This window comes from Solea solea, chromosome 16 (assembly GCF_958295425.1).
Source record: "Solea solea chromosome 16, fSolSol10.1, whole genome shotgun sequence".
NCBI classification, from domain to species: domain Eukaryota; kingdom Metazoa; phylum Chordata; class Actinopteri; order Pleuronectiformes; family Soleidae; genus Solea; species Solea solea.
The window spans coordinates 18,027,596-18,252,274 of NC_081149.1; the positions used below are offsets into that span (position 1 = coordinate 18,027,596).

The 224,679-nt window shown below is 39.6% G+C and overlaps 22 protein-coding genes and 2 long non-coding RNA genes across 54 annotated transcripts in view; 13 read left to right on the forward strand and 11 right to left on the reverse strand.

Annotated features, from left to right (window-relative positions):
• eps8l1a (eps8 like 1a) overlaps positions 1-4,093 on the reverse strand; it is a 6,764-nt gene extending 2,671 nt beyond the window's left edge. For both annotated transcript variants that reach the window (XM_058654387.1, XM_058654388.1), the window contains exons 1-10: positions 3,988-4,093; positions 3,101-3,215; positions 2,954-3,012; positions 2,363-2,498; positions 1,431-1,519; positions 1,260-1,334; positions 1,034-1,182; positions 642-947; positions 411-519; positions 1-73 (exon numbers count right to left, since the gene is read on the reverse strand). The exon at positions 1-73 is cut by the window's left edge and continues 68 nt beyond it. In XM_058654387.1, coding sequence (XP_058510370.1) covers positions 1-73; positions 411-519; positions 642-947; positions 1,034-1,182; positions 1,260-1,334; positions 1,431-1,519; positions 2,363-2,498; positions 2,954-3,012; positions 3,101-3,215 — 1,111 coding nt within the window. In that variant the 5' untranslated portion in view covers positions 3,988-4,093. The remainder of the gene's footprint in view (positions 74-410; positions 520-641; positions 948-1,033; positions 1,183-1,259; positions 1,335-1,430; positions 1,520-2,362; positions 2,499-2,953; positions 3,013-3,100; positions 3,216-3,987) is intronic.
• A 5,558-nt stretch (positions 4,094-9,651) lies between these two features.
• On the forward strand, positions 9,652-23,275 carry slc6a16a (solute carrier family 6 member 16a). The gene is made up of 12 exons (XM_058654700.1): positions 9,652-9,928; positions 16,064-16,283; positions 16,806-16,963; positions 17,424-17,550; positions 17,631-17,806; positions 18,196-18,306; positions 18,407-18,648; positions 19,434-19,614; positions 20,481-20,682; positions 21,222-21,381; positions 21,494-21,656; positions 22,640-23,275. Exons 1-12 carry the CDS (start codon positions 9,926-9,928, stop codon positions 22,982-22,984), a joined length of 2,088 nt encoding a protein of 695 aa, XP_058510683.1. The 5' UTR covers positions 9,652-9,925; the 3' UTR covers positions 22,985-23,275.
• Positions 23,276-25,379: 2,104 nt separating this feature from the next.
• On the forward strand, positions 25,380-42,237 carry slc17a7a (solute carrier family 17 member 7a). The gene is made up of 13 exons (XM_058654704.1): positions 25,380-25,508; positions 33,797-34,049; positions 34,218-34,336; positions 34,607-34,721; positions 34,799-34,886; positions 35,338-35,424; positions 35,763-35,905; positions 36,062-36,211; positions 37,233-37,365; positions 38,142-38,252; positions 38,424-38,551; positions 38,638-38,707; positions 39,371-42,237. Exons 1-13 carry the CDS (start codon positions 25,447-25,449, stop codon positions 39,685-39,687), a joined length of 1,776 nt encoding a protein of 591 aa, XP_058510687.1. The 5' UTR covers positions 25,380-25,446; the 3' UTR covers positions 39,688-42,237.
• A 1,661-nt stretch (positions 42,238-43,898) lies between these two features.
• On the forward strand, positions 43,899-48,135 carry zgc:55558 (GTPase KRas). Of its 2 annotated transcripts, none has more exons than XM_058654706.1 (5): positions 43,899-44,213; positions 44,760-44,892; positions 45,349-45,527; positions 46,324-46,483; positions 46,582-48,135. In XM_058654706.1, exons 2-5 carry the CDS (start codon positions 44,782-44,784, stop codon positions 46,693-46,695), a joined length of 564 nt encoding a protein of 187 aa, XP_058510689.1. In that variant the 5' UTR covers positions 43,899-44,213; positions 44,760-44,781; the 3' UTR covers positions 46,696-48,135. The 2 variants fall into 2 exon arrangements, with proteins under 2 accessions (XP_058510689.1, XP_058510688.1); XM_058654705.1 differs by having other exon boundaries at positions 43,900-44,213; positions 44,780-44,892.
• Positions 48,136-48,400: 265 nt separating this feature from the next.
• On the reverse strand, positions 48,401-58,080 carry pold1 (polymerase (DNA directed), delta 1, catalytic subunit). 2 transcript variants are annotated; one of them, XM_058654703.1, is made up of 27 exons: positions 57,865-58,080; positions 56,647-56,835; positions 56,147-56,260; positions 55,772-55,912; positions 55,436-55,561; positions 55,082-55,250; positions 54,636-54,750; positions 54,367-54,496; positions 54,096-54,262; positions 53,882-53,986; positions 53,579-53,719; positions 53,361-53,471; positions 53,021-53,212; positions 52,831-52,919; positions 52,587-52,703; positions 52,242-52,355; positions 51,945-52,092; positions 51,365-51,460; positions 51,138-51,275; positions 50,566-50,741; positions 50,188-50,340; positions 49,745-49,847; positions 49,518-49,650; positions 49,201-49,314; positions 48,972-49,024; positions 48,762-48,859; positions 48,401-48,655 (listed from the first exon to the last, which is right to left on the reverse strand). In XM_058654703.1, the coding sequence occupies exons 2-27, from the start codon at positions 56,831-56,833 to the stop codon at positions 48,568-48,570; spliced, it is 3,318 nt and encodes a 1,105-aa protein (XP_058510686.1). In that variant the 5' UTR covers positions 56,834-56,835; positions 57,865-58,080; the 3' UTR covers positions 48,401-48,567. The 2 variants fall into 2 exon arrangements, with proteins under 2 accessions (XP_058510686.1, XP_058510685.1); XM_058654702.1 differs by having other exon boundaries at positions 56,647-56,847.
• Positions 58,081-59,832: 1,752 nt separating this feature from the next.
• On the forward strand, positions 59,833-71,361 carry gys1 (glycogen synthase 1 (muscle)). The gene is made up of 16 exons (XM_058654561.1): positions 59,833-59,971; positions 63,867-63,985; positions 65,338-65,519; positions 66,492-66,683; positions 67,089-67,274; positions 67,380-67,524; positions 67,646-67,763; positions 68,028-68,148; positions 68,552-68,658; positions 68,752-68,811; positions 68,933-69,125; positions 69,206-69,332; positions 69,437-69,532; positions 69,646-69,809; positions 69,900-69,980; positions 70,072-71,361. Exons 2-16 carry the CDS (start codon positions 63,868-63,870, stop codon positions 70,312-70,314), a joined length of 2,133 nt encoding a protein of 710 aa, XP_058510544.1. The 5' UTR covers positions 59,833-59,971; position 63,867; the 3' UTR covers positions 70,315-71,361.
• A 35-nt stretch (positions 71,362-71,396) lies between these two features.
• Positions 71,397-74,746, reverse strand: aspdh (aspartate dehydrogenase domain containing). The gene is made up of 8 exons (XM_058654569.1): positions 74,448-74,746; positions 74,283-74,340; positions 73,969-74,113; positions 73,382-73,466; positions 72,571-72,720; positions 72,242-72,465; positions 72,015-72,154; positions 71,397-71,573 (listed from the first exon to the last, which is right to left on the reverse strand). The coding sequence occupies exons 2-8, from the start codon at positions 74,335-74,337 to the stop codon at positions 71,536-71,538; spliced, it is 837 nt and encodes a 278-aa protein (XP_058510552.1). The 5' UTR covers positions 74,338-74,340; positions 74,448-74,746; the 3' UTR covers positions 71,397-71,535.
• A 302-nt stretch (positions 74,747-75,048) lies between these two features.
• Positions 75,049-77,350, forward strand: tmem86b (transmembrane protein 86B). Its single transcript, XM_058654570.1, has 3 exons — positions 75,049-75,454; positions 75,564-75,807; positions 76,503-77,350. The coding sequence occupies exons 1-3, from the start codon at positions 75,404-75,406 to the stop codon at positions 76,952-76,954; spliced, it is 747 nt and encodes a 248-aa protein (XP_058510553.1). The 5' UTR covers positions 75,049-75,403; the 3' UTR covers positions 76,955-77,350.
• Positions 77,351-77,434: 84 nt separating this feature from the next.
• hspbp1 (HSPA (heat shock 70kDa) binding protein, cytoplasmic cochaperone 1) lies at positions 77,435-80,975 on the reverse strand. 3 transcript variants are annotated; one of them, XM_058654565.1, is made up of 8 exons: positions 80,823-80,975; positions 79,781-79,911; positions 79,174-79,375; positions 78,870-79,094; positions 78,598-78,753; positions 78,172-78,268; positions 77,939-78,050; positions 77,435-77,701 (listed from the first exon to the last, which is right to left on the reverse strand). In XM_058654565.1, the coding sequence occupies exons 1-8, from the start codon at positions 80,968-80,970 to the stop codon at positions 77,621-77,623; spliced, it is 1,152 nt and encodes a 383-aa protein (XP_058510548.1). In that variant the 5' UTR covers positions 80,971-80,975; the 3' UTR covers positions 77,435-77,620. The 3 variants fall into 3 exon arrangements, with proteins under 3 accessions (XP_058510548.1, XP_058510549.1, XP_058510550.1); XM_058654566.1 differs by lacking the exon at positions 80,823-80,975 and adding an exon at positions 80,086-80,386; XM_058654567.1 differs by lacking the exon at positions 80,823-80,975 and adding an exon at positions 80,026-80,056.
• tufm (Tu translation elongation factor, mitochondrial) lies at positions 80,636-86,245 on the forward strand. Its single transcript, XM_058654562.1, has 10 exons — positions 80,636-80,772; positions 81,940-81,986; positions 82,076-82,214; positions 82,658-82,824; positions 82,931-83,200; positions 84,261-84,393; positions 84,595-84,699; positions 85,029-85,180; positions 85,424-85,543; positions 85,846-86,245. The coding sequence occupies exons 1-10, from the start codon at positions 80,736-80,738 to the stop codon at positions 86,014-86,016; spliced, it is 1,341 nt and encodes a 446-aa protein (XP_058510545.1). The 5' UTR covers positions 80,636-80,735; the 3' UTR covers positions 86,017-86,245.
• Positions 86,246-91,510: 5,265 nt separating this feature from the next.
• kcnj12b (potassium inwardly rectifying channel subfamily J member 12b) lies at positions 91,511-97,995 on the reverse strand. 2 transcript variants are annotated; one of them, XM_058654564.1, is made up of 3 exons: positions 97,501-97,993; positions 92,533-93,877; positions 91,511-92,439 (listed from the first exon to the last, which is right to left on the reverse strand). In XM_058654564.1, the coding sequence occupies exons 2-3, from the start codon at positions 93,742-93,744 to the stop codon at positions 92,419-92,421; spliced, it is 1,233 nt and encodes a 410-aa protein (XP_058510547.1). In that variant the 5' UTR covers positions 93,745-93,877; positions 97,501-97,993; the 3' UTR covers positions 91,511-92,418. The 2 variants fall into 2 exon arrangements, with proteins under 2 accessions (XP_058510547.1, XP_058510546.1); XM_058654563.1 differs by lacking the exon at positions 91,511-92,439 and having other exon boundaries at positions 92,470-93,877; positions 97,501-97,725; positions 97,868-97,995.
• A 6,910-nt stretch (positions 97,996-104,905) lies between these two features.
• On the reverse strand, positions 104,906-117,751 carry LOC131474853 (golgin subfamily A member 4-like). 2 transcript variants are annotated; one of them, XM_058652552.1, is made up of 18 exons: positions 116,959-117,751; positions 116,318-116,363; positions 114,802-115,129; positions 114,555-114,645; positions 114,285-114,408; positions 113,684-113,787; positions 113,036-113,292; positions 112,714-112,811; positions 112,087-112,188; positions 109,058-111,994; positions 108,569-108,707; positions 108,320-108,425; positions 107,022-107,178; positions 106,817-106,909; positions 106,323-106,409; positions 105,594-105,735; positions 105,253-105,344; positions 104,906-105,083 (listed from the first exon to the last, which is right to left on the reverse strand). In XM_058652552.1, the coding sequence occupies exons 1-18, from the start codon at positions 116,976-116,978 to the stop codon at positions 105,027-105,029; spliced, it is 4,980 nt and encodes a 1,659-aa protein (XP_058508535.1). In that variant the 5' UTR covers positions 116,979-117,751; the 3' UTR covers positions 104,906-105,026. The 2 variants fall into 2 exon arrangements, with proteins under 2 accessions (XP_058508535.1, XP_058508534.1); XM_058652551.1 differs by having other exon boundaries at positions 116,303-116,363; positions 116,959-117,750.
• Positions 117,752-118,197: 446 nt separating this feature from the next.
• Positions 118,198-122,006, forward strand: natd1 (protein NATD1). The gene is made up of 3 exons (XM_058653905.1): positions 118,198-118,369; positions 120,083-120,201; positions 120,413-122,006. The coding sequence occupies exons 1-3, from the start codon at positions 118,276-118,278 to the stop codon at positions 120,527-120,529; spliced, it is 330 nt and encodes a 109-aa protein (XP_058509888.1). The 5' UTR covers positions 118,198-118,275; the 3' UTR covers positions 120,530-122,006.
• A 1,386-nt stretch (positions 122,007-123,392) lies between these two features.
• tmem11 (transmembrane protein 11) lies at positions 123,393-126,124 on the forward strand. Its single transcript, XM_058653904.1, has 2 exons — positions 123,393-123,484; positions 124,717-126,124. The coding sequence occupies exons 1-2, from the start codon at positions 123,438-123,440 to the stop codon at positions 125,231-125,233; spliced, it is 564 nt and encodes a 187-aa protein (XP_058509887.1). The 5' UTR covers positions 123,393-123,437; the 3' UTR covers positions 125,234-126,124.
• A 1,461-nt stretch (positions 126,125-127,585) lies between these two features.
• On the forward strand, positions 127,586-132,366 carry dhrs7b (dehydrogenase/reductase (SDR family) member 7B). Of its 2 annotated transcripts, none has more exons than XM_058652765.1 (7): positions 127,586-127,721; positions 128,517-128,705; positions 128,844-128,962; positions 130,201-130,411; positions 130,493-130,585; positions 130,696-130,848; positions 131,566-132,366. In XM_058652765.1, exons 2-7 carry the CDS (start codon positions 128,555-128,557, stop codon positions 131,769-131,771), a joined length of 933 nt encoding a protein of 310 aa, XP_058508748.1. In that variant the 5' UTR covers positions 127,586-127,721; positions 128,517-128,554; the 3' UTR covers positions 131,772-132,366. The 2 variants fall into 2 exon arrangements, with proteins under 2 accessions (XP_058508748.1, XP_058508747.1); XM_058652764.1 differs by having other exon boundaries at positions 127,592-127,721; positions 128,504-128,705.
• Positions 132,367-133,676: 1,310 nt separating this feature from the next.
• cramp1 (cramped chromatin regulator homolog 1) lies at positions 133,677-146,915 on the reverse strand. Of its 3 annotated transcripts, none has more exons than XM_058652763.1 (20): positions 146,815-146,915; positions 144,796-145,172; positions 142,433-142,635; positions 142,093-142,246; positions 141,593-141,676; positions 141,358-141,406; positions 140,784-140,869; positions 140,093-140,216; positions 139,751-139,832; positions 138,592-139,554; positions 138,281-138,458; positions 137,807-137,979; positions 137,646-137,720; positions 137,464-137,542; positions 137,197-137,307; positions 136,632-136,795; positions 136,155-136,341; positions 135,805-135,972; positions 134,956-135,101; positions 133,677-134,670 (listed from the first exon to the last, which is right to left on the reverse strand). In XM_058652763.1, the coding sequence occupies exons 2-20, from the start codon at positions 145,169-145,171 to the stop codon at positions 134,557-134,559; spliced, it is 3,516 nt and encodes a 1,171-aa protein (XP_058508746.1). In that variant the 5' UTR covers position 145,172; positions 146,815-146,915; the 3' UTR covers positions 133,677-134,556. The 3 variants fall into 3 exon arrangements, with proteins under 3 accessions (XP_058508746.1, XP_058508745.1, XP_058508743.1); XM_058652762.1 differs by lacking the exon at positions 146,815-146,915 and adding an exon at positions 145,567-145,797; XM_058652760.1 differs by lacking the exon at positions 146,815-146,915 and adding an exon at positions 145,555-145,796.
• Positions 135,918-137,748, forward strand: LOC131474998 (uncharacterized). Its single transcript, XR_009242484.1, has 4 exons — positions 135,918-136,005; positions 136,129-136,854; positions 137,174-137,323; positions 137,454-137,748. It is a non-coding gene; the product is annotated as an uncharacterized LOC131474998 (long non-coding RNA).
• On the forward strand, positions 139,468-140,085 carry LOC131474999 (uncharacterized). Its single transcript, XR_009242485.1, has 3 exons — positions 139,468-139,593; positions 139,691-139,836; positions 140,007-140,085. It is a non-coding gene; the product is annotated as an uncharacterized LOC131474999 (long non-coding RNA).
• Positions 146,916-148,461: 1,546 nt separating the features above from the next.
• jpt2 (Jupiter microtubule associated homolog 2) lies at positions 148,462-153,082 on the forward strand. Its single transcript, XM_058652766.1, has 5 exons — positions 148,462-148,646; positions 150,215-150,366; positions 150,618-150,760; positions 151,527-151,563; positions 151,685-153,082. Exons 1-5 carry the CDS (start codon positions 148,591-148,593, stop codon positions 151,918-151,920), a joined length of 624 nt encoding a protein of 207 aa, XP_058508749.1. The 5' UTR covers positions 148,462-148,590; the 3' UTR covers positions 151,921-153,082.
• A 3,055-nt stretch (positions 153,083-156,137) lies between these two features.
• Positions 156,138-202,745, forward strand: mapk8ip3 (mitogen-activated protein kinase 8 interacting protein 3). 15 transcript variants are annotated; one of them, XM_058652938.1, is made up of 34 exons: positions 156,139-157,179; positions 162,342-162,462; positions 162,881-162,951; positions 163,418-163,509; positions 164,599-164,622; positions 165,669-165,816; positions 166,904-167,135; positions 167,243-167,345; positions 167,443-167,561; positions 168,279-168,290; positions 168,855-168,872; positions 170,020-170,077; positions 170,232-170,384; positions 191,702-191,759; positions 191,922-192,073; positions 192,195-192,251; positions 192,499-192,669; positions 193,646-193,805; positions 194,459-194,509; positions 195,528-195,617; positions 195,953-196,108; positions 196,201-196,357; positions 196,627-196,824; positions 196,927-197,110; positions 197,242-197,361; positions 197,459-197,539; positions 197,753-197,820; positions 197,936-198,084; positions 198,271-198,442; positions 198,562-198,675; positions 199,990-200,028; positions 200,457-200,621; positions 200,928-201,074; positions 201,499-202,745. In XM_058652938.1, the coding sequence occupies exons 1-34, from the start codon at positions 156,874-156,876 to the stop codon at positions 201,624-201,626; spliced, it is 4,074 nt and encodes a 1,357-aa protein (XP_058508921.1). In that variant the 5' UTR covers positions 156,139-156,873; the 3' UTR covers positions 201,627-202,745. The 15 variants fall into 15 exon arrangements, with proteins under 15 accessions (XP_058508931.1, XP_058508933.1, XP_058508937.1 ...); XM_058652942.1 differs by having other exon boundaries at positions 193,679-193,805; XM_058652946.1 differs by having other exon boundaries at positions 165,669-165,774.
• A 54-nt stretch (positions 202,746-202,799) lies between these two features.
• On the reverse strand, positions 202,800-206,636 carry nme3 (NME/NM23 nucleoside diphosphate kinase 3). Its single transcript, XM_058652955.1, has 5 exons — positions 206,513-206,636; positions 204,696-204,826; positions 204,491-204,592; positions 204,268-204,380; positions 202,800-203,711 (listed from the first exon to the last, which is right to left on the reverse strand). The coding sequence occupies exons 1-5, from the start codon at positions 206,556-206,558 to the stop codon at positions 203,594-203,596; spliced, it is 510 nt and encodes a 169-aa protein (XP_058508938.1). The 5' UTR covers positions 206,559-206,636; the 3' UTR covers positions 202,800-203,593.
• Positions 206,637-207,321: 685 nt separating this feature from the next.
• On the reverse strand, positions 207,322-209,943 carry mrps34 (mitochondrial ribosomal protein S34). The gene is made up of 4 exons (XM_058653722.1): positions 209,866-209,943; positions 208,063-208,424; positions 207,914-207,956; positions 207,322-207,786 (listed from the first exon to the last, which is right to left on the reverse strand). The coding sequence occupies exons 2-4, from the start codon at positions 208,378-208,380 to the stop codon at positions 207,488-207,490; spliced, it is 660 nt and encodes a 219-aa protein (XP_058509705.1). The 5' UTR covers positions 208,381-208,424; positions 209,866-209,943; the 3' UTR covers positions 207,322-207,487.
• A 733-nt stretch (positions 209,944-210,676) lies between these two features.
• spsb3a (splA/ryanodine receptor domain and SOCS box containing 3a) lies at positions 210,677-216,026 on the reverse strand. Of its 7 annotated transcripts, none has more exons than XM_058654459.1 (7): positions 215,844-216,026; positions 214,507-214,714; positions 213,937-214,117; positions 213,640-213,827; positions 213,381-213,483; positions 213,161-213,286; positions 210,677-212,979 (listed from the first exon to the last, which is right to left on the reverse strand). In XM_058654459.1, exons 2-7 carry the CDS (start codon positions 214,630-214,632, stop codon positions 212,588-212,590), a joined length of 1,116 nt encoding a protein of 371 aa, XP_058510442.1. In that variant the 5' UTR covers positions 214,633-214,714; positions 215,844-216,026; the 3' UTR covers positions 210,677-212,587. The 7 variants fall into 7 exon arrangements, with proteins under 7 accessions (XP_058510442.1, XP_058510441.1, XP_058510444.1 ...); XM_058654458.1 differs by having other exon boundaries at positions 214,507-214,717; XM_058654461.1 differs by lacking the exon at positions 215,844-216,026 and adding an exon at positions 215,478-215,689 and having other exon boundaries at positions 214,507-214,717.
• A 1,358-nt stretch (positions 216,027-217,384) lies between these two features.
• Positions 217,385-223,408, reverse strand: atp6v0ca (ATPase H+ transporting V0 subunit ca). The gene is made up of 3 exons (XM_058654529.1): positions 223,158-223,408; positions 218,882-219,065; positions 217,385-218,578 (listed from the first exon to the last, which is right to left on the reverse strand). The coding sequence occupies exons 1-3, from the start codon at positions 223,234-223,236 to the stop codon at positions 218,374-218,376; spliced, it is 468 nt and encodes a 155-aa protein (XP_058510512.1). The 5' UTR covers positions 223,237-223,408; the 3' UTR covers positions 217,385-218,373.
• Between the last annotated feature and the right edge of the window lie 1,271 nt (positions 223,409-224,679).

Below are 224,679 nucleotides of genomic sequence, written 5' to 3' on the forward strand. Positions count from 1 at the left end.
TGTTGGAGGGAACAAATCCTATCTGGTCAAAACGATTCCGACACTTCCACCATCTCTTTGACGATTCGATAACCTGAGAAAACATGCCTTAAAAATCCGTCGGGCTTTGTGACATATTCCAAATATACATGTTTTTGTACAAATGAGCCACAACTAGGGTCGAGTATCAGAATTTTTTCGATACCCTATCAATAATGATGTGGACTTCCTGCATTCCTCGAGACAGCCATTCACGAGCACTGTTAAATCTCAGTCAAAGACCAGTTGCAAGCTTAGTGGCTGCTTGTTGGTGATCAGATTAACTCCTCAGGTATCAAAGGTTTATAAGGAATGACGTGACATTTTCAATATTGTTTGATACAGAGGAAGTTTGATACCCTGTCAATACCCCAGTCACCACCTTTGTTTACCTCCAGTGTTTCTCCTTGCAGCACGGAGAGTTCACTACTGTTTCGAGCCACAAAGTCATAACTGCAGCAGTAAAACCTTTCGCCGTCTGGTGGGAGCCCATTACTGTCTCTGAAATGATGATGATGATGGTGAGTAAAAGAAACACAGCTTGTATTAAACAAAGTGTCAGTAACTATAATGTCTGATAAGAAACAAAGACGTGGCAAATATTTCAGAATCTACAGACTTACGCTTCCTCAGTGCCTTGAGCAGTGCCTTGAGCAGGGCCTTGAGCAGGGCCTTGAGCAGGGAATTGAGCAGGGAATTGAGCAGGGAATTGAGCAGGGCCTTGAACAGGGCCTTGAACAGGGCCTTCAGCATGTTGTCGAGCTTGGTCCTGTAAAGTCTGAGCCTCCCTTCTTTCCCTGAAAGCCTCGTGCTTGTGCTGCATCTTGATTGGATCTTCGAAAAGCTGGCCACCTGAGTCATAGGCCTGAGGCTGCCATCCGTCCAGGAAGACAGGTGAATACGGAGGAACAGTCACGTTAAGATGTGAACTATGAAAAGAGAGAGAAAGAGGGTTTGTTTGTGAGCTCAATATTATTGCATTCAGTCAAACACATCCATATATGAACACACAGACCAGGATGACGTCCAGTTGGATCCTAATGAGGTCCACAGTTCTTTTTCCTTCTCAGTCAGATGCTCCTGGAGCAGTGAAACGGCACCGCTGGTCATAGCAGGACTGACGACTGATGCGCCTAAGGTTGGACCTCCAGTGGTGTTCACCAGCTGTGAAAGAGAGGCTCACACTAGTCTGTGTCGCAGTGAGAGAAAAACACACTAAGTTAAACATGATAGAGACTTACCAGTCTGAGAGGCACAAAGATGTGATGCAGCAGGGCCGGTGCGTCGGGCTGTGAGAGGGACGACTTGAGGCGATCCTGCACGAACCAACAAACAGTTCCAGCCATTTTTATCAAGATTCACTGACACTCTTACAGTTCGAGTTATTCAGAGTTTTATTGGGACTATCTCACCAGCAGGCTGAGGGAATACTTGATCTTCTGGAAGACGTCGACAAAGTTCTCCACTGATGGAGGATTTGCTTTCATGGTCAACAATTCATCTGCAACAAACGATAACACAGTGAAACACTGACATGATATGGTGTAAATAATCAAATGAATAACGTATGAGATTCACGTGTCTTCCTCAGTTTCAGAGAACCCTCATTATTAATGCTTTTCCTGGTAATATACAGTATTTTCCTGGTAATTACAGTATAAACCTTTAAATTTGTGTGATTCTCTTACCTATCACATTATGATAAATGCATGCTTTTGAAAGCTGGCCTGGACGAACAAGTTGGTGTTTAAGAAAGTACAAATAATAAGTAGAAGATAGGATTAACCTGGAAATAATATGAGAAATACTATGATGTTTCTAATATTCCCTCTGCATTCGCTCTTCCACTATAATACACATGTGGCGTCTTGTTCATGTAAGAATGTGCCAGCAAGCACTTTCCTATGAGACAAAGCCAGTGGAAATGACTAATATTAATGAGCTCATTCATTGTTTGTATTCAGACACACCTATACCAGACACAAGCACAGACAAACACAAACTCACCCTCACAGAAAACAAATAGGGCTGGTAATTACACCGCGCTAACGTTTTCCCTCCTAATCCTCAACTCACAGCACATCAGATTATATCATCCACTGAGAAATTGCATTTAATGGGCAACTAGGATGCAAACTAGTCACAATGAAGGTTGTCATGGTTCTTGGTTGCTGTATGCAAGAATTCATTGAATTACCTGAAGTTTTCTTTGGCAATGTGTCTTGTTGATCTACTTCCAGTGTGTCTCTAAACATTAAGCCTCTGTCTAAAGATTCCTGCTTCTTCTCTTGAACAGTCAATTGCTACCGGTAGTTATTGATGGGATGGGTAAAGGTCCACTCACCATTCTGGCCTGCCTTTTTCTTGCTTTTCCTGCTGCTCTTCTTCTTCCGTTGGGTGAGGATACACTGGGCCTCAGCTGCCTGCTGTAGACGCCCCATGAATCGCTCCATGTCGTCAAAGCAGTGATTCAGAATCTCCTAATGGAGACACACACGGTATGTTTGCTGTGTGTCTCACAGAAGGTCTTCACAATGCTATGCAATCTAAATGTAGTAGCCCATTATACTGTGCATTATTTGAGAGTGGCAAAGAAAATCGGAATTTATTCACATTCATATGCTATAGATTGTCTTCTTGTATGTATTTTTTTTATTAGTGTGTTAGCTTTGTAGCACCGCTTAGGTCTTATATATTGATGTTTTATGAACTACAAATGTTGCAAGTTAAGCAATTTCAATTGTATATTCTGTTTTTAGGGTGCCACGGTTACATCTGTCCAGGGACTACAGATGAAAAATGAAACCTAAGGTCATACAGTACATGTTCTCATTGAGTTTCTCCACAAACGTTGATCTGATGTGATGTTAGGATGCAGTCATTCATGTACCCACAACATGTAAAAATGATGACAAAGAAAATAACAAGTGCATACCACTTCTCTCTCTGCGTTCACTTGAGATGTGTGGATTGAATCCCGGTGAGCACCATTCTCTAAGCAAAGGGAAAGCTGTTTTGTTTTTGTTTTTTTAAAAACTCATATATTCACTTCCTGTAAATTGACTTGACAAATATACTGTACCTTTGGCAGAATCTGTGTAGGTGGTCGGGCCAGTGGAGGGAGGCTGACCTCCGGGATTTATCATGACTCGGACACCGGAAGGCTTCCTGGGGACCACTGGAGGTGGTGCCGACATCTGTTGCATGTAGATGCAAACAAGTACATACACATACACCATAGGATATAGTAAAATACATTTATAAACAGAAATGTTTTCCTTTACATCCCGTTCTGTGTTCTTGCTGCTTAATTTCTGTATCTGTTTCTCTGTATTCGTCAGACATTCATGAAATCGCAGTTCTGAGATTGGATAGATTGTTGCAGTTTTGTTCTTTTGGAAACATCCATATACAAATTCATGCGATGAATACTCATCTCGACTTCATCTGAATATTTAAATGAGAAATGACTGAGCGCTTGATAGTGCCACATTCCACTGGCTGATTGTAAGAATGCCGAGTATTCTGTGCGCACACTTGCGCAGGTTCCTCCAAGACAGATACATTTGACAGGAAAAACCACTGTCCTGGTATGCTGATGACACAACCACCAAAACTGGATGGAGAAACTGTGATGATGAATTTAAAAAAAAAAACAACGCACACTTTACTCCCTCCTCTAGTTTCTTCTCTTCCAACATCAACATGGAGCAGAAAATATACTGCATCCAAATCTTATGTAATGCACAGTCAAAGCCCCTCTGTGCAGTCACAAGTCATCCAATGTTCTAATTGTGTCAAGATGAAGCAAGGTCTCCAAAACATCTCGAAATATTACTGACATGAAGCGGCAATCTTTCATATGACTCAGGTGCACCTGCCTTGCTTTCTCTCTCTCACACACACACACACACACACTCACGTGTTACACACAAAGTCAACACATGAAATATAGATACATCACTGTACCTTTTAGTGTGGCGTGAGTGTTTAAGTCCAAAGGATCAGAGACCAGTCCTCGTGCTGCGCAGTCTGTGCACTGAGCTGTGCTGTTTACATGAGTACGTCCCACCTTCTACAGATATGCAGGAACAAGAAAAACAAGTCTGGCTTTCCTTTTGCAGTCGATCCGCATTGCTTTCACTCTCCTCTGACGCTCTCTCTCTCTCATATACACACTCTGTCCCTAACATTCCTCTTCTCCCTGCATCTCTGTGAGTTTCTGCTTCCTGTGACCTGAGAAAGACATTTTCTATCAGCAGCTGCCTGTGGCTTGTGCGGCACCTGCCAGTGCGGTGATCCTCAAGCTCACCACAAGATTTGTTTGAGGTGAAGTGAAGGGGACGAAGCTAAGAATATTAATAATATAATATATAACGAGTTTCCATGTGCCCACGTCGACACGCACGCCTCTAGCTCATCTCCCGTTTATTCACTGCTTGCGGTACTGGTTATTTTCAGTCCTAGTTATCTTCAGTCCTAGTTATTTTCAGTGGCGTCCCTGCACAAAGTTAGAGGGCACTTCCTGTTTGAAATGGCCGACCTGTTGGGTCCTGTTGGGTCAAAGGCGTGTCCGTAAACGTGTTCAGGGAAGTTCCTTTGACTCACATATCAAGTTTTGTACCGATCGGACGTTAGACTTTACTTCCTGTTTCGGGCGTTCCACTCCCGGCGTGCAATCCAAGATGGTGGCCTTCCTGTAGAAGTCACAGGAAAGTCGTCATCAACTTTTTTGACCGTCCCAACTTAATGAACGTGTGTACCAAGTTTCGTTCATGTACGTTAAACCCAACAGCAGATGACCTAACTAACATTGTCGAAGCATGCCGCTTCTCCAGGTGCATCAGCAGATTGCTGTTGCTGCTGCTCGCCGTAGAAAGTACCGGGACACAGTCTACAAGTTACCGAAATGTTGTTTTCCCCTCTGCTCTCCAGTTGAAAATAATGTGAATACCTCCACGAGGGGGCCACACAGTGGTGTAGTGGTTAGCACTCTAGCCTTGCAGCGAGAAGACCCGGGTTCGAGCCCCAGTTGGAAGAAGGGCCTTTCTGCATGGAGTTTGCATGTTCTCCCCGTGTGTGCGTGGGTTCTCTCCGGGTTCTCCGGCTTCCTCCCACAGTCCAAAAACATGCAATGTGGGGATTAGGTGAATTGGACACTCTAAATTGACCGTAGGAGTGAGTGTGAGAGTGATGGTTGTTTGTCTCTATCTGTGTGTGTGGCCCTGCGATGGACTGGCGAACTGTCCAGGATGTACCCCGCCTATCGCCGGATGTAGCTGAGATTGGCACAGCACCCCCCGCGACCCTCTGGTGGAGGGTAAAGCGGTAGATAATGACTGACTGACCTCCACGAGGAGAAACTTATCTTTCCCTCTTGCTTGCCATCATGCCGTGCCCTGACCTGTCCAGTCCTCCAGACGCTAGAATTTTCAATTCTATTAAACTTTATTGATCACTTAAATTTATGAGAACTGTGTGCCGTTGAAAACCTCACCAAAAGGAACGGAGAAACGCAGCGTTTGGTAACGGAAACGGAGTTACTGAATTTAAAAAAACAACGCGTTACATTATTAGTTACTGAATAAAGTAACAACGTTACATAATGGCATTACTAATAACGCGTTACTACCCAACACTGCTCACAAGCCTACAGTCTAGCCATTCTGAAAGCAGACAAGACCTAATAATAGAAATACAACAAACATTATATAGAATTACTGTATATTATACAGACACCAAAATCACCTCACATAAAGATAACCTTCCCATGGTCATACTACAACAGTTATTTTGGACAAAAAATTAATTTAAACAATTTTACTGAATTTTTATTTCAAATAATTTTCCCAATAATCGGTTGCGGTGAGCACTGGCCACGTAGCACGCGGGTGGCGGGGGCACCGGCAAACGCGTCATTTGATTCAGCGGAGGGCAAAATTGGAAAGGGAAAAACAGATTTTTTTACAACAGTAGAAAACTGAGGGAGGGAAGCAAATTTGTAGAGAAAATACTACTGCTATTCTAGCAATACAAAGCCACATGCAAATGGGTGGACTATCCCTTTAAATGTTGTTCGTTGTTTCTAAATTCAGTTATATTCTTAAATTATTTGGTTCAGTGAGTGCTTAAACAGAGGAAAGAAATTATGAAATATTCACATTTAACAAAATATAGAATTTTATAATTCTAGACTTTTTAATGTAGTCATTAAAATACAAACTTTTTTTTTTAAAGGAACAACCTGCTTCCTGCTCACGGAGACCTGGTCAGACCCGCCATATACAAAAGCCTGAGGCTGTCAAAAAAAGGTGGGTGACACCTTTTAGAGATGATTAACTACATCATTGAAAATGGTATGGCTAATTTTCATAATGTATTTAACTGATGGCAATATATTATTATTAATTTAATCACACATGTATGATATAAGTTTTTTTGTGTTTTTAAAGAGTGTGGCTACTGACATTTCTATACTTTAACTTAAAAGGCATTCCTTAATCAACTTTATTCTACATCACTTGTGATTATGTTAATTTCTTTGTTTCACTTGAATAGTTAGAATAGAATTTGTGCTGGCAGCAATGTTTTCACTGAAAGTGAGTCTTTATATCTCAGGCTGGGTGAACCATGTCTGTACCTCATACAAACACATTCTAGAACACCTTACCAAGTTATTTTACACCTGTAATGGTATGAACTTCCTCCTCTGATTTTGTAGACTTGCCCTAATGTTTCTCTCCACTTTAACTCTTGTTGAGCTATGCATTAAATGATTCCTCCAACTTGTCTCCATATCATTTTTTTTCTCCCTGCAGCCTTCCACCACCCACTGCTGCTGTTGCGTCAGCTAAAGGTAGCCGTATCCTGATTCACTGCGTCTTCATGTGTTGGGTAAGAAGTGTCATTAGACTACTAACAATGTTAACACCTTTTAAATGCTTGATCTAATTTACCCAAATGCTTCATCAGTTTAGGACAGAAAATCATTGAATTTGACATTCTTGGGGTCAGTAACCTGACCTCTAAATGTTTGGGAAACCATGCAAAAGATCGCAAGCTTTCTCAGTCAAGATTTTATGAGCTGGGTCTTCTTCACACAACAGAGAACAAGGTAAATTGAGTCGACTCGTAACATGGTAAGGCATTTCGTCTTTCTCCTTCTTCTCTGTGTGTGAGGAAATCTGGCCACGGATCCTGACCGAGTGGCGTACCATGGCTGTGCAGTTTCCAAAATCAGACAAGGATCCATCTGATTTTGTGACTCGGCCTGTCATGATATGCATGTATCTTTCTCCGACACAAAGGATTTGAATGGTCAGGTTTGTAGTGTAAATCACATCACATGTAGATGGTGAAGCATTTGTTTAAATTGGGGTCAAGCATTTTCAGGTGTCTGCTTTGTTAATACTCTGGTGCCACGTCTTGCTAAACACACAAGAACATCTGAATTGTGAAACTGCTGCCTCTTGCAGATGTTACAACAGCAATGGCTGTTGAAAGGCTGCAGGGAGAGAAAATGAGATCTGAGGACAGGAAAGTGGAATTGATTTCATGCTTAGCAAAATGAGGGTTTCAGCAGAGGACCTTTTTGTGGCGAGCCTACAGAATCAGAAGGAACGTTTGTCTGGGCAACAGATTTACAGTTTTTCATGCAGCAACCAAGACATTGGGGTTAGAATCATCCTAAATAGCTGGCAAAGATTGCTTGTAACTGTCAGTGTCGGACAGGAAAGGCAGGTATAAGTTAGGGAGGGCATCCATCGGTGAGCTCTGACTGGATGTGAGGACCTGTCACACTTGACCAGGTGAGCTACCTGAAGATTTGTCATTTGTTTACTACTTTTATTTTTTCTTCTTGTGACTTATCAAATTCTTTCTTGTTTTGAGGAGATGAAGGCTGCAGCACATTCCTGGATCTTTGCTTTAAAATGCCTTCTTTTAACTACAGCTGTATTTGTACTATTTTATTTTATTTCATTCGGCTTTTCATTTTATCTTTTTATTCTGTCTTTACCATTTTACGCTTAAAGGTTTTATTTTTCTACTATGGAAAGCACTTTGTAGAGTTGTTTTGAAAAGTGCTATTCAAATAGTTATTTGAATAGTGTTGCAGTACCATTAACAACAGCAGCAATATGAGCAGCCACACATGCAGTGCTAATATTTCTGACTTTCTCAGCCTCAGGTAGGTGATGTGATGAATCACAGCCAGATAACGCTCCACACATTAGTGCAGGAAAATATTCAGCAGTTAAATGAAACAGCAAAGTGTGAGGCATCACACAGATGTATATCTTGTACATCTGTACAAGATGTTTCCCAAAGTAAAGATCAGACTTGGGACAACCGAGCGGTAGACAAAGAAGTCAGTGGCTTGTTGCAAGCTGCAAACACTGGTGACCAAAGATGGAGAGAGGGGCGAGGAGATGATTCTTCCAGTCTCAGCATCCAGCGCATCATGAATTCGACAGGAAAAAGAGATGACCGACATTTTGGTTGTGTGATGATGCTTTTGTGGAGAAGGGGGCTGATTTTTTTTTTTTTTTCCAATCAATTCACCAGTCAATTATTTTTTTTCGATTCCTTGGACCAGAAAATGTTGAAAAATGTTGATCATTGTTTCTCAGACCTGGAAATGTTCTCAAATGTCTTGTTTTGTCCACAAAATGAATTGGTTTTAATGATTTGTGTTATATGGAACAAAGACATTTTAAAACTTAGGAAGGTCCCTTGACACATCAAGTTTCGTGCAGATCGGACAATGTTAGACTTTACTTACTGTTTAGGGCTTCTACTTCCTGTGGGGAGGTAAACTTTTACAGACATGTTCAGGATGGGTCTGGGGTCTCACATTTCAAGTTTCAGGTGGATACAACAATCCCTGTTAGATCAGCATCTAAAACTGTAAGTGTAATTCTGTCTGTTGTCACCATTCATGGCCGGACTATCATAAATCCTAGCAAGTTTGGTTCAGATTGGACCAGGATTCGTAAACTATTTTAGTATTTTCTGTTCCACCAGGAGGTGCTGTTTTCAAAATGTACCATTTTGTTGGTGCTGCTGTTGCTGTTGATGAGATAGTAGCTACTTGCAGTCAGTGTGGTATTCAGAGAGGATGCAGCACACAGCGCCACCTACTGGTCAAGCTTAACAGCTTTTCCCCTCAGTTGAAAAATGCTTCACTCATGTTTTTTTTATCTCTCTCCTTATTTCCAAAGTGTTCTGCCCAGTGAGTTTTTTTTTTATATTTCTCTGTCTGTTGAATGTTTTTATTTATTTATTTATTTATTTATTTGTATATATTTTAAAGGAGGGTTAATTAACTATTTGTATTGTATTTATCAGAAGTTATTATGTTGATATGATGTTTGAATATTTTGTGCATTTACTTCTGTCACTGACAGTAATGTTTTTTGGGGGTTGTTTGTTTACTTAAATAGGAAATAGTACTAAGAAAGTTTTACACATCGTCTCTTTTTTGTCTCTTATGCTCTTGATTTTGTAAGACCATAATGTTCTCAGAATACTGTAGGGATAACTCTTGCTGTCCAAGAATGACTGGGGGGGTCAATGGGAGTCCTTAAAAGGGCGTGTGTGTGTGTGTGTGTGTAATGGGAGGGCAGTTCGGCTCCAGCTGCACTATAACTGCTTCACTCCTTGACTTGGCGACGACAGCGTGAATTTGTTTCAGTGCAAGAAAAACGTGGCCACGACTTTGTGACCAAAATAAAAATCCCGTCCAGTCGAGACTTGCCTCTCACTACAAGCCTGTTTCTTTCCCCGAATAATACTAAAACAAAGACGGGTTTGTTAAAGATAAGTATCCTTCCTTGTGAGAGGGACAACCAACACCACCAGAGCTGCTGGAAACTCTACTCCTGTGCTGGACCGCGCTGTCAGCAGCATGGTATGTTCACAACAACACACACTTTAAAAACGTGACTCCGTTCACTCGCAGTCACATTTAATACTTTTTTCTTTTGTTATTGTCACTCCCTGTGATGTTGTGCACTGATACTGTTGTATCACTAACCGTTATTCACCAGAGTGTAATCGGCTACTGAACCAGTCCTGGTAAGACTCTGGTTGACTCTGACTCTGGATAATCTCAGTTTGGCAGAGTGTGTTTTCCTCACAGGAGTTTACACTGTTCCACCACATGTTCAGACACAGATATGTATCACCACATATCTGTAGCTTAACATATGTGTTGTCATGTCACTGTCATAGCCTCGTGTCATTGTACAAACTGTAACTCCTCTTCATAATAAGTTAAAAATGTTGGGGTTTTTTTTGAGTCTGATATTTTATTCCTTTGTGTAGCTGTGGAGTATGTTCTCATTTTATGTCTCCTTTTTATCCATCTATGGAGATCTAACATCACATACTGTAGATATACTGTGCTCCGTACAGAAGTATGAAACAAAGTTATTTGTTTTCATATACTTTAGTGGAAATGCTAACGTAAAGCAGGGACAAAAATCTAATCTGTATTATCTTTTTTCTAAATGAAACAATGTAGAGTTCAGATGTGACAATGTACACGTTCATTGTTTATTGTAATAAAAACCACTCACATTAAGAAGAATTTTCAATATTGGAATAATCTTAAATAGAGTAAATCATTACTGTTTCTGCCTGTTTGCCATCATACATCCCAGTATTTGAGTTTGAAATGTCACAAGGGGGAGCCTGCATCTTTTCAGTCATCCCAGAACCTCCTAATTAATAATGACCTCTGTCTAATAATAATGTCTTATTTTTTACTAGAACATGTTTTGATATGTGATTTTCTGGAATAATAATGTTAATATTGTGTTTTCCAAGGAACTAAAAGATTAATGGAAATTTTAGAAACTACAAACCAAATGAAGGTAGATTATATTTCTGTTTATGAGTGTGTTTTAGGGACATTTTAAGAGTTTAAATCGGATTTTTACAACATTATTAATATCAATACATCAATATTGTGAATGGCTTTCACTGTGGTTAAGAACATCCTGACAGGAAATGTTCCTGTCAGGATTTGTCCCACAGCTAATGGAGAGCCAGCACTAATAGCTGCCTACAAACACGCTGCTGCTCTGTTTCTGCTTGTTTCCCAAACTATGATAAATAATCCTAATCCTTTTTTTTCTGTATTGTTTAATAACACAACCTGTGTGCAGAGGTATTTTAATCCTATAGAACCTAGGCATCAGCTAAGTTAGTGTGACTGACAGCTACTCATGTTATGTAACACTCTGGGGGGGTTGGTAACTTATAGCCGCGTACGGTCTTGGTCCTGCTTGCTGAGATGAACTTCAGTCCAACATAAACAGCTAATTATATGTTGTCGCTCCCATTCTGCAGCGTTTTGGAGCCATGGCTGTGCTTTCTTTCTTTCTCTGTAGTTTGTAATTCACATACAGTGGTATATATATCGTGGTCTGACCGAGTGATTCACATTTATGTGATCTTTACAAGGCAGCACATCTAGACTGGCTTTCAGATCTGACTCAACCTAGATTTATTTATCAAGACATTACTCCACAAGTTTTATTTACGCATAATGCAAGTTCTGCAGTCTGATCTTTAACCCAGAGTTGTTTGCTTGAGTGAAAGTTGGAAAAAGTATGGAAAGTTATTTGATGGCCCAATGAGCATGATTGTTTATGTTACTCTTGAGTGAAGATGGAGTGGTACAGAGTTGAGGGCCCGGACTGGGCAGATTGCCAAAAGTACATTTATGAAAAAGAACCCAAAAAGAAAACACTTGGCCTCCCTTTCAAACATGTTAAATGAAATGGACTTTCTTATGAATGTTTGTAGAGGCTTGTGTCGGAAAACGACATTAACCCTCACAATATACAGTATGTACACAAAAGAGTATGTTCATTTCAATGTCTTATTAGAAAACAAAAAAGATCTTTACTACAGTGACTCACTTAAACTGTTCAAGTTTATCGTTAAGATTAGGGATAATGATTTGTTTAGGCTGTTCAAATGAAAATTAGAAAAGAGAAGGAAATGGAAAAGTCCCCTTTTTGAAAGAAAAAATGTAAATGTATAATCAATTTAAAAGCAATGCAATAGAAAGTGTGTTATATAAGATATAAGGCATCATGACAAATTTAAAAAAGGCATTTATATTTAAAAGGATGAGAATCTAGGACTAAATAGATTTTCCCACTTCTATTAAGATGTCAAAATGGTGAGGAGCATTTTAATGATAATAGTTAAATGTATTATTAGTGAATAAACTTTCACTCAATGTCACATTACAGCAACTAAAAAGAACACAGACAGCTACATAAGAACAAACCGCAATAATGAGAAGAGAGAGGTGTCGTTTACACAAATAAAGTTCCTAACAAAGTTGTTTACCTTTGCTGAGGCGGAGTCAGTAAGCAACAGTATAGTATATGTGCACCAACAACAAATATCATGAGAAAACAATAGGTACAAACAGTATAGATGAAGAACAAAGTATAAGGCGGCGGCGGCGGCGTGTGGCGCAAATACCTTGGCCTCATATAGTTTTGAACAATAATAGTATGTCATCAAAGTGTTCCTTTTCTCTTTGCCATACAATAAGAAGACGTACACAGGCTTCCTGTGGAGCTATTTTCAGCAGCAATGTGGACATTGTGTCTAAATGACAAAAATCAGTGGTTTACAGTGGTTGATTTTACAAATGAGGGAAGAAAAGGGAAGATTTTGTTTTTGAGAAGCACATATTTGGCTTATTTGCTTAAGGAATCCCTACGGTGTGGTGGTTACTATACTGGTGCCTCACAGCAAGAAGACTCCAGGGTTCAACTCTTGGTTTTGACTCGAGCTTTGACATGTGGAGTTTGTATGTTCTCCCCTTGGTACCCTGGATTCCTCCTACACTGCCAAACACTTTCCTGCACTGTTTAGGGGTTAGGTTTTGTTGAAACTGGAGATATGAATGGCTTTTTGTCCCTCAATGTAGGGATGGTCCAATACTGGTCAAAAAAATCATTGGCTCAAATATCACACAGTCATGTTCAGGCTGTTTATTTCTTCTTTTTGGGAGAACAACATTTGTTACCTAGCTGGAGAGTTATGTCTTTGAAATGACTCTGCACAAACGTTAACAGCTTCAAAGTGAATTCACTTTATACTGCCAAGAAGAAAGATTCCCTCTCTTCACCAGTTTTTGTAGAACACAGTAGTGTTTGTCGAAACATTCTAATAGTCTCTCTCCTTGTTAACAACTCTGTCTGCATGGCTTACCATGTGCTTCAGTACCACCCACAGTGTGAACCAATGCAAACCTAACGCCCCCCAGTGCACTGCCCCTCTCGCTCTCTCCCACATGTCTCACACCCTCAGTTCTGTCCAGTGGTAGTGGCTGCTCCTTCCTCTCCATTTGTGCATGCATGTTTCCATGTGGCCATGTGGCCATGTGGTCCTGTGCAGCCACATGCCTCTCTGGGTCACACGCCTGTTGTAATTTTCCATCCTCACCCACTGATACCAGAACAGGCACATAGAAATAATCCAGCTGAGTCATGTTCTAAAGCCAGTTTGGCTCATGCAAAGTCATTTTGGATGTGGCCCATTCGTCATAGTATGAGGGTGTAGTTTGCAAGTGTAGTTTGCTCATCTAATTTTCTTTTTCTTTTTCTTTTTTATCTGCATTTGAGTTGGTATCATATTTAATAATAAAAGTATATGTATTTTTCTATGTATTTTCAAATGTGTAAGAATTGTAAGACTGCAGATTGTAACAAACAGAAGACTCCTCCACTCACAGTTGCTGTTCTATGTTGCCATTTAAAGCTTCCTCTTATACACTACCTGGCCAAAAAAAAAGGCGCCACCTGGATTTAACTAAGCAAATAGGTAAGGGGTTGCTGCAGTTGGTCAGGTCTAGGTTCAGCAACATTATGTACCCAAAGAATGAGGCCAGCTGACTACCTGAATATAATGAATGACCAGATTATTGCATCAATGCATTTTTTTCTTCCCTGATGACATCGGCATATTCCAAGATGACAATGCCAGGATTCATCAGGCTCAAATTGCGAAAGCGTGGTTCAGGGAGCATGAGACATCATTTTCACACATGGATTGGCCACCACAGAGTCCAGACCTTGACCTCATTGAGAATCTTTGGGATGTGCTGGAGAAGGCTTTGCTCAGTGGCCCGACTCTCCCATCATCAATACAAGATCTTGGTGGAAAATTAACGCTGGACGGAAATAAATCTTGTGACATTGCAGTAGCTTATGGAAACAATGTCACAGTGAATGAGTGCCATGATCAAAGCTTAAGGCGGTCCAACGATGTGACCCCTTTTTTTTTAGGTGGCAACCTTGTTTTTGGCCAGGCAGTGTAATTGCGAAACTAAAGGGGTAAAAGCACTTAGTTACAGGACATTCCCTGGTCCTTTTATGGTTAAAATAAGCAAAAGAAAAACAAAACAAGTCCAGATAAAAGAAATGTACAGGTCCTATGATGAAAAAGGAGAGAAAAAAATAAATAAGATTAAAATATTTAAGTAATAGAATAGATTTCAACATGTACTATACAGATACAATAAATACAAGATATTTGAAAAAGATAATCTTAAACGTACAAACGTCTTTAAAAGGTAAAAATGCAACAGATAACAGAAAGAATCAATTACTTTTCACATGTTTGCTAATTATTAATTTCTTGAAAGTGTAAACTCTGTGTCATAAACTATTGTTCCTCATATCAGTGCAAATTTCTACAATTTTCACTATAAATATTAATTTCATACGTTCAAACGTTCCTATTGTGGGACAAATAAAGCACTGTCCTATCTAATCTTAACATACCAAACCACACATTTGTGATGTTGCTGTAAGATTTCAGTGACTGGTGGATTTGGCGAAACCTACGGTTGCCGATGGTAAACGGCACGTGTAACATTCCTGATGTTATGTTACGTTGTTACGCAGCCGCATCATTAACCTGACGCAGAAATTGGTAAAACCGTTTTGTTTATATCACTTGTAACTTAACCAGAGTAAAGACTGAACAAAGGCTCAAGATAAAATCAGTACAGCAATGCTGTTAAACACACGTTTGCCCTCATGCATGTGTGTGACTCCACCATTATTCACTTAGCAGTGTTTTTCTGTGTCTTCTTTTGAAAGAGTTTGTTCTGGGCCATCAATAATGCAAAAGTGGTCTTGTATCTTTATGACTTGAATTACTCAAAAATAAACGGGTCAGCCACAACAGTAAAACGAATTACAGGGTTTAATGTTAATCGGTTTAAATGAAAACATCCGTTTAGGGTTTAAAGGTTTAATCAGACTGTCAACCCCTAAATATCAGAAACGGACACAAACGGAATTTATTGCACTTTCAACATGACATTTTGAATGAACCTTTTGAATTTATCTTTAAAATAACTATAAATTGTTGTCTATTGTAAATATCTTTACTCACACTGCATGTTTAACCCAGGGATTCCACTGAATGCCTATGTTCTATTTTTGTCAGATGACACTGGGACAGCAAGACAAATGCCTTTACAACAAGCGTTATTTTCAGAATAAAAGCCCCTGTTTCCATTCTTTTCTCTCTTTTTTTACATTTTCTGAGAAACTGCCCTGTGTACAGACATGATCTCACTTCCTGCCACCCTTGTTTATTTATTTAAAAAGAAATGTTGTTTTCTATAGTGGGTCAGAGGCGCGGGTTTAGCACACATGTGACACAAAAACAGCAAAAACACAAGACTGGCCGTCTTCCTGTTCCCTCTTTCTGACAGTCAGGGGTCTTTATTCAGTCTCCCCAGACACCTTAGACTCTAAATATTGTTACAGACTACTGTGGACAGTCACAAACACGTGCTGTGTGTCCGTGTTTTCATTGTCTTACACACAGGGCTTTTTCTGTCCATTAACACGGATGCTAAAACGTCCAAAGAATATTCTCCTACAAGCTTTACAGCTCCTCAAAATGCATTTTTAGCAAATTTAAGCTTGTCTATCGGTTCAATATCAATTGAGTTTTACTCATTCTTCTTCTTCTTCATTTTTCTTTATACAAGACAGGAAAGCCTCCCCTAGACAACAGCGAGGACAGAGGCTGGCTGGGTGAGGGTCAGTCTGAACTTCAGCTAACAAGTGATCCAAGTGAAGCACAGAGAAATGACGGAGACCGGCCCGCGTGGGGGTCCAAAGTCCAGTACGTGTTAGCCCAGGTGGGCTTCAGCGTGGGCTTGGGAAATGTATGGAGGTTCCCGTACCTTTGCCATAAAAATGGAGGAGGTGAGTACATATGGACTTGCGACATCAACATTGTGCCTGTTTTAAGGCCATTTTCAGTCTGAGCCGAACACAACTACATGATACGGTTTAAAAGTCCAGTGTGTTACAATTAAAAGGTTTTTTTGGCAGAAATGAATTATGTAATCGCGTTCACATTTTTATGTGCACTCACAAAGGATATCCTTCAAAACTATATACACAAATCTAACAAGGGTAATCATTTATTTGAAATAAAGATCATTTGTTTTTTGTAGAATTACAGCACAGAGATTTGTTTCGGGCTGTTGAAGTGAAAGCTTAACATGCAAACTAAGAAAAACGTCATCTGTTCTGATATTCGAAGGTCATCACAGTTCCCTGAGTTGCAGTGAGCAGAGGAGTCATTTGTTTGTTACAGTCCACAGTCCCATCAATAGATGTCACTTATTCTTACACACTGGTTAAAGTTAAACATTGTAAAGAAACACATGAAGATGAAGATGAAGAAGAGGTCATTTGTTAATACCCTTGTCTTCCCTCCAGGGTCTTTCATGTTGCTGTATGTGTTTCTTCTCCTGATCGTGGGGGTTCCTCTCTTCTTTATGGAGTTGGCAGCTGGCCAGAGCATTCGACAGGGCAGCATCGGTGTGTGGAAGCACATCTCCCCAAAACTGGCAGGGATTGGCTACTCCAGCTGCATGGTGTGAGGACTTTTCTTCTTGGTTTTCTAATTAATTTTCTATTTCTATGGCACCTTGGCTAAGCGGTTGTGCTTTGGTGGCTGTTTTATGGGGGCAGCATGCACAGTCATTGTTTTTAATATGTTACCATCAGAAAAATGGCTCTGTCCATATCATAACCATTTTATACATGCTTTATACAAACAGAGACCAGACAAGCACTTTTCTTTCCACATAATAAAGCTCAAACTTGTTTATTGTACAAAAAAAGCACCATTGCTTAAGATCCAGTCAGTTTTAGTGACAAAATGCATTTGTCACATTGTTGTTCATTTACATTAACGTAAATTTCCCCACTGCTGGACTAATAAAGGATTATCTTATCTTATCTTATCCTATCTTAAGTCGGCACATATAGTTTCCTGTTGTGTATTTCAATTGCTTTTTGTGTCAATGTTGATAAAAACATTTTCTCCTCCAGGTTTGTTTTTACGTGGCCCTTTACTACAATGTTATCATTGCATGGAGCCTGTTCTACATGGGTAACTCTTTTCAGTATCCTCTACCTTGGGAGCAGTGCCCAGTTGATGTAGCCACTAACGACACAGGTACTGAGGAGATAAACAAAATGAGCAGTCATACTGTACATATCCAAGTCAATTATGGTGAAACTGTTCTCAATTTACAGTAAAAGAATGCGCAAGCAGCTCTGCAACATCATATTTCTGGTTTCGCAAGGCTCTTAACATCACCAACTCCATCGACGAATCTGGAGAGCTTAACTCCATCATGACCGGCTGTTTATTGGCGGCTTGGACAATTGTGTCATTGGCAATGATCAAGGGCATCAAGTCTTCTGCAAAGGTAAATCAGTATAGTCTGCTCCACCACTTCCTAAAATGTCAAACTAATGTAAACTAAGGTCTAGAGTGTAAGAATAAAAAAGAGATAATTAGGGGCAGGTAATGTGAGAACGCAGAGTTCAACAAACACAAGACTCTTGATTGAAACACGTGATCGGCTTAGTGAGCGTTGTGTGAACTCATTTGACAATGGTTTCAATTAAGGGCGTTTGTTAATATTTAAATGTTGTGCACTACAGTTTTAAGTTAATATAAAAAGCTTATTCCATGGCTACAAGAGAACAATACATATCTACTTAAAAGCAATTATACACTCACACACACATGCATATGGATTGTATGTTCAATCTCTGTCAATAACTCCTCCACTTGTTTTTCCTAATTCCATAGGTGATGTACTTTTCCACAGTTTTCCCCTATGTGGTGCTCTTTATTTTCCTCATTCGAGGATTGATGTTGGACGGTGCAGTTGAAGGAATCACCTATATGATTTATCCTAAAGTAAGCCCACTTTTTAGTTTGTTTCTCTTTTTTTTTTTTTTTTTAACCAGAATCTTTGTGATTATAATAATATATATAATATATCTGTGCCGTCTTTCAGCTGGAAATCTGGGGGAATGTGCAGGTGTGGCGACAGGCCGCCACACAAGTCTTTTTTGCCCTCGGCCTGGGCTACGGCTCCGTTATCGCATATTCCTCCTACAATCCCTTCCACAACAACTGCCACAGGGATGCACTGATGGTCTCTGGCATTAACTTCATGACGTCTGTGTTGGCCTCGCTGGTAGTTTTTGTTGTGCTGGGCTTCCGTGCCAAGAACATTGCACTGCGCTGCGTGGCTAAGTATGTGTATGTGTGTGTGTGTGTGTTCCCTTGATTTATCATTAGCAACATGTAGTTGTATTGTTTTTTTGCACAACCACATTAACATACAACGAAATCCATGACCTTGCTCCAAAATACAACGTTTCACGTCATATTGTCCAGCCTGACCTCTGGTCACAAAAGGTGACCGATCATTTTCAGTGATATGTGATTCAGTGTCTCTTCATCCATGGTACAGTCTTCTGCCCAATGTGAGATCAACCGACATTATTGCCAAACGCACTTTCAGAAGATTTGAACAATAATTGCTTTTAGTGTTTTTAGTACCATTGTTTTGTTTATATTCTTGTATTTATTTTATTGACTTCTGCTACATCAAACATCTGCTGTGGCAACCACTAGAGAGGGAGAAGCCAAAATTAAATGTGTGTGTGTATATATATATATATATATTTTTTTTTTTTAAACCTTTATTTTCAAATTTATGAGTTCATTTTCATGTTGACTTTTTTTTGCACTCTTTCTTGAGAAAATGTGCTCAACAAATGAACATACCTAATAATAGTTAAGACATAAAAAAGAAAAAGAGAGTGTATGGAGGTTCAGACGTGTCCACTTTTAACAGTATTTTGTTTATTTTACCATATACTATTGCTTATTTCTATACTGAATATTGCACACTGCTTCTATTGTAAACGTCACTGTTGACTACCACACTATAGCGTCAGTCTCATTGTGGTCAGCCGGACTGTCTGCCATGCATATACATACAGTGTGTGTTTTCATGTCGTATTCTCTTTCAGAAATCTTGGTCTGCTAAGCTCCGTGGCATCACATGGACCTGAACAGCACTGGTGGCCTTCGTTCAACATTACCGATCCGGATTCTGTGTCTTTGCCTGAGTACAGAGATTGGTACAGTCACTACAGCTCCGTGGTGAGCTCCAACATCACTGACTGCAGCCTGGAGGAGGAGATGAATAAGGTCAGGGAGAGCAAACACACAGTTATGTCAAACTCATGTTTAAAGAGTGTGTGAAGTCTCACTCTAATTAAACCCATTATACGTGTCTTGTGTTGATTTATGTTTCTGGAAAGACATGTGAGAGTCTCTTCATCAGGTGTCGACACAGGATAACTTAAAATAAATAAATAAAAGTCAACCAGTGTAACATAGTGTGTCGGTGAACTGCTGAGTTTCCCAGGACCCCTCAGGAATCCGGGAGGTGCAGTAAAAAGTGTCCGGCAGACATGAGGATGAAAACACATGTGAGATGGAGGCCCGCTGTGACAGAGGAGTGAAAGGAGAGACAAAGGAAACAGAAAAAAAAGAGGCACTAAAAGTCATCATATATCACATTGTTTAATTTATGACAACAAAAACATCATCGGTCTTAAACGTAGAGGTATTGTATTATATTGTATAAACATTGTTCATAGTATTAAGTGGTACAAAAACACACGTGATAAGGCAACAGAAAATACAAATCCATCAATCATGGGGTCAAAATACTCGTGTTTTTATTATAGCTGTCACTGTCAGCATGTTCATTGGGATTAATTAATGTCAAAATAAGTGAGTGAAGCTACGACTCTGCTGATATAAATCACATTTATAAGGTAACTTTATTTGATTAAGAATAGTAAGAGTTGCTTTACATTGTTAATATTCAAAACTGTTGTGAATTGCAAATGAATAAAATTTTAGACCACGATTTACCATGCGACTAATTGCGATTAAGAATTAAAAATGAATTGTTTGACAGCCTTAATGCTTACACACCAGTCTGCATTTAAAAATACACTTTTGGACACGTTGTCTCTCTGCTGTCTGTCCATGTGTGAGTGCAGGGCGTTGAAGGGACAGGTCTGGCATTCATAGCCTTCACTGAGGTGATGGCCCTCTTCCCGGCCAGCCCCTTCTGGTCAGCACTGTTTTTCCTAATGCTGCTCAACCTGGGCCTCAGCACCATGTTTGGCACCATGCAGGGAATCCTCACACCACTTATGGACAACTTCAGCTTCTTGGGACGCCACCGGACTGCACTCACTGGTATTAATACACAAATGAACACATGTGCCACATTGCTCTTTATTACTGGCAATTAAAGCTTATTGTTTTGAATAATTAAAAAAAAAAAAAAAAACTCGAACCCTGTATTACATGTAGTATTTATACAGTTATATAAAATAATTTGTCTTGTGTCTGAATTAATACTGAGCGGCCATTCTTTTTTTAAGAATCCAGACAAAAAATAGCGACTCTGCTGTTTTTAAAAAGCAATTAAAAGCTGTGCCATTTATTTATTTCTTGCCCCCACCCTCCCCTGCACTGCCCGACGTATACACACAAACGCTCCCTCAGTCAGGTCTGATAGTATTGTTTGACAGAGCCTGTTTTCAGGTGAAATAGTGTTACACCATTTCTGCTCACACTGACCAAACCGAGGCAGCAATTATAACAGAAAAATTATTCACTGCAGCTTTTCACATCAGAAATAAAAAAAGAAATAAAAGCAGCTGTATGTGTCTTGTAGCGGATGCCAAATGTACTTACCTTAACTAGTTTCTACCTTATTTGTTTTTTTTCAGTTTCCAGCTGTGCTTTGGGCTTCTTGATAGGTCTGCTGTTCACACAGCGCTCGGGCAACTATTTTGTGGCTATGTTTGATGACTACTCGGCAACTCTGCCGCTCATCATTGTAGTCATTTTTGAAACTTTCAGTGTGTCGTGGGTTTATGGAACTGATCGGTAAGAAGAGAACACATTTGACTGCCTTTGCTAAATTTGTGCCATTTAATTCCCTTTATCTGTCATGCTCTAAAAGGTGCTCCTGATATATTTATTTACTTCCCCACTGCAGCTTTATGGATGATATTGAAGTCATGCTCAAATGGCGCCCTCCAGTGGTGTACAAATATCTTTGGAAATATGTTTGTCTGCTGGCAATGATTGGGCTTCTGGCTGCCAGTTTGTTGCGTATGGTCTTTAAATCTCCCACGTACACGGCCTGGGACCAAAGCACAGTAAGTACTTTGACTGCACAAGAGAATTAAATGTCAAATAATATTATGTATGTGTGACAGTTTAACCATGACACCTCTCTATATGTTCTTTCATCTGTATGTCATAATGCTGTAATTTTCTTCAGCATCAGATAACAATGATTCAGTATACATCAATATAATGTTTACATATTGGGCAAACACATAATTGAGACACAACACATAATTACTCTGAAAGCTTTTACCTCAAATTCAAATGTTTCTGTTTGCTGTTTTGTGCCTGTTCAGCAGCATTTTTAAGTCACAATTAAGTGGTTTCTTCAACATTTTAATTCTTTTAATTCCGATAATGGTTTTTTGCCCCATTGCCCGGACCTAATGTGCATCATTTGAAATACACAGCGTTTGTGTCAGCCTGTCGAAGCACGTTGTACTATCATTTACACGTAATGTTCTTTCAACATGTGCGCTCAATGTGAGTACTTTGCTTTAAGTCTCGATTATACACTCACCAGCCACCTCTTTAGGTATTTAAGTGTCCACTGTTGTGTTCTTCTGCTGCTGGAGCTCATCTGCTTCGAGGTTTGACATGTGGTGCATTTAGAGATGGTCTTCTACAAAACCTGGTTGTAATCACAGGGACACATAGAGACAAACATCCATCTATTCTCACACCTACGGTCAATTTAGAGTGTCCAATTTGCCTAATCCCCAAATCTGCATGTTTTTGGACTGTGGGAGGAAACCGGATAACCCATAGAAACTTACATGCACACAAGGAGCATGCAAACTTCAAGCAGAAAGGCCCTTGTTCCGACCGAATCATGAACCTAGGTCTTCTTGCTAACTTCGACACCAATCATGTGGCCAAATTTCTTATTCATGGATGTTATTATAGCTTCTATATAGTGAAAAGGCTCCATAACTCCAGAGTAGTTCTGTTACCATCTTAGCCTCCCTCGCTCCCTCTCTCTCTGATACGCTCTGTCCCTTCGTCTCTTCAGGGTTCTGAGATGACTCTCGAGTATCCAGGCTGGGCCTTGGCTATGATTGTCATGCTCATCGTCTTTGCAAGCTTGCCTGTTCCCATTGGCTACATCCATTCTGTCCTGAAAGACCGCAGGCTCCGTAGCGCTCACTCTAAGGAGGGAGGCGTCCAGGAGATGCACCGTGAGTTGTACACCAAGTGCAATTCCACCGAGCAGCTGGATTCAAACTCCCAATGTCGAGCCCCCACTGCGGAGGGCGAGCGTCGTCCGTCTGCCTTCCCTCCAATGGGCAACGAACTCTACCAGCCACTGGGGCAAGAGGAGGAGGACGATGAGGAGGAGCAGGATACAGGAGTATGAGCACAGCTGGCAAGAAAGAGACGTCAACAGAATAAGACTTTTATCAGTGGCAAAGTCTTTGGGTTGCACCCCATAATCTTTCATTCAAGTGAATGCTACGTCAATGACAAACCAAAGTTATTTTGACTATTTATATTAACACACTACCTGTCAATTTAAAAGCTCCTTTAAATTTTGTGGATCTATGAAATGTATGAAACTGACCTCAGCTTTTTGTACATAACTCATTATTTACTGAGCCAAAAGTGCTGTTTAAGAAAAACAAATAAATAGCTATGTTTGTTAAAGGTTTTATTTAATATTTGTTGATGGTTTTTGTTTAGGTTTTAGATTTACCAGCATGTCACACTGGGATTGTATATACTAGTCTGGTTTTGTGTGGGGTTTATACTTTGTCGTGTGGTTAAGTAGCTGGTAAATTGAAGGAGGAGGAGGAGGATGGTGAGGGATTTGCATGAAAACATTCTACCTCGAGAAACTGTGAGGTGAGTGTCTGAGCATTTCTGTTGTGAATCAATTTGTCTAGATATGTAAAAAAGGTGTTTTTTGTTTTTATTCATGTCGTTTTACCTCATGAGAGCTCAGTGATGCAGTATTGTGTCGTTGTAGACGAGGACTGAAATAAACCTCCAGATGGCAGTGAGAGATTCACACAGCTTCTTCACTCAAACCAAAGTGATTGAAGTGAAATTTTAAAAGGTAAAATTTCCATTTCATCAAGAATGTTCAACTTTATTCTGGTTGCCGAGAGTAAAATATTGGTTAGGCGTTTTATTCATTTAGTTAAAGGTTAGTTGTGTTTTTAGCTGACTTTTTATACGGCTTAATGGACTGAGTTTTAAAATGAAATAATACTATAGTGTTTCTGTGAAAATGTTAGATCTGTAGGATGCCTGTAGGAGCCATATATTACATTTTGTTTTTTCTTGGTTTATTCTTCCTGAACACCAGGGGTCGTATTGGTTAAAGGTCGAGGCTGGCCACAACATATATAAGTTCATGTGTTGCTAATTTTTGGGAAGCAAACAGTTTTTGACTGTGTTCAGAAGACGTGTGGGATTTTATAATTTAAAGACTTTGTATGGAAAACTGATTGGAAGTAACGTCGCATCAGTTTCTCCGAGTTACGTGTCTGAACAGATTACCAATTAGCAACCAGTAGCAGCTGAAAATGGGACTTAGTCACAAAGTTAGTTAAAAAGTTTCAAATCAATTGAAATTAAAGGTAGCACACATTTATTTTACTCCATCCCAAAGTTCTGCCGTAAATTAAATGAATACACAAATGTATGAAAATAAACAATAAGCAAAATGTACACCTTTTTGAATAAAATAAAAGTATTGCCTGAAGCAGCCTAAATGTGGTGCTTGTGTCGCAGCAGTGGTGACCTAATGCAATGTTTCTCAATCCTGGTCCTCGGTACCCACCTCCCTGCGTGTTTTAGATGTTGCCCTGCTCCAACACACCTGATTCTAATAGACGGCTCATTAACAAGCTCGGACAAAAGCCTGTTAACGACCCGTTTATTTGAATCAGGTGTGTTGGAGCAGGGAATCATCTAATACAGCGGTCCCCAACCTTTTTTCCTTCAAGCCCCCCTTGCTTGTGTCCAGGACAAATCAGGGCCCCCCCGACCTGAACCCCCGTCCAGGGCGCATACACAAAAAAGAATAAAGTAAAAAGTTTAGGTTTTTGTTCCTATTCTCACAGTGTATATATATATATAAAAAACTGTCCTGTGCTTCCTTTAAATCTAAATCTTTTTTTGATCCCGGTGAGTCTTTGGTACTTTTACGTTTCTCACACAACAGGAATGTGATCACGTGTTGGTGACAAATAGCTTAATAAATTAAAAGGTGGACCAAACAAATGATAGTTTTTATTTGGATGATACTGACTTCTGATTATCCAGTAAAGTGTCTGATTGGGATGCACAAATATAATTACATTAACCTCACAAACACAGAGCAGTCAAAGCTCTTTGGGTGCCCTTTAAATGTCTGTGCACGCCACTGTGTCACAAAAATGACATTCTAGAAATAGGCAAATAGCATTTAAACATTGTAACACACCTATAAAGAGTAGCAGGGGGCACAGTCAGTTCATGTTAGCAGGGATAAACACGCCCACTTAGTTTACATTTTAATGACCTTAGCATATTTTTGTTGGCTAGCTTTGTAGGAAGGACAGGCTCTGCCTATTCAATCAGTGCTCTGCGTAATTGTTTGGCTTTGTATTTGCATCTATGTGACTAAAAAAACACACTAATAATTTATAAATAAATGAGTTTTACCTAACCGCACCAATAGTGATGACTAAGCATCATCAGGAAAGGGGAAGTCAAAGCTGTGTTTACTTTACTGGGAGGGAGGGAGGGAGGGAGAGAGGGCTGCGCGCTCTCGGGCAGGACAGGAGTGCGCGCGGGACATCAGCACACCGGCCGGGTCAAGGAGCTGCAAGGATGGAGATTCGACCAGACAGGTTTAAGGCGGTCGCGGGCAAAACTCTGGGGAAAATTCACAGGTACACACTTCATTCAAATAATTCTCACCCTCACCTCCGACTTTGACCCCGTTTCCGTGCGTGTTCACGTGATGGTTCTGCTTGTTCTCTGCGGGACACTGCAGCTCAATCCCATCCTCTCTGCTCCAACCAGTGAAGTCAAGCAAAGTAAAAGTTTTATTTATTTATTTTTAATTAAATGAAACCGTTAAAGGGGGCGAGAGTTGCATTCAAGTAGTAAATCGTAAAGGGAGCGGCTTAAGTCCAGCTTTACGCAGCGCAGAGCGCAGGATGGATTGATGGCACCAAACTAATTGATGAAATGAGGGAGAATATTTGTCTCATTCGACACTGGTTTTCGAAATTGTGGAAGTGTGGGGAACTTGGAACACATGCTTTTGCTTTGTTGGTTTTACCTTCTTTTTTTTTCCTCTTTTTGTTTTTCCTCTGGGATCACGCCTTCTCTTATTGTTTGTGTAAATGTTAGTTAGTCTGTTCTTGTTCACCAGCACAGAGTACATTGTTGTTTCAGACGGAAGAAAGTGTGATTACATGCATCTCCATAGCGCAACCTGGCTGAATGAGAGCGCTGACCAGATGGTGTCAAAGTGTGTGACTTCTGTCCTTTGATTATTGAAACCTAAGACATGATCTGGAACAGTTTCATATTTTTTTATTTTATTGAAATAGCTGTAGTCCTTTAGTAACATGACCATTTTTTAAGGAGAAGAACAACCTACAGTACACCCGACCCATATGTCTTCTTTATTGCAAATGTGAGAAAAAAAAAGTGTGCTGTGTAAATATATGTTAGATAAATGAGATATTATAAGAAAAGTTGCATCAGATTTGGTGTGCTCTGTGAACACAATATTTCATGAAAAAGGAGATTAAAGACTCTGATAGAACCTCATGCAATAACCTCTCCTTTAAGCTTTTACTCTCAGGATTTGAGGTAGAAACTGAACATATAAATCCCGTCCTGAAATAGCCTGTTTTTCAGTCCAGCTGTCGAGCCACACAAATCCACCCCCCCCCCCCACACACACACACACACACACACACACACTGACTCCATCCCTGCATGTCACTTCCTCCAGCCTCACTTCACTCCATCATCCCTCCATCACTCATTGATAAACCAGTACAGACAATTTTCTGCCTATACCAGGGTCTCCCAGATTAAAAGACATGCAAATCCCAGGCTTTTCTTGTGTTCCTCTGCTCCTGCTCGTGAGCCATGCATGTGGTGATCTATGGGATTGGATTCAGATTGGGTGGAGTGGAGTGGAGTTTCCTTTGGCTTAGCTCGTGCAGCTCATGCAGGTTTTATGTGGCCACAGTGTGACATGCAAGGCATGGTTTCTGAAGGCAACATGAACATGTATGTTTGATGTGTGCGCGTGTGTGTGCGTGTGTGTGCGTGTGTGTGTGTGCGTGTGTGTGTGTGTGTGTGTGTGTGTGTGTGTGTGTGGCTTAGAGGATGTCCCTGCACTGTATCTGTGCACAATCTCACCACCTCACAGACAAAACCTTAATCCCTCCCTGCTGAAAGCAGCCGTGGTTCCATCTATTATTTAAACACCTTCTCCATCTGAATGCATCTCCTGTTTCTATATTAAACTCCACTACGTCAGCATAAACTTCAGTATGATAAGTCAAGTGCACTCCACACTCTTTTAAATGAAAAACAAACCCAAAAAAAAGACAAAATGTATTCATATTCTCGTGTCGGGGAACTATACTCCACGACGACACTGCATGAAACTTCAGATTCACTATAAAACTCTGTGGAAACAATTATAATTGAGATTTTCCTCATGATAATGTCCCATATTGTTTTGAACATTACACATTATTCAAGCTTTGTAAAACTGCAAGACCTGCATTTTGGCATATTGTAATCACAGCATAATTGCTGATTATTGCCAATCACTGTATAATTATACAATATAACAATATGTACTTATAAGAGCAGCTTTGACACTTCTGTGTCTATGTGCCAAATAAAAAAAGTGAATTGAGTGTAAAGTGAAGATTGTTTTCATCCAAGAAAAAAAAAACATGACATCTTATACTGCAGCTTACTTAACTTACCTCAATGACTACTTAGCAACTCACTGAATGTTAAGGCTGAACAATTAATCGTTCTCAAATCACAATCCATTCTACATTTGACTGATAGATACCAAATAAAAATGTATCACATACACTTTAGATTGTATTTTGATTTTCAATGGTATTAAGTAAATTACAGTGAATATTGAACTGGAGGTTGTCCTAAAAACTAAAAAATCACCATTACATATATTCCCCAAATCGTTCTGAAATACTGTATATGACCAACAAGGGAAAATAAGACTGATGTGAGAAACATACCCAGTGCTGTGAGGAAGAAAAAAATTAATATAAAGAAACATGAACATCGCACATCAAACAGAAGATTTATTTGATTACAGATTTTAAGCTGTAAGATGAGGACTCACTCTGTTGGATGCTATGTCGACCTAGAGAAATTCAAAAGATGCCAAAAAAAAAAAATGAAGACCACACAATTACCATGTGTGTGTCTGTCAGTCTGTGCCAGTGTGTCACTGTGCATGTGTCGTTACCTACACGTTGTCAGGTGTGTCAGGTGTGTGATTAAACCCCTCAGAAGTGAGTATAGCGTCAGCTGCTAACGCTCGGCACGCAGGCCTGGTCACCGCACCTGGCAAAGCTGTTGGCCTCTATGAAGTGTGTACAAACGCACCGTCGAGTGTTTATGTTTCCTGAACACGAAACACGAAAAACTGTCAAAGCATCTTCACATAATGATAAATGTAAATGTGATGATTGTGTTATGACACAGTTTGGTTCATCTGCTTACTGTCATGGCAAGAGCTGAAGCGTATGCAGTCCACATTAGCACAGTGATTGAGTTTTTCTATTTAGATGATAAGTCTATGAAGGTCGTATGTGTGTGTGTGTGTGTGTGTGTGTGTGTGACAGGATGGGGAGGAGGGTTTCTCCCTGGGTGACACCGTCCCACTGAGACCCAATCTGTTCACTTCAGGGAGAGGGAGAGAGGCTCATGCAGGGAGGAAGGGGGACACAACACTATCAAAATTACAAAGCAACTCCTGAAATTTCCATTTGAAAATTAAAAAAGAAAAAAAAAAAAAATCCCTAAAGCTACTGCCCATATCTCCAAAACCCGACCTACAACTGGAGCACAAATGAGGGTGAAAATTTAAGACAAGAGTGAAATAAAGAAAGAACTGCAGCACAGTTGGAGGATCAATCAGCACACGTGTGGACAATAATGAGCCGTCTGTCTGATGTTATATAATATTTTTCACTGTCAACCTCCCTCGCTGTCTCACTCTCTCAGTCTCTATCATCCTCTTATGACAGGATTACACAGACCGAACGCTCTGTGAACTGGTGAATTTAATATACAGAGTAAAAATAAATAAATAAATGAATAAATAAATAAAAACTCACACCCAGACCAGAGTTGAGTGTTGTAAAATCACACATTTGGCGAAAAATTATAAAGCTTTCCCTCCACAATTTAAAAGCAAAATTGTAAAACAGTTTTTAATAACTGTGACAAGGAAAGATGCTGCAGACTTGTCTGGGATCTTTCACTGTATTCACCCGCTTGTTAAAAGGAATAATAATGCGGCAGATTAAATATGTATGAATTACCTCATGTCTGAATATCTGTATTTGAATATATTAGGTTATAGTGATGCACTGATGGATGAATTCCTTTAGTTCTCATTTAAATCAGCTAGATCTACAACTCTAAAAAGATGTGTGAACTGAAATAAATGTAGTCTGTAGAGGCAATGACGTCCCGAATCATTGACTTTGTTTTACATGGACACCACTAAGAGTATGGATTATTATTCTGAATAAGCGGTTATTCGGATTATGCAGTCGACATGAATTTCCAATATTTTAATACATAGAACAAGGTGTTAATTGTCTTTTTAATTGGATTATTGTTACTGTTATTATGCATGTGAATCAGGTTGTCAGGTTGTTGCGCTGGCTTTATCGTCACTGTATCTGCTTCTGTGCTCAGGTGAAAGGCACAGATGTGGGCTCAGTTTGAGCCGAGCATAGCCACTGATGAGTTTCCACTGAGCCTTGTTCCTGTTGTAATTACGACATTTCCGAGAGCCCAAGGTCATAGGACTCCTGCATGCTCGCATACTCTGGCTCATTAATTGTTGCCAGCTGAGACCAATCAGCTCCTCTCTGTGTGTGAACAAGAGAAGCTGCATCACCTGGGTGGAAGCTCACGGTGTTGTGAGTCTCACACATGCAGGCGAATGTCCAGTGACAACTCTTTTCTTCTTTGAAGCGTGAGCGTGTAACACCACATCAGTCTTGTATGAAGTACCTTAAAGGGATACTTAAGTAATAAAATAGACTTTGGTAGAAGTTGAATTCACTTAAAGTAAAGTCTTAAAGTAGATGACATTAACTATTCTTGATACTATAAGTATCAAAGGTAATTTTCTGATATAAAATGTACTTGAGTTTTAGAGGTAAAGGTATTTAAAATAAGTGAAGAGTAAGGATTGAGCGGTGGTAACTCAGTGGTAGGGCGAGTAGTCGTTCAACTGGAAGGTTGTGGGTTCAATTTCTGGCTCCGCTTGTCTATGTCTGTCCTTGAGCAAGACACTTCAACCCATGTTGCAGTGTGTGAATGGCTGAAGTGTAAAGCAGCTCACCAAGACTAGAAAAGCTCTATATAAATACAGACCATTACCAACTCTTCTTCTTCTGATTTTATTTGGTAGTAATGAGTAACACTGATAGTTAGAGGAAATGTAGTGGAGTAAAAGTAAAAGTTGCAAGAGTGATAAATAACAAAGTAAAGTACAGATACGTGAAAAGAAGGGGGAGAGCCTGAGCTAGTGTGCTATTTTGGGACTCGTACACACACACACACACACACACACACACACTGGGCCCTTTAGTGGAATGCATCAGTAATTAACAGTAATTGTTGCTGTGGGCTAGCCTCGTTAGCTGGTAGCATATGTGTAGGTGTCAGGCTGCAATCTGTCTGGAGGTTTATAATGAGGATCCTCCTGCAACCTTCACTAACTCTGTAGTAGAGCATTAAACGGCGCTCAGTCACTGTTTCTCTGAGCTCCAGTCAGCTGCTGTTTGTTACAGAGAGATGAGATGTGTGACACACACCTTACTCGAGTGACACCAGCTTATTCAATCAGTCAGTCAATCAAACTTTATTTATAGAGCACTTTTCGTACAATATAAATGTAGCACAAAATGCACTCCCAACTACCCTTAATCCCTGTGATCAAATATAACAGGTAATAATAAAATGGAGTTACAGTCAAAAGGCATTTCACAATTAGTTTTTTTTATTGGCAACAAACTGGTAATATCGTACATGTCCTGATGCAGGTGTGACAATATAATATACTGCAAGTCAGTGCTGTTGAATTATGGGCTGTGCACTATGTTCAAATCAATCAATTCAATAAAACGTTATTTATTATAGCGCCAAATCACAATATCAAGGCGCAAAAACTCATCATCAAAACAAAAAATGACCAATTTTACCAAACCAATCAAGATGGTTTTATATGTAAAAAAAAAAGCATGAAATCCACCGCGTGTCATGACAGAGAGAGAGAAGCAGACTGAGCCAGTGCAAGTCTGTCCTTCCATATTCATTTCCGGAAGTAAATCATTTTTGTAATCCTTATCAGATTAAGAGAGAGAGAGAGAGAGAGAGAGAGAGAGAGAGAGAGAGAGAGAGCACTCTAATCTCTCTCAAATTCCCAAACATTGCTTTACAAAATATTTATGTTCTGATTTCTTGACAATGAAAGTATCTCATGGCAGAGTCAGGTAAATCATTTATAGATTGTTATTCTGGCATATTTTATGCTGACCAAATAAATATATAAAGGGATGATGCAGAGTTTGCGTTATGGAAATAGGGGGGAGGGGTCTACAAGCATGACTAAGTAAGAAATGTATGGACTGCATGGATAAAACAGACACAAATGCAGAAAGACAAGATAATAGATTGATGGACAGTGACAGGCCATGGTGTCAATGTTTAAAATATTTATTAAAAATCATTAACCAATGGGGCCACACGGTGGTGTAGTGGTTAGCACTCTCGCCTTGCAGCGAGAAGACCCGGGTTCGAGCCCCGGTTGGAACAAGGGCCTTTCTGCATGGAGTTTGCATGTTCTCCCCGTGTGTGCGTGGGTTCTCTCCGGGTACTCCGGCTTCCTCCCACAGTCCAAAAACATGCAATGTGGGGATAGGTAAATTGGACACTCCAAATTGACCATAGGAGTGAGTGTGAGAGTGAATGGTTGTTTGTCTCTATCTCTGTGTGGCCCTGCGATGGACTGGCGAACTGTCCAGGGTGTACCCCGCCTATCGCCCGATGTAGCTGAGATTGGCACAGCACCCCCCGCGACCCTCTGGCAGAGGATAAAGCGGTAGATGATGACTGACTGACTGACATTAACCAATGAGAGTGAAGACCTGTCTTGAAAATGTGGTCGAAAAACCGGAACGTTCAGTTTATCGAAGCTCAGATTCAAATCACCATTTTAAAAAATGCAAGTACGATCATTACGTGGAACAAATCCTTGTGGTGTCTTTGGCATTTACCGTGCGTCATCCTCTGACTCAGCGCCTCAGACTAGTGTAAAGTGGACGACAACACACAATTTACACACTCACATTAAAAATTATTTCAATGAAATTGATTTAAATTGTGTATCTACAGCTAGTATACATGCAATGTACATGTGTGTGTGTGTACTTGTATTTGACTTTGTCAGGACCAAATGGACATTTTGGCTGGTCCACACAAGTTTAATGGGCTTTTTGAGGATTAAGACCTGGTTTTAGGTTAGGATAAGGGTATGCATTATGTCTATGAGTGTCCACACGAATAATGCAAAACCAGCATGTGTGTGTGTGTGTGTGTGTGAGAGAGAGTGTGAGAGAGAGACAGAATGGAGGTTGTTACACACAGATGGCCTCTCTCTTTGACTCCTGTGGAAAAAAAGTGACAACCAGTGGTCCAGTGCTTTGGATACAATTGTCACTACATCCTTCCAAAAAGGGGAAACTCAGAAGGCCCTTGGCTGATAGAAATATATTTTAGACGCAACTGAAATAAAAATGTGTACGTGTTTAACCTCGCGGTATTCAACCTTTCCATTCCGACGTATTAAATGTGAGCCTCCAAAAAATTGCTGCTTGTGTCTGGTAGAGTGGACATCTTGAACAGCACCAGTATGGCGGCAGGTCCCAGGCGTCCTGAAGGAGAGGACACTGTGGGAATGTGCTGTCATCGCTAAACCTGCTCCCCGACCAGTGACAGCTGCCTCCACACACTGGGACATGCTGAGTCAGACGCCGCCCCAACATGGTGCATGCTGTCTGCATGGAAGTGTACACTATGTGTCTATGTGAGACTATGCTTATGAGTTTAAGTCAAACATTAGACAAAATGACTCAGATCTCTGCAGTAAAAGACATGCATGAAGAAAATATATACTCTACTTATGTCGTAACTCCGACCTGGTTGGAACAAGGGCCTCTCTGCATGGAGTTTGCATGTTCTCCCCGTGCGTGCGTGGGTTTTCTCCGGGTTCTCCGGTTTCCTCCCACAGTCCAAAAACATGCAGATTTGGGGATTAGGCAAAAGTAGAAACTCTAAATTGACCATAGGTGTGAGAGTGGATTGTTTGTCTCTATGTGGACTGGTGACCTGTGAAGGGTGTGACCCCGCCTTTTGCCCTATGTCAGTTTAAATTGGCACAGCTCCTGGAACTCCTGGAGGTTGTCTTGATCATGCCTACATTGCATTCATTTGTTAGTAGTTGGTGTACCTAAAAAAAATGTACATAATAATTTCAATAAGCTGAGCCACGTGGAGCCATGTTTTCAACTTTTCAAGCTTTTGCGTCCAAAGTCACCTGAATGTGAAATGTCCCCCACAGTCACAGGAAATCACCATTTGAGCCAATGTTTCCATGTTAGGCAACTTTATCACCATCAGTGTCTCTAGATTTGACCCATTTCATGCATAATGTGGTGGAATCACCTTTAAGTCTTGGGATCTTTATCAAAGATTTTAAACTGCTCTGATTTTATGGCAGCAACAGAACATCTATAAACATGTCTTGTGAATAGTTGTATGAATATCCCTTTAAATGTGGGATATCCCTTTTTTTAAAAATGTTTGGACCAACATGCTTTTTTCTGAAGTGCAGTCATGGACTCTCTGTGTGTCCCTTCAGGCTGATTGAGAAGCGGCAGCCCAATGGAGAGACCATCGAGTTATCAGCAGATGGCCGTCCGGAGCTGGTGGAGGAGAAGGAGCTGCCGGTGGTTGACTGCACCTGCTTTGGTTTGCCCAGGCGGTACATCATCGCCATCCTGTCTGGCCTGGGATTCTGCATCTCTTTCGGCATCCGATGCAACCTGGGTGTGGCCATTGTAAGCATGGTCAATGATCACACCGTCTACAAAGGCAACAAGGAAGTACTTGTGGTGAGTGGCACAGAGATCAGAAATCGAAGATTTTCTCTTTTGCAAAGATGATCAAATAAAATAAAGAAAAATGCAGAATGATGAAAGATATAGGTCTCCAATGAAGTTTGGTTGTCATCCTCTTTAAAAATCTATAGATGCAGAGATGTGTTTGTATTTTGTCTCCAGGCTGCACAGTTCACCTGGGACCCTGAGACCGTGGGTATGATCCATGGCTCCTTCTTCTGGGGATACATCGTCACTCAGATCCCAGGAGGCTTTATATGTCAAAAATTTGCAGCCAACAGGTGAATATCTTTGAGTTTACAATATCCTCTCCAACATCCTCTCGTAATTCTAGCCTGCTATGAAATGCTTGATTTGGCCACAGTATTGGGTATTTATTTATTTATTTATGTTTGATTTGTTTATTTTTGGCATGAGCTCCCTCACTTACTCTCTGAAAATCCACCAATCTATGAATTTGGTTTGACGGCCATAACATCCAACCATCAGCTAAAGCAAGGCTTCATCTTTATGCACCTCATGCTGCCCTTGTGTTGTGTTTTGTGTTTAAGAGTGTTTGGCTTTGCCATAGTGGCCACCTCCACCCTCAACATGCTGATTCCCTCTGCCGCTCGATGCCATTACAGCTGCGTCATACTGGTCAGGATATGCCAGGGCCTTGTCGAGGTACAGCGTGTCTCTGTGTGCACATGTACCTGACGGAATGTGTCGTAGAGTTTCTCTGACTGTATTTTGTCCCTCAGGGTGTTTCGTACCCTGCCTGCCATGGGATCTGGGCCAAGTGGGCGCCTCCTTTGGAGAGAAGTCGATTAGCCACGACGGCCTTTTGTGGTAAAGTTTTAACATCCTAAGAATTAAATATGTGATCTCTGATGTAAAAAAAAAAACATGGAATTTCCACTATAATTATTTTCTGTGGGTTTGAAAATGTGGCATCCGGAGGTTCCTGCAAATTGTAAGGTATTAGAAGACATGTGGATTTCCCCTTGATTTCCTTGATGTCAGTGTGATACAAACTGTGCATGTGTAAAAACCATTATAGTTATCAAAACATGAATTTACCTGAAGAAATTCTTAAATCTTGTGACCAATTTAAACAACCATGTCTCTATGTTAATGCATGACGACACTGTCAGGCTTTTTAGACCCGTCTCCATTCATCCCTATGAGAAAATGTTTTGCTTTGCATCGATAAAGCAGAGACAATAATAAATAAGATTGCAGAAATCACTGAATGATACAAACTAAATGATGTTTTTCTTTGTCTCTAATATCTTTTTAGGATCCTATGCAGGGGCAGTGGTGGCCATGCCTTTAGCTGGAATACTGGTGCAGTACATTGGGTGGCCTTCAGTATTCTACGTCTATGGTTAGTATCTTAATAGTGAAATACTGTATGTGTTGGTTTACTGCACTATTATGACAGTAGTAGTAGTAGCTCTTCAGCTGAAATACAGATGTATCCTCAGTTGATTTCTCTTGTGCACAATTGAGAATGAATGGTGGAGCTTTTATGACAACCTCCAGGATTTACTGACTAAAAAAAAGACATTTAGTGAACAACACAACACCCTATCAGCACATGTGAGATTGACAATGTTATCATCAACCCAGAGGAAGGTTGAGTGTCTCTTTGGCTTTTCCTCTCACACTGATGTTGTCGGCTTCTGTGCTCTTGTGTCGTTTCCTATCTCTTCCACTCTCTAGGCAGCTTTGGGATATTCTGGTACTTGTTCTGGATCCTGGTGTCGTATGAGAGTCCTGCAGCCCATCCCACCATTACACCAGAGGAACAGAAGTACATCGAAGATGCAATCGGAGATAGTGCATCATTTCTCAATCCTCTCCAAGTATGACACCATGGATTTTTTATCTATAGCCCAGCAGACAAACACTGAAAAACCTTTATAGTGCAGATGCACATACTGTACACACACCTTCTGGCTGGCTCACTAGTCCACAAGTAATGTGTTTTGTTTTGTTTTGTTTTTTTCTTTTGGTGAAAGAAATTTAAAACCCCATGGAGACACTTCTTCACCTCCATGCCAGTCTATGCCATCATTGTGGCCAACTTCTGCAGGAGCTGGACCTTCTACCTGCTGCTCATCAGTCAGCCAGCCTACTTTGAGGAAGTCTTTGGCTTCGAGATCAGCAAGGTAAGAACAAGAATGTATTATCCATACAGTAAAAGCTCAAGTATGCAGGAATTGTGCACGGGTGTTTGTAAACACAGCAGAGCACAGCAAAGTTGGACCCTCCTTCCTTTCATAGACGGCATGAAAACACTTCCTCAGACCCAGACGCAGACGCAGCATCTTGCATTAGCTGGTTAGTTAGTAACCTACAGTTATTAGCAGTAGTTTTCAGTGTGTACACTGCTAATACGGCGATTAATACTACTGCAAGAACTTTTGTCGAAATGTCGATGCTTAAGTTTCAAGCTACTTAGGCTAACCACTGATGCTTACCTGTCAGACAGAGAAGAGACCACCTCTGTTTCCCTCTGCATTCCCCTTTTCAGTCCTTCGCACTCTTTTTGAACGGCTTTTGTCAGCTTGGTGTTTATCCTCACTAGACTTAGGTTTCTTATGTGCCGTGCCTGCCATTATCACAGTCTTTAACTGCTTGGTCGTAACCTGATTGTCCTGGATGCTCACTATTATTGACTAGAGTGTATAAACAAACACACTGGCCCAACGCTGCGGCCCACAAAAAACATACCGATCCAGAACAAAACTAAGAGAAAACAGTAAATACCAGCAGAGAACATTGTCGCTGTAGATAAAAACACCATCACATCCTTCTAGTGGCCACTACTATGGATGATTGACAGGGATTATGTTTGAACTGCATACTCTGTACCTTTATTTAACACCTTTTACAGTGGCTGTAGATACTGTCATTTATTCTAACTCTATACTTACATACATCTCAAAATTAAATAATTCATGTAAGTTCACTTGTAAAGTATTACAACTAAACCGAGATGTCAAAAGCAGTTGAAAAGTTGCAGGACTGTTTGGGAATCCACACCAAGAGTGTTTGCTGTAACAATAGCTGTACCTTTGAACTGAAACAGCAGCTTTTCAACCTTCACACTCTGATCATTTCCAATCCTCTAGTAATAATAAGAACACAATCACTCCCTCTCCCCTTTCTTTATTTTTTCTACCTCAGGTGGGCATGGTGTCAGCTTTGCCCCATCTGGTGATGACAATCATTGTGCCTGTTGGAGGCCAGTTGGCAGACTACCTGAGAACCCACAACCTCATGTCCACCACCAACGTCAGGAAGATGATGAACTGTGGAGGTGAGAGTTGAAGGGGGGAATAAAAACGACCAAGGGGGGAAAAGAGGAGAAAACTCATGACAGTGTACAAGCACAAGTCAAATAACTTCTAAATAGCCTGAGTTTGCAACTCATGTTTGTCTTCATGACACAACTACTGGACAACGGTCTGAGCTGGATGTTCTGAGATACAAAAAACTGTAATAAGTGGCTAAAAAACTTAATTCTGTCTTAAATTAATACATTTGTAAAGTGTCATAATAAATGTAGTCCTGTTTACTTATTTATTGTTTTATTCCATTTAAAGCAGTGGCTCTGTAACCTTCTCATCTGAAATACAGCAGCTGCCAGTGCTGGAATCACATTTTTATTTTGACATCTTTTGTTTTGTTTTGTGCAACTTAAAGTTTGGATCATTCATAAACAAATGTGGCACAAACACTACAGCGTGCACTACAGTAGAGCTGCAACTAACGATTATTTTCATAATCAATTAATCTGTCGATTATTTTCGCGATGAATCGTTTGGTCCATAAAATTCCAGAAAACCTTAAAAGAAGTTGATCGGTGTTTGTCAAACCTGGAAATGATGACGTGCTCAAATGTCTTGTTTTGTCCACAAACCAAAATGATTAACTTTTAATGATTTCTTTCTTATCCAGAGCAAAGAAATGAAGAAAATACTCACATTTAAGAAGCTTAAACAATCGGGAATCTTGCTTTAATCATGAAAAATGATTACAAAGTTGTGGTGGTTAAAGTCCGATGTCTCTGTCCAATGTGTGTACATGTTTCAGGTTTTGGAATGGAGGCTACTCTCCTGCTGGTGGTCGGTTTCTCTCACACAAAAGGCATTGCCATTTCCTTCTTGGTCCTGGCGGTGGGTTTCAGTGGATTTGCTATCTCAGGTATGAGATATTATTAAGCTGAAAGCTCAATTTAATCAAAACTAATGTGAAAACAGACTTAATCTGTCGCCACTGATGTCTGTTGCTCTAGAAATATCACTGCAAGTTTTGCTTCAGATAATACCCTGTATGAAAAAATCAATTAGCGCTCATTTTGTTTGTCCTTTTTAGGGTTTAATGTCAATCACTTGGATATTGCACCTCGATATGCCAGCATACTGATGGGCATCTCAAATGGGGTGGGAACATTGTCTGGAATGGTGTGTCCTCTCATTGTGGGAGCCATGACCAAACACAAGGTACAGACCTTCACTGACATCAACCTCACAACAACATTGATGTACATATTTAGTAGTCATTCCTTATTTTTCTCACATTGTTCCAGACACGTGAAGAGTGGCAGTATGTCTTCCTTATAGCTGCCCTTGTTCATTATGGAGGAGTGATTTTCTATGGTAAGTTTCAACTACCATTTTTTGTGAGGCCCTAAATATTAATATACTGTGCAAAGCTCTTAAGCCACTATTAGATTTGTTGTTTTTTTGTGTGGAGTTTGCATGTGCGCGCGTGGGTTCTCTCCGGACAATCTAAATTGACCGTAGGTGTGAATGTTTGTCTCTGTGTGTTTTCCCTGCTATGGACAGGTGGCCTGTCCAGGGTGTGGAGGATAAAACAGTATAAAATGTGGTATAAAATATGGTATAAAATTAATTCATTCAAGACTGTCACCCCAAAGGAGGTCAAGATGTGCTAAGTGCCAACTTAAGCTGGGGACACACTAGGCCTTGTCCTCAAGAGTGACAGTTTTAAGGGTAAACAAATATTGCCCTTGTTGTTATTATTACCTCTACTTCCTGTCGTCTTCGTCTTCTGACGCTATTTCCTGTGTCCCACCTACTCTTTTTATTATCTATTGGCAATGTGTGTTTGCAGTTGTGTCGGTAATCAGTGCACACAATCAGTGTAAATATTTCCTGTATTTTAAGGTTTTATCTTAATAAAGAGACTGGAAAACAGTATGCACATTAAAACTTTGCGAAAACAACAAAGTCAGTGGTGATCCAAGTCTTTTGCCCAGTATTATACATGATTATTATTATTATTATTTTATTCAACAGGACTCTTTGCATCAGGAGAAAAGCAACCATGGGCAGACATAGAAAACACAAGTGATGAGAAGTGCGGTATCATCGACGAGGACGAACTGGCCAATGAGACGGAGGAGCTCTATCGCGGAGGCGGGCAGTACGGTGCCATGAGCCAACCAGTGGTTGGTGCCAACGGGGGAGGGGCCGGAGGAGGAGGAGGAGGAGGAGGAGGAGGAGGAGCTGGAGCAGGATGGGTGTCGGACTGGGATAAATCTGAGGAGTATGTTCAACCACCAGGATACAACTCATACATGTATGCAGGAGAGAAGGAGAAGGAGCTGACATAGAAGAATGACACGTGATGCAAATAAGAAACAAAAGGAGGAAGATTGTTTTGGGAAAGTTACTGCAATAATGGATGGAATTCCTGTGTGCTTTTGTACAGTATTTACAACTGCACATATCAAAAGTATGCATCTAATTTATTCAATTCTGTGTGTGTGTGTGTGTGCGTGCGCGCATGTGTGCGTGTTGCATGAAGGTTTTAGTCATAATGCACAGAAACACATGCATTTTTTTAAAAATAAACAAACAAAACTTCAGAATTCCTTCCTGCTCACTGATGAAGACTGATCAGGAGTTCTGTTGCCGTGGCATCACAGGCGAAATTGTGTGTGTACGTGTGTGTATATGTGTGCGTGTGTACACGTGTGTGGTCTTTTTGCCTGTCGGCCTACAGGCTGAAGTCTCTCAAGCCACTGGAATTGTGTCATAATTGAAATGTTCATGTGTAGAAGAAGAAGACGAAGAAGAAGGAGAAGAAGGGTTCATTCTTTCAAACTTTTCAAATGTACAAGAGAGAGAAATGTGCTTCAGTGTTGTATCAGTTTGTCTGTAATGCTTGTTGTTGATACGACAAGCTGCCCTTAACGCGTATGTGTGTGCATTTGTGTGTGCCAAGGCGACTCACTAAATCTCACCTGGGTCTGACCTAACTAGGTCACGGCCAGTCGAACGTATGGGTCACAAAGCCTCTATTTCCAGTAAATCACCTGACTCTTTCTATTTGTGCGTGTGTGTATGTGTGTGGGTGATCCCTTTGAAAAAGTGGCCCAGGAAGACAAGTAGAGTGTGATAGTTCCACTGCCACTGCTTAACCCCCAGTGGAACAATACAGTTATAATATTCCCACGCATTACAGCCTCTGTGTGACTTACTCTCCTTCTGTTTCTGTTTCCCTCTCATTCTTGAATCTTTGCTGGTGCTGTTTTCCATGTCTTTAAATGTCATGTTTGAGTTGGTATGGGTCAGATCTTTTCAAACATTGTGTGTGTGTGTGTGTGTGTGTGGTTGTTGGGTGCAGGTGCTGAAACGTTATGCAGAAACAGGGAGCATGTTTCAGTGAGCACAGCAGTGTAATGCCCAGGCTGCTCTCTCTCGCTCTCTCTTTCTTCTATTTACAAACAGACACACATAGGTTGTACAAGCACAGGCATGTGCACCATGTACAGTGCACACAGGGAGTGTTAGCACAGTATTTGATATTTATGTATCATGCTTGACCGGATTTTTCTACAGTGATGTTGCTCTGCCAGTGACAGATTCTTGACGCACTCCATGTGATAAAATATAAATTCCATGTCATTCTGACCATATTTCCACGTGCACTGTTCCTTCCACTCTACTCAAATGGCTGAGTGGAAGAGAATTGGGCTTGTTACCAGAGAGCCCCTGAGCAAGGTGCTCAACTACCATTACTTCCCGGGTGCAGATTTGTGTGTATTCACTACTGATGTGTAAAAAAATGCAGAGCTTAAGTTCACTATCAATAACTGGTAACCATTGCAAATATAAAAAGTAATTCTAATCCCTTCCACACATGCATAAACAGTCTCAAATTGTGTTCCAGTTGTGGTGATTTCTCACCAGGAAATTGTCCTTCATTGCATGTCCTCGTATTGTTTGAGCGTTGACTTGTACGTGTGTGCATGTGTGAGTGTGTACTCGCGGACTTCTTCAAATAGCAAGTTTCCATGGTTACTGTCCTCTTTAGAGGTATAATGCTTTGGTGACTCAGCAGTTTCGGAGAATAAAAATATGTAAACTTATAATAATCAGTCAATACATTTATTAATAACCAACCAATATTGATTATTAGAAATCAGCCTGTCTGATTAATTAGCAGAAAAAAACACATCCACTCTGTGTGTGGAAACAGGCTGGGACCATTCACTATCCAATGTTGACGACCATGGCCAAATCATGCCCTTAAAAGGAGTCGTCTCCTTATTTCAACGCACTGACAGCTGGGTAGTGACGTGTTGGGTCCATAGGTGGTGTCCCCTCAGGAGACACTGACAGTATCATCCAGGAAGGAAACCATCATACTGTATAAACTGCAACTGACTATCTGCATAAAGAGTAGAAAGAGCTGACAGATTCTGATATGGAATGACATGTGCTCACAGACACACACATTTATTTTAACATTTTAAGGCTGCATCCTCAGACCAGCGGAAGCTTTTTTTTTTATTTAATGTGAAGAGGGTTTTTGGTTTGAAACCCTCACAAAAATAAACATTCAGAATCCTAAACAAGATTCATTTAAATCAAATGCAGGAAAATGTGTGGGCATCAGACAATGGATTATTTAAAAACTTGACAAAAGCAGATTACCATGTAGTTTTGAGTGATATGTGTCCATGATTTGAATGATTATTCATGTGAGCAGTTTAAAAAAAAATTTTGAAGTGTTGTATCAATGTATTCTTGATCAAGTTTCTTCTTTGTCTCAGTTTCAGTGTCGTCCTCCTCCAATCCTGATGAAATGTTTAGTTACCTGGTGGGAAACTGTGGAAAATATTCTATGTACAAAAGATGTATATGTGAGAAATCCTTGTGTATATTAAAAAAAAAAAACTAAGTTATTTGAAATGGTGTCACTATTTTGTTGCACAATTGTGTCGTCAAGACCAAATCAGCACAATGACGCATTAAATGTGTAGTTTTACAGTGTTGGGTCAGTGTTGTGCTCTCCTCCTCCAGCAGGACAGATGGATGCTGGATTATCTCTGTGATTTTAGGCAAAGATTAGATCAGAGAGCAGATGCACGCGGTGGGAGAGTGCGTGAGAAACATGGACGTCACAGTCAAGAGGCGTGAGTATGATGGTGGAACAGAGGGTGGGGGCTGTGTGTGCACGTGTGTGTGTGTGTGTGTGTGTGTGAGAACAAATTGTCAAGAAAACCTATCTTTGTGAGGATATGTTGTCTGATCCACCCAACTTTAACAGGCTTTCTGAGGATTAAGAGCTGCATTTAGGGTTACACTAAGGTTAGGGTTAGTTGTGATTTAGTTGTGGTGGTTAAGGTTAGGGTAAAGGGCCAGGGGATGCATTATGTCTATGAGTGTCCACACAAAGGACACATGTGTCTGTGTTTTCTCTTGAGGACCTTTTCTGGTATAATCAATGACCTTGTCGGAACCAGTAGTCCCCATGGAGACCATAAACCCAGTCCCAATGAGGTAGAACATAATTTCTGAGGAAGTTAAATGTTTAAATGTAGGACTAAGATTTGAATTGGTTAGGCTTTACAGATGTATGGAGGTCATTGTAGAGCCATAAGAAGAACAGTTGCACAAACCTGTGAATGTGTGTGCACGCTTCCCGTCAACTGTATTGCAACTGGTGATAAAGCTTAATTTGATATCACCACATTATTTTGGTGGGTAACATGATTGCTTTTATCTGATTTATTTTGAAAGAAAACCCCAGAAGCATGCTATCATGTCTGCATTAACATTTAATATTGTGTTTTTTAAATCTTTTACAAACAAAACAAAAACACAGTTGTCACTCACAGTCACAGTTTGTGATCTTTTTTTTATGATGGCCACTAGCTTCAATGAAGTGACGCAATTTCATTTTATGACCACAAGGGGGCAGTTAATACCCATGTTTAACCTACTTCCTGTATGTACTTTCAAAATAAGATAATTCAATTCCGTGTATCAGTATGTGTATAAATGAAAAGAAAACATTCACATTCTTGGTATTGCTGTTTGTTTATTTATTCACTGTCATGGACATAAATATGTTATATGATGTGTACATATATTATATTCGTTAACACAACTATGCGTCTTCCGCAAGAGGAGTTATAAGACGTTTTGTTTTCATAAATAAAGCCTAAACTTTTTAAACCGTGTAAACCTTATGTAACAAAAAAGCAATGAGTAAAGTAATTTCCAAATTTCAATTAGAAGTCCTGGTGTTGTCTATACTTGCTGTGCTCTTTTAATTATGTTTATTTCGTTGCTTTTTTTTAATGTAATTGCTGAGGTTTTAAATATTGTCTTTTATTTTTAAGGAGCAGAGAGGAACCATCTGTGGGGAGAAAAGCAATGCTGCCACGCCCAATTGGGGCTCGTCCCGTTTTTTGATTGGTCGTGATTACTCACTTTGGGCGGTGCCATAATTTACAGGTCGATTGTGATTGGCTCTTTACAACGTCAGTTTTCTCTGCGGTCATTTCATTGGTTGTCTGAAGACGGTTAACGTGAAAGTCCTCTGTTCTTACAATGAATCACAGCCAAGTCTAAATAACAGCCTGAAAGACTCTTCACTAATTCAACGTAAAGTTACATTTTTGTTGAACAAATAGCGTCGGGAATTAGTCACACGTATAATTAGACACGTAACTACAGCCAGGGGAAGAAGTTGCGGAGTGCTTCCTGCATTTGATATAAGTTAAGTGTTTTTTGAACAAGGAAATCGTGCGAGGCTAACGTAATGTAGCAAGCTAATCTCGGTTAGTAATCTCAGTTATCCATCTGCCAACTCTCTTCTCGCAGACTGTAATCCCACACTGAGGTGAGTTTAAACACTTCTTCTTGTTCATTGGCACTTTTATCGACTCTTGTCACTTTGAAGAAGAGTTAACATGGAAGACAACTAACGTCAGCGGGTTTTAAAATGAAATCTGGGTCAGTCTCTTCGCCATGTCAGTACAGGGAGGAAGAGAGCAACAGGAGGACTTTCCAAAAAAGTCACGTAAACTTAATAAATCAAACCGCTGTCTCACTAATTGAATGTTTAAATTTTGATTAAAAAAATAATAATAATAAAAATCCAAAGGACTACCCTTTTGTAGTGCAAAAAAAACCTTGCACAACAAACAGACTTACTTTTGAAGTGGTGTAAAGTGTTGTTGTACACCATAGATGGGGAAAAAATGGTTAAATAAATGAATCATCTAACTAAATTGCAGTTCCAGGTGCAATAATTGTGCATGTTGATATCACAATGACAATACAATATATATATATATGTGTGTGTGTGTGTACATATGTATGTATGCATGTATGTATGTATGTATATATACACATTTGAAATACATGCCCCATGAATGAGGTTTAGATGTGTTCAATCCTCTCCAGGTATGACTGAGTACAAGCTTGTGGTGGTTGGTGCAGGAGGTGTTGGGAAGAGCGCTCTCACCATTCAGCTCATCCAGAACCACTTTGTTGATGAATATGATCCAACCATTGAGGTGAGTGTTGTCAGTCACCATTGTGGACAGGGGGCATCTCTGAGTTGGTGCCATTTGAGTAGCTTAATCGATTTTTATTTATTAGCGTTGTAGATATTTTTAACTTAATAGATACATTAACACATAGTTGAACAGGTCCACCCAATACTTTCAAACACAACTAAATGTTTAAATCCGTAAGAAATGTGCAGCTCTACTAACAGGTTACTGTACTTACTGTAAATATTGGGAAGTTTCACACATCATTGCCCACCAAAAATGCATTATATGTGGTTTTAAAGAGTCAGGTTTCAGCAGGTTCATTGCAAAACATTTCAATCGACAAGGTCTTGTTGCTACATGACGAAACCACGTAACTATCAAAGAACATGCGAGTCACTGTGACGCAATCCACTGGCTGATTCCACGACATGTTTGGCCCTGCTTGTGCACAATCACACTGGTGCTCTGTTACAGGACTCGTACAGAAAACAGGTGGTGATCGATGGTGAGACGTGTCTGTTGGACATCCTGGACACTGCAGGCCAGGAGGAGTACAGCGCCATGAGGGACCAGTACATGAGGACAGGAGAGGGCTTCCTCTGTGTGTTTGCCATCAACAACATAAAGTCCTTTGAGGACGTTCACCTCTACAGGTATAAGGATGCTTTGAGGTCACATGTGCACTGCAACCAAACTCTTGTATCCCCCTAACTGGTGAAATAATCTGAAGCAAACTCGTCAAAGTTGTCATGTCAGCTGTTGCACCACACTGCAAAATGCATGTTCAAACCACATGGCACTACAATGCTACTTCATGACTAGAAGCACTATCTGTAATGCATATCTAGACAATGTGGTAGTGGAGATAGTGCAGATCAGTTACTGTACAGGCCTTTGCATAATAGATATGTTTTGTTTGTGTGATTTATTCACTTTTTGAACTTGTATCCAGTCAAATTGAGCTTTGATAATAATTTTAATTGCACAGATAGTCAATTTTATTTCCTTTCTTTTTTCAATGTAGGTACACGTCTAACCAGTCATGCATGTTTTGTGATGTGACATTGAAAATATTTAAAAGCAAAGAGCTGTGATTATTTTCAAACAATAGGACCTTCTTCAAATCTTCATACTGTCTGAAAGTTGTGTGTTTTCAAGCTGGGAGGTGGTAATGTTTAAGCCCCCTATGCAGACTGAGCACCGGTTTATCATTGCTAGATGTTGACTCCACCTGTTTCGTCCTGTGATGCAATTATTTTTTCTTGGACGTGTGACTCATGTCGCTCTTGGTGTGAAGAGAGAGGGTGTCGAAATGAATCTCCAAATCAATCGCACTTTTGTGTTCATTTGTGTCACCATTGATATGCAAAGGCATTAACCCACAACTGAGAAATGTGGGTGTCTCCCAGCTTTAAGGCGCTATTGCATGTGTGTGTGCCTCCTAACCAGAGAGCAGATCAACAGGGTGAAGGACAGCGACAGTGTCCCCATGGTGCTGGTGGGAAATAAGAGCGACCTGAGTACCCGCACTGTGGAGGCGCGACAGGCGCAGGAGCTAGCACGAAGCTACAGTGTGCCCTTTGTTGAGACCTCAGCCAAAACCAGACAGGTATGGTGCAAAAATATGTTAACACCTATATCCACTTTGTATGGATGTTTGAGTAAATAAAACATCGTTATGCATGTAAACTCCTTTCTGGTGTGCAGGGAGTGGAGGAGGCTTTCTATTCACTGGTGCGGGAAATTCGAAGATATAAGGAGACCAACCGCAGCAACAAGAAGAGCAAGAAGCACTCTCAGAGACGTTGTTCAATACTATAGCAAACCACACACATAGCACCAGGATCCCTTATGGCACTTGTTTCATGCTCCCTCACTTACAGGTTTCAGGTGTAGCAAAATCCATTTCTACTGCTGTCACTGATTCTACTAACTGTATGCTGCCACAGGGTTTCCCATTAATGAATTTTTTGTGCAGTCACTGTTATGTTTTGATGATCAAACAATGGGAAACTACACTTTTGGATTGAATTTGTCGTTAGGTCAGCATATGTGAAAACTTTAATTGGATAATGTGGTAGAAAGATTTGTGAGAAGTTGTCTTTATAGATACTTGTTTTTTTTTTTGTACGTACAGTATATAATGTGGCCAGTTTGTTTTCAGCCCCGCGTGATTGTAGGGGTCAAGGGTTTACTGCGGTGCATCACTGCACTTTGCGCTGTTACATCAGGTTATGATCTGAACTCAAATCTCCTGGATTTAATACACCGTTCAGGTGAATTGTTCAGTCTACATCAGACTTCACAGAACAGCAATATATAGTTAATGAAAGTACTGTGAGACAGCTTCACCAGTAACAAAATCCTCAGATCTGTGTTCCAGACTCTTTGGTGCACTTTATCCATTTCATACTGTATTTATTAGTGTATAATTTGGGATTAGTGATTAATTGCACTCAAAACATCTTATGTCTTATCAAACGGATTGAGAACTGTGTCAAGAGGCTAGTTGAAAGTTGAGTCCTGCTTCCATAATTTCACGCCTTCGTTATCATTGGAAGTGTCCTGCTGTTTGCACAATCCACCCAGTCGCACTATATTCCAAAGTCCACTTTAGTGCCATTTTTTTTTTGTTAGTCCGTGTGTTGGTGGTGCTTGCAGTTAGGTAACTGTGTTCAGAGCATGTAGTGTGTGCGCAAATATCCTTGTGTTGACATGAAACGATGGGGTGGTTTATGTTCTAAAAAGACCTGGGTTCACGACCCAGTCTGAACCGAGGGCCTTTCTGCATGGAGTTTGCATGTTCTCCCTATGTGTGCATGGGTTTTCACCAGGTTCTACGGGGTTCCTCCCACAGTCCAAAAACATGCAGAAGTTAATTGAACACTCTAAATTGCCTGTAGATGTTACTGTGTGAGTGAATGGCTGTTTGTGTGTTGGCCCTGCATTTGACCAGCGACCTTTCAAGGTGTTCTCTCATGTGGAGGATAAAGCAGTAGACGATGGATGGTGTTCTTTGATAAATACTCACTCTTAATGCAATTGATTTTTACATTTCTATTTTTGTAGTTTTGCAATTGACCAGCATCTGATTTTAAGAAACAGCTGTCCACATGATGTGATTCATATCCAAGATTTCCGAATGTAATGCAATACAAATATTTGATGTGATCAGAACACACCTGTCACTTACAGCTTTGTAAGGTGACAGCACTGTATTGCACTCTTCTGTAACCAACAAGTAAATGTCTGTAGCTTTTATGGCTCGTCTGTTTTGTTAATCCAAGATCAATTTTGGTGTTTAAGACACAGCGATAAAACAAACATGTCAGGCATAATAATCAAGCAGAGTATTTGGGAATTTACCCCAGTTCTGATTTGTAACCTTTGATAATATAAAGCTCCTCTCCTAATAACTCATAAAGAAAAATATATGCCATTTTCCTCCCCTAGTTTGTGCTGAGGTGGAGGAAGATCAGCATTTAAGTAAAAAGGCAGGTATGTGGTTTGAGGTTTAAGAGCGGAATGCAGTCAAATGAGTGATTTATTTATTTTACAAAAAGATACTACCCAGCTTATTCATTTTAGAAAATATAAAAAATAGTGTGATATTTGCATTTTTACAAGCACCAAAAGACAAAGTGAGGAGGAAAAGCAATGAGGTACAAAAGGAAAGAGTTCTACGCCTCTTTCTCACCACCCAAAACGAGACACCAGCTTGCTCTGGTCATCCAAATCTTTCTGAACTTTCTTCCTCATGTAGAAGATGGGACAGTCCCGGCTGCAGAGGAGACATGAGCAACAGCGTTATTTGACAGAAAAGGCCCCCATAAATGTCACTCATACAGTATTATACAAGACAAGTGTGCTTGTTTGGGTGTATGTACCTGGTACAGAGCACATCCTCATGAAGGGAGCCCTGACAACGCTGACACTGAGTCCACAGACGAGAAAAACGTTCTTCGAGTCCGTTCAAGTGAAAGATCTGCAATTTACAGACTAAATGTTAGCAGGAACTCAGACATTTACTTACAGATATTATTGCACTCTGCAGAAATGTTGGAAGTATCATTTATGTCTTTTAGAATCTTGCCTACCTCCTTTTGGTACAGTTCAGACTCCTTTTTCTTACAGAAGTCACACACCGCCGCTGCATTGACACACACACACACGTTAAATTTTGCACATGCAGTATTGGACAATTCCCACCCAAACATAACCGTTCCCTCGAAAATAAATATTTTCCAGGAGGGAAAAACATTACATTTCAAATGAAGTTATTTGTAAACTGACAAAGGGGAAACCAAAGTAGAAGAAAACACTTACTGTCGGTCTTCAGCACAGCTTTGCAGCCGATACAGGTGCTTCTCTTCTGAGCAAATGCCATGAGGCCCCCGACTTTTGAGGTCAGCACGGTCTTGCAGCGCGTGTGGTCACCCTCTGGCAGACGGCACATAATCAAGAGTGACGTCAAGATCCAAAAAGCATACATGTCTATAGTTAGTAGTTAATGCTTTTTAAACGTACAGTGTCTAACATCTGCCACGGAGAGGCTCTTAAACAAATCAATAACAAAAGACGGATTTTGATGATTTTGGGAAGCATTGTGGGATCATGGGAATTGTTGTTGTGTGTGCACTTACTGAGCAGGATGCTCTCTGCCTTGCTTTCTCCCAGGATCGGCTCAAATATTCTCAGCAGTGGCTTGGACAGCTGCTGTTCCAGATAATATTGAGTGTCTATGGGAATGTTGTTCTCCAGCACATAGATCGGGTCCTGAAGCAACAGTCAGACGGGATTATTATCAGGATTTACACTTTCTAAACCAACTAAGACAAAAGATAAATGGCGAAAGAAAACAATTACAGACCTCTGACTTCGTGTAAGCTGCTGCTCCCTTTGCAGCCTTGATGATGACGTAGGGAACTCGATCTCCCAGGTTGGGGGCGCTGCCTGCATCCCTCTTCCTCATCCTAAAATGCATCAGTATTGTCAGTTCACCCACATCGCATGTAATATTTTGACTAATCGATTATTAATCAATTACTAGTTTAATTGTCAACTATTTTGCTTTTTAAATGTGAATATTTTCTGGTTTCCTTAAACACAAAGAAATCAGTAAAACTCAATTTGGTTGGTGGACAAAATAAAACATCAATTCAAGGATTGGGAACATTTTGTGGGCCAAACAAGTACTCGACTCATCAAGATAGAAATTGACAAACATAATTGTTAGTTACAGCCCTAATAGTTTCCCTTAAGACATTATTTAAAATAAAACAGACTGCATGTCTGGTACATGTAAAATCAGACCTTTCTGCCAGCTCCACGTGTGCCTGTTTGCCAGCGTACTCCTGGGCAGTGCGCGTTAGCTCCTTCGTGATGACCAGCTGGCTGATGTCAATGCGATTGCAAAGAAGGTCTGAGATGACTTCTTTGGCGTGAGCCACTGCACCCTGGGGATCCCTGACAACACACGGCATCAGCTATAATTAGTTATACAATATATCACCGGCTCTGGTTCAAGCTCAACCAAGCAATAAGACAGAGGGTGGGATGAAAGAATGTTTTCTTTCTTGAGAAACAAAGTAATTGCAAATGTTTGTTTTTTTCTATTTTTCAAGGCACTATTCAACGGAGTGTATTAGGTCAATTAAAATGAAACTGTGAACGCCATGTGCATGCATGTACCTGTCTATGAGGACTCTCTGCAGACAGGTGCCGATAAGGTTAGCCACCAGAGGGCAGTTGTCTCGGCGGACAGTCTCGATGCCTTTACAGTCCATCTTGTCGTGTGTGTCTTGACTGGAGGAGAAATACAGGCCAGCGTAGCGCTTCTTGTTGATCAGTAGGTATGGATAGTACACCTGTGAAAGTGACAGATCAGGACACTTAAGTACTCATAAGACTTATTTTTTTCCCCATGCTCGATACTTATCAGTGTATTCTATATATGCATGTGTAGTTACTTGCTGAAGAGGAGGCAAGGTGCTTTACTAGCTTCTTAACAGAGTAAAGATGATGAATCGTGGGTAATTAAGGGTCTAGCATAACAATTATTTTTTTCAATTTATTTTTTGACATGTAGTATTTATTTCACATGCAGTGTTTTGCACACCATGTTCACACATGACGTGTGTCTGCTCTGCCATGAAAAATCAGAGTAAAAGGTGAGAATCAATCAATTATGGAAAATAAACACCCACTCGTTCATCATTCACTTGTCTCATCTAAGTCATTGTTACCTATAAATTCAATTGTACCTTCTCAAACTCCAGTTTGATAGGTGGAGTGAAATGTGACGACACCCACTCTGCGGCCTCCTTCCCGACATCCATGGCCTCCTTTACTGTCGCTACTCCGAGCTTCACCATGACAGAGTCTGTGTCCCCATAGATGACCTTAACATCAAACAAACAAACAAACAGGCATGCGTAAGTATGTTGAACATTTCCACCAGAAATAAAGGGGGTGGTCTGGTGTTCCTCACCTTGGCGTCACCTTGGTAACCGTTGGCAATGATGTACCTGGACTCCACCAGCTGTTTGGTTTGTTCAATCATCTGCCTTCCAAAACCAGTGACGCTCTGGATGAAACATGAGGAAAATTCTATTTAGTTGTGTTGAAATACACTTTTCTGTGGCCATGGATTTAAATAAAAAATCCAGAATTTGCTGCCGAGCAAAACTGCTTTTGGAGTTCTCAACCCTCTGCGAGGATGTTGTGTACCTAACTAGGTCGACTTCTCACAACGCAGCACAAGACAGTCTGCTGTGGTTGATTTTATCATCTGCAGTGGATCTTTGCATTTGACTTATCATCCTACAGTTCTTCTCCACCTGTTCTGTGGCTTCTTTTTCAAGCATCATCTTCGCTCTACATCTTTGTTGTCTACTGCTTTTGATCCGACTTCACATCTTTGCAAAAAAACATTTGTGCAGAACCACAATTGTAAAGATTTGACACATTTTTTAAGCAAAACAACAATCATTGGCCCTCTTTTGTCGACATACAGCACGGTCACTTTGTATCACATTATTCCCGGTTGTCATAAAGAATCAAGTACTCACTTGGGAGATCTCCAGGCAGGGCAGCTTGCCCACCTGGGCCCCGGTGAAGCCATACACAGAGTTAGCACTGATTTTCAGGGCTAGCTGACGGCCGTCCAGCACCTGCTGCTTGAAAGGGTCAGTTTCCTTCTTCAGCTCTGTTTTAGCCCTGTGGAGACACAGTAACGGGAAGAACTTCAATCTCTACTTAGGTTTTAGCAGCAACATGGTACAATAGCTGTGTACTCCATTGCATAGTACTATTCACTATACGTGCAGCTCAATTTGTTGTTGTGATGTATTTGAACTAATTCAAACCTCTTTCTGGCAGACAGCAGGTTCTCCAGGATTTCGGGTAGAAGTCCTTTCCTCACTGAACTCTTCACAAACTGATCCCCAGTCGGAGTTTTGATGAAGTCCTCTGATGAAAGACTAAAGACAAACGACCTCTTCAGCTATTAACACTGGACATACTATCAATATATTTGGACATCCACACATTTAACAACGACACACCTCCCCCAACAATTGAAATGTCCCATCCCCCAGTGTTTTTAAATTGCATCTGCTCCAAAATCCTCTACAATAATCCAGCTAACAAGACAAAGCGTGCCAAAACTATAATAATCTCATTGGCAGAGGTCATGAAAAAGAAAAGCTTACCCTAATTTCTCCGCTGAGCCCTTCTGCAGCAGGGTGGTGTAGCACAGGTTGTGCGCCATCATGATGGATGGATACAAGGAGGAGAAATCCAGGGTGGCAATGGGAACACTGTAGTACCTTTATGGAGAGAGGAAGGTGGTGGTGGAAAAACACAATGACAAGTTTGACCTTGAAAACGAGATCCTCTAATAATTTAAAATAACAAAAGTGCCCAGAGAGGAGAACAAACAGCAAACATATTTACCCTTTCTCTGGCTCAATGACGGTTGCTCCTGTGTAGTCCTCTCCACCCTCTGTCTTTACAACAGGCATGACCAGGTCCTGTTTCATGGCCTAAACATGTACAGACGTTACAGACGTTTAATCTTACTGACTAAAATGCATCCAAGAACTTTATCTCCACTGTCAGTCCCATGTGTGTCTGCCTTGGGTACCTGTCGCAGCAACTGGGAGACTACTTTGATTTGCTGTCCTCTTGACAGCAGGTATGTGAGAGGCACGCCCGTCACTCTGGCCATCTCCATGTAGTTAATCACGCACATCAGCTTCTGCAGCAGACGCAGTGGGAGGTAGGCGTCCTTCAGGCAGTATACAGCTAAACGTCTGCGAGTCTGTTCGTTGCCATTCTGCGATTAAGGACGAGAGGAGCACAATGGGTGAGTGACAACGGCTGCGACTGGAGCTTTTCAAACATACCTAAATAAAAAATGCCAGATTGTTTAAATACAGAGTAATTAGGAGAGTCAAATGGGTTCTCTCTCTTTTCAGGTGCACCTGCAGATCAGTGATGATGGAGTGCTGCACGTCTTCCTTCTGTTCTTGCAGGAAGTGGAAACTCACAGCGTTCAGCGTGTATGAGCGCAGTTTATAGTCCCGGAGGAGAACCTGGTAAGACATTTTATATTTAAAGTCTTTCAATCTATACAATACACCACAGATTAACTATATGGTGCTTCAGCTATCAATTATATTTTGCGGAATCAAGTTCTAACCTGGAGCAAATCAAACTGAACCCGGCCCTCCATATTTATGATCTTGTTCTCTCTTCGGCCCATCTGCTTGCTCTGGATGTTCAGGTCTCGCAAGACTGACTTGATTCCTCGCACTCGGCCCAAGTATGGAAACAGATTCACCTGAACACGGGATACAACACATTTTACCATACAAGGTTGGACAGAGGAGTGTATTTGTCAAAACGTAAGGAAGTATTTCTCCTACAGATGCACTTCACAGCAGTAGTTAGAAGCTTAATGCTTCTTGACAAATTGGCCTTTGAAGAATGTGGTTGATCTGACCTTTAAAGCAGCTGCTCTGTTGATCAGGTAGGGAAAGTCAAAGTTTTGAATGTTATATCCAGTGATGATGTCTGGGTCCACCGTCCTCAAGAACTCTGCCCAGCTCTGCTCACGTGGACAGAAAACAGAAAGACAAACAGAGCAACAAAACATTACACAAGGAAATGAATCGACATTTTGTTTATCGCTTCCGTACTGAAGCGGACATATTCACCTGCAGAAGCTGTTTCTCCTGCGTGAAGCAGAATATCTGAGAGCCCACGATGCTGGTGCACGACTGGAGGGTGAACACAGTGCGAATAAAGGGCTCCATCTCACCCTGACGCTGCACCATAGAAGCGATCTGAATCACAGGATCTTTATCCGCCTCTGGGAAGATTCCTGGAGAGAAAATAATGAACACCAACAAGTTCAGCATTTGTCTTTGCATTTACAAAGCATGCTGTGTCATGAGAATCGCTGAGATAAATCGTAAAGAGTCCCACCTTTCCTTCCTGCACACTCAATGTCAAAGCTGAGGACCCTGAGTGGTGCAATCCTCTGCCAATCTCCTTCTGCTGGGTGACTGATCAAATCTGTCCACCCCACATCCACCTCATACTGACACAAGGACACCTGACGGACAACAATCGAGGAAGAAAATTCATAAAAGACCATTTAAAGACTGCGTGATGGTATTTAAAGGAAGTAAACATTGGCCGTTGTAGCATGACAACCAGTGGGTCAGCAAGTTCTTAACATAAACAAGACCTACCTTTCCTGGGTACCGGGAATTTGTTTCCCCCATGCTCTTCTCCTCTCGCACTCTGTATTTGCCTTTAGGAAGTTCAATCCAGCAGCATCCCACCACATCACTGTCTACCATAAACCTGACAACACAGAGAGGTTCATTAATCTGACAAATGTGGTGTCATATTTACTTACTTACTTTCATAATTAATTATAAGGTCTAAAAAGCTGAGATATGTCAGTGGTATATTGTATAATATTATGAATGCCAACAGGTGAGAGAAAGAATAATAATTAGTCGCAAAACCATGTTTAACTTTATAAAAAACATAAATTAAAAGGTACATACAGAGTATAATGTGATTAAAAAAATCTATAGAAATTAGTATTTAAAATGTGTGTGACTTTAAACACCACATGTTATACTATACTGGCTTCATCCAAAAGTATCAGAACTGTAAGCATACACACCTGATTTCAAAATCTATATTAGCCTCGAAGGATTGATAACTCTGGATGGGGAAAGGTCCGAATTTGATGCCTTGCTCCAGTAGCCTCTTAGCGGGGGCAATGAGACGAGGCATCGCCATGGTAATCCGCAAGAAAACCAGAATGCGTTTACCGTGGTAACCATACATGCCTGTAAGAACAGGAAAAGCTTAGATCCACAAATGATGATAAACGCATAGAGAAATCCTATTGTATTATTAAACATTATTAAAACAATAATGTAATAAAATAACGCCTGTAACAGCTTTACCGTTTAAAATAGGTTTGCAATTGGATTTTACATGCTTCACAATGATGGAAATCACTTGTCCTTACTCTCTTTGTGAGTGATGTCCACAGCCAACACTGTGATGGCGATGTTGTCTTTATTGGAGCGCATGTCCTTCAGCACAGCAGAGTTCAGTTCTCTTTTAAATTCACCCAAGTAATCAGACGTGAAACCTTTTTAAAGTAAACAGAAAGAGGGAGAATTGTGTGATTCATTAGAATTAAACATGCTGCCTATAAAGGTGACAGATTCAGATGACTGTTCTGCTGAGAATAATGAAACGGCAAAACATAAAAAAATCTAATGCACAAAGCAAAGGTGACAAATAAATAACAAGTCTTTACACTCACACCAGCATATTAACAATAATATCCAGCACTCACCACTTGGTGCAGGAACATAGAAGTAAGGTGCAAAACCATGGACATGACAACAAACGCTGTTGCCGCTGTCGGTCACCCCAAACATACGAATGATCGGGACTTTTCCCTGTGATTGGCCCGGCATGCCCGCCACTGCAAAATCTGCATAACACAAAAGAAACCGCATTTGAAACTATGCCTTTGCACATGTTAAGCATAAACTGTATTCCTGGGTAAGACAATTAACCCCTACACTGCTCCTGGTCCCTGTGTTGGCAATGCGTGAAGGGATGCGAATGGATGAATAGCAGTATAAAGCACTTTAAGTGGAAATCAAAGACTACATAAACAGACCTTACAATTCCAGATTCAACACAAGTTCTCTTTTGCAGTTACCTAAATAATAGTCCAGATCAATCTGCTGAAACACCAATGTATCAGATGGCGGCTTCAGTGAAGGGGCATTAGGTCGTTGCCAGCGAGGGTTAAGGTTTGCTGAGAAGAGGTCACCTGAAAGAAAAAGACGGAATAACAAAGCAAACGTTAAATATTTAGCATGGTGATGATAAAGACTGAGGATTGAGAGTCCTGTCAAAGCTGAACCAACACAATAATATTCCTTTCCTGGGATGATGATCATCTGTGCCACAGTCACCATCTATTATTATTATTGGCAGTGGCATTATTGCCAATGCAAAGTAACACATACTTAATTTCCTTCATGATAGGATTAGGATTATGTAATAGATGTAAGCATAAGTGTGTGAAATACTGACTTAACATTAGATGAGTGCTATGTGAGTTCAAAGTTTTAGTACGTCATGTGGTTATTGAGTTATGGAGATTATAACTGCGCGTTATTAGCATTTCTTATTCCACCTGTGACTGACACTCACCAACAGGAATAACGTCGTGGCCTGCCTGTCCTTCCATATCCTCTGCCTCCATCTCAGCTTCGTCAAGCATCAGCAATTCCTCTTCAAACTGTGATGGACTGTCTTCCCATTCACTGGTTGATTTACCCCGTTTGGCCTGAGACGCGCCACCCTTAAACGCGCCACCATTGCGTCTTTTAAAATCCATGCCTACAAAAAAAACTATGTAAGGACATTTTGGAGAAGGTGATTAGCGAGGAAACAGTGAAATAACTGTTCAAGAAGACACCAGTAATAACAGAGTTATAATAAAAATGGATGTTTTGGGAAGTCTATATTAACATGTCATCACAACCTTAAGTCTTAACGCTTATAGTCCTTGTAATGAATAAATGAATGCTGGATATAGTAGACTGACGGCAAATGAAAGTGAAAATAATGTAGTCACAGATAACATAAAAATAGTGTGTGGAATTATTTTTTTTACACAATATTTACTCATCAATAGTGCTAAGAAATTGTGAAACGTTTGATGCATGTGTCAGATGGAATAAAGTACAGTAAAATGGCAAAGGGAATAATAGAAAAATATGAGGGGGGAATTAGTTATGGAAGATATAAAGATGTAATAACTCATGTTGGTTTGTTGGAAAAATAATGTTATAAGAGGGACATTATAACAGCTGTCAAACAAAGTGTCGGAAGACACGAGACATTAAGCAGACTTAAAAAGCACTTCAATCAATTGTACTGAGAAGTAATGACAGCTGTGTCAATAACTTGATAAAAGATGACAAACAAGTGATATTCTGATACATGAAATCATGCATTATTGGAGAAAAGCATTAGAATGAATGTCGTGTTGTTGTCAGAGAAGCACATCTATTGTACAAACTATAATGTCAGCCATTAGAGGAGTTGTTTCCTCTCCAAACATGTGCATAGTTACAGTCACAATCCTGGACATAGCTCGCGAGATCAACGCCAGTTAGATGCGCTAACGGCAAACGTGAAAACAGTGTAAAAAAAACACTGCTCTGTTGGACATGTTATCGATTTAATCGATGTGGGGTTTCTTTTAAATCGAGGACATCTGCTTTGTTTTTGTTGCGAGCTAACGTAGCCAGCTAGTAAGCACTCGGGGTTTACGCTAATTACACACAAACACAGCGGGACTGACCTACGTGAAATGTGTCACCACCGGCTTCTACCGTGTCTAAGTTATAAACTCATAAATACCTGACAAAAACCCACGTCCTCACTGCAGCAGTACACTGACAACAGCTCCCGCCACTCGTCTTCAATTTGTGAACTTTCACCGGAGAGAGCGCGCGGCGGCAAAGTTCCGCTCTGTTCCTGTGCGCAACGATAAAGGATTGGACAATTACGTCACGGAAAAGGCGGAAATGCAGGGCGTATAGAGGAGGAAGTAGTCGTCACCTATGACTTTAAAAAGACCGTGGATTGGCGGCAAAATGACGTCAGAGCGTAAAGGAGGGAAAATTATGGAATTAGATTTGTGTCAATATTTGCCACAGAGGGGAAAAAAATACTTATGCTTTATCATAATTTACCAAAAATGTATTATTCTTTTTATTCTTTTTGTTTAAGGCGTGTACGTTAATACATGGCAAGTAGATAAACAGATAATGATAACAATAATGATAAAAATAAAAAACTCTTTTGATATTGCACATTTCAAAACATGGTGACATTGTGCTTTAGAACAAAGCCATCTAACCTTTATTTAACCTTTACAGACAGTCACATAATCTATCAAACCTAATACACATTCAAATGGTGACACGTTTCTTTCTCTCCCTTGTTGTACATGATTTATGGAAGATGAATATATGACAGTGAGTTTCAGTTGTTGGTTAAAAATAAAACATGATTGATTGATCACATGTTGTATCTAGAAAATGCTTGTATTACTGTCTCTGCATGTTTTGTTGACTAAACCCATGATTCTCAGCCTGTGAGCCTCCTCTGGTGGCACTCGGAGGAAAAATCAGAAATACTGTTCTACTGTTTACATCAGGGTGTGTGATTGGAGCAGAGCTGAGGAATTTTGACCAGGGTGTGTAGAAAATCAAACAAATGACAAAAAATAAAATAATAACATTAGAGTCACCTTATCTCTCACTCCATCTTAATCTAACTTCACTATACCAGAGGGTGAAGTATATGTGAGGAAGAGGAGGAGGATGAGAGAGCAAATTATCTTATTAGGAATAAATCTGCTTCCTGTCTGTAGCTGACTTTGCTCAGCCTATTTACACCACTGTATTTTATCATTTGAGAACCACTGGACTAAACAATTACTCCATTCATTTAGAAGATAATCAGAAAATCAGTTGTGCCTTGTTCACAGAGGAACATATATATATATATATTATGACCCAGTGAATTGAACTAACAGTGATGCTGATGATCTGATTCATGCTTATTCATGTTGTACTTTTCCTTCCTAAGTTGGTGGAGCCTTCTGTTCACTCCATCCAGACACAGACTGACACTCCTGAAGCTGGCAGGAGGATAGTGCCATGCTCAGTGACACTTCAGCACTGCAGGTTTTCTGTTGTTTTTTTTGGATGGGGTATCGAGACATCATGTGACAGTGGGCCCATGTGCTTATTTTCAGCAGCTTCACCAATATAGACCCTGACTCAGCCCATGTGATCTGATCATAGGTGGGTAGACATTGGGTTAGACACATAGCAGCCAGAGGAAAAATAGCTATAAGGTTAATATAGGATAACTGAGATATGTAGAGGGATTGAGTGTTCATTTGACTGTTATTATTATCTTACATTTTTAACAATGAATGAATGAATGAATGTTTCAAACTCCATGACCCTGAAAGGTAAGCACATTCTCTCCCTCCTCATAGGGAAAAAAAATCGTCCATGTCCTTTCTTTTGAATGGATGAAAGAATAATTTATCAACCCCTGCAGCGCATTGTAACAGTCTGCTCAGCCAATTGTGTCCCTCCTCGCTGACAAAAACACAGTGTTGCGCTCACGTTGTGCGAGGAGGCGGACACTCCAGATGAGACCCGGCCAATCAGAGTGGAGCTCTTAAATACAGCGTTAGCTGCGACCCCGGATACGCACAAGCTGTCCAATCAGTGCGTGCAGAGCAGGCTGTGGGCAGGCCGTCGGCCTGAAGTGACAGCGGCAGACATCAAACCTGCACCAAACCAGTGTGGTACTGAGGCCGCCGCCCCCTTTCACTGCACACACGTACACACACACACACACACTGTGCTGTAACTGTGTGAAGACCTGCTGCAGCTGCTGCTCGTGTGAACTTCATCGTCGTGGAGTTTAGACAATCCTGAAGGTGAGTGGACGTGTCTCTCTCTCTCTGCTTGTGTTTTTATTTACCCACACAGTGATTGATAATCAACTTCCTCAATGGACGTGTTCGCACACCGGGACTCAGTGTCCTAGTTTGCCCACTGCTGAATTTGCAGGAGGTGCTTGATGTCACGTTCGCCTCGTAACTCAACTCAACACACATACTGAGGCATTTTAGAGGCAGCGTGGGTATTTAGATGAAGAATTTGAGATTACAAGACACTGACATTACATGGACGAGACGTATCACCCACGGCTTGATTCCGGACATTGGTGGGGGGTCTGGTCCAGTGTACCCGTAGGCCCACTGGACAGGATAAGAAGTAATGATACCACCACTACAACTACTATTATTAAAAACAATAATAATAATAACAACAACAACAACAATAATAATAATAATAATAAAATAATAATGACTGTATCGATATTGCACTTGTTTCCTAAAACACAGTTACATTATGCTTTAGAATAAAGGAATTAATTCATGTATTGAAATTGTAACCTTTACTTCACCTCTACAGACAGTCACACTGAAATCAACAGAAGAAATAGACATGAAATACAGATTTGACAAAGACCACAATAAAATAAAAAGGCAACACTAAGAACTGAGACAAACATGAAAACAAAAACAGTCTCCAGAATCATAAAACACATGTAGCATTCAAGTTAGAAGACAGTTTGGGGTTCATATCACTTTTGTTCTTGTACTACAATTATTTTCCTAATTTATTTATTTTTTGTTCTATTTCTATTCTCTGTCCTGCTGCAACATGTCAATTTCCCCAAGTATAATATAATATAATATAATATAATATAGTACCTGAACAGGTTTCACCAATATTAGTGCAAAAATAATCTGAGTAGTACCAAAAAAAACAGAAACTTAAAATGTAACCAACACATTAAAGTATTAAATACAACAAAACTTAAGAAAAGTTGGCAATTAAAAACCCCACTGCCATACAGTAAAAGTGAGTTTTAGGGAATTTGTAAGATGATACCAAATTCATAAAAGTTTGTCATGATAATTACAGACACAGACTCCCCCATGATGTGAAAGTACCTTTACAGAGAGATAACATAGGAGGGACCACAGACTTCACCTGTCCAGTTCCATCACTGTGGCACTGACTCACTAAGTTCATGTAAAAATGCTTGTCAGTTCACTTGGATGTTTGAGCTTCCCTGTGAAGCAGGGTTGTAAAATTCTGGGAATCATTAAAGTTTCCATGGGAATTAACAGGAATCAATGGGAATACATAGGGAATTTTCAAAGTTGAATCTTGGTAACATAAATATAGTTAGTAAAAAAAACTTTTTTTGTTTTCCAGTTAATTATCATTGAGGCCCATAAATTCCCATGGAAAGTTTCCATTTTGGAATATTTCCAAAATTCCCAAACTAAAGTTGCCGTGGGACGTTTCTGGAAATTTAACGGACATTTTCCCTTTGCAACCTAACTGTGATAGACAGGCTAATAATAACTGTCCACTTTTATTGGAGTGCTTATAAAAGAACATCAAATTAACAAGGTGTGAAATAGTGTTTCAATTAATGAAGAATGTTCCATCAAAAGCAGCAGCTGTTTGCAGCTTACAAAGCTCTCTTTCTCTCGCCTCTCGCTGTGTTTAATTGTGACTTCACTTCATTTTGTTTCCCCCCTGTCTATGAATTGCTTCAGCAAGAACATTTCCTATTCCTGAATCAAAAGTTTTACATTTGACCAAAACCAAAACAATAGAGCAGTCAGCTTGTTCTCCTCTGCTTCATTTCAGTAGGACAGAATGGGCCTGTCGTCGGCCAATTGTTGTTGTTTTTGTTGTTTTATCTCATTACTTTTGTATAGATGCTTATTTTCAAATTTATTTTTGTAAGAGGAAGTCAACCTTAGGATTCAGTTGAAGACGAGCGTGTACAAACAGGATTGTCTGACATCATGTGTGCGTGTGTGTGTGTGTGTGTGTGTGATGAGGAAACTTGAAACCTGAAAAGCATTGCCACACTGAGAGGCACATGGAGACATCTTGTGTTCGCCCCATAGATATTTTTTAAATGAAAGAGAAGGAATAGAATGTTTTTAGTGAAGCAATCTTATGGACAAATGTGAGTCGAAGGTGGAAGATGTTTAACTTTGATATAAAACTGATAACATGATAATGTTGGTTCAGATAATGCCATTATTAATGCACTCCTTTATCAGGCCTGTCTGGTGTGTCTGGGCTTCTGTCAGTTTAGGTTGTGATGGAATGAATTTCACAAAAACTCATTATGTTGTCATTCATTTCACCCACTTTAGAAATTAGACATTTAAGATTAATGCAGTATACACAGCTTTCATTTCAGGTGAGCAGTCCACAAAGCTGTAGTGGAGTTTGTTTGTTTGTTTTTTTAACACATTTCACATTTAGACTTAAAGGGATCAAGTTTACACCTGATCTGTGCCCCTTGTGTCTTTTCTTAAAGAACCTCTCAGCCTCAGCTGTATTTTTTCTGTTAAAGTTTTGACATATATTTACTAGTGATGGTGAAGAGAGATAATGACTTTCTTAAGTTTTACAGTAGAGTGGTGGTGCAGTATTGCCCATCGTCTCACGGAGATAAAAACTTATGTAAGGATATGCATATCTGTACATGTGCATTTTTATGGTAAAGCAGCCTGAACAGGCCCTTTGACCAGCTCTGATTGTAAATCAACAAATCAACACATGCATGATGGATCCTGGTCAGTCAGTGTGCTATTTGTATAAGAACAGACACAGGTTACTGCTTGTTATTGAGGTAGTGCAGAAAAGGAAAGATTTATACCTTAAGTTTTAATCAGTTGTATTTTTCACAGAATAATATCTCAGTGTTTCTACACTGAAAGAAATTAAAGCACAGAACAAATTAATAAAAATTAAAAGGGGACTTGTGGGATCTTGGGTCAACGGGTAAATTTGCAGCTTAATATATTGTATTATTATAGTATGTTGTGAACTAGGCCTCTATATCTTCTTTAAACATTGGTTTACAAAGTTTTTTCCCATTCTGTGTTGTTGCACTGCTGCTTTGCTTTCACCTTTTGCCCAGTTCATCCCACACCAGTGCCACTAGGGTAACTCTGGAGAATCATCATGTGAAGCCACATTTCTTCTAAAGTAATGGCTCATTCTTTTACTGTGGGAAGAACCTCAGATCAACCAGCCTGTGTCTTTCTTTGTTGTCTGTCTTATTCTTACTACAGCTCTTATCTCCTGTTATCAGGCTGCAGTGACACAGTTTATTGCAACTCTGCCTTTGTACGGACAAAAAGCTGAGTTGATCAGCAACAGTTCGAACACCTGAAATGTTTGCTTTAACTTTCTACTTTCTTTAAGTTGCTACGGGAAAGATGGCCATTAGTGACATTCACAAAGACCGTTGTATCATGGTCCTGAGCCAATTAAATTTCCATAAAAATTGGAAAAAGGGATTGAGATTGTTGATAGTGTAACAAACTGAAATCCGAAAAAGTCATGTTTTCATCCCAGTGGTATAATGTAACTGGAGTCAAAGAAATGGGCGTGTGTTACTCAATGATGCGTAACATACAGGTTTGTCACTAGTATATGAGGGAATGCTTGCAGAAAGATAGTCATTTCATTATTTAAATCATTTATTCTTTGGATTCAATTTGAACAATTTGCACTGATACATTTCAAAAAACTAAACCTTTAAAGGATAGTTTTTCTTTTCTGCAAATGCTTTAAAGTAAATTTTCCACTAATATGTGTAATTTGTCATGAATTCATTATTTTTGCAATTTTTAAATTAGAAAACATTTTCATTAGTCTTGTATGGTGTATATACAGTTGTTGGATGCTCCTTCAAGGGTGTGCTCTGTGTTTACCCAGCATGCCGCTGGTTCGCAGCCTGTCTGTCACGTCCCTCCCTGGGATGGAGGATTGGGACGAGGAGTTTGAATTGGAGGACGCAGTTCTTTTTGAGATTGCCTGGGAGGTCGCTAACAAAGGCAAGTGTGTGTGTGTGTGTGTGTGTGTGTGTGTGTGTGTGTGTGTGTGTGTGTGTGTGTGTGTGTGTGCAGGTGCAAACATTTACAACCTCATTTCAAGATTAGTTGGTACACTACAAAATGCAATAAAAACTAAATTTAGGTTGTCAAAAGAGACAAAAAAAGAAATTGAATAAAGAAATAAACTAATTTAGAAATTCAGGCCTGCAACAGACTCAAAAAAAGTTGGGATAGTAGAAACATTATGACTGGGGTCACATCACCTTTTCTTTTAATTACACTTTTTTATTGTTTAGGAATTAAAGATCATAATTGTTGCAGTTTTGCAGGTGGAATTTCCCCCCCAGTCTTGCTGTATACAACACTTAAGCTGCTCAACAGTCTGTGTTCACCGTTGACTGATACGCCTCCTAATGGTGCTCCATACATTTTTAATAGAAGACAGATCTGGACTGCAGAGTCAGTCAAGCACACACACACACAAACTCTATGTCTACAAAGACACGTGCTTGTAAATCGTGCAGAATCAGGCTTGGCTTTGTCCTGTGGAAACCAATATAGAGTTTCTGGGAAGACTTTGTCAACAATATGTTTCTCCCAATTCCCAATATAAGCCTCTGCATCAATGGTTCCCTCACATAATATTTCTATAGCATATGTTATATGCTGACCACGCATGCTATGAGCACTGATGCTCCCACATAACATCAAACATGCTGGTTTTTGCAGCTTACTTCAATAACATCTTTGGCACATAGAATCCAATGTTTCCCCCGTAGACAAGACAAGCTGAAACTTGGGCCCAATCCACACAGAAATGGCACGACACAAGTTTTTTTTTCGCTGTCTGAACACAAAACAGGTTTCCGCCATCTTTCTGTCCATCTCGGATGAGATCAAGCCCAAAGAACTCTGCAACAGAATTGATAAATGCTTCCTGCGTAATTCAATGTCAGGTTGCATTTGTTGCTGCAGCGGCAGACAGTGTTACGTGACAATGATTTTTCCAAAGTACTCCTGAGCCTATCTGGCTGTGTCCATCACTGCATCATGATGGTGTCTTATTATATACTGTAGTGCCATCACAGGGCTCTTAGTTCACTCACATTCAGCTGTGGTTACTTGGTTACACTTGGCTTTGATGCACCAAGATTTCCCCGGACTCCCTAAATCTTTTCACAATATTATGTACTGCAGATGGTAATAGGCTTCCCCTTTTTTTTGCAATCTTGAGCTGAGAAGTTGAAGTTTGGCACATAATGTAATGTAATGTACTTTATTTCTATAATAACATTGTAACTTTGTCTTGCCCCTGTGTGCGTATGTGTGGCATGTTTGCTGCGCACGTGAAGTTGGAGGCATCTACACCGTCATCCAAACCAAAGCCCGCCTGACCGCAGAGGAATGGGGGGAGAACTATTTCCTGGTCGGTCCGTACGTGGAAAACAACGTGCGCACTCAGGTGGAGCTGATTGAGCCGACCAACCCCACCCTGAAGCAAACCATTGACAAGATGAACTCCAGTGGGTGTAAGGTACACGACCACATGTAGTGTGTAAACACACACAAAGACATACATTGAGTGATCTTGAGTTAAAGTTGTATGTTGCACACTGGGAACATATTCTTAGCTGCAGGGAACATAGAGCTGCATTTGCACTTTCAGAGATTGTTGTCAGAGCCTGTGTTACATCTGCTCAACGCTCTGTCCCTGACCACTTCTATAAACACCATGACATTTCCTTGTAAAGGTTAAAGGTTGTATCACTGTCTCTCTGTTTCACACAGACTCTCCAGAAATAGATGCGTGTATGTGAGTGTGTGTATTTGTATTTATATCCTTGTGAGGTCCAAAAAAAGCTACACACCTATCTTTGTGAGGACATTTTGTCCGGGCCCCACAACTTTAAAGGGCTTTTTCAGGGTTAAGACTTGGTGTTAGGGTTAGGGTTAGAACTGGTTTTAGGTTAGGTCCTCACTAGGGTGAGTGATATTTAAACTGTGTCACTGTGAGAGTGCTAAGTGCTAAGTACATCATGGCTAGGACTGGTTGTGTTGCTATTTTAAAGGGGCAGTCAGTGAAATCAAGCTACAATTGTGGATTGTGCCGCTATACAAATACTAATTCTGTCCTGTCTTGATTATTGCAACAGCCTTGATACTTAAGGATACTACAGGTTTATTTGAAACAAAACACACACAAAAATATGATCATGACACTCCTCTTTACACTGGTTCCCAATATATTTTAGCTGAAGTTATTAAAGGTCCAGTGCATATAGTGACATCTAATGGTAGTCTAAGGCTATGACAATGGAATGATCTTTGTTTTAAAGTGAGAATACACAAACTGTACATATACATACAACTAAGGTTTAGTATATTCCATTTTGTGAAGCACTTTGTAATCCAGATTTTGAAAAGTACAGTATGAGATGATACAGCATGGCAAGTAAATTGTAGAATTTCTGGATATTTCCACTTCTCATTCTTTTTGCCCCTGCAGGTCTACTTTGGCCGCTGGCTTATTGAAGGCAGTCCCTATGTTGTTTTGATTGATGTTGGGTTCACTGCGTGGTCTCTGGACGCCTGGAAGAGTGAGCTTTGGGATCTATGTGACATCGGCGTGCCTTGGTTCGACCGCGAGGCCAACGATGCTGTGCTGTTTGGGTTCCTGACAGCCTGGCTGCTGGGAGAGGTCAGCGGATCCTGCCAAGTCCTTACACCCTTAGGGGCCGTTCACATGCAGCTTCTTTTCCGCGTGCACAAACACATTGATTTCAATGGAGATGCATGTTTTCTGAGCTCATCCACGGTGCACCGAGTTGAAAAGATCTAAACCTTTTGGAATGCATAGAGCACTTTCAACACATCTTGTAATTCTTGAACCAAATACATAGGTCAAACTGGTATGGTTGAACTTCTATCATCCAAATGAAGCTCCTAAATCAGTTGATGAAGGAGAGAATGCACCCAGACACAGCAGACTGGCTTCTTCCTTGCATTTTTCAAGCACTTTTAGGCGTTGCATGTGGATGGTCCCTTAAATTCCAAAAAAATGTGTGCGTGTCATTCACATTGACTCTGTTCTTTGGTATCACAGTTCGCAGCTCAGAGTGAGGAGCCTCCACACATTGTGGCCCATTTCCATGAGTGGCTGGCCGGCCTGGGCCTGGTGTTGTGCAGACACAGAAAACTGCCTGTTGCAACCGTCTTCACTACTCACGCTACACTGCTGGGGCGATACTTGTGTGCAGGAAACGTGGACTTCTATAACAATCTTGGAAAGGTACGTTTGCCATAATAAATACACAATCAGGCAGACTATTTGTTCTTGGAAATGCAGCGACAATAAATCTCATTATACTCTCTGCCGTCTTTGTGTCTCCTTCAGTTTAACCTGGATAAAGAGGCAGGCGACAGACAGATCTACCATCGCTACTGTTTAGAGCGGGCGGCTGCTCACTGTGCTCACGTCTTCACCACTGTGTCACAAATAACAGCCATCGAGGCGGAGTATCTGTTGAAGAGGAAGCCAGGTGTGTGGAGGGAAATGACACTTGTTGATACAGTACTCTGTTCTTATTGTGTTGTTGAGAGGAATGAAATTAATTTTTTCCCCTTCTCCCTCTCTGTGATGCATTTTTGCATCGCTCTCAGACATCGTTACTCCCAACGGTCTCAATGTGAAAAAGTTCTCAGCCATGCACGAGTTTCAAAATCTCCACGCTCAGAGCAAGAATCGCATTCAGGAGTTCATCAGAGGACATTTCTACGGGTCAGAAACTACACAGTCAAAACCTCATCAGCATGTTGAGAGAGGGCAAATAAACACAAGTTCCAAAAACAGTCGCTATGCTCACACTCACGCTGTTAATACATTGGCGGTAACAAAAACTATTGCATGAGTAATCTTACATAGAGCCCCTTTAACTGTTAAATAAATATGTTCTGTTATAATCTCTGTAACTGAATGAGTGCATTGTCTGTGATCCACTCATTCCCATTTTGTGACCGATTTTTGACGTGTCTTGACCTTTAGGCACCTTGACTTCAACCTGGACAAGTGTTTGTTCCTTTTCATAGCCGGGAGGTACGAGTTCTCCAACAAAGGAGCCGATATCTTCCTGGAAGCTTTAGCGAGACTCAACTATCTACTGAGAGTAAGTGTTTGCTGGTGTGAATGTGTCAGCAGGTGTAGTAGGAGCATTCATGATGTGTGTCCTGTCATCTCATGTTCCTGCTAAATATGCAGATTCACACGTGGGATGTATCTGTTGACAAAGATCATGATGTTGTTTTTAGACACTCACACAGTGACTATACAGATGGTTCCACTGTCTCCAGGAACTTAACGACACAACTTCCTGATATCGTCAAACTAGGTCTCTTGATATTCTTTTGATTGGGAGACCCCTAGCTGCAGAAATTGACATTTATTTTATTTTATTCTTTGAATACTACACTTGGGTTAGGGTTACCATAAAGATGTCTTGTTATTCAAAATGACTATGAATTAACCTGGAACCGTGAACCTTTTAAAACCCCATGGTTTTTATATTGCAGGTGAACCAAAGTGACGTAACCGTCGTCGCATTCTTCATCATGCCAGCCCGGACGAACAACTTCAACGTGGAGACATTAAAGGGCCAGGCAGTCAGAAAACAGCTCTGGTGAGGTTTCACCTTATACAAAACAAGTCACCTTTATTTCAAACTGAATATAAGTTTGATTGGATCTTGAGTTTTGTTTTGCGTGTGACACAGGGACACTGCTCACACGGTGAAGGAACGCTTCGGAAAGAAACTTTACGAGTCAATTCTAGTGTAAGTTGACCACATTCAGTCTGTTTTTATTGTTCTATGATCAAATCAAATAAATCATATGATAATATATAAAACACAGATAGACTTACAGGTTGTTTGTTTCTTTGTTTCTTTGTTTTAGTGGGCAGCTGCCAGATGTATCAAAGATGCTGGACAAAGAGGATTTCACCCTAATGAAGCGTGCCATCTTTGCAACCCAGAGACAGAGCCAGCCTCCAGTCTGCACCCATAACATGCTGGATGACGGCAGTGACCCCATCCTCAACTCTGTCCGCCGCATCGGCCTTTTCAACAGCTCTTCTGATCGCGTCAAGGTATGTCAGCCATAAATAGATGAAGCAGGCATTTGTTTTCTTTCACTACCACCACAATAAGAGACTTCTTTGTGCGTTAGATAATCTTCCATCCAGAGTTCCTATCATCCACCTCTCCTTTACTTCCGATGGATTATGAGGAGTTTGTTAGAGGCTGCCACCTTGGTGTCTTTCCCTCTTACTATGAGCCTTGGGGCTACACACCCGGTATGACACACTCATGCAGACTGTGTGACAAGTGTATGCACATGTTCTTGTATTTTTATGATATTGAAATGTTAATCTGACCTCTGCGCACATGTCATTGTCAGCTGAGTGCACAGTCATGGGAATCCCGTCAATCTCCACTAACCTGTCGGGCTTTGGCTGTTTCATGGATGAACACATAGCAGACCCCACAGCGTATGGTGTGTCTATTTATGTTTCTTTATTCCCGTATTTTTTTTTTTTTTTCTTTCTTTCACAGATAATGTGGTATTACTGATTCTCCGTTTTACATCATGCTGCTTTTCCATCACAGGGATCTACATCCTGGACAGGCGGTTCCGGGGGGTCGACGAGTCGTGTCACCAGCTCACCTCCTTCCTGTTTCAGTTCTGCAAGCAGAGTCGCCGGCAGCGGATTATCCAGAGGAACCGCACTGAGCGCCTGAGTGACCTTCTGGACTGGAAATACCTCGGCAGGGTGCGACGACAAATCATCATGAAGATGAATTTCATCCATGCAAGCTGCTTTGAGATGTCAATGTTTTTTGTATCTTCTCTTCTGCATTAGTATTATGTGGCTGCTCGTCATATGGCCCTGGCCAAAGCCTTCCCTGACTTTTACTTGTATGAGCCTCATGAGCCCACCTCAGTAAGTCGGCTTCATATTTCGTTAATGCAAACCAAATCTTCTCTGCTCCATCTTCTGGTTGATATCCTGCTGTTGTTTTTGACATCTTCAGGCCACAGGCTTCCGTTACCCTCGACCTGCCTCCGTGCCACCATCTCCTGCTCTGTCCCGCCACTCGTCTCCGCGCCAGAGCGAGGGTGAGGACAACGCCGACGACGACGAGCAGTATGATGAGGATCTGGAGGCAGAGAAGGACCGGGTGAACATCCGCCAGCCCTTAAACATGTCTACGAAGACCCCTCTTATCTACATGGGAAGCGGGAACAGCAGCGCTGCCTCAAGCGAGAAAAATTGACACCCACGCAGACGTACATACGATATGTAGAATACACGCATTGCACACGAAACCTAAACTAGTGAACTAATATGGAACTTATTAGTCACCCATGTACTTGTGAACTGTATATAGGTGGGAAGTTGCATTCACAACATTTTACAATTGGCTTGTTGTAAATTAGTGCATCACTGTCGGTGTCTTCCCAACTCATGCATACCTTAGTTTTTACAAAAAATTCAGTTACACCAGCAGTGAAACCAGGGATTTGCTGTGTATAGTAAATTCAGCAGCTATTCTGGGCTAAATAGCAGTTCATCGTGAAGCAAAAATAACCAGAAGTGTTATATTTTGTAGAGGCAGAACAGTGGATTACATTGGTCTAAAGCAGTGAAGAAAAGAATAACATAGGATTATTGTACGTTTCACGTTATTTTTTTTATTTTTTTTTAAATACTTTATTCAGAGATGGGTCCTAGTGGGGAAAGCAGTGTAGCCGTCCTTTTTACTAGCTTGTAATCTTTGCACACTGAAAGCAGGATGAGCTACTTTCTAGCTTAAAGGCCCATATTAAGAAATTGGTCAGTTGCTGCGACGAGCCACAAATGGCACAATTCAGTGCTTTAAACTACACTTTCCACCTTATTGTAGCATCTTCTATCTGCTTTTCTTTGCCACAGAAGCTGCAGGAGTGGAGATCAAATATAAACGGTCACATACAAAACACATAGCATGAATCAGTTTAGGTGTGTGTGTGTGTGTGTGTTTTCATTTTGTTCCTGTGCCAAGTGGTATCACAGGCTTTCAGTGACAACCAGCCCGTTTATGTATGTGTGTGTGTGTGTGTGTGTTTTGTGGTGATGGATATTCCAGGGCTCGCCTGTTTCAGTGTGTATTTATTTTTGAAAGAAAAGAGATGAGACAGACTCTGTCCTGTGCTGTGCTGGCAAACGTATTTTCAGATGAGAGCCGTACGAAATGACACTGACACTCCCTGTAACAGTTTTATCATTTGCTATAAACTTCCACCTGATTAATCTATAATAAAAAATTTAAATATGTAATTTATACACTGGTATGATTGCTTTACACATGACGGTTGGTTCTTTTGTGTGTATGTGGTTTATTGGAACACAAATAGCCAACATTCGGATCCAGTGTTTCACCATAATCCAGTTTATATTTGTTGGATTATTTGTGGATTCTCTTGTTGTGGGTAATCCTCCAGAGTCCACGCTTGCTTCAGCACAAGTAAACTCGTCCCCCGTGACCTTTGCAAGCTGTGGGAAAGAAAGGCAAACATAAATTTCAATTCAATACACACTTAAATGCACCGCGAGCAGGGGCACTACTGAGCTATTATGTCACAGCTATCACATATTGACATTTAAATATGTTGTGTCACTAGAGGAACACCTTTTGTGACCCAAATGTGGAATGGATCAGGATTAAAATTTCATGTTTGCATGTTCTCCCTGTGTGTGTGATGTGACAGACTGGTGATGATGTGACCAGGTGATTGATCATAGGTGTGAATGTAAGAGTAAATGATTGTTTGTTTTCTGTATGTTGACGCATGGATGGATGGATGGATTGGCGGGCAGAAGATTTCACTGTAGTTCAGGCTGATTTACCTAAAACTACTTTAACAGTGACAGGTTTGCTGTGATTAAGTGGTGACTCAACATTTGATAAAGTGTTAGAAACACCTCAGGACTCACTGAGCAAACTGTTCCAGAAGGAGTTGTAAGTTGCATTGCCAGTCACAGCTCCAAGTCTGGCTGGGTTTCTCCTCACCGCGTGTACTGTGAAGCCATCAGGCCCCGTTACCTCCACCTCCACCACATGATAGTCGCTTAACCTGTGGCATAAAGATGTTTGAAACTGGAATATGTGTCCGTGATATGAAGGGCTGCATCAGATCAAGTCAGACTGAAGGCAAACTCACGCCGTGTCAGACACGATCTCTCCCTGAACCCCAGTAAAGCCGAGTGTTCCTGCTGCCACCGCCGCCGCCGCCATGGTGTTTACGTTGTTTGGAGCAAGTGGGCACAACTCTGCCACTGAGCCTCTGAATAAAACCCGCCTGCCTTCTCCCTCTGTCCAGCCAGAGAGGACGTCTCCTGTCAGCCGGAAACAGGAGGGATGTTTGGACATCCTGATGAACAAAGCCTGAGAAGATGCAGCAGAACACAGTCATGTTGATCAGAGAGTCACATTTAAAAGTGTGAGCTCTATGTCCTCCTGTTTGTCTGTAGGACTCCACACTGTATTAACCTTTAAGGCTCCACTATCATTCAGCCTCTGGATGTCCTGGCCTCCCCACAATGCACCTGTGGGAACATAGAGTGTCCTGCCATACTGCTGAGCCGCCTGACGTAGCCTCATGTTCAGGTCAGGATCAGAGAGAGCAGAGGGAGAGCCCACCTAAGAAGGAGAGATGATGTCTTCTTGAAACTTTGAGGCTGATGTTTTCATTCATTTACACGTCAGGTGTCGAAGTGGAATTTAGCCTATATAAAATGGCATAAAATGACAATAATAATGACAGTCTGTTGGAGATAATTAACACAATACATCAATGTTAACCTGGTTAAATAAAGGCCAAATCTTTAAATCACCACAGCGTTAAACTAATTAGTTGTTACCAAGTATCAGGTGACGAAAACGTAAAAGCTGTCTTTCCCAATTAAGTTCAACTTTTGAAAACAACATATCACAAGGTGTCCAAAGAACAAAGATTAAGAGTTCCATATTTCCATTTTAAAATAATAGATAAGTATAGTCTGTCTGATATTATTCTCCAAATCAATTCAATTGACAAAACATTTAAATAATTTAACCCCTCTTTTTGAGATCACTATCCAGTTATGGTGTCTCCTATTTTTAAGAAATAAAGGAATCAATGAATCTCTTCGCTGTACTGTGTGCACAGTTAATCACACTTGCTTCCTCATCATAAAACCCTGGGGAACTGCTTTCTTCAACTGCTAATTGACAGACTGCTTAAAAACTCAAAGCTGTCCTTCAAATATTAAAACAGACACCAGGCACAAGGGAAAAAAAGAAAAAAAATCAAGAATCTCACCATGAAATGAGACTGAGACAGGAAGTGTTGGCCAAATTCTTTCACTATCTGAGGATGGCACACTTCTACAATCACATCACAACTCCTGTAGAGCACACAGAGATTACTCGCCAAATGTCATGCAGCATCAAACATGTGTTGTTTATATAATACAGAGCCACAAAGGAAACACAGCACGTGATACACGTGTGTGTGTGTGTGTGCACCTGGTATTCCATATGTTGTGGGGACCTAAATCTGTTTACACAGTCACACTAGTCCCCATAATGTAAATTACTACATACTTTAGATACATTTTAATGGTTAAGGGCAGAGTAAGTCTCCAGGACATTAATGTAAGTAAATACAATGTCCTCTGAAGTCATGGAAACCAGTGTGTGTGTTGTATTTGTAACCTGTTTAGGACATTTTTCCTCAGAACCTCGTTTCTGAGGAACTGAAGATTAGGGCTAAGATTTGAACTGTGGTTGGATTAAGGCATGAACTGGTTATGCTAAATGTCAGTCAATGCAGTGACCTAGGAAGCTGAGTACACCTGTTTATGTGTGTGTGCGTGTATTTGCTTGTGTGTGTGGGTGTGTGCAAACCTGTCTGCAAAACGAGATAATTCACTAAGTATGAGTTCATCAGGAAGTAAGCCCGTGAGCTTCGTAGGATTTCTGTTCCAAACAAAAGCCAGAGTCAAACCAAGAGCAGCTCCATCTTTAAGGATCCTCTCCACCAGGTACTGCCCTAAACACACACACACACACACACACACACACACACACACACACACACACACACACAAAGATAGACACAGAGACACAGAGAGAGAGAGAGAGAGAGAAAAAAGAACAATTCAATTCAATGTGGAGGTTAATACAAAGTGTCTTTGTGGGTTTGGAGGGGAAGTTACAACCTAAATGTCCATATCCTACAACTCCAATCCTCAGCAAAGAAGAGCCGGCTGCCATTTTCTGTGCAGAGAAAAAAAAAAACCATGTGACTAAAAATGCCGGGACCGGCATTTGGCCTGAGTTATTATCTCATCTCCTAATCTCCTCTGCAGCAGTACAATACTCACATTATTTATTGCTCCGCTCACCCGATAATCCAACACACCTTCAGCGCTTTCAGTCTCCCTGACTGAAGCACAACCATTGGCCCTTGACTCCAGGAATTGTGGGAAAGCAGTGAAGCACAGTACAAAGTTTGACCTTCAGAGGCCATAGTTAATTATTGTCTGTTCTTGTGTCTGTGGGACTCTCGGCCAGAAACAGCTATTAATGTGATCAACAATTATTTCACCCTTTATTTTACATGTGGCATATGTTCATATTCCATGAAAACGTGTCCAATGTATCGCACAGTTCTTCTTACAATGTTCTTACAGTGACAGCACGTCAAGTGACTTTCATTTGGAACAAATTGAGACGCTCTTTAGCTCGTTTTTTTCTGTCGCAACATAGTGGCTTTATTTATAGAAGTGTGGCCATCTAGTGAACAAAAACGACTTATTTTATTCCTTTTAAATGTCCTTTGATCTTAACCCCTCCTTTGAGTCATGGTCCTGATCAGCAGCAGAATTCCCAGCCTTGACATCTTGCAAGGAGGTTTACGTACATACATATACACACATACAGGCAGATTAGCACATTGATTTATCATATTCATGTCTAAAAAAAACAAAACAATCTAATCAAACCTAAAGTTCAACCTAGTTCAACTTTGCCCTTGAGTTGTTGATGTCATCTATGCATTCCACCTGGAGAGGTTAAAAGTCAGCTGTTTATGAAAACTGAAAACAGGGATTGATTATCAGACAGTAATCAGGCCGGATCAGTCTAAAGTTCAGTGCTGTGAAACACCAGCAGACTGGGAGACACAGCAAAGAGGATTGAGGCGAGGGCAACAGGAGAACAGGACCAGAGCATTGTGGATTCTATGTGCAAGTGACCAACAAGAGAACAAACGGGTGCTAAATAACCATTTCATCCCGGCAAGTCTGTGAGAGCCCACTCCAGTGCTGACTCTGAGAAGATGGACATCCTTGAGACAGCTGCATATGACAGGAGGCAGAAGAGAAACGTGGTAAAAACCATTTAGTGTCTATTGGTTTTTGTTATTCGCTCCAGTTTTTTGTTTTCCACCGGTGACATGTCTCCTTATGTCCTTCTCCTCCTCCCCTCCTCTCTGTCAGAACTGCGTCCTGCTCTTCTCCCTCTTGCCTTTCTTCTTGTCCACAGCTGTGTACTTCTACCTGTGGACTCCTGACTGGCCTGAGTCCATCGTGTCAGCAGGTGTCAAATCAGCACCAACCCTCCTGCTGGCTGCAGTAGTGCTGAGCTGGAATGGAGGTCAGAGTGTCCTGGGTGTAGGAGGAGGACTGGTTTTCTCCGCTGTTGGCGACTGCTGCTTGGTATGGCCTGAGCTTTTCGTACATGGTAAGAGAGTGGTTTGTTCAAGTGAAGCACAGACTGGAATTTTGGTTCATACACCTTTCTTTCAAATTCAAGCACTTTTTTTTTTTTTCGAGCATTCACCTTTGCGGCTGTGGTAAATTAGATATTTATACAAATGCATACAGTCACTGAAAAACACATGACTTTATGCAAGATACAAGCAAAATTGTATTTTGCAACAGGAGGATGAAAAAAAAAGAAGAAAAACTGTGATTCCAAAATTGTCTCCGGTCTGTAAGAAAACTTTCAGGCAGAAGTTATTATTCTCAACTTATTTTCATTTTTACAATCCATTAGAGGGGAACGTATGTTGGTAATGTAATGTATTACATGTGTAAATTGACCATGGTGTGTCATCAGAGATTAAGGAAACAGGTTTAAACTATTTCGACAACCAGACAGCCAGTTTACTCACAATTTAAATTTATAGCCTGAACTTTCTGTTTTTGTTTATGTTGTGGAGGAACAGTACAAGTATATTTTCCTCATATATCTCATATATGGGTCATTTTGGTCTCTCAAACTATCTGGCAATTAATTTGGGTTGAAATGAACTACTCTCTCAGATAGCTACTTGTGAATGACATACAGCTACATAGAGCACTTTCGAGGATTTCAAGCACTCGTAATAAAAGCTGTACTTCATTTGTTGTGTTTGTCTCACTCGTCTGTTTCAGGGATGGGTGCTTTTGCTGTAGCTCACCTGATGTACTCGATCACCTTCCTCTCCAGCCGATATGCATCAAAGTCCTCTTCCTCCTGGAAACGTGTTGTGTATCTGATCATGTTTTTGGCAGCAGGAGCTTTCTATTTCTACATATACCCTTTCTTGCAGAAGGCTCCAGACGCAGATCTGATCGTTCCAGGTGTCGGGGTTTATACCGCCTTGATTTGTCTTATGGGTGTATTAGCTCTTCGAACCAACCACGTAGCAACACTGTTAGGAAGTGCGAGCTTCATAGTGTCTGACATTGCACTGGCTCTTCAGATTTTCAAGGTGACCCCACACCTAAAGCATGGCAACAGTATTGTAATGGGGACGTATTATTTGGCACAGCTACTTATCACTGTGGGTGAAGTCAAAGCAGTGGGCAACAAGGATGAGTTTGATAAATGGAAGAGGTCCTAAACAGCATCTCTAAAACACTTGCACTGGATACTTCCCATTGATTTTGGGTTTGTCAATCAAAATACAGGAAAAGAGGAAGCTCAACTCAAGAAGGACAGTTCTCCCACTGGTCCACACCATTACAACTGAAAAAGATGGACTAAAACAGCACCAACACCACGATACACCGTTATGTTTGATACCGACAGGCACAAAAGATTTCAACAAGCAAGACTGAGACAATATCACTTTAGAGTTGTGCCAATATTATTTTTAATCAGTGATTTTGAGTAGCATTCCTGTTTTAGCGTAGGTGTGCATGTGGTTTTGAACTGGCCATTATATGTATGACTCCAATTTGTTTTTGTAATAATAATAAATAAATATGGTATGAAAAATAAACAGTGATAGCTGTTATCCTGAGTCCTGTTTAAAACAATAACTGCAAATGAAAATAATTCATCTTATTAAAATTGCATGTACATACAAACGAAAAACACAGATGTTTGATGTTATATTTATGAAAACAATATTTTACACATCGGTTATTTACATAGTAAAATCCAGCTCCTGGACTACATGCAAAATTTAGACATGATTGTTGCTTCACATCTATGATTCTGATCATTAAAATGTTCTGCACACCAATACCAGGACAAGAGATGTACAAAAAAAACCAAAAACATTTCAGCGATCCATCCCATTGTCATCCGACTGCTGCCCTTGAAAGCACTTAGTCCTCAATCGCTTGCAGAAGTCCAGTTCTTCCTGAGGAAACAAAAATACAATATAGGACTATGAGGATGTTTCCTATACAAGGATTTTATGTTGTTTTTTAAGATAAAAAAGTGTTTTTCAGGGACCAATTGCAGACTATAGCTTTAAGCCTTACCCCTAAACAACAAATATTTACATTGTCATAGTGTGACGAGACAGAACATAAACAAAGACAAAAATACCATTTTACAACATTGTCTGCCTTTTGATTAAGAGTTTAATATCTACCTGACTTTCCTCCTTTCCTTGAAGCTCTTTGACTCGCTGTCTGAGCAGCTCCTCCAGACCTAGAGCAGGATTCTTGCAGTCTGTAAGCCCCTGTGGACAATTCTCTACCAGACTAGACACACACATAAACATGGACAGCCAAAATTAATGACATGATTCCAGGAATCCATGGGAACTTGTCACAGCTGCAAAGTAGACAGCATTTTAAATAAAACTATCTTGTGTTTTCTTACCAACAAAGGGCACCAAGTACGTGCTCATGAAAAGGTGAATGTGGCGAGCGGAGAACAGAAACCAGCTGCTGCACCATACCCATGGAGATGACGGTGTCTGCAGGAAGGATAGAAACAAATTTAACATTAGTCCAGAATGAATGACAGTCCCAGTATGAGTCATAAACAAACTATCCATCCATAAATCCATTTTTTTTTTTAATTGTAACATAACTGGCAACTGTACATTTTATTTTATTTTCTTGTGTATAAACAGTAGTCAAACTTTTGCCTCAAAGATTTTTTTATATTCTAATTACTTGCGTTACTTGAGGAATCGTTTCAGCCCACGTTTATATTAAAAGAACTGGCAGATTTAGTCACACATGTGTATGTACTCGTCTCAAATTGGACTGTTAATCTGAACATAGCCTATATTGTTCATACCTTTCTGTTCAGAATGTGATGTCAGCAGGTTGAGCAGAAGGAAAGCTGACTTGGTCCTGAGCTTCTCGCTCTCCGACTGCATGCCTCGCATTAGCACTGAGAAACCATCATGAGACAAGAACGCCTTGAGTCCTGCCTCCTGTTCTCGGACTAGACCTAAAGTCACAACAGGATTATAGTTAGTTTTAACTTTAGGCGTGTTGCATCCTGAAAAATCAGACTGCAGACTGCTGTAGTGTTGTCAACCTGCCATGAGCACAGGGGATACTCACATGATACAGCGTAAAGGGCTTTTATTCTGACGGTGGGGTGAGGGTCTGAGTCTGTCAGCTGCAGCAGCTTTGGTAGCACCCCAATGCCAAGCAGGTGGACCTGCACCTGTGGCATGTTCTGAGCACAGGAAGCTATCAGCTCTGCAGCACGCCACCTCAGTCCACTCTGGACATGACACAAATACTGAGAGACGCACAAATCTAGTCCTCCTAGGGTCATCAGGTCTGTGAGGAAGAGAAGCACAGTTAAAGCAGAGAAAACAAACTGTATTTGTGCTCATATCTATTCCCACTTCTGACAAACCTCTGGCATTGTCCAGGTTCTCGCACAACTCTGACAGCGTCTCAAAGGCCAGTTCCCGCTCATCCTCTTCTTGCTCTTCGTCCATCTCACTTTCACCCGTTTCCTCTTTGCGCAGAACTGCCAAGCACTGCTTCATCTGCTCCACTTCATCCATCTGCCCTTTGCAAACATCTGCAAGAGCTTCTCTTAGCCATGTCTTCCTCTGAAGAAAAGAGTGAGAAAATGGTTATCAAGTTACCTAAGATGAAAGGTGGATTTTTGTTGCTGGTGATGTTATAATTCTGCCTCTGTTTGTGAACAAAAACAATGATATGCTGCTTCCTTCATCTGAAAATGGGTTCTGTCAAGAAATACTATCAGGTAAGTTATAGAGAGAAGAGAAAACCAGAAATTCACACAATGAGCAAGGACTCGGCATCAGTGGAGATACCCTCTTAACAAGAAGAAGAGGAGAGATGGGGGACAGGAGAAAGTGGTAAGCGAGGTAGAAACAGAAGAGAGCAGACACGGTTTAGACATGACAATTCTGAATCAGTTATGACATGTTTATAGAATCACAATGTCTCAGTTTCCTTAGGTTTTAAATCTGTCTTTACAAGACACTTACCTCCTCTGTCATGGGTTGAGCAGGAGCAGGTCCCTCTGCAGCTGATCCAGCCTCTACCGCCAGCTGCAGGACTCCCTGCAGGTTGTGTGGATATCTCCTGTTCTGCCTGTCTTCTGTCATGATGGATACAGCTAGAAAAATGAGAACAGACAATGATAAGTGGATTTGAGTTAGCTTTCAATTTAAGCCACGAGTTCTCACGTGTACTCTCGAAATCATAACAAAGCTAACGGCACCACACTCACATTAATGTACAGATGATACGACGGAAAGCAGTTACCGTCGTTCAGACTCGTTCGACTTACCTTTGATAACTGAGTAAAGTGAATGGACGAACTGCTTTTTATATCGACTGACACGCTAGTTTTCTCCGCCTGTGAACGTAAACACGTGAATGCGCTAGAACGTTCTAGCTAGATGACCAGGAGGCTGCCATTTTTACCGTAAGTGTTGAATCAAACGGGCAAAAATATCTTTGTCGTGCTCTTTTCTCGGTGCGGGCTAGAAATCCCTCTAGCCGGCTTTTTTTTCTTCTATCTTTACGTCAATTAGGCTCCATAAAAATATAGTTCAGTAAAACGTACAGAAGTTCAATGTCGTCATTGTGTAAGTCAGAAAGTTGCTCATATATTAGTAATTAAGGTAAGTCAGTGACGTCTGTACGAGCGACGTTCAAAGAGTTTGAGTAAGAATGAGATTACTACCGTCAGTACTCTTGGAAGAACAGTGTCAAATATCAGAACATATTTTCCAAGATTAGAATGGATGCGGATTTTAAATGATATATCATGCCATAAATTAATGATTGAAAGTATGACATAGACAATATAATAATGTACATTTATATCAACAATTAACATATTAACATTTTTATCAACACTGTCCCCGCTGGCTATGTACTAGCTGTTATGTATCTTGATGTTTCTATCGTCTTTGGTTTCTCCAGCAACCGAACATGGCGGCGCTTATGGGAGTCCGTGCGTGCTTCTCCGGTAAAATTGTTAAAAATGTGTCATTGTCCGACAATGTTATCGTTACTAACCATCTGTTGACTCATTGACCACCGGGTCGTTGTTCGCGCAGTGGAACGGCTTGTTTGCTCCCGTATATGTGAACAGAACAAGATGATGCAGTCTCTTCCGATAGCAGAGCAAGGTCACGTTTCCGACGAGCGTTAGCAAACGAGACATCAATAGAGTGTCATGCTCGATTATTGAAATCACCCGAGTTCTGTAGGATGGACAGATACCGTGTCCTTCTGTTCTGTTGTTCAACGGTAGCTGTTTTGATTGGAGAATCACACAGTCAGGTCTGGACACCAGAGGATGTGTTAGCTTCTTGTTAGCGGCTGCATCTAGCTGCTACGTAGTTTAATAACATCCTACAAAAGTATCACTGATCAGTGCAGCTGTAGAGTCTCATACCCATGTTAATACGTTTTTAAATAGGTGACCACAATTTCCTCAATGCTTATTTTACACTGTCCCATAGAAATGTTGCACATTCCTGTGAGTCATTAATCTAGATATTATATATAAAAAAAATCTTGTGGTGAAAAGTGATGTGAAAATGTGTAGATATGTATCTCATGTATCCCAGCAGTGGCGTGCACGGGGGGGGGGGACAAACTGCACACCACTCTAGAGAAATAGGGGAAAGTGCCATTGATATGTGGCCTCTAATACAAAATACAAATTTAAAAAAGAAATAAATAATTATTGTTTTTAAGGAGTGCCTTTCTAATAGAGAGAAGTGATGCAGTTTCCCAATAAGATGCCCTTGCAACTTGGTTTCTTGTGGATGCCCTTCCAATCAAAGCTGGTGCCATTATGAAATTCCCTACTGTCCCTATATGACCGTGTAGAGCAGTGAAATTCAGTCCGTAGCCCTCGGGCTGCCTTTGGCCCCAGGTTGCACTTTGTACATGCCTGCTTCAAACGTGCTAGTGGTGCCATCCCCACCGGTGCACAGTAGGTGCCCCTGTCATTTTTCCCCCTGCCCTTCCAAATGTCTGTGACTGTATCCCAGTGTATGTTTGATTTATTGTGCCTTTCGGGTTTGTTCGTTTGTGTAGTTGCCAAAATAATACAAAACGCATAAATCCGTTTAAGGAAAATGAAAGCTTATATAATTATCATATTTTAATCCATTCCTTTCAGCCCTTCAGCTCTCGTCGCCAAGTCTCCTGCACAGCTCTTTCCGACTGGTGAGTGTGCACACTAACGGTAGCTTACACACTGCTTAATCCCAATTTGTCCCAACAGTCTAATTCCCGTGTGTCCGTCTGTCTTGTAGTGTGCTGTCCCTCTGAGCCATCGGACCTTTGCTACAGTGGTTAAGAAGACGTTCTCCCGAGACAAGCCCCATGTGAATGTCGGAACGATTGGCCACGTAGATCACGGCAAGACCACACTGACTGCAGCCATTACAAAAGGTGCAATCACTGATGTCCAAGTTTTTGTTCTTACACTGGCCAAAATCCCTTACTATCCCTTCTTTAGCATGAAGCAGTTCCACTGTGTTTGTGTGTCCTAGTAGGGCTGGGTTTTGAATTTCAGTACTTTTGTGGTATAAACTGAACTTCCTCTGTGTCACCTACTACTGAGAAATATGTTGATATTGGTAAGCATGCAGTATGCTGCTTGAGATCAATCAGCAGAAAAGGGAAAATGACAAAGAAATGAAAGACAAGTGGTAAAGTGTAAAAATTTCATGCATGTAATTTTTTTTTATGTCAAACAGTTCCCAAAATTGGTATTGAAAAAAACTATTGGTTAGAAATCGATATTGGTGCCATACAGGAAATGTTTTAATCAAAAACCAACTCTATGGCCTTGTCATAAATATGAGCTGAGTGATGTGATTTCCCTTCCTCAGTGCTCGCTGACGCGGGTGGGGCTAATTACAAGAAGTATGAAGACATTGATAATGCCCCTGAAGAGAAGGCCAGAGGAATCACCATTAACGCCTCTCATGTGGAATATTCCACGGCCAACAGACATTACGCACACACAGACTGTCCTGGCCATGCAGACTATGTCAAGGTGATCCACCCGTTTTTCTTCACGGCTCCGACCCAAGCGAGAAAATACTAAATATGATGCAGTCATTTCAACTTGTCATGACATAAGGGCTGCTGTCTTCTCTCAGAATATGATTACAGGCACGGCTCAGATGGACGGCTGCATCCTGGTGGTGGCAGGCACAGATGGACAGATGCCTCAGACACGCGAACACCTCCTGCTGGCCAGGCAGATCGGTGTTGAGCACGTGGTGGTTTTCATCAACAAGGCTGACGTCGTGGAGGACAAGGAGATGCTGGAGCTGGTGGAGATCGAGATCCGCGAGCTGCTCACAGAGTTTGGCTACGATGGCGAGAATACGCCTGTTGTCATAGGCTCCGCCCTCTGTGCCTTGGAGGTAAGGGCACAGTGGAAGCAATTTTCTTATAGAATTCATAGGATACTGTGCTGATCTAATAATTGTAACAACCATTTCACTGCTCTGTCAGAGGGACTGACACATTAGCTGCTGTTAACAAAAGCTTTCCTGTTAAAGTCTTCATGACATCAAAATCAACATTTTAGTGCTTTAATCACATATTTTGTTCACATATTCCCATTGGATTTTGGAGGTTGCTTGCCTGCAATATTTTCAGCTTTCTGATGATTTATCTTGTACATATTTTACTAAGTTGTGTACAATCAAGCGCTGTATGATTCTGGAAGTGCTTCATAACAGAGAAGTAGTCTGTCTTTCATGTTTAGCTATGTTGTCATGCTGTGTCATAGCTGTAAAGGCCCATTTATACTCATTGTGTTTCAATGCAGCCAGAAAACAGGGAGTGACTGCCAGGTGCTCGGCTTCACTTTCTGCCACTCTTTCTGTGGTTTGATTTGAGAGGCTATCTGGGGAAGCAAGTTGACAAAAGACCTGGCGGACATAGGGAAATTATTGAAAATGCTGCTCCACACCAATGAGTAATATTCCCCATTAATATGACGACTTACATGTTAGTGGTCCTGCATTCCACCGCCACATACTCCACTTGCATTTCAGTCTATTTCGCATCAAGCACAATAAATAAAATAACCTCTTCAATGGTTGCTACATTTGTTGATGCCTGTAACTTGGTACTCGACACTGCCCTCTAGAGGAAGTAGTTTGTAAACGTATTGTACATGCAGAAGACCCACAGAGGTATGTAGTGTAGTGACAGAGACAACGCTTTGGATGGACAGATGTAAATAGGGCATTAATGAAGTATAAATGGGTCTTGATGCTCATTCAGTGCTATTGAACTAATGGGTTTGATTAATGAATACATTAATAAAACCCTTGTTGCTACATAAACAAATGGTCGATACCAGCACTCCAAGAGCCATGTCATGAGGACTTGATTGTAATGAAATACAGTCCACCTGAAGCAATGTGATGTGACTGAATTCTTTTTTTCTTCTCTTTCTTCGCTCCACCCCAGAACAGAGAGCCCGAACTGGGTGTGAACGCAGTGATGAAACTTCTTGAGATTGTGGATTCTTACGTTCCTTTGCCCAAGAGAGAGCTGGACAAGCCTTTCCTTCTGCCCATTGAAGGGGTTTTCTCCATCCCAGGTAGAGCAGAGATGAGATCTCACATTGATCTGTGGGGCTAAACCCAATGAGTGTGTTACAGTGGTTAAAGCTATAGCTGCAAAATGACTGTAAAGTTCTCTGTATACCAAAATATGGGATATTTGACTTCAACACTTGAGGTACTGTGGCAGTTGATGGTGACATGCTGGTTCCTAAGATTGAATGAATTGTGTCCCTCAGGCAGGGGCACGGTGGTGAGTGGCACTTTGGAGAGAGGTCTCATCAAGAAAGGAGATGACTGTGAGTTTGTGGGTCACAATCGCTGTTTGAAGTCTGTTGTTACAGGTGAGTGAAAGAAAAAGACTTACAGAGGAGTTGACATGGCTCCATAAAACATGAAGGAAATATGAACAGATGGGTGGCACATTGGAATAAAAATGCTCAATAAGTAGAGAAGCAAACCCTGGTGGCAAAAATCAGTGAATCCATGAAATTCCCTTAGGTTTTTTTTAGTTGTCCTCTCATTCAAGGCGTACTAGTATTGTTGTAGATCAACTTTTTTTTTTTTTTTTTTAAATGCACATTTTGTGCCTGATGTACATTTGTATTACAATGTTTTTAGCATCGGTCTATAGACATGACTCTGACCTTGTTCTGTGTCCCGCTGGCCTCAGCTATTGAGATGTTCCACAAGTCTCTGGACCGGGCAGAGGGAGGAGATAACCTGGGCGCTCTGGTCCGAGGCCTGAAGAGAGAGGACGTGAGAAGGGGGATGGTGATGTGCAAACCAGGATCCATCATGCCTCACCAGAAAGTCCAAGCTCAGGTGAGTCTTAGGTTTACTTGGTAGTGTTTCTGAAGAGTCAGCAAATAATACTCTAATCACAGCATATTTCAGAGTTAGAGCTTTCCACCAAAACGTTTGTGTTGTTGCCATCATTTGTTTGTCTTTTTGTTTGTTTGTTCAGGAGCAGCGTAACTGAAAAGGTTTAGCCAATTTTCTATGAAATGAATGGAAATGATGGCAAAACAGAAACTCTGACATCTATTTTTGCTTCTTTGATAACAGGTCTATATTCTGAGTAAGGAGGAGGGTGGAAGACACAAACCGATTCTCACCAACTACATGCCCATCATGTACTCCCTAACCTGGGACATGACCTGCCGAATCTCACTACCCTCTGGCAAGGTGTGTGCCTGTAGTCCATGTGTTACTTTGTACATCTCTGTACATTTCTCAACTTGACGATATAATCGTCCAATATGTAAAAAGCGGAGTCTGCTTCCATCGAAATGCAAAGTATTACTCTCGAAGCGACGGTTCATGTAAAGTGTGTACTTTCAATTCCGCAAAGAAGTTTGAGAAAGTTGCCGTGTTTGATGAAATGGTGCATGTTTATAAATCATTTTAAAACTGTTTATTATTTATTACAGCTGTAGAATGAAGATAGAAGGTAAAAGTCACTTCTGTTTGTTCTCACACGGTTTCAGGACATGGTGATGCCAGGAGAGGACACGCCTTTGAACCTGACGCTCCGCCAGCCCATGGTTTTGGAGCAAGGACAGCGTTTCACTCTGAGAGATGGAAAACAAACAATCGGCACCGGTCTGGTCACAGAAATCCTGACTTTCACAAATGAAGACCAGTGCAACTGGGGCTGAAGGAGATTCTGCATGGAGAGCTGGAGAGGGGGGACTATAGAGTGGAGGCGGGGGGGGGGTCAATGAATACTGATTTAAATAAATACATCAACTCATGCATAAAAGAAAACTACTCGAATGATCGCGCATCGCTGTCAGTTCCACTCAACCAAAATACGTTGCAAAATGTCAAAACTGTCAAAATTCAATGTCATTTATGTAATAAAATGTATTTAATAATAGAAAAATGTCTGTTTGTTTTGTGGAATTTTTTTAATATTGCACGTGTCTCAAAAGTACAACTGTACTGTTACAGTACAGTCTTTGATAAATCTGTAAATAATGTGGCATTGGTGAGCTGCATGACCCTTTTTTTTGCCACAAGAGGGCACCAAAAAGAAGCGTCCCATTGTGTAACTACCGATTGATGACATTAACTATTATAGCTGGTAATTTGAGTTCAAAATGTACTTACTGAATTCTAATCTGAGTGTATTGGTCCTTAGGAGAGGTTAAATCCAGTTTTATTTAAGATGCTTTTTGGTAACAAAATTATTAAAAGAAGAATTTAATTTGTGGTCAAATGCTTTAAAAAAATGTGTCTTCATTTTGCACAAATTTACTTATGACACGTCTTACAACTTTGAGCTGATCTAATTGCTTTGTTGTCTTTTTCGTTTAAGGTTTGAAATTATGGACAAAAACCATCCATCCATCCATCCATCCATCCATCCATCCTTCTTCGACTGCTTTATCTATCCTCCATCGCGGGTTCACTGGTGCCATCCCAGCTGACATAGGGCGAAAAGGTGGGTTACACCCTGGACACGTTCCCAGTCTAAAACAATATTATTTAGCATATTTAACATTGTATATCAAATATACAATATTTAATAATTTGTGAAAGTTTCTGTCAGTTTCCTTTAATAGATCATGTCATGGCATCAGGTCAGACTGACAGGAAGCTGCTCCCGTCGCTCTGTGTCGACTGTAGTGCCTCCTGTAATCCAATCAGCCTGTAGCTGTAATCAAATCCTAGACATCTGCAGGAGTCAGGGCTGGAGCAGTTAGTGCGACTGAGTGACGAGCTCAGCTGGACGATGAGACTCTCTACATGCCAAATAACTTACAGACACTGGTGTGTACTGGTGACCTGCTGCGGCACTGACCAGCATTCACAGCTCGTGGCTCATGTTTACAGATCATGACCTTCCAAGTGTCTTTCATTGAAAAACAGGTAACATCCCTGGCTTGACTTGACTGTGTGTAATAGGAGAACATGAAACATTTATATTTATACTCACTACAAGAAAAATATTACACGTTTTTAAGTGGCTACAGTAACACCAGGTGTTCTTCCTGCTGCTGTAGTTATCTCATATTTCACATATGGTGCATCATCCAACAAACTGCTGCTCACTGAATATATTCTACTTTTTCTTGATTTGGATAAATTCACACGTCAGCAACAGGTGAAGATAGGATGGGAAAGTGTGTCTGCTTTAGAGCGGCAGCGGAGAATTATCACACGATGAGAGGCGAAAATAAAGTGCCAGAAAAACATTATCCACATTTAATATTTAATAAGAGAAAAACCTATACTTCGGCCTTCTTTAAATTAGCAACTTACATTCCTGAGCACAAACCTAACAACTCAGTATAGACCTGATAAAATATCGAGCTCTTGAAGTTACACCATTATCACCAATGTTAAAATACAGTGGTGTAAATAGGTCGAGCAAAGTCGGCTATGGACTTTTCACAGGAGGCAGATTTATTCCCAATAAGATCATTTGCTCTCTCATCCTCCTCCTCTTCCTCACATATACTTCACACACTGATATAATGACATTAGATTAAGATGGAGCGAGAGATAAGGTGACTGTAATCATTATTATTTCATTTATCATGTTTTTTTGGTTTATTTTCTGAACACATACCCTGGTATATACAGTAGAACAGTTTTTTTTCCTCAAGTACCATTAGAGGAAGCTTGTGCACCACTGGCCGTACATGTACCACAGTTTGAGAACCATGCATCTACAGTATAGGTCTAAAATAATATCTGGAGGAAAGCGGCGCAGCTGTTGCATCATGTTACTTTTTTTTTCCCACCAGCCGCCTCCTTCAAGCAGCTGTGGGAAAGCGGCAAAGAATAGCGCTGCTGCAATTAAAGCCAAATTTGCCTTTCAACAACCCACTCTGCATGTTGGAAGACTGACCCTCCATGGCTTCTCATCCTCCAACACTGGAGAGTGGGTGAGAAACATCCCAGTTTACTCTCAGTTCTGCTTCCATCAAACACCACATTTCGGAGGATGCTGCGCTGTTAAAGGGAGAAAGTATACTTTCAGATATAAATACCTGAGAAGAAAAAGAAATTCAAGAAAGGGAGATATTTTGACATGTACATTAAACTTAAGCTGGACCGTTCATGCACTTCAGGACAGTGTGGCAGTTAACTAGTAAGCAGCGTCGTCATCATCATCAATATGATTATTTACAGCTACTGTGACCTAGTGTAAAAATGGCTGCCACGGATATAATAACAGATTAATATTCGGTTCTTTAGCTGAGAGGTCTTTGATTATATGATAGTTGAATCAAAGTGGATCTATATATGCATTGTGCTTAAATGGAAACAAGGATGGTTGACTTAAACTTATGGATTTTTCTCTCAGCAGAATTAGTAACAAGGGCAAAAACAACGTTACATTCATTTCCGTGTGTGATTCTCTGTTTTTGAATCAACACCTTTATCCTATGTAAATTCAATTTTGCTCGTCACATTATTCCCCAAAGATAGGCTCAGTTCGCAGCTCGGTTCCCGTGGTTGTGTCGCGTGTGCTCTCTGCTCACGTGCTTCTGATTTCTTTTCCAGTGATGAAGGTTGCAGGGCAGTGAAATCAAGAGGGACTGCCAAGTCTTGTGTGTGTGTGTACATTTGCAAAGATATGCTTGTATGGTTGCATAAGAGTGAAAGGAAACACCTCTGACCCTAACCAGATACAGCCCTACCAAATCACTGCCATGTATTACAGTCCCTGTTTTTCAAACAGCCCCCAATTTACCTTTGCGCTGCACTTATTTGCTATAAATTCAGCAAATTTTTATTACAAATATGAAAAAAAAGGCCCTCATATTATCACTATAGTTACTGTGTGGCCGTCATGGAGGGAAAAGGAAACAGTTGACTTTGTGAGAAGTGTTTTATTGTGGTAACTGACGGACAGTTTACTTGTTTGTCAGTGCATAAACTGTTGTCTTCACACAACAAATCGGAGGAGGAAGTAAAGTGCAACTTAGAGTCACGATTGCTTTAAATGCATTTAGTGGAAGACGACAACGACGGCAAGAGGTGAAAGTCATTCAAATCAGTAGATTCAAGCAAAGACAGCATTTCCAGTTTACATACAACTTTGCCCAGAAAGTTATGACCTCAACACAGGTTCGATTTTCTTTTTACAGTGATCTAGATTGTGTGTTTATTCCCACACACACACATACACACACACACAGATACAAACACACGGTCAAAGGTCAAATAACAGTCCTTGACTACACTCATACATGCAGGAAGTCCTTGGTCCTGCGCTTGCTGCAGTGGAACGGCCGTTTGTTTTCTGGAACAAGCCTATTCTGATATTTTCAGCACAAGTCAGCAAGATATATAAATACAAATGTGAAGTTTGCTGAAAAGGCAGACCAGTGTAAAACTTAACCCAAATACTGTTGAGCTTTTAGTTTGAAATATTGTATGTGGAGGGAAACTGGGTTAAGTCAAACCTGACCTAATAACCTAACTACTTTACGTCCTATTAATAATATCTATAATGGCATTATCAATACATTAAACTGCATTTACTAATTCTTTTAATCTTTTGGTCAAAAAAGAGAGACCTATTTACATTCAAGAGTCATGTGTTTATATCAACTTTTAAATGCTTGAAGGGATGTGTTATAAAGTGTGTTCTCGATGACCTATCATCTAACTTGCACTTTTATACCTCACGGTTACGGAGGTGTGTGAATAATTGTGTGTGTGCCATTGCTTATTTCTAATTGTGTAGCATATAGAACATAAAAAATACATAGAATATATAGAAAATCAATGTAATCTCCCTGTTTTAACCCCGGAAGCAAAAAGAATTCAGTTTGAATGGAAGTCTATGTTTTTTGTCACTACTTTCAGGTCTTCTTCAATACAGCATGATGTCCATTTTGTGAATTTTGGCCCCATCCATTCTTCTTCTACCGCTTTGGAGGGGAGGGCAATCCCAGCTGACATAGGGTGAAAGGCAGGGTTACACCCTGGACAGTTCGCCAGTCCATCACAGGGTGAAGGGAGACAAACAACCATTCACTCTCACACTCACACGCTCAATTTATTGTGTCCAATTTGCCTAATCCCCAAATGTGTTTGGTCTGTGGGAGAAAACCCACGCACACACAGGGAGAACATGCAAACCCCATGCAGAAACATCCTTGCACCGACTGGGTCACAAACCCGGGTCTTCTTGCTGCAAAGACAAGAGTTCTAACTACTACTCCAAAACAACCGTGTGGCGAACCGTTTGGCCCCAGTGAGAGCGAAACAGGTGATAAAGCACAGCACATTTGACTGGACACCAGTGTGATTGACAGCTGGTATTCAAGAATGTTGTTGCAGATGACAGTTGGGGGGCTTCAAAAACAGGAGTGCTTGCCACACCTTATTCAGAAATAGATTTAAAAGGGGAAAAGCCATTGAAGCACAGTTGTTGTTGTTTTCTACGTTTGAAAGATGTTATATCTGCAAAGAACTGATGTATGATGTAACGTGGGACAATGAACAGCAGGACTGTTCAGATTTGGATTTCGCTAAATGTTATTTTGTGGAGGTTGATTCTTAAAATCAACAGCAAGTATGTGGAGAATGGGTTTTGTAAGCACTTAACACAAGCTGCAAACATGAGCATTATAGACTTGCTGGATTTTACCTGCCTTCAAATTGAGGTTGTGTTTGCATGTTCAAGAGAAGAGTCCATATGAAATCTCTCTGTTGCAGCAATCACAACCTCTGCAGAATGTTCTGCAAGCTCTCTATTTAAAAAAATAAAATAAAATAGCAGTGGTCATATGAGATAATTTTTTATTGTGTGGTTAGTTGAAATATTGCAAATATATTGTTTTGTTTGTAACTTTATAATATATCAGAGACAAGTAATGATATTACGGACTGTCTCCAAACATGTACGTAGTGTTACGTCTGCAAAACAAACTCTCTTTGTGAAGCCTCAGTGTTCGTTGTTTGAACAGCGCCATGTCAGGCACCGATGGACGATACTAGCTGTCAATCACTTCATTATCCATTCTGCATCATCATGTTCTACTGAAGAAGACTTGAAACTAGTGAGCGAAACCATTGTCTCTCAGGAAATTGTCATCACTGATATTATAAATTTAGTGAGAAGTCGTGTCCTTTTCCCACAGGCTTCTATTCATGCTGAGTTTTTGAAGTTGCCCCCCCGTAGCTAACTGCTCCTTCTGCCATACATCTCAAACCAGAAGACAACATTCTTTTTCATATACAGTCTATGTTCCTGGTCGCTCGCCTTTGTGGCGTGAGACGCCAGTAGCAATTTGGCAACTTTGCTGTTGCCAAGCAGCAGCAAAGCATTCTTACACACTAATCATTTGGAAGCCAACAGTTTTCCAATGTGTCCCATAGACCTAAAACACTATTTTATATCAACCATATCAGAGAAAAGTCTTGTTTCCTCATGTTAAAGTGTAAAATACACACCGAACGGGCACATTTTATTTCCTGTGGTCTGAAATGTAAAGTATAGTTTTCCCTGTTAGTATGCGTTGATGCTTTTAACGGATAATAACTAACTTTTCATGCGTCTCCTGTATGTAGTCTCCAGTGTGTTGTACACTAAACTATCCAATGACAAAGAATGAAGTAGACTATTTAGAGTCTTACTGTTCACATTGTAAAGTTACATCATTAAGATCTGATCCACTCCTCTGTGCAACTATGCATCTATGAGACGAGTTTGGAGGAATATTCCCAGGATTTGTCAGTTTCACTCCACATGCGTGATATTCTATGCCTGTGAACTTCACCTACAAAAAGAAGCTCGACGAAAAAAATTGTCAAACATTTCTCAAAAATAGTCTAATATAAAACTATGCTATTGTCATGCACTTTATTTGAGTAGGACTCGCAAATTGACACGTGACTGTTTTGTTTGCATTCAGTAAAGCTCAAAAGCCACCTCAGGGAAGCAGAACATTGTCATCTCATCCAGTGAGAAATATGATGAGTTTGAGTTTTGCTTGGGTGATGGAGACTGCTGTGCTGGTCCTCCACCTGCAGCAGCAACGTTTTCTTTCCGCGGTGTCCTCGTGTCAGTCATGTGACAGTCATAGGGCTCCTCACAAGACAACTGCATTGCTCTGTGTTCAAAAACAAGCAACAACCAAAGGTTACATCTCGGATTCTCTATCAGAGGACATTTGCTCACCTCGAGGAGGAGTCAGTGCATTCACCAGCATCGATGAATATTCCCTGTCTTCCTCTTTCCCATCTTCTTCCTCCTCGTCCCTGCTGATGAAGGCCAGCTCGTTCTCATAGCAGAAGGAGTTGGCACCAGATGTTGGGAATTTTCTCTCCTCCATTTCCCTTGCACTGCACCTGGGTGTGGATGGTACTTCAAACGTTTTGTGAAAGTAGGCGTAATCTATCCTGTAGCGGCTCTTCTCCTCAAAGACGATGGGCTCAAAGCGGTGGCCCCACAAAATCTCAGAGGACAGGTAGGAGGTGCGAGCCTGTGTCGTCATGGCTGTGGCCTCCACCATCCCTTCAAGTATAATTACTATCTCAAAGTCAGATATTTCCAGGTCTTGCTTGCTGATGCCAAACAGTGGACTTTCTTCATCAATCTCATGTATTATAGTGATGGGGGCAACCAGGAAAAGGCGGTCTATGCCTTTGTCGTAGCCCACGTTCATGTCAATCTGATCCAGGGGGATGTACTCGCCCTCCTCTGTGATACGGGGTTTGACCAGTTGGGCGCGCACATGCGCTTCCACAATGTGGCTCTTCCTTAGATTTGCAACCCGAAACATGAGGCACAGCTTGCCGTCACGTAAAGCGATGACGGCGTTGTGGCTGAACAGCAGAGTCTGAGCTCGCTTTTTGGGCCTCGCCATCTTGGCCATGATTGCGCCAATCATGAAGGCATCGATGATGCAGCCCATGATGGACTGAAAGACCACCATGAACACAGCAGCGGGGCATTCCTCTGTCACACAGCGCGCACCATAGCCAATAGTCGTCTGGGTCTCAATAGAGAACAAGAAGGCTGCCACGAAGGTGTTGACCTGCATGACACAAGGAATAAAACCGTCGTCCTCACTGCGACGCTCCATGTCCCCATGTAGAAGGCCGATGACCCAGAACGCCAAGCCAAACGTTAACCAGGACACCACGAACACCAGGCTGAACAGCAGGAACATGTATCGCCAGCGGATGTCCACACACGTTGTGAAAATGTCCGACATGTACCGCTGCGACTTCTCCCCCATGTTTGAGAAGTGGACGTTGCACTGTCCGGTCTTGCTGACAAACCGGCCATGGTATTTGCGTCTCGTGTGAATCTTGCCGTTGCCAAAGCTGCCCACAGCAGGCATGGTACTTAGTCTCAGGCCTTCTTCCTCACAGGACACAAAGCTTTGCTGGTGGGCCCTTCCCACACTCATGCCTCAGGGGCCACAGCCACGTGGCTTCACACTATCAGGCCGGCTCATACAAAACTGACCCGCTCGCAGGAAATGTTCGGCTCCGTCCGACACGGATTTGGTGTCTTCAGAGCTGAGGCACAAGTGCAGTTTCCTGTAAAGGCAGCAAAAAGTAGAACGTTAATATCGATCATCTGTCCACACTATAGCACAGTCATTCCCAGGGACTGGTTTGGGACCCACAGATTGGTCGCCATATTAGATTGCAGAATTGTTCCAACACAACATTGGATTTTTCTGGTTTATTTATTCAAAAGAATATTAGGTGTTACAGAAAGGGCAATAAATAGTCAATTGTCATGTATTGTATTTTGAAATCTTTAAAAAGTGGGTTTCCATATGAGAGGTTTGGGAAACAAGGTTTGCTACAGTGATAGAAAAATACATTTACCGTAACTTTAATCATTTTAATGTTTTTGAACTCCCTTAACCTAACCTTACCTGTACCTATAATTCATTAGAATTAGAATTGTTTTACTTTGCATACTCACACATATTAGTAATAATGAATTTGACCTGTGCATTTAACCCATTCTGCAGGACCAGTGAGCAGGGAGCAATGGTGGTTGGGTACTTTGCTCAGGGGTTACAAGCCCAATTCCCTTTCACCCTTACCATAGTTTAGCAGCATAGAGTGAAACTATAGACGTCCTTATTATTCAAGGTTCAAGATTCCTTTATCAGTTGGGAATACTGAGTCAGTATATCTGTTTTCTATCTTCTGCCATTATTTGGTCACTAGTTCCTCATGGACTTGGAAAATCAGAACATCCTCATCAACATTTTAAACCTTTCCTTATTTTTATTATTTCAATATTTCTTTAAATATTTAACTTTTACTGCAAATTATCTCTCAAAGGAAATGAATTGATAGGGCAGATCATATGCACACACACACACATACAGGCCTCAGCTTTTCCAACTTCATTTACTTGTTGTCATTATGAACATTTTGACACCAAAAAGAACTAAATTCGTTTGTTAGCTCCGGACAGCCTGCAGCTTTCAATGATGAATAAGGAACTTAATTAAAACGGAAATAACTTGATTACAAACGTTAGATTCCTGGAGTTAATGTAGTTAAAGAATTAGCAGTGTTCACTGGTCAATTCTAATGAATATTTATGCTCGTAATAATAACACAGTGTATTATTCTCAACAATATTGTTGGTAAACAATTTCTCTACTTGCCACTGCCTCTGATTGTGTTGCTCCTCATGAAAATCGGTTGTTGTGTTTTTTTTTTTTTTTAAATCTTATTTCATTTGTAATTAGACTTAATATATCCTGTTAATCCAGCTTGATCTCAACGAGATCATGTTACATGGGTCAATATCCTCCAGCCACTTTGCCTTTATTCCAAACATGGGCTTTGCATAGTAAACATCTTGCTGGTTATTTGTTGTAATCCTCATTTTCCAGGCTTTTACCTATTACATGCTATGACTGCAATTGTTTTTATTACCGAACTAGAACTAGCCATAAAAATAAGATTGTATTGTCATAATATTACCTCCCTATCACAAGATTATCACCTTATTATTACTGCGTTGTTACTGTGCTGTAAAGTGAAGTGTTACCATACGTGATTTTCTGTCTTCGCTCCATTTCTCGACTGGAAAAACTGGTATATAAGATTTTTTTTCCCTTGATTAACAGGGTACAGAAATAGCCAGCTAATCCAATGCCCTGCCATTTTGACATTTCCTCTGTTTCCTCCAGCTGGCACAACTATCACAGGCAGTGTAGAGTACTGTGATGAGGCTGTGTGATTCCGCTGTGATTCTGAATTAGATAATGATACGGACAGGGGGAAAAAAACGGAGAATAGAGTTGGTTATCTTTGAAGAAACAACCTCGTGCACAAATGGTTTGCCGTAATAATCAATAACATCAACTCCATCAGTGGAAACGGTGAAAAAGATGAGACTTTTTGTCCCAACTGTATCGGCACGACACAGCACAGCACAGCTATTATTTCTCTCATTCTAGAATAGATTATAAAACCTGTAGGTTTTTTTTGTTTGTTGGTTTTATTTTGTTTTTCAGATTTAAGCAATATGCCACTTTTGTGAATGATGGGTTGTTAAGTCCCATGGCATTTTTCTCGTTTTAACAATTTATCTTGAAATAATCTTAATTTAGGACATGTTTTACTTAAATCCACAAATGTCAACCTCATAGAGACATTGGACAAAAAGTCAAGCAGACCACAAAATTTTCTGGGTACCGTCTGTGACAAACTCCATATCTGCTTGTTCTGGTGGACTAGAATTTGTGCACTAACAACCTGACATGTCATGTTATGTCATGTCATGTTATATTGTGTTTTTACTTCCTTTTTTGGAACGAAATCAATAATTGTGTCCTTGTTTTATTTAAATATATTGATTTTTCTATTTTTATTTGATCCATTCAATACATTTTTGGAGTGTGGTGGCTGCCCTCACATACTCTCCTGTTTGTTTTTGTGATTGGAAACATTTGAAATGAGGCATTATTTCTGTCCCCTTCGGAATTATGTTTAATTTCTGCAAGCCTGCTTTGCAATTAGACAGTTATAAGATCAGCTGAGGTTCAGCAGCTCCGAGTCTGGCTGTAGTTTGCTCTGATTGAACTAAAAATCAGTCCTGGTTGTTAAATAGACGCTGACAGCCCTTACCAGCGCAGACTCAAAGGAACCTATGGGCAAACACTGTGTCTGCGTCCATACGCCATGAAATGATGTTGTTCAGCAACTGGCTTTAAGTGGATCAGAGGTAACATGTTTAATTTTATACTGTACATCAGAGTTTCCTAAACGTTTTATATAGAGACCCACTTTTAAAACACAACAAATCACTGTGACCCAGTTCATGATATAAATTGTGGCAAGACCACATTTTTTACATAGTATAATATAACACGTCTGATTCTTTTATTACCATTTGTGTTACATCTAAATAGGTGGACAAAAATCCAGCAAACGTGTTTGTCAATACACCCAGAAAATGCTCTGGGACCATTTGTGGCTCGTGAGTCAGTCTCTGGGAAAAACTGATAATCAGATAATTGATAAGGGATCACAAAGATTGTCATTGTTTCATTTTGGGGGAAAATTCAGTTAGAAATATACAGCTGGTAAACCACTCGGGTTCATCATTTATGATGAAACCTTGTAATGGGGTCAGAAAGGCAGCTGTGCACCAGGTTCCCCCCACTTCACCCCACCCCCCGATACTCCATATCTATGTATAGACAGACATTAATACTGTGAATATACAGCAGATAATCATGCAGTAGAGGATTCATTTAATAAACACATTCAGTGAACGTTTGACACTTGCATGTACACAATTCAAGTAAAGGTTTGTTTTTTAGTCCTTCAGCTGTGAAGACTAAAAAAAAAAAGAGTACAGACAATAACGGTGACAGATTGTGTTCCTGTGATTTGGAGTTTTGTTTGTTTGTTTTTGAAAGCAGTTGCTGTTTTCCTCAATCCTCTGGTTGCTAGGGAGCAGCATTTAAAGTATCCAAGATTAGATATTAATGCCTAATATTCTTTGTTCAGTTCTCTCGGAGCGACGCTCTGCCTTCTGGGCTGTGATCTTAAACACCAGAGCAGAGATAAGTCTGTTTCTCTGGTGTCATTTCATCACTGATGTTAATGACATTGTTAATCACTCAATCTATGGAAGGTGTTGACACGGCGACGTGAGGCTTTCTCCATCATCTTACCTTGTGTGCAGGTGTTTCTAGTCAATGTTGGTGTTGTCCAGCTTTGCTTTTCTTCCAGATCTCCCAGTCTTTTAGCCAAACTGCTGCATGTTTCTCTTCCTTTAGCTCTTCTCTTCTGTTATGGGTAGAACCACCTTGTCCTCCTGAGGCATGACAGTAGAAGGCTACAGGGAACCTTGTCCCTTTCTCTACTCACGGAGGAGAACATTAGAATGTCTTCTATTGCTGTTCTTCAAAAGTGTTGTTCCATTGATATCCAGTTACCCAGAGACAGAAAAGTAGAAAATGCCTTTAGTAAAGTGCTGAAGTAATAATTCTGACCCTTGAACAGGACTTCTGGGGTCCAATTCGCTGAAAAAGTCACTACCTTGCAGTTGATTTTGGAGTCATGGAAGCCTCTCTGTGTTCGTGTCTCACACTCTTGGTAAATCTGCTATCTGATCTCATTCTGCTGCAGATCCCACTCCGTATCCCACATCAAATGAACTATTGCTCACTGCTCAGCGCTCGTCCTCCCCCTCCCTTTCACAGTGTCACTGTAGATGCTTGGCATTTGGAAATGACGTGCTCTTCCCTTACCAAGTGTTGCACCAACACTGATCAACAATGCTCAGAGCTGAAAGAGGTTTTTTTTTTTTTTTCCCCCAGTACTGATGTGCACTGGATGGACCAGGAAATAAACACATTCACTGAACAGATTTTTCCATTTCAACTCTTTTCACTTATCTACCTACACGGGAAGAGGTGTTACAAGTAATTCACACTTGTGTACTCTGTTATGTTGTCTCTATTTTTGTAATTTACACAGAACAGATCACTGAGTGGGCGTTCATTTTGTGCTCTCCATTTTGACCAGCTCAGAAAGCAATTTGGTCTGAACATTTTTATTTCAAAGACGTAAATCATCAAGGTCTCACCGTAGTCTGAAGGATGAATCACCTGGACAGTATGAGTGTCTAAACTAAATCTCATGCAATAGTTTGTAATTCCTCTGTGAGCTTTGGTTTTGATGAGTCAGTCTAATCATGTCCTGATGTCCTCACCCAAATTAAATGGAGGCCACCACAGACAAAAAGACACCGGTGGATTGTGATTGTGACGCTGCAATATGATGAAGGAAGTCAGTCTGAGCATCAGCTTTCATAATATTGCAGGACTAACATTTTATCTTTGGGATAGTTAGTGCTGTTGGATCTGTGGATGTTCTCGTTTTTGGTACATAATTTTTATGTCTTGTTTTAAATCAATCTGAATTTATTGTGTTTTTGATAAGTACTCATATTTAAGGTCATTAAGGTCACAAAAGATGACCCAGATTTTTCCTTAAGATAAGTGAATAAGGGGAATATAAGGGGAAAATCTATTATTTTAAACTGTAAAATGACCATGATGTGTCATCATAGATTACAACATACTGTATGTTAAAATGAAATACACTGATAACAATGGTGCAGACAGTTTATTGACAAAATACATTTCTAAATACGGGCTGCAAACTCTGTTACTCTGTTAAACAGTTTGGTCGCACAATAACACAGCTCGCAGCACTTCAACACACTAGCTGCCAGCACACTTAGAGGATTTGACTTGATTTAAAAAACGTGGGAGACCACAGACACAACAAACTTTGTGACTAATTTTCAATGCTTTAATGCTGAGAAAGCACAGACGAGACACTGGACCACACACAAATCTCCGTCCTGGTGATTTCAGAGAGGAGATTCCAGGGATTTGGGATCTCACAGAAACTTGTGGTGTCTGTTAAACCCTCACACTACAGGATCAGTTGGCCAGATAATCTGCTCATGTCAGCCTAAAATGGGGTGCACCCGTGATTGTTGGAAGGACCAGATCGGGACCCAAATCTATCTGGCCAATTATCCTCTAGTGTGTGCCACGCTGTAGCTGCAATGAGTCAGAAATGCTCAACATTAACAAACCATAAAAAGAAAGCCTCACTGCTCCTCTCAAAAACATCTCAACCAAGGGAGAAGAAAATGAAGGGAAGCAATGGAGCTTCCACTAAGGTTAGTTAACTCAACATGCATGTTGTCAGTAGATATTTAAAGTATATAATATTTTATAGCCCGTTATTGTTGCATTGTTATCTCCCCTCGTCATGTGATAATTCTCCGCTGTTGCTTGGAGCTTCAATCTCCGCCTGTTGCCGACATGTGGAAATTATTCAAATAGGTTAGATGTTTATAAAAATAAAACAAAAGGTGGCACAGTTGTATATGTCTATGTATGTGCATGGACACAGTGTAACTTCTGGTATGAATGCAGCTCCTTATTTTTGTGTTTGAGAAACTTTAGGTTCATTGCAGTAACTGTTAAAAATACTAAAATATGCTGTTGAATCACCTTTGTGTGTGTGTGTGTGTGTGTCACTATGTAATTGTTACTGTAATACCAGGTCTTCAAGTCGGAGCACAGAGGACCAGAGGGGGTTGTGAAGTGTGCTATCAGGTCAGAAAGAGTCCCGAGTCCAACCAGTACGTTGTCCTGTGAGTTATTTAAAGGCTGCCCTCACTGTAGCAGCACAGCGACGGCCAGGCTCAGCCGCACCAAAGGGTTTGATCACCTTTCAGATTGTCAGCACACACACACACACACACACACACACACACACTCGTCTCATTTCATTTCAAGTGTTATGTCATGTTGAAGAGCACAGGATGTTTACTCGAAGCTCAGTGAGACTAGACATGAGCTTGAGTGACTCTGGATCAGGAGCGTGGCAGGTGTAACTGTCTGTTTCCTTCACTCTCGGCAGCAGTGCTGCCACTCATGCCGCTCACTGTGTCTGTGATTTAAAACTGCATATTCTCTGCTGTGGAGTTTTTAAATCAACCCTAGTGTTATAGTTTTTTTGACACTTTTAACAGTGTTTCCAAGTAAGAAATGTCCTTATTTGTATTCTGCCTTACATTGTGTTTTTGGCATTTATTGGTGTTGTCTTATTTTCTGTTTGTGTGTATTTTGTCAACTTTACTCCCCATTTTTTAAAACAAAAAAAATATATATTACTTTCATGCTCACCTTGGTCTAATTCAGGGGTCTCAAAATCAAATGACCTTGGGGTCACTGAGTGTCTAGTTTGGTCAGTAGGGGCCCAGTCAAGTGAAAAAAAGTAAAACAAATAATATTTTTATATTATTATACCTATGATGATATTTCATGTAATTTCAAAACAAAAGTATTTGTTTTAATATTGAATAATAAATATATGACGCAAAATGAATCTATTAATAAGAAAATACACAGAAATAAATCATTATAACTTGATATTAAGAAGAAGAACTCAGGCATAAAGCTAACTAAAAGTGATAAAGGAAGACAAAGAAGAAACACTTAAGTTATAGATACAGAAGACTTTTGGCAGCCAACACTGCTGAAATCAGCGCGTGAGAATGGAGGAGAGGTGTTGTCCACCCACCTGACATAAAGAAACACAGCACAAACACAAGTCTCAAGGATTTTTTTAGGAAGCTATAATTCAACCAACCTGCTCCAGTTAGCTCACGTGCTCCAGAGGAGCCTCATCAACACCATCTTTCATGATAACAAAGTGCTCTAAGCACACACAAACACAAACACACACTGAGAGGCCATGTTCGCTCTGTGTAAAGTCCCTCAGTGTCAGACACGTGTACTAAAAAAAATATGAATGAACATTTTTCTGCTGTTCTCTTAGAAATGGGAGCATGTGGATATTAAAATAAAATCAACATGGTGGTCTGATCCTTGTGAAAAGTCTGTGTGTGCCTTTCCCTGACTGAGTTAAGAAACAGAGACCATCCCTTTTCCAGGCATGTCAGCAAACATGCTTCACATACCACAAAAGATTTACTTCTTCTTTATTTGCCGAGTAAGGTTCCATTTCAAAACATGAAACACACACTCTGGCCAGTTTGTCCATTATGCTGCCGTGGAAACACAGTATAAGACGACAGCCCCCGTAAAGCAAAGTCTCTGCCTGAAGTACATTTAAAAAGGTTTATTCTGAGGCTACAGAAACAGTTATATACTTATACACAGAGGTGGAAAGATGACTGAAATATTCTACTCATGTAAAAGTACCACTATTTTGATAACATTTTACTTCAGTACAATTAAAGTACTGGTCTAAAAATGTTAAAGTAGCTTGTTTAAAATGTACTCAGGGTAAAAGTTACTTAGTTACTTTTTTTTATCAGGATTGGGATTGTTTCTTGTGACGTGCAAAAAGGACAAGGGGACACACATCTCACATTTATTGTTTTTTAATTAAAGGCAAACCTTTACAAATTAAAGTGCTGACGAAAATAAAATATGCAAAGACATAATGTATCAGTCAAAATGGGTCAAAGGTCACAAATGCTTTAACTTTCTCACTCACCAATCCTGTCCTCGTCGTTCACCTGTCCTCATCATTCACCTATCATCATCATTCACCTGTCCTCATCGTTCACCTGTCCTCATCATTCATTCAGCTGTCCTCATAACTCACCTGTTCTCATCATTCACCTGTCCTCATCATTCACCTGTCTGTCCTCATCATTCATTCACCTGTCCTCATCACTCACCTGTCCTCATCATTCACCTGTCTTCATTATTCACCTGTCCTCGTCATTCATCTGTCTTCTTCATTCACCTGTCCTCATCACTCACCCATCCTCATCATTCACCTGTCCTCATCACTCACCTGTCCTCAACATTCACCTGTCCTCATAATTTACCTGTCTTCATCATTCACTATCAAAGTTTCTGGTGTGTGAATTTTATTTTATCATTATTATTTCAGGCCAACATTTTTTCACTCAGTAATGGATGTGATTTAAAACGTAGAGAAGTAATGTCACTTCCAAATAAACATAAGAAAAAGTACAATTACACATTTTTTACAGAAGAAAATACACAGAAAAACCTACTCAATTACAGTAACGCGAGTAAATGTAATTCATTACTTTCCACCTCTGCTTATACAAACATTTTTAAGCGTAGATTATATCAGCAGAAATGATCGATTTCTGCTGATAAACCCTGCCAAATGGTCCACAGCAAAGTGAACTGATTTATATAGGATCATTTCTTATGGCTGTTCCTTACAGGAGGACAATATCAAACAGAAATTGTAACTTTCAGATGTGCTTTGTTGCTCTCACAGTCGCACACTTGTTACTTGGAGCTCACACATAAGTGTTTCCCCTGATATGAGTCCACCTCGTTGGGCTCATCCTCACCATGACAAGTCTGTTGATGCCAAAATTGTTGTTTATATTTGTCTCAGGTGAACCACCCAGGATTCTTTTGTCGTCATGGAACCACTGACAAAACAACTTGCACGTATAGGTCACATGTCTGTGAACCTGATTCTGTTACAGTGTGATCGAGATTAAGTCTGAGCTGCTGTCACGGGTCACATGTGATTCAAAAACACAAACGCAGAGTGGCGTAATTGGTAAAAGCAGGCTGAGCAGCTCCTGTCCTGGGCTGGTCGCTGTAATTGATCTATGCATGACTAAATGGGCCACTTATTTTTGCAGTCTGAGCAGGTGCACCTCTGGTGTGCTGGTGTTTTCACACCACCCACTGATCGCTCATCGTGACTGGGTGTGTTAGTGGGGCAGCTCGACTTGGAGCAAACACTGCAGGTGCACATATACTCACAGAGTGCATCATGCACACAAAGTAATACAGAAAATAAAAAAAAAGATTATTAATAAAAAAGAACACAACTTATCAATTAACATTTCAATATTCACTTGCAATTGACCTTTATTCACTGTAATGTTTCTGAATTAAGAAGACTTTGAAATATAGGTCACACTTTTTAAAATTCTATAGTGAAATATCACAGTTCTCTACGAGATGATCTCTTCAAAACACTTGTTTAGTCTGAAAAACAGCAGTCTTGTATAAAGTACCTAAAAGGGATACTTGAGTAAAAGTACAAGTATCTTACCAGAAAATGACTTTGGTAGAAGTTGAAGTCGCTTTTTATAATAGTACTTGAGTAAAAGTCTAGTAGTATATGACATGTACTGTACTTCAGTATAAAAAGTTATTTTCTGACTTTTTAGAAGTAAAAGTAAAAGTATTTAAAAAGTGAGGAGTTTGGATTGAGCCATGGTTGCTCAATGGTCTTTCAATTGGAAGGTTGTGGGTTCAATTGCTGGCTCTGCTAGTCTATATGTGTCCTTGAGCAAGACACTTAACCCCATGTTGCAGCGTGTGAATGAGTATGAAAGATGTGTGAATGGGTGAATGGGCAGCTTACCAAGACTAGAAGAGCTCTATATAAATACAGACCATTACCAACTCTTCTTCTTCTCATTTTATTTGGTAGTAACGAGTAACACAGATAGTTAGAGGAGATGTAGTGGAGTAAAAGTAAAAGTTGCTAGAAATATAAATAACAAAGTACAGATATGTCAATTTTTCTTCTCAAGTACAGTAACAAAGTAAAACACTGAAAAGCAGTCGAATAATTTAAGATTTAACAACATATTTATTATAATATTAGTGAACTGAAAACTGTGACTTCACCTGATCTGCCTGATGTTAAACTGTTTAAGAGAATAGAACATATATATATGTACATGTATATGTATTTGAAATATCTTAAAATGGCCAGAAAACCTCAACAGTGCAGGACTGTGTCTGTGATAACAGCTTCTCTCTCTCTCTCTCTTTCTCTCTGAGTACTGGGTCGTGTCACATGAGCAAATTCTCACACTCGCTTTTCACAGCAAAGGAAATACGAGTGTTTAGTTTTAATGAGGTGCCATATTCCTCTTTGAGAATGTGACACAGCAACATGGGAGTTCATCCATGAGGACACTGGGAGCTTTTATTTATAATTTACACAGAAATCAGATCTTTGGATATAATGCACACACACATTAGGGCTCTCAGGGTGATCTGAGGGGAACTGGGCCGCCTCGCAGTAACGTCACGCACATCACTCGATGCTTTTTATTTATAAAAGACAATGTTAAATAATAAGAAGGACACAAGGAGCTTTAAAACTTCAGGTGGTGTAATGCTGAAGCAATTTTGAAAGAGAAAATGAGGAGCTAGTGCTACAATATGTTACACTATGCAGTTCACTGTGGGGAAAAAAACATTTCTATAGAAAAGCTAATGTTTCATGGCTCCCTCTTGTGGAATTCTGATGCTGTCTCTCTCTCTCTCACACACACACACACATACACACACAAAACACACACTGGTTTCCATGACTTCAGAGGACATTGCATTGACTTACATTCATTTCCTGGAGACTTACTCAGACCTTAACCATCACAACTACTGGCCTAATCCTAAACCCTGACCTTAACCTTAACCTTAACCCTGACCTCAGTCTAACTTTAAAATAAGTCTTCACCTAAAAATGATTTTGAGGAAGTCAAGTCAACAAATTAATATAAAAGTTGCTCCTAATGTAACAATATGCATATTATGTAAACACAAACATTACACAGAGACACAGTAAAATAAAAAAACACCCCCTGTGAATTTCTCTCTTCTTCTTCTTCAGATCAAAACGACTCAAATAGCTTCATTCTTTCTTGGGCTGAAAGTCCATCTTTCAAACTCTGCAAGACAAACACACATAAAGAAAATCAGAGATAAACGTGAACATTTTTACCTGTGAAGACGAGGCAGCTGTTGATTTTTTTTTATACTTCTTATTAATCCCATATTGTTAATATTCTTGTGTGCTTTATATAATTTGTCATCATATTTTGGAATCAGCAGTTTTACCTTTGACCTCCCTCCTCTCTTCTTACATGGGAGTGGTAATTGTTCAGTTTTCTTCAGAAAAGCAGCGTCACTTGTGTTTGGCATGGAATCCTCTGAGGAAACATAGAGTTGAACATATGATAATTCAGTCAAATGACAGTTTTGAGAGTGAGAAAAGTTTGATAAAGCTGTTCATGGGTGGAATAAATTATTTGAAATGTAGAGCCATGAGAGTGGAATTAATCCTCTGGGTCTTCATTTCATGATGTGCTGATAAAAGACACCTGGCCACACTGTTCACTAACAAAATCAAGTGTGTGAGAGCTTTTCTAGTGTTGACACACAGTGATAAAGTGTCTCACTGAGGCTCTGTGCTGATGCGTCTCTGCCGGGAGACCAAGTGGCAAACTTGACACTGTCGCTGAGATTGTTGACGTGATGATGCGGCTCGTCCTGGTTGTGCATGCAGAGAGCCTTCAGCTTGTTCTGGGCATATAATTTGTCCTGTTACACACACACACACAGTGACATACAATCACAGAGTTAAAACAAGTTGTTTATACACTTACGGATACAATTACGCACATGTAATGGAGAAATACCTCTGTTTAGACTAGAATAAAATAGAAATCTTTATCTCTTAGTGCTCACGTGCATGCACAGATCTTTGCCACAGGTGCACCCATGGTAATTTGCCGAGTCAAAGTTATGATTCATTTTACATGGTATTTTTAGTCGTGATTTAATGTAGTAATAATTGTGCAGAAGTCACAAAATAGACCGTTTTTCTTTTCTTTTGTTCATAAAAACGAGCAAAGTGAACTTTGAACTGTGACGTATTCTCAAATTTCACAAATTCAATACGATTTCAAACATTTTGAGTACTTTTTGCTCAGGTGTGCTTACATAGTTGGTGAAAATAAAAAATAAATGTCATCTGATTGCCTAGGTTGTGCTGGAAGACACTCTATATTGCACATTCTTATAGCCTCTGTACTGTATGTTTTAACATAGTAATGGAAAAAAGCAATGGAGAAAAAGAACGAATGTAGGGATAGAAATAGAAATGTAGACAAAAAAAGTGTCAATACCTTTCGTGCAATCTTCAGCTCTTCCCTGAGTGAACAGGCCTCCTGTCTGAGGAACTGTATCTCTGCATCTCTTGCCCTCAGAATCACCTGTAACATGATAAATAAAGTGATTAAGTCAACATTTAATGGCCCACTGTGTAACATTCAGGGGGCTTTATTTGGTGAAAGTGAATATAGCTGTACTGCCTATCAGCAGGTGTGTAACCGCTTTAGAATAAAAAATAATTGAATTTTCATAGCCTTCGAATAAGCCTTTCATATGCACTTTAAGTAAGGGCCTTGTTTGAAATTGGACGAACCATTTAGACAGAACAATAACTCAAGCTCCAGGTCAAGTGGTCTCAAAGCATAAATAATTAAGGATAATTTCTTTATTGTACATAATCTTGCCAGTTACATAAACTGATATGATCACAACTGACTGTCAGTACTGGGAGATGAAAAAGTTAATTTAATGATGATAGTAGTTTGATACTCATTTTTACAGAACGTACCTCCACCTCATAGAAGTCATTTGGATGTGCGTTTACATGTGATTGTTTCCCATTTAACGGGAACTGTAGCTCACACATTTCATCTGTCTCTCTCTTAAAGGAGACAGACACACACACACACACAAACAATGGTTACACTATCAATTATGTCAATACAATTAAAGATGATTAAGATAAGGTTTCTGTAAGAAGAAAATGTCTAAACCTGTTTCTCTTTGAGCTCCTGGTTTTCTTTTTGATATTGTGCCAAGGATCTTCTCTCCTCCTGAAGTTCTTGGCTCAGCTGAGAGTTTTCCAGGCATTTCTGAGTGTGCTGAACTGACAACACCTCCAGCTCCTTGTGCAATGACTGCATCTCTGTTCTGTGATGACAAAGCAGAAGCAATATGACATTATACCATGAGGCAAACAACCATTCTAATATGCTGAAGGGAAGTGATAAATACTGCATATGGTTAGACCAGGACTTATTTCTGTATGTTATTTTAGCAGTAGATAAATTTTTTTATTCTGAACTATCAATCCATATCAACACATCGAAACCTTTATTTTGAAATTCTGTGAAATATCGATCACCACAAATATTTCTATTGTGATATCATGATTGAATATTTGCTTTTTCCCCAAAAAACTTCTAATAAGTATTGAATCATGCTTGAGAAAAAGGAAAAGTGGAAAAACACACCTTAATTGAAACTCAAAAGAGCAACGTTATATAATTATGATATAATAACTGCACTGCATGATGGACACAGTGTCTTTTGTGGTATAGTTAAATATCGATATAGGTAAAACTGCTGATCTTTACATCCCTCCAATGAGTATGTTCTGAGTTTTTAAGTTCATCTCATAGACATGAGAAAACTCTGTAATCCAGGCCTTGCTCTTACTGTATGATTACATGCACAGCTGTGTCCATGTTGTTGCTGTGGATCAGCACCACACACAGCAGCCGGTGACACATGAAACCTGACTACAGCTCATGCAGTGTTAACTTGTTATCATGTTCACATGTAACTGGGGGTGTGTTTTCATTCTCCTAATTAGTTCATTAGCCAATTATCAAACTTCATTTAGGATGTGTAGGATTTCAAGCTTCAAATAATGTCTCCAAGATTATTTTTCAACATCTGCTTTCACGTCTGTGCCACAAAAAAGAAACATTTACTTTTACGGCATATTTTGCGACAGTTGTGACAAACAATACCGTTTACAACTGTGTGTCGTAATCCTTTAATATCAATAGAATCAGGGTTAAGAAAAGATTAATTCTTCTCCTAAAAATGAGTTGGATATAATCTCAGTTTAAGAAAGTTGGCTAAATGGTGAGTTTTGCTTCCAAAGATTGTTACTGGTTATAATCTGGAAATAATGAATCCATAATTCAATCCACAGAAATGCCTCTGCTAGTAAAACCACTTTATTACCATGTCTTTTAACGAGTGCTAGATGTTCTGAGATCTTAAGTGCAAAGGACAAAACAAAGTGTCATTAGATACTCACTTATATTCAGTATGCAGCTGCTTGACGTCTCCCCTCTCCCTGACTTGCTGGGACTGTCTGTTTTTCTCGAGCTCCTGTTTGTGGGCTCTTCTCATGGCTACGATAGCTGTAAAAAAACAAAAAAAAGTGATTATTTGCCTCATTAATTGCCAGTGTTTTCCTGAGTTGATCTTAGTAAAAACGTCTTATATCTTTTTGCCCCTGTTAACTCAATGGGCCGTATGTGCGTCTACTTTGGTATTTGTTTACCTGCCAAAGTAGCAGCTGTCTCCTGCTGCAGCAGCTGGTCTTTTTCTTTCTGCAGCGCTGCCACCTCCACCTGATGCTGCTGCAGTAGCTCCCCAATCAGCTTCCTATGCACTTCCTCCATAGCAGACACGCTATGATTCTATGATGACATTTTGAAACAGTTTTCCATCGGTACATTTTATTCATTTATTCAAATGTATTTATTAAAATCAGTACCACAAAAGGCTTTAAAATAGTTGACTTTATACAGCAGTGATTGTCTCACTTATATTTCTACAATTGTGTACCAGCAAACACATGTATGTGTAGTATATGCTAATTATATATGCAAACTTTCCACAGTGAGACAAGAGCAAAGAGAGAGTCATGTGGAGCTGATAGATTTAAACAAAAACTAAATTGACAGTGATTTGAATGTAACATTTTAGAGTTACGCACTACAGCTTTAAAGCTAAAACAGGACTGATCTGAGATTTCGGTCTGTGATACCTCAGGTTTCTGGAGCTGTTTCTGGCCGGCCGCTCTCACCTCCAGTCCATCACCTCCTCCCATCCATGCAGTCTGCTCTGAGGACGAGTTACTTTCACTGAAAACAGGAACCTCTGCACAACTTTTGCTCTGTTTCTCTTTGGTATAGTAACCATGCAAGTGTTTCATCTCCTCTTCGTGTATCTGCTGAAGTTCCTGTATTTTGTCCTGAAATTTTGCTTCCAGTTTTTGCATCCGCTCCTCATGATAATCCTGGATTTTCTGTATGTCTTCCAGAAGCCTCTGGTTCCCAATCTCTACAGATATAATCTTTTGCTCAGCCTGCTCTAGTTCTTCTCTTAGCACACTGTTGACTTCCTCAAGCTGACACAGGGTGTGATTAAACGCTGCCTGTTCGTTCAATAATGTGGTGTCTCGCTTTTTGAACAGATCTTGCAGTTTGTTCTGTAACATCTCACTTTGCTGCAGCTCCTGTTCTAAATCTAAGTGCAGCCTGTCAGACAAATATGTCAACTTGACCTGCTCCTGCATCCAGTTCATGTCCAGCTGTGAATCATTTTCCCTGCTGGAGTCCATACTGCTCTCACCGACTGATCCCTCACACGTTTCCTGGCAGAGATGGTTTAAGAACTTCCTCCTTCTTTTTAGCCGGGATATAAGTCTTTCCATCCATTCTGGTTGTTTCTCAGCCTCCACCTTTTTCTCCTGTAATTGCTCTCTTTTATCTGGCTTTGTAGCCTCCTCTGGAACTCTGCCCTCCACCATCACTTGCTCCTGATACGGAGCCAGCTCTGGAGGATTGATATCTGCCAAGCCCTTCTTTTGGTGCTCGCCTTGTTGATAATTCCCTTGAGTAAGACTCTCGTGCTGTCGCTGAAATTTTAAGGCAGCATAAATGAGCTCACCTTCAGCACAGAATCTACCAAATGCACTTTCCAAAGGTTCGTTGCTGTTATATCCTGCTGTCCTGGAGTGTTCTGCTTTTAGGGCTAATCTTTGGGAGATTAAGCTTTTGTACCTGTGTGCCACATTCACCTCATCTCCTCTTGCAACTAAGGATAGTTGGACGATGCCATGCTGATTCTGAAGCACCGTTAGCATTTTTTCAACTACAAATAATTCCCTCTTTAAATGCTTCCGAACACTTGTCATGTCATCCTCTGAAGTCGATGTTTTACTTTTAGCACTAATGCCACCATGAGCTCCAGCTAATGTCTCATCATTGGGGATTTTGTCCTCTCCTTTGCTGGCATTATAGGATTCATGCTGTTGTTTCTGTGCATCGTCCTCTCCTTGCTGGAGACAGGCAGCGGCAGTGGCCAGCTGCTTCTCAAAGTGTGCAACATTAATGGGAGTGGCATGGAGCCTCTCTCTGCAGGCCTGTATGATGTTCAGAGCCACGTGAAACCTGCCAACCAACATTCTGCAGCGGTTCTCTGTCTCTTGGGCAAAGCGCTGGCTTTGTTTGACCTGACTGTGAAGCAGCAGACTGAGGTGCTGGGCAGTGGCTCGGCACTGAGTGAGCTGGGAGTAGAGGTGAGGGTCCTGGAAGCTGATGTGACTCTGGTGATCCTCCAGTCTTTGTGTGATGTCCTTGAGCTTCTCCTCTGTCTCATAAAGCTTACTTTCAAGTAACTGAATCACAGACATGAACCGTTCTGGTTCATCTCCTGCAGTAACACACTGGTACGATGGGTCAATCGATCGTGACCTATTTCTCATATGTTCGTCAGAGTGGTTGCCATTTATCTGGACAATATCAGTGGTATTTGAGCTGATAGCCGTTGGTCCACTGTCTATTGCTTCTTGCCTCCTGTCATTTAAGGTGAGGTGTGTGGTTATTTCCTGCTGTTTGTCAACATGAGGAGGCTCTGACAACTCAACCCTCGTCTGAGAAGAGGCACAGTTATAATCTTTCAGCACTTCATTCAGCTTTACTTCTGTCTCCTCCAAGCTATTACCCAAGACTTCCATCTTCAGCAAAACTTCACTCAGCTCTTCCTCCTTCCTGTCGAGGAGTCTCTCGTATCCTTCTCGTATGTCTTGCATTTCAGCCTCCCTCTGCTGCACCTTCCCCAAAGCCACCTGCAGTTCCTCGCAAACTCTCTCATATGAATGCTCCAGATTGTAGTACTGCGTCTCATCTGTTTCCAAGCGGCTCTGGAGCCTGCTCACTTCCCCGTCTGCCTCGGACAACTGACTCTGCAGCTCTTGACACCGTTGATCAAGCTGTTCTCTTTCCTCTTGAAGTTTCTGCACAGCAGATACTGTGCGTGATAGCTCCTCTTGGAGCTGCTGCTGAACCTCGTCAATTTCTGTGGTCCAGGTCTGACTTTTACTCAGACTCTCCATCTGCTGCTCGGCATGGTCCAGTCTCTCCTGAAGCTCTTGTGAGTGTTGCTCAGCCTGCTCCAGACTAGAAGCCAAGCTCCTCCGTTCTCTGTCCTGACTTGCTTGTAGGAGCATGAGGTGCTTCTGCAGACGGGCCTCTTTTTCAGCCTGGGCTTCCTCATTAGAGCACAGCTTAGTTTTCACCTCGTGAAGATGTTTCTGCAACTGTTCCGCCTCTAGCTGGAGACTGTAAAAACTCTGCATCTCCTGCTGCAGCTGTGTCAAGCGGGACTCAGCCTCCCTCCTCCGCTCCTCGCTGGTGCTCAGCTGGGACCTCAGGGAGGACACAGAATGCTCCCAATTCATCTGCTGCTCACAGAACCGCTGTCGATCTTGCTCTAGATGAGCTTGTGCAAGTGCAGTGGCGTCACCCGTGACCAGTAACTGGGCTTGTTGCGCTAAGAGATCTGCTCTCCGCTGAAGTTCAGCTTCTCTGGTCTCCTCCTGACTCCTCTTCTGTGCCTGCAGCTCAAGGTGAAGGTCAGTGTTTATCTTCTGCAGTCGTTGCAGAGTCAAAGCTTGTTCAGAGGAATTTGAACGCTCATTCTGGAAGACAACAGGACACAATGTGCTGTACATGTTAAAATCATACTTTCTTCACGACTGGTTATTATGTTTCACAGTGTCTTCGGTGTTACCTGCGGATGAACTGATTCTCTTTCTTTCTCACGCTGTAGTTCATCCTGCAGATTCCTGTTTAACTGCTCAAGTCGAGACAGTTCCCTCAGTGTTTGTTCCAGCTATGGGTATATTGTAAAAAAAAAAAAAACACATCACCCCAAACATGTAATTGTGACTCATACAGTAAACGCTTTAAAGTCTACTCAATGAAATGAGGACCAAAACATCCACAAATATCACTGTCAGTCTGTGTTTGTACTGAATATTATGGTAACTGCACCGGTATCAAACTTCCTGTTCAAAAACACATAGAGAAGCCACATTTTCACTAGTTTGATCACAGTTTAATGACACATTATACACGTGTGTTAATTCTTTTTGAATAAAGCGAGTGGAGGGTTTATACATCCATACAGTGGAGTTACACTGAAGAGATCATGTTTTATTTCATAATCCTTGTCATTTTTCAGCCACTATTTTCTAACATATAACGTGTGAAGAGGAAAAAACTTCTTCTTGCAAGGTTGAGTTTCTTGTTATTACCTGCTTGTGACACGTACACTCACTCAAAAAACTGTTTTTGTGATTGAAAATGTACGACGCACTTTGCTCAAACTCACCCACACAACCACATAAAAACTCACCTCTTTGACGAGCTGAGCAATCTGCTGTTGGTCCTCACAAGGCAGGGTTTCCTTCTCTGTCACGCGCTCAGGTATGACGAGGCTTTCACTCCCTAAATCTGAGGTAGACATACAAATTTCAGCTCCTTTAATACCACAATGGTGCACAAACAAAGTGATACACAATGTGTTTCTTTGGTTTTTTTTTATAGATAAAAACACAAGAACCTATCCACAATACAGCAGTCATACACAGTATGGATTGATTCTTTATTTGGACATTTAATTTTATTTATTAAGTGAGTCTATTAAAATAAAATCTTATTTTTCTCCATTTACTCACCAGTTTGTGAGGTTTCCACAAGAAGTGGACACTGGTGACAGGAAGGACGGTGGTCATCTTCCACCTGTAGAGGAGGACTGATGGGAGGCAGAGGTGAGCTGTCATCTGCAGAACTCTGCTCTTTCTCTGACTTCAGTTTGTCCTCTTGTTGATGTGAATCTTCTGCTAAGTCACCAGTCTTGTGCTCTTGCATACAGTCGTTTTCACATTTCAACACAAACTCAGCTTGCTGATGTGGTGTCTGGGCTGAAAGGGTACTGTAGGAAACAAACAAACAACCATATTTACAAACAACAACAGTATTTTATTTTTTTTTAAGAAGATAGAAACAGCAATTTTCCTTTAAATGGGAACACAATTTACAAAGTCGATGTTCTACTGAAGAAGACTTAAAAAGACTGACGCTATAAATCAAGTGAGAAGTTGGCAAATTTTCCCACAGACTTCTTTTAAAGGGGAGAACTTTTTGCAACCAGCAGAGTCGCCGCCTAGTGGCTAGTCAATATATTTCCACTTACTATTTGGCATCAGGAAGAACCCAGAAGTCAATTTTATTTATACAGTTTTGTGGCTTATATAAATTAAATACAGATTATGCAGCACTTAAAGAAATAAATTAGAAATAATTAGAAATTAAACTGTATTTACGTTGTGACTTCAGGTGTAAGACTGGGCTTCACATTCTTCAACACTGCTTGGACCCAGTTGACCCCGGAGGTCATCGCACAGAGTGTGTACGCATCATCTTCGGTCTGTGGGGAAAAGAAACATCAATTGCCAACTTTCATTTGTGAGGTTATACTGAAATTGTGCATGTATTTCACACTGTGGTCTTTTGGTGATATTTAACACCTTTTACTTCAAGCAGGTCTAATCCAAACATGTCTCACTAAGTTTAAATATGTGTCAAAGACTTTCTTTAATTAACAGAGGAAGTAGGAATGTGATCAATAACAAATAGATGGAATTATTGTTGCTGAACATAATCCACAACACAAATGGCTGGGCCCAAAAAGGATCCCTTTAGCCATGTTGACTGCCAGCAGCCAGATGAATATATTAATACAATTGGGATTATATACTACGAGATTAGATGATCACATGGATCACAGACAAGTTTCCAAATAACTACAAACACAAAATAAGACCATAACGACATAAAGATATCCTGTCAGGTTAACTTTGTGTTATCTGCAGTATGTGGAGCATTAAAGGAAAGAGAAGTTATAAAACTGTTTTTTAAAAGTACCTTTACTTTGTTGCACTGGTGATAAATTGCAGTTAATGGTGATGAGGAAGACTCGGGTCGTTCAGAGGAGCTGCTTGTTTTCATTTTCTCCACATCATCAACACGACCCTGGTCTTTATTATCCCTTAATTACAAAAAAATATGATGGACAAACCCAGTTTTTAATGACTGAACATTATTACTATTTATAATTCAATAACTAGTAATAATACATGTTTTTATTTATCCAAAACAGCAACAGCAAAAGCAAAACAAAGCAAAACCAAAAACCTGATTTGCTCCTCAGAGGTAGACTCCTGGATTTTCTTGCCTGATGTTTGCCCTCCTTTAACTTTTGAGCCTTGAACTGCATTGTGTGACTCTGTTTCATAGACAGCACAGAAAAAAACAGCCGTGTCGGCAACAGTATGGGGTTTATTTCCTTACTAAATCTTTGGAGCATTTCTATATACCTCAGCTATTTTATATGGTGCAAACTTAGAACAAATAAATGATTATAACATAGTTAAAAATGTACCTTGTCCAGTGGGTCTTTGGTCAAGTCTGCTGAGGGAACGGCTGCTTCTTATGAACGGGGCGGCAGTGAGAGAGGTGGTGTGGAGGGACGAGAAGCTCCGGCTGCCACAGAGGCGGAAAGATGGTTTCCCTGTACGAGATCCATGTCTGGAACCCCGGTGACCAATGGTGGTTTGGTGGCTGATGCTGCTTCTTTTCAAGCTGCCACCGACTTTACTGGCACTCGCAGACGCGCTTTGGTTGTTGCTCCTTCCACAGCTGACACTGGATTTAGATGTAGTGCTGCCAGCATGTTTACCACCAGTAGACAGAGGCACTGTTAGCTGATCCTGGAAGATATGACGAATGATAGCACACAAAAATAGTGACATACAGAGAAAAATCAAAGCTCTGTCCATTTTAATTAAATGGCATGACAATATTTACATGTAAGAGATCACATCTCTTCTTGCTCACCCCCATCCCTGCTTGGACTCTTTGACACATACAATCCAATCACCACTGGAGAGAACTTTTTAATCCTCCCAAGAGCTCTTAATTTGCTTAAGTACAATCTGTCTGACTGTGATGGAAGACACACACACGCACGCGCGCGCACGCACATTAAACCTAATCACACTTGAGCAACGGAAATAGATCAGACGTAGGCAGTCAATTCCAGACTCACGAGATGCAACCTCACCGATTCCAGAGGCAATCAATCTGTGGCCGCAGCACACCGACAGAGAAATCAATTGAAAAAGGCTCAAAGAGTCCTGAGTTGGCAACTTGTGCAGGTTTTTACTGCACTGACTTGATTTCCAGCCATTAATATGCTCCTACTGGCAGGTAATTACATCCATCTTAATGACCTGTGAACATTGCTTGATAGTTGCAAATATAACAACTAAAAACTGAAAAAAAGAGGTCACATAATGGTGAAGTGGGTAGCAGTGTTGCCTCCCAGCAAGAAGGTCATTGGTTTGGATCCTGGTGAGACCAAAGGCCTTTCCTCTGTGGATTTTGCATGTTCTCTCCGTGTGTGTGGGTGAGTGTGAGAGAGAGTATATTGGCCCTGTGCTCCAGCTCCCCGTGACCCTCATGTGGAGGATAAAGTGATAGGAAATGGATGGATGAGTTAAAATGGAATGCTGGAGCACACGAGCCAAGATGTCTGCCATGGGAGGTTCAAATCAAAAACAGTGCATAGAAATATTTTTTTTTGTCAAACACTGTCAATCTAAGTAGAATTAAGAACACATGAAAAACACAACCCCCACGAAAGAATTATTTTTTGTGCTAAAATCAAAGCATAAATATAAAATACCATCTCAGCCATATAGGACAATTTAAGATAAAAATATTGAGAAACAACTCATCACATTTTAAACTTTTATGTGTGTTTTATGTCCAAAACAATGTTTCCATCACAGCTGAGCAACAACGCTGCATGGGAAAATATATCATTTTATGCTAATAATCATAATTATCTGACCTGTATTTCAGAACTTCCAGGTACGTACCTTTGCCCCTCTCACCTGTGTGGGTGCGTTGGTCTTGGAGTTTGACTGGCTTTCCGGAAACCTACAAGATAGAGGCAGTTTCTCGTCACTTCCGCAGAATTAAGGCACATTATTTTGCACAAACAAAAGCCGCTTGCAAATTGCAAATGTTAATGAGAGTTAATGAGTGAATGAAAATCAGCAAACAATGACAAGAAATGGTTATTTTCCTCATTCTTCTGCTACAATTTTAATTTATTTTATATTATTTAGCTGGTTATGACACCAATAAATTAGTTTGTTTACATAGTGCATAGTGCATTTATAGATTTATTAGGATGATGCCAAGAAATGCAACCGGAATTAGGTTTACCATATATCATTGTGACCACAGATTCTACAATACTAAGAGTTTGTCCATCTATTTCACTTCTCTTTGACATCAAATAAGCAAACATTAAACTACTTAAGTACAAGTGGGCAAATGTGTTGGTCTAAATGTTAACTGCTAATTCTTATTTTAATAACAAATGTTGCAGTCACAGCAAAGTATTAACCTCTTTGAATTTTTTAGGCAATTAATCTCACTTAAACAGTCCACTTATAGAAACAGTGCCCTAAAAAAAACTTCAGCATGTAATACTGTGTGCAGAAATAACTTACAACTGCTGACTTACCTCGGCGTCTTTGACATCATTCTTAGAACCACAACGAGACCACGAAGCTAAGTATTTCAAATTATGGCTGATCATATTATTGATTATTGCTCAGTCTGCAAAATGAAGTGTGCTCCCTCCTCTCACAAGTAGGTCTGTGCAACAGTGTCCAAAACACACACACAGACAGACAGATAATCCAACAGTTGACAAACTTCATTAGAGTTTGTAGGATTAGGTCAACAGATTTAAAGGATTACTGCACTGTAATTTTAGTGAACGGTGATGTATTCACATTTCTTCACAGTTTAGCTTGAGCTTGAAATTTCTGTTTTTATTTAACGTCAGTGCCATTTAAAGTAGCAGCAGTTAACACATTCGCTCAGGTGTGGCTAAGATAGTCTGAAAGCTGTCACAGTGGATCTGTGACCTCATCTGACCTGGCAACAAAATATTATTTATTTATTATCTTGGGTTGTGAGAATGTGAGTTGTGTTCTTGTGTTTTTGCATTTTCTTTAAAAAAAACACTCAATATCTGTTTTATTTATTGACGTATAGAGGATTGTTGTTTTCCTTGTATTATCACTTTTATCAGTTGAACTTGAGCGACTCAACTTATTTGAGCCACTCAATTGTCATTGTGTAATAGATTGTGCCATCTTTGTGGATCATTTAGGGGTTAGAAATCTCTCCATTGTATTTTGGCAGACTAAGGAGCCCCCAAACACAGAGGTGCCTCGCGTTACTGTTATTGAGTAGGTTTTTTGTGTACAAATTTTAAAAAAGCACTGTACTTTGCTACCTTGTTATTAAAGTAACAAAGTTACTTTTTACTACTGAGTAAATTGTAAGCAAGCTACTTTTTTACTTTAGCTTGAGTGCATTTTTAGACCAGTACTTTTACTTGTACTTCAGTAAAAAATTTTTTTATCAAAATAGTGGTACTTTTACGTAGAATATTTCAGTACTCTTTCCACCTCTGCCCAAACAACATCTTGCATGCTAGAAACGGCCCTGGGAGTTAGTCCCCGGGTGATGTTCAGAGAATGAACTGCTCCTCGTTCTAGGAATGTTAAAGTAACCATAACCGTGTGCAACGTTCCATATAAAAAAAGGAATAAACAAATGTAAAATAAAACAAAAATAAAAACCAACACTGCACACCAGTGTGTGCACTGTTTACTCGCTTCCACCAGCTCGTGCGGTGATTGGCCGAGCGTCACGTGACCTCACAGCTGATTTCCTCGGCTTGCTAGTTTGTTGCTTTGGACGTTCATTATTCCATGTTAGCCGTCGCTGCTAACGCCGTAGCGAACAGCTGTATTGGCGAGCTACGATGGCACAAGCAGCACAGGCCCTCGACGTAAATGCTTCTCAGATCCAGGTGGAGCACGACAAAAAGCGTCGACAGTTTGTCATACGACTCAATGGTGAGTTCAGCATGTAAACACAAAGCATGCTAGCTGGCAAATGCTAGCCCAGTGTGTAGCATTGTTGTGTACTTGTGGCCTCTTCGATAAACTGCAGATGCTTCTCTCAAAGGTGTTGTTAAGTTGTCGTGGTCCAAATGTCAACGTTTTTGTTTAAAATACACACTTTCGTGGCAGGGAGTGACCAGATTTTGACCAGCAGAGCTTAGTCAAAATCTACTAACTTACGTTGCGAGGACATTTTCTCTTCTCCCTTTTATGAAGCTGTTAACGATGTGAAGCCATAAATGACAGCTTTTAAGACCTGTATGAACAAGAATGAAACTTTAAAGGGAAATTCCCTCATAAAAATCTACTTCCTTTCCCAAGTTCTACTGAAAACGATATTCATATATGTTCTATATTGTATGTATATATATATATATATATATATTGTATTGATCAGGCCCTTGCACTCACCAGTCACTTTATTAGGTACACCTTGGTAGTACCGGTTTGGACCTTCCTTTTGCCTTCAGGACTGTCCTCATTCATGACATAGTTTCAACTAGGTGCTAGAAACTTCTGAAAATTTCTGAAATGATAGCCAGTATGGATTTAATAAACAGTTTTGTTTATTATGTACATAAATAAAAGGATCTGGACTTCTGAAATGGGTCATATTTGCAGGTGATGCCAACATCCTTTGTTCTGCAGATAATTTGCAGCCGTGCTTCAAGAGGGTTAGGAAATCATGTTGAAAAGGGGTAGAGAATAGGGGTAGGACTGGATTCATTCTACTCCTTTTTGAACATTACTTTTGTTTGTTGCATTGTTATTTTATGTGCTTTTGTTCTGATGTCCTAAATAAACACCATTCATCACAAAATTGTTGCAGATTTGTTATCTGCACTTCCATTTTTGAGAATCTTCTATTCTGTCACATCCCTAAGATTATTGGATTGAGATCTACTGACTGTAGGGGCCATTTGAATGCAGTGAAGTCATGTTCAAGAAACCAATTAGAGATGATTTAAACTTTGTGACATGGAACGCTTTTCTTTAACAAGCACATACTTCTATATGTGTGTGAGTGACAGGATTTTAAGATCCACTCCACTTTTAATGAACGTCCCTTCTCTTTAAAAACGTATGACGGTTTCCAGAAAGGGGGTAAAAAAAACCAGAACAATTCAGAGAGCTTGCTTCCTACAGGTTTTCTTTGTCTGGTTTGATGCAGCCCAAGGCCTGGCACTGGTTCCTGCCTCGAGAATTGGGAGCCCCTGCTTTAGAGGATCTTGCACATACATGTCATATGTGTTTACAGCAAAAAATACAAAAACCTTTGGTTCCCAGAATAAAGATTGTTATCAGTCTCTCACTCTGGCAGACAACTGTATTTACCTCTTTCCACTTGTCTGTTCCTGGGTACAGACAAGTGGTAAATACAGTTGGCTACATGTAGGCTACATGATATATGTTTTATTCTTATAATGTAGATTGAAAGCTGCTTCCTGCAGTTTCATCAATAACTTGGCAGTTTATAGTAAATCTACCATAAGTTTCAGTAGCAGGCATGTTGCAGGTATCACTAAATACTTTGTTTTGTGGTTGTGAGTATTTTTTTTATGAATCAGTTGTATTTGTAGAGTTAGACGTATGTAAAGCTGTAGGTGAGTGGGGTGGAGACAATAATAACACAATTCGATGGCTGTGACTGTTATCTGCTCTCAGGATCCCATGACCGTGCAGTTCTTCTGTATGAATATGTCGGGAAAAAGACGGTGGACTTGCAACACACTGAAGTTCCTGATGCTTACAGAGGGAGAGGAATTGCCAAGCATCTTGCTAAGGTAAAACTCACAAGGTCTGATATTTTACCATTCAGTCATAAGAGAACAGTGGAATTTTTCCTTCTGTTCATTTCTGAAAGTATGTTGTAACTTCATTTGATAACAGAACCAATAAACTGTGGGATTCATTTGTATATCTGTGAACCACACTGAAGCACACCTCACATTGTTGAATTTTTAAATACACACTATTTCTGCTTTGTGATGGCAGGCAGCCATGGATTTTGTGGTAGAAGAGGATCTGAAAGCCCACTTGACCTGCTGGTATATTCAGAAATATGTCAAAGAGAATCCTCAGCCTCAGTACTTTGAACATATTTATCAATGACCCCCACATGGCTCCAACAGAGAAGAAGGTGTAAGAGACTCCTGGGAGATAAATACTGTGTGGTGGTGGTGGCAGCAGCAGTAGCAGTTTTGGAGTCACCGGCTGATGCACAGTAAAGGACCTTCCGGGCTTGGTAAACATGACACTGAGTGAATCCAGAGACAACTTGACCCGAATGTTGGATCAACTGTAATGTCCGACTGGTCTGCAGTACAGACCATAATGTACCAGGGATGTACCTTCACCAGGAATTGAATCCGCTGCACTTGACTTGTTAACGTGAGCAAATCAACCAACCAAAAGTGAAGCCTGTTACCTCAAACGGAAACTCATCACTGACTCTAAGCAAGCAATAGGTATGTCATGAATACATATGTGACTGGAATATGTGTTGCTGATGTTCTGTCCTCCTTTGGACTCACTGGTTGTGAACACTACAAGATGGCAGACCCAGGTGTCTTTCTCCACGATGGCCTGGATGGAAGCTATATCGTCTTCACTGACGCTGAAAGGCTCATAGCATTTTATATTTCAACCCTCTTTTGTTATTCTTTTGAGATTGGATATGTTTCCAATTTGATTTACACTCTAGGAAATTGTGTTTCTTAGGGCTGAAATTTTAGTATGGTAGGTTGTCTACTAGATGCATCTATGAAACGTCCCCTTTTTTTCCCCTTTGTAACTTGAAAGAAATAGAAGCAATACATTTGGTGGGTAATGGGTCATTTGAATATATCTGTTACCAGTAACAGATACTTACTGTCTGTTACTGGAGCCATAAGTCAAAGTGCATGGATTTTTAAACCAAAGAACACAAACATATTATATTATTTGGCTTTGGAGAACACAACTGTTTTCTCCACTGTAAACATGTGATGAATTAGGTCTAAAGCTTGTCACTGCATAACAACAATGTGAGTGTATTTGGATCAATAATTCTGCTGAAACCAGCATTAAAGACAGCAGTGCTATATTCAGGGTATTAACATTCTAAGGTGTTGAACATTCTTTGTTCTGTCCTTGAGGAGGAGTCTTTTGCCAGCTGATGTCGAATGATTGAGGTCATCAGAGGAGAAATGTTTTCCTGAAAACTCTAGAGTTCCCTTTTTTAATTTCGCTGTTGACAATCAAAGGAGTTGAGGAGAAACATACCTCAGGGGACTCGACACACACTGACGGGAACAACACCTGAAGCAGATTATCTGCTTCAAAAACCACCTAAAGGAAACTGCAGGAAAGTTATTTTTTTAAGTTATGTGGTGCACGCCTATTTGTATGTTTTGGTAGTCAAAGTATTATTTCTATTTTTGTCTTTTTTGTGTGTGTGTGTTTTGTTTATTTTTCTGCATTTTCTTTAACACTTCTGAGCAGGTGGTTCTATTAATAAGCATGTGCTGGATGTACCAGTCACCTACAATGTTTTGTGCTTGAGACTTTTTTTGTGTATGGATAAATAAACTCCATGCTCATTACAGAATTAATGACAAAGTGTGCATTTATAACAAAACTTAGGGTGATGATATTCAGTCTTTCTTTTTTTAATGTGTACTGTATCTAATAATTACATGCTGATAACAGCTAGGCTAAACATTTATTTCCATAGATTGACACAGATCTTCATACACCAGAAGTTTGTCAAACTTGGAATACAGACCAGAGTGCATTATATGAAATAATATCCACGGTCACTTCAGGAAATACAGTACGTGCTCTGTGTCATGTTTTGTTGATCCAGGATTAGTAAAGGCATTACATTGTCGCCACCTAGTGGCATAAACAGAAATTGTTATTCAATTTGTCAGCAGACAAAATAGCAAGTTTGAGGTTTTTACATGAGGATTCGGGAAAGTGAGGGAAATTTAAACTGCTACAGTTTAAACATGATGCAGTTGAAGGAAGGACCAAGATGGGAATTTTGACTTTTTCCATTTATCAAACTACTCCATTCATCGCTGTGAAATGAAAACTACACACATAACTGTTTGTTATCATTTAAATGTTGGGTCCATTTGAATAAGTAAATGAGCTTAACCAGGCATTGAAGCTGGTTTTATCCAAATGTATTCAAGAAAAAGTGACATTGGAGGCTTTTAGACCTAAATGTTGGGAAGTGAATTAATAGAATTACCCAATTGACTAAAATAGATAAGAAAAAATATACATATATATATATTGTAGAGTGTGGGGGAGTAGATGTGGGTCAGGTTGCAGTGGATATATATGAACTGTGGTGACCCACGTGCCATGTTTGTTGATTTCATTGATTAGTTTAATTGATCAATCGACATACTTGGTTAATCATTTCCAACACTTCTGTACTGCAAATGTAACTGTTTTTGATATGGTAAATAAATAGGCTTTAACGTGGTTGTGAATAAGCAGTCTCATTTAATAAATGTTTATTTTAAAAATGATTTATCTATAGACATAATTATGTATATGTTTAATCAGAAACAGAATATGTATTAATCCCGGTGAAATTGTGTGGTCACACAGTTGTTCCATGCCACATTAAGACATATACAGCTACAAGAAAGAAATCTCCAAATATAACAAATAAAAATTATATAAAACATACCCCTCATGAAACAGCACAGTGTGTACCAGATCAACAGTATCAGTATCAATATGTTAAATAAGAACATGATTAATCATGCATATATCATTAACGTTGCTTTACCTTGTACAAAACAGACAAACTTCCGTTTATCTGTGAGAATTAATTTGACCCCTCAAACTTCTATGCTATCAGCTATCAGCAAATACGAAAAGGCAGGTCATGTTGCATTGTGGGGACAGAAGTCTACATTCGAACCTCGAGTGATACGTTGACGCCATTGGCGAACTACATTACCCACAATGCTGGGGGCCGTCATACGTCAACTGCAATCACAGTTGTATCTCCAACATGGCGTCGCTGGGAAGGAGGCGCGGTGTCCCAGTAAGCAGGGAGAGGTCAGTTACTCCTCATCTTGATCGTTTAACGAAAATGTTTTAATTTACCACACTGTTCTGTACGTTTCACAACTCGACTGATACCAAGCGTGCATCTTGTTAGGGATTCAAGGTTAAGTGTCAACGCGACAAGGCGGAATTATATCCCATGGTTGGCTAACGATAGCGGGCTAACCCGTACAGCTAGCTAACGTTAGCTAGGAAACAAACTAGCAGCTCGTGATGTTTTGGTTGGTTCACCACAAACTATAAACTGCGAGAAAAGTTCAGTTTGATCTTGTTGGTGTGGCCGATGCGGTGAAGTGCCTTGGCTCACACGAGGTACAATCTTGGCTAAGCTAACAACAGTGTCCGCTGTGTTTTGTCGGTCTGCTGAAACTAAAGCGGTCCCCAAATTAGCTGTCCAGTCCTCCAACTTTCTGTCGCGTAAGCGAGGAGGTTTACCTTGTGTAAACGCCCCTCAGGTACATTGTGTTCCCTTCACAGTGACTAAAATATGATTTGTTTACGACATGACCTTTAAGTCTTTGCCCCCTCTACTTAATGCACCGTTCTTAGTGAAGCCGAATATGCCCGATATTAATGAAGTCGCAAAGGTTTGACTTTCATTAAGTCACCATGTACAACAAGGCCTCAGTGCGGCCACACATCTGTTAGTTGTATATAATGATCGTCTCTGTGTTTTGTACTTGTGTATTTGGGGACTGATATAAAACACCAGACAATCTATTAAACAACTTGAATGTATTCAATTGGAAAAGGTTATCACAATATTGTAATAAATATATAGGTAGATATTGTCATTACCAATGTAATGGTTTTATATACAGCTCAGGTAAAATGAAACCCCAAGAGGCAGTAGTCAATCAGTAAAATAAGATAAAGTTAAGCAAACAGTCCTGGGGAGACATTTACATGTGAACTGGAGGAATTATGGGTTCAGAAATTTGTCTACAGCGCTCTTTGTATACCCTCTCATTTACCACCAAGCCATGAATTAAAATGTTCAAATTAGATGCTGGTATACAAAAATGTATGTCATCCATAAACATTGTTCTCATGTAGTTTTATTCATATACATATATATATATATATATATATATATATATATTTGGTTGAGGAAATATTGTGTTCTTTGTTCTTTTTAATCTAATTATGTAAGGCAGTTCACTGACACTTTTCTTTTTGCACCCCCCCCCCCCCCCCCCCCCCCCATTTCTGTTTCTGCACAGGGGAGTGATGGCAGCTACAGACTGCTACATCGTACACGAGATCTACAATGGAGAGAATGCACAGGACCAGTTTGAGTATGAGCTGGAGCAAGCACTGGAGGCCCAGTATAAATACATTGTTATAGAGCCCACACGCATCGGAGATGAGACAGCGCGTTGGATTACAGTTGGCAACTGCCTGCACAAGACGGCTGTATTGTCAGGTGCTGCTTGCCTCTTGACGCCTCTTTCACTGCCCATTGAATACTCGCGCTATGTGGCGTTGCCTGCTGGCGCCCTTAGTGTGGCCTGTGCTGCCCTGTATGGGATTTCTTGGCAGTTTGACCCCTGCTGCAAGTACCAGGTGGAATATGACAGCCAAAAACTCTCGCGGCTGCCCCTGCATACACTCACCTCCTCGACGCCTGTGGTGTTGGTACGCAGGGATGACGTCCACAGAAAGAGACTCCATAATACGATAGCACTGGCTGCCCTGGCATATTGTGCCAAGAAGATCTATGAACTCTATGCTGTATGAGTGCACTCTGAAGAGGATCTGAGAACCAACCGAAAAAGGAAAAAGTAAACAAAAAAAAACCAGAACCTCCACCCCAGATGTAAGAAAAGTGGAAGTCACAATCAGGCCCAGCAGTTAACTCTGCACATGTGGTGGTGCTTCCATGTTGAACTTTGATCAGAGGGATATAGTTAAAACTAGAAGGAATTGTTTTTCTCTTACATTTCCTTTTACTTCTATGTGACACCAGTACATTTGTCTCTGTAAGAACCTTGCGCCTCCTTCCCTGTGACCTCCCCCTGCACCCTTGACACACTAATTTGTGCACAAGGGTATGGCAGCAGTTCCATTGGACTGAGTTGTGTCGCAGTTCAGATGTGTTTTGAGTACCAAGCTTTTTCCTCCTTTCCCTCGTAGTTTTACTGTACCCTTTTCTTGCTGATCAGTACATTACCCTTTCATTAAACATAAGGACATTTCAAACTCACTTTTCGGTTTTTTATTTTACTTTTTTCATTAAATGGATTGTACTTGATGTCCAGAAAAGAGCATACAGCTACAACATGCTTGAGATTGTCTTGTCCATGTAGATTTTCTTGTTTGAATGCACACAAGCCAGAGCTTGTTTGACAATGATCAGGAACATTTTGAAAGCCACATTTACACCCACACACACTTCTGAGAATTTACAGTATGTTCCAAAATGTATAAAAGAAACTATGAGAGTACAGTTAAGATCTACACAGCAGGTCTAAAGTCATACTAATTTTTATTTGTTTATCCAGTGATTGCAAGTTGCTGTCCACTTTTTTTTGTGAATGAATACTAATCATCAATGGATGAAGTGAAGGACAAGTTGTGATATAATCTGACTTGAAACAATTAAATAATAAAGAGGATTTTAAGTGTGAATTAGTTGAATACCCAGGGTGACTTATGTAATCAGGGTTGTCAACTTTCTTTAAACTACTGTTTTTCCCAAAGTATCAGATTAATGTATTTTATGGTACTTTTGATCACAAAGGTTTCAGAGATATCAATACTTTTCAGGGAAACATGTTAATAGTGATTATGAATAAGTTTTGTAAGATTGCAGAGTGTACTTGTTTGTGAAAATGTTCAACTATTGACTCTGATTAACGGCTTTCAACTAGTAGTGTTTCTTTGCACCTCACTGGTGCTTATGTTGCTAAAATGTACAGTTTCTTAATATCTGTAGACATCACATGACAGTTGCACACAAGACTGAGATTCTGGCTGTATTTAGGAGAAGATTCACACTGACACAACCCGTGTTGGACTTGGAAAAGCACCACTGGATCATTTGTTTTGAAACTGAATTAAACTAACTGCATTTATCCATACAGAGCAGGTCAAACAGCTGTGGTACCATTGCCTCTCACTTTATATGTGCTTCATAAGATGGGGGAAGATAGAGAAACTTGAAGGGATGGGTGCATAGAGGGCAAACCCAAGATAACGTCATTAGTTTGCGGGTCTGTGGCCAGAGCAGGCTAATTATCAGTCAGCTGACCTGCTGCTGATACAAGTGCTGTTCCACAGGAGTTTGGCTCTGCATGTTTGGGCTGTTTATCACATTATTTTGACAAAAGTTTTAACAGCTCAATATTAATTTCTTTTTTTGTAGTCTGAAATAGGAAAAAACACACAAACACAGAACCTGACTTATGATGCCTCAGTCATCACATCTAAGACTTTTCAATCAGGTTTGCTGAATGAAAGGTCAGTATTTTTTCTGTCACTAGAAGTTACAGTAAAAAAAGATATACCCCTCCCTGTTTCACCTTAACTTTGTTTAAGCATTAGCAAATGTTCCCTTGCCATGTCTTCTCATATTAAAAGGTATAAATTAAATCAAAAATCAAAAGGTTACATTGTTTGCATTCATGGAAGTTGACAAATCTGTCATGGACAAAGGTTGTGAAAGGAAGATGAGAAGTCAAAGAAGGTTTCTGAAGATACATTCATGAAATAAAATAGCAATAATTAACTACAATAAACAATAATAATCATATTTGAATGTACCCTGTATGTTTATTTTGGTTGCCTTACTTCTTCCTGATGACTGCACTGAGAAACTCCTGGGTCTTGGGTCAAGTCATCCAAACCATTCCGGATGCTGTGTGTTGGTCAAAACTAAATCAAATACTCTGGAGAAAACCTGCTGAGAAACTCTTTTTTTCTGAGGAAAAAAGAGATTAAAGTCAAAATTCTTAATTTTCTGGGGGTTTTTGTGTTGTTGTTTTTTTTAATTTTGCTTTCAAAACAATTCACATGTGGCCCTAATCTTCTTCCGTAGTTAACAAAGGAGAGTATGTGGGATAAGCCCATGGAGAAGCCTCAAGGCAAAAACGAAACTCCAACTCCCATAATTCCTAGCAGCGAATAACCAGTAGCTCCATCGGTATCCGGATCTGTGTTTCTCGGTAGCTGTCGCCTCACATTAGCCCAGGAATTGACCCACGCTGCGGTTTGCGCAACACCTCAGGTGAGAAACAACTTTAAATAAACATGAGTTCGAGTTAGTGGCACTCTTTTTACACAGCTGAAGCGAGCTAACATTAGCATTAGCCTCCCCTTTCACTAGCGTGGTGCAACTGTTGTGGCGTGCGTGCGTGCGTGCGTGTAGTTAACCTGCTCTACATTGTTTATAGTCGTAGCGTTGTACTGCACACGTTTTCAACAACACAAACCTGCTGGTCAGCCAGGGCCGTTTCTAGCTTCGTCTAGCTATATGCGGAAACTATATAAAAGATGGTGTTGTGGGCCCCCTAGTTTTCCACAAATCTATTACACTTCACGAGCGAAACAAGCTACATTTATGATAACCTCTCATATTAAAATTAAATATCTTAAGTTGGGCCACTGACGCAAGAAAGCCAATAAATAAAATAAATATTGAGTGTTTGAAATAAAATGAATAAAAAACAACTTTGAATTTACAATTTTGTGAAAATGTGGGGTTTCAAAATGTTTACATTTTGAAAACAGGAACACAACGAGTACGTTCTTACATCAACATACATTCTCACAGGCCAAACTAGACTCTTGCCTGGAATAAAAATACAATAAATACACCAAAACACCAAAAATAATACTTATGTTGTCTTTAAAGGAAGCATAAAACTGTATAACACCAAAAGAAAGGGGTAAAATTAGGTATATAAAATATATTGGATCTAAGTATTTATACGTTGAAAAGAAAACGCTCTGTTTGCGCTGCGAATTTTAATGTTGGTGTTTTGGAAATTTCAACCTAAGTCTTTTCAGCCTCTGTCTTCAGGTAGTGTGCGTTTGTGGATCAGGGCGAAGGACTGCGTCATGGAGCGAGTCATGGGCGGAGGACTGCTGCCACTGGTTTTAGCAGGTGCTGTCTTGCTTTTGTATCGGGTCCTGGTCCGCCTTAGGCCAGGAGCTGCTCTGCAGGATGCTGTGGTGGTCATCACAGGGTCCACATCAGGACTGGGCAAAGGTTGGTCTCCTTTTCATTTCTATATAACCAGTCATACTGATTTACAGCAATTAATAGCAAGATGATTGACAGTGTCATATTTCAAGTGCTATTAGTATTTATTTAAGATTAAGAAGTGGTGTGTTTTGTGTTTCACAGAGTGTGCGCGGGTCTTCCACGCTGCAGGTGCGCGGCTTGTGCTGTGTGGCCGAGATGCAGCCCGTCTGCAGCAGGTGGTCCAGGAGCTCACAGCAAGTTCCGCTGGCACACAGAATAAGGTGTTTATACGAGGACGATTCATTGATAAGTCAGCTCTTTTGACTTCCCCCTCTGTTGACAAAAAAACCCAACATATATATTCTATTTCCAGCCTTTGTTAAGAAGCAATATTAGAGATATTTTATGAAATTAGTGAGAGTCCCTTTATTTTATTTAACTGGGTAAAAGACCCATTGAGATTGAGATCTTATTTACAAGGGTGACCTGGCCTAAATAAAATAAAACAGTGGTTTCAAAGTGCAAAACAAGTTGACAGTTAAAGAGCAAGAGTTGTGAATGCACAACCAATCTTAAGAACACAGGAACTGATCAATGGATTCCTTTTGTATGTCATTTAAGATGGAGCGAAAATCTTCAAATGAAATTAGTTTTGTCATTTTGAGTTTAGATTGGAGAGTATTCCAAGCAGAAAAACTGAGCGCGTTGTTCAATATTCAAACACTAAAGCTCCACTTTTTCAAATGTGACAACTTGATACTGCTACGATGTGTTGCTTGGAACTACACGAAGACTTTCATTGTTTTTCCATAATTATCAGTCAGCCCACTAACAAAGTAGTCCGCGGATTAATTTATCATTTAAAAAATGAGTCATTCATTGGGGCATCAGTGTACTTTCCCATAGTAACAACAGACCAAAAACACAATTTTCTGAGACAATCCTCTTGTGAAGTTCCAATTCCTGTTTATTAGCTTTTCAAAGAACCAAAGACGGAAGAAACTGTTGTTGTTGTTTTTTTTCTACTCTTTGAATTAGCCTTTATTTGAGGTGCAATGATTTGAAACAGCTTGAGTTACTAACTAGTGATGGCGAGATGAAGTGTCTTGAAGCATTGAAGCTTTCCTTCAAATTGCTTCACTCAAGGACAAAATGTCTTGAGGCTTCATTTTCTCTACTAAGCCATCTACTGAACAAAAAGGATTAAACGGGTCATAACAATGACATCATTGGTTTGTGTATACTGTTTGAACGGAATGGAATAAATCGACAGTATATATATATATATATATATATATATATATATATATATATATATATATATATATATATATATATATATATATTGAAACCACTTCCTTAACCAATCACGTGGTACGTCCTGCCGGCGAGGCTTCAGACATCATATGTCATCGAAACAAGCTTCGACACACGCGCCGCAATAATATTTCCTGGATTACCCCTCGACACGGCCAGTCACGTCACTTTTGCTAACTCTTCTGTCTTCTTCCAACACCAGACATACACTCCCAGCACTGTGACCTTTGACCTGGCCAACACAGCCACAGTGGACAGAGCTGCAGAGCAGATACTGAATTGTTATGGACAAGTGGATGTCCTCATCAATAACGCTGGAATCAGTTACCGTGGGGACATACTGGATACCCATCTTTCAGTTCATCGGGAAGTTATGGAAACAAACTACTTTGGACCCGTTGCTCTGACTCAGGGTGAGTGAGTTAGTTGAAGACAAAAAAACAAATGCATTTACAGTGTCAGCAGTTTTTCCACTCATTCCTCTCTCCCCACAGCTCTCCTGCCCTCCATGGTCCGTCGACGTAGTGGCCACATCGTGGTTATTAGCAGCATCCAGGGCAAGATCGCCATTCCATACAGATCAGCATGTAATTTCATTTATTTGTTCATTTACAATAATAAATAAATGTTCAGGAATGTTATTTTCAGGTTGAGGAGAAATGAAGCAGCACTCTGGTTTGTCCACTCTGTTTTCCAGATGCAGCCTCCAAACATGCCACCCAGGCTTACTTCGACTGCTTACGGGCAGAGATGGAGTGCTATGGGATTCCGGTGACCGTGGTCAGTCCTGGGTACATCCGAACCAACCTGTCGGTCAATGCTGTCACTGGGGACGGCTCCAAGTATGGAGGTGAGGCAATAAAAAGTCAGAGTTGGATCATTTATAGTAAAGACTAGGTGTTCAATGTGGTCTGAATATGTGTGACCACATTTTTAATAGTCTTTCATTTCTACAATACAAAAATAGCTTGAACACTTCACCAAAATGGCATTATGTATTGTTTTTACTATTTTTAATAATATAAGAATTTCCAGTTAGAATTACCAATAAAATCCTGGGTAAATCATCAGATCAGTATGTGTGTATTTGTATTTCTCTGCTGTTGTCTTGCGTCATCACGTTCAGTAATCACTTCACCCCATGGAGTTTAGTGGCTCTGTGTCTGTCTGTCTGTGTTTCTGCACTTGTTGTTCCTGATTTGTCCACTGGGTGTCACACTACTGTACTGTTATGATACTGTAGATCTGCTTGTCTGTCTGTTTGTTTCTGCACTTGCCAATATGACCATATTAACGTGAATTGGGTAAAGTCTGCCGTCTCTGATTTCCTTGTTGTTTTTTGAGAAAACTTGACAAGACATGAAAATCCTTAAAACAAGATATATGCATATAAGAAACACCAATGTGATTTAAATGAAGTAGCTAAAACGTAATGCAATGAATAAATGAAAGTGATGAAAAGGAGCATTGTCCTCGTGCCTGGAGTTAAAGCTTTTTAGTTAGTTAATGAGATAACTCCAAGGTGACACTGATGCAGTATTTCTTGTTTGTGCCACACTTCTTTCAGTTATGGATAAAACCACAGCGATGGGTCGAGATCCCGGGGATGTGGCTCAGGCTGTTTTGAAGGCTGTCCGTCAAAAGAGCAAAGACGTCGTTTTAGCAGCTCCGCTTCCCACGCTGGCCGTGTACCTGCGAACACTGTGGCCCACACTCTTCTTCAAACTCATGGCCTCTCGTGCTCGCAAGGAGAGGAAACCGAAAGAAGAATGAGGACTAATTGAGAGACAGGTGTGGACCAGTGTCTCATGAGCGCAGTTTCACTGGTATGGACCATTTGCACTGTACATTGTAACAGAAAGAACCTACGGTATGATGAGTGTTTATCTATTGTTTTATTTTTTGACTGTAGTTCTGCTCTTCCAAGGAATTGATCTTCTATTTATAATCACAGCTTAGAATTGAACCGATAATTCTTAATGACGTCATGATAGGTTTCAGTACTACCTGTATTGACATGGATGCTGCGATTTTGGTTTATGTACATTATAAAATGCTTTTTAATCTGCAGCAGTGTTTATTTAGTATTTAGTCCCACTCTCTAAAAGCAGCCTATCACATTTTGAGGGAACATAAAGACAGTTGGTTGATGTTGACTGTGATGAATGAGAACTTCACCATCCAGAAAAACGCAGGATCTGATGAATGTTTCTCTTATTTTTGGCAGAGGACATATCCCATGACAACAGGTTTTATAACAACCTGTTGTGGCTTGAAAGACAAATTTTTAGACCAAATTGAGATGTATTTGTGTCAGTTTACTGAGTACCTCCCTGAAAGTGAATTAAATTACACTGCTTATCTTGAAGTCTTTTTTAGTATGATTGAGACACTCAACTTAATAACCGCAGTCCGGATGTGCAACATCATAACACAAATCTTATCGTTCTGTCTCTTACATCCTGTTCAGTTAATTAAGTTGTGTTGTTTTGATAGGTGAGAATATATTTTCCGTGATGGGTCAACAGGTAAACCACTCTGTTTTCTCTGGAAAATATGACAAACCTTGAACTAAAGATAGTAACCCAAACACCACATATGTCCATGTAATAGTTCCATTTTAACTGGCGTCATCCCAAATGACACAGTGAACACAAGAGGCCACAAACTTTATATAGATTTTATAACTATCTTTATACAGAGAATAAAAACACCTTTTACAAACTTAACATTAAACAAATAACAGGGTTTTCCTTTTTAGATGTCATCTTAATATTAATTTAAACAGAAAACATTTTCAAAAATGTCACCAATAAATAGTCCAAATAAATTTACATTATATCTTACAAAAGCGCAGTGAATACTGGAATTGCAATTTTTTACAAATAAATCCTTTTAAAACAGAAAATATAAACACACACGTGCCAGATTCAAAGACAAAACCTGCTGTTTATTCCTCAATAAGAATCATCCTCATTGTTTCTTTTCTAGTGTGAGAAGATGAGACCTTTTATCAACGAATGAACTTTTAAAAAAAAAAGCGCTTTTACATTGTAGAGTCAAAGCCACAAAGGTGCTTGAAGGAGACAGACATTTTGTGGAATGAACAGAGTTCTCCTACAATTTAACATGTTGATGAGGCAAAGATGTTTTTAAATACTGCATATCGATGGCGCTGCTTAATTTTGAAATTCAGAGAGTCAATGTGGTGAGTCTGGACGTGACGTGGAACAAATGTTGTCCCAGTGTACAACACTGAAACTACGTGAAATAAAACAAACATCCATGAGTCATCATTGCATACAGAGCAGCTGAGGTTAGAGGAATGATGAACACTTTAAATCAATATTGTCAACATTAGCCAGAATCAGTACTAATCAACAGGCTGTTGATGTTTTAAATGCAACCAGTCAGTCACATAATTACTGGTGATTAAAGAGTGACTGCAAATGTACTTAGTGGAGTGTCAACTATTGCTTTTAGTGTTTGATTTCATTACATAACTCTGAACCGCTTGCTCCTGTGGCGTTAAACTGGAGTGTAATGTTAACAACTTATAGAGGTATCGGACATTTTTAGTATTCAAAATGAATACATAGTCACATTGTGGGGGAAAATTAAACCAAAAACCTCTGGCTTCATCATTAATGTGTAAGAATGAGAAACCACAACTCAAAGTTAATATGTCTGTAAAAGGAAGATATATTTTTGTGACCTGTTAAAGCAACAACAAGACAACCTACAGGCCATTTTACTTATTAAACCTACATTAAATGTGATAGAGATGTAACAACGTGGCTGGAAATGGACTTTGATTTTAGCACAACATTGCAAATGTAATAGCTGCAGATGATCTCATCTGTGGAGCTGCTTCCAAATGTAGTCAACCAAAATAAAAAGCTGCCATTTTGCATGTGGATGTAAGAAATAAAAAACCTGTTCCAAACACACACATGGAAAATTTGACCAAAAACAGGAAACTAAACTGAGTGAAATGAAGAATTGGGTTGTTGTGCTCCAATTTAGCCACTGTAATATGTGAAAAGACAATTTTACTCACTGACATTACTTAGAATCCTCTTCCAGCAGCTGTTTGCCACCAACTATGAACCTTAACTGCACATTTTGGAGGATTTGCACATTTTGGGGGTCAAGCTGAGAGTAGAAGACACACGCTCACACATACATACACACATACACACAAAGATCAGGAAAAGACATAAGCTCAGTGAAAATATTATGTTCAGATATGGCATTTTGTTTTCCTGTACATGAGGTTGTGTTTTGTCAACACATTTTTTTTTCAAAAGTGTTTGTTTTTAAAGGGGATTTCACCTTTTTTTTCTTTTAACTCGCTTTTGAACAATGGTCAAGGTTCACCATTATTATTGCACTTAAACATACAGGGCAGGGATGGCTTTCAGAGGCTGCTCCTTCTCCATAACTGTCATTTCATCGGTGTAAATCCATCAGAGGAACAACGGTCTTGACACCGAAGAAATACTTAATCTCTAGCCGCACAGCGCCCAATCTTCCAGATGGCCTTGTCCTCCCTTCCTCATGGCGGCGGGATGGAGGGCTCGGTCACAGCCAGCTCCTGAGCCAGGTCATTGAAGCGAGCGATGTAGTCCACGCTGCTCTCACTCATCATACAAGCAAGCTGAGAGTCCATCTGCAAACCCAGTCAAAGAGTTGTCATGTACAAGAGCCACAGGTAACAGTAGCCAGAGAGAGAAAATCTGTGTGGTATTTTCAGGTTTGCTGTGTGTCTGTCTCAGATTTCATGTATCGTCTCATCTGTCCATTTCTGTCATAGACCTTTTGTTATCTTTCAACTTGTCCCGTCTTTAAGTTTGTGTTGAAGGAAATACAGAATGTAGGTGGAGATCGTCTCTGTTTTGTCTTCTACAAATACTCAAATTCTTTATTTCTCACTGTCAAAAGTGCAAAAACTTACCTCTGCCACATCAGGAAGGCCACGGGACTGAAAGGAATCATGGGAGTTGCAGTCCAGGAGGCTAGGTCCAAGCAATGCCGTGCCACTGGAGGGGCCAGAGGGGGTAAGGTTGGTCCTCCTCACCTTTTCAGGAGACACCATGCTGGCTGAAAGGTAAAATGAGACACAGAGACTATGAACTGGACAGACAGTATTTTGGGGGGGGGGGATGAAGGTTTTATTTGAAGGCTTACTCAAATACATGAAATAACTACTGTGTGTTGCTTAATAGTACATTTGAATAAGCTTTGATTTTCCTATGGTACAAGATTGTTCAGTATTCAGTGTTAAAAATTAGAATTTCACGCAAAATCAATCATATTCTCCTATTTCTAACTCTTCCGAAAAAATGGTTCCTGTTTAGGGTCTAGTTTGCAACAACAAACCAACACGTTTACACCAGTCAAACACCACCAAAGTTCCACTGCCCTACATCAAAAAAAAAGTAACCACGACGGTGGAACATGGCAATGACATTGTGCTTCTCCTAGCTTTCCTTCTAATCCTTCAGGAAATTTTTACGGAGACCACTGCATGTGCTTAGTTTCCTTCAACATGTCGTCCCTGTACGTTTTCTTTCCTTCTTCCTCTTGTCTACAGCTAACATTGACACGCCCAATGATGCTGTGACAGTTGGGAACCCAACGTTTCAGGTTCCAAAACCAATTTATTTTTCAGCGTGAACACACCAAATTTAGAAACTGGTTCAGGAACTGGAACGCTGCTGGAGTCATGCTGAGTGAAGGCCCAAATTGAGGAGCTCAGTAGAGCTACTATGGGTGATTGTTTGTGGATCGGGCAAAGACTTACAGAGAAGACATCCCAGTGTGGAGTCGGTTGAATCGCTTGGGTACCACTGGGGGTCATGGCTGGGCGATGGAATCCAGCCTCGGGACGGGCTGACTGAGGGAGACGAGGCTAAAAGTTTGGAGCCGTCGTTGTTACTCAGCTTGGCTGGAGAAAGAGCCCTCTCTTCACCTGCACCGGGACAGACAAACAGCCATTAGACAGGTCAGTAGCTTGGATGGTTGCATGTCGTCATATTTTATAGTTCACAGAATACTTGCAAATCTCTTGTTAGAACACCAAACCCTGCTCTTTTTTTTTTTTTTACCTATTCTAACCAATTTGCAGGTTTTACGGTGATGAATATCACGCACCGTAGTGAGCAGAGTTGATGGCAAGCTCAATGATGGAGTCACTGATGTGTGTTTGAGGTTCTCCGGGGGCTAGAGCCTCTTCAGGCGGCCCAGGCAAAGAGATGTCCAGGAGTGACGCTACGCTGGGTGGAGGGAGGAGCGAGTCCCCACCACTAATCGCTATAGGAGACGGTGGAGGCAAACCATTCTGAGGAAAGAACAAGTGGCACGCATTATGGGATGGCTATATTTATTCCTAGAATTGTCATAAATGGTGGCAGTGTAGTCATAAATGATTCACATTTACTAGATGGAATGATTACATCTTAAAATATCAGATCAGATGTCCATTGGAGAAAAAAAATTGTTATCTGACAAAATGAAAATGAATATTACAGTTAATAGCAAGAGGCCTTGTTTAATTACTTGGTTATTAGTTACAACATGAGTCATTTTGTCACTGATTTTTCCACCACTAATAGAGCATCTGTTCCTGACCTCTGGGACGTTTTGCTGGAGGAGCTGTGGGTCTGGTTCGGCATCATCAGTGGGTGTGGGTGTGGGTGTGAGCAGAGTGTCGTTATCCACAGAGGGAGAGTCAACACTCCGACAGGGACTACCAGGAATGATGCCTGCAGACTTAGCTGCCAGATCAATGGCACCTGAAAGAGCAGAAACGGTTTAGACACACCAAGGATTTCCCCACATTGGCTCATACATGGTAAGTATTAAAAGTCTAATCATACAATGAGGTGTGAGTTCATGTAGCCTAGAACAAAGCAGAAATGATTCAAAGCCATACTGAATGTCGGAAATCATTACATTTACTCTTCATGTAAGAATATTGTTAGTGTCACGTAATAAGGCTTTAACAGGAATCTTAGACCAAGTGAGTTGCAATGGAGCAGATTATTTGTGATTAATAATTGTATTTGAGAAGTAAACCCTTTGGTTGTCTGAGGTAACTGATACTCAAAGTGAAACCTTCAACAGTACAGTTTATATTTAAGCTTTAATCTAGACATTCAACATGGTTTCAGTAAAACAGGGAAACGGTACATACTGGAGAGCTGACTGGTGGTTGCAGAACTTGGTGCTGCAGCTGGAACCTTGGAAACGATGGAGCGGGGCGAAGGAGCAGGGCGAGTATGGATGGGCCGGAAAGATCCAGTTCCTGAGGGACGAAAAATGTTAGGTTAGCTCTTGTTGAATTATATTAAGTCATGTATAAACAATGTTACCAATTAAAAACACAAAAAAACAACCTATTCAAGGGTCTATGTTCAATAACAATCATTTTGCACTTTCTTTCAATACCAGCAATTACTACCTGCAGAGGAGTTGGAGAGGATGGAAAAGGAGCAGACGTGCGGAGAAGTGTCTCCTGTAGTTCGGGGCAGCAGTGTTCGCTACACAGGCAAGATGTAATAAAATGTTTAGTCTATCAAAACAAGGCAAGGAGTAATAAATTATGTTTACTTCAATACCAATATAAAAAAACTCTTCACTTACTTGAACTACAAGAGGTTTACGGAGTTGTCTGCTCCGAGGTTTTCTCTGTCGGGAAAGGAAAAGATCTGACTGCATCTATAAGAGGGTAATAAAATAAATTAATTTGAACATTTCACAAATGTAGTCATTGTACTTGTGTGTAAAAAAAAAAATTGACATACACTGATCGAGTCCAGCTGCTGTCTGAAGGCAAGTTCCGCTTCCTTGTTGGGAGAGAACATTCTGTTGTGCCGTGAGCTGTTAGGAGGCAGCGTGGTGGGTACAGCGAAAACACCTCCCTCTGATTCACAGCCCGCCGCCGACCCCAGTAGAGATCGCGCAAGGCAGCGTCCACCTGAAGACGCGTGGCAAATAAGAAATGTTATGAGAGAAGGAAGGGACATTCGTTGAAAATTATTTATATAGCCAATGGGCATCTGGGAGGAAAAGAAACACACAAAGTACTTCAAATCTGACCTGTGTGTAAAATTAAGATTTCAAGTTAACAAAATAAAAGTAAAAAGTAAAGAAAAAGATTAGTTGTCTTTACTCAAGTCTCCAACCACAACCTGGGCAGGGAAATGGCTACATCACAGGTGAATGCATATTTAGAGCCTGTAGAAAAGCTTTAGAGTCTAGGAGAGACTCATGAATACCTGAGACTCCAGTGTTGACCAGGTGTGACCTGGCCCCTCGGACAGAGGCCTGCTGCCGGCCACAGCTGGGGCTGCGAACACCTGCTATGGGCCCCTTTCCCGGAGGAGTGAGTGTCTGGTTTTGCTCCTCCTGTTGGGTTTTAAGAGGTGACATGGCTGTGGAACACAGATCCGGGGCCTGGTGGAGAGGGCACACATTAATCACACCACCTGTTCAACATATTTAACAAGTTTAAAAAGCTTCTTTTAAACTTGACATTGTGACTAACAAACTAGTAATAACAATGTGAAAAGTAGAAGTTAACCCCTACCAAAGGTTTAGGATTGACCTCAGTGGTCACCAGTTTGAGCAGGCAGCGCAAAACATGATGCGTCCTGTTAGGCTTAGCTGGTGCCATGGCTTGTCCGTCTTCTTGGTTGTTGGAAGGAGCCGCGATAGGCTGCCACTCGTACTCCAATTGCAGCTTCCCAGGCTTTCCAAACATCAGGTAAAGCTCAGCCAGGGTGACGTTCTCTGCGTCACGGGGACACCAGCCTTCCTCCCTGATCTGCTCAACAGTCCGCTCTTTGGCTGCAGACACAGGGCTCTGCAACACTCCATCCTCTGTGACAGTCATTGAAGGTTTGGTTGGAGGAGTCTGGTTGGCCTCTGGAGAGGAGGTGCCGGCGTTCTGCTCCTCTTTGCACTGCTCAGATGAGCTCTCTACACTGCTAAACAACTTCTCTGTGCTTTTGATTACAGCTAATCCACCACAGGGAGCAAACTCAGTTCCTTCTTCTCTCAGAGCCACCGTCTGCTGAAAGGATGCGGCAACAGACACAGGCCTCTTCTCTTCTACTTTGGCAGAACTGTCTGGTGAAGTTTCAAGGTTAGGGGGATCAGTTCGACGAGTATCACCTAACACAGTCACTGAAGCACCAGCACCACCAGCACCACCAGCACCACCACCACCCCCACCACCACCAGCAGCAGCAGCAGCTGCAGCAGAACTCCCACGTCCAGATTTGGGGCCAGTCCGAGATGTTGGAGCTGTGTGGATGCCCAGGATCTGGGCAGCTGGCAATTCCTTTGCATTTGGTCGGTTCTTGCCACTCTCCAGCCAGTGTACAGTGCAGGATGCCTTGGAGTGAACCACACGTGCCACACCAGGCAGTGTAGTCAATGTGGTGCTCTCAGCAGGGAAGAGAAGGAGTTCATCTGGTTGGCATTTGCCGGGGGAGGTTGTGCTGGACTGACTGCCCTCCAGAGCTTCTCGCTCCTTGAGACTCTTAAGCTGAAACATTGGTGTTAAAGACTCAAACATAACTGATAGGTAGGTTCTTCCAAAGAATTGAATGTTGAAATGTTAAATGATGAACTGAAATACTGCTGCTACTACTACTACTTATATTTTTTTTCCCTTTCCTCAGCTGTGATGGGATCAATACTGCTCAACAGAGTTGCAAACAACATAATGTGTTAAAGGATACAATGCGCTGGTCCTGGTACGCCCACTTCTGTTTCAAATATTCAATGAGGCTGGAAACCTTTCTATGCAGCTCCACCACCATTCTAGGTAAGAAAACAGTTGATGACAATTGTTGTAAGACAGAGCCAGACTGCTTTGGAAAGCATAATTTAGGTTTTATGCTTCTTGAAATACAGACATTTTAGCCATAGATTTCAACTATGATATACACACATACTTAGCATTTCACCTGACAGTTTTTCATATACGTTTCATAGGTATTCTTGGGCTAATCTTTTGGTCCTGTGATGCCGCAGCAAACGGACACCATTTTCAAAAGCACTGGCACGAGTTAAAGCCTGACCTGAGGCGTGGATTGTGGGCTAAACTCTGAACACGGGCCCAGGATTGGTTACTGCGCGGCTGGAGCTCCACTGCCACCCTCAGGGGGAGACGCACCGGCTTCTGGTCTTCTTCATCACTTACTCCTGTGGGGACACGTTGACATAGTGAGAAATGACAACAAAGATGTCTCGCGGAAAGGTAAGGTGTTTTTAAAGAGTGAGAGCTCTTTAGGAACATACAGAGAATACTTTTTTTAATAAATAATAATAAAAATAATGGTGCGACAGTAGCAGACAGAATCATGACAACTGCACGGCAAAACTCTAAAGTGACACTACATTTAGTGTAAATTACAAGTTGTGTATTCTCTCACAAATTTTCAAACCCAGTGGATTAGCAGGCAATGAAACTATTGTGACAAAACTGCTTTTTCCCTTCTTGGTTTAAAGGGTTTTTAGAAGTTTGGATAATGATGAATAGAGGGGCCAATGGCAGTCAATCGGACGAGTCATCTCCATCATCTCCCTCCTGTTCCACCTCCTCACTTTGCTCCCACAGAGTTACCATGGAAACACCACTAGCTCACGTTGCTATTATTATTGCCAAACAATGAAAACGCTTCCCCAAGTAACGCTTCACCACATCACATTTTTTAATTGTTCAGTACCGATGTTTGATTCAGTTTGCATGTACGTGTGCGAGAGTCTCACCGTCGGGATCACAAAGTTTCTTCAGAGCGCGGCACATGGGTGCTTTGATTCGCAGGTTCCTCCCTTTTGAGCGCACAGTCGTGGCCCTGGTCAAACAAACAGAGCAGCAGATAAACAGCAGGACAACGTTTCCGTATCACATCGCACCATTTGGTGGCGAGGAAGAGAATGTGAACAAAGACATTTTACAAAGACATTATACAATACCATATCATTTATATATACTTATATTTTCGGAAATTTCCTTCCAGGTGATATTAGTGGTCTACTTTGCATGCATCACTGCTGCTAATGCCCTTTTCCTGTATTTGGCACATGACCTCAACATTGTTTCCTTTCAGTCACTGAGACTGAACACTCCACTAGATTACTGTAGATCCCAGATTTGTGAATTTACAAAAACATTTAATACAAGTGTTCAATTTCTTACATTTATTTATTGCTATTTACTGATTAAACAGGAAGGCATCCCTCTGTAACAGTAGCATCCTCTATTATACTCGGATCACTGAATAAATTGTGGTTGTAAAAGTAAACTGGGTTATGCATTTGATCAATTTCACTACAGACTTACCCTTGTTGGATGAGTTCGTTCAGCTTCGCCACGTTCTTATCATCCATTACTGTCGTAGACAAAACACAAAACCAGACGTTTAGGGAATCTTCCCGCAGGAGCAGCTGTCCCCCATGACTGGGAGCGTGCAGCATTTAATCACATCCCATGTGTCGTGATCCTACAGCATGAAAACACTCGACGCGAAAACATCAAATAAATCACACATTCGTGAATGTTTCCTGCCGTTACTTACGTCCTCCAACTTTTTTGCGCAGCTCGGCATAGCAGATGAGACCATACAGTTCTTGAGAGGATTTCTTCAGAACTCGGGAGTACACTGAGAAAGAAAAAGATCAACAAGTCACAACATTGCTGTAACCAGTGGCCTAAGAGGAATGTGTATGCAACGTTAAGATAACACGACAATGACACAGAGAATTTTGTAGGGGAAAAGGCCCAGGCTTATCTGGAGAGACTCTTTAACATATGTTTTTGGACTGTGTGACTTACAAGATCGGAAATGTCAAATTATTTATTTATTTATTTCAGTGACTAAACAATTTATAATATCTGATAATAACAAGGCCTTGTTTTGAATGAATGAAACGAGATGAGAAAGACTTAAAGGCGTAAAAAAATTATATATATAAAAGTTGGATGTGATGTATTGATACTCTCAATAATAAATAATGCTCAAAGAGCTTCTGTAATGTCCCCTCTGCTTATGTAGGAAGAAGATTGAAGACAGCTCACCATTGGCAAAGTCAATGTGTTTGGAGATCTTGTGCCAGGTGCGGTAATAAAAGTGGCGGACTTGCTCCTTGTTCTTCACCATGTTAGCTGGCTTGCCTCTCTTCTTGTACTTCATCGCTATGTTGTTCTGGATCGCTTCGAAATCCTTTCCATGCTAGAGACAAAAAAAAGGGGGAGGTTTGAGATGTCAAATGATGTCCATGAAATTGGGTTTTAACTTGGTTTCAAATGTCCCGTGCTGTCCCAAGATAAACTTGAAAATATGTTGCACAATATTCCTATAATGTGTGCATTTAATGAAAAGGTTATAAAGTAATGACTATTTAACAAAATACTTTACCTCATAGAGGCCCTCAAAGAAGCTGTTTTTGTCTTCTGCACTCCAAGACTCCCATTGTCGACGGGCCCGTTTCTGGTTACCAGCCTGCTCCTCCTTCTCAGTAGACCCTTGGCCCTTGGAGGACTTGGATACTCCTACTGTGGAGCTCGCCATAGGCCCTGACTGTCCCACTGCCCCCTGAGAGGAAGAGCCATTCTCTGTGCCTGTGTTACACAGAGTCAAGAAGCCCACAAACCCATCAGTAAGTAAATATTTGATGAGAACACAACTTGAATATCAGACAATTGGAAATGTAAGGACTGGGTCAAAAGTTTCAGACTGACCAAACGGGTTGTTTTGTTCAGCATGAGAAACAAACGCTACAGTAGTTTTAAAATTGTGTAGCTGCTGAGAAGATGCAAAGTTCAGGCACAAAAAGCCATTGGCTGGCAGCACAGAGCACACCCTGCAGAGCTCCACTCTCTGTGGTTCAGGTTTGGCAAGGCGACAGGAAAAGCTATCAGCCGATATACGGTCAGCTCTACAGTGCACAGGTCCAAAACTAACTCATGGTAGGCTCCAGCACATACACAGCACAATGCCAGGAGGCACCAACACAAACAGTAAGACTGTTGCTGATGCAGCACTGCGTAATTTTAAGGCAACAGTCTTTCCAGCTAATGGGTTTTTTCACCTATGAATGAAAATGTGTGTGGCTTATGAGCACTAACCTAAATGTGTCTCCTTTAAAATAGATGTGCATTAATATAGCATCATGTTAAAATAAGTGGAGCTTCCTTGGTGAACTGGTCAGTCTAAATGCATTTGGTGAAACAATATTGGTCTTGTTCTCTTTTCCAACAACACCCCATGCACTAGCACACATGTCAGAAAACCAACACACTGTGCATGTTTAACTCGGTAAATGTAAGCCTAAGGGAATTTTTAAAGAACAAAAAAATGAACACTTTGTTGCTACAGTGCAGCATAATTACACACAAATGAAAACTGCAGTGAAACCAGTCAGGAATAATGTATTGTGTACAGGTTAAACAGGTACAACTTTCAGTGACACAAATTAAAAGAATGTTATTAATGCTGCTGCCCCACCTCACTGGCCCACCCAACCTTTAATTTAGGAGGGTATGAACTGGAGACCCAGGACAACAACTATTAGAATATGACGCATTCTTATGGGTGCACTGCTCTGAGCCCCCTTTCAGTTAGTGTTCATCGTGGGTCTGTGTGTTAACAATTAAGCAATTATTTACTGTTCAGTCGGGATGCATGATATCATCAACACAATATTGGTATTGGCTTCAAAATGTATTATTATTATTATTATTATTATTATTACATTGGCAAACACACCAAGATCCCAGGTATGACTAAGGACTAAAACAGTAGGCTGAAAAAGCTGCTATCTGCCTGACTTTTATCTTTGTGCCCTCTCAGATGTTCCTTGTCCTTACTGTCAAATCAAAACCACTGACAGCTTCAGCAGAACAGAACACAAATCTAGATGACCTGCAATCATGTGCTATGAAAATGTAAGTTTGATCATTAGTATCATTAATGATTTTTGGCTGTTTTGGTTGTGGCGTGTTACAGCAAAAAACCCAAAACAGTTAATAGATAAAAATTGACAAATCACTGAATGAAGGCAGTAAAATCTCATCTACATTTTACTTTTGTCTTTTTCCTAAAAACAACAAATAACACTAATGATAATAACAATAATACTAATATTAATACTAATAATAATAATGATAATACAGCTGTTCTGGAAAAGTTCTGAAGTTTTTGTAAACCTGTGAATGATTCCCTTCTACAAGGACGTTTGTTTTTGTCTTTGTATGTTTGTCTCTCTGTGGCCAACACAGTTTTAAAAGTAAAGAACTGAGTTTGATAAAAACTTGTGGTAATGTAGGTTGTGGTACAAGGAAGAAATTATTAGATTTTGGTGGTGATCCAGATAAGGATCACTCCTGAATGACCATTGCCGAAGTTGCTGAAGCTGAGTGCTCTTCCTAGTTTCTCCTGCACTCTGTTGATAATGACATATGAACAAACACCAAAGTTTCAAAGAAAGTGTGAATTAAAAGAGTCGGATCACATCCTTAATTAAACATCAGTTTCCCCTCTGTGACTCTTCTCCTTGTAAACAAGTGTTCGGGTGGGTTAGTGAATGTGGTTGGAGCAGCCAGCAATAAAATCTAAAAAGACAACAGCCAGGCCAGTGGCTCAGAGACGACACAACAGCAGCAACAACAACAACAAACAGCTTTGCTCTAGCCACAACAGATTCACAAAGTGTAGGAATCGGAGTAGATCATAGTTGTCCACTCACTCATCATTTTATCCAAGCGGATCACTTACTGTACCTTTCGATTTTGCCCCGCCATGTCCATTGATGGCTGAGCCGATTGAATCCTTCCGGATGCGTTTACTTGGAGGTCGAACGCTTGATCGGAGAAAATGATGCTGGTCGTGGCATTGAGGGGCGGACTCCGCTGATGTATGGGGCTGCTGGGTATCACCAAGCCCGGTTCGGTTCGGTGGAGAGGCGGGGAGGACCGGGGTTGAACCGGGGCTGAGAGCCGTGGTTGATGGATTAAGAATTTCCACTCCGTCGTCTCCCTTTGTACTGTGCTCCTCGCTCGCCTGCTCTCCGCTCTCCTCCTCGTCGCAACCTTCGGGCTTTCTGGACGGATTCCTCCTCCCATCGACACCGATCCCCTCCCTGGAGCCCGGTGTCATGCTGCCCAAACACATTTATGCATATTTGATCACATTAAGAACAAAGCGATGTGAAAAATTAACTTCTAAACACGACGTTCACTGTCTCTCAACATGGCCGCCGCTGTTTGTTTCAAATCCCCTCTCCAGTCCCGACAAAACAACGCCAAATATATGCAATTAATGTCTCCAAATAAATTATGTTTAACACCAAAATAAGTTCAGTAAGAGGCGATGGTGTTTTACCGAGTGTCTCTCAGCTCGAATGGCAAACATTCTGTGTTAAATTTCAACTAAATTCAAATGCGAGCGCTTTTCAGTTTAGCGCCCTGCAGAAACGACAACGAAAAGCCCTCACTGCATTCGACCTCCAAATAAAGTGTTAATTTCACATTTAATTTTACCCATTTTCGTACTCTTCGGTGGTGGGCGACGTCTTCTTTCTCTTCACCATGGATCCGATCGGTTAGATTGACAATTACTGATCAAATTAAGCATAATAAAAAACGACACCGATCTCTCCGCTTTCTGCCCTCTCCTTGCTCCAGCTTCGACTGAGCTGAACTCTCTGCGCAGTTCAACTGTTTTCTATCTGCATCAACATTACTCAATGTTTCTTTGCAACAAGAAATAAAACACTATAAAACCGGCGGTAAATGTGGATTATTTACTGCATACAAGGGCGACGCATTTACAGCGACACGTGACATGATTCCATTTAAAAGGATAACTATAGACAGCTATATTAACCTGTGAGCAAGTGGACTTTGCTTGTCACTACGTCACCATCGACTGCAGAAATTATGTCTACAAAACATTTATTTAATACACACTCCGTACACCTTTGAGGCTTTCAAACTACTTTTCATTTGCATAAATCATCATCTTCATTCCCTCATGAAGATTCTTAAACAAACATCAAAATCAGGACTAAGATTCTTATGTGTTCAGTGCACATCAAGATGGGCTGCATTACATTTGGAACAATGATTTGTGAACATCACAAACTTAAATAAAGTTTTTGAGAGATCAGTTATCCACTGATCACTAATTTACACTAATTCATTTATGGATAATCATTTATGGACATTCCAGTTGAATGACAGCAAAACAAAGCCAAACAACAAGAACAGAATGTTTTCCTGCATTCATCATGTCGTACGTCTGCAAACAGTTAGAACATGTGCATAGTAAAACATGTAAAATATTCGTAGTAAAATCATAGTAAAATATTCATTCGCTTTAATTAAAAGATTAATATAAAGGCTCAATGACAACATTCAGGGATGTGATCCACACAGTCCCCTTCTGTAATGGTAAGAGTTTTAGCGGCTGAGTGGTTTTAGTGTAGTCCGATCGCAGGACATACAAAGTGATCGTTATTTTAGAAGTGCACTGTGACAAGAGTGTATGCTCTTGAAGCTAAAAGTTACCATGACGCTTGTTGTGATGACTTTTACTACATGTAGTGACAGTTCCCTCCACACATACATACTTAACGTGGTAACTAGCATGGCTGCTGCTGTTGGTAAGCTAACGTTAACGCTAGGTCAGTCAAAACAAGCTATAACTTTTCAAAAACTTCCTGCGACATGAAGATTATATTGATGCGGAACCTTCAACAGTTTATTAGATCGGTAACCTTCTCAAAGGTGTTTGATTACCTGAAGTAGACGCCTGCTGATGGTATTCCCACTCGATTCACAGGCTAGCATCACTAGCTGACTGCAGCCCTCCAGCCGTTCACAGATGACAGTTCCTGCGGATCGATTGTCCACGCGCTTTGACACGCCCACTTTGGCTCAAAACAAAGCTTCTGATTGGTCAGAAATACAAGAGGAGGATCATTAATGTTTAGTTGACGGAGGACTCCGCCAATTGCTGGCGGAAGAGGCCCAAAGGAGAACCAATTGCCATTTTCTTCCTGTCATGCCGTATACATTTATTTTTAAAATTATTTTTTTCATTCAGTCTTCCGTCATTTAACTTTTCGTTCAGTAAAGAAGTGTCCTTTCAAAGAAATTAGACCGCTTCTACGTAAGTTTTAAACGACCCATATATTAATTCCGCCCATAAGGAAATTGACGTTTCGATCAGCAAATCAACAGGCGGGACTGTGCTTGAATTCATCGTGGCGTACGCCGAAAACACCCGGCTAACCGGAATCAGACTTTGACATGTACGACTGGCCGCAAATTACTTTAGAGGTCGGTTTAGAAAGCACATATAAAAGTATGGCACAAAGCCTTTTATTCAGACTAAATATGAGCTTTATTTTAGTTGGTGTCTCTGACTTATCAACCGGTCAAACACACCACATGTGACAATTGTACACACACCGGATAAGTAGATAACCATGACGTATGTACCCGTTTAAAGGGACTGGTGCGGTAATGGCATTAAACACTTTATTGAATCACAAGGTACCCACGAACATACTCTAGAGTGGTAAAAACACAAGCGCCCTACTGGCTGCCATTAATTTGTAGTTTCCACAGCAGAATGTAAGGAAAAACAAATGCATTGTTTGTAAAGGAGTGTCCTTCTAGATGCAGTGCTCTATAAGATTCTCTTGCAACTTCCTTTCCAATGGGAGGCTTTCCAATCAAAAAGGGTGCAGTTATGAAATTCCCTATGTAATTCCTACATGACAGTGTCCCAAAGGGTGTCCTTAGAGCAGAGGTCTCAAACTCGAGACTATTTCATGTGGCCCACGAAATGGTGGCTACTAAAAATGTTTGTTTATGATACTTATGGATTAATTTGGCTAATTTTCCTAAATGTGTTTTCTGTAGTGAATTGTTACGCTTCAGAACAAACACCTTCATTTTTAAATTATGTAAAATGTCACGAATGTTATTGCTATATCACCATGATATATCATAATATAGTTTTATTATATCGCCCATCCCTACTGTTGATTGTGACTTTGTTTTCCCATTTTCCTTACCAGACTTGAAGCTCATGTGTCCCCCAGGAAATCAGTGATTTATATAAAATGCCCATCTTTGCGTTAGTTACAAGGCAGATGTGATAGAACGAGGCAAATTACTAGTGGCAACGCCTTTTTAATGTTCGCCCCTGCCCTTCCATATGCCTTTAAACGCCACTGTGACTTCATTGTGACTTGATTATGATCGTGACAGATAATTGTGTCTGATTTGCAGTTGGAAATGTGACGTGAACCATGCAATGCCTTACGTTGTAGTTTGTTTTTTTTCACCGGAGGGATGCTAAGTGTTGTGAAACGAACGCACCTCAGCACTCGACGGAGGACCAGTTATATTCACGTGTGTCAGAGGGCGGGGCAAGATTCCTTTTACACGGTGACGGCGCAGCTGAGCAGGCGCAGGCAGCAGCAGCAAGAATCCACTGGCCGTACAGTTGGCAATCTGACGAAGTGGTCTTCGGAAACTTGAAGGCTCAAAACAAAAACCACTATGACTTCGACGAACACGTTCCAAGGGTTGGATAGTGCCTCCAAGCCGAGTTCCAGGTGAACAATAAACGAGGTGTAGCTTGGTTATGTGTCTCGTATGTGGACAACAGTGTTGTATTTTGAGCTGTACGCAGTCTCTCCGTCTGCTAACGTCTCAATGTGAGCTAACACTACATGACATATGTGGGGAGATTTTTGTACCACGCTTTCTTCCACGTAATCTTTTTAAACTTTGCTCTTTGTAATGTTTTAACTACGCGGACTGTCTGTCAGGACACTCAACTCGAGTTAGCCGATAACGCCTGTTCTGCTAGCAAACTTAAGAAATAGCCTTTAAGCTAACAGGGCAGGCGTTGTCTGCTGCGCCTGCGGAAGTCCTTTTCAGACTGCGCTTCTTTGTACTCGCCAAAAACGGCGTTGTAGCCGCATTGTTCGAGTCAAGTGTGGTCAAGGTTCCTCTTTCTGGCTAGGTTCTTGTGTCGGCTACGCTAAATCGTCCTGTATGTGCATGTTGTGGTTTCTAATTACGCCTTAAAGTATGACATTAAGAGTTTAAGTCGTATGGCGCCGTTCCCGGGCATATAATCACATAACCTGCTATTTGTTTGCGTCGACTTAAGTTAAATTGCGTAGTTGCAGTCAGGTTAACCCGTGTTTTATGTGCCAGCAATTTGATAAATGTGGCATGAAAACAGTAGTGTCCACTGTTCTATTTGACAGTTTTTAAAATTGTTATCTGGCAACTATGTCCATAACATTTTCACGATATAACTGTTTCAAGTCAGTCCATAATGATTAATATTTATAATTATTTAGTAATTGTCACCAATGTTTTGTGTATCTTAGTTGTCATTTGTATCTTATTTTTTACCTTGCTGTTTTTAATTTCTGTCCAGGGACTGCAGATGGAAAATAACTCTAGTACATTTATTCATGTACATTGTCTCTGCCAAATAAACAAATGTAACTATATATTCACTATAATGATAAAAGGTTTATGCTCCTGAGTGAAAGAATCAAAATGATAGAATCCTGCTCATTGTAATAATAAACCTTATATTATCTAAACAGCAATCACTTGTTACAGAGTTCACACATATAAGTTCAAACTATTAGACAATGGCATGTCTTATCAGTGTGTTTGTTCTAAACCTTATATCAGTATGTACTCGTCCTTTTGTTACTATAGATAAATAGATGGCTAGATAGACAATTAATTGATCTTAAACTCCAAAGCTCTACAAAGAGATAGGAATAAAATTATTAGAATAAGACATAAAAGCATAAAATGAAGACAACAAACACACTCCATGGCCAGACAAATAATGACCCAAATATTGGAATATGCACGAAATAATTTAATCAATACGATCAATACGTTTTAGAACAACCATGCAGTTTGTGCAGTGTCATCCTGCATACAGCCGGTTTCTTGCTGCGGTCCTTGTGACAGTGAAGCTTCTGCCCGCCCCCTCCCCCCACTGCAAAAAAAACCCTGCATGGCCACATTACATGCAATCTGTTATCATTTAGTGATATTATTCTGCAAGTACACCTGTTTGACACTTCACATAATGTGGTGGTTAATTCTTGATAATACTTAAAAGTTGTCTCATATCTTGTAGGGTTTTGCGGCCTCCTGGAGGTGGATCCAGTAACTTGTTTGGTGGCTACGAAGATGATGCTGCAGCATCAAGAAGACCCAACAAAATGGCCTCTAAACTTTTTTCTCCACCAGAGGAGCCTCAGAACATGCCAAGACGCTCCAATCCTCCAGGTCAGACCAGCATGTCAGGGCTAGCGGATATGCTGTCGCAAACCGGTTCAACCATATGTCAATGTCCAGGGTGTAGAAATGTGACACTGATGTGACATTTCCAATACAAACACTTTCACTCTTCTCTCTGCCTGAATGCAATCCGCCTTCAGGTTTTGTTTGTATCCCATTTAGTCAAGCAAGTTGAGTCTACTGTTGAAAAATGGCCTGTGTTTGCAAAATGTAACATACCTTGATGTTGCTTCATGTAGGTGGGAAGAGTAGTGGAATATTTGGGCAGCCCGAACCCGCTGCTCAACCTCAGAGACCTGTACCACCAGGTGGAACAAGTAGCCTTGGATTTGGTAGTGCACCAGAGCAAAGTCCAAAAAGAAGCCACCCAAATAAGCCAAAGGTAGGCCATACTTCTATATATTTTATTTTTGCTTGATGTTGTTTATTTTATCCTGTGACTCTTTATTTAGTGAGTATTTAAAATAATTTCCCCACAAATACACAGTTTAATAGTGTTTGTGCATCTAGAGTATTGAGAAAAAAAGCTTTCAAAAGAGAACCACTCAGTTTCACAATTCGGTAACTCATTTTTCTCAATGTGTTAGTGTTGGTATTTCATACAGCTGTTTATAGTAGTTTGCAGCTTTTAATAACACAGAAAAAACATGCTAATGTACTGCATAGTATATTATTATACAAAATTGAGTTTATTTTCTTGAGGTTTGCATTAAAGTTGCTTTTCTGCTTTTTACAGCTACATATAATTTTATTTTGGACTTTTTAAAAGCCTGTTAATATTATGACTATGAAACATTACACACACATTATCCTTTTTGATTTGTTCACCCGTTGTTTTTTTTTAAGAACATGCTAATAAGCGGAAACATTTTCACATAAATTATAGTATATGCTGAAAACATTTCCATTTTCTTTTATTTTCATCATTGGAATATTTCAATGCTGCTAACTCAGCCGCTCCACTCCCAGCATGGATAATTGTCATGTAATAGCTATGGCTGCTTTGATCATTTACAGAGGGCATATTGTGTATGTTGAGGTTAACCAGTAACACATGTTAGAATTTGTCCAGACAAAGCTACTTTCACCTAAATGCAGTAATAAACATTTGAGACACATTTTGTGTTGTTTTTTTTCCCCAATCACAGGACAATCTAAGTGTGGGACCTGAACCTGAATTACCAGGTAAAATGTGATCATTATTATATTGTTGTTGTTATTATTATTATTATTATTGGTAATGATTAAATACTTTAGGGGCTGTTTTTATTGACAGATCTTTAAGACTGTTTTTTCTCTCCTCAAGCATGTGAACCCAAGGTCAGGCAGCCTGAGGTGAAGGAAGAGGTTGCCCCTCCAGCTGCCGTGCCAGCTAAAGAAGAGCCTGTTGCTGTGTCGGATCCTAAACCCACTTCTTCCTCCTCATCACCTGCTGATGAGACTTTACTGAAGAACCTCGAGCCTCACCTGGGACCTAGGCCTCGCTCTCACAACAGGGTCCTCAACCCACCTGGAGGAAAATCCAGCGTGGTATTCTACTGATCAGCTGAACACGCTGCTCCTCCCTGTTAGTGTCCATACACTTCTTTGTCTGATCCTCTGTTGCTCTTTTCTCATTCCATTATGCCTCTCCTTGCGTTTATTTCACCTGTTCTTCTTAACACAGATCAGGTCTCATGTTCGCTTCAGGTGCCCATTCAAACATGTTGTCAACGTCTTGCACTTTTTGATCGCGTGTCTGTTTCCTTGCTCTTTCTCCAAAGCATATTGTTCTTCACTAAATCCTGCAATTATACAATCACCTACTGGTAAATCAACAGACAACTTGACTATAACTCTGTCCAATCTCAATATTGCAGTTACAATTGTACCATTTTTGTGTTTCAGCATGTGTAACTGTACTGTGTTTTTTCGTTGATATTTTAGCATCTCAAAAAAGGTTGACGCATCAGAAGAAGCTTTAAATGATTGTTGATTCAAACGATCTGATGTGACTCAAAATCCTTGCACAATTTTCATCACAGACACTTGCCTGAATTAGTTTGAAAGTCTTAACTTTTTCAGACAGGAGGGGTGAAGCTGTCTGTCACCAGTGTAATATGTGAAATGTTTCAGAAAGTGCCACCTTTTTACATGCTGCCACTTCCTTACTGGATGACATTAAACCTTTTGTGTGGCAGTTATGACTTAGTAAGCCTTATATATCATCTAAGCATTCTTTGTTGCCTTATCGCTTATTTCAACATATGTCCAAATTAATGACTTGCTGTCAGAGCACAAACTTTGTTCTGAGGGAAATGCTGTTATTTTGACTTTCAAAGACAAATACAATCATTTACTCATAGATGCTTCTCTGTCCGTTTTTAAAAGAAATTCCTTTTTGATTATAACGCGAATGTATTGTGTGCAGGTACTTTGTGATTTGTCCTCATTGCTTGCTTTATTTGAGAACATGCCTCTTGTTTGCATGGGGTAGGCCTCTGTTAATGTTTTAAATTAAAACGGCTGAAGACAGTGAACTCTGGACAAGCACGTGGCCTACCTGAGTCTAGGTGGGCTCATTGATAATCACCTTTTCACTCACTTCATGACGCACATTCATGGTGCCAGCCTGTCCCTAGTGTGTTGATGTGCCTGGCAGGCAATGAGCACAGCGGAAGAAAGAAATCCTGTGTATTGCAATAAAACCGTTGTTTTGCATTTAGCTTGTGTTTATTTTTTTGTTTACTTTCCTATACTGTTCAATTTACATTACCCTGAATGTTTGTCATACAATGATTACAACTTTGAATGGTTGTAATTTAAGTAGTTTTGTTGTTTTTTATTGAAATACATTGCATATCTTGTTAAATGTTTTTTCTGGACCAGTGTAGATGTCACGTTCTTACCATGTCATGTGGGATTCAGATTTGTAGTTAATTCTTGAAACATTTCACACCAATGCCTTTGTTCTCATTTGCCCTTTGGCAGCACACACTGCAAGTTATTAGTTGTTGGGTGTTCTTTTTTTTCAGGAAAGAAATTACCACTTTATACCATGGAGAACTTCAAACTAGAATCATTGCTTTATTTCCTCTTTCAAGCAGCAGTTAAAGAGTTTCTTGACACCAGGCAGTCCGGAAATACAACTAGGCCACGCCACCGTATACTTTACGTATTGATAAATATTCCTTGAAATAAAGGTACCACATGCAAGTATGCAATGAAACTAAGCTGAGATGGCAGACACAACTGGAATCTGTAAGCTTGAAAAGGCTATTATATGTTATATGATGTCATAAAACTCAAAGTTGATCTCATGGTGTTTTGGTTGATTGATTGATTGCGTCACTGTGGCATCTGGCAAGACTATGGGTAACCGTGTGAACCCCTCAAACTCTCATGTCATCTGAGGCCACTTAATGTGTCATTTTAGTTATTTTTCAGATTATTTTTTTCTATCAAACTATAATAATATTTTATAATGTTAAGAAAACATATTTGCCAGATTAATTTAACTTAAAATGTCTGTTGTAGCCACACTGGTGTACCTCGCTCTGCTTGTTGGAATCATGCAGGGACCACCAAACAGTAAGCTGGTGTAAGTGTAATATTGCTCCTATTTAGCTGTCGCATATTGACTAAAGCTAGGACAAAGGAGGTTGTACACTGATACTAGTTGGTCTAATATGCAGTTCAACACTGTATCTTTGTTATTTAATAATTAAAATATGTCTGTCAGTTAAACAGGAGATAAAACATGAGTTTGCATAGTCTGTCCTCCTGGACATATTTGCGTGGACCCATGGCCAGGCTGCAGCAAACCACGAAGACAAAAACTGGTAATTGAAGTGTTAAAACTGTGCATTTGTAATGCTTCATTGACCTGTTTTTGTAATTGTATCCATGGCAAACAGTAGCCCAACCTTGAACTGTCTCACCTGAAAAATGTTTTTACTTCATTCTTCATTTTATTTAGACTTCATTCCCATGCTATTCTCTTAATTCAGAGGTAGTGCAGTAGCCACGTGTCCCTCTTATGTTAGTGCATTGGTCTTGTAATGCAAAAATTCCTGTCTGTTGATGAAATTATGAAATGTAACACAGGAGCATAACAAAGGCCCCAGTCCATGTCTACTGCAGAAGAAAAGCAGTTGTTCCTTGAATCTGAACAAAGTCGACAATCAGAGGCTGAATTCCTCCTCATCTCGATCGAGGGTCTGTTGTTATTAGAAGTTAACCTACAACTAACCCTTTTTACGCAAAGCTTTATTATCTATAGTGTAAAAAAAACAATTCAGACGAAATCAGACTTTTGCTGCAGTTTTATCTTCAAATTCTGAAATATGTGTTTGTTGCTGGTGATTATTTGAGCGGCTCTTTCTTATTATTTTTTTTCTCTTATGTTTTTAGCATCAAAACTCAAAACTGTTAAGTTTGTTCATTGTGGGCTATTGTAAAACATGGTGGTCCAAAATGGTGGCCTACATAAAGCTGATCTGGCTCTTACTATAAATATATAAGGCTCCTTCTGGGGTAATGAAAAACAACATTTGAAAACAATCATGTGATTGTTAGCTTATTTTTTATTATTAAAAAATAATAATAATAATAATAATAATAATAATAATAAAATATTCAATTTTCAGCCAATTTAATAAATAAATAAAATTAAAGTTATATAATTTACACACTGGACCTTTTAAGATATCCAAATAACAACCGTAATCCATAAACAATTAATAATAAATATTTTAGTTTTTGTTGTGTTTGTTGTTTTCTATTTCACAAATGATCTTACCAGAGTCTGATCAAACTGCGGTTGTTTATATTATTTGTTTAAGAGTGCCTCGTCATTATTACTGAACAGTAGCGCCCACCATTCCTGCAGACTTCAGGCAAGGGACAATTTTAAAAAACTACAATTTCCGGTTTTATCCTTCAAAATAAAAACTAAACGAACATGAATTTCCCCATCGTGGGATTATTGCAGTCATGTCTAATTTATCTTATTTTAACTTTACCTGGGTTTCCCCTCTTTAATCTTACAATAACATTTTAATTCAATGTTTCACGGCTTTACTTAATTTTATTGCCTTGTTTTTAAAATAATTTTCTTTTTCTGTTTCATTTTTGTGAAGCACATCAGCAGTAGGGCAAGTTGTCTTTCAACTGGAAGGCTGTAGGTTGAATTCCTGGCTCTGCTAGTCTATATGTGTCCTTGAGCAAGACACTTAACTCTTTGTTGCAGAGTGTGAACGAGTGAATGGCAAAACTGTGGTGTAAAGCAGCTCATCAAGACTAGAAATCTCTATATAAATACAAACTCTTCTTCTTTTGATTTTATTTTGTAGTAAAGATTAACAAAGCTAGTTAAAGGAAATGTATCGGAGTTAAAGTAAAAGTTGCTAGAAATATAAATTACAAAGTAAAGTACAGATATTTGAATTTTACATTAACAAGCATTTGTACTTGGTTACATTACAACTAAATATAGTTATTATAAATAATATAGCTGGCTGTGGAAATAGTGATCAATCAAAATGGAATAAATACTGTTTTATCCATTTTAAAAGTAGTTAAAGGGCTGTCATCTAACATTATTTACCATTAATTGAATATGATCTTTTAAAAATGTTTTATTTTGAGATCTAGCCGCGACTTCCTCATGTTGCATGTCTGACTTGACGCAGTGTGTCCGCTCGCTCAATGCAGACGGTGTGACGTCAGCGAGGGAGAGTGGGGGTGTCTGTCAGCTGGCTCAGCGAGAGAGAGAGAGGGAGCGAGAGAGAGAGAGCGAGGGAGTGAGAGAGAGAGAGAGCCTCTCCCACAGGGAAACATCACCATCAACGGTCGAGCCCGGCTAACAGCAGCGGCAGCGTGGAGCACAAAATATGGAAGAAACGATATCATAGAAGCCGATTAGGCGTCGGCGGAGACCTTGAAGCGGTGGATTATTTTCCTATTTCCCTATTTATTCACGTATTTATCTCCCTGTCATTAATGGCCGGGGTGCGCGGCTGCTGCTGCCTCTGAGTGAGAGGCAGGTGCAACATCATCATCGACGGAGGAGGAGGCATGGACTCAGCCAGGGCCGATCCACAGGCGGGCCCACTCCTCACCCACAGCTCCCCGGACCAGGTGCTGCTCTGTTCGGGAGGAGAGAAGTAGCCGCGCTGCGTGTGTAGAGGCGATACAACGGGCTGCTGGTGGAGGAGGAGGAGGAAGAAGAGGAGGAAGAGGAGGGGGCCCTCTTTACATCCAAGTATCAGAGCCAATATTTTCCGCTCTGGGCTCAAGGTTACACGCACAAAATGCTACAGGGATAAAGAGTTCTCTTTATTTGTGTAAAACATCAAAATAGTGGTTTCATGTCCCTGTTTCCTTTGCGGATCTAAACCTGAGACAGTCTCGCATTCAAGGCCTAAAATAAATAAATAATAATAAATAAATAAAAAAACGTGTGTGAACGCTGTCTTCTCATCTGGAAGAGAGACTCCAGCTCCAGCTGTCACCATGATGGAGCTACAGATAGACGAGGTGGTCTACCAGGACGACTATGGCTCCGGCACCGTCATGTCGGAGCGGGTGTCGGGCCTGGCCAACAGCATCTACCGGGAGTTCGAGCGGCTCATCCGCAGCTACGACGAGGAGGTGGTGAAGGAGCTGATGCCGCTGGTGGTGAACGTCCTGGAGAACCTGGACGCGGTGCTGACGGAGAACCAGGAGCACGAAGTGGAGCTGGAGCTGCTCAAGGAGGATAACGAGCAGCTCATCACTCAGTACGAGCGGGAGAAAGCGCTGAGGAAGCAGGCGGAGGAGGTGAGTGGTACCGGGCCTCCACACCCTCATCACAGCACATCACACACCTCATCTGTAGTCATGGTGCTCTGTCTGAACCCAGAGGCAGCTTCATCTGCCATGTGACTCATGCATGTTTAGGCCTGTGGCATACATGAGGTTCATTTGAGTCTATTTAGTCTACTGAGACTGTCCTTTAAATATACACTGTGTACAATTTAGCATCATTTATTGGGGAAGTTGCATATTCCTCACCCTCCAAAAGTGTTGCAGGAGAACCTGTAGCCTTCAGATAGCGTCAAAACTCAAAATATTTGTTTAAACAACACCATATACAATCAGGTAATTGTAATTGTACACAGTGTTGTAATGTAACAAGGCACAAATACTTTGCTACTGTACGTAAGTACAAAATTAACATATATGTACTTTGTTATTTACATTTCAACAACTTTAACTCCACTACATTTCCTCTTTGTTACTCGTAATAAAATCAGAAGAAGAAGAGTCTGACCAACTCTGACCAAGACTTTTACTGAAGCAATATTATAAAAAAGTGACTTCATCTTCTACCAAAGTCATTTTCTGGTCAGATGCTTTTACTTTTACTCAAGCATACCTTTAAGGGAGACGGATTGCACACTTTATCTTCAATTTATGTCACCTTAAATGTACAAACTGGACCTTTTAACACTTTAACCACTGTAATCTTGTGATATAATTTAGGGAAACACAAAACAGTTCATTAGTCAGACTGCCTACAAAGCGATATATGTATATATTATAATAAAGCAACTTTTATCAGTAAAGTGAGAGTAAACACAGTGTCTCTCTTATAGTTCAGAAAGTACTTATGTCCTGCTGAGTGGACAAAAATATTTAGATTTCACACCCTTACATAACAATAGGACGCTACATTTAAATGTAATACTATGTGCATTAAGTAAGTATTGAACACATGCTTTCAGTTTGAACTCACAACACATTGTAGTTGCAGTCAGAGAGCACAAACCTCCCCTAAGGTTGTTCACAGTTATATTTGGACAACATCTAGTCTGGTCAGTCAGGGGCTAGTGAACTGAAAAAAACCTCCTAATTTAAAAAAAAATAAAAAAATATTAAGCAACAGTACAGTACAGGTAGGTGTAATGATATCACCATATTCCATCATGATATCACAGTAACGATTTCTGTGATTGTATTTCTCAGATTTCCAAAATAAAAGTGTTTGTTTTGATATGGAACGATAGGTAGTTCACAAAATTAATATGATTATGATGCAAAATGAATCTATTAATTAAAAAAAAACCATACCAAAATAGCTCATTTGTTGTTATTAAGTGGCGAGCCGCATGTGGCCCACGGGCTGCAAGCTTGAGAGACCTAACAAAAACTACAAATAAACATTCTGCTCATCATTCCTGCCTGTGTGTTCATGCCAAATAAACTGTTCTGAACTACCATTACACTCTGTAATAGTAGATTTTTTTTTGTTTTGTTTATTTCTGAATCCAGAGCCCAATCACCATTAAATGTAATAATTTCTTCCTTAGGCTCTAACGTATGACCTTGAGTTATGCTGCTCATACTCCTGTAATCCTTACAGCTGATAAGTTTTAAGGATCTTTATTGACCTCCACACTGGAGAAATTAACTTGTTACAACAGCAAAAAGTTGTGACTGGTGATATTAAAATAATAATACTATGCATATAAAAATACAAACACAAAATGGGAATAGAATAAGCAATAAGTTAAACAAAGCAAGAACACAGCTCTAATTTACAAACACATGAAGAGACAACGTGACAAGCTTTGGAACAAGTGAGTGGTGTGAGCGTGACACTCACTGGATATTTCCAAATGAAAACACGCTATGAATAGGGACACAAACAACAAAAGTGGACATTATAGTGGAGCTATTACGTTACTGACTTAGCTCCACCTCCGCCAGCTCTCGGTGTTTCTCTGTCACATCAGCCGTGGTCTCCAGCAGCCATCATAAAGCAAACGTTAATCCTCCTCCTCCCATCCACAGAGGCCTCAGTATATCAGCTTAGCTCAGCATTTAGCCGGTTTCATCATCTGTTTCCCCTCACTGGGTTTTTCCTCTTGTGCCATTTGTCTAATTTGTTCTCACTTTAATCTGTTAATGACCTGCTAGTTAGAAAGTCAATAAGCCTTTCCTTTTCTTTTTTTATTAACAGCACTTTTTAACGTGAAAACCACACGTATTCCTGATTACATCAGTTCCTCTAGGTCAGGACAGAGGGAGTCAGAATTCTCCCTGAAACGCAAGAAGCTACATGGAACTTAGCCATCCTTAATTCGATTGTCTAGTACACCCATGGTTCTCAAACTGTGGTACATGAAATTCCTCTGGTGGTACTTGGAGGAAAATACTGTTTAGTAGAAAATGCAGCATAAAAATGAAATAACAATAATTAAATTCTCCTTATCGCTCACTCTACACTGTCTATCTAATTTCGCTATTTCAATGTCTGAAGTACATGTGAGAAAGAGGAGGATGATGAGAGAGCAAATTATCTCATTAGGACTAAATCTGCCTACTGTGAAAAGTCCTTAGTTGACTTTGCTCGACCTGTTCACACCACTCTATTTTAACGTTAACTTTGATACTGGTATTGTAATTATTGGCTTAAAACATGTTCATTGTGTCGGCTATGTCTGTTTACCTGTGTCGGCCTTTCTCGTGGCAGCCATTTTGACAGACTCCAACTAATGATGGCTGAGTTCCATTTAGCTTGCACGGTTTCTGGGTGCATGCTGACTCACTGTCACACTGTCCTTACTTAAATGAGCTGAACTGAGCCATTGTTCATGTGTTTCTTTCTGTTTGAACAAGTCAAAACGTCTGCTGTGAACAATGCCCTTTAAATATTAAAGGTCCAGTGTGTAGAATTGAGGTTAAATTGTTTCCATTTGACAGAGAAAAAAAAAAGATTATACCTTTATACTAGTCAGCGTTATGTCAGCTCTACAGAGGCCGCCATTTTGGACCTTTTGAGCTTTGACGCTAACTGAAGGCCACATAGTTAGTTGGAAGGGTGAGATGAGGGATATTCACTGGCAAATGTTGCTAAAATTTTGCATACTGTACCTTTAAGGTTTGTATGTTTTTATATAAGCAGCATACCAACTACTTTAGATTGTAATATAGTATAATCATTGTTTCACAGCTTGAATATCGATTGATTTTGTTTGCATTCTTTTGCATGTGCATGCATGTTTGAAGCTGGAAAAAAAATACATCTATTCTTCATCATCTTGTGGCTTCTCCCCTTAGGGGTCGCCTCAGCGTACCATGTGCCTCCATCTCACCAAAGGAAAAGAAAATAAATGTACTAATTTGCTAAAAAGCAGGGATTTTTTTCCCCAACGTAACAAATAAACAGAGAGACACTGTCTGACTATGACAAAACGGAGTACAATGGGGGATGGGATGACGTGCGATGGGTGGGGAATCATAGGAAATCAATAGTGCACTGAGGGAGCCTGGCACTGTAACCTGATTTGTGCTTATGAGGAGCTGAGGCAGAACAACAGAGGCAGAGAGAAAGAAAGAAAGGAAAGAAAGAAAGAAATGGACTCGGGTTTTTTGTAACGCCGCAGTGTGAGTAAAGGCACAGGCCACATTGTGCAGTCAAGGGCCAATGAGAAGTTTGAGCAGGGTGAGAGCGAAAGGAAAACAATAATACGCCCTGTCACGAGACAACACAGGCAGCCACGACCGTACTGACTAAGTGTGGCTCAGGTTTCAACGTTATCAGGCGTCAGCTAATGGTAAATAAAGCCAACAGCTCCTTCTCAACAGACCAAATATTACAAGTATTAAAGGTCTAATGTGTAACATTTAGGAGGATTTTTGGCAGGAAGTGACTACAAACATACATATGGGTTTGTATTTAATCACTCTAATATAAACATTGTATGTTGCCTTGTAAGCCTTTTACACAGACTTTAGGCAATTACGTTGCTTTGCAGATGTCGCTGTCTTGCATCTCCATGTTTTTAACCAGCCAGAGTGTGCGTGTTTACATGGAACTGTTACAATCTGCCATCTCAACCTTTTGATGTCACTAATTCGCACACACTGGACTCAATGTGTCTTTGTTGCTGCAGTTATTCTTAAACTGCCTGCTGCACTAATCATTTTTGCACCTTCTCTCTACATAAGGTCCAGATAAGTGCAGCAACGGCCTCGCACATGCAACATACCACATACAAAACTGCTGACAAAAATACAGCGACTAGTATTGTCAGTCACACTGTTCTCATGTATCACAGAGTGTAAGCAGCTGCATTTGTGGCAACGGTGCAGTCAGACACAGCTATGGTTTGTCAGGGAAAGCACATTAATGTAGCTTCACTCAGTCATCACAGGGCTGCTGCATGAATTATTCATGCCGCACAGAATAACACAATATTTCAGCTCATCAGTGTGTATGCAGTGTCATTTTACCCTCTCTCAAAACAAACACACAGCTGGTTTTAAGAGGTGTTGTGGGTGAATGGTGCAGGCAAATGCTGCGGACAGAGGGACAGGTGAAGGACACAGAACAATTCAAATGCTGTTATTTTACAAACCTGTGGATCTAATTTCCATTTCATTAATTCATTAATTTAAATGGTGTGCTGGTGGAGAAATGTGGAGGACGTGGTGGTTTCTCTGCTCCTGTGCACACGTCAAACAACTCTGTAGTGCAGTGTGTATATCTGCAGCACACTCCTGCTTCTGTGGTTGTGCTGCACGCAGGGGATTACAGTATTAAGACTTTGTGGTGGAACTTGAAGAAGGACATTGTTGTGAACAGCTTTATTAAAAATAGAAATAAAAAGGGGAATAGGCCGCTCTTGTGTTGGTGACCAAGTCAATCCTTTCTGTAAGTGAGACACGATGAGGACTCAGCAGCCAATTCATCTTAAATTAACATTTAACACATTACACTTCTGAGATGACCTGAAAGATGATTGCTCAACACAGCCGCTATCATCGCTGTTATATTTACAAAAGCAGTTGTGTTTCATTTGCGTATTCATTTCAGAAATCTGATCTATAAGCGACATTATATATATATAGCAACATTGCATAATCTAGTAATTTTTGGTGACGTGTGTCTGTGTGTGTGGAAGTTCAACCTTTGCTCGTGTGTCTTCCCTCAGAAATTCATTGAATTTGAAGATGCACTGGAGGCCGAGAAGAAGGACCTGCAGACGCAGGTGGAGTTTCTGGAGCTGCAGGGGAAACAGCTGGAGCTCAAGACAAAGAACTATTCTGACCAAAGTGAGTGGACGCACCTCACATTTGTTTATTTCCTAAATCACACGGTAAAGAAAACATAACATTAAAGTTCAAGAATACATTTTCATTGTAGTTCTTGGGGGAGATATATTTTTAGATTGTTGGTCCATTTTAACTGAGCTTTTTTTTATTATTATTTTCCCTTGACACCATCTTAACTCATTTTTTAGTTTTGCACTATCCTGTATGATGTCTGTCTGTGTTTGCTTTTGAAAGTTGGAAAGTTTTGTTTGACCAAAAGAGTGAAAGATAATTGTCACAACATTATCCCCATACACTGAAGCCTTTATATTTCATTGGTGGCAAATAAAGTTTTCTTTGTTTCAGTCTGTCCTGATGTCATGCTTTTATTAAACTGTCTTTGTATGTGTGTGTGTGTGTGTGTGTGTGTGTTCTTCAGTCACCCGTTTGGAGGAGCGAGAATCAGACATGAAGAAGCAGTACAACACTCTGCACCAGCGCCACACTGAGGTGAGAGCAAACACTCGAGACGGACAAACAACTCTTTATACTCTTCATTTATCACAAGAGTCCAGCCGAACTCACCAAACATACATACTACTGTATGTCTTTATATATGCAATCAAATTCAAATGCTGTCAATATTATAATCCTAGTATCAGTCCAGTGTTTCGACCACTTCCACAGGACGTGGTTGAAACATGTCAAAGTAATCGAAAAACCTTATTTTTCTCAAGCTCAATAATAATACCACTACTATTAAATGGGTATTTTCTAAAAACGTACTGCGCTGGATTGAAAATGGTCCAATTAAGTGTTGTGTTAAATCAAGTACATAAATAGTCCTCCTCAAATGTAATAATCTCTATAACACAATTGTCTTTTGGTTCTCAAAATATTCCTGGTAATCCAAAGTGTAATAGACTATAGATACTGTAATCCTGACATCTCTCTTTGTCGCTGTTGTGGATCACAGATGATTCAGACGTACGTCGAGCACATAGAACGTTCCAAAATGCAGCAAGTCGGGACCAACAGCCAATCAGAAGGCCCTGGCTGTGGACGAACGTGAGTGCTTCTTGTGTGTGTTTGTGTGTGTTGGTGTGGATTTGAACTATTTCATCTATCATCTTGCTGCTGATGTTTCATATTTGTTTTTCTGGCTGTATTAAGCTTTGTGTGTGTGTCAACATGCTCATTGACGTCAGTCAGTCAGGTGCCATGATGAACAGAGAGGAGAGGAAAGGCAACAAAAAAGGAGAACAAAAAGAGAACATTCGTGTTCAGACAATGCATGAATTTCCGAATATTCGTGTACATGAAACGAGAGGAGGAGTTTGACATCCGGTGCAGCTTCTGTCGCTGAATCACAGATTAGTCACCTCATGCAACATGTTCACCAAATGCTCAGAATTCTAGATTAAAACTCAGCTACAGTCAAATGAAAGGCAGCCTCATCCTTTAAATCTTCATCACCTGAGCGGGGCTGGTGGAGTTTTTAACTTCAATAATCACCAACAAACAAAAAAACAACACAATTCAGACTAAGACATGACAAAGGCAACCTTAATGACCTTATAAACTGGTGACACATTTTCGGAAATATGAGTAAATGGATAGATAACAATGATATTTTAGCTACGTAAATGTTTCATTCCAGCCTTCTGCTGATGCTAATGTTTCCCCCTTTGTCTCACTTAATATGTCTTCATTTATCTCTTAATTTATGAGTTCATTATTTCGTCTTGTGAAACCGTCTACATCTTCTGCAAATATAAATCATTTGCCTACAAAATAAAAGATGATTGGCTGGTTTCCTTTTCCCCCTCCATCTGATAAAATGAATAACAAACAATATCCAAAATTGCCTAATTTAAATAAACATCTACTGGATAACACTCATGGTCTGTTTTTTCCTCTATATATCCGATATATGTATAAACTTAATACTTAATACATCAAACAGATAATCAAAAACCAAAATCAGTCCAACTTTTATCAACTTGCATACGGTGTGGGTTTGTGTGGTTTCATGTGTCACTGCATGCTCCTGTATCCTGTCTCCTGTATTTCTCTAATCACTGTCTGTCTGTCTGTCTGTCTGTCTGTCTGCCCGTCCGTCTCGCTGGCTTGCTTTCTGTGCCACTGTTTGCACAGTCAACGCCACACATGGAGGAAAAGGTAAATCCAACATGGTCCTGCAACTGCCCCACCTCCTCTCCCCTCTAATTAAATAACCTGCTTGGACTTAAAGTTATAGAAAGTGTTGCCGATGCCTTTAATCCTTCCTCAACGCCCCATAACAAAAAAAAAAGATATATCCCTGTATGTGTTATCTTAAGCTTGGTACAGCCGTTTGTTACTGTCCACCTGTCTGCGTCCTCATGTGCTTGCGTCTGCTCATCAGTTTGTGTCTGTGTCAGCCTGTTACACTCGTCTGTCTGTATCTACGGAAAGACCTGAATGCATTCGCAGCCTGTATGTGAAGAAACTTCTAAGAGTTTGCAAACCATGACAAAACTGGAAAAGATTATTTGCTGAATATGTTGACAGTAAACTTAGTCATTACTGTATGTAACCACTACATAACTGTGCTTTTTTTTTTGCATAACTGAAACAAATGGATTCAGAAAAAGTCAGGCTTTAGCCTTTCATTGATGTTAGGTGTGAAATAAGTGAATTTAACCTTTTCCTGAGGAGTTAATGGTGTCAATTCTTTTTCAACAGAATATGGTGCCAATTTTTAATTTAAAAAATAGATGAGATCTTGTCGTGGGCTCTCCTTTGTGTTTTCAGTCATGCTTTAACCTGTTTGTAGCTGTCTCACTTCTCTAGCACAAACACATCATGTTGTTGGGCTCCAGGTGACCTAAAAACAGCTATACTGAGAAACACAGAGAGAGAGTCGTCTGGATGGAGCTTAGTCAGTGTTGTGTGAACTCATTGATTTGAATGACTCGAAAGCTTATGGAATACATATATTTATATATATATGTATATTGCTCCATTGCTACATCACTGCCTGTTTGACTATTTATGATAAACTTGAGCTGTAGGTAATGTGTGACATGAGTAATTAGGCCTTGTTTCTCTGCTACAGGCCCTTTATTTTCTGTGCATGTGCCCTTTACTATGAATCCTGCTGTTCACACTGGAGACGAGTGAAATGACTAACTTACAATCTCACATAGTTCTCCACCTCTTTGTGTTTTTACCTTTGCCTGCAGCAAAGCGGATCGCCCGTCGTCACTGAGCCTGTACCCCAGCGGTGAGGGAATGGTACGTGGGGGTCTCGGGGGGGCTAGGATGATGCCCGGGAAAGACATCTGGCAGGTCAGCGAGCTCGGCCAGTCTATCTTCAGCTCTGCCTATCAGGTGGGACAGACAGCGGCCATGTCCTCCCCTCACGACCACAACCACAGCCTGGGAAGTGGAAGGAGGAGGGGCCAGCCTTTACCGCTGCCCATCCTGCCAGCCACACCCACATGGACGACCTCTCCATGGCCTGCTTGTGTCACTTTAGAAGAAACAATTTTCCATTCACACTTAATTGGAACGCTACAATTTAAAGTCACATCTGTCCGGTGTATGTGTTGACTCAAGCAAGCAGGGAGCCCATGCAGTTTTCTTTAGAGATGTGTGTTTGTGGAGCTTCTGCTATGTGTCCTCGTGTTTTACTTTACACTTTTTAATTCAGCTTTGAAGTTTAGCTGTTGCTTCTTTTCTTTTTCTTTTTTACGTACTTATGCAATTTTATAGCATTGTTTTCTTTATATGTGAAAGAAAGAGCAAAGGTAAGAAAATTAGGACATTGCTGCTTTCTTGTTGTGGCCCCACATGAATAATTATTTTTGACTGAATTCAGACATCAATATCAGAGGGAATGGTCATTTTGACATAATTATTCCCATTTTTATTGGAATAACATATTTAAAATCATTACTGTGTGATATTTGTGCAGATCTGTAAGAAGCAAAGATGTTTTCTTCCTTCGGCAGAATATGATCTGTATAGGACAATATTGACCCTAAAATAGTATTTTGACACATTTTGGCTTCCCTACTATCTATTGTCTCATAATGGTTTTTAAATGCCGTTTTTGAGAATGAACTGTTGGTTCAAAGAATGAAGAGGCTCATATTTTGGACATATAAAACAACATCATGTAGAGGACAATAATTGAGTGCGACCTGGATATTTAACTCACCATTTAACTCACAGCTGAAAATGTAACGCTGTCCTCTGAAACCTATGGTTGTCTGTATTTGTGAGTTTCATGCACTTTTCAAACTTCTGCTGTTAAAGAAAAACGAAATGTGGAGCTGCTACAAAAAAGCCAAATGTCATTTGCTCGAGATACAATGTGTTGTGCAGGTGTGACGGGTAAAATGTGAGCCTTCCCTGTATGATGCTCATCTAATGTTGTTTGTGTCTTGCTGCCATGTCATCGTCGCGCACCAAGGAGGACGGATCAGAGTCAGACTCTGTGGTCGCCACACCCAGCAGCACAGGGAGCAAGTCCAACACGCCCACCTCCTCCGTCCCCTCCGCCACAGTCACTCCGATAAACGAGGGCTTCCACACACACTCCGAGTTTGACGTGATGCGCACCGGGAACCACAGGAAAAGTGCCAAGCGGCACAGCCGGAACATGGAGGTGCAGGTTTCCCAGGAAACCAGGAACGTCAGCATCGGTAAGAGCATGTTGAATCCTTGGTGTCAAAATGAAGGCTCACAATCCAGAGAACAATCTGTTTGTAACGCTGATGTGTGTGTGTGTGTGTGTGTCATATTCGTACAGGTATGGGAAGCAGCGACGAATGGTCCGAGTTCCAGGAGATTATTGACTCTACTCCTGAGCTGGACATGTGTGTGGACCACCGTGGGTACGGAGGAGGAAACAGGTGCATTTTGAATGTTCCTGTCGCATACATTTATTTTCCGTTAGGCCAGTAGCTGTTCCTAGATCATTTAAAGTATCATCATTTGTGTGTATTTCAGCCCCACACAGGGAATTGTGAACGAGGCCTTTGGTATCAACACGGACTCTCTCTACCACGAGATCAAAGACGCCAAGTCAGACATCATCGGCGATGTCGATGCAGGTGCCGAGCTGCTAGGTAGGACATTGGCTGCACTGTCATTTGCATTTGGTTTTATAGGTTAATTAGTAAACGTCCTTATCTGAGAGTCGTCAGTGTTTGTGGTACAGTAAAAAGAAGTTTGCTGGTTACAGTTGAGCAGAAACTTGAACTGGTGATAGTGAAGCCAGACACTTGCACATGGACACTAACATGCTTATACGTGATATGACCCAAACAAAGGGAGATAACAGTGGATGTGTGTGTGACATGCACAAAGCCAGCGTCTGTCGTCGCTGTGGGTTAGTGCAGAGCAGACGCTCCATGAGAGGCTGTGCATTTTTTACCTTGCATGCGGCCGAGGCTGAAACACACTCCATCCCAGCAGCTCATCCCTGCGTCACTGCGTAACATAGAGTCTCCCAACCCAAAGTTGTCCATTCATTTAGAGATCCTTTTTTCATTAATTGTCTTTCAAGTTTGTTTCCGCCCTTCATTTTAGGCATGTTTTAAAAAAGATCAGCTGTTTTAATCTATTAGGTGCCGTTCATTTCACAGGAATCATTTATCCTGCATTCCCACTGACATTTGTTGGAATCTTGGAAGACGTTGTTATGATTTTTCGATTGAACCGACCTTGAGTCTTATGCATGAGAAATATGAAGTAAGGTTTGAGTCATAGTCTTGTCCATCTGTTAACCTCTCACCCGTTTCTTTTTTCCCCTTTTTATGCGCTTCTGCTGGTGACACCCATAGGCGAGTTCTCAGGTGTGTATCTGACCGTGCATTGGTTGGTATCTTTTTTCTTTTACTCTCTCGACCTTTTCCCCAAACTACACTGTGGAGAGACGATAATGAATCACTCTGTACAAGTCAGCCAAAGCCACATATGCTATAATTTAAATTATAAAGGATCAAGAATTTCATCACATAATGGAAGATTTTTTCAAAAATAACTGTCCTATACATCTTCTAGTTTCATCTCCAGCGGTTTAGAATGACAGTAGTAATTCTCTCAGCTGCATGCTCAAACAGAGGTCATTTCATAGATGCATTACACTCCTAAAAATAACTTTCACTGTTTATCTGATAGTTGGGGGGAGAAACTCTTAGTAGTGGCACATAGACACAATGCCTCCTCGACTTGTAGTTGGAGTCTTTTAGCCCCGTTGCTATTCCTTAAACCCGGATTCAATGAATGCTTACCAGCGTCCTCTCTTCTCTCTTCCCTTCCTGCCCTCCTGCTCTCCATCTTCTTCTCTGATCTGTGCTTTTCCATCCATCCTTCCTCTCCCTCCTTCCTTTGTGCCCGTTTTCCTCTTCTGCTGCCAGTTCGTGACGATTTCTTCGGTAAGGCGCACATTGCCTTCTCTCATAGCCATATTTGCTTATTATGTCATTTCCCTGGCCTCAAGCTTCCACATCCCTCTGTTTGTTTATTTATTTATTTATTTATTTGGTGTGGCTGTATATATTTATCTGTTGTGAGAAAAAGTTTTGCCCTTTTGATTTAATACCCAATGGTTACGTTGCAATTAGAAATTCCCTTTTGTTTGGAAAGAAAAGTGGTGTAACAGTGATGAGACAGTGCAGAAGAGAGCAGGTGGTTCTCTGCCTCCCGTCAGGTCACAGATCACAGCCTCAACTTTCCAAAACAGAAATGTTTTCTAACCAGGTTTTAACTAGGGACGGGACAATACCACATTTTTGTGTCCGATACATAAATGGTCATTTTAGACCATTTATGAACAATATCAAGCTCATTTGTGCGGAGTCATTTCAAAGACACAATTATATAACTGTGTAACAAATATTGTTCTCCCAAATAGAAAAATTAACAGCACAAACATGATTTTTTTTTATCCAGTATCAGGCCGATACCGATTCCCATCCCTAGTTTAAACCAAGGATCTTTTGCAATCGATAACTTTTCTTTTGCGGTCATTTTTTTTTACACGTATTACATGTAATAAGTTTTATTTTTGTCCTGTTCTGTTTATGTTGCCATGTACTGTGCTGTGCTGCCATTGCTGCTTAACATTTGCAGGCTTGTTTTCATGTTGCACAGCGCTTTTTTTTTTTTGCTTCAGTGTAAAAAAAATCTTATCTTAATGTTTGGTGTGGAGTTTAAATCATTCAGGTTTAACAGCCAGATGAATAGGTCAGACATTGTATTGACATTGTAACGGTTAAGTTTCAACCACGAACATAAAGTCACATATTAAAATCTAGGAATTTGTTGCACCTCTTAAGAAAAATGTAATATTTTTTAATCTTTCTTGAATATTGTTCCACTATTATGTTAATCTGACTTAGTTTCCTTGTCGACGCAGCAGCTTGGTCGATGAATAGTCCTGTAATTCAGTGAATTAAAAGAAATGTATGTGACATACTGTATTTTTTCTTTTTACAGTATGTCACATAAATAGCATTTTAATTCACTTTCTTGATTGATTTGTGTATCATTTGTAATGATGTGTACATGGGATTGTTTTAGGAATGGGCAAGGAGGTGGAGAACCTGCTGACAGAAAACAAACAGCTCCTAGAGACCAAGTAAGTGACACGTGCACGTGTGTGTGTGTGTCAGTATTCGTTTTTCATCCATTCATCTGAGGGCCCTGCATTTCTTTACAGTATGTGGACATTGCAGCCCAACCCACGGTTTCACGTTACTCACTCTCTCGTCTTTCCGCCCTTTTCTCCACAGAAATGCTCTCAACATTGTGAAAAACGACCTCATAGCCAAAGTGGACGAGTTGTCGGGGGTGCAGGAGGTGCTGAGGGAGGAGCTGGAGGCCGTGAGGCAGTCAAAAAACAAAGTGGACGCCAGAGTCAAGGAGCTGGAAGAAGAACTCAAGAGGTGAGAACACGTCGTCACTTAACATAATGGCGTCCCCTGTAATCCATCCCTTACTGACCCTATATGAAGAATACATACTAGCAACAGATACAGTAACATGATCACCTGCTGCCGACGACCGCTCAATGTACAAGAACCCGGAGACAAAAACTTTGTTATTCTGCTGTACTAGAGAGTTCCTTGTTTGATTCTAAACTCTGATGATTTCATGTAATGATCATTTGGTTCCCACACTGAGGCAAAAGTGTGTGCACACCTTTACATTTAAATGTTCCTCTGCAGAAGAACAATTCATAAATGAGCACTGTAACATTTTTCATTTTTCAACTATTGTCTTTTTATGGAGTAAATGTTTTTAAGTCATTTTGTCCCAGTATTTGTCTGGGTTAAGGTTAGATGTGCCCCTTAAAGCAAAATACTTCACTGCAAGTTGCTTACAATAGAAGATGTTTAAATCTAACTGTAGTTAAAGCTGATGTGGTTACGCTTAGACTGTAACTAGAGGCACAATATTATATCATATCATCATATATGATGAATCTTTTATATAAAGTGTGAGACTGTGAGGGGGAAATGGACAGCTGAAATGTTAATAAGTAGAGTAACCTATGACTTTTTTGTCAAATTGTGGACGACATGCTATACTATGACTTTTTTGTCAAAATTTGGATGACATACCTATGACCTTTTTGTCACATTTTGGACGACATACTATAAACTATGAGTTTCATGTCAAAAAATGGAAAACATACTATGATATGACTTTTTTGTCAAAATTTGGACGACATACTATACTATGACTTCTTTGTCACATTTTGGACGACATACTATACTATGACTTTTTTGTCACATTTTGGACCACATACTATACTATGGCTTTTTTGTCAAAATTTGGACGACATACTAACCTATGACTTTTTTGTCACATTTTGGACGACATACTATACTATGACTTTTTTGTCACATTTTGGACGACATACTATACTATGACTTTTTTGTCAAAATTTGGACGACATACTATACTATGACTTTTTTGTCACATTTTGGACGACATACTATACTATGACTTTTTTAATCAAAATTTGGACGACATACTATACTATGACTTTTTTGTCACATTTTGGACCACATACTATACTATGACTTTTTTGTCACATTTTGGACCACATACTATACTATGGCTTTTTTGTCAAAATTTGGACGAAATACTAACCTATGACTTTTTTGTCACATTTTGGACGACATACTATACTATGACTTTTTTGTCACATTTTGGACGACATACTATACTATGACTTTTTTGTCACATTTTGGACGACATACTATACTATGACTTTTTTGTCAAAATTTGGACGACATACTATACTATGACTTTTTTGTCACATTTTGGACGACATACTATACTATGACTTTTTTAATCAAAATTACGACGACATACTATACTATGACTTTTTTGTCACATTTTGGACCACATACTATACTATGACTTTTTTGTCACATTTTGGACCACATACTATACTATGGCTTTTTTGTCAAAATTTGGACGAAATACTAACCTATGACTTTTTTGTCACATTTTGGACAACATACTATACTATGACTTTTTTGTCACATTTTGGACGACATACTATACTATGACTTTTTTGTCAAAATTTGGACGACATACTATATTATGACTTTTTTGTCACATTTTGGACGACATACTATACTATGACTTTTTTGTCACATTTTGGACGACATACTATACTATGACTTTTTTAATCAAAATTACGACGACATACTATACTATGACTTTTTTGTCACATTTTGGACCACATACTATACTATGACTTTTTTGTCACATTTTGGACCACATACTATACTATGGCTTTTTTGTCAAAATTTGGACGAAATACTAACCTATGACTTTTTTGTCACATTTTGGACAACATACTATACTATGACTTTTTTGTCACATTTTGGACGACATACTATACTATGACTTTTTTGTCAAAATTTGGACGACATACTATATTATGACTTTTTTGTCACATTTTGGACGACATACTATACTATGACTTTTTTGTCACATTTTGGACGACATACTATACTATGACTTTTTTAATCAAAATTACGACGACATACTATACTATGACTTTTTTGTCACATTTTGGACCACATACTATACTATGACTTTTTTGTCACATTTTGGACCACATACTATACTATGGCTTTTTTGTCAAAATTTGGACGAAATACTAACCTATGACTTTTTTGTCACATTTTGGACAACATACTATACTATGACTTTTTTGTCACATTTTGGACGACATACTATACTATGACTTTTTTGTCAAAATTTGGACGACATACTATATTATGACTTTTTTGTCACATTTTGGACGACATACTATACTATGACTTTTTTTATCAAAATTTGGACGACATACTATACTATGACTTTTTTGTCACATTTTGGACCACATACTATACTATGACTTTTTTGTCACATTTTGGACCACAAACTATACTATGACTTCTTTGTCACATTTTGGATGACATATGACTTCTTTGTCACATTTTGGACCACATACTATACTATGACTTTTTTGTCACATTTTGGACCACATACTATACTATGACTTCTTTGTCACGTTTTGGACCACATACTATAGACTATGACTTTTTTGCCAAAATTTGGACGACATACTATACTATGACTTTTTTGTCACATTTTGGACCACATACTATACTATGACTTTTTTATCAAAATTTGGACAGCATACTAACCTATGACTTTTTTGTCACATTTTGGACCACATACTATACTATGACTTTTTTGTCACATTTTGGACCACATACTATACTATGACTTTTTTGTCAAAATTTGGACAACATACTATACTATGAGTTTTTTGTCACATTTTGGACGACATACTATACTATGACTTTTTTGTCAAAATTTGGACGCTATACTATACTATGACTTTTTTGTCAAAATTTGGACGACATGCTATACTATGACTTTTTTGTAAAAATTTGGACGACACACTATACTATGACTTTTTTGTCAAAATTTGGACGGCATACTATACTATGACTTTTTTGTCACATTTTGGACGACATACTATACTATGACTTTTTTGTCACATTTTGGACGACATACTATACTATGACTTTTTTGTCACATTTTGGACGACATACTATACTATGACTTTTTTGTCAAAATTTGGACGACATACTATACTATGACTTTTTTGTCACATTTTGGACCACATACTATACTATGACTTTTTTAATCAAAATTTGGACGACATACTATACTATGACTTTTTTGTCACATTTTGGACCACATACTATACTATGACTTTTTTGTCACATTTTGGACCACATACTATACTATGGCTTTTTTGTCAAAATTTGGACGAAATACTAACCTATGACTTTTTTGTCACATTTTGGACGACATACTATACTATGACTTTTTTTATCAAAATTTGGACGACATACTATACTATGACTTTTTTGTCAAAATTTGGACGACATGCTATACTATGACTTTTTTGTAAAAATTTGGACGACATACTATACTATGACTTTCTTGTAAAAATTTGGACGACATACTATACTATGACTTTCTTGTCAAAATTTGGACGGCATACTATACTATGACTTTTTTGTCACATTTTGGACGACATACTATACTATGACTTTTTTGTCACATTTTGGACGACATACAATACTATGACTTTTTTATCAAAATTTGGACGACATACTATACTATGACTTTTTTGTCACATTTTGGACGACATACTATACTATGACTTTTTTGTCAAAATTTGGACGCTATACTATACTATGACTTTTTTGTCAAAATGTGGACGACATGCTATACTATGACTTTTTTGTAAAAATTTGGACGACATACTATACTATGACTTTTATGTCAAAATTTGGACAACATACTATACTATGACTTTTTTGTCACATTTTGGACGACATACTATACTATGACTTTTTTATCAAAATTTGGACAGCATACTAACCTATGACTTTTTTGTCACATTTTTGACCACATACTATACTATGACTTTTTTGTCACATTTTGGACCACATACTATACTATGACTTTTTTGCCAAAATTTGGACGACATACTATACTATGACTTTTTTGTCACATTTTGGACGACATACTTTACTATGAGTTTTTTGTCACATTTTGGACGACATACTATACTATGACTTTTTTGTCACATTTTGGACGACATACTATACTATGACTTTTTTATCAAAATTTGGACAGCATACTAACCTATGACTTTTTTGTCACATTTTGGACCACATACTATACTATGACTTTTTTGTCACATTTTGGACCACATACTATACTATGACTTTTTTGTCAAAATTTGGACAACATACTATACTATGAGTTTTTTGTCACATTTTGGACGACATACTATACTATGACTTTTTTGTCAAAATTTGGACGACATACTATACTATGACTTTTTTGTCAAAATTTGGACGACATGCTATACTATGACTTTTTTGTAAAAATTTGGACGACATACTATACTATGACTTTTTTGTCAAAATTTGGACGGCATACTATACGATGACTTTTTTGTCACATTTTGGACGACATACTATACTATGACTTTTTTGTCACATTTTGGACGACATACAATACTATGACTTTTTTATCAAAATTTGGACGACATACTATACTATGACTTTTTTGTCACATTTTGGACGACATACTATATACTATCACGTTTTTGTCAAAATTTGGACGACATACTATACTATGACTTTTTTATCAAAATTTGGACAGCATACTAACCTATGACTTTTTTGTCACATTTTGGACCACATACTATACTATGACTTTTTTGTCACATTTTGGACCACATACTATACTATGACTTTTTTGTCACATTTTGGACGACATACTATACTATGATTTTTTTGTCACATTTTGGACCACATACTATACTATGACTTTTTTGCCAAAATTTGGAAGACATACTATATACTATGACTTTTTTGCCAAAATTTGGACGACATACTATACTATGACTTTTTTGTCACATTTTGGACCACATACTATACTATGACTTTTTTATCAAAATTTGGACAGCATACTAACCTATGACTTTTTTGTCACATTTTGGACCACATACTATACTATGACTTTTTTGTCACATTTTCGACGACATACTATACTATGACTTTTTTGTCAAAATTTGGACGACATACTATACTATGACTTTTTTGTCAAAATTTGGACGACATACTATACTATGACTTTTTTGTCACATTGTGGACGACATACTATACTATGACTTTTTTGTCAAAATTTGGACAACATACTATACTATGACTTTTTTGTCACATTTTGGACCACATACTATACTATGACTTTTTTGGCAAAATTTGGAAGACATACTATACTATGACTTTTTTATCAAAATTTGGACAGCATACTAACCTATGACTTTTTGTCACATTTTGGACCACATACTATACTATGACTTTTTTGTCACATTTTGGACCACATACTATACTATGACTTTTTTGCCAAAATTTGGACCACATACTATACTATGACTTTTTTGTCACATTTTGGACCACATAATATACTATGACTTTTTTGTCACATTTTGGACCACATACTATACTATGACTTTTTTGTCAAAATTTGGACAACATACTATACTATGAGTTTTTTGTCACATTTTGGACGACATACTATACTATGACTTTTTTGTCAAAATTTGGACGCTATACTATACTATGACTTTTTTGTCAAAATTTGGACGACATGCTATACTATGACTTTTTTGTAAAAATTTGGACGACATACTATACTATGACTTTTTTGACAAAATTTGGACGGCATACTATACTATGACTTTTTTGTCACATTTTGGACCACAAACTATACTATGACTTCTTTGTCACATTTTGGATGACATATGACTTCTTTGTCACATTTTGGACCACATACTATACTATGACTTTTTTGTCACATTTTGGACCACATACTATACTATGACTTCTTTGTCACGTTTTGGACCACATACTATAGACTATGACTTTTTTGCCAAAATTTGGACGACATACTATACTATGACTTTTTTGTCACATTTTGGACCACATACTATACTATGACTTTTTTTATCAAAATTTGGACGACATACTATACTATGACTTTTTTGTCACATTTTGGACCACATACTATACTATGACTTTTTTGTCACATTTTGGACCACAAACTATACTATGACTTCTTTGTCACATTTTGGATGACATATGACTTCTTTGTCACATTTTGGACCACATACTATACTATGACTTTTTTGTCACATTTTGGACCACATACTATACTATGACTTCTTTGTCACGTTTTGGACCACATACTATAGACTATGACTTTTTTGCCAAAATTTGGACGACATACTATACTATGACTTTTTTGTCACATTTTGGACCACATACTATACTATGACTTTTTTATCAAAATTTGGACAGCATACTAACCTATGACTTTTTTGTCACATTTTGGACCACATACTATACTATGACTTTTTTGTCACATTTTGGACCACATACTATACTATGACTTTTTTGTCAAAATTTGGACAACATACTATACTATGAGTTTTTTGTCACATTTTGGACGACATACTATACTATGACTTTTTTGTCAAAATTTGGACGCTATACTATACTATGACTTTTTTGTCAAAATTTGGACGACATGCTATACTATGACTTTTTTGTAAAAATTTGGACGACACACTATACTATGACTTTTTTGTCAAAATTTGGACGGCATACTATACTATGACTTTTTTGTCACATTTTGGACGACATACTATACTATGACTTTTTTGTCACATTTTGGACGACATACTATACTATGACTTTTTTGTCACATTTTGGACGACATACTATACTATGACTTTTTTGTCAAAATTTGGACGACATACTATACTATGACTTTTTTGTCACATTTTGGACCACATACTATACTATGACTTTTTTAATCAAAATTTGGACGACATACTATACTATGACTTTTTTGTCACATTTTGGACCACATACTATACTATGACTTTTTTGTCACATTTTGGACCACATACTATACTATGGCTTTTTTGTCAAAATTTGGACGAAATACTAACCTATGACTTTTTTGTCACATTTTGGACGACATACTATACTATGACTTTTTTTATCAAAATTTGGACGACATACTATACTATGACTTTTTTGTCAAAATTTGGACGACATGCTATACTATGACTTTTTTGTAAAAATTTGGACGACATACTATACTATGACTTTCTTGTAAAAATTTGGACGACATACTATACTATGACTTTCTTGTCAAAATTTGGACGGCATACTATACTATGACTTTTTTGTCACATTTTGGACGACATACTATAAACTATGAGTTTCATGTCAAAAAATGGAAAACATACTATGATATGACTTTTTTGTCAAAATTTGGACGACATACTATACTATGACTTCTTTGTCACATTTTGGACGACATACTATACTATGACTTTTTTGTCACATTTTGGACCACATACTATACTATGGCTTTTTTGTCAAAATTTGGACGACATACTAACCTATGACTTTTTTGTCACATTTTGGACGACATACTATACTATGACTTTTTTGTCACATTTTGGACGACATACTACTATGACTTTTTTGTCACATTTTGGACGACATACTATACTATGACTTTTTTGTCAAAATTTGGACGACATACTATACTATGACTTTTTTGTCACATTTTGGACGACATACTATACTATGACTTTTTTAATCAAAATTTGGACGACATACTATACTATGACTTTTTTGTCACATTTTGGACCACATACTATACTATGACTTTTTTGTCACATTTTGGACCACATACTATACTATGGCTTTTTTGTCAAAATTTGGACGAAATACTAACCTATGACTTTTTTGTCACATTTTGGACGACATACTATACTATGACTTTTTTGTCACATTTTGGACGACATACTATACTATGACTTTTTTGTCACATTTTGGACGACATACTATACTATGACTTTTTTGTCAAAATTTGGACGACATACTATACTATGACTTTTTTGTCACATTTTGGACGACATACTATACTATGACTTTTTTAATCAAAATTTGGACGACATACTATACTATGACTTTTTTGTCACATTTTGGACCACATACTATATATGACTTTTTTGTCACATTTTGGACCACATACTATACTATGGCTTTTTTGTCAAAATTTGGACGAAATACTAACCTATGACTTTTTTGTCACATTTTGGACAACATACTATACTATGACTTTTTTGTCACATTTTGGACGACATACTATACTATGACTTTTTTGTCAAAATTTGGACGACATACTATATTATGACTTTTTTGTCACATTTTGGACGACATACTATACTATGACTTTTTTTATCAAAATTTGGACGACATACTATACTATGACTTTTTTGTCACATTTTGGACCACATACTATACTATGACTTTTTTGTCACATTTTGGACCACATACTATACTATGACTTTTTTGTCACATTTTGGACCACAAACTATACTATGACTTCTTTGTCACATTTTGGATGACATATGACTTCTTTGTCACATTTTGGACCACATACTATACTATGACTTTTTTGTCACATTTTGGACCACATACTATACTATGACTTCTTTGTCACGTTTTGGACCACATACTATAGACTATGACTTTTTTGCCAAAATTTGGACGACATACTATACTATGACTTTTTTGTCACATTTTGGACCACATACTATACTATGACTTTTTTATCAAAATTTGGACAGCATACTAACCTATGACTTTTTTGTCACATTTTGGACCACATACTATACTATGACTTTTTTGTCACATTTTGGACCACATACTATACTATGACTTTTTTGTCAAAATTTGGACAACATACTATACTATGAGTTTTTTGTCACATTTTGGACGACATACTATACTATGACTTTTTTGTCAAAATTTGGACGCTATACTATACTATGACTTTTTTGTCAAAATTTGGACGACATGCTATACTATGACTTTTTTGTAAAAATTTGGACGACACACTATACTATGACTTTTTTGTCAAAATTTGGACGGCATACTATACTATGACTTTTTTGTCACATTTTGGACGACATACTATACTATGACTTTTTTGTCACATTTTGGACGACATACTATACTATGACTTTTTTGTCACATTTTGGACGACATACTATACTATGACTTTTTTGTCAAAATTTGGACGACATACTATACTATGACTTTTTTGTCACATTTTGGACCACATACTATACTATGACTTTTTTAATCAAAATTTGGACGACATACTATACTATGACTTTTTTGTCACATTTTGGACCACATACTATACTATGACTTTTTTGTCACATTTTGGACCACATACTATACTATGGCTTTTTTGTCAAAATTTGGACGAAATACTAACCTATGACTTTTTTGTCACATTTTGGACGACATACTATACTATGACTTTTTTTATCAAAATTTGGACGACATACTATACTATGACTTTTTTGTCAAAATTTGGACGACATGCTATACTATGACTTTTTTGTAAAAATTTGGACGACATACTATACTATGACTTTCTTGTAAAAATTTGGACGACATACTATACTATGACTTTCTTGTCAAAATTTGGACGGCATACTATACTATGACTTTTTTGTCACATTTTGGACGACATACTATACTATGACTTTTTTGTCACATTTTGGACGACATACAATACTATGACTTTTTTATCAAAATTTGGACGACATACTATACTATGACTTTTTTGTCACATTTTGGACGACATACTATACTATGACTTTTTTGTCAAAATTTGGACGCTATACTATACTATGACTTTTTTGTCAAAATGTGGACGACATGCTATACTATGACTTTTTTGTAAAAATTTGGACGACATACTATACTATGACTTTTATGTCAAAATTTGGACAACATACTATACTATGACTTTTTTGTCACATTTTGGACGACATACTATACTATGACTTTTTTATCAAAATTTGGACAGCATACTAACCTATGACTTTTTTGTCACATTTTTGACCACATACTATACTATGACTTTTTTGTCACATTTTGGACCACATACTATACTATGACTTTTTTGCCAAAATTTGGACGACATACTATACTATGACTTTTTTGTCACATTTTGGACGACATACTTTACTATGAGTTTTTTGTCACATTTTGGACGACATACTATACTATGACTTTTTTGTCACATTTTGGACGACATACTATACTATGACTTTTTTATCAAAATTTGGACAGCATACTAACCTATGACTTTTTTGTCACATTTTGGACCACATACTATACTATGACTTTTTTGTCACATTTTGGACCACATACTATACTATGACTTTTTTGTCAAAATTTGGACAACATACTATACTATGAGTTTTTTGTCACATTTTGGACGACATACTATACTATGACTTTTTTGTCAAAATTTGGACGACATACTATACTATGACTTTTTTGTCAAAATTTGGACGACATGCTATACTGACTTTTTTGTAAAAATTTGGACGACATACTATACTATGACTTTTTTGTCAAAATTTGGACGGCATACTATACGATGACTTTTTTGTCACATTTTGGACGACATACTATACTATGACTTTTTTGTCACATTTTGGACGACATACAATACTATGACTTTTTTATCAAAATTTGGACGACATACTATACTATGACTTTTTTGTCACATTTTGGACGACATACTATATACTATCACGTTTTTGTCAAAATTTGGACGACATACTATACTATGACTTTTTTATCAAAATTTGGACAGCATACTAACCTATGACTTTTTTGTCACATTTTGGACCACATACTATACTATGACTTTTTTGTCACATTTTGGACCACATACTATACTATGACTTTTTTGTCACATTTTGGACGACATACTATACTATGATTTTTTTGTCACATTTTGGACCACATACTATACTATGACTTTTTTGCCAAAATTTGGAAGACATACTATATACTATGACTTTTTTGCCAAAATTTGGACGACATACTATACTATGACTTTTTTGTCACATTTTGGACCACATACTATACTATGACTTTTTTATCAAAATTTGGACAGCATACTAACCTATGACTTTTTTGTCACATTTTGGACCACATACTATACTATGACTTTTTTGTCACATTTTCGACGACATACTATACTATGACTTTTTTGTCAAAATTTGGACGACATACTATACTATGACTTTTTTGTCAAAATTTGGACGACATACTATACTATGACTTTTTTGTCACATTGTGGACGACATACTATACTATGACTTTTTTGTCAAAATTTGGACAACATACTATACTATGACTTTTTTGTCACATTTTGGACCACATACTATACTATGACTTTTTTGGCAAAATTTGGAAGACATACTATACTATGACTTTTTTATCAAAATTTGGACAGCATACTAACCTATGACTTTTTGTCACATTTTGGACCACATACTATACTATGACTTTTTTGTCACATTTTGGACCACATACTATACTATGACTTTTTTGCCAAAATTTGGACCACATACTATACTATGACTTTTTTGTCACATTTTGGACCACATAATATACTATGACTTTTTTGTCACATTTTGGACCACATACTATACTATGACTTTTTTGTCAAAATTTGGACAACATACTATACTATGAGTTTTTTGTCACATTTTGGACGACATACTATACTATGACTTTTTTGTCAAAATTTGGACGCTATACTATACTATGACTTTTTTGTCAAAATTTGGACGACATGCTATACTATGACTTTTTTGTAAAAATTTGGACGACATACTATACTATGACTTTTTTGACAAAATTTGGACGGCATACTATACTATGACTTTTTTGTCACATTTTGGACCACATACTATACTATGACTTTTTTGTCACATTTTGGACGACATACAATACTATGACTTTTTTATCAAAATTTGGACGACATACTATACTATGACTTTTTTGTCACATTTTGGACGACATACTATATACTATGACTTTTTTGTCAAAATTTGGACAGCATACTAACCTATGACTTTTTTGTCACATTTTGGACCACATACTATACTATGACTTTTTTGTCACATTTTGGACCACATACTATACTATGACTTTTTTGTCACATTTTGGACGACATACTATACTATGATTTTTTTGTCAAAATTTGGACGACATACTAACCTATGACTTTTATGTCAAAATTTGGACAACATACTATACTATGACTTTTTTATCAAAATTTGGACAGCATACTAACCTATGACTTTTTTGTCACATTTTGGACCACATACTATACTATGACTTTTTTGTCACATTTTGGACCACATACTATACTATGACTTTTTTGCCAAAATTTGGACCACATACTATACTATGACTTTTTTGTCACATTTTGGACCACATACTATACTATGACTTTTTTGTCACATTGTGGACGACATACTATACTATGACTTTTTTGTCAAAATTTGGACAACATACTATACTATGAGTTTTTTGTCACATTTTGGACGACATACTATACTATGACTTTTTTGTCAAAATTTGGAAGATATACTATACTATGACTTTTTTATTACATTTTGGACGACATACTATACTATGACTTTTTTGTCCCATTTTGGACGACATACTATACTATGACTTTTTTGTCACATTTTGGACCACATACTATATACTATGACTTTTTTGCCAAAATTTGGAAGACATACTATACTATGACTTTTTTATTACATTTTGGACGACATACTATACTATGACTTTTTTATCAAAATTTGGACAGCATACTAACCTATGACTTTTTTGTCACATTTTGGACCACATACTATACTATGACTTTTTTGTCACATTTTGGACCACATACTATACTATGACTTCTTTGTCACATTTTGGACCACATACTATATATTATGACTTTTTTGCCAAAATTTGGACGACATACTATACTATGACTTTTTTGTCACATTTTGGACCACATACTATACTATGACTTTTTTATCAAAATTTGGACAGCATACTAACCTATGACTTTTTTGTCACATTTTGGACCACATACTTTACTATGACTTTTTTGTCACATTTTGGACGACATACTATACTATGACTTTTTTGTCACATTTTGGACGACATACTATACTATGACTTTTTTGTCACATTTTGGACGACATACTATACTATGACTTTTTTATCAAAATTTGGACAGCATACTAACCTATGACTTTTTTGTCACATTTTGGACCACATACTATACTATGACTTTTTTGTTACATTTTGGACCACATACTATACTATGACTTCTTTGTCACATTTTGGACCACATACTATATACTATGACTTTTTTGCCAAAATTTGGACGACATACTATACTATGACTTTTTTGTCACATTTTGGACCACATACTATACTATGACTTTTTTGTCACATTTTGGACCACATACTATACTATGACTTTTTTGTCAAAATTTGGAAGACATACTATACTATGACTTTTTTATTACATTTTGGACCACATACTATACTATGACTTTTTTGTCACATTTTGGACGACATACTATACTATGACTTTTTTGTCAAAATTTGGACGCTATACTATACTATGACTTTTTTGTCAAAATTTGGACGACATGCTATACTATGACTTTTTTGTAAAAATTTGGACGACATACTATACTATGACTTTTATGTCAAAATTTGGACAACATACTATACTATGACTTTTTTATCAAAATTTGGACAGCATACTAACCTATGACTTTTTTGTCACATTTTTGACCACATACTATACTATGACTTTTTTGTCACATTTTGGACCACATACTATACTATGACTTTTTTGCCAAAATTTGGACGACATACTATACTATGACTTTTTTGTCACATTTTGGACGACATACTTTACTATGAGTTTTTTGTCACATTTTGGACGACATACTATACTATGACTTTTTTGTCACATTTTGGACGACATACTATACTATGACTTTTTTATCAAAATTTGGACAGCATACTAACCTATGACTTTTTTGTCACATTTTGGACCACATACTATACTATGACTTTTTTGTCACATTTTGGACCAAATACTATACTATGACTTTTTTGTCAAAATTTGGACAACATACTATACTATGAGTTTTTTGTCACATTTTGGACGACATACTATACTATGACTTTTTTGTCAAAATTTGGACGCTATACTATACTATGACTTTTTTGTCAAAATTTGGACGACATGCTATACTATGACTTTTTTGTAAAAATTTGGACGACATACTATACTATGACTTTTTTGTCAAAATTTGGACGGCATACTATACTATGACTTTTTTGTCACATTTTGGACGACATACTATACTATGACTTTTTTGTCACATTTTGGACGACATACAATAGTATGACTTTTTTATCAAAATTTGGACGACATACTATACTATGACTTTTTTATTACATTTTGGACGACATACTATACTATGACTTTTTTATCAAAATTTGGACAGCATACTAACCTATGACTTTTTTGTCACATTTTGGACCACATACTATACTATGACTTTTTTGTCACATTTTGGACGACATACTATACTATGATTTTTTTGTCACATTTTGGACCACATACTATACTATGACTTTTTTGCCAAAATTTGGAAGACATACTATATACTATGACTTTTTTGCCAAAATTTGGACGACATACTATACTATGACTTTTTTGTCACATTTTGGACCACATACTATACTATGACTTTTTTATCAAAATTTGGACAGCATACTAACCTATGACTTTTTTGTCACATTTTGGACCACATACTATACTATGACTTTTTTGTCACATTTTCGACGACATACTATACTATGACTTTTTTGTCAAAATTTGGACGACATACTATACTATGACTTTTTTGTCACATTGTGGACGACATACTATACTATGACTTTTTTGTCACATTTTGGACCACATACTATACTATGACTTTTTTGCCAAAATTTGGAAGACATACTATACTATGACTTTTTTATCAAAATTTGGACAGCATACTAACCTATGACTTTTTTGTCACATTTTGGACCACATACTATACTATGACTTTTTTGTCACATTTTGGACCACATACTATACTATGACTTTTTTGCCAAAATTTGGACCACATACTATACTATGACTTTTTTGTCACATTTTGGACCACATACTATACTATGACTTTTTTGTCACATTGTGGACGACATACTATACTATGACTTTTTTGTCAAAATTTGGACAACATACTATACTATGAGTTTTTTGTCACATTTTTTGGACGACATACTATACTATGACTTTTTTGTCAAAATTTGGAAGATATACTATACTATGACTTTTTTATTACATTTTGGACGACGTACTATACTATGACTTTTTTGTCACATTTTGGACGACATACTATACTATGACTTTTTTGTCACATTTTGGACCACATACTATATACTATGACTTTTTTGCCAAAATTTGGAAGACATACTATACTATGACTTTTTTATTACATTTTGGACGACATACTATACTATGACTTTTTTATCAAAATTTGGACAGCATACTAACCTATGACTTTTTTGTCACATTTTGGACCACATACTATACTATGACTTTTTTGTCACATTTTGGACCACATACTATACTATGACTTCTTTGTCACATTTTGGACCACATACTATATATTATGACTTTTTTGCCATAATTTGGACGACATACTAAACTATGACTTTTTTGTCACATTTTGGACCACATACTATACTATGACTTTTTTATCAAAATTTGGACAGCATACTAACCTATGACTTTTTTGTCACATTTTGGACCACATACTTTACTATGACTTTTTTGTCACATTTTGGACGACAAACTATACTATGACTTTTTTGTCAAAATTTGGACGACATACTATACTATGACTTTTTTGTCACATTTTGGACGACATACTATAATATGACTTTTTTTAATCAAAATTTGGACGACATACTATACTATGACTTTTTTATCAAAATTTGGACAGCATACTAACCTATGACTTTTTTGTCACATTTTGGACCACATACTATACTATGACTTTTTTGTTACATTTTGGACCACATACTATACTATGACTTCTTTGTCACATTTTGGACCACATACTATATACTATGACTTTTTTGCCAAAATTTGGACGACATACTATACTATGACTTTTTTGTCACATTTTGGACCACATACTATACTATGACTTTTTTGTCACATTTTGGACCACATACTATACTATGACTTTTTTGTCAAAATTTGGAAGACATACTATACTATGACTTTTTTATTACATTTTGGACGACATACTATACTATGACTTTTTTGTCACATTTTGGACGACATACTATACTATGACTTTTTTGTCACATTTTGGACCACATACTATACTATGACTTTTTTGCCAAAATTTGGAAGACATACTATACTATGACTTTTTTGTCACATTTTGGACGACATACTATACTATGACTTTTTTGTCACATTTTGGACCACATACTATACTATGACTTTTTTGCCAAAATTTGGAAGACATACTATACTATGACTTTTTTATTACATTTTGGACGACATACTATACTATGACTTTTTTATCAAAATTTGGACAGCATACTAACCTATGACTTTTTTGTCACATTTTGGACCACATACTATACTATGACTTTTTTGTCACATTTTGGACCACATACTATATATTATGACTTTTTTGCCAAAATTTGGACGACATACTATATATTATGACTTTTTTGCCAAAATTTGGACGACATACTATACTATGACTTTTTTGTCACATTTTGGACCACATACTATACTATGACTTTTTTATCAAAATTTGGACAGCATACTAACCTATGACTTTTTTGTCACATTTTGGACCACATACTATACTATGACTTTTTTGTCACATTTTGGACCACATACTATACTATGACTTTTTTGTCAAAATTTGGACGACATACTATACTATGACTTTTTTGTCACATTTTGGACGACATACTATAATATGACTTTTTTTAATCAAAATTTGGACGACATACTATACTATGACTTTTTTGTCACATTTTGGACGACATACTATACTATGACTTTTTTGTCACATTTTGGACGACATACTATACTATGACTTTTTTATCAAAATTTGGACAGCATACTAACCTATGACTTTTTTGTCACATTTTGGACCACATACTATACTATGACTTTTTTGTCACATTTTGGACCACATACTATACTATGACTTCTTTGTCACATTTTGGACCACATACTATATACTATGACTTTTTTGCCAAAATTTGGACGACATACTATAGTATGACTTTTTTGTCACATTTTGGACCACATACTATACTATGACTTTTTTGTCACATTTTGGACGACATACTATACTATGACTTTTTTATCAAAATTTGGACAGCATACTAACCTATGACTTTTTTGTCACATTTTGGACCACATACTATACTATGACTTTTTTGTTACATTTTGGACCACATACTATACTATGACTTCTTTGTCACATTTTGGACCACATACTATATACTATGACTTTTTTGCCAAAATTTGGACGACATACTATACTATGACTTTTTTGTCACATTTTGGACCACATACTATACTATGACTTTTTTGTCACATTTTGGAAGACATACTATACTATGACTTTTTTATTACATTTTGGACGACATACTATACTATGACTTTTTTGTCACATTTTGGACGACATACTATACTATGACTTTTTTGTCAAAATTTGGACGCTATACTATACTATGACTTTTTTGTCAAAATTTGGACGACATGCTATACTATGACTTTTTTGTAAAAATTTGGACGACATACTATACTATGACTTTTATGTCAAAATTTGGACAACATACTATACTATGACTTTTTTGTCACATTTTGGACAACATACTATACTATGACTTTTTTGTCACATTTTGGACGACATACTATACTATGACTTTTTTATCAAAATTTGGACAGCATACTAACCTATGACTTTTTTGTCACATTTTTGACCACATACTATACTATGACTTTTTTGTCACATTTTGGACCACATACTATACTATGACTTTTTTGCCAAAATTTGGACGACATACTATACTATGACTTTTTTGTCACATTTTGGACGACATACTTTACTATGAGTTTTTTGTCACATTTTGGACGACATACTATACTATGACTTTTTTGTCACATTTTGGACGACATACTATACTATGACTTTTTTATCAAAATTTGGACAGCATACTAACCTATGACTTGTCACATTTTGGACCACATACTATACTATGACTTTTTTGTCACATTTTGGACCACATACTATACTATGACTTTTTTGTCAAAATTTGGACAACATACTATACTATGAGTTTTTTGTTACATTTTGGACGACATACTATACTATGACTTTTTTGTCAAAATTTGGACGCTATACTATACTATGACTTTTTTGTCAAAATTTGGACGACATGCTATACTATGACTTTTTTGTAAAAATTTGGACGACATACTATACTATGACTTTTTTGTCAAAATTTGGACGGCATACTATACTATGACTTTTTTGTCACATTTTGGACGACATACTATACTATGACTTTTTTGTCACATTTTGGACGACATACAATACTATGACTTTTTTATCAAAATTTGGATGACATACTATACTATGACTTTTTTGTCACATTTTGGACGACATACTATACTATCACTTTTTTGTCAAAATTTGGACGACATACTATACTATGACTTTTTTATCAAAATTTGGACAGCATACTAACCTATGACTTTTTTGTCACATTTTGGACCACATACTATACTATGACTTTTTTGTCACATTTTGGACCACATACTATACTATGACTTTTTTGTCACATTTTGGACGACATACTATACTATGATTTTTTTGTCACATTTTGGACCACATACTATACTATGACTTTTTTGTCACATTTTCGACGACATACTATACTATGACTTTTTTGTCAAAATTTGGACGACATACTATACTATGACTTTTTTGTCAAAATTTGGACGACATACTATACTATGACTTTTTTGTCACATTGTGGACGACATACTATACTATGACTTTTTTGTCACATTTTGGACCACATACTATACTATGACTTTTTTGCCAAAATTTGGAAGACATACTATACTATGACTTTTTTATCAAAATTTGGACAGCATACTAACCTATGACTTTTTTGTCACATTTTGGACCACATACTATACTATGACTTTTTTGTCACATTTTGGACCACATACTATACTATGACTTTTTTGCCAAAATTTGGACCACATACTATACTATGACTTTTTTGTCACATTTTGGACCACATACTATACTATGACTTTTTTGTCACATTGTGGACGACATACTATACTATGACTTTTTTGTCAAAATTTGGACAACATACTATACTATGAGTTTTTTGTCACATTTTGGACGACATACTATACTATGACTTTTTTGTCAAAATTTGGAAGATATACTATACTATGACTTTTTTATTACATTTTGGACGACATACTATACTATGACTTTTTTGTCACATTTTGGACGACATACTATACTATGACTTTTTTGTCACATTTTGGACCACATACTATATACTATGACTTTTTTGCCAAAATTTGGAAGACATACTATACTATGACTTTTTTATTACATTTTGGACGACATACTATACTATGACTTTTTTATCAAAATTTGGACAGCATACTAACCTATGACTTTTTTGTCACATTTTGGACCACATACTATACTATGACTTTTTTGTCACATTTTGGACCACATACTATATATTATGACTTTTTTGCCAAAATTTGGACGACATACTATACTATGACCTTTTTGTCAAAATTTGGACAACATATCACAGCTGGGACATTTTGAATTACTATGCCTCAAATGGGTCTTGAATTGACAATCCTTGGATTATAAGACCAGTGCCTTAACCATTAGGCCACTAGGTCAACCGTTATTACTGTGTCAACATACTAACCTATGACCTTTTTTTCACATAACGGACGACAAACTATACTATGACTTTTTTGTCAAAATTTGGACGACATGCTTTACTATGACTTTTTTGTCAAAATTTGGACGACATACTATACTATGACTTTTTTGTCAAAATTTGGACGACATACTATACGATGACTTTTTTGTCAAAATTTGGACGGCATACTATAATATGACTTTTTTGTCAAAATTTGGACGGCATACTATACTATGACTTTTTTGTCACATTTTGTACCACATACTATACTATGACTTTTTTGTCACAATTTGGACCACATACAATACCATGACTTTTTTATCACATTTTGGACGACATACAATACTATGACTTTTTTGTCACATTTTGGACGACATACAATACTATGACCTTTTTGTCAGAATTTGGACAACATATCACAGTTGGGACATTTTGAAGAACTATGCCTCAAATGGGTCTTGAATTGACAATCCTTGGATTATAAGACCAGTGCATTAACCATTAGGCCACTAGGTCAACCTTTATTACTGTGTCAACATACTAACCTATGACCTTTTTTTCACATAACGGACGACATACTATACTATGACTTTTTTGTCAAAGTTTGGACGACATACTATACGATGACTTTTTTGCCAAAATTTGGACGACATACTATAATATGACTTTTTTTATCAAAATTTGGACGACATACTATACTATGACTTTTTTGTCACATTTTGGACCACATACTATACTATGACTTTTTTGTCACATTTTGGACCACATACTATACTATGACTTTTTTGTCACATTTTGGACCACATACTATACTATGACTTCTTTGTCACATTTTGGACCACATACTATACTATGACTTTTTTGCCAAAATTTGGACCACATACTATACTATGACTTTTTTGTCAAAATGTTTTGACGTAATGAAGTTGATTTGTTTAAATCGCACTCGGACAGTATATTATATATATTATTATAAAGGAAACTGCTTTGGTTTGGTTACTTCATTTTGTGTGAGCAAATCAGCCTACAGCAGCTTCAAAAGTCTTTTCAACATTCCCTGTCTCATATTTTTGTACTTCCTTATATCTTTTTTTTTTACCTTGGTGTCGCAGGTTAAGAGCAGAAGCTCTCAATGCATCTCAGGACTCCAAGGATGAAGGAGGTGATGATGTGAGTGAAATAAGTCTTGCAGATTCACTGTATTTATTTTGTATCATTTCTTTTTATAAGATGTCTTTTTATGTGTATTTTTAGATACAGTAGATAGATAGATAGATAGATAGATAGATAGATAAGCTAGAATTATGAGAATGCCTCCTCTCATGTTTCCAGTTTTCATCACCCATGCAAGATGGCGACATGACAATGATTCAACGGCGACGATTCACCCGCGTGGAGATGGCCCGAGTGCTGATGGAGAGGAACCAGTACAAAGAGAGGCTGATGGAGCTGCAGGAGGCTGTACGGTGGACAGAGATGATCAGGTGGATGATCTGGACTACTGTAGATCTGAAAATCCTGGTTGACCACAGAAAAACACCAATCTCAACATAGTGAAGGAATTGTTGATTTCTCAATAAAGTTACACTTTTCTGTGTTTTTCAGGGCATCTAGAGAGAGTCCTGCAACTCAAGAGAAAAAGAAGTCTACCATCTGGCAATTGTGAGATTCTGTTTTTTATGCAACTACACTCTAAATAGACTGTAAGAGTGAGAGTGAATGGTTGTTTGTCTCTATGTGGCCATGTGTAGACTGGTGACCTGTCCAGGGTGTAACCCTACCTTTTGCCCTATGTCAGCTGGGATTGGCACAGCACCCTCCACGACTCTCATGTGGAGGATAAAGTGGTAGAAGATGGACGATAGCATAAAAATAAACCTCTCCTTCTCTTTCTCACTCCATCCACCAGTTTTGCACGTCTCTTCAGCTCATCGGCCAGCCCTCCGCCTGTCAAGCGTCCATACTACAGCGTCAACATACACTACAAGTCGCCCTCACCGGCTGGTTTCTCTCAGCGCCGCAGTCAGACCATGTGTCAGATCTCCACCTCCAACCGCACTCTGGAGTTCTTCCCTGAAGAGTGAGCAATGGAGCAACAAGCTCCATTATCTTCTGTCACACTTACTCACACTTCACACTAAAAGCTCCTCCCTTATCTGCTTCCCACTCTGCTTGGGTCTGAACGCCTGGTTGCTTGCTCGCTTGTGGCAGCTTGTAGAGTAAATATATATATATACGTATACTGAGCAGTTAACGCATTAATGAACATGCAACTGGCATTGAAAGTCATTGTGATTAATTAATTTCTGCGCTTGAAGCCTTTAACATTCGGCACAACACTGATCGCCAACAAAGCAAAAGAATATAATCACAAAATGTCTTTGCATTAATCAGGATAAATTTGCTTTGCCTGGTGCATGTTGGCAGCCCACTGTTCCATTCATGCTATATTTATTATTTATTATATTTTGTATAATGACAGAATGTGGAGCTTTCCGTCTGCAAGCTATCAGTGGCGTTGCAGCTTGAAGGCCGGCTAAACCGATGAGGTTTCTGCTTGACACAGAGAAAGATAGTTGGATTTTTTTGCCAGATCAGTTTCCAATTTAATTTGGGGCAAATTGAGTCCACCTCCCACAGTCTGTCAGTTACGGCTGAATTATTAATCATTTCAAATTGAAAACAAAGCAATTTTGCAGATCCCGAAAGCTGCACTTTATTTACTCTATTTTTGATTGTTGCCCACCAATAAAAATGTAAACCATATATGTTTGGAAACAAAGAGTATTTAACATTTTGCTCTGTGAATGAAATGAAGGTTAAATCACAACTCAAACTGCAAGCACAACATCTCTCAGAAAAATAGCAATAATAAAAAAGCAAAATTGTTGAGGCCTACTGTTCATAGACTTTATGAAAGATAGTGCATGATAGAGAGAGCAGTGCACTCTTCTCATCTTTTCATCTCTCTGCCTCCCGCTGCTCGCTGGCCAGGCTGCTAACGCTTCGCTTTTTCTCTCCTCCTCCTCTTCCTCTCTCTCCTCCGTTGCTTGCAGACTGGCGAGTAACGGTGTTGCGTCTCTCCTCAGTGACTCAGCACTCGTGGCCCGCCGGGAGCAGCGGCGGGAGCAGTACCGGCAGGTCCGCGAGCACATGCGCCGTGATGACGGCATCATGCAGGCATGTGGCTGGAGTGTGCCGTCTCGATTTAAACAGGTACGCACGCATACTGTACATGGACCACCTGACATGTTCGGGGTCATGACCCCTCTAGCAACGAAAACACACCCTGTTTACCCTCAGTTTACATGGGAGAGAACAACATCGTCAGTGGTTTAGTCGTAGCCAGGGAAGTGATAATCGGAACATACTTTTCATCTATGACTTCAAGCAAATATACATGTCATTTTATCATTGATGATACATTAAGGTTATGAATAGATAGTAAAAAAATATTTTATGAATTTGAATTTATGAACTGAAAACAAAATTATTTCACAAAATCAAAGACTTGTTTGTCCTGTTTAAAGTGATTAATTACATTTAAAAATGAAAGCAGGTTTGACATCCTAACAAGTGACAAACACCTCAATATGTAGTTTGTGATTTTACTGTGAACATTTTCATGGGATGTTTTATGATTCACTAAGCTCCAGAATGACTGATATGACAGTTAAACAGTCTGTGTGGGTCCGTTTTTCCCGTCTCCGTTTTTTCCCACTGAAGTTTCAAACATAAACACGACCGAGTAGCATCAAAGTGCACCTGAGGTTGTGTCTGGCAGATTGAGTTGGTTTGATCCCGTGCAGCTAAGAGGCCAGAGGGCAGTGTGTTGGTAGGCAGGTGGCTCTAACTCTGGTCTCCCACAGACTGGTGGTCAGACGGACAGCGCTCAGGACACCCCTGTGAAGAGACAACAGGCAAGTGAGACCGACAGAGTGTCAGCATGCGCCTTTTTACGGTCACTCCCCCTTTAACCTTCCCCCTTAAAACCCCAACCTCCAGACAGCAGCTGGCACTTAATACCTGCAAACACTCACCTCAGTCCAGTGCTTTATTAACCAAAGTACAACCTTTGCCATGAATCAAATTCAGAAAATGCATGAGAATCAAAAGGAGGTTTTGAATATGAGGCATGATATGAGTCAGCATCTTTGATTTTCATTCTTCTCATACACACCACAAAACTGCATCTCTCAGACAAACTTCTGTCTTTGTTGAATTAACATGAGCTGGTTTTTCTCTCTGCCAACGTTTCTTCAAACTTTTAACTTCTAACCTCTGTCTGTCTCAACATTACATTACATTACATGTCATTAAGCAGACGCTTTTATCCAGAGCGACTTACAATAAGTGCATTTAAACATTTGGGTACAAACAAGAGCTACAATCTGCTCTACACACACACACACACACACACACACACACACACACACACACACACACACACACGCTGATGTCGCCATTACACTCGACTTTGGTGTTTTTGTTTGTAAAAAGGAAAGTTTGCCATCTTGTCATCCCACTGACTAACACCAGATGGCACCAAAGATAAAGTTCTGCATTGGCAGTGATAACTACTTTTCATTTCTGTCAAAACATCACATCACATCACATCAGGATATGTCCTGTACTGCTACAAATGGAGTTAAATAACCACACAGGTGATTATTTATCTGTCCATGTTTTCTCTGGGGTGATACAGTGGCCTCATGGGAAATGATAGGACCTTAAAAATAGACACCAAACACAAACTAAACACCACCGACTGGTGACATCAGTGATGTTTTCTTTATTCCCTGCTGTATCTGTAACAAACCCTTGATGTTCTTTGTTTTCATCAGTGCCCAGCAACATTGAAGGTGTACTGAAGGAACCAGACAGTAGTCCATGACTTTACTTTACATTAACTGAAACTGCATTTACCTCTTCTTTTAGACCACCAACGAAAAAGAGGACAATCGCATGAAGAACGTTCCCGTCCCGGTTTACTGCCGCCCTCTGGTGGAGAAGGACCCCAACAGGAAGGTGAAATGAAAAGAGGAAAATACAGTGACATGATGACATGAAGACTATTAGAATGTAAAGGCCCAGTGTGGATGAATTTCACAAGCGTGTCAGGGAACTACGGTGGCCTACAAGTACCAGAAAGGATGTTATTCTTAGCTGTTTGCTTTCTAAGCTTCTGCTTAAAACACAAAATGCTACATCTGTTTTTTTTCCGCTGCTGTAGAAACAATGGCCCTCGCCTAAAGTACATATAAGCTATTATTATTATGGACCATTAACGTCATTAAAGGACAATGTCAGAGCTACAGAGATGGAGAAGGCAGGGTGACTGTTTCCCTCCCATGTGCCCGTAGTTGTGGTGTGCAGCGGGGGTGGACCTAACAGGATGGAGGGCCAGCAGCCAGGAGGTGGGGCCAGCCAAGGCGCTGTCAGGCAACAGCGACCCGCTGCGTGCTGAGGACGATGGAGCTGAGAAGAAAAACAACCACACTTCACCAGAGAAGAAGAAGGTAAACCAACTACAGCACGTCGTGATGTATCGCTAGATGATTGTCTTGCGTTGTATCATGTACGTAATAATCTCCTCTCTCCCTGTTCCAAGCTCCAAGAGACGGACACTATGAGCAGTCGAGTGTGGATCCTCACGAGTACCCACTCTGCCAGCAAGGTGGTCATCATCGATGCCAACCAGCCGGGCTCACTTGTTGACCAGTTCAACGTGTGCAATGCTCACGTGCTCTGCATCTCCAGTGTGCCAGGTACGACGGATTAATGCTTTATGAAGTGCCCGCAAAAGGGTTTCAGAAGTGAATTTCACTGCTAACAAAAACCCTACTCATTGTGTCAAGATAAATGCCTCTTGTCCCCACACATACGCTCACTCAGTCAGGTCTGATAGTTTTGCTTGACAGAGCCTGTTTTAAGCTGAAGGATGCAGCTTACAAATAATGTGATATTCTTTCTGTTCACAAAGCACAAAACACAGTGTTCCATAGTGGCTGACGTGTTTTTGTGTGGTTGTCTGCAGCTGCCAGTGAGAGTGACTATCCAGCAGGAGAGATAGTGTTGGATCCAGGTGATGGTGGTGCAGGTGGAGGCGAGGACACTGGGAGTGTGGAGGGCATGTTGGCTGGAATCACTCTTGTCGGCTGCGCCACTAACTGCAGCGTCGCCCGCAGCAACTGCTCCTCACGCACTGACACTCCCATAATGGACAAAGGACAAGGTGGGCACACACTGTGAAAGCTCCTTCATATTTGTTTTTATTTTTATAGGAAGGTGTGAATTCCCATGTGTTTAATTTTATTTCAATGGTGTTGTGCTCCAGCCCCCACCGCTCCCCCCATGAACGGGAGGATTCACCCTGCACAGTCCGCCGAGGAAGCAACCGAGGCCACCGAGGTTCCTGAGTCAACAGCCAGCCACACAGAAATGAGATCTGGACCGCCGGGACCGTTTACCGAGCACGTCTTCACCGACCCCCAGCCTCGTCCAGCGGACGCCTCTGACAGGTAAGACAAAGCAAAGTCTGACCACGTCGACTGATTCATGATCAGCGTGAATGGTGTAAATAAATCTCCACAGCAGCAAAAACATGTTCAGGTTCTCCATTAAAAGAAACCTATATTGTCTTTATATGCAGAAGTGCAGGTCAGTCCAAAGAGGACATGTCCCACCCTCCAGAGTCAGAGGACGGAGGTGAAGAGGCCAAAAACTACACAAGCGTCGCCCCCACTATGTGGCTTGGGGCCCAGAACGGCTGGTGAGTCGCTCAGCTGAACACCACAGGTTTATGTTTTTCTTTAGCAACGTTCACATTGGCTCACTGACTAACTCAATTGTCTCTCTCCTCCCTCCAGGCTCTATGTTCACTCCGCTGTTGGAAACTGGAAAAAGTGTCTCCACTCCATCAAACTCAAAGACTCTGTGCTCAGCCTGGTGTAAGTATGTTTTGTATAAATAACTGCATTCTGGGAAGTGTTTTGCAGTTAACACTTCAGAATCAGAGATTCCCTCAGGACAGCACACTGTAACAAACCAGCACAAAGCATCAGTGTAAATGTGCCAGAATTGTCAAAACTGACTAATTGACAAAATTTTGACTTAATTGCATACATATTAATTTCAAAAACATTCTCTTCCTCTAATTGCAGACATGTCAAAGGTCGTGTGCTGGTCGCCCTCGCAGACGGAACCCTCGCCATTTTCCACAGATCAGAGGGTATTTTCCATTTTCTATTTCCTACGCATAAATTAGGGATTTTCTTTTCTTTCTTACCTCTTTTTTAAAACCGTTGTCAGGGACTGTGGTCACGTGTTTGTGTTACTGTCCACAGATGGACAGTGGGATTTGTCCAACTACCACCTAATGGACCTCGGTCGGCCTCATCACTCCATTCGCTGCATGGCTGTCGTTCACGATAAGGTGTGGTGTGGCTACAAGAACAAGATCCATGTCATCCAGCCCAAGAGCATGCAGATTGAGGTGAGATCATCTTTCTTTTTCTTTTTTTTCCCAGGGATGAGCTGATGAGCTACTTGTTCAGTTTATTGGTCCCATAAGTCAAAATGATTCCATCAGATGTCAGAATGATCCTAATACCCTAAATGTTGTTGATGAACTGTATCTGACGATGTCGTTTGATTTATTGATTTGTTTTGGTCATCGTAGAAGTCGTTCGACGCCCACCCCCGCAGGGAGAGCCAGGTGCGGCAGCTAGCGTGGATCGGTGACGGCGTCTGGGTGTCGATCCGGCTCGACTCGACCCTGCGTCTCTACCATGCTCACACTCACCAGCATCTCCAGGACGTGGACATTGAACCATACGTCAGCAAGATGCTGGGTGAGATGATGAGAGATGTTTTTGGGAAGAAAATCTTGTCCTGACAGCAATTCTGCATCTATTAGAGTACTGATTTTTTTTTTTTTTTACTTTCAAAACCCAAATTGTTTTGCTCTCAGGTACTGGCAAGCTGGGCTTCTCCTTTGTGCGAATCACAGCACTTCTAATTGGTGGGAATCGTCTTTGGGTCGGAACTGGAAATGGTGTGATCATCTCCATCCCTCTGACAGAGAGTGAGTTTCATTTATACACCTCACAACACTTACTACACAAATGAGCAAATTGGTCTGTTGCCTTAAAGTTGTTGTCTGTGATAAACTTTATTCGTGGTTACTACGTGGTGTATTCAGTGCACTGTAAAGACGATTGTCCTGACCTCTACATTGGGGAAAAACCAAATAACCTCTGCATAAACACATGGCACACCACAAAAGAGCCAGCTCATCTGGACAGGACTCAGCTGTCCACCTACATCTACAAAGGGCAAGGGGACACTGTTGAGGAAGAGAATGTTGGCATTCTGGCCAGGAAAGACATATGGTCTGAAAGAGGAGTGAAGGAAGGAGTGATATCTACTGTATGTCAACCTGGAGAAACCATCACTCAGCAGAGGAGGTGGAATAAGACTCCAACTATCAGCCACCTACGATGGTTCATTTGAACTCTCTCCCTAAAAGGATCAACAGACACACACAGAACAACAATAGTGTCCAGATTCTGTCTCTCAGGTGACCCTAAGGACCATTTTTCACACCTTGTCTCAAGCAACACTCCTTGCTGCCGAGCAGTGAGCAAATTTAGTGTCACATGACCACTAGTGGGCTTACGCGATCACGTGACCTCTCGCTAGTGTCCTCCCTGCCACACAGGTTTGCAGAGTGTGGTTATGCAAATAGGAAGAAAACATGCAGACACCAGCCCCCACAACTAACAACTCTTTGAAATAGTTTTATATTTGCTCTTTCTTTGTTTGCTAGTCTTTACATTTTTAGTTGAATGCTAAAGTTTAGAGAAAAATAAGCGCTGTTTTCCTTATATCTTGTGTCCATTGAAACTAATGAATTTTAAAGGCTATCGATGAATTAGCGTTATCATCAAAAATCCCCCAAAAAATATCAAGATATTATTTATTATTACATATCGTTCACCCCTACTTGAAATTGAATGTGTTTGTCTCCCTGAATATTCAAATATTTTACATGAGTAGAGGACCAAGCAGCGCCATCATGTGGTCATTTTTTCACATTTTTACTGTGAGCTGAGACGTTGAAAAATTAAAAGCCCGGCTTAAAAAAACTGTAAGAAATGATGTCTAAATTATACAAACATCTGAAGTGATGATGAGTCAGAAGTCTATGGTTTAACTGTCGTTTCCTCTTCAGTTCTCTCCTTTGTCTCCTGACTTTTTCTTTTCCAACCTTTTCTTCCCTCATTGGTTTCACCTCCTCCACACGGTCTGTGTTCTAACTATTGCTGTTACTGTCGTCTTTCTCCTCTGCTCACCTCCTCACGTCCTCCTCATCCTCCTGCTCCTCCTCCTCCTGTAGCGGTGGTCCTTCACCGGGGACAGCTCCTGGGTTTGAGGGGTAAGTTGGAGCACTCCTGACCTCTTGTCGTTGGGTTCCACCTCTCCTTACCTCTCCGCCTTCACCCACTGAAACCCCCATGTGACCTGAAACTGTCGAGGACCACCAAGAGAATTCTGTGCACAATCATAAAAATGTCATCGTTATGGGTCAACAGTGGCTTTTACAGATTGATTTGCGTTGCATGCTGTTGATCGTTGTGATTGTTTTTGCATTGACGACTAAAAGACACTGTATATATTTTTGTATATCAGAGTCATTGCATGCAAATTGCTTTAGCTGCCTCAAACTTTTTTGAGTTGCTCTCAGTGGGTTTTTCATTTATGTTCTGTGGGCAAATGTTGTGTGAGTGTGTTTAATGTATTACTTTTTCTGTAGTAAAAAAAAATAGGCTGCATTGTCAGTTTCTCACACCTGGACTTTCTCAGCCAATAAGGTATCACCAACGTCCTCCGGTGGAGTCATCCGCGTGTACGGTGACGACGGTTCCGAGAAGAGCAGCGGCAGCTTCATCCCGTACTGCTCCATGGCTCAGGCTCAGCTCTGTTTCCATGGACACAGAGACGCCGTCAAGTTCTTCGTCTCTGTACCCGGTATGTACTGAGTCACCTGATAATCATCTGCACTGCCTTTTTAATTCACAGTTTCATTTTATAGGGATTTGTCACCAAAATAAAAGCAACACTAACTCTCTTCTTAACTAATCGAATTACTTTAACTACTGAGGCCTAATATTGGCAGTTTGATTCTCTGACTTTTGTAAAGTTACACAGTCCTCACGGCTACAAATGATGTGAAATGAGATATTTACTGTGCGTTTATACCTGCACCCTGTTAAACATACAGTATATAACTGACTGTACTCATTAGTCCTCAACCTCTTTTCTTGCGTGTGACAGGCAACGTTCTGGCCACCCTTAATGGCAGCGTGCTGGACAGTCCGTCAGAGGGACAGGGCTCCACGGTGCCTGCGGAGACGGAGGCCCAAAGTGTTCACAACGTGCTGGTGCTGAGTGGAGGAGAGGGATACATCGACTTCCGTATAGGTGAGCGATTACTTACATACATATTATATATGTATATATTTCTATATCTATCATGTATCTTGTCTGAACGTTTAAAGATGACAAGACTAATGTTCTATATTTTGTTGAGTAGTGTACTTACATCAGCCAAAACACTCTTTAAATCAATGGAAATGCATATTTCTATTCAAGATGACGGTCCGTTTCATTTTGGTTGCATTTTAAGGATGTAACCAATGGATCACCATTACTCATGGCGGTTTGCTGAGTGTTTTGCAGCCAAAACTCTCCCATTAAAGCACAGATTCCCCACTAGGTCCTAATGCTAGGAGGGTTTCTAGTAGAAGATTAGTTAAATGCAGAGAAGGAATTTCCCTACATGGATAAATAAAAAAAAAAAAGTACAAACAAATGACGGAAACAACATACTGTGTTTTCTCCCCAGGTGATGGAGAGGACGATGAGACGGAGGAAGGAGAAAGCAGTGCGGTAGTATCGCAGATAAAACCCGCTTTGAGCAAAGCAGAGCGAAGTCACATCATTGTCTGGCAGGTGTCTTATGTACCCGAGTGACACCAGGACCTGCATTAACGCCCCACACACACCCACCCACCCCCTCCCTCTTCCTCCTGGCCCCCTGAAAAGCTTCCAGCCACCCAAAACTTGTAATTATCCCCGATCAAGTAAAATGTCCCCTTGGCTCTAAAACGACCCTCTAAGCAGTGTATTGTACCTTGTAACTATTATATCCCCTCCTGCCCCATCACCTTGTAACTTAAATGCTTGTAAGTACAAACATCCTCTGACCTATTAATCTGCCTGCCATCCTGTCCCACCCAGGACATTGTTCATGAGCTTCGTAACCCACTCGCATAACTATCCCCAACTCCTGTGTATCAATCAACCCTGTAAGCACACTCTGTATTTACCCCAGTCACCCTGCATCTGCCCCAGAGTTAGTTAGGCCCCCTTTCTCCATTTTGTTTGTCATCTCTGAAACCTTTACCTCTTCTTAGGGAAAAAAAAAAAAAAAAAAAGTCAAGGGCAATGCTGACTTACATTTCTACTGAAAATCTGCGTGGTTTCTCCAACAACAGCCAATCCATAATTATTTATTCATGGCACAATACGGATCCTGGCGTTCATGGATACAGGTATCAGGTGCTAGCACACACACACACACACAGGAATCATGTTTTGGCACCAAGTTCACAGTGATCGTTTCCCCGTCTTTGTGTTTGCTAAAACTTTGACAATGTGTTCAAATGTCCAATTATTACGCTTAAACGTCTGGGTTCTTTAGGCTGTGACCTCATCTCACCTCGCCTCTGTTTTAAAAAAGTGTCCCGATAAAGACTGTGTGTTCTCATCACAGTGCGGTTATTGAGCCCAACATGGCTGAAGCGGCTTAATGCGAATGAGCTCCAAACATGTGCACATAATATGCTTTGAATTGCACGGGTGACACCGAGGGTTCAGTCAACTAATTTCTCTCATCCGACTGGCTGTGGATCGGACGGTTTGGTGTGAAGCGGGAGGTGAGCGGGTGGCGTGTCGTCGGAACGTGTACAGGGATTATTGTAAATCTCCAAACACACTGAAGCTCATCCTCTCTATGTTCAGTATGATACTTCATGCATTGATCTTTATGTGTGGATTAAATATTAAACATTATTTGTGTGCTGAAAATCATTACCGTGTGTGCGATGCATGTCTCTCACTTTACAGATTCACCGAAAACATGGCAAACGGAGGATCAAATTTTATTGTTTTTGACAATACAATCATTTCAACATCAGTGTGTGTTTTATAAAAAGTATGAATATGACCATGATGGAAAAAGGACTCTTAAAAATACATTTTAGCAAACATTCAGCACAATTAAAGCAGGAAACTCTATTACACGTCAAAGGTAAAAACCTTGACTCTTCAAGTGGCAGGTGATGGGAAGTTTTTACATCACAGAATTTGAATTTAAATGGTGCAGGAAAATGAAACTTGTTTATGTGCAAAAAGGCAATTATGGTATCTGTTCATGTCTGTTTGCTGAATTTGTTTCATTCTTAATTTTCAAGTAGATAAAAGGAAAGATTCATTGCTTCAAGTGGAAATGGAGCAAACTGGTAACAACTCAGTTTGATGTTTTGTGCAATTCCCCCTGAATACTTCTGTGCAGATAGTGTTCTGTACTTTAAAGATTAACTTTTTTTTGGTTAATTGTTATGAATCATGTTGACCGCTATTGCATGAAAACGAAGCTTATTGCTGAAGAACTGTAAACATGAGCTCGTGTTCTACAAAAACTACAATGAAAACTGTAGCGAGAGACACCGTAAAGTCAAGTAATTGGTCATGTAGTTCAAATTGTATAATTCTTTTTCTAAAATGTAGTTTAAATGTATGAAACGACACGAGACGCGCCAGTGACCCTTGTGTGGCTACAAGCTATTTTCTAAAGTATGATGTCGTCCATTTTGTCACGAGACATAAAAAAACAAACTAACCTACAGGACGGTTCAGACACAAGAGACTGTGGACCATCAGTTATAGATCCAGTGGCTGTGAGTGTCTTCCCAGCACTGAAGCTCATTCTCACGGAACCACAGGGAGATTTCCCTCTGAGCGCTCTCCACAGAGTCGCTGCCATGGATCACGTTCCTGCAACACAGAGCCCACGCAGACATTTACCAGCACAGAAAAAAAACAACGGTTGCTATGACACTTAAAGAAAAAGGCTGTAAATTGAAATCTTCATGTCCAAATAGACATTACAAAAATGAAGTTGCATGATGAGGAGAAATCAGCTTTGATACAGATGACATCATATCTGGAACACTAAAAATCTGATTATTACATAACCGACATTGTTTTTCTTCCCCCCCACTTCTTTTTCAGATATGACATCAGCACTTGAAGGCGGCATGATTAATTAAGATACCACTCTTCTTTAATACATGATAACGTGCATACTGCCATTAATTCACAGTCAACTGTTACAGCAGCTTTTTGTAATATAAAAACACGCAAGTTTTAGGGATTTCCTCATCCTGATCTCAAGTATTAGATTGGAGCCGACCATTTTTTTAAAACTGATCAGGGATCAGCAATCACACCGGCTGGCAGCTGCACATGCACTGACTGTAAGTATCGGATATGGGGTCATATCTGGGGTCAACAAAGCTGATAGGGACACCCCTAACAAATCAAGTCTGACCTGCCCACTTCCACACAGTAATCCCCCCGGATGGTTCCTGGCAGCGAGTCTGCAGGGTTGGTCTCTCCCAACATCTTGCGTGCCGTCTTAACCACGTCCAAACCCTGCCACACCTGAAGAGGAAATAGCAGAAATGTTCATAAAACAAGAAATGATCTTACAAAAGCAGTGGTCACACGGCACCCTCTACAGACCAGTCAGTCACTGCCTCATTAGTCCTCACCATGGCAACAACGGGTCCTGAGCTCATGTAGGATATCAGTCCGCTGAAAAAAGGTTTGCCCCTCAGTTCTGTGTAATGTTCCTTAAGAAGACCCTCAGTTGCCTGACATTCAAACACACAAAAGAGAAACACATTTTTAAAAAGAAGTCAATCTTTGATAAATGGGTAAACTTCATTCTCAGGGGAAAGAATGAATCCCACACACCTGTATGAGCTTCATTCCCACCAGCTTGAACCCTTTCTTCTCAAAACGCTGCACAATTTGGCCCACCAGCCTCCGTTGTACGCCATCAGGTTTTATGGCAATGAAGGTGCGTTCATTCACACCGGTCCAACCTAGAAGCAGAGATAACATACAGCAGACATGACCGAAAGAGGATAAAAGAACTGAGAACTGTGTTTGAACTGCAAAGTGTCACCACGCCACACACAACCTAGAGTAGCGTACATGCACACAGACACAGGAGATCACAGGAGATCATGTGAATGATTCAGGAGACAGTGAGGTGGTGAAGTAACGTGAACAGACAGCGGACACAGATAAGCTCTACTTTTGACCAGTTACATACTGAGTTTATTCTGCCTTCAGTCTGCAGCTGGAGGAAAAACTCAGAATGACATGCACCTCCAAAAAACTGTGTCTACCATGTGTTAGTTTTGAGCCATAAACCTCCTCCCCCGTCTTTGTAGGCCGTTTCCACGGCAACAAATTTGACTTGTTCGTTTTTGCAGGAAAAGCACAGGTGTCACTAATCACAGAAAAGTACGAGATCGGTTTATATTATTTATTGGAGTGTGGATGTATAGAAATTTTTAATAGTGACTGATTATCGACACTGACTTCACTAGGCACCACAGTTTAGGTTACTCAGACTAAAAACATGGCTGCAGGCAGGGACACAAGGAAATTCTTTTTTGCTTCTTCACAAAAAGTTAACCTAGTAAATCCTACAACGGCGTAAGCCTACGACATCTTTAGAATTAGTTTACTGAGGGTTTTCTTGCCATTAGGAAGTCTTTTCTGCATGGGGACAAGTCCATAAATTAAAAAAACAGCTATTTTACATCACTGCACACAAAATTGTTATTTTAGGACTTTCATTGACCTGTGTACGTACATGTACGTCCCATACTGTATATATTCTGGTAACAGTCTATAATGTACATTCTATTTCAACATTTTATAGTGAACTATGTTAATATCTTTCTATATTACACTTTAACACATGTGGAAATGCATGTGTATTTATCATCTTTAACTTTACTGTCTTTGCTGCTGTGACAATGTGAATTTCCCCACTGCAGGACTAATAAAGGACTATCTCATCTGATCCAATACATATATGTACGTCTGCCAAATTTTACCACTAAAAATTACCACTAATTCACTTTAACGTCTTGGTCACTGTTGGACTCCTAGTACTTAAATCTCCTTCAACATCGCCTCTTTTTTTTCTTATGCACTTTAATTTTTAACATTGTCTCTTCTTATTCTACACTTAATTTTACTGTGATTGTTTTGTGTGGTGAGATGGAAATTGGCTTTGGCTATAACCTTGCATTTGAACATTTATCAGTCCATTAATAAGCACTGTCCCTTTATAAATATACAAATACGCGCGTGTTAAATCACCAAAAGTTCAACTTTACAAAGTTATCCACGTGACCTGGCCAATCCGCGCTCACTCCAGCTATTAATAGGATAATGAATCAACTGACTATCCAGCCACTCCGCTCTGCTAGTAGATTAGTAACTAACAGTAGTTAGTGTCTGAGCCACTGAGGCCGCATGCTAAAACACAGTCTGTGTGTTATATTAGTCACACTAACTCACACTAACTGCACAGTGTTTGTTTTTCCATTAGTTTAGAAGGTTTCGTGCCTCCATTGCTGCTCCCTCGGCCGGCTCCCGCTCTCACGCGGCGGACACTGTGAGCACATTGTTGTTCAGTTCAGTTAAATACAGAATGAAGAGGCACAGAATGGCGGATGAGGTGCGCAGTAAACGCCTGTATCACCAACCTGACTGGAAGACGTAAGCGAACACAGCCAGAAACAGACAGATCATTGTCACCCGTGGACGGAGGAGAACTGACACACTGGCAAAGGCGGAAGAAGGCGAGGAGGACGTAAACGAAGAGGTATGTACAGCCAATCAGCTGCAAGCTTCTTCCTCGTCTCCTCCCCTTCTTTAGCGATTGGCAACCGCTCGTAAATCCTCTACTGCCATCTTCTGGATTGAGGTATGGACCGGTGTAGCTGTTACTTTGATTTGGTATCTATTGAAGCACCTGAAATGAGGCGAATTTAAAAACTTTACATGTTATTTTTGCAAAAAAAATCTTTCTTAAAAAAATAGTGCCGTATTTGACTCGTGACAGATATAATGGGATATTTATTTTATAAATGTTTTCATTAAAATTTTCCACGTTAATGTGGAATATGTGCAATTTCTTTACAGAAATAGTTTGGGTTTCTTTTATATGTAGAAACACTATGTACCCAGGTGTTTTACACTTTGCTCAGTAGGTGATCGATTCACTTCTTTATTGACTTTCGTTTACTGGACTGAGAGCAGTTTTCATATAGTCTATGAGCCTGTCATCTTGTAACTTTTAAAATGTACCGTCTCTTCAGCTGTCATTTCAGTGCAGGTTCAAAACATCCTTTAGTTTATGACTCAGTATCCAAGGAAACTTCCACTGACCTCATCAGATGTCCTGCTGCAAACAATCATCCACCCTCTCTGTCTTTTAGAGCCTTGTGTAGAGGACTGATAGAAACACATGGTGTGTTTGATGCAAAAATGTTGCATTAAAAGTCACATGCAGTAGATTTTTTTTTCAGATTTATTACTTAACATCCCACAAATACACATAACACACAGAGGGGTTTGCAACAGGAGAAAACAGCAGAGACCAGGACTTTGAGTTGACAGTGTCAAGTGTGCACTGATTTGGTCCAAAATGTTCAAGATTGGAGAACCACATTCTGAAATCACACTGCTGTCCCCTCTTTCCTTTGCCTCTCTTGTTCCTGCTTTTGGAAATAGTCTTTGTTGAGCCTGATGTTCCTCTCTAAAGGTAAGGCAAGCTCTTCTGTCAGTTCCCTGCCTGTTGCTTTCTTGTGCTGAGCAAGCAGCATGGCACGCAGCAGTGGTGGGTACGGGACATGGCGTACTGGTGGCTCAGGAAGTGGCTCAAAATCCTTGATCTGTTGTTCCATGTGTTTAGGAATCAAGCGCCAGTCATGATACATGACCTTATCCATCTCTTTGACCTCGCTCTCCTGTTTTCCTGCCAAGCACAAGATCCAAATTAAAAATGAAAGCAAGCTGTAGAAAAATCACACATCTCCTCATCTCAGTATTTTCATGAATGTTTTCTCAAACAGCCTTAACCACATTACACGGTCAAGTCTTACCTTTATAAGTGAGGACCCCCCAGGCCTTACCGTGATCCATGTTCTACAAACCAAAAGAAATCAGTTGTACTTGATTGAAGTACACATAAATCAGGCCGTCATTACACTGCACAGTCAGTTGCAATGAAATGGATGTGACCCACTCTCACCTCAGCTGTGTAGTCCACCTTGACTTTGGTGATATGCCAGTAGCTGGGCTCGGAGTGGTCCTCCAACCAGGACTTGCGGGTGAAGAGGCGGCCCACTCCAAACAACCTCATGCACGACAGCAGGGAGAAAAGGCGGCTCTCCCTGCGTACATCCTGCCAGGCCAGCACTGGCAGCGTCTTCCCTGTGTAAGGCCGCTTCATCGTGTCATAGTCCAGGGCATACTTTTGAGATTCCCGAGGCCTGGACTTGAGCTCTCGGTATGCCCGGATCTTCCGAGCCATTTCTGCGATGAGCCGAAGCCGCTTTTTCTTCACCATGACTGCGCGACTTCGGTGAATCTCCTCAACGACACTGGTTTGTTCTGCAGGAATTGAAATTGAAAAAAAAAGTGGTCTATAACCAATGTCCACTCACACAGAGTTTGAGCCATGTTCATAGAAAATCCGTTTAGGTCTTTCCCAATGTGAAATCTCAGTGTGCACCGAATGCACAGTGTGTGTATACCTCAGAATACAGTAGTTATTATGATAGAAAAATGCGATAATGCCCTATCACATTTAAAATCTATTACAGTTTGTATTAAACTGAAGTTCACAAGTAAAATTGAAGTTGCAATATCAGTCAGAAAAGTTAATTATTAAATATTTTCCACATATTGTTCAGCCCAAGAAGACACCTTACAGACTAAAATGTACATGCTGCTTGGTTTTACTTGCTTTCTTTTTTGTAAAGTATTTTTATTGTGGCAGCATGTTGGTGCAGTTCTTGCAGAAAGTGCACCAAGCTCTGTGGAGAAAGCTACATTAAGAGACGCCTCATACACATTCAATACATGACTTTATGCACTTTCATCTCCATGTTATGAATAGAGAAATCCTGCACTTTTAACTTTTTCCCAGACATTTTGTCTTCAGTTTTCTTCAGTTACACAGACATCTTGATGTATCACTATATGATTATCTTAGCAATATATTGATTATCACAGAACCATGTATCGTGTAACACTCTGTACCGTTTGTTTCAGTATTTCAAAAAGATAAAGGAGTATTGTGTGTCACTTTATAATTCCATTCCTTGACTCAGTTAACCTACACATAAATGTAAACATAAAGTGCCTGAGCATAGCCGAAAAGTGGGGACATTAGTAGTCACAAAACATATTGGATATTTCAACAAGACTCTAAGAGCACCTTAATCATATTTATCTTTGCTTTGCTGTAACTACACCATGTGTGAGCATTATAAAATGAGTATAGTATTTCCTCAAAAGAGCTGTTTTTACTTAATTTGTACATATTTAGCACATTCGCTTGAGCATAGGATTCGCAGCACTGATGCTGAACATCATCCTCATCACATAAGTCATTCCTGATGATGTGTGTGATGAGTATTACCTTTGTTACAACAGTCAGTTCAATAAAAAAGAGGGAAAACTTAACTTGTGCTGCTACGTAGTTCTGGTAATCTTAACAACACATTTGTTGTTATACTGCGTTCCATGATTTGAGCAAACAGCAGACCAGCAGTATATGGCGACATAACAATTAAATCAACTGATATAAATCATCATCATATTAGTAAATATGATGAATTATGTGGGGATTCAAAGAGAGAACATTGAGTTCAGGCCATTGACAGTCCTACTGTGACAATGCTAACCCCAGTTAGCCTTTAGCTGACGTTTGGGGTTAAAGACAAGTCACAGAATCACACCGTAAACTGAATCACCTGGTTGTTTTTGGTAAACCTCTGCTGAACTATCTACACAACTTACTATTTACAATCATATGTGTGTTAAATACCTGAATGAACCTGACGTGTGTCCCAGCTTCACTTGACCTCCGCAAAAGGCAAGCGTGTGGTCCGACAGCAAAATGTTCCGTGTAAACTGGTGGTGTAATTCAGTTCCGCTTTTACTTATTACGTATTACTTATTTTAACAAACTGTCATTCTCCTTTAAATAATAATATCAGTACATAATCTGCATGTTAAATAATTTTTTTTCTTTGTGTAATATTTGCACGAAACTGTTTTCAAATTCGTCGTTAAAAACTCACGACTTGTATTTACTGTATTTGGTCATATAATTGTATAAATCCACAGTAGTTTTATAAATTTTAAAATTTTATTTAAAAACATTTTTTATATTGTGGCCCTGTGATAGACTGGTGAACTGTCCAGGGTGTAGGGCTGAACAATTAATCGAAATTTTATCGAAATCGCAATATGACCTACTCCAATTTTCAAATCGCAGGAGGCGCAATATTTGTTATAGTCAAAATGTGGGCACAAATGTCACACAATAATCATTTTAAATACATTTTTTAAGTGAAAAAATTAGAATAATGATGTAAAAATGACCATTCCCTCTGATATCACAAATCACAATCACAATTCCTGTCAAAATAATCCCAATTACATATTTATTCAAAAACGTTCAGCCCTACTAGGGTGTACCCTGTCTATCGCCCTATGTGAGCTGAGATTGGCAGATGTAACTCCTGTAATGTTGTTTCTTTCACTAGTGTTCAATCTCAGCACTTCCCTGACAAAAATCTCAAGTCATCACCATGATTCTCGAGGTAATGAGTATAATGAGACATGACATGGAGTCCAGTCCACTGTGCATATTTAGCATTAATTTTATTTTCAGCAGAAAATCATGCTGATTGTTAATACAGGAAAAAAAAAGACCAGTAAAGGCCTTCACATACAGTATTGTTAATATGACACAGAGCATAGAAACACTTATAATTCTCAAATTTACAATATATCAGCAAGTCAAAGTGCTCTGATGCATCAATGTGAAGACAGAGGAAGATCCGCTTGACTCTATCTAACCGTTGTGGTTACATTAATGGATCTACAGAAAGAGGTTCTGATCATTCATAACACAAAAGGACAGAATTACATGTACTTTCACTACGCATGATCCTCTGGAACCATCGCCTCAGTTGTTCTGCCAGTGTGTCTTTTAATGGAACCCAACACACTACTTCCTCCTGAAAATCATCTTTACAGAATACTCCTGTATTGCATATGACCTTAAATGTTTAATATCTACCAAAACCAAGACCTTGAGGAGTGAACATGATCAGACACTCGTGATTGATGCAGCAGTAGGCAAACTGTAGATTCAACACTGTTATTATGCTAACATTGTCATGGTTTGGCAGTCTGAAGAGGTTTAAACAAATATATTTATACTGAATATCTAACCCTACTCACTCGTGTTTAAATTGCTGTAAACCACTCAGCCCCTGTAGCTAAACGGGTGACAGCAACAATATTTATATTTCATTACAAGTTTCATCAGAGATTTCAAAACATCCAGAGAAACATTGACCACTAGTTGTCATGGTTGAGTTCATTACCAAAAAGTATCGAAGCAATTTAAATCATGTTTTAGCCACATGTAATTATGCTATATGCTGCAGTGAGTGATTGAAAGCGCAGCTGTTGAGTAAACAGTCTGTCCAACCAAAAATTAAATTGCATAAACATTTCAGAGGAAAAAAAACTAACATTAAAATCTTTTGTCAATCAAATAAACATTTTAAAAAAAGACTACAAAGATATAATCGCAATAAAAGTTACATAAAAGGTGTAGAGGTCTCATCTCAGTAAAAGGACAATGTACACTGGTTACATCTTTTAGAAAGAGGAAATCCATAATTTGTATAAACAACAAGCATGACTTTGCAGACTTTTGAAAAGCTGGTGAAAGCTTGATGCAGCCATTAATGTTAAATACTCATCTCATAATGTTTATCATTAACGTGATCAACAATTCAATGTGTTTCAGTTGCTTGGAGATGATTCACTAAAAGCTGTAAAGTGCACTCTTGTTCCTTACACGTCCTGTGTTGAGTATTTTCACAGTTTGTTAAAGAGCCGTGACCTGCAGGTAAGAAAGACATAATATCAACTGATTCTCACTTTGGAATCTGAACATAAAATCAAGAGATGCCAGTTGAACAGGTAACAGATCACTGTGATAATGCATGGATCGCATTGAGGTTGAAAACAATAAACGTTATTTGCATACATGATAAAACACACAGAATATACATTTACAGTCTCTCTTTTTTTGCAAATATACTATGATGATGACCAAAATCTGGCCATATATTACTTCAGTGTCTCAATGTACAATTTAACAATTCCTGCATAATTAATCTCATTGCCACTGATCAATAGCAAAAAAAAAAATATATCGCTAACAAAACACGATCTTTCCATCTTTTCACTTATTGTTTTTGAGTAAATTATGAGCATGAAGACAATTTAATGGCATTTAAGAGAAGATCACAGTAATAAAATGTGCAGGGAGAATTCCTGCTGTTACAGTTCACCATCTACATACCACTGTCTCTGCTTCAATGAACCTTGTTACTCTCTCAAACACCACGAAACAGTGATGCAGAGGAAAGCTTGAAGCAGATGGAGTAACACTAAGTTAGAAGCCGTGGGACAGTAACCTAGGCTAGTGTTTCAGAGGAGGTAGGATTCAATCTCTCCCGTCATGTCCAGCGGCATCTTTTCCTCTGACAGGCTTCAGGGTCTGACGTGCAACCCTCTGAATCGCTCTCGGAGGACGACGGTCCAGCCAAGGCCGGGACGGGTGATTGTGAGGGACGTTCAGGCCCATCTGGAGTTTCTTCTGTGGTACCACAATTGAGACTGAGCACCCAACCCAATTTATGGTGGAGTAACTGACGAAGACCTGGCGGCAGTGGCAATACATCTAGGGTGTCTATACAGTCTGGCAGCAGCTGGCGGAGGCGAGCACAGCAAAGGTAGAGCAGCGAGGTGGGTGCCGAGCAAGACCTGATCACCTTCATGCTGCTTTTCGCTGCAGTGGAGCAGGCCATTGGATAGAACTTCTTATTCTGTAGCTCTGTGGCTGCAACACCTAGATTGACACAGGAGACAAAAATGTCATGTTTATGTGTCATATCCTATTTCAACACTAGTTTTAAAGTATACTACAGCATAAAAAAGTCAGCAGTTATCAAATGTTAGTGTCACACCAGTACAAGTTCCAAAAACTGGCACTCTGATGTGAACAGTGTCCGCTGCTTGTCAATACTAACCTATACACTTTCGATTCTTGAAGAAAGTAAGTGTGCCATGCCACGTGTCTAGATGGACTCCAATAATGGACCCCTGTCCGAACCGAGAGGAGAAGTTCATCTTTTCTCCTTTATGGTGCAACAATCCTGAAACAATATGGTGACCAATGATGCTTTACTCACATGAGAATCATTACAGTAAGTCTCTGTTAAATTACAGCGTTTGTTGTGTTGGTCTTACCAGTGTAGGAGAGACCCCAGCTGTCTGCATCTTTGCCCAGCAGACTGCAGAACGTGTGTCTGTATTTGTCTAGGTTGACATCAGAAGTACCAATGCCTACCATCTGTTCATAAATAAACAACGAGTAGGAAAGTATAAGCAATCTTGAGCTTATACTCAGTAAAGCCCTTGATTTAGACACAATGTTGTGTTTTTTTTAGGAAATGCCTTTACATTATAAGAACATGCTAATGTGAGAGGGTAAGGAATAGAGGTTCACCATGTCTGTTCCATACACTGGGGATGTCATCTTAATTTCCCAAAAGTGCTGCCCTTCAGCCAGCTCTTTGGATCCACGAATCGCAGCTGTGCCACAGCTGTATTCAGAGTGGAAGTTCACTTTGCGATTGTCGCAGCTCAGTAATGTTGCCGTCGATCGGCTGTTGACATCCCACACCCAGTCAAATTCTACAACATTAGAAAGTGATTCAATTCAGGTCAATGACATAAGAAATTGAGTTTTAAATTATTTAACCTGATTTACAGCCAACAAACAAGAGCAGCAGTGGGTGTGTACCTTGGTCATCTTCTCCACAATGGCAGTCTTTTACTTGGTGGAAACCTCGCAGTCGAGAGTTGTAGTTGGTCTCAGCCTGGGAATCGCAGCCACAGTAGGACTCTCCGGTCACAGGCACCGCACTGGGAACTGGAGGGACCATCACAGCTGAAAAGTCCGCCTCTGAGTCAGAATCACTGTACTTGGGAGCAAATTGCAGATCGAAATAGTGAAATCCTGTGTTAAAAAAAGGTGCTAATTTTGAATATTAGGCTATTACAAAGAGATTGGTCGTTGTGCTAAAAACATGCGGCTCTACAATTTGAAAGTCAAAGGCAAACATCCTAGTACATTCCCTTCTGTGGGAAAATTATTAAACTTGATACAAAGCATGTAAACAACTTAACCTCAAGCCTCCAGCATCAGATATGAGTATGAACACACTGTGCTAATAATGGCCATTGACTATAGGCTTTTGGTTAACAAGAGTCCCTGAGGTGAATCTTGCAGTAATCAATTGGCATCATATGACACAAATGGAAAATAAGATTTAACACTTTGAAACTATTCAGATGCTAGCCGCGTGGTTACCTCTAGGCGTTCATAGTTCCATTCTTCACTTTCAGAGGCCAGCACAAGCGCCCGGGCATCAGCATCCCGCCGAATCCCTCCCCAGACATATCTCCAAGCACGACTGTTCCTGCTTCGTCGAGACATGGTAGCAACTCACGGTGTAGAAAGTAGCCTGACAGGTCAGTTCAGGTTTAGGCAAAATGATGAAAGAGGAGCATCAGTCCAGCTGCTGAAAGACAACAAAGGACATGTTTATGTAGAGAGGCACAGACAGCCACAGACCTTTGTATTCTGATGGGATGTTTTACATTTACATTACGGTTTAAATAACAAGAGCATACACACATTGGGCTGGGTACCAACCTAATATTTCCATACTGTATCAATATTGATACTTTTACTTTATGACATAAACATGTATTCCTTTTCAAAAAGTGCATTTTACTTTTATTTTATCTTGTACCTGTTACACTAGGGAAGTAATGGTACTAGGCATGCACAATACTATCAGCAGGATATCAGTACTGGCAGAGCAGGTCAAACACACCAAGATGGGGGTTAGTTGGTTGCGACATTCCAAGGCAAAATATTGCTTTCATGACAGAAGAGACTAAATGGCCTTTGAATTTGGGTGCAGGGAAAAACTTATTATCGGCAAGTCCAATATCGTGCATCCCTGTCGATTTCATAAAATCATGAGCGCAATTGTGCCTGGATACAGTACATTCACGAACCTGTGCCGGTATCAAACGCCAAAAAAGTGGCTTTAGAAGAAGCAAGAACTACCGAGACAATATGTGGATTCTCCAGTGGCCTTCGAAGCATTTCAGGTTTCCCGTGAAATAGAAAAGGAAAAAACAACAAAACTACGAGCCGACACAGCTGGACTGCGGAGACCTACATGTCAGTAAATGCAAACAATATAAGGAGACACTTGGCTGGGGAGAAAATAAATCGATAAGTTGCAAGGAAAAAGCAAAAACCCACACCTGTAGTTTCTCTTACACCTGTACTTAATCACTATTTGATCGAAAGCCAGCTAGCTCGTTCTGGCTAACAAGAGCAGCTACCCCGCTGAAACGCGAAACGTTGGCCGGCTATAGAAGGCTAACACGGCATATAACAAGGTCAGCGGCATCACATTTCAGGTCAGACTGCAGGCTGCATGCGTGTATATATAGCCGAGTACTCTGTTACGTGTCGCTTGTTAATGTGCGTCCACGGTTCATGCGCCAAATCAAATGTGGAAAGACCTGGTCGAAGGTGGAATAATGCACGTAGAGTAGCTAGTAAGTTAGCTTTCATTAGCATGTTGCAGCTACTCGCCTCAGATGAAATGGAAGGATTGACATTACCTGCGCGTTTATCACAACCAGCTCGCAAAATACAGATTCCCGCAGAAATGCTGCCGCAGCTCGAAGACACCTACAGTAGTTTAAATGACAGTGGACAGTTGGATGAGAGACAAGCAAAGTGTCGCTCCTCCATGACCTACTTTACATGAGTCTGAGCGTAAACAATCGCAGTGGGAGCTAACGTCAGCACCAGGGTTGCCAGGTCTGCGCCACAAAAAAAACTAAACCCTCACTATGTCACGGAATACCACGACTCAAAAATATACCCTTACTGTTTTCAAAGTACAACAACATTGCTGCACTTGTCTAAGGTGTTGTAAAATGCACCAATACATCACAAAATAGCATAAATATCAGGATTAAAAGTACTTTACGAATATGGGACGTTTCACTTGAAATTTCTCCAAAACTGTACAGTACAAATGTCTGATATCCAGTACAAAAGTAAATATCCATGTGCCGAAGATTAAAAGTGGATGTGAATGAATGTATATCAGCTGAATAAGGTATTGCATTAATTATAGTGAATGCATATGACATGTACTATTTAAACACTACATTCAAAGAAAAAAAACTATTCATTGTGAATGGGTTTCAAATGTATTTAAGTTTTACAACCACCTGTAATCTAACAGCAAAAATAATCCTGTGACAAGTGAGGAAAACACAGACACGTAGACTATGACCAGCTCAGTCCTGAGCATGGCAAGTTTTTAGTGACTCCTTCAAACTCTTGCTATTCTCCACCATCACATATGACTCGGGTTCATTTATGCAAGGCTGCAGAATTATTTATGTACTCTAGGGAAGTAAAAGTACAAATTCAGCACTGCAAAAATAACTCAAACGTCTGTATTCACAGTAAATAATACACACAATAACCACTATACTAAATGTCATTACCATAGAAAATAACTATTTTACTTGAATATTATAATTATCTTATATCAGTACCTTTGCTACTTTTTTTACTCCACTAAACAGTTTTGAATATAAAAATTATGATATATGAATCTATAATACACAGGTAAAATGTAACATAGTTTGGAATTATAGTTTAAAATTGTGCCACACCTGTTTGTAGTTGTAAAAAGTAGTTCCCTCTTGGGGCCCCTTGACATGTCGCTATCAGCAGTTCCACAAACAGGTCTACCCTCTTAACTTCTCATGTAGTTCCATTTTAAGTTTGATTTGATTTATGTTAGAGCAACAATGAAGTAAACATGGAAAGAAAAAGAAGAAATTACATAAGTGGAAGAAATTTGCTAACTCCGTCCTGCCACATTAACAATGTCATCACCCCTCACTCTTATCTTGTGACCGGATTGCACTCTGTAGCTTTGCTGTATTACTGTATCTACAACTGTGAAAATGGAACAAAAGTAAAATGCTATATATAGTCTAACTGTTGGAAATAACATTTTTGCATTGTACAGTACTTTCTGCTTTACATTTAAATTTAACAATTTTTTTTCAAAAATGCTTTAGACCAAAACAGGCGTTTAACTTTGAGATCAGACATAAAAAGGCTGACAATGATGTTCTGGAGGAGGTTGAGTTTTATTCGGAAATCTGACAGGCATGGCTGAACAGTGACCTTTTAACAACAAAAAGACAGCAGCACTACAGGTAAACAATACTAGTGATTGAGAATGTCATATTGAACATAAAATTCACTTACACGCATTCTGCACTCGGGTAACTCTCTCACACTCACTCACTCACTCACTCACGCTCACTCACACTCACTCACACTCACTCACAGTCAGCTCCAAGTTAACATGTGGACATCCTCCATTAATAATCACACTACATCCAGAGGAATTCCAAGCACTTTTAACAATTACCCACAGTGCAATAATCTAACTATACACAGATAATTTATATGTATTTTTATGTATATAGGGTATTTGATATTAACAATATTCCATTTAGACAGATTCATGAAGTCAATATCTTCATATCTTTCCATAAATAGTGACAAAAATATGTCTCGACAGCTCCTGATTCAAACATGGTCCCCAAAAAAGAACATGGAAAAAAATAAAATACTAATGTGCACAATTTTTCAGCAGTTTCAAAACAGAGAATTACAATCAAAACCACCAACATAAAACAAAAACCAAAAGGAAGGGGGGTGGGCAGAGAGGTAAACATTTATACTCACACTCACAGCACAGACTAGTTACTACATTTACATGGGTTGAGGGACTCTGGATCACTGTACAGATTAAGATCAGACAACAAATCAGGCAGACTGTCCACACATCATCCCACAACAACCAATACATCATCATGCCCATTCTGTACACAAAGGACCTGACACAACTGGATGGCTTTAAACATTATGGATAGATCACAAATAGATCACGTCTACTGAGGAGTGAGCAGTCAAAGTCGACTGCCAACATGTTTCTGTTGCCATCCCATCCTGTCAGACCCACAGGGTGTAATGGAAGTAGGTGAAAATCTCCTATTTGTTCTTGCTGCTTTAATGTGGAATGAATGAGATGGTGTTTGATGCAGACACTTATTTTGTGGAGAGGATGAGGGCCACAATAAGGCCGTAAAGCCCCAGCACCTCAGCGAAGATCAGGATCAAGATCATGCCCACGAAAAGCCGGGGCTGCTGAGCAGTGCCTCGGACCCCCGCATCGCCCACAATTCCAATGGCAAACCCGGCTGCCAGACCACTCAGGCCCACACTCAGACCAGCACCAAGATGCAGGAAACTCCTGTTGAAGGGAGAACAAAAATACGATCAACGTAACATCGTAATATCATCGTAAAAACATAGCCAAGCCCACAAGTCAGAGGGCAAGTTGTATATAACTTCCTCCACCTCACATGCAAATAAAACTTAAAAATCTATAAAATAAGTGCAATTCTCTTTCTCTTGTAAATCAACGCAAATGTCTCAATGACATTTAAACATTTGCATTACTGAAACGCAAGACACTGCAACTGGATTTGACACAGAATTATGAAACACTCCAAAGAAGCTGAAACTACTACACATGAAAAGGGATTTATCTTACTTGTAGAGGCTGATTCTGTCAGAGATGTTGTTTGCTATCAGCACAGCCACCACTAGCCCGTAGATGGCAATGATACCAGCCATGACCACAGGGATGATGGACTTCATGATGAGCTCTGGCCGCATCACGGACATGGCAGCAATCCCCGTGCCGCTCTTTGCCGTCCCATATGCTGCTCCTAATGCTGAAGGGAGAGAGAGAAGTTTGTGTTCATTCATCGGTTCACATTAATCTCTCTCAACTCATCACTCAAAATGATTGAACCGTGAAAGTGTTTTTGTCCACCACTTCTCATTCTCTTAATAAATAATTTAAGCTAATACAGAATAAACACAACATTTATAGTGAGTTGGGTACATTTATATACAATATACAATGTCTATTAATTCAATTATTGTCTGTCAGTGTGTGTGGGCCTGTCTGCCTGTGTCTGGGTCACTTTGATGTCATGGCAAGTTACAGTTAGTGGCGCTTTGATGCGTCACTGTGCCATGCACACTATGCTGACTCAGTCAAGCCCTTTGATTTAAAATCTGGCGTCACGGAGGGTGACAGGAGTGTAAAGCCAACGTACGTCTATCTGTCCATCTGTTAATCTCAAAACTGTTCAGCAGGTCACTTGACAGGCTTCAAACTTGGCAGGTGACTTTCTCAGGGCACCAGAGTATGCAGCGTGTGCTAAAAATGTGACAGATATATCACTAAATGAGCCACTTTTGTATGCCAAAAGACAGCCATGCCAATAGAGAGGATAAGCGAGGCAATGTGCCATGATGCTGAGTCAGTTGAAGCCAGAGACGTGGGTACTGCACTTGGAGATACAAAATCTAAAACAATCTACAGTAAGAGAAGCCTTGCAATAATCATTTGCTTTAAGAATATCTTCATTTTATAAAATGTCAGGTTTCTTTTTGGGTGTGTTACTTTTATTGTTGGACTCTATAGTTGGTGGCACTACTGGCCTTTATAAAATTGCACAGCTTTAACTAACACATTGCTAATTTTGAAATCATCCAACACTAAACGCAATCAAATTACTAAAAAATGACTGTTTCAGGTGCTTATTTTATTTACAGCTCAAATCAGGTGATGTGGGGGTCAGACATTTCCTTTCCCTCTGATGGTTCACCAGCATCTTAGCTCAGTGTAATGAGAAATATCTGCTGTTAACAGTGTTCAGAGCTAGGATTGTTACCATGAATTTGTCAATCTACATGGACAATAATTACAGGTTACCATACAAGGCTGAGAAACTGAATACACAATTGCATACAAGCCCTGCAGGAGAGAATTAAAAAAAATTATAATCACACAATGCAGCTTTCACTGCTTCTCACTTGCTGCTGTGGGTGTGTTGGCACATTCTGGAGTACTGTGAATACACTCCATGTAAATAAACAGCCCAAAATGGTTTCTAATAATTGAACTGCTTTGCACTAAGCAGCACAAGAATAATCTGCACATAGACAGCAGATTGTGGACATCTAGAGATTGATCACTGCCATTGGAAACACTAGTTGGACATGACACCTCTGACCAGAGCGTCTTCAGATATGATATGCACGATTGAGTTGCATAAAATGTTCAATAAGGATCATCTTTCCTACCTGCTTCACTAAATAGTTAATCATGCCTTCCACCTTGTACAACTGAAACCCTCTGAAATCCTAGACCAGCTCCAATGTGAACAAACAAGCAACTGTTTTGACACTACAGCAGCACGGAGATTTTATTGAAATATTGGCACAGTTTCCAGACTCAAATCTGTGAAGTATTGCTCTATTAGATAGTTGCTGTATTCCAATGATGAAGAAATGATGGTTAACAGATAGGAAGCAGTAGTCGTTCTTATTAGAGTAACACAATATTTTTCGGTACATAACTTGCCCACTAGCCTGTTGGTTAAATTGTATAGATATAAGCTCCAATTGTTTTTAAGGGCATTTAAATAAAAGTCTCTGCATCAGAGGGTAGTCTTAATCACGTTAGGGGAGGTGACCTACAAAGCTGAAGATTTGTCATGGAGCAAAAAATAAAAATCTTTGGTTGGCAAAAAGGCAAACCAATAACATTAGGAGGACAATCTTCAAACATGGTGTGATTGAGGTGGCAGCATCTGGATCTCTCCTTCTCTTTCTCGACACACACACACACACACACACACACACACACACACACACACACACACACACACACACACACACACACACACACACACACACACACACACACACACACACACACACACACACACACACACACACACACACACACACACACACACACACACACACACACACACACACACACACACACAATGTTAAGTGTACCACAGTTGTGAGGCGGCCTGCAGCAAAATCAGCCGTGAAAGATCAAACTGCGTGTTCTACCAATGTAAAGCTGATGCATGTCTTTTCTTGTCAAATGTCCTGTTCAGTCAGGGACACTGGTGCTTTTACAGGTTTATACAGGAACAGTTTGCCCACTCAGTTAAGAGCGTGACTGTTTCCAACTGAAGGAAATGGCAAGAACATGTTTTAAGTAATATTATTCTTTACTATCTTAAGTTATTCAGATGTGTTTTAACAAACTCCTATTGTAATTTTTAGTGTTGTACAGACCTTACAATGTTGACAAGAAATGGATAACACTACATCCACAAGTCATTTATCATCACAGACAGTGCTGTGCTACACAGGAGCAATTCTGTTATTTTTTTAATCATCCAATTCCAGAACAGAAAAATAGCTGTAGAGGCTTTCAAAATGGTGTAACTTGTAAAGTTAATATTTTGAAGCACTACAGAGAAGAACCTTTTATTTCCTTATGGTTTTCCCCTTGTAGCCTTAGCACACAAATGTATCTCACAAATTTCAGGTTAAAACAGGCCACCGACCAACATGCCATGTTTTAATAATATCAATAATCCCCAATCTGATTTTATACTTGGGAGAAAGCACTGGTATTGGATCACTACTTTGCAGATACCCTACCTGAAAGAGAAGATGCAACTGTGCAACTCTGTAGTAATGTAAAACAAAAACAAAAAATAGTCAGTAAATGTAAAGATGGACAGACAACACAAGATGCTACCAAATGTCATCATCAAATCAGCAGCGAGTTCCCAATTACAGAGCCAGCTGTCCATTTCTGTAGGAATCGAAATACCTCGACTTCCCAAAACCAACATCCCAACTGCCAATGTGGTCTGAAATTTAGATAATGATTTAATATATCTCCCCTTTTTGTATTGTATGTATTTTATATATAATTCCCATTCTTTTTATAGCTGTGGAACACCTTTTCTTTTCAATTTCACTGTAATATTTGTGTATCTTCTTGCATTTTTGCTTCAAAAGCGTCCCCGTTTCTGGGATCAATATATACAAACGTCTATTCATCTAACTGTCATTACAGTATGTGATGAAATCAGCAACAAAATTGATCTCTAAATTATACTCATCATTCATGGGGGGGACAAGGCTTTATAACGGATGGACTGATTCCTATGTCAATGCTTACATGGGCAGATAAATTAGTGAATAGAATAGATGACCAAATAGTTTCTCCTAATGTTACATGATCAGTAAAAGGAATAATCAAAAATGTGACTGATTAACCTTGAATAAATAAAACCTGGTCTTGATCTATATTAAGTAACAATAGAGCAGGCCTGTGTACAACATATGCTGCTGGTGGAGATCCCTGTCACCCTCTAATGAGTAGGACCTTCTCTCTATGACACACTGGGTGTACCCTGCTACTGCACTGGACTGAATGGACGGATTTTCCCTTTAATCCCTCACACTCGCGTGCAGGCCCTGACTCTCCTTCGACACAGTTAAACCCTACGGGCAGACACGCGCTGGATGAATACGATGTCAGAGCAGAAATAAACGCATATTTAACGCAAAAATGATCGAATACAATAAGTCTATAAAAAATAAGTCAATGGCGATGACAGACGCCTCCTCAGCACGGGCCTGCGTCACTAAACCAAGCAGCAGATGCCAGCAAATATCGTCAGAGAAGGGAAGAGAAGGGAAGGGGGGGTCAGGTCGGAGCTGGCGGCGTGAGGGCCGAGTGGTCAGCGGCTTAATGACGGCGGACACCTTGCACTGACTCTGCCACGCATCAGTAGCAGGTGCGTGACCGACCTACGTAGCTGGCTCACAACAACCGGGTGGGGGTTTCTCACACCAATACAAGATTTCAGCATCAGTATAATGTGTCATTATCATTGAGACGGTGACACGGGGGAGTGAGGTGTAGTTACCGCTGAAGACCATGGCCGCAGAGGCTCCCATCACAGCGAAGAAAGGCGCGTACTCCGGGCTCTCCTGGGTAGACGACATGCTTCACTTCTCTCTCGGGGCGATACAGCTACAAGACAGGCGCTGTTCTTTTTCAGGACTTGCCCGTTCCCACTGTCACTGTCAGCTGCGAGGAGGTTAAAAGCGCTCAGAGGTGGCGACAACGGAACCGTCAGAGAGAGCACCGGGTCTGCAAGAGGAAAATGGCGAAACGGAAAAAGTCACATGACCGACCGCCTCGGAAGGGTCCATTTGTGCGGACACGGGGGTGCTCGACACACCAGGGCTTAAAATACCAAACCCACGCGTTTCTCTCTCCTTATATATGATAAATATATCACACACCATAATCTAGCGTTCTAGCATTTATCCTAACATCGCGTCTCATTTAAGTTTTATTGACCACAAAATATGCTGTGAATGAGTTAGTAGAGCGTGCGTATTGTGGTATGTTCTGCTGCAAGTGCACTGACTGCGGTTGAAACGGCAGTCGTCACTTCACGCCTTCTTACTAATTATTGTATGTCAATAGTCGAATGAGCATCTTCACATTGTTGTCTTTAATTTAAACTATACAACAAATAAACAGTGCAGTGTAGAAGACGGACAGATAACGTTGCAACGCAGCATCAACAGCCAAGACACATTCATTTTAATGCAGCGCGTGACGTTTGTCGACTGTATATTATATTTTAATGTAACCACGGCACGTGCAGGTTCATTTAAACAAATATTAGTCTCTGTAGTTGTCATTTAAATGAAGATGAAATGAAATGATGTGACTGAGTGAGTCAGAGCCACCTCCCGGAGAAGATTATGTCAAGGTGACACTGGAACATGGGAAACGGGTGTTTCTGGTATTAGCTAAAGAGACATTTCACCTCATGCTATCATATTAAATATCCTTTCTTTGGTGAATGTTTACTATTGTTTACATTGTCAAATGTACTGTTCACCCACAGCATCCCTTTGTGAGTTATTACATTGTGTGTGTGTGTCATCTGTATTCATTTATTGATGCTTATATCCTGAGACCAGTTTGGATTTGTCTGACCTCTCTTACATAAGAACAATATCAACACAATCAAAACAATAAATGAATGAATGCGTTTAAAAATATCACTGTATATAACACTGTTGCCACTTTGCACACTGAAGAAATAGGTTATAGTGTTATAGTATAGTTTGAAAATAAATAGTAATAGAAATCATTATAAAACAGAACATGGTTTATGGAAAGTTAAATAACAGTTTACCAGTATGATGAACATAATAACTTTTCTCTGGTAAATGGCAAATACACTGTACTGTAATATGATACAAACTTTATATCTTTATAACAAATTTCTTACAGGTTTCAATTCTCAAAACTTGGTTTATCAAGTTGATTGTAGATTTATTTTTGACAACAGTGACTTTGACCAAAGTTTCAGTCAATGAGTGGTGTCGCAAGGGACATTTTAAAAATTGTATTTATATATTCTG

Coding starts and splice junctions, on each gene's coding strand:
- slc6a16a (XM_058654700.1), top strand. Junction 16,284..16,805: donor TTGCCATAAAAATGGAGGAG/GTGAGTACATAT, acceptor TCTTCCCTCCAG/GGTCTTTCATGTTGCTGTAT. Junction 19,615..20,480: donor TGGAGGAGGAGATGAATAAG/GTCAGGGAGAGC, acceptor GTGTGAGTGCAG/GGCGTTGAAGGGACAGGTCT.
- slc17a7a (XM_058654704.1), top strand. CDS start 25,447: ATGGAGATTCGACCAGACAGGTTTAAGGCGGTCGCGGGCAAAACTCTG. Junction 34,337..34,606: donor CAAAAATTTGCAGCCAACAG/GTGAATATCTTT, acceptor TTTGTGTTTAAG/AGTGTTTGGCTTTGCCATAG. Junction 35,425..35,762: donor TTCAGTATTCTACGTCTATG/GTTAGTATCTTA, acceptor TCCACTCTCTAG/GCAGCTTTGGGATATTCTGG.
- zgc:55558 (XM_058654706.1), top strand. CDS start 44,782: ATGACTGAGTACAAGCTTGTGGTGGTTGGTGCAGGAGGTGTTGGGAAG. Junction 44,893..45,348: donor AATATGATCCAACCATTGAG/GTGAGTGTTGTC, acceptor GCTCTGTTACAG/GACTCGTACAGAAAACAGGT. Junction 46,484..46,581: donor CCTCAGCCAAAACCAGACAG/GTATGGTGCAAA, acceptor TCTGGTGTGCAG/GGAGTGGAGGAGGCTTTCTA.
- pold1 (XM_058654703.1), bottom strand. CDS start 56,833: ATGGATTTTAAAAGACGCAATGGTGGCGCGTTTAAGGGTGGCGCGTCT. Junction 52,920..53,020: donor TCTCCCAGTTGCTGCGACAG/GTACCCAAGGCA, acceptor GTACATGTTTAG/GCCATGAAACAGGACCTGGT. Junction 49,651..49,744: donor CAGCTTACACGAAGTCAGAG/GTCTGTAATTGT, acceptor CTGTTGCTTCAG/GACCCGATCTATGTGCTGGA.
- gys1 (XM_058654561.1), top strand. CDS start 63,868: ATGCCGCTGGTTCGCAGCCTGTCTGTCACGTCCCTCCCTGGGATGGAG. Junction 63,986..65,337: donor CTGGGAGGTCGCTAACAAAG/GCAAGTGTGTGT, acceptor GCGCACGTGAAG/TTGGAGGCATCTACACCGTC. Junction 69,126..69,205: donor GCTCTTCTGATCGCGTCAAG/GTATGTCAGCCA, acceptor TTTGTGCGTTAG/ATAATCTTCCATCCAGAGTT.
- aspdh (XM_058654569.1), bottom strand. CDS start 74,337: ATGGCAGCCGGCTCTTCTTTGCTGAGGATTGGAGTTGTAGGATATGGA. Junction 72,721..73,381: donor TGTCTCAGTCTCATTTCATG/GTGAGATTCTTG, acceptor TCTCCTTCTTAG/GTGGGCTCTCCCTCTGCTCT. Junction 72,155..72,241: donor GAGATCGTGTCTGACACGGC/GTGAGTTTGCCT, acceptor TTTATGCCACAG/GTTAAGCGACTATCATGTGG.
- tmem86b (XM_058654570.1), top strand. CDS start 75,404: ATGGACATCCTTGAGACAGCTGCATATGACAGGAGGCAGAAGAGAAAC. Junction 75,455..75,563: donor GGAGGCAGAAGAGAAACGTG/GTAAAAACCATT, acceptor CCTCTCTGTCAG/AACTGCGTCCTGCTCTTCTC. Junction 75,808..76,502: donor GCCTGAGCTTTTCGTACATG/GTAAGAGAGTGG, acceptor CGTCTGTTTCAG/GGATGGGTGCTTTTGCTGTA.
- tufm (XM_058654562.1), top strand. CDS start 80,736: ATGGCGGCGCTTATGGGAGTCCGTGCGTGCTTCTCCG. Junction 84,700..85,028: donor TTTGAAGTCTGTTGTTACAG/GTGAGTGAAAGA, acceptor CGCTGGCCTCAG/CTATTGAGATGTTCCACAAG. Junction 85,181..85,423: donor ACCAGAAAGTCCAAGCTCAG/GTGAGTCTTAGG, acceptor CTTTGATAACAG/GTCTATATTCTGAGTAAGGA.
- hspbp1 (XM_058654565.1), bottom strand. CDS start 80,970: ATGTCTCGTTTGCTAACGCTCGTCGGAAACGTGACCTTGCTCTGCTAT. Junction 79,095..79,173: donor GAACCTGGACAATGCCAGAG/GTTTGTCAGAAG, acceptor TCTTCCTCACAG/ACCTGATGACCCTAGGAGGA. Junction 78,754..78,869: donor AGCCCTTTACGCTGTATCAT/GTGAGTATCCCC, acceptor TTGTGACTTTAG/GTCTAGTCCGAGAACAGGAG.
- kcnj12b (XM_058654563.1), bottom strand. CDS start 93,744: ATGAGTGTGGGAAGGGCCCACCAGCAAAGCTTTGTGTCCTGTGAGGAA.
- LOC131474853 (XM_058652551.1), bottom strand. CDS start 116,978: ATGATGTCAAAGACGCCGAG. Junction 114,409..114,554: donor ACCTCTGAGGAGCAAATCAG/GTTTTTGGTTTT, acceptor TTTGTAATTAAG/GGATAATAAAGACCAGGGTC. Junction 106,910..107,021: donor AGGAGCTCAAAGAGAAACAG/GTTTAGACATTT, acceptor GTCTCCTTTAAG/AGAGAGACAGATGAAATGTG.
- natd1 (XM_058653905.1), top strand. CDS start 118,276: ATGGCACAAGCAGCACAGGCCCTCGACGTAAATGCTTCTCAGATCCAG. Junction 118,370..120,082: donor GTTTGTCATACGACTCAATG/GTGAGTTCAGCA, acceptor ATCTGCTCTCAG/GATCCCATGACCGTGCAGTT. Junction 120,202..120,412: donor TTGCCAAGCATCTTGCTAAG/GTAAAACTCACA, acceptor TTGTGATGGCAG/GCAGCCATGGATTTTGTGGT.
- tmem11 (XM_058653904.1), top strand. CDS start 123,438: ATGGCGTCGCTGGGAAGGAGGCGCGGTGTCCCAGTAAGCAGGGAGAG. Junction 123,485..124,716: donor GTCCCAGTAAGCAGGGAGAG/GTCAGTTACTCC, acceptor GTTTCTGCACAG/GGGAGTGATGGCAGCTACAG.
- dhrs7b (XM_058652765.1), top strand. CDS start 128,555: ATGGAGCGAGTCATGGGCGGAGGACTGCTGCCACTGGTTTTAGCAGGT. Junction 128,706..128,843: donor CACATCAGGACTGGGCAAAG/GTTGGTCTCCTT, acceptor TGTGTTTCACAG/AGTGTGCGCGGGTCTTCCAC. Junction 130,412..130,492: donor ACCCGTTGCTCTGACTCAGG/GTGAGTGAGTTA, acceptor CTCTCCCCACAG/CTCTCCTGCCCTCCATGGTC.
- cramp1 (XM_058652760.1), bottom strand. CDS start 145,604: ATGGTGAAGAGAAAGAAGACGTCGCCCACCACCGAAGAGTACGAAAAT. Junction 140,217..140,783: donor GAAACTTTGTGATCCCGACG/GTGAGACTCTCG, acceptor GTGTCCCCACAG/GAGTAAGTGATGAAGAAGAC. Junction 135,102..135,804: donor CACACTGGGATGTCTTCTCT/GTAAGTCTTTGC, acceptor TTTACCTTTCAG/CCAGCATGGTGTCTCCTGAA.
- jpt2 (XM_058652766.1), top strand. CDS start 148,591: ATGACTTCGACGAACACGTTCCAAGGGTTGGATAGTGCCTCCAAGCCG. Junction 150,367..150,617: donor AAGACGCTCCAATCCTCCAG/GTCAGACCAGCA, acceptor TGCTTCATGTAG/GTGGGAAGAGTAGTGGAATA. Junction 151,564..151,684: donor ACCTGAACCTGAATTACCAG/GTAAAATGTGAT, acceptor TCTCTCCTCAAG/CATGTGAACCCAAGGTCAGG.
- mapk8ip3 (XM_058652938.1), top strand. CDS start 156,874: ATGATGGAGCTACAGATAGACGAGGTGGTCTACCAGGACGACTATGGC. Junction 165,817..166,903: donor TCTTCAGCTCTGCCTATCAG/GTGGGACAGACA, acceptor TCGCGCACCAAG/GAGGACGGATCAGAGTCAGA. Junction 192,074..192,194: donor CGGTGGACAGAGATGATCAG/GTGGATGATCTG, acceptor TGTGTTTTTCAG/GGCATCTAGAGAGAGTCCTG.
- nme3 (XM_058652955.1), bottom strand. CDS start 206,558: ATGATCTGTCTGTTTCTGGCTGTGTTCGCTTACGTCTTCCAGTCAG. Junction 204,593..204,695: donor TGGGAATGAAGCTCATACAG/GTGTGTGGGATT, acceptor TTTGAATGTCAG/GCAACTGAGGGTCTTCTTAA. Junction 203,712..204,267: donor TACTGTGTGGAAGTGGGCAG/GTCAGACTTGAT, acceptor TCTGTGTTGCAG/GAACGTGATCCATGGCAGCG.
- mrps34 (XM_058653722.1), bottom strand. CDS start 208,380: ATGGTGAAGAAAAAGCGGCTTCGGCTCATCGCAGAAATGGCTCGGAAG. Junction 207,957..208,062: donor AGGTGGACTACACAGCTGAG/GTGAGAGTGGGT, acceptor TTTGGTTTGTAG/AACATGGATCACGGTAAGGC. Junction 207,787..207,913: donor GGGGGTCCTCACTTATAAAG/GTAAGACTTGAC, acceptor TGTGCTTGGCAG/GAAAACAGGAGAGCGAGGTC.
- spsb3a (XM_058654459.1), bottom strand. CDS start 214,632: ATGTCTCGACGAAGCAGGAACAGTCGTGCTTGGAGATATGTCTGGGGA. Junction 213,828..213,936: donor TTGTGGAGAAGATGACCAAG/GTACACACCCAC, acceptor CTAATGTTGTAG/AATTTGACTGGGTGTGGGAT. Junction 213,287..213,380: donor CTGGGGTCTCTCCTACACTG/GTAAGACCAACA, acceptor ATATTGTTTCAG/GATTGTTGCACCATAAAGGA.
- atp6v0ca (XM_058654529.1), bottom strand. CDS start 223,236: ATGTCGTCTACCCAGGAGAGCCCGGAGTACGCGCCTTTCTTCGCTGTG. Junction 219,066..223,157: donor TGCGGCCATGGTCTTCAGCG/GTAACTACACCT, acceptor CTCTCCCTTCAG/CATTAGGAGCAGCATATGGG. Junction 218,579..218,881: donor GACAGAATCAGCCTCTACAA/GTAAGATAAATC, acceptor TCCCTTCAACAG/GAGTTTCCTGCATCTTGGTG.